This window comes from Tripterygium wilfordii, chromosome 1 (assembly GCF_013401445.1).
Source record: "Tripterygium wilfordii isolate XIE 37 chromosome 1, ASM1340144v1, whole genome shotgun sequence".
Taxonomy (NCBI): Eukaryota; Viridiplantae; Streptophyta; class Magnoliopsida; order Celastrales; family Celastraceae; genus Tripterygium; species Tripterygium wilfordii.
In genome coordinates, this window is record NC_052232.1 from 10,386,030 (window position 1) to 10,659,927 (window position 273,898).

Sequence of the window (273,898 nt, forward strand, 5' to 3'; positions counted from 1 at the left end):
ACGACCTAAACTGACACCGGAATGCCCCATTCACAACCCATTTCCCTCTCTCCTCTCACGTGCACCATCACCGGCCACCACTGCCACTGCTTGGTCCGGCCACCATTTCCAGCCACTGACCTATCGAAAAGCTTGTCTCGACCCTCACGAGCATAACCCAACCAATCTTGTCTCAAACCATCGCCTGTAGCCTCCGGAATCATCATTGGAAGCTCGCGACCATCGTGAAGAAAGAGCTCTGATCCGGCTGAATCCGACAACGAAACGACGAACCACCATCACCAACGAGTTCACCGACCAAAAACGAACCCGACCCAACTCTTGGCCGGCCAAAACTGAGACCAAAATACCCGACTAGAGTTCACTGACCAAAGACTCGGGATGACTAAGGGCCACGTTTAGACTTTGGGACAAATGGGATGTCAATGTGAATCTGGAGAGTACAAATAATCTCCACCTTATTTTTTTAGAAGCAAGCAAAGAACCCTAATGAAAACAAAAATCATGATCATGCCAACTAAGCCACAGTCCATTCAAAAAGTTTAATGTGAAGGCCAAGATTAGACCCCAACGGCCCAACGCATGCTTGTGGGCCCTTTTTTGGTACATCTCCATGTAAGCATGGGACCCACATTAAGGTAGGCCCCGACTTCCATATACACGCTCTCCTTCCTATGCAACTGGGATCGAAATGACATCATATTTTATGATATTATATTTCTTTTTAATTTTGTGAGATTATAATTTTTATAATAATTAGAACAATTATTCCCGTACACATGGAATAATATTGTTTTTTTTTTAAATATCACATATAAATATGTTCGCAGTTGGAATTGAACATTCAACATTCCAATAAAACATTAACAAGAAGCTATAATAGAGATCACCTAGTCTTAACTTGGTGTCACCTCGGTTTGCGACTCCTTGGCTACCGAGGAGTTTTCTATGGGTTGATCAGTAAATCACCCTGATTATAGATACAAATCATGTTTATAGTTCTCACGATCTCAAAGGAGTGATTATAACCACAAAGGAGCAATTACAGTTAAAAACAACGATTACACAAAGAACATATAAAAGATGAACTGCCACTCAGGTAAAGGGGGACTTTACTTCTTTTTACTAAAAACTCATACATTATAGAGAAGCTCGAGATACCGAGCTGTCTCTTTAATTTCACTTTATTGTAAAACTAACTTGAGCGTCGGAGTGACTCCCTTTAGAAACACCTCGGGGACCCCTTAGTTCACATTTGTCACCCGTGTAGGAAAGAGCAACTTACCTAATCCTTTGTTTGACTAACTGAGGCACCCAGATCCAGAAATCAAGCTATCCGATTTTGCCCGTCATGAGACACATACGTCTAATCCAATCGATTGCTAAACGAGTCACCTCTCATTGGTACATAGAGAATATTGTTGGCGGTAGGATCCATTAAGTAATCACTATATGGTAATAATATAATAATGTAATAGATTAATAGCCAGATTAGTGAAAAGATAAAAGTTTCATTGAAGTTGTAATAGCCCAATATTAAACGTTTAATATTGGTCCCAAGTGTAAGTGCAGTTACTACACTATTTAACAATACCGCCATACAAAAAAAAAACAATACCGTGTCAAATAAAAAAGATGAGTCTGTTTGGTATATTTATTTTTCATGCATTTTTTGTTTTATTTTTCGAAAAATAAAAAGTAATTCTGAAAATTATTTATTTGTCCATTTTTTAAAAAATACATAAAACAGAAAAGTAATTAATATTATTTGAAAATAAAAAACATAAAACAAAGCAAACGTACGGACGCTAAATTGTTCCAAGAAAATAAAAATTATTAAAAGCATTTTAAAAAATAAAGTAGAAGCAGGGCGGCGCTGTGTTCCCCTCCATTGGGCATGATTATTATTGTTTTAACTTTCAAGTAATACAAAAAATAAGCCTTTATATTTAATTTCAGTCTCCAAATCTAGCTCTCCTTATTAAATATTATCTTATTTGTATAAATATTATCCTTATTAAATATAAAGATTCCACAACATATATCAAGAACAAGATGATGTAGCATACTAGCATTTAGACATTTTCTAATAAACAATTATCTTATTTTATTTTTTTGATAAATCTGTTTGTTATTAATGAAGAAAGGAATTACAGTATTGAATAACAAGGAAAACAACACCCTACTAACAAACCTAACCCAAAACAGTTCGGGGCGGAGGCCGGTTAATATTATTCTAGTATACTATTTATATATTTGAATGTCCTATTAAGTACCTAGATTAGTGAATTTTTTCAATATCACGAGCTCTACCCATGCAAATATTCTCGTGTTGCAACCCCAGTATCTCCGTATCGTTTGAGGGGAGGAGGAATGATATCCCCTCCTTTTCTCCTCCCTTCCGTTCTCCTTCACTTTCTTATTTTTTTTATGAGTTTTTTCCTATGTTATGTTATTTAACCACGACAAGTGTCCACATAACAATGGATGCCAAACATTTTTTTTTCCAAATCAATGCTTTTATACAAAAATAACGATCTATTTGACAGATACAAACACGCTACCAAATACATCCATGGCTTTGATTTACCCCTCGTGGCAACGCGAACCTTTTTATATGCTCCATGCATATAAAAAGAGAGAAAAAGGTTCAGTAATTGGTGACAAATTAGCAAATTTAACTTCAAATTAAAATAAAATACTACGAAGAAAAAAAAAAGTAGCGGGTTTTCCGCTGCAAAGGACGAAAGCAGTAAAAAGCTCGTGGGCCGCCACTTGTCAAGACATCGACCGTTAGATGTTTAACCCTGAGAAGGTAACAGCGGTCGATCAACATTCCCCATTAGAGCGACGAGATCGGGACGTCCATAGCCAACAAGGAGTAGTGAGAGAGAGAGAGAGAGAGAGAGAGTGAGTGAGTGAGTAAATAGTGAGAGAGAGAGTTTTCACAGGCACAAAGAGAGGCGCTGTTCAGACTTCAGAGCTAAAAAAGGCGTATAAGCTGCAAGAAATCAGAGAGAGGGGATCGATGGAAGGTGTGTGGGAGAAATAAATGGGAGTTGCAGAGGAGAGAGAGAGGGGCATGACGGCGTTGCAGACAGAGCTGTAATTCTGTCTCTTAAATGCCTTGAAACAAAACAACCGTGAACAGCAACCAGAGAAAGCAAAATCAACAAGAGACAGCGAATTCAGCTAAAAGTCAAGTGCACCGCGACTTCATCAAGAAAATTCGAGAAATAAACAGTCGCGATTGTGAGTTCTGATATGGAATTTGACTTCCAATTGAGCTCCGGGAGAGGTTTAGAGGGGGAATTACAATGGCAGGGTTTTTCTCATTAGGTGGAGGAGGAGGAAGAGGAACAACGCGTGTCGACACGCAAGAGGACGAGACCCCGAACAATCCTCCACCAACGGAGATTCCTCAAGAGAGCTGGTTCTGGTACAGAAATCATGAAGATCACCTCAACAACAAGGGTTTCGAGCTTTGGCAACAGCAAGGTGGAGGACACAGCAACAATCCAGTACTACACCAACAAGATCTCTACACATCAGCCGCTGCTTTAGCCGTTGGATCTCGGAGAACCTCAATCAACGTCTCTGATGAATCCTCTTCGAGATCGGCGTTGATGATGATCCGAAGCACCGCGGGAAGCGGAGGCAGCAGCAGCGGCATTAGCTGCCAAGATTGCGGAAACCAGGCGAAGAAAGACTGCCTTCACATGCGGTGCAGGACTTGCTGTAAGAGTCGCGGATTCGATTGCCAAACACATGTCAAAAGCACTTGGGTTCCCGCCGCTAAACGTCGCGAACGGCAACAACAGCTCGCAGCCTTACAAAACTCGCACCACCACCACCACCACCAGCAGCAGCAACAACTTCAACTCGACAGAGAAAATTCCAAACGACAGAGAGAAAATCAAAATCCCAGTCCTTCTGGTACGCTATCTCTATTATATATTTTCTTTCCTTATTCCTAGGTCCAGCTACTTCATTCAGTCTCACTCATATCAGCATAATAATGACTTGACTCTTTCGAAGAATTTCACTGGCACCGTATCAATTGCGTGTGCTGTGAAATCGACCTCCATCAGCTTTTTTTTTCGACTTTTCCAAACACTGTTGTTTAGTATTCCTGACGCAGTGGATTTTCAGGGAAGAAGGAAACTATTCCCCCCTCTGTCTGTGTGCGTCTATATATACATACATATATTATTTGTTGTATAATATATTAAAGCGCTCCTCTCTCTATCACGCAAACCGTGTGCGGACGTCATTGTTTAATCGAAAACTCGTTGTGTTTGTTTGTTAGGGTTGGAGCTGGGGAATTTTCCGGCGGAGGTGAGTTCGTCTGCGGTGTTCCGCTGTGTACGAGTGAGCAGCATAGATGATGCGGACGATCAGTACGCGTATCATACTGCAGTTAACATAGGAGGGCATGTTTTTAAGGGCATACTCTACGATCAAGGGCGTGAAGGTAGTTACATGCCAGGTGGAGAGACATCGTCGTCGGGCGGGCTTCAACCACTGAATCTTATCGAGGCTGGAACCTCGGGTACTGTTGCGACTACCGGTGTACCGAGTACGGCGCCGTTTCTTGATCCTTCTAGCCTGTATCCAGCTCCGTTCAACACATTCATGGCTGGTACGCAGTTCTTTCCAAATAACCCAAGATCATGAAATGGAAATCAAATTTAACCACCCGCATTGTTCTTCTTTTTCCATCTCTTGTTCTCTCTCCAACTTTGTAGTCAGTTATTTGGTATATCTAATGGTGATCATAAATATTGTAGTTGTAGTACATTTGATAACCAATTGAAGTAGGAGTTTAAGTTATCCATGAAAAAGAGGAAAAAAGTTGTTTTCTGCTTGCAAAATTTTCAATGCTTAGTTCAGTTCTAATAATCTTATTTGTTTACGGGAGAAGCTGTTTTTTTGTTCCAGATGTGTATAGCGTGTAGTGTGTGTTCTGGCGGTCTGAAGTTTTACGCTCACTCAACAGTCCGAAAGACATGTTGAATTGGGTGGTTTCTCAGTTATCAAAAGAAAAATGTAGTGTGTGTTTTTGTTTTTTTTTTTTTTTAATTTGTTGTGTTGAATTTGCATTTTGTTCGGATTGTGGTTGATTTTTCAACTTTGGGAGTTGACCTTTTGAATTTGTTTTTCCTTATAATGGCCCGTGTGTGTTTGCTTGTTTGAAAACGGGTTTCGTCTATGGTTGGACAAACAACAGCGAAGGGAACATCTTTTCCTTAAAACCGGTATGGAGCGCGAGACAGCTAGCCATGCATGAGCATTCAAGTTAAAAAGGTGAAACCCAAAGCATGCTCTCTCTCTCTCTCTCTCGGTATTGTCAATGCAATTTCATGTGGGATATTAAATGCACATTTTGCATTTCTTCATCGTTTATTATGTGGAGTAGACATCCATGGATGCGACTTTGATGATAAAATGGGAAAGTTTACTTATCACCTGCTTTTGTTTAATGCACAAGATATTTATATTTAGGAAGAGAAAGATATGATGAGAAAGTTGCCATACTGTAGAGTCTACACCTTTCTCACTCATCACATGTTTGCTTCTTTATAATGCATGAACAGCTTATGCTTTTATGAATATTTCTCTTTTCCCAATAAACAGGTTTTCTTGATTATGGTTGGTTAATGAAATTTAAGCAAGTGTTTAGGTGTTAAATGGTATATATTACTTGTTTCACTCTTTCAATGCTATATGCATGCATGCATAGTGCTTACATACATATAAATGCGCATTCGCACTCATGTTAGAGATATAGCCATATGTATACGTGAAAATGGAGAGAGAGGGAGGGAGGGAAAGAACTGAGGCATGTATTCGGAAGCACTACATGTTCATAATTTTGATGTCCATAATCTAGTTGGCATGAGGAGAAGTGTGGGGGACCATTTAATACAAAATAATCTCCCACACTTCTCCTTATGCCACCTAGATTATAGACACCAAAATTATGGATACATATCATTTTGGGCATGTATTTCACCCATGAAAATGTTCATTGTCTAAGAATTCCTAAACATAGACAATATCAATTTGTATGATTCCGAGAATTCTATATATATATATATATATTTATGCTGCATTATCATTTATCTGTTTTATTTGAATTTATGTTTTCTACAATTTTAAGAGATGGTACATCCCTATAATTCTTAAATTAAATACGATGCTGTGAATGCACTTATAAAGCTAAGTAACTTAGATAAAACCAGGGAAAATAAATGAATATATACCTTCAATCTTTCCTTACCATCACCCCTATAACATAGAGTAATCATCTTCCTAATTTAATTCCTTTTTCTGAGAAAGAAAATTTTATTGCTTGTGTAATAAGTAATATTTAACTTGGGACGAAGACTTGTCTAAAGCATGAAACACGACTATACATTAAGATTCAGTTTAAACATTTCTTTCCTTTACCTGCTTTGTGTTTATATTTTGCTTTGTTATTATTATATTTTCTTAAAATAAAAATAGTAAAAGTAATTAATCCAACTTGAATTAAAAAAAATACAATTTATAATTTAATTTCTTAATAAGTAAATTCATGCAAAAGAAGTAAAATTAAATAAGCAACTTTCCTAGGTAATATATGTTTGCCTCTTTTAAAATCATCATTGTCACACCAATCCATATGAAAGTTTTGGAAATGTGCTGGCTGATTCTCTTTTTCTGTTTGTCGTGGTATAAAGCTTTCTCCAGCAGTAATTCAATAGTATTCATAACCTAATTATTAACATTTTCTTTCATGACTTCTATGATCTTTTTCACCTCCACCCTTGTTTGCATGAAAATGGGTAAATATATAATCTCAGTGGTGATAATAAAGACTAATTTTTCAATGAATTGGAGGGAGTAATGATTGCAAAAAATTATGAGTCTTCCAATCTATATGATATGCTCCTATATAAGGTTTATTGTTTAGGGAGATGTAGAAGTTTATTCTAGTAATGGAGGATAGCAGTAGAGTGAGATGAATGGGGAAACATTTCAAGTAGTACATATTGTTTTCTAAAGATTTAAGAGTTGTCTATTTGTTAAAGTGCTCCCAGTACATTCTTCAGCATTATAGCTCTATTGCCAGCTAAGGAAATGATTAGTTGGTTTTTGGAGAACTTTGATTTCTAGATGAGAAAATCAAACTACCAAATGGTGAGGGTACTAATGAGTATTGTCTAGATCATATTGTGTTTACATCATCATCCTCCTCCAAAAATTTATCCCAAAAGTTTGAGTTGGCTACATGAGTAATGAGTGTATGAGAAAATTAACGGGAATCCACTACATATGAGTATCTGTTTTCATCATCATTTCTATCTAGGATTATACTTTCATGAATTCCAATTGAATTCATATTCGTTCTTACTACTTTAAATCATGTTTGTTAGGTCTTCCTTTTCGCTTCCTACTCGGTCTGATACTCTAATCTATAAAATTTTCTTGATTCTCTTTGCCGCCGCACCTCTATCTCTACATTATAGATATTCATACCATCTTAAACAGTTTTCTAGCAAATTACTTTCAATTGGTGCTACTCCTTAGATATAATAATCTCATTCCTTATCCTATTTTTATTCTTGTGGCCACACATCCAAGTAAGCATTTGCATTTCTGCTACACACATTTTTTTAATATGTCATCTCTCAATAGCTTAAGACTTAGAACCATACATTATTCACGGGTCGTATAGCTAACTTATAACATTTTCCCTTCAACCTTGAAGGAATTATTCGGCCGCATAAAACATTAAAACCCTGGATGCCTTCCTTCACTTCATTCACAAAGAAGGGGACAAACATGTTGTGTTTACTTGAGTCAAAATGCATGAGCATTCATATTGATTTTGGTTTATCTAAATTTCTTGCCATAGATTTAGATTCTTTAGCTGACTTCTTAAGCACCGCGTATGTGAGATACTCCTTATTGAGTAAACTTTTGTTATATGCACAATATTCTGTTGTTATTGGTTACAGTTCGTCCAGGAAAAAGCGATCCATCTTATTTAATTTAGTCCTGGCATGTCAAACTAAGTTACTTGGGTCCTAAATGTTCATGGGTGTCCAAAGGAGCTCTATCATTCATGCCTATTGTTCTCTCCTTAATTTGTACCTCAATAATGCCTGTAGTACTAGGTGATTGCTTTGTTATATTCAGCTGGAAAGTGGAAACCCTACCCGTAAATCTAGTTTTCAGTTGCATAATGTTCATGAAATCCACGACACTTGCTCCTAGAAATTTTGGTTTTATGTTAAGTTTTCAAATCCATGCCATAACCCAACAACTTGACCTTAAATTCTTGCATGTCCTATGATGTTTCTTTAACTTGCAAGCCATTTCCTTAAAAGGGATGAACTACTGGATTAAGAGCTTTGTTGTAGTCCTTTCTTATATTGGCTAAAAGTTACTTGGCTATATTCTCTAAATAATCTCTCATGCATGCTTGTGCTTTGCTTTCTCTGGATTGTAGTGGAACTACAGTTTACTGTAAATGTTTCACCAAAGTAGTAGTACATGTGATGTTTCTGTTCTGTTACATTATATGTTTTATGCGCCATGAAAAGGCATGTCAATATATACAGTAGCTAGAAACATAACCAGATATGAAAACTAGGAGGTATTTTGGATCATCTCTCTTTCCCAATGCAAAAAAAGTTGATTTTTTTTCTAGGTATGTTTTAATTTGTGAGAATGACCTCATGGGTATATTTGTTTGTTCAGAAACTTTAGCTTTTTCTCGGATTCTCATGTTTCCTTTAGCAACCACCAAGAAGAATAATGTCTCTAGTACCTCGTGCATGCACTCACGGACAAAAAACAATGTTTGTTTCTTATATATATGTGTATATATATGGATCATCTTGTGTGGACTCTTAAGCTTTTTATAGAAGCAGTTGAAATGACAAGTCTTCGAATAACCTTAAACTTCTAACTTCTAATAACATAGAATGATAGAAGAAAGGGAGATTACCATTAGCAACCGTAATTTTTGTGTCTGATCGATTCCGCTGCGTGTAATGTGCTATGGCTTCTGGCTTTCTTCTGGTTGCTCTGTATGGGATTGGACCATGCACTGAACAAAGTTGGCTCAATCTTTATCTTCCCAAGTACCATATATCTTTGTAAACACTGTTGGAGTAATTGGAATAAATTTGTTTAGGGCAGAGTCTTGGGGTGTACTAGTACTACCATTCGTGTTAACCCGTAGTGTGAGGGCCAGGAAAAATAGTTTGTTTTTGTAGGCAGAATTAATTAGGTGGACCCAACAAACTGTCTGGTTTTGTGAAATGTGTCTCTCTTGTGCGAATAGAGCCAAGCCCCCGTCTTTCTTGAGAGGCTGAAGAGAGACGTGTGTCTGCGTTGCGTATAAATATCTTAATATTGATGTGGTGGGGTGGCCTCAAAAGGTGAGACAAATGAGTAAGGAAGATGACCGACTTTTAAAGCAAAATTGGTTTTACTTCGTTGTGTTGCGTAAAATGGTTGCCCTTTTTTTTAGAGCAAGAAGGCTTCTAACATGTAAACAGGGAAGCTTCCTCTGAATTGTCTCTTCAGTGGCCAGTGGGTCAGTATATATTTGTTTTGTTTCTTGTACCTCTACTACTGTTGGCCTTGTGTTTCTCTTTGCTTTTTTTTTTCCTTTTATTTGGATGATGAAATGGTGGACCCTGTAATTTTTATTTTGTCTGAACCAGTTTTATTATTCAATATATAGAACTGGTTCGGACACACAATCTTACAGGAAATTATTGAACTGATTTTAAACACAACAATCTTGCAAGAAGTCTGGGTCTTGGAAGTGACGGACTTTTTTATTGTAACATAATGTTGTCTGTACATTGACCAATTCCTCTCTCACATCCCTGTCTTCTCTACTGAATTTACGTTTCTACATTGTATTTAGGATCCATGCCTGTTTTGGATGAGGCCTACTACATTTGTCTTGGTTTTGTCCACCAGAAACTCACTAAATCCGCGAGGTTAGCCACTCCATAACAAAGACCTCGTGCCTTTTCGAATAAATTAATTGATTACTTTCACCACTGTTATCTGGGGCTCATTTAAATTATATGTCAAGAAATACGAGTAATTAGTGAGTTACATAAAGCCTTTCAGCTTGAGAAACTCAAACTACGTCTACAGTCGGACTTCTAGATTAGAATAAACTTTGGGCTTTTGAAATGTAATGGGCTTAGCCCAGCAACCTGGCTTGCCACGTACTATATTTTGCCCCATATTTAGAGCATTCAAGTCATGTGAATGGGTCTCAAACTTTAAAGCCCATATACACAAATTTGAGAGCAGCCTATCTGAACAAAGTTGGGCTGGACAATTCAACTATGATTGGGTTCTTTCCTCCCAAGCCCATTATCGAAAGGCCTACCCAGACCCAGTGGATCCTCGCACAAACTTCGAGAGAGAAGCCTCCCTGGCACTCCCAAGTCCCAACGACCTTCCCTCCTCCGATTCCAATGGATCGTTGAGACTTTCAACCTTGGAATTTTTCTCTCGCTGTCTCTCCCAGTGTTTCTCTCTCATTCTACTCCACAAACGAAGCTGAAACCTCTCCTTTGCACATCCTTTTTCTTTCCCAATACCGCAGAAACTCACTTTCCTCCATATTCTTCCACCAAAAACAGAGCTTGTTCTTTGAACCCAAAAAATGCCCAAGTCGCGCACTAAACAACGCCAATCCTCTTCTTCTTACGCATCGACAGTGACCACCATAGTGTTTATCGTATTGTGTGTTATTGGAGTATGGATGCTTACCTCCAACTCCGTCGTACCTCCTCAAACCACCGCCCGCAACGCCGTCACCACGGACACCAGAGCTGAAATCTCTTCCTCAAATGTTTCCCAGGAAGACACCTCTTCCACCAATGAGGCCCAACAAACTAACAACGAAGGGAATGAGAAGAAGGTCACACCGGTCTACGAAGACAGTCAAGGTGATCTTCCTGAAGATGCAGTGAAATCTGATGAGAAGCAAAAGCAGCCTGAAGAACAGAAAGGAGAGTCTGAAACAAATACAAAAACTGAAGAAAGTAACAGCGACAATGAAAAAACAGGGGATGGTGGTGGTGATCAAGGTACAGTGGTTGATGAGAACCCACTCGGATTAAAGGGAAAAGAATCTACAGAGGAGCAGGGGAAGCAGAGAGAAAATGAGAATCAGGTATCTGAAGAGAGCACATTGACTCAGAAACAAGAAGAAATTCAAGAAACCAAAACCGAAGAAAGCAATAATAACAAGATTCAAGAGCAAAATGAGGTATCAGATCAAACCAGTGAAACTTCACAGCCTCAAAATCAAATGTCAAATGAGGATCAACAGCAAGGACAGCCACAGCAAGAAAGTGAATCCCATAAAAATCCACAAGCGTCTGATCAGAACGACCAAGTTAAAGATGATCAAAATCAACAAGAACGACCTCAAACTCAGAATCCAAGCACAGAGAATCTTCAACAAAGTGAAATGGAAAATTCTGGCCAAGAAGGCCAGCAACAAGAACCATCAGCAATACAGCTCAGAGACAAGACAAACCCAGGAACAGAACAATACGAGGGATCAACAGATGACAAAGAATCTCAAACAAAAATCCAAACTGACAGTCAAGATAACAAGAGCGATTCAGTTCAGGAAACTAAACCGGAGTCGGCAATTAAGGTAGATCATGCCACGGTGTCGAACTCGGGCGGGTCATTTCCGGGTGGTGGGGCATCCGGGATTCCAAAAGAGTCAAAGGAGTCAAAAAAGTCATGGTCAACGCAGGCGAGCGAGTCTGAGAACCAGAAGGAGAGGCGAAAGGATGAATCGGACGGTCAGGACAGCTCCAACAGGTACACATGGCAACTATGTAATGTCACTGCAGGTACCGACTATATACCTTGTTTGGACAACGAGAAGGCCATCAAGCAGCTCCGCACTACTCGGCACTTTGAGCATCGTGAGAGGCATTGCCCTGAACCGGGACCCACTTGCCTGGTCCCACCTCCGGAGAATCACAAAACACCCATTCCTTGGCCACATAGCCGAGACAAGGTGAGAATAAGATTGACTTTAAACCGTTGATCATGTGATTGATTAAGTCGTAAACATTCCCCTTATCATGGTGTTGTAGATATGGTATCACAATGTGCCTCATACAAAGCTGGCCGAGGTCAAAGGCCACCAAAACTGGGTTAAAGTGACAGGCGAGTTCTTGACATTCCCAGGAGGTGGGACTCAGTTCATACATGGAGCTCTCCACTACATTGATTTTCTTCAACAGGTATCCATCTAACATTAATGATAGGGATCACATCAGCTGGTATCTCATTTATTCCCAGTTGCTGAGCTGCTGAGTTGTATGAACAATTTCATGAGCATCATGTGAAACCCACGAATTCACTTAGATTTTGTGCGTCTAACTTAACAGTTGAGATAATTGGGATACCAACTGTAGAGATTTTTATCAATTTTTGTATATGTAACAGTATCCCAACTGCTGAGTTGTATGCACAAAATTTCAAGTGCATCACATCGGACGATCTTGATCCATCAACGTTTTTCGATTGCGTTTCAATTTGACTATCACTGTAAACGGCTGCAGGCAGTTGCCAACATTGCATGGGGCAAGCACACACGGGTAATATTGGACGTTGGTTGTGGAGTTGCAAGCTTTGGTGGTTACCTATTCGACAGAGACGTAATTACAATGTCTTTTGCACCAAAAGATGAACACGAAGCACAAGTTCAGTTTGCACTAGAAAGAGGCATACCTGCAATATCTGCTGTCATGGGTTCCAAGCGCTTGCCATTCCCAAGCAGAGTCTTTGATCTTATTCATTGTGCACGCTGTAGAGTCCCTTGGCACGCAGAAGGTCCTAAAGTTCACCTCTTTTCTTTAATTGGTAATTGGTTTCTGCAGACTTGAGAAAATCTCAACCTTTTTGCTTAGGTGGCATGCTGTTGCTGGAGCTGAACCGAGTTCTGAGACCTGGAGGTTACTTTGTATGGTCAGCTACTCCCGTATACCAGAAACTTGAAGAAGATGTGGAGATATGGAAGGGTAAGTTTCTATATACCAGAAGGTTTAGCAGTTGATTTGCTCCAACTTACATATATGATTCTCATTGAGCTGATATGGGGTCATTTTTGTAGCAATGTCATCATTGACGAGGTCCATGTGTTGGGATCTAGTAACCATACAGAAAGACAAGTTAAATTCTATAGGTGCTGCCATCTACAGAAAACCAACCACGAATGAATGTTATGAAAAAAGAAAGCATAAGAGCCCTCCATTGTGTAAAACTGATGATGATCCAAACGCATCCTGGTAGGTTGTGTTTTATGTAAACATTCACAAGCAAGAAAACTACATCTATTGATGGTTCGGCATTTATTTTTTCAGGTACGTACCTATGCAGGCGTGCATGCATCGAGTACCTATTGATGCGAACGAGAGAGGGACCAGATGGCCAGAGAATTGGCCGCAGAGACTGCAGACACCACCGTACTGGCTCAATAGCTCCCAGATGGGGATTTACGGGAAACCGACTCCTCTGGATTTTGCAACAGATTATGAGCACTGGAAGCGAGTGGTTAGCAAGTTATACATGAATGAAATGGGAATCAGTTGGTCTAGTGTGAGAAATGTCATGGACATGAGGGCCGTCTATGGAGGGTAATTACAACTAATATTTATTTCCTCTTTTTTTTCATACCACCATACATATGTAAATAATGCAGATTTATGCATGCAGATTTGCATCGGCTCTGAAGGACCTTAAGGTGTGGGTCTTTAATGTGGTCAACGTTGACTCTCCAGATACACTTCCTATAATATATGAGAGGGGTTTGTTCGGAATATACCATGATTGGTGCGAATCCTTCAGCACATATCCACGAACTTATGATCTCCTGCATGCCGATCATCTTTTCTCCAGGCTGAAAAAAAGGTAAAGAGGAAAGAAAGAACTGTATTAATGCAGCATACCATTCATTTCCTTCTCCATGGTTGATGATTGTTCTGAGTAATTCTGGTTTTGCAGGTGTGACCTTGCCCCTGTGATGGCTGAGGTTGACAGAATCGTAAGACCTGGAGGTAAATTGATCGTCAGAGATGAGGCCAATGCAATTGGGGAAGTTGAGAACTTCTTGAAGTCTTTGCATTGGGAGGTTCACCTAACCTTTTCAAAAGACCAGGAAGGAATACTCAGCGCACAAAAAGGAAACTGGAGACCAGAAACATATGCAGCTTCTTCATGATGATGTTTCTGGGACTAACCTGATTTTCTATAGTATGTGTTTTATTCAGAATGCAAAACTTAGCAAGAGTGAATGGATTTGTTACACTTGTGCGCTGCAAGTATAACAGTGAGAAACATATGAATCAACTTATAGCAATGTAACATGCCAACTCCACCAACACAAGAACTCAAGCAGCATAGCTTTCGGTTTTGCTTTTGTTTCACTCAGAAAACCCAAGTTAGTCTTCAATCAGAAAACCTAAGTATTTGTTCAAATGCATTAAAACAGGCTATACAAAATTCAAAACAAAAGGTTCTTCACCCTTCACTTATCCAAAACGACTAAAATTTTCATCATATCCATATTTGTTCAACTAAATGCACATCCACCTCAACTATCACGTCTACAATTACTTTAGCAAGAGTGAATTGATTTGTTACACTAGTGTGCTGCATGTATAACAGTGAGAAACATATGAATCAACTTATAGCAATGTAACTGTCATGCCAACTTCACCAACACAAGAACTCAAGCAGTATAACTTTTGGCATTGCTTTTGTTTCACTCAGAAAATCCAAGTTAGTCTTCAATCAGAAAACCCAAGTATTAGTTCAAATGCATTACCATTTACCACAGCCTATACAAAATCCAAACCTAAAAGTTCTTCACCCTTCACTTCTTCACCAACACAAGAACTCAAGCAGCATAGCTTTTGGCATTGCTTTTGTTTCACTCAAAAAACCCAAGTTAGTCTTCAATCAAAAAACCCAAGTATTAGTTCAGGCGCATTACCACAGGCTATACAAAACCCAAAACTAAAAGTTCTTCACTCTTCACTTCTCCAAAACGAGTACTAAAATTTTCATCATATCCATATACTATATTTTTATCATATCCATATACGGGTTCAACTAAATAACACATCTACCTCAACTATCACATCTACAATTACTTTAGCAAGAGTGAATGGATTTGTCACACTTGTGTGCTGCATGTATAACAGTGAGAAACATATGAATCAACTTATAGCAATGTAACATGCCAACTTCACCAACACAAGAACTCAAGCAGCATAGCTTTTGTTTCACTCAGAAAACCCAAGTATTAGTTCAAATGCATTACCATTTACCACAGGCTATACAAAATTCAAACCTAAAAGTTCTTCACCCTTCACTTCTTCACCAACACAAGAACTCAAGCAGCATAGCTTTTGGCATTGTTTTTGTTTCACTCAGAAAACCCAAGTTAGTCTTCAATCAGAAAACCCAAGTATTAGTTCAGATGCATTACCACAGGCTAAACAAAATCCAAAACTAAAAGTTCTTCAGTCTTCACTTCTCCAAAATGTGTACTAAAATTTTCATCACATCCATATACGTGTTCAACTAAATACACATCTAACTCAACTACCACGTCTCCAACTACTTTAGCCCTCCTTGTATAAAAATGGAGCTTAAATGATAACATATCCCATTCCTAACTCCATTAGGCACAATACTGGCAATAACACCACTTCAATTTGAAAGGGCAGAATCATCCATGGCCCTTCCTTACCATCATATGTCAAAAGAAAGACATGCTTCCCCCAAGTCCAGAATGATCAAGTGCTCATATAATGAATCATAAAATTACCCAAAACTCAAAAGATTTTGTTACGACTTACGAGGTCGAATGGAATGCATATGAATTTTTGAGAAGGGATTCCCTGTTCTTAATTGCTCTGCCATTAAGCTATCACTGGAAAGTACACAGCTCTATTTTATTTAACGTCTAACTCACACCAATAAGTAACTATCACATGCCAACGGTACATCAGCATGGTTCGCTTTATCAAAAGGCCACAAAGGTATAAGGTCACTTGAATTTTACAGTGCCGGTAACAAGAAGTGTTACATAGGCAGCTTCAGGTCAGACAACCATATTTCCTCAACTTTCCGGCATCCAATCAACTTGCGGCCAAAAGTTTTTCCAACTTACCACTCGCAGCTGCAGCCCTAAGATCTGCATTGCAAAAGAATTCATCATATAGAAAAGGAAAAGTGTGGAACTATTTCCTAGCAATTGGAGACATGCACCCAATGAAATTATCACAATATATTAGAAGAAAGAAGATAGTGAAAGCATCAAACCATCAGAGCCACCGATATGTTTGCCATTCACAAAAATTTGGGAGGCAGTGCGTATGCCCACCAGATCCAGAAGAACATACTGAATTTGAGACCCATCATCTGCACACAGTTACAATATCAGAACAATTTCATACCTGCTGATATTCAGAGATGAAAAGCTAGTGAAAACAATGGCTGTACCTCTAAGGTCAACCTCCACAACATATGGTTCCTCATGCAGTTCACCAAATAGGCGCTTAGCACTTAAACAATACCTAGAAACAGGACAAAAAGGACAAGTTCTCATCCAACATCACTCAAATCCATCATTATACACCACTTTGGTCAAACTATGCAGCAGAAAACTTTGGAGTCATTAAAATTATGATGATCGGCCAATGAATATCCGATATTCAAAATGATCAGAATGGACATCAATAATACACATATTAAACCAAACATCTTATACATGGAATAGTTGGAGTTACTACTCTACTAATACCAAAGTGCTAATAATAGTATTCAACCAAAATTTTCCTCTTGCTTCTTCCCACAAAAAAGAATGAGTCACCGATATCATCCTTCAACCTTGGTATCTACCAGAGTTCTTTTGAACCACTATCAAACATGGTAAAGTCATATCAAGTTATCAACTAAGTTCAACTTGAAACTCAAGCAGTTGGAAAACCAAAAAACGAGCCATCTATTCTACCCTATAAACCTAGATGCTTGAAGTTCAAAAGAAACCCAGACATAAAGCAGCACTTAACTAGGCCTTCTCTCTTCTCAGAACCAACATTTCAATTTTCAAGCCATGAAGGCACAGCATCAGCCAAGCTCATCTGCAAATGCTCGTTACCTTCATAATTTATCATACTCAATTACTCTTTTTTTTTCCTCTAAAAAAGAAGAAGAAGCAACGCTTATTGGTTCATAGCTGATCTGAATATAATTGATCAGTTCACAAGAATACAAATAGGTGTGTTTTGGCAATTGGATTCTCAATATAGACTTCAAATCGAACACCAAATCCAAGGAATTCACACACAAAAATATATATAATGAAACTGATTTGTACCAAACGAACGATAGCATCCAATTCAAAATGCGTAATAAACGCTGAATTCTCAATTCCTTGCAAAAGCACGCAATACTAACACACATGAACACTACCATGAATAAATCAACACTCATCCAATTCACCTTATCTTCTTAACCAAAACTCGTAACGAAATAAATAAAACCTCCAGCAGTTCAAAATTCTCAGCGAAGGCATAAATCAGGGAGGTAGATAGAGAATTACGGACAGTAGGATTTGGAGAAGATGACGAACCTGTTTGAGAATACGATGTTCCGTACGAAAGCCGAAGCTGAATTCGAGGCCTGAGCTAACTCCGGCGCATTGGCCAACGACAAGAACAACACACAAACCAGTACGACGACGAACGACGGAGTTCTGCCCATATTCGTTTCGCCTTGCACACTATTGGGGTGGTGATTCTCTAACCATTTTAAATTTTAATACATCTGCGTTTTAGACGTTTTCAGAGATCGTGGGTGGCCCCACCTACACCGCCTAGCACAGAAGCGGGAATTTGTACACTCTGTGGGCCAGACCCAATTTTACTGATACATGCTTTGGGCCTTATTATTGGGCTAATATTAAGCAGATCCATTGATTGTTCATTGTTTCGTGGGTGGCCCCACCTACACCACCTAGCACAGAAGCGTGAATTTGTACTCTCTGTGGGCCAGGCCCAATTTTACCGACACGTGCTTTGGGCCTTATTATTGGGCTAATGTTAAGCCAGATCCATTGATTGTTCATCGTTGTGGGCCAAGCTCAAGTTGACCAGCCGGTCCAAGTTAGTATTTTTTTTTTAAAACACCACAAAAAATTACGTTTGTAGTTAAAATCGAACTTTGAGCACACAAATGCCTAACCTAATCATTGTCAATCAAACCAACTAACCCAATCATTATCAATTAAACCAACTCTTGTTGATCAGTATTTTAATTTAAACAGTTGAACAAAGTTGCTTTTCAAATTTTTTATTTACTAATAGATAAACAACAGTCAACTGAGATTGGTTCTATCTGAAATAAGTACCAACTACAATGCTATGTTTATTCGAGAGAGACTGCAAAATGCGTCTGGGAGTTGTAAACCAAACCAGTCTGATGAACTGCAGCCTGCCTGAAATCATTCCATGAGTCTCCTCATAAATGCTTTTTACTGATTGATGACACATATTGCTACCTTTTCAATCCCAAAAGGAGGAGGACCAATCCGAAATAGTTAAAGTCATAAGCCAGTCTGATGAATTTCAGCTTGAAATCATTCCATGGAGGATATCTTGGCTTAAGCTCAGGGAAGAAGCCTCTTCTCAGAACTGCTTTTTCATGACTGAAAGTGTCAAAAGAGTACTTCCCATGGTACTTTCCATACCCACTCTGACCAACACCTCCGAATGGCAGTGTGTCGCATATAAACTGCAGATTGATGATGAAGAAAATGAATGACCCTTCTGTTCCAATAAACATGAGATCACACAAAGAAGGGGCATTGATGTATTACCTGAATGATGGAGTCATTGAAAGTCACACTTCCAGAGGATGTTTCTGATAAAATCCTTCTCCTCAATGATTCGTCTTCGGTGAAGGCGTAGATGGCTAGGGGTTTAGGCCTCGAGTTTATGAATTCAATGCTTTCTTGAATGTTATTTAGCTGCACAGAGAGAGAATGAATGTTATTAATATTAAAGAATCTTTACAAGAGCAAGAGAGAATTGTTTCTCACTGTTATTATTGGAAGCAATGGGCCAAATATTTCTTCTGTCATGATCTGAGAATCAAGGGGAGGGTCTAACAGGATTGCTGGCTCAATGAACCTTCAGAAATCAGCAATGAAAATCAGAGATTTCTTGGGAAAATTCAAAAGCAGCGGCAAAAAAAATAACCCAGAAAGGCGAGACAAAGAATGGAGAAGTTTTACAATCTTTCTTCATCCTGTGAGCCACCATAGACAATCGAAGCAGCGACAAGCGGATCTTCAAGGAGTTTCTGCAGTCTCTCAAAGTTATGCTTGTTCACAACCCTGCACATGTTTTTTGATTCTTTTGGCCTTTCACCATAGAATCTCTTCAATGTAGTCTTTAGTAGGTCTATCTGAATACAGCAAACGACTCACTAGATATACATATACACGTTACACACAAGAGGGACGATGAATTGTGGAGTTTTCGTTACTATTACCAGAAGAGGAGCCAATTTTTCTTCAACAAGCACATAATCTATTCCTATGCATGCTTGTCCACTGCAAGGCCCCCACTTCCCTCCTACAATTCTTTTCACTGCAGTCTTAATTGTCAAATGAATATATCAGCAAAGAAAGTCCATTAGTCCATAAATCTCCATCAGTTGACCATAATATTCTGTTTAGCAAGTAAATCACCTTTACATCATAGGCTTTGGAAAGTTTGTCAAAGATGGCTGGGCATTTCCCTCCGAGCTCCAGAGTAACCGGTGTTAAATGCTCTGCAGCGGCAGCCATTACAATCCGCCCCACGCGAGGACTACCTGAAGATACATTAAGAAAAATACCCCCAGAACCTGATCAGTTTAAAAACTAAAGAGAATTGGCACACAGTTTCTGAAGGCAATTTGGGGGGCCAAAGAGTACCAGTGAAGAATATCTTGTCCCATTTCTGCTTCAGTAGTTGTTCGCTGACATCAACTCCACCTTCAATGACCTTAACAGCTTTGGAATCCAAGTAAAGAGGGATAGTTTTTGCAAGAAAAGAAGAGGTTGAAGGTGAAAGCTCTGAAGTTTTTATAATCACAGTGTTTCCAGCAGATATTGCTCCTATTAATGGGTCTAGAGTCAGTGCTGCATCAAAGAAGATCATTGAAATACCTTGAGCATATATCATAATTCTGCAAACAGTTTAATCAAAAACATCATTGTCTTTTTAGCTATATGTGATAGATTTGACTCACAGAGTGGGAAGTTCCAAGCCCCAAAGATCAGAACTACACCAAGTGGTTCAGGCATTACTTCTCCCCTTGCTGGGAAGAAAATCAATGGTAGATGCGCCTGTTCATAGTCCCAATTGACCCCATTAATCATATATTATAATTTCCATAAATAAATAGCCCATAAATCAATTCATTTTTGTCATAATTAGCTTGTTCTACCAGAAATCCTAGCCCATACATGCCAATCATATTATCCGCTTTGGGAGGGTGAATACATCGGATTACCCTCACGATTTTTTTTTGGACTGTCTCATTTAATGATACTTGAGCCCAAAAAAGACTTGATTGACATATAAGGAGATGAGCTTACCCATATAAACCACTGGGCTGAAAGTCTTGACATGTTTCTTTTATATTTCCTTTCTATTTGCTACAGTTTTTCATGTTTTGAAGGCCAAATTAAACACACATAATACATACCTTTTGGGGGGCCATCCATTTCTCCACACAGCTTAGAGAATACTTGGCAGATTTCTTAATTACTCCTACCTTCAACAAAGATATAAGCCATAGATCAATAATCATAATTCGTCTCTTGGGTTCTTCTTTTTTTTTTCCCCCTTTGAGACAAAATTACAAACACATGGAAGGCGTGAATTGGCTTTATAAGTACCTCATCCCTGTAAACTTCAACAGGGTGCTTTCCCAAATCTTCATGAAGAACTTGGTAAGCCCTTTCTTCATTCTCAGTGATAAGCTTGATCATGGCTCTAAGCTGGTTCTTCCTCCACAAAGCACTTCTGGTTCTTCCACTCTTGAAAGTCTGTCTTAGCTCAGCAATACTTTCCTCTATCTTCTCCATTATTGCTTCCTTTCCTCTCTAGCAAAGACTACCTTGTTAAGGTTTCTTGCACAATTTGCATCCTTTTAGCAGATAATTATGATTTAATGCCACCACCAACCTGTCTTGCACAATTTGCATCCTTTTAGCAGATAATTATGATTTAATGCCACCACCAACCTGTACCGGCATCAAAGAACCTCCACCCGCGTGAAAGATGATAGATTGAGACGGTCTTGCTTGATATAGCCACTAAATGGCTCCAACTTGCTTCAAAACTTAAAATCGTGAACTTTGTTGCACATATAGTAGTTCCCTTAAATAAAGGGAAAAAAATATCGAAATGACTCCTTAAACTTTGATGATTGGGTCGATTGATCCCTAAAATTTATTTCGGGTCAAATATACTCCTGAACGAAGGATGTTTGTTACCCCTTTTCACATTTTCCATTCAAATTTGTTGATTTGGCAAGATTTTTCCGTTAAATGTCTTACATGTTATCGACATGGATGCCACGTGTCTTGTAAAAATGGTTTATTTAAGCCCTTGTACATTAAAAAATGGGTTAAATAAGCGAATTTGGATGGAAAATGTGACGAAGGAGTAACGAACATCATTCATCATAATTCAATGGTCTATTTGACCCAAAATAAAGTTTAGGGGCTCAATTGATCCAATCATCAAAGTTCAGTGACAATTTAATTCTTTTCCCTTAAATAAATGATATGATTATTGAATTGAAGGGTAAATTAATTAATCTTAATATTAACTTTTACAATTTTAACTTTGTGTGTGTTGCAAATTTGGACGTGTTTTGTTATGCACGTGTTGGGCTATTAAGTCGTTAGAATCATTCCGTCCATGTTTGAGAGGAGTCTTAAAATATAATAAATTATGTGAAAAGCCTCAATAATAAATTAATTGGATTAAATGACAAAATAATTAATCTTTTAACATACTATTTACCCAATAAGAGATGATGTACAACTCTTAAATTAAAGAACAGACAAATCAAATTGGATTGGTAAAAAATTTTTTTCCCTTTTTTAAGGTAAAAAAAAACACATTTTGGTTCTTAACTTTGAACATCATTCATGATTGCTGAAAAAATAACTTCATTTATTGCTTCCTCACCAATACTTTCCTCATATGTTCTCCATTATTGCTTCCTTTCCTCTCTAGCAAAGACTACAAAGTTAAGGTGCTCAATTTGCATCCTTTTAGCATATATTAATGATGATATAATGCCACACCAACCTCTCTACTGGCAAGAAAGATGAGAGATTGAGACGGTCTTGCTTGATATAGGCATTAAATGGCTCCAACTACCTTAAAAATGTGATAGTCGTGAACTTTGTTTTAGGTGTAGTAGTTCCCTTCAATAAATGATCCGGTTATTGGATTGAATGGTAAAATAACTAATCTTAACATGGTATCAGAGTAAAAAGTCTTGGGTTCAAACTTTAGTTTCCACAACTTAAACTCTCATGTGTTGTTGCAAATTTGGGTATCTTGTTTATTGTGTATGTGTTGAACTGTTGGGTTGTCGGAGTTGCCCAACCTCCACGTGAAGAGAGTATTAGAATGGTAACATAAATGATGTGAAAAATCTCAACAATAAATTAACTGGTTTGAATGACAAAATAACTACAACTGTTAAATTAAACAACAAACAAATCAAATTGGGTTGGGTTGGTAAAAACACTTTTTTTTTTGCCCTTCTTTAAAAGGTGAGAAAACACTTTTTGGTTCTTAACTTTGAACTTCAGTCATTATTGCTAAAAAATAACTTCATCTATTAAGTTTCTACTAGTCAAAAATTCAATTTGGTGATAATATTGAAGACAAAGTGAATTGGATCTAGAGTTGGGCCATGTATGTAATGGAAGTATGGAACACATCACTTGGGTCATGAAAGTCTTGAAAGATGCCTCGACACAATTGTCTTCATCATGTCTCACTCCACTAGTGTTAGGGTTCGTTTGGCAACAACTAATTGCATTTAATGGTGTTTATGGTGAAAACCCACAACTGAATTTTGATTTTCCAACAACTGAACAATGAGCAGAGATGATTTAGGCAGTTACTCTTCATGATATTTTGGGGAGTTCAACCACTCAATTAAGTGGTTATTCATGAACATAAAATTATTATGAATCCCTCCTGTGTTAATTTGCAATCCATACAATAAAAACGTATGGGGTGTATTTACACTTGCTAAACGCATCACTTCCGACTTGAATGCACCATTTTCAGACGAAAAGGAGTTTGGGCAAGCATTACATCACGGTATCACTGTACTACGGTGAGTTCGAAATTGAAGATATAGAGAGCTTGTTAGTCGCTGCGCGACGTAATTAATCACATTTTCGACATCAAAACAAAGGATTTTTTTCCAATTTTTTGTCCTCAATAAATTTTATTATTCAATTTATATTCTTTCAAAAGTAAATTCATCAAAAATGTATTGATATGAATGAAAATACTCAATTTTACCCTCACCTGTCATAATATTTTAAATGACGGGTCAAACATTTTTTGTCACCATAACTCATCTCACCTCATTATAATTTTTAAACTCGCCTCACTGGCCTCACCACAGGAGGTAAAAACACAAAGACACTCCTTGACGGATATATGAGCTTCAAAGTTCAAAGCCTTCAACGGTTCAACTTCCACGACCTTTTCTGTCTTAGAGAGACAGAGAGGACGTGACAAGCTTGACAAGATCTAAAAGCGTCGTCTATAGCCTCTAAGGTAAGGTTGTAATGACATGTCGTAAGCTGCTTGCTAGTTGCTATATTTGCTTAATATTTTTTAGCCTTTAAACGTGAGTAGACAGAGTTGAGACAGAGTACCTAGCTAAGCTACACAACAACGTTAGAATCTTCCAACTCTGAAAAACAATACCACTTATTGACTAGCAATTGACCATGCAGACATTGAAATACACGTTGGATGTTGCTGGTCTTTCAATGGTTTACCAGAGTTGTTTGCCTCAAAATGCCATTCTCCCCATCTCTAGCTACTTTTCAGATCGCCCATTGACCTCAAAGTGTTTGCTGAAATGCGTCAATGATCACTTGAAACCTAGGTTGAATTGAAACCCACACCAATTAGTCCCGTAATTCTCAAGCGTCAAACGTTAAGTTGTCTAGAGTCAAGTCTATGTAGAGCTCTATAGGCTGGCAGAGGGTTCTTCTTCTATGACCTTACAGCAACAAAAACCAAACAAATTAATCTGGCCACTATAGCCTTGAAGCTTGAGCCTGCATTCCTTGCTCTTCCCCTCAAGATAAGACACCAAGAACCTCAGTATCAAGGACTCCATCAAACAAAGAGATCTTGCTTGACCCTGCTATGAATGAATGGAGAAGGGAGCATCAAAGTCTCTACATAATATGAACAATACACTGGAGTGCTGCAGAGGCCTTCTTGGAAGAGTATTGTTTCATAGGAGTGTAAAAACGCTTATTGTGATGCTCTTCCTACTGTGTTATTACTCTTGGTTGTAACTGTGGTTCTCTCTCGTACTGTAATATGATCAAACTGAGCTGACTCAAGGGATATACACATTGGTATACACCCTTGGCTGTGTATTCATCTTCTATCTATAAAACACGCCTTTATTTTGTATAAGTATCTCAATATATAAACCCCTATTAGGAGCAATATCTTGTGGCCACGTGTTGACTTTGGCCCAATTTACCCAGTCTTCGTCATCGGGTGGGAAACTTTTATGATGGCAAGTCTAACAATTCGAGTTTAAGCACATATCATATGTTCATAGAACAAAATGCCATATATCCTTCATTTAAAAAAAAGGAAAAGAAACATCATGTACTATTCGCCACAATTGCCTTCTCAGACTTGACAAGTTGACATTAATTATTGACTAGCAAAAGAAGATTAGTGGAACACTAGGTACAATATTAGTACTCTAATAACTCCCTAATCAAAGCCTCCCCATAATTAAGAAGTGAAGTCCTTATCAAGTCTTTGTGCTATAAAAAAAAAGTCCTTATCAAGTTATCAAAACAGTTCATTATGAAAATCCATGAACTGTCATCATCGATTAAAACAGCATCCCACGATACTATTGTTACTCTAGCCTTTAATTTCTTTCTTCAACAACAGTACATTATAAAAAAAAACATTCTTAGTTACACGACACTCTACTTTCTATCTCACTTTCCCTCTTTAGAAACTCCATTTTTTCATCTTCTTATCTCCTCTTCTCCTCTTTTTGATTCTTATCAGTTGAAGCAACTAGCTAGAGAGAGAGACAGAGAGGTGGCTTAATGGGTCGTGGGAAGATTGAGATCAAGAGGATTGAGAACTCAACAAACAGGCAGGTCACCTACTCAAAGAGAAGAAATGGTATTTTCAAAAAAGCTCAAGAACTCACTGTCCTCTGTGATGCTAAGGTTTCTCTCATCATGTTCTCCAGTACTGGCAAATTCCATGAGTTCATCAGCCCCAACATAACGTACGCATATATATATATTTGTTTTTCACATTCTGTGATTGTTTCTGAATCTATTTGTATTGATTTATGGGTTTTGTTTGATTAGGACAAAGAAAGTCTATGATCTGTACCAGATGGCTTTGGGGATAGATCTGTGGAACACTCATTATGAGGTTGTGTGTGTGTGTGTGTGTATATATATATATATTTCAATTTGTGAGATTTGCATGAACTCTTTTGGTGATGATTTTTCAAATGGGGTTTTTTTTTTTAGAGAATGCAAGAGAACATGAGGAAGCTCAAAGAGACCAACAATAGGCTAAGGAGAGAGATCAGGTATGTAATAAGTTTCCATTAAAGCTGCTTGCTTTATTACTTTTCTATGGTGTTTTTTTGAAGGTCTAGTATATAATTATAGGGTATGTGGGTTTACAGGAACAGAATGGGAGAAGATCTGAATGGTCTAAGCTATCAACAACTGAGTGGTCTTGAGCAAAATATGGCTTCTGCAGTGGATCGTGTGCGTGAAAGAAAGGTTGGTATTTCTTTCTCATCTTTGGATGAACTGTAGAGATTAGGGTTTTTCAAAAACTTATTGTTTCAAAATGAATTTGTTAATTACTTTCATTTTCCTGAGAAACAAACAAACTATTGCAAGGATAAATTAATTTGGTTTGTTTATGAAATGACATATTTTCTCTTCCTTAAATCCTTGACCATAGCCTTCAATTTTTGGGGTTCTACCATATCTAAGTGATTGATGAGAGAGAATATAAATAATTTAAAATGAAAAACAAGAATTTCTCTCTCTAAAGACAGGATGTCCTAACCACCCAACAGCGATTCCATCCCCGTTATCCATCGAGCCCGCTCTGAACAATCCCCCTTTTGCCGGATTATTCCCAATGTAATCATAAAAAGCTAATTTTTCAGGAAATTTAGACAACTTTTCTGCTTTCTGTGTAACCAAACACTAAGAGTTAGAGTAGCTAGGGACATGATTTCTTATGAACAGATTATCATGAATATGTGGAATCAAGGGCCCTATTTTGTTGTTTTCCAAACTTGGGTTGTCCTCATCAAAGTTCCAGTTGGTAAGCTTTCATCATTTTGGCATGCTTGGATATTTTTACACAAAGATATGATCAAATGAACAATAATGCTATTTCAACTATTCAAAAATATACATAAATAAATGTATACATACATAACATGTTATTGATCTATGTTATATATGTTGGTTGTTTGCAGTACCATGTACTCAAAACACAGACACAGACCTACACGAAGAAGGTATGTAACCTTAAGCAAAATTAGTTTACATATATAATCAATCATTATTTCTCCACTTATTGAGCTCTTCTTTGCAGGTAAGGAACTTAGAGCAAATAAACGGCAACCTCCTACTTGATTATGTAAGTTTTCCAACTTAATTTATAGAATTTCTGCAGCCTTTTATTATTTAGTTTATTCATATAATGGAGACCTCGAGTGATTCAGATTTTTTTAAGAAAAAAAAACTGGTTTGTCTAGGAAACAAAATATGAGGATCCGCAGTATGGTTTGGTGGACAATGAAGGAGTTTATGAATCAGCAATGGCGCTGGCGAATGGGGCTTCAAACTTGTATGCATTTCGGCTGCACCATAGCCACCACCCTAATCTTCATCATGGAGGAGGAGGAGGAGGAGGAGGAGGATATGGACCCCACGGGCTTCGTCTTGCTTGAGTTGCATTGAATGTCATATATATACACATATCCATCGGTGTGTGTATATATACACGTAACCTCATCAAGCATTTAATAAATTTTCCCAATCTTCAAAATATATGTGTGTGTGTTGTATTTCTAATCTAGGAGAAGTATATTTGGGATATGTTCATAGATTTCTGCTTATAAATATGATGTTTGCTAAAACATGGCATTAATTGTCAGTATTATTTGAGGGAATGGACTTATTTAATTATCTAGGTACTTGTTATTGAATTTTTTTGGTTACTGACAATGACACCGTAGAAGTTTGTAAGTTTACCCTTTGGAGTCAAAGCTCAGCGTTTAATCACAAAGGTACAAAGTAAAACACCGTACAAGTTTGCAAGTTCACCCTTTGGAGTCAAACCTCAGTGTTTGATCACACAAATACAAGTTTGCAAGCTCGTCCTTTGGAGTTAAAGTTCAGTGCTTAACCACAAAGGTAGAAAGTATCCAGACATGGGAAAATATTATTGTTAAACAGCTAAAGGCCTATAGTGAAATGGGCCATTCGACCAAATCATATGAAGTAAACTGGGCTATCACTCAAAGCCCAAACTCTTGTAAGCCACTGCTACTGTGACTCATAAGTCATAACAGGGAAGTCATATCCTCTTTCTTGCCCAAGTAAGATTATCCCCACGCCTCTCGACTATATATTGTATTGATTTTTTTTCACACACAGGTATTGTAATGTAGAGGTCATAAACGAATATTTATGTGTGTGTATAATGGTTGCTAAGGCCGGATGAAAGTGGTGAAGAAATCTGTATATATCAAAATGCAATCACAGGAAGATATTATATGCTCTGGATCATGGGTCTGCACGGATTTGTTATTTATGGACTGTCGTTATTGGTTCTTAGACCCATTAAAATACGTCCTCGATGTGATATGATATGAGTTAGACTTTGTTTATAAACCACTTGACTAACTTATGTTAGATTGATGTGGGAAGGGTTTTACGTCTTGACAATAGAAGAGACTACAACATAGCAGCCCTCATTTCTCAAATTATTTTGCGTGGAGTGTTTAAAACTAGATTGAATTGTTTGTAGGGTTTACCATAAGCCAGGTCGGTTGATTATCGGCCGATAATCCAACCAACCTTGACTGAAATGAAAAACCATTACCTTATCCGACTTTGTGAATCGGGTAATGGTTGTCAATCGACATTGTCGGTTCGTTGATGGGTCAGGTGATGGGTACACCCGACTCTCTAAAATTACTAAAATATACCTATTAACTACCGATGGGTGAAAGCACTTCATTGGCTCCGTTCAAGGGTGGCGGGGAGGGATTGAAATCATTCGATCCAGCAGAGGCACTTGAAAAAGAAAGCTTGCAGTCCGACTGTTTCTTCGAGGCAGCCTGCTCAGGTGCCTTGAGTGCTGCAGATGGTGCTCGTGATGCTGGCGATTAATCAAAATTCAGGTATCCCAATATAATCTATAAATTATCTCCACTGTGTAGTGCATTTTGAGTTGAATAAGTGCAAAACCTACACCAAGATATATCCACTCTTATTAATTTCGTGATACAAAAATAAATGTTTCAAAAGCTGTACAAATGAAGAAAAGTTCACACGAATTAAATCATACTATTAACGTTTAACAACTTTTTTAATATTTAATTATAAAAATCGGTTGACCGATAATTATTGATGAACCGACTTTTGAGTATTTTGACAACTACCAACCGACCCATCTCTATATGGATCGGATGAAATTATCGGCTCGACTTTGTGGGTCGATTGATCGGTAATGGCCGGTAAAACCGACTTACCGACCCATGATAACCCTCATTGTTTGCACTTATTACTGTAGTAGTTCTCACTAGAGGTTGAGACCCTAAAGAAGTCCCTGCTTCCCCATTTTCCTTAACCACCAGATGATCAATATAATTGAGGTTGTGTGGTAGGGATTCTTTCAAACAATATGGTTTGAAAAGGTGGGTTGTGGTGGGTACTGGAATGAGAATCAATGTCCTGGAATGGGGTGGCTTTGAAGAAATCTTTGGTATTTCAAAGCTTCATGAATCATGAAGCTATTATAGATAAGCATTATACACGAATCACCAATGACCAAACCAAACTTTTGCTGTAGGGACCGGATGCCCAATCCACCAACCAATATATATGGTCTTTGTTAGTGCTGGCACTTGATTCTTTTGCCCAACTACCTCTCTTTTATATCACGAAAGTCTTCTGTTTTTCTTTCTTTCCTTTGCTTTTCCAATGCGATTAGAAGTAATTCTAACTACTTTGAGTTGCTATTACTCTCCTAGTTAGTGCAGCAGCCTTTTACTGTTGGATGCGACAATGGGGCCATATTAGGAAATTTGTGATGAGTCATGAGAGTGACAATGAACAGTAATAGAACAAAACTTAGTACCAAGTATTTGCCTCATCATACCAGCGTCTCTGGCATAGTAGTCACTGCAAGTTCTTATAAACTAAGGCATAGAACGGGGTCATTAAGGAAACTTAGAAACTCATATTAGTCGTGGATTGAGAATGGGAATTGAACTCTTTGAGATCTAATCTCACGTTGTTCCTCAGTAGCTCAATAATAGAGTGATTGACTGTTAACTAACTGGTTGTAGGTTCGAATCTTGCCCGAGGATGTAGTTTTAATTAAAGACATCTAGTTTATTTAGTAATTTTGATAAATAGATAGAACATCTGTGACAAGAACGTTAGAAAAACTACCATGACTTTTAACACATGGCCTTAACCCTTACTCTTATTGTTTAATCGCGCTACAATCGATTGCAAATCATGGCTATAATTGCAGCCTTATTTTGATATTCAGACAATAAGACCACCAAATACCCAATAATGACTTGTCCTCCCATCCTTGACCAAATCGTTCATGGCTTCACCAATACATTTCTCTCTGCCCTCTCATCCTTTAACTGATGAAATTATGGAAGCAAAATCATTGTTGTTTTTATATAATCTATAACAACTTGGACAGCTCAACAGAAGCAAGTCAATTTATCTACACTTGTCATCATGTCTCTCCATCAAACCATGCACACAATGACACGAGTTTAAATGCAGCCATTGGAGAAGGCTCTGACAAGGGCCCATGAAATCACACACACTGGAACACAATCACTGAACCCCAAAAACCCCATTCATCACAATCACAATCACAATCACAATCAAGATATCTATTGTTCCCATTTGCCAAACGGACGGTCCTGATCTTTTCTCTTCCACCTGCAATCATCTTTGCTTATTTCAAAGCCTTTCATTTCACCCTCATGGTGGAGAATCAACAAATGGGTACTTTCAAGCTCTCTCTGTTTTCACTTCTTGTGCTGATTTCAGTTGCTGGGATGTTATGCATTGGAGAATCGAAGACCGAGTGGGGAGATATAGAGGCTTTGAAGGAGTTCAAGATGGCGGTGGAGCCTAACTCGGTGAGTCCCGGCTCGTGCCTAAGCTCTTGGGACTTCGGTGTGGATCCATGCGACAATCTCTTCGGTGAGCGGTTCATGTGCGGGTTCAGGTGCGACAGTGTGGTGGCCGGAACGAGTCGCGTGACCGAGCTCGCTCTTGACCAGGCGGGTTATGCGGGTTCACTTGGTTCAATTTCGTTGAACTTGCCTTTCTTGCAAACTCTGGATTTGTCCAGCAATTACTTCTACGGTTCAATCCCTTACTCGCTATCAAACCTCACTCGGTTGACCCGTCTCGTTCTGTCGAGAAACTCGTTCTCCGGTGAGATACCCTCCTCGATTGGCTCACTCGCTAGTCTCGAAGAGCTGTACCTCGACTTCAACAACCTGCAGGGCGCGATTCCGTCTAGTTTCAATGGCTTGGTTAGCTTAAAAATGCTCGAAATTCAATCGAACAAGCTTTCTGGTGACTTTCCCGAGTTGGGTTCGCTCAAAAATCTCAACTCTATAGACGCCAGTGATAATAGCTTCTCCGGCCAAATCCAACCTAAATTGCCAACATCGTTGATTGAAATCTCAATGAGGAACAACACCCTTGAAGGCACGATCCCTGAAACATTCAAAGATTTATACTTCTTACAAGTTCTTGACCTGAGTCACAACAAACTCAGTGGCTCTGTTCCTTCACTTCTCTTCACTCACCCATCTCTGCAACAACTCACTGTCTCTTTCAATTCCTTCAATTCAATACTACCACCGTCCGATCCATCAAAAAGCCAGCTTATCGCCATTGATTTGAGCGATAACGCGCTCCAAGGCCTCTTACCTTCCTTTATTGCGCTGTTACCAAAACTATCAGCTTTAACTCTCGAGAACAACAAATTTACTGGCATGATTCCGACCCAGTACGCCTGGAAGACGGTTCTACCCAGATCCGGTTTCTCCCAGCTCTCGAGACTCTGGTTAGGAGGGAATTACTTGTTTGGACCCATACCGAGTCCATTAATGACCCTCAAACCGGATTCTGCAAATGTGAGATTAACCGATAACTGCTTGTTCCGATGTCCGGCCACCTTCTTCTTCTGCCAAGGTGGGGACCAGAAATCGATGACGGAGTGCAAGAGCTTCGTTCCATTCATTCCATAGATGGCAATAATGTAAATTCGACTTCTGTATGTGTTCTGATATGTAAATTCAGTTTGTTTAAGTTTTAAACATGTTAGAAAATGCTATCTTCTGGTCTGAGTTAACTCTCAGAGTGATGACGGTGAATCGAGTACTAGATTTTTTTCTCTCTTTCCTCTGACAGATTGGTTTCCTGCCCCGTGACGTGGACCACACAGAGAGTGGCAAAAGTGGGTTGTCAGAAGTAGGCCCATGTCATTATGACTTTGCTTTGTGGGCTTCTTTCTTTGGGCTTCGATAATCAAGCCCATCAACATGTCTAAAAGCCCCGGTGGGTTTGCCCCGTGTTATTTGCCAATTTTGCCACGCTATGGGTTGTCTGCTTTGGGTTTCAAAATTGGCCCATTAGTATGTGAATATGGATCGAATACGCGAATAATTAGTTCAATTTCCAATTCCTTACAATCGTTATGCTTTCACAATAAAGTGAATACAAATTTGTTAACACATATCAATATCAATAGTTGAGTTGATTATATCTCTTGTTTTAAGGCGGATGATGTTAAGGTTGAGAGTTTGAACCATTTGAGAGTATTTTCATAGGGTTTTCTTGATTCTGTGAGCCGTCCACTTATGGGGAGTGGGGATGGGCTGGGAATCCTATTTCACCCTCATGGACTTCGACCAGTCTTACATGTCGTTCAAATGATGCAGACTATTATGACGGCGCAAGATTTACGTCCATTCAATTATCTGAAGGGTTTCTTCACTTCTGAGGAGTGGGGAGGGGTTGAGAGCTCTATTTCACCCGCATGGCTCTCAATCCAGTCTTATCTGTCATCAACATGGTGTGGACTATTCTAACGACTCAAGATTTGCACCCACTTTGTTGTCTGAAAGACTACTAAACTTAGTGGTTTCTCGTAAAAAAAAAAAAAGAACAAAAAACAAATGTGTGTTTTGTATGAAATTTATAGATGGACAGGTGGGTTATGTCATCGACAGCTGAACTACCTTGGGTTTTGTGGTTCTGGGCCGTAAATCGCAATGGAAATACCTATCTAAGCAGCCAGCATAAGCAACGGAAAGAAAACCACGCATGTGAGGAGATTGCGAGTCGGTACTGGCTAATATGTCTGTTTCCGAGCCATTTTTTCTTCCCTTGCCAATCACGTGACACCCACTTACGTCTAAAGCAACATTTTGTAATAAGCAAAACTGAAAGTTTTTATATCTTTACACGTAGTTCCAAGCATGAACAACCAGCGTAGCAAAGTGAAATATTTAACCCGAGTCATAACTAGTGACCAAATGATGAGTCCCTCACCACGATCCCAACATGCTGACAATGAATCCTTCTCCAAGCTTGTTTACTCTTGCTATTGCATACCAAAAGGAGATCGTTCAAAAGTAGAACAACACGTTCCATGTGTTGTGATTTTTACGTCTCAAGAATAATGTCACTAAGCAAGAGAAGCAAGACTATAAATACATACATAATAATAGATAACTCAATTGGTGTAATATATTCCTCCACTCTGATTACACTAATTTGAATAAAATTTCTTATTTGTGTTTAGGTCAAACTTTTTTTTAATTACAAGAGAATTGGATGGAGGTGGCTCGAACTCGAAAACTCTATGAAATACCATATATATGAGTGTCAAATTAGCTATTCGTGGTTCTCTGTTTAGGTCAAACTCAACACATACATAATGGGCTGGACTTTAGATTAATTTCTATGGTTCCCCCACTAATGTAGACAAATAAAAGGATCCTAGGCATAATAGAACTTTAACAACTTGACTAGGCCCAATTTAATTACACTTTTTAGATGTATAGGGGAGAAGAAGATAAAGAGATGCGTATGTGGAGGAAATTGGATTTTCTTTGATAATGGAAGTAAATGGAGGGAGGAGGAGATGACATTGGTGTCCAAAAATTCAAATAGGTGTAACGTGTGGTTATGTGTGTGTTTGTGTAATAATATCACTTTCATCCATTCAAAATGGGCAAGTGGGTGGGGGGGCACTATATTTAATGACTTTGTGAACCAATTCCAATTCCAATTCCCAGCAACAAGACATCAACAACCACCACCACCCTTTTGTTTTCACTTATTTTAATGTTGAATTCAAACCCATTGCCGGGAATGATTTCAAATTCTGAAAATTAACTTAAGTACCCAACGGTCAAACACACGTCTCTATTCCCGCTCAATTTGAAGGAATCACAAGAGATGATGATGATGACTCTTCACGTGAATTTTTTTTTCAATTTGAAAATTTGTCAATTAACACTTAATCTCGTCCAATTATAGTTGAAATGGAAAGCACGGTAATGATAGGATCTCAACTGTTGAGTTGTACACCTTATTTATAGCTTATAAGGTAATGGTATTAACGGTCGATTTTTTAATATAAATTTAACTGATCGATCGATCGATTATTGGCGATTTGTCAACCGGTCCTCACTAACATGCATTTGACAATAACCAATTAAACGATGGATTTAGTTTGACATAATTTTTTTGGACAGTGCTACTTTAAGGTAAACTTGGACCATAGTTGCATTGGAACATTGGCAATGTGCACCAACTCCGAGAGTGAGAAAGGTCGATAAAGCTAGTATTTCCATATACGTCAATAGACTTTGCACCACTTTTTACACACTACTAGTATGAACAACTCAAGATTTCTTAACATCTCAAAATACCTTTTTATTGACAAATTGTATAGCGACATGGCTTGCTCGCTGAGCTCTACTACTTGGTAGTGCTTAGTTGCACGTTTTAGACAACTCATGTTCCTCACATGCAATCAAATGTATACATCCATAAATTCTCAATATGGTGATGTATGGAGGACAACTTTTTAACAATTGCGAAATTACGTAATTTGCTTGCATGTCTTCCCTAACTCTATATATATACAATCAAATCAATTCGACGGTTTGATGATTGGTCCGGCTACATGGATTCCCTTTCATTTGTCAAATATAATCAATATACAATCCCAGCAAGCATGAAGGGTTCGGTTGCATATCATGTGACAAAAATTCCACATCGGCTTGACATAATTCAACCGAGTGATTTATAAGCAAAGCATCATCGCTTTTCTCACGTCGGAAATGCATATAAATAAAATATTGAGGGTAAATTGATGTATCCACAGAGAACTGTAGGTATATCTTGTGGGTTTAGTGTGTCCGTTGCGCCCCTTTGTCTCCTCGAAGAAGCGTTTTCATGGGTCTAAGTACTGATGTTAATTGTTCATGAAGAACAAATTAGTGCAGACTCGTGGTCATGATGGATAGTATCTTCGATATATTAGGTATGGCCCTTAACACATCAACCTAATCATGGAAAGTACCCTTTTCTTAAGATTTTGGTAGTAAATTTTGGTTTGAGAAGACTTAATCATCAATCTTTCGACCAAGTAGTCCTTCTTTGTATTGAGCCTGACGTCAAAGCATAGACCAAAATGGAGCTTATGTTGTGTATTGGACATAACGATCAGATTTTACAACTCAACTAGTGGATAAGAAGAAGCTTATCACCTATAAAATATGGGTTAAGTTAAAATTAATTTGTCATTTTTTGCTAACGTTATTGATTAAATCATTCATCATTGCCTGTGGATATATCGTACATTTTTAACGCTTCTATGATCTATCCACTTCAAGGCGGGAAACTTCCTCAAGTAATTCATTTACAATAAGTCTAAAAAGTACTATATATTATGGTTTGAAATAGAAGGGGGATTCGAACACTGTTTATTAGGGTGATACACACCATTTTTATCATTCCAACTAGTTACTCGAGTGTTAAAACTTTCAATTTTCAAAACTAATAAGTAAAAATCAGTAGTCAAGATTCTCAAGAATGGCTTCACAAAGAAACCTTTCATCGGAAATTTCAATGGAGACCGTACTTTCTGTTTCTTTCTCAACCCCTTCCCCCGTACACACTCTTTGACAGCCTTACTAACATTACTCAAAGCCCATTCGAGTAATTTTACTCCCCCAAATTTGGATTTCATCATCCAAAAAACAACGATAAATGATCCAAAGTTTAAAGAATAGAGTCGATGATCCAAAGTATCATAAATGATCTTTTGACCTTTAAATAAATGATCCAAAGTGTGAAGAATAGAGCCGGTAATCAAAAGTATGATAAATGATCTTTTAACTTTTAAATATTGGCAAACCGTGAATATTCATAAGGTAACAATTTGATTCATGATCTTGTAAAGTGAAGCGCGTCGGTCCAATGAATTGATCTCATCTGGTTAATGTACTAGAAATACAAAATGTAGAGTAGATTTTCGTTGGGAATAGTCCCCTTCTTAGTTTTCTCATTTCTCTTGAATATAATCTTGCCTTGCACAAAAAATGTTGCCGTTGATTAGTGCGTTGAAAGAGCCTAAAACTGCCTCATGTTTGGTTCGACTTTCAAACATTCAAAATAGAACGCAGAAAAATAGAAAAGAAAAAGCCAAACCTCGAAAACACAGACTGGTCATTGGTGGACTCACATCATCCCCCATCACCACTAGGACCAATAATAACACAACACGCGAGCCAAACCACTGTAGGTCTGCTGTGAAAACGACGTCGGGCCGGCTCCTTGTGTTCAAAATTTTAAAACGGTCGACTACGTAACCAAAACGTCTTGCCTTTAATCGTATTCTACCTTAATTTTTATTGTACTGACCAAACCGTCCCTGCCCCAACCAGAAATTACAGGTTCAGAGCTTTAACATACAATGCCCACGCTTGCATGGACAAGAAGCTCAGTCAGTAAAAAATTAATATTAAAAAAATTAGATTCTATTTGATTCCTAAATTGCCCTTGAAAGAGAGAGGAATCATTTCAGTTGGGCTAGATGGGGACAAAAGCTGGCCCGATGTCTTTTGTCTCTGTATCACCTTTTGCTTCCCTTTGCTTCCAAGCCATGTCCTATCTCAAAAGCTTTGCTCATTAGGTATTGGAGGGTACTTTCGTGTTTTTCATATATACACCTATGTGAGTGCTCACGAGTATAGGGTGAGTTTTGTGATGTGTTTACACCTGTCAAAAGTATCGTTTTAGGGTTAAACGTATCTTATTCGAACAAAAAAATTTGACTAAGCGATGCATTAAAGTATCACTGTATCGCAATGAGTTCAAAACTTGTGCTGTAACCCTGCATGAAATTGACAATACTTCAAAGTGGATTCAGTCAAACAATATGTTTATAAACATGACCTATCATAATAACACATGAGGTGTTATTAGAAAGACAAAATCACATGAATCTTGGGCTCAAAATGTTGACAATATCTCAAATGAATTGGATCAAAATCTTTCTCTCACGTCGTTCTTATGCTTCACCTTACTTTATTCGAATTATAAAACATGACTAAAGATTGACAGAGAACTAGGAATCAGACAATCTTACTTCTTCCTCCAATCAATCCGTCTCAATTGGACACAAAAAGTGTTAAGATTCTTGATTATTACAATCAGAGTGATTGATGATATTCTTACCAGAGATAGTTGTAAGACAATGAGCTGTGTCCGGGTATGTAGTTTGCATTAATCATTGAAAATTAGACACGTTTTAGGAAACAATGAGCGGGAAAAGTAAGGGGAGGAGGCGGAGAGGGTAAATTAGTCAAAAGCTATGGGCATAAGATTTTTCGTTTACTAAAAAAAAGAAAAAGTAAAAGATAAGGAAAGAACAAAAGAGGTGGCGGTTTCCTAGGCCTCTCAGACTCGAGGACTATGGCTTTTTGGTACGCCGGACAACATTATATTTGTATGTATTATATATGTATATTCGAAATTTTATTATGCGAAATTTTACTCGGTGTTTCGGATCTCATATGTTCCAAATCAATAGTGAAAATGTAGATATACTTTTAAGTCCGCCCTTTAAAACTGCATAGGAAAATTCTTGTATATGTATAGATGGCTTAAAACCTTAAAAAATACTAATTAATTATGGTAAATAGTAGTATAATTTTAAATTAGTCCAGTAAATATTTTGAAATTTCAAGCTGGCGAAGGGCAGGCCTCGTAAATTCAGACAGTTTTTAAACATTTATGAACGGCCTGGTATAGTAAATAGTATTAATGAATGTTATTGTATACCGTGACTGTATTTTTGTACGTATAATAATAATCCAGGACAGAAGAGAGAGAGAAATTAAAAATAAAGAGAGAGAAAGGAAAAACGGGCTCTCTCTTTTAGTATAAGCCACGGACGCTTTCATCTCTCATTCAATGCTTTACCGAACTCCCCACCCTTTTTCCTTCCATTTTCACCCGTTTCCCTCTGCAACAACCACCACCACCACCACCACCTCCTCTCCTTCCCCTCTTCAGGTACTCTTTTTGTAAATATAAATACAACTCTTTATCACTCTATTGAGTCAATTTTTTTGAGACATAGAAAGATTCAGCCGAAAGTTTTGTTTTTTCGTTGATTTCTGACTCTTGAAATTCTGGGTTTTGTGTGTTTGTTCTGTTTCTTTTTAGAAAATGGAATGCGTTGAAGCCGCTTTGGTTAACAGTGTTAAGACTGAGGCTCCGGTTAAATCGAGTCCCCAAGCGTTTTTGGATGACTTGTGGGCTTTGAATGCGCAAAACGGCGGTTCGAGTGGTGACTTTTTCGTGGATGACCTGTTGGACTTCTCGAATGAAGACGGACTTGTAGAGAAACAAGAAGCAGAACACGAGGAAGAAGAAGACAAAGTTTGGGTCTCGCTTAAGGCGAAAGGAGAAAACCCAGAAGAAATTCCGAGCAACGAAAGTGCCAATTACGATTTTGGGTCTGTAGACAGCGAGCTTGGTGTTCCGGTACGTTTAATTTACTCTCTCTGCTTCGAAATAACGTTTCTCTGGAGGGTTTGTTTGGTTATTGTTGAAAAAAGGTGCCATTTTTACAGGCGGATGATATGGCTAGCCTTGAATGGCTTTCTCATTTTGTGGAGGACTCTTTCTCGGAGCCCTCTGCCTCGTACCACATCGGAATTTTGCCGGAAAAGCCAAAAATTTCAGTTCCCGATGGAATACAGAGTATACCAGAAACAAAACCGCCGGTTTCTGAAACCGACACATGTTTCAAGACTCCTCTTCCAGCAAAGGCGAGAAGCAAGCGCACGCGAAACGGTGTCAGAGTGTGGTCTCTGAGGTCCCCATCTTCACTGACAGAATCTTCGTCATCCAGTTCGTCGTCTTCGTCTTCTTCTTCCTGTCCTTCAAGCCCCTGGTTTATCTACACCAACCCGGGTTCAATTCTCGAACCGCTTGAACCTATATTCGCAAAACCTCCGGTTAAGAAGCAAAAGAAAAAACCAGCGACCGAGCCCGGTAGTGGCGGTGCACAGCCTCGTCGGTGCAGCCACTGCGGTGTTCAGAAGACTCCACAGTGGAGAGCCGGTCCACTTGGGGCTAAGACCTTGTGCAACGCATGTGGGGTCCGGTTCAAGTCGGGCCGGCTCTTACCCGAATACAGACCCGCTTGCAGCCCGACTTTCTCAAGCGAATTGCACTCAAACCACCACCGTAAGGTCCTGGAGATGAGAAAGAAGAATGAAACTGTGGATCAGGCTGAGTCCGGTTTGGCTTTGCCCAGTTTTTGAAGACGATAAGAGTAAAAACAGTAGAACAATTAGCGAGTGAACCGGGTTGATTAGAATCCGGTTGGAGAGTGGTCCGTCCGAGTTAGATTGTGGTTCGGCTCAATTAGTGTACAAACTTTTTCGTGGTGGGTGCGGTAGGTTTTTCTAGGTGTGTAACTGATTAAGGGTGACTTTAATATTGTACGCTTTTTTATTAATTTCTCTTCTTTCAAAATTTAGTACTTTTAATTTTTTCCAACAGCGCTGATCATTACTCGAGATGTATGTATACGATTTCATATAGATCATGTAGAATTAATGATCTAACATGGACTATGACATTCATCTCAACGTTTGAAATAAGAATGCAATCAAAGAATGCAATTCCGGGGTAGTTTGTCGTTTCCGGTGTGTGATGAAACCGTTCAACCTTTTTCTTTGGTGGCCGTTAGAAAGCAAAGACATTGTATGAGTTTGGGAGTGTGTTGCAACTGTGTTCAGTTGCAACACACCTCACAGCACCACAGTTTTTTGTGACACGCCAAACAGCTTTTGCGTTCCAACTCACCTCACAGCACCACAACTTTTTACCTCACCTCACCACACCTCACCACACTCCCAAACACTTACATTATATGTTGACTTGTCCTACGTAATCAAATTAGGTCAATTATTTTATTTTAGATTAATGTAGAAGGTAAACCTTAAGTGATTTTATATTAATATTATTAGTCATCTAATATAACCGTAATTTAGATACGCCAAACGCACCTCACAGCACCACCACAGTTTTAAAAATTATGCGCCAAACAGCTTTTTGCGTTTCAACTCACCTCACAGCACCACAGTTTTATAACTCACAGCACCACACCACACCTCACAGCACCTCACAGCATTCCCAAACAAGCCCATTATGAGAAGGTGGCGTGTGAGGGTTTATTACACTAATGAAATCACTACCGTTTTGTGATTTTGCTTGTGAGGTTGGAGGGAATTATAAGACTACTATTTATACCTAACTCATCATGAAAAAAAGCTAGTCACTTTTAGAACTACTCTTTAATTCAAGCAAATTAAAATGCATAAATCACTTCAAGTCTTCAATGCAAGTATTCATTTTGGAACCAAAGATATCTCGTCCAAAATTAGGCATAAAACTACAATTAAAAATAGTTTGGCGACTTTCATTGCAATTCATAAATGGATGGAACGTATGAAATTCGTATCTAACAATGTAAGAAAAATATGATAAAATATCGTTGTGTAAAAAAAAACCGACAGAATGATTTAACACACCTCCCCACCCGTTAATATGAATTTCCGACTCTATAAAATTGTAGACTCCAACTCCTTCATAAATAGTCATTAAGATACAATGTAGGTCCTTGAGATTCTTCAATCACTAACAGATAAGAAGAATGAATTGACTATTTTATGTTTCTTCCATCTGCCGGATATGTGGATCTAAGAGACCTTTGAACTGCTGATTACAATGTGTCTATGTGGACGCCATATGTCAAATCCACCAAGCTTAACAGTCAGTAGTCCTCTCCAAGTCAAATGCCACGTCACTTCATGTCTTTTTTTAAGGAAAATTTAAATAATCTAATCTCGATTAAATTATATGATAATCTCACTGTTTAATGAACCAATGGACAGTAGCAGGGGCTGTGCCGTCCATCCACGTGCCTCCCATCGCTATTAGAGGATTTTAAATACTCCTAACAAAAATCGTAAGACCTGAACAAGGTGAATTACAGAAGTACCCCCTACTTCCCGTTGCTTTTACGTGGCAATCACGTGATGGCTGTCTCCCACCCGTTCCCAACCACTCTAAAACCTCTATGATGGTCCAATATTAAAAGCTTTGGCAACGAGAATGGGGCTGTCTGAGTTGTGTGTGGGACTGATCATGAAATAATGTATGAGTTTGGCAGTGTGTTGCAACTGTGTTCAATTGCAACACACCTCACAGCACCACAGTTTTTTGTGACACGTCAAACAGTTTTTTGCGTTCTAACTCACCTCACAGCACCACAGCTTTTTACCTCACAACACTCCCAAACGCTTACAATATATGTTGAATTATCTTACGTAATCAAATTAGGTCAATTATTTTATTTTAGATTAATGTACAATGTAAACCTTAAGTGATTTTATATTAATATTATTAGTCATCTAATATAACCGTAATTTAGATACGCCAAACGCATCTCACAGCACCGCACCGCACTACAGTTTTAAAAGTGATGCGCCAAATAGCTTTTTACGTTCCAACTCACCTCACAGAACCACAGTTTTATAACTCACAGCACCACACCGCACCTCACAGTACCTCACAGCATTCCCAAACAAGCCCAATAAAAGCCCAAAACGTCATTAACCCAAATAAATAATTTGATGTAAGAGGAAGTTTTAACCGAGAACGATGTCATAAAAATGTCTTTTAGATATTCGATACGGATCTAATCTCGAACCATTATGATAAAGTAGGTTGTGCCAAAGATCAGTGCATATCCACGTGGGCATTATTCCTAATAAAAATCGAACTAAGAATCTTGTGAGTTCATACGATTTTGATTTTAAAAAGATTTACCGTTAGACTAGCTTTTCACGACAAAGATGGCCTCATTTGATCTTGTGGTTAGCATATTAAGATATATAGTAATGAAGCAACTTCTGTAATACTAGTGATTGTGGTGGATGGATCATCTTGTCACGTTGCGGAGAACACCTTGGAAAATATCAAACGCAAAAGAGGCTCGAGATATGCTCCTTATAAGGAACATTATTATCTGTAAATCTCTGTACTAAGTGACTGATGACTAGTGATTGTGCCCACCTCCTACCGAACCTTTTTGACCTGGATGTTATATCACGTGCCTTTCGTTCTACTATTTTTTTTTTTTTTTGATGTGGAAATTGGAATCCAATTAGTCCGCGCGAACAATGGAATGGTAAACTCTGAGTCACATAGAAGATCTCAAAATCTTCATGAACCAGTTGAGACTTGAACTAAAACCCAATGTGAGAAAAAAAAAAAAGCGGGATAACATTAGCACACGTGAGACTGAGTAAAGGTTTATCTCACAAATTACGATAATGAAATAACTCATGAGACTTGAACTCACGACATCTCACTTGTGCGAAGAGTTACACTTTTAGGTTCTACTCTCCCAAAACTTTTCTTTTTCCTTCTCTTTTTTTGGTTGCATGTAAATGGTTGCGACCTGCGAGTGGCCATGAACCTATTTGGTGGGCCAAGTCTCCATTTGGGTGCAATACAAGGTTGGTTGGATGCACAATTCTTTGATTTGATGTCTACTTTCGATTATTTAGGTTTTGTTTCGTACTTGTCAAGAGAAACTCATTTTCAATAAATAACTAATCGTACAATTACATGAAGAATAAATACCTAATCGTACAATTACATGAAGAAGACTATACACACAAACTACCTGCATGGATGGTATGTTTGAATTAACGGATCATAAGGCAAAAGACTAGGTTGAGTATGCAATATTTACTTGTGCATAGAGGGGTAATGTGAGCCGGCTGGCACGACCCACAATCAGGCCTGCTGCTTAGATGGGCCTGGCTGGCCATCCTTGGGCCCTCTTAACGGGCCACCGGTCCATTTGACATCTCTACTTGTGCATTATCAAGCCCAAACGTGCAAATGAGTTCGTTGGCTCGACTTGGTTGTGTCCAACCACACTACTAACCAAGTGCTTTTCATTTTGATTCGGGCCTATAATTGACCTTATGTTGTTTTTACAGTTGACGTGCGTTAAGTGTCGGGCCGAATTGTTTGGGTCCAACCAGTTCCTACTTGAGCCCAGATACGTAGCTAACTAAATTGGTAATTTAATCAAACTCCAAATTAGTTGGAGCGAAACCTAATTCTTGTACGTACGAGAGGGGCCTGGCTATGTATGTATCCAATCTTAAATATTAGGTTATTGGACCTCACTAATTAGGCCCTAAAGGTACCAATAAGGGGCTGCACTTAACAAAAGTATATATATATGGTAATCCCTCTGTACTTCAAAAATGAGAATATTCAAGGAGGGCAAATGTTGGTGCGCATGTGAAGAACGAACGTATATATAGATAGTGGAGAATACTCAACATAAGTTTCTTTTTGATATCATCTTTTCATTTCTCCATGTGAAGGCAATTCCTCTATCTTCATGCTTTACACTTTTATTGTCGTTTTTTTTAACAAGGAATCCATCTCAGGAAATGACGTACCTGAGTCTTCGGAGGATTTGGGTGAATTCTAAAACAAATTAAATATCGTGTGTTACTTAAATGGATTCAGAGCTATTATAATACTAATATTTTTTTCATCGGCCGCAAATATCGCTCGACCGAGGAATGCCCCACATACACATTGGACCCCATTGTGATGTGCGTGGTGAGCTATATATGCTTTCCCATTACAACCATTTGGACCACCTTATGATGGAATGTAAGATGTCATGAGCCGGCCCATTTATTGTCAAAATACCTAGCAGTTGCCTCGCCGCTATCATTAGTGTCGAATAATTTCGGGGACAATTACAACATGACCACCAAATTCGATCAAGTCAACTAGGCCGACCAATCCACCATAATCGATCGCTGTATCATTGTTAATAGTACTTCCAATATATGAAACTCGTAAATCAATAATCATCGTTTCCCATATTCATTAGTTGGTGGTCTAGACGTGCATGAAACCTCTCAAAATGGCTAAGACCATTTCAATGGTGGTGGACTGGACAATTGTGTAATCCTAAGTCAAGTATTGGTGCTCTTTACACGCTTGTTTGTTCTCGAACCATTTGGCTATAGAAAGTTAATTTCTTACTTTTTTTTGTAGACTTGACAGATAAATTACATTTGGCTATAGAAATTTTAAAACCTTTTTTGACTCTTCAACTATTGATATACACACGCACCTAACTTGACAAGTCTCAAGTCTGTGTGTTTATATTATTCAAACATGCACAAGCATTGCACGTGAAAATTGTCAAAGGCTGATAGAAACCTAGTGGGCCGTACATCGAGTAAAAAGCTTAATAAAAGCTCCACGGTCCTGGCCAAGCCAGTCCATTCAAACCCCTTGAACATATGGAATGTTCAAATTTAATTTATGTGTAGTTTGCATGCCATTTTTGAATTACTCTAGCCTTGTCAATGTCGGTAGTAGGTGCTGTTAATATTAGTATATGGGAATTCATTTGGATTTTTCTTTGCTAAGAAATTCATTAATATGATTTAATTGACGAATGTTGAAAGGGTATGTAATTACTTCAAATTGTTCCAACCCTTGTATGTTTGTATCTTAAATTATTAATCAAACGAGGGCAAACTAAAGTGAGCATCGTACATGTTGGCCTAGGCACCATAACATGTTCTAGCGGCGATGTGTGGCCCACTGTGGTGGGCCCTCTGTGCCATCGACCCTGCCAGCGTGAATGGCTTGACATCCCAGCATTGACGAGACGGGGGCACAACGAGGAGTGAAACTTGCGGTTTAATTTTACTTAATGCGAAGAAATTTACCAGGTCCAAACATATATAATAAGGATTGACATACTAATAGCTCTTTTTTTTTTTTGATTATCGTGGGTGTCCGGGCCAGCTTTACGCGCAACTCGACTAATCCCACGGGCCCTGAAGTTAACGACCATGTAAGCCTCCAGTGGCCCTTTGGGGGCTCGAACCTTGGACCTGTCAGTGTAACTGTCCAGGTCTTACCAACTGAGCTACCCCTCAGGGTTGGGTTACTAATAGCTCTTTCTTGATTATATGGGTGGTGGTGTATGGTCGTTTTTAGTTGGAACACTCAACAAAACATAATTATTCTAGATAGGGTCCAACAAAAATGGCCACCATATATAGATCCACCTCTCCAATTCCAAATCCACAGACTCCAACCTCCCAACTTCACATAACCACCAAATGCATAGCTCCAACAACCATGCCGTAATTAACCAATTAATAACAGGCAGTCATTAACTGCAAGCATGGTCCAATAATCATAAAGGTCCAGCATGCAGCAGCTCTGGCCACCAATAATTAGTACCACAGACATACACAGAATGAGTTGCCCCAAGACCTAATCGGACCCTCATGCCCATCAAGAGTACCAATGACAAGACAGGAGCAAAAGAGAGAAGAGGGAATTGAAACAAACCAGCAGTAAGCTCTCTAATAATCATATTCATACCCTCCGAATCTATTTTGTTTGATGAGGTAAAGATGATCCATGCATGAAGTAAGACAGACAGCGATGACTAATATATCTATATATTCTTCTTTTTTTTTTTTTTTGATGGGAATATATATCTATATATTCAAACAAGTAAGCTTCTTGCTTAGTTTTCATATTGTTTCCTATGTGTTTGATAAAAGTCCTGAGTTAAATTATTTGTATGGGCTAGCTTATTTTATTACTGAAATGGGGCCATGCAATTGAGATTTTTGATTGGATTAGGTCATTTTCATTTGATACTGATAAGATCAACCAAGTGTGGCTATATCTCATTGTGAACATGATTTTTTTTGGGCTGATTTTACGACTACATAAGTGATGTTGATGTCTAACCATAACTTTTTTTTTTAATAATAAAGAAACGTATTGAAATATTTGTTGAATATTGGGTTCTTAATTATATATGGTCGAGAAAAGTGGTCAATTAAATCAAGCAAAGGAGAGTTACGTTATTACACCCCTATTCTGTATTTTCCGGCTAAAAGACTTAAGTATTTAAGAGAATCTAAAGAGACACTCGCTCTGTTACCCTCAACGGGTCCCTGACAGTTGGCTCACTTTGGTACTAGAATTCATACGACCATCATTCTCTCTTATTGTATGTGCAGGTTACTGGTGGCGCCTATCGACATATCATCAATATAAAATTCAATCGTTTGTATGTGTGTGTGTATATATATATATATATTGTGTAATAGGCACTCAAGCCATAGCTAGCAACGTGAGCTCATGTTGATATGTACTTTGGCAGGAGAGGAATACGACAATCGTGCAAGTTTGAGATCATTACATTGCATGTTTTAGGATTTAAGGATAATTTTTTTTTTTTGTGAAATATCTTTTATTTTTTAAGGTATTCAAAACCACACACCACCTAACCTTACCCTAAACAACCACGTCAACTTTGCTTGGAAGTACAGTCCACGATTAAACTTATATAATCCATACAAAATAAAATAACCTACGCCCTCTCTTTCACTGCCACCTTCGGTCTTTTACTTTCTTTTTTTTTTTTGATTAGATGTAACTCTTTTAATTAATGGAAATATTGATCTAATATTTATCCTTTTTTTAAAAAAAAAAACACTTTTAATCCATAAAATTGACTCCCACCAAACTCCACATCTCACATCTGTAAGTGCGCACATCAATCAAAGAGCTCTAAAATTGTCTCTTTTGTATATGCCTTGCGTAGATAGTAGGGCATCGTGAAGAAATAGTGAGGTAACAATTGTTAACGTATATAGATAATTCCAGTTCTTAATCATCAACAACGCATTTTCTTGAAAGATAATATCTCGTAGTAACTTAACAGTTAAGCGTGTTTCTACGAGAGTATTATTGGGATGAGTGATCTCATGGGAAGGCAAAGTTGCGCGGGTTCAATGTATCCACGGGAAACGAACAACACAAAGTGAACAATATTGTTGATATGTATACGGATTGGAAATTCTATTAGCAATATCCACGAGTTAAGTTTTGGACTAACTTACTCTGTTCTCATGTGTAAAATTCTTAGCGCTCGAATATGATCGTCAGAGTTTAGGTTCATATCGAATGTTGATTGGGCAAATTTGTATAATATCCTTTTCAGTTTAAAAAGTGAAGAAATACTGACGTTCTACATGTTAGCCAGAATTGATATTGCAACCACATGTCAGCAATCAATAAAGTAGTTGTTTATGTAATGTTCTCCGTAGACTAGAGTATCAATCTATATATATATAATTGAGGATCCACGAAGCTTCTCCTTAATTCATGGTGCCACGTGGACGTCTTTACAAAAAAGCCTACATAGACAAAAGAAAATTTTAAAATATATTATAAAACTTTAAGACCCACAACCACACACATAAATATATTGCAAAACTTTAATACCCACAACCACATTCATACACTTTAAGACCCACAACCACACTCATACAGTTAATAGTATTCAAATAATTTTAAAATTATATTGAATTGTATGGGAATTTAATGTTTCATAGGAGTGGTTTGATGTTGTTTTGGTTTCTCAAAGGTCATATATTGCTAATTATGAGAGTCTTTTGATATTACTTAATTAATGAAATTCATTTGTAGTATTTAGTTTGAAAACATTTTGTGTGTTTTTGGCATTAATTACTATCATTTTGTGGGATTTTTTGTGTGTTTTTATCATTTATTGTGTTTTTGATGTATTTTGTGTGTTTTTGTAGTATTTAGTTGATGTATTGTGCATGTTTAGAGTTTGGTCAGGTTTAGTAGTATGTTTGGATTGCAATATACACAACATGAGAGACTTTTCTCATGCTATATTGTTCTAATGTGTAAGTAAATTCAGCTCATTTGGTATTGGAACATGTAAGTGGTGATAGGAAAGTACGGTAGAATTCAATGAGTTGTTGAAGGTCAAAGTGATTATAGGCATAAATCTACCAGTCATACATAACATTTCAAAAATATAAATTCAAAAATCTTATTCTAAAAATATTAAGAATTTTATTCCAAAAATATCATTTCAAAAATACTACTTATACTACATTGTACTTCTCGATATTAAATGTCACTTTGTAGAGATTGTTGTACTAACCATACAATATTGTCTCATAAACATGTCTTTGGTGACTTATAACACTTTGTAGATACTAGCGACGCAAATAAAAATTGATAAACTCTTAGCATACTTATTCCTTATGCATCAAATTTCTTACACCCTATTAGAAAAATATTTTCTTAGCAAATTAAAAAACAAGTATTGTACATATTTTATCTTCATCTCACAATCATCTCTATTTTCTACAATTAAAGCTCTACTGCTCTTCATGTTAACAAAGTATCGAAAAACTTTCACACATCTTTATTTTTCAATCAAAATATATACCGCGTGAAACACGGATATGCAACTAGTTTATTTGAAAAGCTGTAGATAAGAATGTGATAGATGACAGGAACCATTAAATTAAAGTTAGAATAAACTTAAATCAGAATTTTGAATACTAATTTTTTTTTCAATGCAAGAATTAAAAATTAAGTACAACAATTACATCTTACAGCTGTATTGTATATAAACATTAAATTATTTGTTATTATTACACAAACAAAAATGATAAAAATCATAATCTCAACTGCTCAGTTGGATGCACAAGAATCAAATGGATTCATGAGTTTCACATGTCTTATAGGATACAAAAAAATCATGTGCGTATCGATACAACTTAGCAGTTTAGATAACGAGGATGTCAATTGTTGGTATCTCTATTATTACTGGCAAGCAAATCAAGATTAATAATATTGAGTACACTCTTAAGTAATCAACAAATTTTGATTAATTAATGGTTTATACTTCGTTGACCTAGCTAGTTCTATACCAAAACTTGCCGCATTGTTAATTGCAACCACAATTTAGTATTTTACATTTTGCATCAACCCAAACCAAGGTTAGTTTTTTTTTGATGCCCTGAAACATGACAAATTTGCAGTCAAGATTGACAGTTTGTCTTCACTTTCATGGATTAAAGAGCCAACATGAACATGTACAAGGTCTCTGCCAATTGATTTTGTTTATTCTTAATTTGTCATCATCCCAATCAAGTAATGTATTTGTAACCTTCAAAATACATCAAAATTTATTTACATTATGTTAATCGAATACCTATAAAATATAGGACAATACCAGAGACCCCGGTCTCAAAAGTCTCACAAATATATGTGGCATTAAAATAGTTATTGATTAAAAACGCTCATGTAGGGTTTACCTCACATCTAACACTCCACATTAAATGAGGGTCTTTTGAGGTCTTTTTTAAAGGTCTCAAGTATTATCCTAAAATATAATGGCAAATTGCTAACAATAAAATTAAACGAATACCTAAAAAATATAACTACAAATTTTTTGAGTAACTGAGAACGAGACCATACAAATTTACTCTTTGAACATTCAAAACGAGCTTAAACACGAGTCATCAGGCTCATACATACAGAATTGATTAACTTCAAATTTAAATGTGTTTACGACAGAATTTGAGTGTTGCGAACAAATGAGATCAGACGATGTGTGCAAGAACAAACCTCTTAGAACAAAGTCTCAAAAAGGGGTGCAAACGCAAAAAAAAGATGATGGTCTCCAAGGGGCGCAAACACACGAGGAAGAAAATGTAAAAGGGCTAATTAGATTAAAAGATAAGAAAACGAAAATTACATGCCCTGTTTGAGTCTTTGATTGATCAAACCTTGTAAAATCTAAAATCTAGGCTTATATACATATTCTTTACAAAACTGTTAACACTGATATTTATAATTGAATCCGTTGATTTGCTACCAAGTGTCCCACGTTCTCTTAACCGCTTGGTAGTGTTGAAAATTGATTTCTCCCTGTCTGACATGTGTCCTCCACGTCTTAATATTGCTCTGCTTCCGTAAAGCCATGACTACCACGTTAGCCACTCTCCTTTACACATCAAGATGTTTGTGTAACTATTGTTGTCGTTTGTTTCGGTCATTTGCCAACTGTTTGACCAATCTTCCTCGCTCAAGCTCCCAATTCGCCCAATCATTATCCAAACCTGGTCGTTTTACTTAGTTTTCGTTCAGCGAATTAAATAAAATTGTTATGCCACAAGGTATTGGTATATTTTTACATGCAACAAAATGAATACCTATAAAAATATAACTCCAAATTAACTCCAACCACGTGTTCTATTTTAATTTCGATTATTCAACAGTCAACACTGATTTTTGAATTTTCAGTCAACCAAATGCGATCCGACAAGTAAACGGGCCGGTTATGGTCAATCTTGCCCCGCCCAACTACCATATCTGGTCTGTGTACTTGTATTTGACTTTGGGGTACCCTACCCCTAATTACTCGACGACACGTTGGTCATTGACTAGTTCGTTGATACCGATTATAACAGATTAGGGTAGACCCTGTGTACTATGCAACCGGTACCATTTGGTGCCCCAAAAAAATCATAATATAGGCACGCAAAATATGTAATTTTGACCGTTGGATCTCAAGTTTGTCAAGAACATAAATACCACATTCCAACAATGCATTTTCTTAGGTTGAATGAGTTGGGTTTTAGCCAATAGTAGATTAGCTTGCTCAGTGAATTGAGTTTCGATCTTTAATAACTGGGTTTAGGAAGAACAGAGCTTTGTGGACACAAAAAATGTAGGAAAGAAGAAATGACAATATTGAGTTGGGTTTTGGCTTTTAGTAACTGGGATCAGTAAGAACAGAGCTATCCGAGCCCAATATATCCATAGTGAACCGATAAACCCAAAACAGATAATATTATTGATGTGCGTAGGTATATTTTGAGTGTGATAAATCAAATGAAAAAACCAAATACCCTTGATCGAGCTAGCTAACACGCACATATTTACTATCATTCAGCTTTTATCCAAACTTTAGTGTATTAATAGAAGGTTCAGAAGCTGTGATATTATTTCTGACCAAACAATACACTCAAACATTATTCCCATATTCGGTTTATTTGTTGATTGTCCAAAGTATTAATTCTATGCCCAAAATGAGGCAGACATCCCCAAAATTTTTTCCATAAAAACCCTCAATATGAAAGCAGTTGAGTTGTCAAAACAATATTTTGTTGCACAAACTTAATTAAGTTCATCTTCAATAACAATTAAATGTTATTAGAAAACAAAAAATTATATATCGAGTTCTAGAAACATACATTGCATAAAACTAGTTCGTGTCTTGCTCCTAATTACATTATTATAACCCCCTACTTTTCTAGTTTGATGGTCCATAATTTTCACTTAAGTCACTGTAGTATATATTGCCTTCAAAGAATGCTAGTTTGTAGTGATATTTATTGGTAAGAACAAAAAAAAAAAAAAAAGAGCAAGATCAAACTGTATGAATTCGAGAAGGTACTGAATTAGATTTTTATTGAGAGTAATATTTTTGTGGTAACCGTTGAGTTTTAGTCAAATTTACCATGTTATCAATCAGAAAATTTGGTGCTTATAGATTTGATGGTGTGAACTTAAATCCATATCAAATATTTAAAGATAAATTTGTATAATATGATTATCGCTTTTTGAAAAAAAAACACAAAAAAACATGACATTATAGCAATGTTAGAAAAATGTACACAAAAAAGTTGGGGTGTCTAGTTGGAGATTTTGACCGCTACCCCAATTTGATTTGACTAATTTACTTTTACATTAAGTGTGGGACCCGGGCTTACCGTTTCAATCTCAGTTTACAGGTTTTGATTTGTCGATGGGGTGGCGGTATTACCGACAAGGATCCACTACTACGACCGCCAACCCCTCAAAGCTCAAACACATGAGTTTTAAGACACGACGTGGCAACTTGTACGAAGTTTCCTGATATAGTGATGGCCCCACTCTAGAATACAATTAATTCATTAATGCTCAATTTGACATTTTATGATTCATTTTCTCCTACCTAAATTAGTTTCATTGTCAAAACAACTATCAAGTCGAAATTTCATGAAGAACATAAATATATTTTATTTTATTTACATAGTTCCCATGTCAAAAAAGTATTTCCAACTCATGTAATTGATCACAAAATAAATATTTTGATTCAAACTTTCATAACTATTTGGTGAAGTAGTGAATCTTTCTGAGACCAAATCGTAAAGACACGGAAAGTCTTGGATTCAATTCTCACTGAAAGCAATATATTTGTAATCACGGATTGAGTTTTGAAAACTTATATATATCTGGATTTGATGATTCGAGTTTAAATTCATATCAGATGCTCAAAGAATAAATTTTTATGGTTATGTTGTTGTTTTTAATTACCAAAAGAAAAAACTTGATGATATATTTAGCAATTATCCTTGCAAAGTGGGAAAATAACTTTGAGTATCAATATTTTCAATATTTGCCGGCTATTTTGCGAACAAGCAATTTCAATGTGGGCTTTCACATTAATTTGACATTTTCTTGAAAATGAAAACATTTAGAGCATAAAGTAAGTGGTGGAGGAATAATGCGACAACAAATTCAAGAAATTACTTTTAACTTATAACATGATCGTGACGTTATAGTGATGCTTAATCACACGCAATATATATCATCATATCTTAAAAAATAAGTATAATTGTTTTCAATGAAAATTATGCCACAAATCAATCAATCAATTAATTATCAACAAAGGTTGATAATATAATTAAATTAGAAGGTGAGATGAAACCGTCAATGGTTCCAATGTCTAACCATGACAGTGACACACAGATCCTAACAAGGTTAGCCATCAAATCTGAAATCCTTTTGAAGTTCAATCATACATGAACCACCTCTTGACCCCCCTTCACAAATTCACATTTTATTTTAATATATAAGACAATCGGAGTAGGTGAGCAACAATTCTTTCACTAGAATAGCAATTTAAATAATAAATCGTATACACTCGACATGCCTTGAATTCGATTTCAAATGGAAACAATATTCTTATGATCATACGTTTGACTTTGACCAAATTTACCCTATTGTCAAGTGAGAATTTTTTATAAGTTTGGACTTGACGGCCTGTGTTTATGCCAAAATCGAATGTGAAAAGAATAAATTTTAAATGATGTTGTTCTCGATTATAAAAAAAAAGATTAGATTGCATGGTTCACCAAAATACATATAATACATATGAAATTTTATAGTTTGTAAAGTTAACTTTAGCCTTAGACATTGGATATATGGCAAAGGTAACTCATTGTTAAAGTTAACATATGAGGCATTCATTATGCCGTTCGAAGATATTTATTACAATAATTGAGTAGTTGTCATATTAATTATATACATGTGTATCTACATATATAAATTACAAGGTCAACTAGCTAGCTAATTAAGCAACTACTAGTTGTTCTAATGGCACTAATCAACAACCTTATTTCAGCTACATAGCTTGACAAAAAATAAAAGTAGTATCCAACTTGTTCTATCGGCTTAAGCCACCTAAATCTGTATATAAGACCCCCTCTTTATCTCTACCCACCTAGCTAGCAACACTTGAAAAGTTGCAGAGCTGTGACATCCATCCATCCACAGACCAAAAGAAACACCATTTAGAGCCATGATGAGTAGTAATATTATAGATTCTCTCCCTCCTCTTCTACAATCCATGGCTCCCCTACAAACTGCCCTCCTCTTCATTGTCCCTTCACTCTTCCTATTCGGGGTCGTTTCGCGACTTCGCCGGAAGCTTCCCTATCCACCTGGCCCCAAAGGATTACCTATTATAGGCAACATGATGATGATGGACCAGCTCACACATCGCGGCCTGGCTAAATTGGCTAAGAAATACGGTGGCTTGTTTCACATGAAGATGGGGTTCTTGCATATGGTCACTGTCTCGTCTCCAGAAGTAGCCAAACAGGTCCTTCAAGTGCAAGACAATATTTTCTCTAACCGTCCGGCCACAATCGCGATTAGCTACCTCACTTACGATCGAGCAGACATGGCTTTCGCTCACTACGGCCCTTTCTGGCGCCAGATGCGTAAGCTTTGTGTCATGAGGTTGTTCAGCCGCAAACGAGCCGAGTCATGGGATTCTGTCCGTGATGAGGTGGACTTCATGGTTAAGACCGTGGCTTCCAACACTGGCAAGGCTGTGAACGTTGGAGAGTTGATTTTTACTCTCACTATGAATATCACTTACCGGGCTGCTTTCGGGTCGAAAAATGAGGGTCAGGATGAGTTCATTCGGATCTTGCAGGAGTTTTCGAAGCTTTTCGGGGCGTTTAATCTCGCGGACTTTATACCCGGACTCAGCTGGATCGACCCGCAAGGGATTACTAAGAGACTTGTTAAGGCTCGTCAGTCACTTGACAAATTCATTGACATAATCATCGACCAACACATGCAGAAGAAGAAAGAAATTAAGGGCTCCGATGAAGGTATCACCGATATGGTTGACGATTTACTTGCGTTCTACAGTGACGTCGCAAAAGTAAACGAATCAGACGATCTACAAACCTCCATCAAGCTTACTAGAGACAACATTAAGGCGATAATCATGGTAATTATTTTAATGTATACGTGTCTGATTATGTCGAAAATGATAAACACCGAGCCATTGATATTTCAGTTATCTTAACTCTTGAATTGAACGCACGAAATTCAAGTGAATTCGTGAGCTTCATATGTCTTACATGATGCACATGAAATTTCATGCGTACAACTCAACAACTGAGATACATGTCATAGTCATAATGGTTATGCATTTGCGTGTTAAATTAAGATTATATACTTTGTCAAAAAAGGAAATTCAAATGAGTTTGTTTTATGGACTTGCAGGATGTGATGTTTGGAGGGACTGAAACAGTGGCGTCAGCGATTGAATGGGCTTTGGCGGAGCTGATGAGGAGTCCAGAGGACATGAAGAGGGTCCAGCAAGAGCTTGCCGACGTAGTGGGTCTTGACCGACGAGTGGAGGAGAGTGATTTCGAAAAGCTCACGTTTTTCAAGTGCGCACTGAAAGAAGTATTGAGAATGCACCCGCCGATCCCGCTCCTCCTCCACGAGACGGCGGAGGATGCTGAGGTGGCCGGGTACCACATTCCGAAGAAGACACGTGTCATGATCAACGCATTCGCTATCGGGCGGGATCCGAACTCGTGGGAGGATCCGGACACGTTTAGGCCGTCGAGGTTTTTGAAAGATGGAGTGGCGGACTTCAAAGGGAGCAATTTCGAATTCCTTCCGTTCGGGTCGGGCCGGAGGTCGTGCCCGGGTATGCAACTCGGACTCTACGGGCTTGAATTGGCTGTGGCTCATTTGCTCCACTGTTTCAAGTGGGAATTGCCTGATGGCATGAAACCGAGTGAACTCGACATGAGCGATATATTTGGACTCACCGCGCCAAGGGCGACCCGACTCATCGCCGTTCCTAGCCCCAGATTGGTGTGTCCATTAGTTTGATTTGAAAATCAAAGTGGTGGTGATCCAGGGGTACACGTGGCATACAGGAAATCAGACGGTGAAAGGTGACGGACCGTTCATGGAATTTTTTGTTTGTTTTTCTTTTTATATCCAATTGTTATATATGAAAGAGAAGGGAAAATGGGGGGAATAATCTCTTTGTTTGTGGATAGGAAGAAGTGTTTCCTTGTGATTTGTTTTCTTAATATTATTATGTGACACTTCAATAAATGTCCTTGTAAAACGAATTCTTATTTGGATCAAAGCAAGTTGTTTTTTTCTTTCTGAAATTTTCATTTTTCTTATTTTGTTTTTCTGTATTTTTAGTCCATTACACCACACGTACAACACTTTTAATGTCCTAAAACGACGCCGCAAAAGACACCATCCATTTTTTACATCTCGTCTGCTCATCAGGTTCACTTTTTGAAAACATTCTCTCCATATATAATCAGTATAAATTATTCTGTAAACATTTTGTATGTCCTAAACTCTATCAATTTCAAAAGCCTTGTGCATAGAGTTGTTTATGTTTTGTCGTAGAAGAGCACTACGACAAAACGGCAAGCGACATGCTTTAAAGTTTAAACCTGGCATTTTTACCTGATTAAACTAGAGCCAGTACATAAAGCTAGAGCCACTCTGTTGACAACCGGCTTGTGAGTCGCGATCAAATAAAATTTACTAAAAAGTTGAAAACATCCGACCCACCAAACAACAAGGAATGGGAAACAATCACCGAAAGACAAGCTTTTATCGCTGGCTGGATATAGTTAGCCATATCTTTCAACACCAAGAACACATGGATGATTTCATGATGAACAGAGATGATTGATTAATTGCAAATCAGTGTGGGATGAACTAAAGAAAAGGTAAAATAACTCTCTTGGTCAAGATTGGGCTCTTATGAAATTGAACTAATAATTTTATATTTCTAGTATTGAATCACAGCAAGACAATGATACAATTTTTCTTGATATTCTCTTTTCATATTCCACAAGAGAACAATAGCTTCAATAAAAAAATGAGCCGTTCTCCTGTTTTTGGGTTACAGAACCCTCACATAAATATGCGGACAACAGCAAGACCAACAGCGGAGATTGACACAAGGGTACCGATGCAATACTTAATCACCTCATACTTTGCGGCCTCCACTTGAGCTCTCAAAGCATGAATTTCCTGCAAACAGCGCAATAGAATCAATGCAACTGAGTTTAAAAATCATTGCAATAAATTTCAGTCGACAAAACCTAAACCCATCTCAATTTCACTCAAAATCGTTACCCGATCAAGTTTGTTAGTAAGGGTTGAAGTTTGAGCACTCTGGTCCGTTAGCTCGTCTCTTATTTTTCTGCACTTGACAGAATCCATTAGAATGTAAAGCTCAAAACGTCAAGAGACCAGCTGGAACGTCAATTTTGGCATGTTCAAACAAAAATAAATAAATTTGTGGCAATTTAGTCTCCATATCCTTACCCTCTTTCAAGATTCCAATCTAATCGTTGTCCTGCAGTCACTTTGTCAATTTCATACCTGCATCACATAATGTATCTGCACTATGAATGCTATGATAGAACACAAATTTATGAACATAAGTTGATAACGTATAAATGCAGTGAGAATGGTAACTCTATAAAAGAACAGACCTGAATTCATTGCGCAACTTTTCGATATCATTCTGAAGTTTTTCAGCCTCGCGTTGCAACAAAGAAAAATGGTGTTTCTGCATTAATTTTTGCCCCAAATAATTAGCAAAAGAGCCAAATGTGAAATTTGTAAGAGGAAATAAACATCCTGCCTTCTAAGAGATTGCTGAGCAAACAGAACAATAAAAACAAGGCCATGATTTCTAAAAAATTTATTCTAGAGAAACTTTTCAGAATAAGGAAAGTGAGACATATTTCCAGTATTTTAAATCTTATTGTGCGCAAAATGGTTCTGTCAGCAAGAATTATAACATCACAGCAACTTAAATCATAATGCTCACATAAAGAAGCAAATAACGCAGCAAGAGCCGTCAAAGTTTGCTATAAACAATAAGAAATTATAACGAACAAAAGTTGATGGAAATTAACACATGTCAAAGCATCTATATTTTCAAGGAAGAACAAGGGCATTAGAGCCATACCTAAAGTATGATAGGTATCGCATGAAAGTCTTAGTGGATGAGATAAATATCAGGAAAGATTAAGCAGGTTATCCATTGAGGTAAAAAGATAAACAACTCCCGTGCACAAGGATTCCGCAGTGAGCGGGCTCCGGGACATGCATGATTTACGCAAACCGTACCCCCACATAATATGTGGAGAGGTGATTCCTGGAAAAATAATTTTTGTGCATTAAGCAATCGTGTTCATGTATACACCTCATTGGTATTATTTAGCAAGATGCAATTCCCATTATCGAATCAAGGAACTGCTCCCTGATCTTAGAATAGTCTATTGCAACCAAACAAAGATTCTAATTTAGCTCTCTATAGGCCCGAAAAAACAAAACATAGCAAAGCATACAAGCACACAATTTCAGTAATAACAGACAATATTATTTAAAAGATCGGTAGATACCTGCAAGCTTTGAACTTCAGATTTGAATTTGGACAAATTAGCTTCTTGAATCATTTCAATCTACCATTAAAAGTCAAATATCTAAATTAAAAGTTAAGAATAAAAGGAAAAGGAGTCCTGTGGCATAAAACTTTCCTATTCAGCATCTAAATCGATCTATGCCAATATGATAAAAGTTTAAGCAATAGAGAGAAACTAAGACAAACTTACTTTCTGCACTTCCGCCTTTGAAACAAATGAGTGAGACACGTTCTCCAAGCTGTCATTCAGAACTTCAGTTATGACAGCAGTTATCGCCTCAGCTTGCTTAGTGGGCAGACCTTGTGACTCTAATCTCCTAACCTAAACACCATAAAGCAATTGGACATGGTTCAGGGCAAAAAACTCCAAAAATTCACGTTCTCATTTCTTTCAAAACATCATATGCAACAAAAATTAAATCAATTAAAATTCTGCATTGCCAAATCTGATTCTCGTTCTCAGAATAGCAAATCGTCAGGACGTCAGCATCCAAATGCATTGCATTGGAAGGAAATGTAACCAGAGCGAATCAAAAGAGGAACAAATGTGCTTACCAATGCTAGAGTGTCAACGAGAAACAATCTACTTCCATTAGAATTGGAGAGCTGAGAAATCTGTCTATGTTGCAAAATTGAAGCCACAGGAATCGATGATCGAGCCGCTAAGGGATCATAAGAGGACCTATTCACCACGTCCGCAGCAGCAAAACCTCTAAATCTACAAAATCCAATCCCTGAAGTGGTTCCAAATTGCCCCACCCGCTTACACGCTACAGCAGCGGCCATTCCAGAGAAGTTGAAACAAAAAATTCGCACGCAAATCCCCCAAAATTTATGCAGCAATCGATTCTCAATCCCTAAAATCCACCGTATAAACAAAAGAAAAACCGATGATCAATAACCTAATCCGTCTTAACAAATTATCCTCAAAACAAGGTGAAATCAAGATGGAGCGTACCTGTCTCCGATGACTCAAGTAGATCCTAGCTCAGAAACCTGTTCGTCGTTGTTCTTGAGATGTGAATTGACAGCCAATTCTCGTAGGTCCCGAGGAGATTGAGAGAGAGAGAGGGAGAGGAAGCATTTGCGGTTGGTGAATGTGGATCTAAATAAGGAAAACGTGTGCAACTATAAAAACTAACTAAAACGTGCAGCCATTTCTCTCCCCTACCCGGTTGCTGCTCGTTTGCTATGCTTTTTATAAATTCCTAATTGCGGAAAATATTTTGAAGGCCCGTGTTTATTTTTAAGTAAAACAATATAATCAGTGATGACGTGCAAAATCATTCCGACTTTTCTAGTACTTGTTAAACGACTTCTCAATCTCGCAGACGTCCCAGTTGATCAGATGGTGGTTGTTTTGTCTCTACACGAGTAGAAAACATGAGTTTTAGGGTCTCGAAGGTGTAGGAGACGCACTGATGCTCAAGTTAGATCGGTAGAAATAAGGTTGGTGATATAGCTTGGTATAATAAAGAATACTGAATAAATGAGAGATTTAATTGAGTGTAAGTCCTCCTATTATATGAATTATGAATTACAAACCCTCTTATTGCGAACGAGATTTCCGAGGGTGAATCTCTTAATTCTCTTGTGGATCTCCTTGTAGATCTTTTCATGATCATTGATGGGTGCTCCTCAGTATCCTGAGGTGATTTAGTAAACCCGGGGGTCCCGAGATCATGTATTAATTGAGGGATATTTTTGATGTTATCGATAAGCATAAGTACTTCATTGCTACTGTAATATAAAAATAAAAATAAAAATAAAAATGGGCCGAGAATAACTCGTAACCATATTTTGTTGAGCAGTTGACGTTGGTTTGAACAACTTTACAATGGCACCAGGAAACAAATGTGTATTATGGTACAACTGTCCGTCCAGATTCAATTAGAGTTAATATAACAATGGTAGTAAACTTCCTGATACAAATAATGATTACAAAAATAAATTGCTTGTTTAGTGCAAAACTCATGGGTGCCGATAACTACACGATGCTCCCTTCTTGCAATACCCACTTTCATAAAATTTACAAATTCTCTGCCCTTTGGGCAGTGCTCTGAATGAGCCTCCTCCATTTACACCACCTGGTGCTGCCTGCCTGTTCCAAAAATTCCTAGCCTTACCAAATCCTGAATCTCTATTGTGAAAACGGTTGCGATCTCTTTGGCCGGACAATCTTTCTGTGACATGCCTTGATTGGTTTCTGCAACTGCTTGCATTCCCAGTAGAAGTGGCTGAGTTCTCGTTGTTGTTCTGACATCCAGTCCCCTGACTGATCCCCAAACTGACGTTCGCATTTCCTTGAGCTTGTCCTCCCCGGGATGAGCTTGCGCTCCCAAAGACCGTTCCCTTGCTAACTTCTGATTTGGATGGTACACGATGATGCTTCACATCTGCTTCTGCTTCCCGTTGGTTAACTGAAGCATCACTTGGTTTTGCATCTCCCTGTACGTCAGCATTTGGGGAAGGATGTCCACCAGACCTTTTTTGGGGATCGAGAGTGACGATTTGAGATACTCCAAGTGATTCATTCGTTCCTGTTGACTGAGAAGGCATCTGTAAATCACCAGTGAGGATGAAAGTCTCAGCTACACCAAGTGATTCATTTACTACAGTGCCATGAGAAGGAATTTGCAGATCACCAGTCGAACTCAGGGCATCACTTTTTCCTGGTTCACGAATGGGGCTAAACCCCTCTATAGGACTAAAGCAATCATTTTCAGTTCCTCGTGTGAATTCCACACCACAACTTAAACTTGAAGTAGGCGAACGCAAACGGCCAAGAGCTTCCATTGCTTCAACTTCGGCCAGCAGATCCGAAACAGATTCATCTGGTAAAGAGCAGAACTCGGTAGGTTCAGGAACAAATGCCTGCCAACTAGACGCATTAGCCAGGTGGACTGCAGAAGAATGTGGTGGTTGGCTGCTTCCAGAAGTTGGAGTAGCAGCATAATCACTGGCCACTTCAACTGGTCTCAAAGAAGATGAAGACACAAGATTGGGAACCCATTCATTAGCGGAAGGTTTTGTTCGAGTAGGAGAACCCTTAAAGCCATCACCAGGAACTTCTGGGAGCTGCAATTCACCACCTAATAGACTGGAAGTAGAACTCCAACTAGGGCCTGAATCCAGGACAGGAACACACAAGGACAGAGATTGTTTGTTGTCGGTAGCCTGACCTTCCAACCCTCCTTGACTGTGCTTTGGTGTGGGACTGGAAAAATCAGGGAAATGAATTTCCTGTTTCTGCTGTGATGTTTCAAGAGCCATGGTCAAAGAAACAATACCAGAGCCAGAAACCCATCCATTTGAAGAACTTTTGATGGGTTGAGGCTCCAGACCTTGCTCAGAAGTGTGGCCTGAGTAGCTCTCACCGTCAGCTTGTTTCAAATTGCCGTCCGCAATACTGCTTTGACTGGCCGTGGTTTTAGGTGGATTTATAGTTACGTTACTCTGACTAGCATTCCATTTTTCATCTTCGCAACCTTCCCTTGCTTTAAGTGATGGAGTTACGTGAAACTCTTCAGAAGGCGTTGAACAAGGTGGTACAGAACTTTCTGATGCACCCCGTGATTGCAATTTAGATTGCAGTGCAGCTTGATTATTCCAAGTACTAGTCACTGAACTAGCAGAGCCAACATGGTTCTTTGGCGGAGTCCAATTATTTGAACCAAATGATTCTCCTCCCTGATTCCACGTAGATGCATCCACTGGCTCATGAACCAGAGTGGTACCATCTTTATCCACATAAAACGTGGCGTTTCTACTTTGATCATGGGAAGTAGCTAAATTCTTCAGTGCCCTGCTTCCTATATCATTAAAGACGCCACCTCCACTTCCTGGCGATTTTACCTCCACTCCCCTTATTGAGACAACTGATTTTCTCAGTTGCACAAGATCACCTGCATCTATTAACCGACATTATAATAAACAATCAATCTCACCAAAAATGAACTTGAGCAAAGAAATAAAGAAAAAAAATTGTTCTAAATCATGATATGAACATATCACCACCACAGACCTTGTTTCTTTTCATCTAGCTCTCCATCTCCATCATCCTCCTTGGACTCATAGCTTGGATCCATACTAGGATCAGTATGGATTTCGGGAATTTCATGAAGCCTGCGCTGATGTTCCTCAAGTGAGTTTAGAAGCTCTAATTTGTCCACACATTCTCTAAGCGTGCAATATGGTCAAGGAAATCAATATTTTCTACCAAAAGGCCTTTTTATTTAAACAGAAAGCAATAGTCAAGTATACCAGCAATCAATGGAAAGCACATTTATTTCGAGTGGCATAGATATTTTATTTCCTACATTTGATAGCAAGAAAATTGGAGGAAGTAGAAGCAGAAATGCGCATGGCCAGAACCAGTTTTTTTTTCAAAGCATTAAAGAGGCAATAAAACAACAAAAAAAGAAAGAGCCCTTGATTTTATGAAAATTTGGCTATTCATCTATCTAACAATCAGTGGTCATTGCTACTCAGTTTTCAAGGGTTCAAAGCCCCCATCCCCACCCACCCCCCCCCCCCCCCCCCCCCCTTAAAAAAAAAACCCAAAAATGGACGACCATTCATCCCAGCTACACTGCTTGTAGGTTTTTAAAGCTTTTCCCTCTATTTAGTTTGCATAACAAGCCATATGGCCTGAATATTTCTGTTGAAAGCCATTGATGCATATGCTGTACAGATTATCAGTTCAGTGCACCGAGAAATGCCAAAATCATCATAAAGAAACGGAATGATCTCATACAGAAAAGGATATTCTTTCTGGTGACCATTTTCACTAGCTCGATCACGAAGATGATTAAGCTTCAATACCTCTGCTTCCAGCCACTAGAAAATAACAATCAGAGATATATGATCATTAATGAGAATGGTGCGAACTCAGAATTAGCCAAGATAAAACAAAAGAAACCGATAGTAAAACTAAGATATCATCAAAAAAAACAAATATCTCATCTCCTTCCCATAAAAACCACATATTAGCATTGTGCACAGGAGAACATGTGGCCTAGTAGTAGAGTTGCAGAGGTGCAACCTAAAGGTCATAAATTCAATTACTGGAAACAATTTCTCCACATATTATGTTGAGATAAAGTTTGCGTACATCATGCATGTCCCCAACCCCATCCATTGCTCCGCCCTGTGCACGGGAGTCGTTAACCTTTACCTAGCATTTCGGGCATGTTATGTATCAAAAATAAACAGACAAGAACTTACTTCCTTAACTCTCACAGCCTGGAGAGCGATAGCTTTCTTCTGAATCTCCCCCTACCGGCAAGAAGAAATTTCCTTTAAAGAGGGCTTTCAAATAATTTAATTGGCCTAAAGAACTTAGCAAAATACACACACTTACCACAGTCAATCGTTGGATAAGCCCACATTTTATACTCTCGCGTAAGCATTTACACTCATCCTGGAAATGCCCATGAAATCATCAACCAGAGGCAAACTTTACAATTTATTTGACAGAAATACAAACTATAATACATCACAGTGAATATACGAAAATACACTAGATAGAACATCAAATGAAAAAATAAAAAAATCTTTTATAAAGGTATAATAGTTTTTGGTTTATCACAATGAGATAATAATTGCCCAGGCATTTTTTCCGCTAAGGAGGTGTGTATTAGTTGAACAAAGCTAGCCTCCATGTACTCTACTTGGAATGCTAGCCTATTGTTCTTGTAACAACGATGTTTCTAAAATATGATCCAAAAAGAATGAAGTATGTTGATCTTATATAGTTATATTAGTCATATCTTGTGTGCCATAGAGATTAAATCTCTGTTCTATATCTGGTAAAAATTGAAGTGATCAATAAATTTTATGGGAACTATTCTTCAATTATTTGACAAGTCAGAGCAGCAGTAAATGAGTCGAGTTCTACAAGAAAAAATGTAGCTTTCCTAAACAGCCTTAAGAGAAGAGGAAGACAACGACAAAGATTGAACTGTCAAATATGTAAATAAAATGTTCTAATCCCAGTCAACAACCTAATAAAGAGCTTGAAAGACCATTTGCATGTGGTGATGCAGGAAGAAAAAATTTAGTGTTACATCTTTTTGTCACATAATGACTTGTATCTGTATCATGTATTCATATTTAAGACACAATCACCCATACTACCATGTACAAACAGAATCATAGGCATATACATATTCCAAACGCCATAAATATATTAAGAAAGAATGTCATGAGATGACACATTTCTTAAGGCAGTTGTGGAATATAGTCCTTCAACAACGGCCTTTATTGCATCTGTACGCATACAATTATTAACACTTTGACATAATAATTATCATTGACGTGATCTGCTATAGACTCTACCGCATCTGTAATCATAGAAACACAAAAGGATACATTTTTATGTAGCCCATTTACTCACGTCCAAGAACTCCTGATTAGAAATTCCATCTATGGATACAACCTCTCTCTTGTCCAGGTTCAAAATCTCCAACATGACATCAGTTGTTTTTGTGCCAACTTTATATGATTCAGCCACCTTGCTAGTACCTGTGTACAAAACAAACAAAATTAAAAAAATTTACCAAATCTTTCCCTTTTTGGAAATTGATCTACCATTTCTCTCTCACTTTTTTCCACTTAAAATAGTACCTTCAACTTGGACTAGCCTGTACATGTCTCGCTTTTGATCACCAACAGGAATTCTTATCCGCACAATGGAGCCAGTAACTGTGTTATGAAAATTTTCTGGATCGCCTATTAGATGTTCCATCAAATTACGCTTCAAGTATAACAAATTAATGTTGTGGACATCAATTGCAGCGTATTGATTACGATGAGACTGTACTCCTCGCTCATCAGACATTCTACATGTTTTACACTTCCTATCATTATTTATCGTCAGCTGGTTATCATTGCTTTCGGAAGCCTCTCCATTGCCAATGATGGGATCAGCAATATTATTTGCTGGGACACTTTCTTTTATAAGAAAGTGATATTCAAGAAGCTTCAACATTTCAAAATGATCTACACACTCTTTCCCAAAAAGATTTATAAGCCTCGAGTCACATATAATTTGACATTTCTGACGGGGATCATGAAGATTGTTTCTCTTTACATATTCTAACAGAAGAGCCTGGACATCAAATTGGGATAACATGGAGCCATCACCATGCTTCATGTATGCAACAAACTCTAAAAGTTCCTTCGTTGCCCAAGGAATGCTTTCAGGTAAAGATTTCCCTTCATCACCACCTGATTTTCCCAACCCTCTAAAATCTTGGTTGAAAAGATATGGCTGATTCCTGGTTTTTCTTCTCTTAGAATTCTTTCCCTCCAGATTTCTACGGGAGTTGTCCAAACTACAAACTTTCTCATCATTGTTATTGCAAAATCCACCAGGAAATTCTACCTTAGGTAGCAATGCTGAAACTGCATTCCACGGATTTTTAGCCTTAGTCAACTCCTCTAAAGTCAAAGATAGCTTCTGTTTTAGATAAATCCAGTAAACCTTGAAGAGATACTCCCAGCTACTTTTGTCATCAAAATCCACTTGAACCTGCAGAAAAAACATGGGAAAAAACAGATAAAAATGGCACAAAGAGATGGTAAACAAACAAAACTAATAAACGATCAATTGAGTAATCTCCCATTGTTTTAAAAAATTGCACTTTAAACATAAAGGATGGAGCTTTAAATGAACAAACAATGGCTTCGCAGAAGCGAGGATTTCAAGTCTTCGTGGCTGGCAAAAGGGGAAAAAAAACCAAGATAGCAAATAATAATGATCAAGGGAACCATGGTATAATAAAAGTCATTTAAGGGTACTCAGCTCTTGTATAGATTACCTATGGTCCTTTATAAAGTAAACATGCCAATAAAGCTAAAACCATGACTAAATAAATTTCTGACGAGGAAAGGAAGAAAAATTACAAAATGAAATCCCAATAAATAGATTTAGACATACCACTTCCTTATTTCCCATCGGAATATTTTCAATCAGCATCACAATTCGCATGCATGTTCCACAAAATCCTTTGTTCCCTCTTACACACAAGTAATCAGCATCTTCTGTGCATACTTTGCACAGTGAAAATGTACAAGTATAACACATATAATGGGAAGCCTTTTGACAACTGCTACATATGTGCCAACCTGAAAATAAATAAAGATAATGATGCTAACAAATTAATAATTAAAAAAACACCTTACAAAAGAAATAAATTATAAAAACAACAGAAACAACTCATGAAAATAACCGACCATTGACCAACCAAAGTCACTAGAAGAAACAAGAATTTGAGTAAAAAGTAGAAACAACAAGAGTAATCATATAGATATATATCGACAAAATGACAATCTTGGTGCATTTAATGCGAAGTATTTGAACTTGAAAAACAGCAGCATCATCGCTAGGCTACTGTGAAATGATTACACAAACATGCATCAAAAAGGACAATATTCGGAACTGAAACCTCATCAATGCCACAAGAAGCATACAACCATGTGATCAACTTGGCTTGTTTGGTTATCATTTGACCTAATAAGCAGTTCCACAATTCTTTAAAAAGTATCAAATAGAGGAACCATAATGTAGAAACTAATAGAAATACCATAAGAAGTCTGTCCACAACATACCACAGTTCCATTTAGCCTTTGATCGAAAGAATGACTCGTCCCGCTTGATACAAGCCGGATGGTATGCCTTAGGGCAGCCCCTAACATATTACAAAATGCAGGTAATTAATTAGGCGATCACATATTAAATTAGCAAATTATTCTAGTATACAAACCCAAATCATGTATTGGTTTTCAGTGAGTTTCGGACAGACTAATTAATATTCAATTGCACCAATTGATGTCCAATGGTTCAAGAAGAATGAAGTTCAACTCCAGTTTGCACCAGACATGAAAATCATAATTCGCTCAATTCCATCAAAGTTACGATTAACCAATTCAGCACAACAACTCACCGACGATCACATAGCACTAGACTTCCACCATCAAAGCAGATAAAGCAAACATCTTCTTCATCTCTCCTCCGTCTTGGAGGCGGCTGAGCTGGCGTCGACCTTCCTTGACTTCTCGGGGGGCGGCCCCGTCTAGGCTTCCTAATACTCTCCTCTGAGTTCCTCGCCGCCGCACTCTTAACCACCTCCAAACCCACCACCACCTGCATCGGCACTTCCTGTCTCGCCAATATCTCGGCATCTCCAGCTACGGTCACCGGAGCTCCGACAAGCTGTGAATCATCCATTTCCCGCATACTCTCGCATTGATCAACGCTCATTAGCTCAACTCCCTCAGCAGAATCATCAAAACCCCGAGACACTCCCTCCTCGTGTTCGAGGCGCGGCCTGTACATCTCCGAATTCACCTTACCTTCCTCTTCTCGTTGTTCCATGGTGAATTGAGGTGGAGGAACTCGAAAGACGTCAAAATTTGGGGTTGAAGAACCCTAGCTTTCGATTTTGAATGGTCGTACAAGAGGCGGTACTGCGGTATTAGGCACATATGGAAATGGACTGACAGAGAGACGACTACGAGGATGTGACACAAGGCACTGTTTGGGATGGTAAACGAAGGAGTTGGTCTTCATTGGGAAAGCTAGACTACCGAATTAAATATTATTTTTTAAGCTCGACAGACAAATGAGTCGAGCCGAGCTCAAGCAAGAGTCTGTTCGGCTCCATTATCTTTGCGAACAAACTCTTCATGATTTGCGTACAAATTCGGTTAAGTGTTAAAAAGTATTTGTTTACGAAAAAGCTTGTTTAACTTTTTTTAAAAATGTGTATTATACTTTTATTCCTTTGATAAATATGTTCATGAATAATCTCGGTAAACAACTCGTGAACATAGTCGTTATTAATCCGACAAAATTCATTTACATTAATGGTACCAAGCTCGGCTCGTGTGAACTTTTGAGTTAAACGAGCCGACCTTGATCACAAAATATAAAACTCCTTTAAATCTTGGTTCGAGCTTGAGTTTGCTCAAAACCTTAACGAACGATCTTGAACAAGGTAAAGTTTTACTTAACTCAGTTCATTTGGCAACCTTATACTTATTTAATTCGTTATAATTTTTTTTTTTTAAATTTTGGGGGACGAATGTAATTATTTTAAATTTTATTGTAGTGATTGAAAGGTTGAATCCTATAAAGCCAAAACATCTTTAGTGAAAAGGAAAAGAGACATCGAAATCACAATGGAATATTAGGGAAAGTTTGGTCATCATAGAAGATTAGTGCTATGATGCATGCCCCTATCTAGTGTGTGTTTCTTTACTTGTTTCTTGTTTTGTTTTTTGTTAGTTGTGGAATTCTTCGATAATGGTGGATAAAGTGTGCAGGATATGATAGAAAAATAAAGATGTATGCCTTTTGTCTTCTTGTGATTTTTGTTTCCATTATTTGTTGACTAAATATATGAAAGTCTTTGCTCCATTTTCTTTTAAGAATTAAGTTTTTTTTTTAAATACCACTGAAAAATATGTTTTTAATTTAAGTCGAACCTTGAGCACACTCTTTAGTTGAATGGTAATCACATTGTATGTAAATGATCACCCACCCATTAGGTTGTGGGTTTGAATCCTACCATTTCCCCAAATATTTGTTTAAAAAAAAAAAAAACCTTGAGCACACATATTCCAAACCCAACGAATCGAGCCACTTCATTGGTAGAATTAAGTTATTAATAATACAGACGTTTAGATAAAACTTCAGATACATTAAATTATTTTTATTATTATTAGCTTATTCATCCATGCATGCACAAATTAAAGTTAAGATATTCTTCAATGCAATGTGTGCAAAAGGTCCCCACGCATTACGTTCAATATGGGTTTTGATCCTAAATTATAGTCCTAATTCAATGAACTTAATTAGTTGTCGTATTATTATGCTTGTTGGGTGGATTATCACCATTCAATGCTTTATTTTTCCAAAAAAAAATGATGGAATATTGAGGAATTAAGGGTCCGTTTGGTTCATTTTTCATTTAATTTTTTTTTTGAAAAAATGAAAAATATAAAAATTTTGTTTTTGTTTTATGTTATTAAGTGATTTTAGTTATTTTTTTTCCTTGTTTTTTAAATGGACAACCGAATTGGTTTTCGAACTTGTTTTATGTTTTTCGGAAAATAAAAAAAAAAATGCATGGGAAACAAATATATCAAATAGACGCTAATCTTTTAATTAAAACATAATTAAAATTTCAATATTTTAATCTAAAAAAGAGAATCGGGTTGGGCCTTAGAAACGAACATGGCCCAATCGGGCTAGGAATTAGGGCGCGGTCGAGCAAGGCCTGTTGGCGGATTCTGTGCATTTCGCGCGGAACATTATTATTTATTTGCACCCTGCGAAAGTAACGGAAGTGAAAAGTTTCTGTATCAGAGCAGCAACATCACCACCTCCAACGACGCTGCGAAGGCACGGCCATGGTTGCAATCGTGCTCAATCTATGTCCAGGAACCGGCATCGGTCCTTTCTCTCTCGGTAACATCGACTTTTGAAATTCAGTCGATAGTCTCGACTTGTACTCTTTATTTGTCTTCCTCGAATTGAATTGTGTCAAAACGGCGCTTCGTTTGATCCTTTCTGGTTTGCTACCCGATATGACTATGATAAACCTTATCGGAGAGCAATTCGGATTGTCTCCACTGGTTTCATAATGTCACCAGATTGGGATTGATTTGAACTCTGGAGCGTATTCTTGGAAATTCAGTTTGATTTCGACTTATTAATGTTACTTATGGACTGCTCATCTCGTTCTTTCAATTTTTTGGGGCGTTAAATTCGTTGATCGCTTATTTGTTTACCTGTTTAGGGATGCCAATATGCGAAGCATTTGTTCAAATAGAGCATCAGCAAATATCTATGATGTTGTCCAGGTGAAGTACTGCGACGAGGTTTGTAACATGTCCTTCGTGTCTTAAAATAGTTCAGTCTATTGGTTCACCTAAATGCATTGTGGTAGGATTCTTGCAGTGTAAATTGCAAACTAATATTTATTTCCAAGTGCTAATACTGTGTTGATATCTTTCCTTGAATTTGGGTATAATATTCTATGCTACTACTGGACGTGTCAGCCATATGTTGAAGACCATGTCAGTTTTGTTATTTTTGTTGTAAGAACATCTACCTCTCACAAATATGTATTCCAGTATGCATGAACCTCTTAAACTGGATATCGTTATAAGCTTTCTGGATCATCGTTTTCATCTTCGTTTCGATCCTTGGTCCCTGGTACTCTTTCTCGATACTATTTTTAATCTTTCCAGAATATGCCTAGATTAATTTGTCATCTTAATGTGTTAGATCATTTGTGTGTGTGCGTGTTTTTTTTTTTTTTTTTATACTTGGTTGTAATGTTTGCTGGGTATTGCGTCGGATTTCAGGTTGCTTCGGTTTCATTGCATTTGATATTGTAGGGTTTCCGTGATCATTGAGAATTGTATGATAAAAGCTACATATCTTGCTGTGTTTTACTCTCCAAATTTTGATGAGGCATCCACTTCTTTATAGTGGCTGTCACAGTTAACAAAGTTTTCATTTATGTGTCTATTCAATGTGGTGAAGGTAAATTTGTTTCTCTCATTATGCTATGGAGTGCTTAATAGTTAATATGAGAATTTTTACTGCCTACATGTTAGAACTTTTATTTTGAATTATGAATTTGATGACTTCAGCACGAATCATGTGTATAGTGCAAATAATCATAGATGGTTCTTTTCTTCTGATTATCTTGATCTATTTTCTCTTTAAGCGCCATGTGTATAACTTGTCATTCTTGAGCATCAGTTTGGTGTGTTATTTTGTTGTCCTTTATGGAAAAACTATGTCGATAACATCAAAGAATTTTTGGCGACTGTAGGAGATTTTGGGGACTGTGGCCGAGCTGCTATCTAGACACAAAGTTCTATGAACAATCCCTTTGGACCTACTTTTGTCTATGGTTATCAAAATATTACATATAAGGTATTAATATACTTTATTTTGCTTTCGCTTATTCACCCTCTAGCTTTTGCTTGATCCATTTATGTTACTTCAATTAGATGCAACACTCATTTTGCTGATTCTGAGTCATTTACAGTAACAATAATAAATATTGTTTTTGGTTTGAGCAGGTAATAAATAATTGGTATATTGCAACTGTAACTCTTTTCTAATCATGAAAATTGTCATCCAGTAAGTTCAAGTGTTGGAATCCTTCTCCTGGTTTTTTTTTTTCTTGATTGTATAGAAATTTGTTTGTTGCAATATATATTATTTCAGTGTTCAAACATCTAAAGAGTTTCCACTACATAAAAGATGCAAGTTCAAGCGGTTGCATTTAATTTTTGCCCCATTTTGATTTCTATTTTGGTTCCCTTAGCTGCTTGTTGCTTTCATGTCAGGAGCGAATGGATTTGCACACTGTAGTTGTGCGGTAGCTACTGCCTGTGGACCTTATCACGGTCAAAACAACCATAATTGTACAGTTGTGTAAATATATTCTGTACTGTTGGTTATTGAAGCTTGTAATATCAATATTTTACATTTTTACTGGTGTTCCTGCTATGTGATTCCATTTGAATCTGTACACTTGTACAGTATGTTGCTTTCATGGCATTACCAAGGTATGTCTTCAAGTTCATATGGGGTAAAGGGTATTCAAAGCCCCTTGAACGCATTGAACATGCACAGTTGATGATTTATAGGCTCTTACAGTGTCGAGGGTCTTTGTCTACCTGTTGAACTTGTTATGCTAGTGAACTTTAAAAATGGACATTTGCAGTTGCTATATTTGGTGAATTCTGCAAATAATCTCCTTACCCATGAATGCAACTAGTTCGAATTGATGCTAATTACATTTGTAACTTTATCAAGAGAATCATGGTTCTATGTTTATTTCAGGATGGGCAGTGCAGGCTGTCAGACTATGAAGATTCAGGGAGCCATTGATCACCGTCAATGAAACTGTTTGAAATAAATGGTTCGGCCTCTTCTTCAGTAAGTTCCCTTGACCATGGCACACGTCCAGTCTTATCTGCCCCCGGTCCCATGCACTTGTACTGCCCATAGAAAACCGTCCTGCATTGAGATAAGGTAGCATGAATCATATTTAAGGCAAACTTGGTCGTGTCCTTTGTGTGTAGTAGTGTATATCAGTGAGAGAGAGAGACGTACATTTCCCTGTTTTTGTCTCCCCAGTCATACCATCCTCGAGGAGTGATGATCTTGTCCATGTAGGTATAAGCAAATACAACCCTAGAGAAAGTGCCCCATGCCCTGCCCAAGTAGAGAGCACCTGACCCAGTGACCTTGCAGTTGACAAAAGAGAAGCCAGTTTCCTCAAGTAAGCTGCCTCTCTTCTGGGCTGTCAAGGCTCCATAGCTATCAGCGATGGCATGCAAATGACAGTCTTTATAAAGGGAGAGTCCATTTCCAAATATAAAATCCACGGACCCTTTAATGTAACAGTCCTTGAAGTAATGCCTTCCTACATGATCATAAAGAGTATCTTGTGCTCCAATGAATCTGCAACTTATGAAGGCTGCTGTGTCTGCTGAGATTCTCAGTGCCACTGCTTGCTTTCCTAGTGCTCCTGATGGTGGTGCTGGTGCTCTGTTCTGTGGGTAAAACAGAATTATTAAGCCTTAGATGTTAAAATTTCCAGCCCAATCACACTAACAATATTGTCTTCTTTGGGCCTGAGCCCGCAAAGATTTATTTCTATGGGCCGTCTCATTTAACGATACTTGAGCAAAGAAAAAACGTTGTGGGAGTGAGAGGGACTGGACCTTGTTATATAAGCCACTCGGCTGGGTTATGCCAAACAAATGCGGGATTACAGTCTTGACACTCTTCACACTTGTGGCCTTGTGGGTTGGGTATGTCAGGTCTAACAAGTAGAGGAGAGGTCATAGCATTCTCTATCCATTCACACCAACAATATTGTCCTCTTTGATTGTGAACTCACAAGGCTTTTTTTATTTGAGCCATCTCACGTAACGGTGGAGTGTCTCAAGACTATAATCTCACATCGGTCCATAGTCTTGATATTAGAGGAACTTTTTTTTTTTTTGAAGCCGGCACTTGCAAAAAGCAAGAGCTTCATTTACATATAACTAAGCAGTCATCACACACAGACTTTGCAACAACGTCAAATGGCTTACCTTGAATGTGATGTTCTTTGCGATGAAGTATGGAGAATTGACACCAAAAGTTGCAGAGCCGTAAGTACCCAGTGGACTCCCTGTCTTCCCGCTCCGGTCAGCCGTATCGTCCCATTCAATAATGGTCTTCTCTGCATCAGCACCTTCCATTGTTATGTATGCCATGGTTGCAGGAATCTCCACCTTCTCCCTGTACATTTTCAATCTAATCAAAACAAGAAGAAAAAAAAAAAGCACAATCAATTACCATGGTTTATAGATTACCTGTAAAATCCTGCACCAATATGGATAACGACCCGGCAATCGTTATCGATTGGCAATGAGCTTATAGCCTTCTGTAATGTGAGAAACTCTCCTGACTTTGGCTTTTTGTTCACTTGTATGGTTAAGCATGGCTTGAACCTGTTCTCTGCCTTTGGAAACAGAGCATGCTTGATAGAACCCACATGTTTTATCCAATTCAAGTAAGCTTGTTCAGTTACCACCAACGTATTAGACTCCATGGAAGCCGAACTTCCAAGTAGAGAAACCAACAACAGTAACAGCTTCAGTATCATTGATAAGAAATGGGTTTTGAAAATATGAGAAATGGAGGAACAGAAGTTGAGTTTTGAAGAGATGAAGAGGAGGGAAATTAGGGGCAGAGGAATCTGGCAAGGGGTGGCTGTATCTATATTGGCACATTCTGCCTGACAGTCATAAGACCCAGCAGTGATTTTGCAGTGATTGCTGTTATCTTTTTGTCTGCTTTGGTGTGTCACAGGATAATAATACGTATAAAAAATCAGTTTCAGTCCTTCTTCTGCAATGGCAAGTTGGCAACATATAATTCTACAGTTAAAAGACTACTGTTAACAAAGACCATAGAACAGACACAATAAAACTGCTAAAACAGCCAATAATAATATTATCAGATTTTCCGGGAAAACAGAGAACAGAAATGCTTTGAAATCAGTGAAAATGTGAAATTGCAACCGAGCATCTCAATTTGTTTTATTTTTATAAAAACTTTGGTTTTATGTTACTGAGGTTTTTAAATGGGAAATAAGTAATAAAAAGTAAGGTTTTTACATATTTTGGCTTGATTTTCCAAAATGACATACATTAGTGAATCTGTAGCTAATAAGATTAAAACAGGTGAATGAAATGAATGAGTGTATCAAAGTTTTTATACGACCAAAAGATTCTTTTAAAGTTGAAGAGATAATTTTTTGGGCCAACTATACAATCATTGATAACGTACGGCTATGAGTGAGCTATCAAGAGACAACATATTCAAAAATACATATTCAAAAATACATCATGTAGAAAAGAGAATACTTTGTTGAATATAAAAAATGTTGTGAGTAACACCAATTAAAGATAAGTTGCGAGAAATTCATTTAAGATAGTATGAGCATGTACAATATAGAGATAGTGGTGCGGCAGTGAGAAGAATGTAGATAATTTGTATAGAGGAGAGTAAAAAGCGATGCGGAAGACCTAAAAAGACATGGTTTGACGTTGCAGTAAGTGATATGATTTCAATATAAGTTGATAAACAAATGATCTTACTAAATAGATTCCCATTGATTTTCTCATAAACTCATATAGTCGATCTAAATTTTTGGAATAAATACTCATATGATAATGAATATAAATATGGACAAATGAGGGGACAACATAATGGGAATTGTCCATTTGTGTTTCACTTGTATTTGTATAGAAGACTGGATAGGTAATGTGGCGAGGGAAAGAACAAGGATGAAGGGTGTGTTTTTGGAAGTAAAGGGGTGGACCGCGTGGTTGAAGATGACAAAAGCTTGTCATGACATATCATGGTCATGATGGAGATCGATGCTACATTTGCTAATCAGCTACATTACATAAGCGTATGGAAGGAAAAATTTGAGTAAAACCTGTTTGGCTGCAGAGATTAATAGGATTATGCCTGTCCTGAACAAGAATAAAGAGAAACTGTAAATATTGTATTTCATGGTTCAAAGGGGTTGAATTTTTGAAATACCGTTGAAAAATATATTTTTTATCGGAATTGAACATTTGACACATATATATATAACCCGATTGATTGTCAACCGAGTCACCTCTCGTTGGTGAAAGGGGTTGAATTGAATCTCTAAGAGATGCGGAGTTTCCTGATCCTTCGAATTATTCTCATGGATTCATCATTCATGTGACAGATTGGACGAACAAACAAAAGAAAATATTAAAAAAAATTAAAAATATATTTATTCCGTTACGAGAGATGTAAAGTAGGCCACGCCGACTCCAAAGCCGGCCCACGATATTAGCAGGACTAGACAACCTACGAATCTCAAAACATAAGGCCGGGCTGGCAGGCCCAGCAAATTGGACAGGCAGATAAACTAAGGAAAGTGGGCCGAGCCGGGCTGACGGTCCCAGCCCACTCTATCAGTTCGTAATTCCAAACGTTCTCAGCACGGACAAAAGCGCTGGTAAATTCCATCTCCCTCGAAATAAGCAGGGTTTTAGTGTTTGTCTAAGCCATTGTTCGGCTTCGCTCCTATCCGTTGGAGTGGACGCTCAGACAATCTTTATCAGGTATGATTGTTTGATTTTTTTTTTTTGCTCTGTCTTTCTGAAATTTGGAGAATTTCACCCCTCGTAGTGAATTGCGAGGGATTCAAGTTTCATGGCAAATAGCGCAGTCAGTTCAATTTTTTTGCAGTTTGTCTTCGCTCTGTTGTACTGGTGAGATAGGTGTCGACAATTGTGTACTATCTGCTTGTTAATTGTGATTTGAAGGGATTTGGATTCTAGGTGGAATTTAACTTTGCTTTTGGATTTTTGGAGGAGCAAATAAAAAAAAAAACAGAGGGATTTGATTGAATAATCTTTGTTCTCTTCATACCTGTTGAAGTTCATTCTATACCGATTTTTGTTGCTTAACTGAGAAAAAGATGAATTGGTTAATGAATCTTTATAGATGTTTATCAATAGAGACCGAATTAATAGAGTTTCATATATTACCTTTTACATTATGTTTGCCTGCCATGAAGTTTTTAATTTTTGGATTAAGGACGCAAATTATTGTTGATACGAAATTTGAGAAAATTGGGATTTGACTAGAATTGAACATAATCCTTTGGAAGTAATAATATTGTCAAGGATTATGCTTTCTATGCATGTTCCTTTTTGTTTTTGGAAGAGCAAAGTGGAAAATGAAAAGCTTCTGAATATTCTAATATATCTCAGATCCTCGAGATAAATAAAACAAATTGATTCAGATCCTGTTTCGGAAGGTTGATACATGGTTCTACTTGGATACTACTAATGCCGTGTTTTTCCCAAATGAGCTAAGATCTTATGGACTAGCCATGCTTTTATTCTCACTCGCTGCCCAACAATAGGGTCTACTTACTAGGGCTGATCACATTTGCTTGTTGCAGCTAACAACTTGTGCTTCTTTTCGCGAGAAACTCACCAACGAGGTAAAATAGAGATGACTGTCTCTGGAATGGCTGGTAGTCCCTTAAGATGTTGTCTCTGGACACCTGGGGGTGGTAGCCAAAGATTACAGTGTAAGGAAGTTGTGGCATTGTGTAGCTTTGGAAAATATAAAGAAAGGTTCGAATTGCTACGTCTTAGAAGGTACTTGACAGTTGTTTTCAGAATATATGTCTTTGTATTGTCTCCCCTACATCTTGACTTTCCCCCATTCAATCATACACAGAAGGTATTGGACAGGTTCTTTTCAACGATGCACTCCAAAGAAAACTCATTGGATCAATTGTGCAATGGATGCCTCTTATGGTGGTGATATGACAAATGAACAAACTGGTAATATTTACTTTTCCCGGCTAAAGTGTCATCGCCTCATCAGATCATTAGAAATAATAAACATTTTCATTGTTACGCCTAATTTTCATTGTTACACCTAATTTCCATGCAATCTGCATGACAATATGAAGACCAACTCTGCATGTCAATTTCCAAGCTTTCTTTGAATGATAGAGTTTCAATAGCCTTCTTAACCTTCCTGGTTTTGCGTCATGGAGATAAAATGCTGGATATTTGTACTTGTTTTTGGCATGTGAAGTGTTTGGTTGCTTTGATATCATTGGTTTTTAGGTCAAATCAACTTTGCTTTCAAAGCACTGTGGTTTATTTTTACATCTGCAGCAGACTACTCTACAACCATCAAATGGTTCAAAGAAGCACAAAAATAACACATATCATTGTTTTCATTAGCATTCATTGGTTACATTAAAAACATTAGTTAGTTACTTAGATGCTGTTATAGATTGGCATAATTGAATATATTCTGATACATACTCCTTGATTTCTCTGCAGGTTCAACCATCTTCCCTCGAATTAATGTGAGGGACCCATATAAACGGCTTGGAATAAGCAGGGAGGCTTCTGAAGATGAAATTCAAGCTGCAAGGAATTTCCTTATTAATATGTATGTGGGGCACAAACCGAGTGTGGACGCAGTTGAATCTGCCCATGATAAAATAATCATGCAGAAGTTTTATGAGAGGAGGAACCCAAAAATAGATATCAGGAAGAAGGTCAAGGCAGTAACTAACCACCGCGTTGTGCAGGCTGTTGCAAGCAGATTCCAGTCTCCATCGACACAGTTTATTATCAAAACTTCAGTTGCATTTCTAGTACTTGGTGCCCTCACTATTATTTTTCCAACTGAAGAAGGCCCAACCCTTCAGGTGGCGATATCACTCGTGGCTACCTTATATTTTCTATATGATCGCCTGAAGAGCAGAATTCGAGCTTTTCTTTATGGGTGAGTTTTTTTTACTGTTTTCATTGCTTCTTGTTTATTTTAAAATGCTTCTATGACTTCACTATGGAATAAATCATTTCATAACAATGCTACATGATCTTGATTTAATAGCTTCCTTTTTCTTCTCCTCTCTCAATTTTGAATGAATTCATGAATCTTCCCTGTTAAATAAACACAAATTGTTGAATTTCTAGTTGGTTTTGAATGATTAAGTTTGTTGCTATGATGCAGGGCTGCAAGTTTTGCTTTCTCATGGCTTTTCGGAACCTTCTTAATGGTATCTGTGATTCCACCGTTACTTAAGGGACCAAGGAGTTTTGAAGTGATGACTTCATTGATAACCTATGTGTTACTATGGGTTTCCTCTACTTACCTTAAGTAGTGCGGATCATCTGTTATTACAAGATCCTGATTTTGTTAGAGCAGTTGATGGTAAGAGTTTGCGGTCGGGCTCTTGATCAATTGTGTTCTAAAAGCTGTGTTTTTTTACCAGAAAGAAATAATGTAGTCTGTTGAAAATATCGTGCCAGCATCCGAAGCAGAGGTTGCAGACGTTCCTGTTCTTGTGGGGAGACGTTTTTCTTGTCTGTTTATTTTTCTCACATGAATTGAGTTGTATCCTTCTTGCAGTCGATGATGACTTTTTTTGGATTTATGGTCTTTGCCTACAAAACATTTTGCCAGTAATGTAGTCAAAGTTGCATTTTTAACTTTACTGCATAACAGGAAGGTTCTCCCTCAACACAAGCGATGGAATATCGAAGAAAAGGTTCAAGATCCTATTGCCAGCCAGTTAGCGAAACTTTTCCGGTAGCTACCCTTCGCTTGTTTCTATATGATAATATGCACCTTGGTTGTCTAAAGCAAACAGCATAAATATTCACTACAATGTCTAGGAGAATTCCCTCAGATAGAATATAACAATCAACACATATACCATCTTTTAAACGATAAAGAGAAGCTACACCTTCCCAATCCATACATTGGATTCGGGTCCCTGACCTTTTTAGTTCCACAATCTACAGTTGGAGGCTTTTACCTTGTATAAATTGGGTTTGCAGCAAATATGACAGAAAAAGAAGAGGAAAAAAAAATCCGGGTGCAGTCATGCATGACAACTTACAAAGGCAGTACGGAATTCATAGCGAAGCATTCAAGCATCTGCTGACAGAAGGTAATATAAGCGATAATGGTTAGTTAACTGACTAGTTTGCACATATATGTATTCTCACAATCACATGTAACTCCTACCCGTGGCTTGACACTCGGATAGCCACAAGTCTATGTGATCTACAATTTGCTGCCTCACTTTATTAACTGCTCCAGGGGAACTACAGTTCTGAGCATTACCTGAAACGAAAAGGAGTCTCAGAAAATGACAGTAAGCATTTACTGGGATAAACGGGGTGGCAAACATAGATATATACGCATGGTTGATAAATGTCATTAGATAAGCTGTGACATACATATGGAAAGAACCAGTTTGCAAATTTTCTTGACGCATACCGATGGTCATCCCCCCGCCCTCAGTTTAGAGAAGTTTAAACAAGTCCATTTGGCACATCTGACTCACTATTTTCTTATGTTGAAAGAAAATTAGACAGAGCAAATTTTCATTCCACATTCATGCGCATTTGAGCAGTTTTGTTCTCCTCTTAAGCAGTCTGAGAAGCTCGAACAATATGGAACTTCCCACAAGGACCTCTAAAAGCCGATTGTTTTGATTCATTAAACAATCATTGTAGTTCACAATTCAAGGCAACGTGATTCAGAGCACTTCTTACATGGATAGAGTTCAGAAAACTTAATCTGAAACCTTTTTCCTTTTTTTTTTTTTATTTCCCACATTAGCTAAAACCCTGTTCTACTAGACATCAAGCGTGATCACCCTCCCATGTCATTCCAGAAAATCAACTAATAACATATGGTATGGGTCACTGTTGTCATATTTTATCCACAGATTTTCTCATCTGAAATGTGCTTTGTCAAACAGTAGGTGAAGTAATGGTCACCGGATTAGAACTTTAGAAGCTAAAATCAAAACACCATAGCAATCAAGCTAAAATCAAAACACCATAGCCAACATGATTGCGCATACCTTCAGGCGATAAAGGAGATTGAGGACATCCTCGAAGATCAGTTCCATGGCCACAATTATGACAGGATATGATGTACGAAGGCACTGAGGGAGAAAGTTTTATTTCAGAGAAATAGTACAAATATGACAATTAGATGAATAAAGACCTAACCAAAAATTTGCATTTTAGGTCCTCATACCAAGGTCATTAATAAATCTATGTAGATGTGAAACTCCAAATGAAAACATTATTTAATTCAAGTTTATTTGGTAGACAAGAATATATAATAAACAAGTTCATGGTTAAAGGTTGATATTGTTCAATACTTTGGGATATTGGGTATGTGGTTCTCAAATCAAACTAACTGCAGAAAAAGTGATCAATAAGAATCAGTTTAAATTTAGGCAGTTTTTATATTTAGTTGTGTATACTTTAAATATCAAGAAGAGAAACATTCTCTTTGGTGTTATAATATCTGTTGCTTATAAAAAAAAAATAATATCAAGAAGAGAAACATTGGATATTCCATTCTTGGTCAAGATGCTCATCAGAGGAATTGGAAACTTACTGTCTGGGGATGAAATTTGTTTGGATGCATGACGCCAGGGATCCTGTGAGCCATTTGTAAAAACAATTTTCGAACCTGCAAATTGCGCAACAATTAGAATGCAAAAGCCATAATTGGATGAAGGAATGATGATTTCATAGAAGCAACCATAGGCAGAAAATTGTTACATTCATGATCATTGAAGCAACCATATGCAGAAAACTTTTACATTCATGGTCTGTAAAGCAGCTTTTCTTTCAAGCCATTACGTCATAACAAAAACATTTACAGTCTACTGTTACCCAGAGCCCTCAAGATCCCTTGAAATTCCTTTCTTCCCAACCTAATTTTATTTAAGCTCTCATTAGTGAACATAATTTTCCATTTCCATTAACATAGGCCTCAATGAGACAGAATATTTGATATTATCTCATGTAGCATTAAGCCAGGTCATTAGGGGTTTCTTTTTTATCATTGTTCAATGGAGATGGGGGTTTGAACCCCTGCCATTAGGCAGTGACTTGAGGAGCTTCATCACCTGAACTTGTAGTGCTCCTCAGGTCATTATGGTATATAAAACCTCAAGAGCATTAGCTATTCTCTCTTCCATAGTGTACACCACTCTCTTGTTCTCCATGTGTGTGCGTGAGAGAGAGAGAGAGAGAGAGAGTTTAAATTTAGATCTCAACCAGCCAAGTTATGTATGACATAAAACAAAGAAAAGTTGCATATCAAGCAAATGAAGTATATACTAATCTAGGGCCTTTAATACTTGTTCAGAGATTATGAAAAGAACAAAACTATAACATAAAAGGCAAATATATCTGGACCAGCTATTTTTGTCCCTCCATAGTAGATATTTGTAACGTCAACATCGGGATAAATGTCCTTTCCAAATACATGCTTGCAGAGGTCCAAATGATATCTGCCACATAAAAACAATTCTTATCAGAGTCAAAAGTCCAGAAGAGAGCAAGCAGAACTATACTAAAAATGTTAGCAATTGTCATTTCATTGAAAGTAAAAACATTAATAACATGCCTGGTGTCAACTTTTGAGGAGCGAATACTATCATTTGCTGGAGCCACCTGAAAATAGGCAACTTCAGTACAAACTTGGAACCACCATAAACGAGCCCCACTGCTCTCTGCATCAAGATTTGTGCTTTTCAAGTTCTCCTGATTATATGTCGCAACACTATCAGGGTAATAATCTCTAACATACTTGGCATAAGCATCCTGCACGTAAGAACATCCAATAAAATAATACATTAGAACTAGATGTCCAAGCAGCATTATTTTCCAAGTAAACATTGTCCAATAAAATCATACATCAGAACTAGATGTCCAGGACTCCAGGCAACATTATTTTACAAGTAGACATTGTCCAACAATATGTAAAACCTACATAATTAATACAATGAACAGAAGAACAACACTATAATGCTAATAGTGTTAAATAGTAAACAAATGTTGGCCAATACCCCCCCTCCCAACACTTTCAAACAAGAAAACCAAATAAAGAGACAAAGTAATCATTAGGCTAGTATGTGAAGTAAGATAACATTAGTATTGCAGTTTTAATATCAGGAAAGCACATAAATAATGAAGAGCGTACAGGCCGAATGTCCTTTCACATGAGAATTGATGTCCTCCTTTATTTAGTTCTTGGATAGGCCAGGCGTGCTCACCTGAAACTAACCTATATAGAACAAGCTAAACAGTCAAGGGTGGTTGAGTTGGCTGGGGATGAATCCTTCCCGCCGAGGGGCCTGAGTTTGATTCACCATATTAACGCCCTACAACATGCCAAAGTACATGTACATGGAGAGAGTGGGGCATTCTAAGTACTAGGGGTTTATATGAGCCTTGGTCCATGGTTCCTCGTCGTAAAAAAGATATAGAACAAGCTAGAATGGATGCAAAGAACTCAAAACTGCATAAATAATAAGATACAGTTACTGTAGCCCACATACTTAAACTTCCAGCATGTTTACAAGTCAACTTCAAAATCACCAACAACAGATGGAGTTCTATACTTACATTCGATTATTATTGCAATTCCCACGGAAATTACAGCTAAAGTTACTCTGGAACCTCTCTTAAAACAACTATGGTCACCATATATTTTAAATACTCGTTAACTTTTCTAAGGGTGTGAGGAAAGAAAAACTGAGCATACCACCAAGTCCTCTCCAGCCTTCTTAGCTTGAACAAGAGGAGAGCACAATACATCTGGATTCCCATACTGAAACTGAAAAGTCGTAGTTTTAAATAATATTAGCATGAAAGTCTGAAACCAAGTAACCAAACTTCAAAAGAAACCACACACACCGCAGTAACTGCCGCATCTGCCAAAAGATACATGAAATCGCCATCAATATCAAGCTGCAATTGCACAAATAACAGATCAACATGTAAGATGACAAATGTGAATGAATTTTCCTGTAGTTCATCTCACATAAGGGGTTCATAGTAAAACACTAAAACAAGATAAAATTCAAACCTCAGATGCACCAAACAACGACTTTATAGCTTTTCGGTCTGACTCAGTCGACTCAAGTTGTTTTTCAACTAGCTGAGTAATTTCTTGTAAAGCAGCTTTACATTCAGGACCAGCTGACACACCAATCTGCATTAACCATAAATAAACATTTTGCATCTGGGGGCAAGAAAAACTACAAAAGAAATAAACAACAACTACAAATTAAGGCTGTGTAAGATTTTTTTATACTACCATTACCTGCTGATCAAATTCAGTGAAGTTATAGACCGCAAGAACAACTGCAGAACTAGCAAGACTTCCACATGTTAAGTGAGGAAACTTAAGACGAAACCATGCACTGAGAGCTCCGGAATATGATACACCAAAGACAAACCATGAATTTTCAACAGCAGTTCTATTAAGCTTTAGGTTTAAAGATTCCTACACAATGCAGCGTAAAGAAATTGAAGAATTAGGCAGAAACAGAATTGGATAGTCTATAACCTACTCAAATGATAAAAGACAAGTACTGGGCAGGACAGCAAGTATGATTGGAAAAAAACCAAAAAAATTGAGCAGAAGTACAGATATCTGGTATAGCTTGCATTGGCACTATGCCAGATTTGAATACAAGTATGAAAATTCTACCTAGTGCAAATTATGGTTTTGCAATTAAGAAAAAAGGGTTAACAAGAAATAAAGGACAATTCTGTAATTAACTAACCTGGTAGCGCTGACGGAAAATAGCCAAATCAAACAGTGCCTGTTTTGAAGAAAGAAATCTCAAATTCTCTGTTTTCAGAGATTTGAAGGGGGAACTTTTCCCATAATAGCGATGCTCCAGTGTAACAACTGCTGCACCAAACTTCTTTGCCAAAACCTGTACCAGAAGACGGTCTAAAATTTTATTAGTTTTTGACATCAAGAACTTTAAAAGATAAGTAAAATTCAACTCATTCCCGCACCTAGAAATATTAAAATAATCCAAAAACTGTATTCATTTGGAGGCTCTTTATTGTATTCCATCAAGTATTAACAATGGCCAGCCTCCTTCAAGCCACTGATAAGTTTTAATAAATGACTGAGAACTACGACTTACACTGATATAGTCATTGGGAATGCCATCGCATGAAGATTCGCCACAGATTTTCAAGAAAATTGGCCCGTCTGGGGCTCGGAAATGATCAAGGAATTCATAGTAGCGCTGCTGAAATGTAGTATGATCCTGCAAAAATCAATGCAATCTAAATCAGAAAACTGAAGCACTGTGCACTTGAATGTACCAAAATCAGCCAAGATTCTGTTCCATTGCTCGGGCTGATAATTATAGCAGACAAAGCAATTTGGAAAGCACTCAAACCGCACTTAAATAGAGAATTATAAAATTTAAGTGATTGTGTAAACAAACTGATTTAGTAAATTCTTAACTCAATTTCTCAAATTCAATCTCATCATTTTCGGATTAACAATTTAAGCTAATTTTCAACCACAACTACCGCAATTTCCTGCAAACAACATTTCCAAAAGAAGAAAGAACAAATCCGAACCAAAACATGTATCGACAGTTCATCGGGGAAATGACATTTCTAATAATGCGCGTGGCACCTCCGCCCTAAAAAACAGTGAAATAACAGTCGCAAAAGGAGAGAATTACGTAAGGAGAGAAGTGATCGAGAGTCTGATTAAACCAGTGCTCCTCAGTTGTCAAGTAATTGCTGCTTCCAGACAAGCGGTGAAGCATAGTGCGCTGTCCGACATAACCATAAGAGAAGCTCGAGAACATAACCATCAACAGCACCACCACTACCAAAGACGACGTCGTTGCCGCCATTGAATTCAAGCTTAGCGTCCGCATCTTCAGTTCTCTGCTCCACAACCAGAAATTTACAAAATAATAATGAGATGCTTGCACGGGAACAATGAATTGCTTCGTTAACCTAGACGAGGGCCATGAGGCACATCAGTCTTCTGTAATCTTGATTTGATAGGATGATTAACGGAAGTAAAGCAAATAGGATGTTGAAGCCTGAAAGACGACTGGAAATAGTTTTTTTTTTTTTTAATAAAGAAAATGGAAGCAACAGGGCCCATTTTATTTTTCAATTCGAGCCTGCCAGGCCCACTAATTGATCGGCATCAAATTAATGGCGGGTAAATTCACTAAACCCTAAATTCCCAACACTTATCATTCCAAAAACATCCAAGAGTGTGTGACACTAATTCATTATATGTGGTGACATCATAGCAAAGACTTTTATTATCTTAGCCTAGGCATGAAAATCGAATTAAAAGTATATAAACATAAACATATTGATAGGACCACATGCGGACGTTCGTAATTTTATATGTTACGGACATTCACGGTTTTTGTGAACTAATAGGGCTTAAACTAGTGGAGTTCCCGTCTGTTTCACTTTTGAGTACATATAAAAAAACAGACCTCATAAATTTAAAGTTATTAACGTCCGCACATGAGAACGAGTGCGTGTTGATATTGATTTGTTTAGCTACTAGTTACTAGAATTATATGAGCAAGATTTTATGTGATGAGACATCCTCATCTCCGCAGAAGGTCCAATTAAGAAATCCATATTTTATGGCCCATACAATAAACTATGGGGACCAGTTTTACAAACCAAAAAACTGGTGACAGAACATTTTTGGATGCAATTCAGATTTTGAGTATCCAGGTAGAGTCATTGCTTTGCTCAGAAGGGAAGCTTCCCATCACTTTCTTTCAAAGCTTTAGCCTTCAAGCAACAACAACAAATTCAATCTAAAAGAAAGCTCGATGCATTTTGAAAATGTGAATAAATGAAATGACAAGTAGAGCCATTGATTTGAATCCCACATGCTCCAAATCGAACATAAGTCCGTATTTTAACCGTACAAGAGAATTTATACATATATATCATGTATTACATTTCTTCCCGCAACAAATCAAGCCACTGCTGTCGCTCAAATACAAGGACATGGTGAAGTTCTGAAACGCTCACCATGCAATAATTCAATCAAAAGATTATAGTTCGGATGTAAGGGTATGACTATTACCCAAAGTATTCTAATTCCAAACTATTGTGCTATGTTACCAAACAAACACATTCTTCAAGCCTCAATAAGCGAATTGCCGGCTTTTAGCAGAATGTAGAGAGTGAAAACACCCAAACATTCTGGCAGGAAAAACAGGTACAGATGGACGTCGCTTGCCTTTTAGGCCTTCTTACAGCATACCTGTTGAATCATGCATCCAGGTTCATAGTCACTGCAGTTTAGAATGAAAAAATTATAGTTAACTTGTGAGGCTCAGTAGAATCAGAATATCTCACAGAAATGGAACAGTGATAAGCTTATTGTTAACAGGTACAACAGAAAAGGCAAGAAGCATCCTGAAGCAACAAGTGGCGGGCTGTGATGAAGCCACTTGTAGTCTTTTTAGTGGCATGGTTATTTCTTGTATCAGGCTGGGGGGTTTTAGGCAGAGAGTAGTAGGGTTTTGGAGCATTAGCTGATTTTGGTAAAGACTTGTTGTCTGTGGAGGTCCTAGCTCTCGAAGTCTAGGTTTTTTTTTTTTTTGATTGAAAGGATAATAACAAGGAAATTGATATAATTACAAAATAAACCTAGACTTCGAGAGCTAGGACCTCCACAGACAACAAGTCTTTACCAAAATCAGTTAATGCTCCAAAACCCTACTACTCTCTGCCTAAAACCCCCAGCCTGATACAAGAAATAACCATGCCACTAAAAAGACTACAAGTGGCTTCATCACAGCCCTCCACTTGTTGCTTCAGGATGCTTCTTGCCTTTTCTTTTGTACCTGTTAACAATAAGCTTATCAAACAGTAAGTTCTCTTATGGAGAAAATACAGGAAATTATAATATGAAATTAACACAAACACCCTTGCTACCCAAAAAGAAAAAATCGGGATCCATTTTAGTACTCCGTCTCAACTTTGTGTTCAACTCCTAAAAATAAACAGAACGTAATGGCCAAAACCAAACATTACACATTGTGTCTAGTGTTTTGGGGCCATTTTTATCGTCCCTCCATTAAGTTTAAGAGTATTTTCCTTCTTTCATAGCAGTTGATAGAGCTTAAGCGTATAGAGAGACTTCAACCATGGATAAGAGCAAGTACTCAGAAACTATAAGCTTATTTGTCTTGCCATCTGATAAATGCCCGATGCTGAGTTTGTGATTTGTAACTAACTGCTAATGTTTAGTCTCTCGAAGAAACGGAATAGCTTCCTAGTACTTGCACTTGTAATATCATAGATGCTATCAACAAAGCATCCTCTTAGTTGCACTCCAGGTTGCTACCCTTTGGTGACTCTTCGATTAGCTTGTTTCTAAACACAATTGTTTCTTTTCCAAAATAATGACCACTTACAACCCATTTTGTCCAATGAGTCCAATCGACTTGGAAATATTTCACGTCTTTGGAATACCCTAGTGCCTGCTAGAGATTGGATGCATATAGAAAATAGATAAGGTCGAAAATAAAAAAATCCGCCACTAAAACGTCAAACCTGATTATCAGGTAGTCCATGTATTCGTTGAGGCTTCATATTCAAATCAATCATTTTGGTAATTTTGGCATGCCCATCAACTGCACCATTTGGAAAAGGTGAGACCCTGTGATTCTGTTGATCCTCTCCCACAATGTGCTTAGCTGGTTCACTTTCTCCTCTTTTGGTCTCACCCGGATTTGTCCGTTGTGAAGCTGGGTCATTAAGCTGACAAAGTTTATCCCCAGGAAACTACAGAACAACCAAAGAACATAAATCTTGCACGGGCCAATGCATAATATAATTCTAAAATTAACCAGATCAGTTTATGGGAATGAAAGACAAACCTCAACTCTCTGCCTAAACAGCAGATATCTTCCATGCATTCTTTTACCTCCAACATGAACAGCCATATCGCATTGCAAACAAAGTGAAGTTCCATCTATCTCGCAGTAAAAGAAAGCTAGACCAATTCCAGGAGGCAAACATAAAAGAAGTTCTTCAGCAAGAGGGAGTGCATATTTCCAAATTATTTATAAAAAAAAAAAGAAAAGGAAACTGCATACCAGGGGCATTTTCACATATGTCACAGCGAGGAATATCACTGGGAGCAGCTAGAGCCACACGCACATGACGACTAGCAAGCTTATTACACAAGTGGACCTGCCATCCAGATCAAAAGTTTTAGCATTGAGAAAAGTTGTTAAAAACAAAAGTCCAAAACAACATAGCCTTGTGTTCAGATTTATGATCTCACACATAAACTATTCTGGGAAACACAGAGTAACATGGAGAAGAAGTGATACACTTTTTGTTTTTGGCAACGTGAAACTCTCTACTTCCCATCGGACAACTGACTGGTAAATCTCATGCCACATGGAAGACCCTGATACCCATATAAACCAGTTGAGACCTGGGCATTGCCACAGGCTGGGCTGAACAAGGCCATCTCGCAAATTGCAAGAATGAAAACACCCGTAGACTTGAACTCACAACCTCCCACTTGAGCTATGAGTTACCGCGGCCAAGTACACCATCTCAGTCAATCACCCATTGTTGTCGAAGAACAGAAGAAGTTATACTCCCTAAGGACTAAGTCATTTTCTTTGAGGTTGTCGGCTCGTAGTCCTAACCTCACAATTGCATTAGAAACAACAAAAAAAATAGAGTAAAACCATATATGTGGCTCTACATTCGACAGATACAAGCTTATTATGTGGATGTTACGGCACGCAATAGCAAGACAATCCAAAAATGGGTCTCTTCCTTAGCCGCAAAAGAACTTGAGGGTGGCGGAACAGAAGAAATGTAGAACTAAAGGACCTTATAAATTAATAGAAGTAGACAATAAGTCATGGAGCCGAAAGCAAACCTTATCATCACAGGAACGGCAGAGAGCAGCCTCATCGGCGGCGCAAAAGACGACGGCCGCGGCGCTTTGGCAGGCATCACAAAGAGTTCGCATAATTCTCAGCAACTCTCGTCTCTCCAACAACCCACCAATAAATATACTCATATACGTCTATATACGACAAAACCCAGAAAGAAAAATCCAACAAAACAAAACACCCAGAATTCTAAGTTGCGTATGATTAAGAACCAACGTTGTTGCTGGTGAATTTATTGCTGTTTGTTGGTGCTGCTGTTGCTGCTGACGACGATGATGGATGGGATTTCAATGGTGGACCTGAAGGGATCATGGAAGTCTTGGAAGACATTGTATTGAATTGGAAGATGTGGAAATCTCATAGGCGCACAAGTGAAGTGAGTAGAGAGTAGAGACTTCCAATGGAGAGTCTCACTGGTGTTTTGCTATGGTGATTTTGTGGCCACAAGCTTAAAAGCCCGGTGGGCCATTGTGATTGAAAGCGGCCTCTGGATTATTCTAGCCCACTGATATGATATCTAACGTGGGCCCCATCTACCTGCCTTTTTGTGAGATTAAATCCCAGCCCTACAACAAGACGTATCTCCGAGGGCATAGTTCATACCAGGTGTCACTTAGCTATTGCTCGTTGAATTTATTTTAGAAAAATTAAGTTGAATAAAGGTCAAAATATGCTATTTGTGGTTTGATTCTTTGATTCCCATTGAATGATTATCATTAATCACCACTGCCGACACCCAAGTGAAACAAAAAAAATGCTAAAGATACTCCTGTTTTTTGTCGTATATATCATATTAAGATGGATGCACAAATAAATTAAGAGACCAAAAGATTAATGAACAATTTTTATTATGCTCAAATTGTTTATTTTTTATAGGTAAACGGAATTGAGGGTTCCAACTTGGATATCACCATATTCGAGTTTATCTCTTAACCACATCGGCTGAAGATTGTTGGCTCTTAATCTTTTATGCTCAAACCACATATGCATTTTGGAGATAACAAGCCACAACTTGGCTTATAGTAGGATGTACATACTTTATACTTACACACATATTACAAACTCCTTCAATCTCACAATCTTTATTTAGAATTCTCACATAACCAACACCAAGTCTCCAATACAGCCAAAGACCCAAGAAAATGTTTTTTTTTTTTTTTTTTTTTTTTGGGTAAAACTTTGAATTTCAAAATGAGAAGTTCATCATGTCCATGCTCAAGCTCTCCATCATGACATTCTCCATAAACCAACATGGGCTTAGGGTTGCTGCCTCCTCCATGTAACTTCCCATTCTGGGCTTGAAGATTGAGCAAGAAGAGATGGGAAGGATTGGGATGTTGTCACAGTTGCAGATTTCAATCATGTACCCATCTGGGTCATGGAAGAACACTTGATCCACTTTGATTCCATCCTCCTCTACTACTGCTGTCACATATCTTATGCCCATTTCTTCTAGCATCCTCTTCACAAGCCCAACATCAGTGCACTATTTAGACCCAAAAAAAAAACCCAATTGATCATATTAAATTCTGTATCAAAAAGAAAAGGAAAAAAAAAACAAATATACTGTAATTTGAAGTTAAGAATCTTACTTGGAAGGAAAGGTGGTTGTCTTTGGGATTAATCGGGCGTTCTTCATTGATGATGTCAAAATCATCAATTGAAGGATTCTCAATCAAGTGTATACCAATGCCATAACTGTACAACCTACAAAATACGACATTTAAAATTTTAGCAATTATACGGATCCCAATGTTTTTTGTTCCAACTATCTCAAGTGTGCGTCCATCTCAACATTTTGAGATCGTTGGGACAAAAAACACTGAGATTCTTAACATTTTCGATGAATATCAACTTTGGCTTGCAGAAGATATGATGCATTTATTTATAATATGTAAAAAAAAGAGGAAATAATTTGATATATTTAATTGAAATTGAAATTGTGAAGGATTATAATCTACCACATATTAGGAGAGTGAAGGAGGTAATTACCATGCCCCATTGAAATTGAAAGAAGAGGGCCTTTTGATGAGAACAAACCCCAAAACCTCCTCATAAAACTGCAGAGAAGCCCAGACTGATCTGCACAACAAAGACACATGATTCAATGAAAGTAGAGGCAGTGCCTCAAAGCTGCTCACTTCCTCAATCTCCTTAGCCAACATTTCCCCTTCTTTTGCTGTTTTCTGGCCTTCTGTTTTTACACTCCAATGCTTACTCTACTTCTATCTCGCAAAGCATGAACAAAACAGGCTTGTAAATGTGCATTATATAAAGCAGGATCCTGGAATTCTCTCTCTGTTTGCTTTAGTTCAAATCTGTGACTGTGGGAGTGAGGAACTTTCCTGGCAGATTCTCTCAATCCAATCTGACAATAATGCAGTCATTATCATATCCACTGCATGTTATGCATCACTGCTTTTGAATAGAGTGTTCAAAATATCTGCAATATGTAAATGTTAAGCCTCTGTTTTTGCTCTATGCTGTTACAATACTCTGTTTTTTTGCACTAATGATAAGCAGACATAGGCAGCCGAGGAATCACCTACCCCAACATGTTTTTCGAAAGTTGAGTGGGCGTAAACCTCATGCCGCCAAAACAGCCCGAACCACGCTGACGACATATAAGACTGAGACACTGAGTCGATAGCGATGCGGGAGAATTAAAATTTTAATTAGATATGTTCAACAAGAAGCTTGTGATGAGATACGGTAACTGCATCTTCTAACAGGGGCTTCAATCATAAGTTCCTAAAATGGCCAAGTTTGAAGCTGATACAATATCAAATTCAACGGCAGAGTACACAAAAAAGTTACAAGAATCCAAAAGATGCGAAATTTCCGTGAGCTTTCCTCTCCTAGAAGAGAGGAGAAAGAAAAGTGAGAACTAGAAGAGAGGAGAAAAGAAGAGAAAATATCAGACCTGCAGAGCAGTCTGTCCGTGTGTTTCCTTAATTGGGCCAATCAGTGGACTTTATGGGCCAAGTTATAAAACGAAGGCTTTAGTATAAGCCCAGGCTCAATTGTGGGCTCTATGGGCCAGGTTATAGAATGAAGGCTTTTCACGGTAGATTTGGGCTTCAAAGGTGCAGCCCATTGTAACGATTAAAAAAACAAGCTCCTTTTGCTACAGAATTGGTTGTGTTTTATAAGATTACAGCCTAATCCCACGAAGCTTTGGAGAGTTGTATTCCTTTCGAGGAAAAGCACAGCAATGAACACTCCCCAATGATCATTCACAAGACATTGGACAAGTCATTATAGCAACAGTACGTACCAATTATTCCTCTACCGAGCAATACTTTCTATTAAGTTGGTGAAGTGTCTATGACTTTTAAGGTTCTCCTCATTTGGACCACATGAGTCGCTTCGATGATAATCTAGTTGGTGAATATCTCTGAGATCAAATCGTATGGATTCAGAAGATCCTGAGTTCAATTCTCACTAAGAATAATATCCTAATAAGTTACACGTTGAGTTTTGACTCAACTTTTGTTAGGTGGGAAATTTTTGTTTGCGAATGCTCGACGATTGGAGTTTAGACCCATATAAGATATTAAATGGGTAAACTTGTATGATAATTTTTTCGGTTATCAAACAAGATTTGGACCACGGGGCAACTCCCGCTAACATAAATTTAGTTCAAATTTGCCACCAAAAAACACAATGTCAATAGCCAATGATAGGTGTCACACAATTTGTGTGACAGCCCAATTTGTGGTCCACTTAGGTAGATTGACCCTTTATCCCGTGGGCCTGGCCCTTCTCAAATTACCGAATGCGATTGGTGGTCAATTTGCTTTAGTACATCCCTTTACAATCTCAAAGGGTTCGAATTAACTATGAAGAGAGCATGTGGCGTACAAACATTTTTTAGTTAATTTTTGACACTTGACCATTGAATCTAACAGGGAAAGCATAAAATAAAGCAAAAGAAGAGTAAGATGTGACACTATTAAAAAAAGTCAAAAGAATGAGGATTTAGGGGGATGTTAAAGAAAGTAAGAGGGAAAATGTCAAATAAGGAAGAAAAAGAGCACAAGAAAACAAAATGGATTTCAATTCAAATGTTCGCACCCAACAATAATTAGAAAATAACAAGTCACAGTGATGAATAACTCTCGCTCCAAATCGTATCAATTCGAAAAGTTATGAGTTCGATTCTCATTACAAGCAACATTCTCATGACCATACAATAGATTTTAACCCAATTTACCCTTTCGTTATGTGGGATAATTTTATTTATGAGAGTCTGACGGATTGAGTTTAGACATATATCGAATGTAGAAACAAACCAATATGATTTCGTTCACGGTTAAAAGACACATGAAAAATATATTGCATCCAAAACATTATTTATTTTATTTGACCCTCATTTACCTCCTAAAAAATTATTTGAATATTTTCATGCACTTGGCATTTCTACCCCTACTAATCACACACTCACGTGACCCTCGGCTAGACAAAAACACACACATAATAAAAATAGGATAAATAAATTTAAAAAAAGGGGCCAATTAATGAGATAAAAGATCACACAAAGACGCACAAGGTGAGGGCTCAATGATTCAAAGCACACCGTATCATATGAAAAAGTGACACCCACCACCAACCAAAAGCGATTCTTCAAAGCCTTCTTGGGGACAGAGAAAAACCAAAAACCACCTCAAAACGATGTGTTTTGATGTTTTGATTTTATTCGCATATTTTCTCTCTCCCTCTCTCTCTGGCTAATGAGTGTGGGTCTCTGTAACATTGCGCATTCTGGCGCAACATATGGCAGCAGCGTCTCTGCGAAACAGTAAACACCTTCCTCCTCTGCCACTGACGCTCCCTCTTTGTCTTCGCTGCTAACTTGCGCTCTCTTTGTGCACACTCTATTAACCTTCACCGGCACCGTAACTAATTTCTGTTTAAAGTCCTTTCAGTCTCGGTTCTTTTACCATCGATCAATGGCTACTGTGGAGAATGTTGTGATGTTCTTTGTTCTGGTTTTGTGTGCGCCTCCGTTGTTACGTTGCGCCACCCAGCGTAGTTCGGAGAATCTGGTGGAGATCGAAGCTTTGACGGCCTTTAGGATCAATCTCCATGATCCACTTGGGGTGTTGGATGGCTGGGATGCGTCTACTCCTTTTGCTCCATGCGACTGGCGTGGAGTCGTCTGTACGAACAACCGAGTCACTGAGCTTCGTCTCCCACGGCTTCAACTTGGTGGCCGACTCAGTGACAGACTAGCGGAGCTGCGTATGTTGCGGAAGTTGAGCCTCCGCTCTAATTACTTTAACGGTACTATTCCTGCTTCTCTCTCCCAATGCGCGCTTCTACGAGCTGTCTTCTTGCAGTATAACTCACTTTCCGGAAACCTTCCGCCGGAGATCGGTAACCTCACCGGTCTTCAGATTCTAAATGTTGCTGAAAACAACCTTTCCGGTGAAATCTCTGGAAATCTTCCTGTAGACATCAAGTACCTCGATCTTTCATCCAACGCATTCTCTGGTTTCATTCCACGGAGCATTGGAAATTTATCTCAGGTGCAGCTTATCAATCTCTCCTTCAATCAGTTCTCTGGTCAGATTCCAGCGAGTCTCGGTGATCTTCAGAATCTGCAGTATCTCTGGCTAGATAACAATCGTTTGGAGGGGACTTTGCCTTCTGCTGTAGCTAACTGTTCTTCGCTGGTGCATTTGAGTGCGGAAGAAAATGCGCTTGGAGGAGTGATTCCTGCAGCCGTTGGAGCGCTGCCTAAACTGCAAGTCCTCTCGCTCTCGCAGAACCACCTCTCCGGCTCTGTCCCTTCTTCGATCTTCTGCGGAGTTAATCCGCCATCACTGCGGATTGTTCAACTAGGTTTCAATGAGTTCACGGTCCTCACGGACATAGTGAGGCTGGCTCAGTCAGGCACGTGCTCCAGTGTTCTACGTGTTTTGGATCTCCAGCAGAATCAGATACGCGGCGTTTTCCCTGCGTGGTTAACGCAGGTAACAACTCTAACTATACTGAATATTTCTGGTAACAAGTTTTCTGGTGCGATTCCCCCAGAAATTGGTAACTTGTCTGGCTTAGAGGAGCTACGGATGGCTAACAACTCCTTCAGTGGAGTAGTTCCGGTCGGCATTCAGCAATGTGGCTCACTGCATGCTCTGGATCTTGAAGGAAACTTATTTTCAGGGGAGGTACCTGCATTTTTGGGTCATATGAAGAGTCTGAAGATGATGTTGCTTGGTGCAAATCACTTTTCCGGTTCAGTTCCAGCAAGTTTTCGAAATCTTACGGAGTTGGAGACCTTGAGCTTGAATTCTAACAGGTTAAATGGAAGTTTTCCTGAAGAGCTGATGGGGTTGAGTAATCTGACGGCATTGGACCTCAGTGGGAATAAATTTTCTGGTGAAATTCCTGCTAGCATTGGGAATCTGAGTCACCTAACGGTTTTGAACCTAAGTGGCAATGGCTTTTCAGGGAAGATACCAGCTAATTGTGGTAATCTATTCAGGCTAACTACTCTTGATTTGAGCAAACAGAGTTTGTCCGGTGAGTTGCCATCTGAGCTTGCCGGCCTGCCAAATCTACAAGTAGTTGCTGTGCAGGGGAACATGTTGTCTGGGGATGTGCCTGAAGGGTTTAGCAGTTTATTGAGCTTGCGCTATTTGAACATCTCCCGAAATGGCTTTTCTGGTCATATTCCGGCAACCTTTGGGTATCTTCGCGCACTGGAGGTTCTCTCACTCTCTGAGAATCGTCTGTCTGGGGTGATTCCTCCTGAGCTTGGGAACTGCTCTGATCTTGAGGTTCTTGAGCTTCGCTCAAATGCTTTAACAGGCAACATTCCAACTGATCTATCTCGTCTCTCGCACTTGCATGTGCTTGATTTGGGTATGAACAATTTAACAGGTGAAATCCCAGATGAAATTTCTGAATGCGCATCATTAACCTCTTTGTTATTGGACTCCAATAACATTTCGGGCGAAATACCAGAATCATTGTCCAAGTTAGGGAACCTGACAGTACTAGATCTCTCTAACAACAATTTGACTGGGGAGATTCCTGCTAATCTCACTCTTATTTCTGGCTTGGTATACTTGAATGTGTCACAGAATAACCTTGAGGGTGAGATTCCGGTGATGCTGGGTTCTAGATTTAACAATCCATCAGCATTTGCCAATAATCGAGACTTGTGCGGAAAGCCATTGGATCGGAAGTGTGTGGATGAAGCTGAGAAGGATAGGAGGAAGAGGTTGATACTGTTAATTGTTGTGGTTGTAAGTGGGGCTTGCCTATTGTCATTCTGCTGTTGCTTCTACATTTACAGTCTATTGAGGTGGCGTAGGAGACTCAAGGCAGGGGCAGCTGGGGAGAAGAAACATAGCCCTGCTAGGGCTAGCTCAGGAGCAAGTGGAGGTCGAGCCAGCTCAGAAAATGGAGGTCCAAAGCTTGTTATGTTCAATAACAAGATCACAGTAGCGGAAACAATCGAAGCAACTCGTCAGTTCGATGAAGAAAACGTGCTTAGCAGAACTCGATATGGTCTGGTTTTCAAGGGTATTTACAATGATGGCATGGTGCTCTCAATCCGCCGCCTTCCAGACGGATCACTTGACGAAAACATGTTCAGAAAAGAAGCTGAATTTCTAGGCAAAGTGAAGCACCGTAACCTCACTGTTCTTCGAGGCTACTATGCAGGGCCACCTGATCTAAGGCTCCTTGTCTATGACTACATGCCCAATGGAAATCTCGCCACTCTCCTCCAAGAAGCATCACACCAAGATGGTCATGTCCTGAATTGGCCAATGCGCCACCTCATTGCTCTTGGCATTGCTCGCGGCCTAGCCTTTCTGCACACATCCAACATCATCCATGGTGACATCAAGCCGCAAAGTGTGCTATTTGATGCTGATTTCGAAGCCCATCTCTCCGATTTTGGGCTCGACCGGCTTATTGTTTCGACTCCTGCAGAACCCTCCACTTCTAAAACAACAGTTGGGACTCTGGGTTATGTATCACCAGAAGCAGTACTAACAGGGGAGGCCACAAAAGAATCAGATGTATACAGCTTCGGCATTGTCTTGCTTGAGCTACTAACAGGTAAAAGGCCAGTGATGTTTACACAAGATGAAGACATAGTGAAGTGGGTCAAGAAGCAGCTCCAGACGGGTCAAGTTACAGAGTTGTTAGAGCCAGGGTTGCTTGAGCTAGACCCTGAATCATCAGAATGGGAAGAGTTCTTGCTCGGTGTCAAAGTTGGGTTGCTCTGCACTGCACCAGACCCTCTTGATCGACCCACCATGTCTGACATTGTCTTCATGCTCGAAGGTTGCCGTGTTGGCCCCGATGTTCCGTCCTCCGCCGATCCAACCTCCCATCACTCCCCAGTGTAACAACACGGGAGAAATCTTACCCATTTCTTTTGATTTTTTAGTTCAGATTTACTCTGTTTTTATTTTATTTTACAACTTTACCCTTTTGCTCTTTCATCATTCGACGCCGGCGTGTGGGGCCCGGTCGGATTAAAGAACCAACACTTTCAGTCAAGGATACTGGTACTGGATAGTCTATGGGGCCCAGTTAGCGTATTTCCCGCCAAACGCGAGAGAGACCTTTCTGATACGGTCACGTGGCAGAAATGCCCTAGCCGTTAATGTTGGGGGCCCGATGTACAGTACACACCCTGGCTGCCAGGCAATGAACGAAGGAACGGTCTTTTTCCAGTGAAGGAGGGGCATTAATATTTGATCCTTCATAAAAAAACCCAGTTGCCATGTGGAGATCTGTCCGTTGCCTCAGTTTTCGAAGGCAAGCGATGTGTACAAACTACGAAGAAGTAGAAGACAAAAGAACCCAAAATTTAAGGTCCCACTATATCAGTGAACTCAGTACTTAGTGGCAGGAAATGGGAAAGCAACAGTCAAAAAAGAGTAGAGAAAACGATGTGTTGTCACCACAATTTCATTTGTGGGTCATGACAAGTTTGATTATCTTTGAAATTTGATATATCCACTTCACTTCTGTTTTTTATTTGGCCATTTTTCCAAGTGTCTTTTTGCTGTGGGGTGGGCAATGGGGCAACAAACCAACGACCAAAAGATTCTCTTGCATTAGACAAAAAGTTAATGGAGCGGGGGTTGTTGACAAAAAAATATAGGATGTAGCAATATATAATGAGGTTAAGGTAGAGGTAGTATTATATATGGCATCGAGAATTGGACAAGTACGGTCAAATTTGAAGCAGTGACCGTTGGAATTGGTCTCTAAAAATGGTTTCTTTGGTATCCAATTCTTGGACACTGCAGCAGGACAAATTTAGTTTAGTTATTCACTTATTTGTTGGTATTGATGTTCTTCCGAAGCTCAACTAACCTATTAATTACTCTGGATCAGATCCTAAATCCAAGCTCAAAACAGCGGGTTAAGGGGACTCCACAGCTGGCCCCCATAATATTCTTTAAAATTATGAAAAAAAAATAAGAGAATGATAAATATATAAAAGTGTGATTATTTGACCTTCGAGAATATAGTGTCTAAATAAATAATTCAGATTTATGTCTTTTTTTCTCAATACCAAATTAAATTTCTCCAGGATAATATATATCCCAACCCCATCCGCTGCGAAAACTTTGTCTAGGGAAGTTGTTTATCAAAATCTTATATACTTTACATTCTCTATCTTTTTCGTAATTTTTAAAAATATGCTTCTTTTTCACTTTTTGTTCGGGGTTTTCGGTCGTCAGTGGTTACATTCACTTTCAAAAGCACAAGATAAAGTGGCGTGGGAAACATACTCATACCAGAAGAAAAGAATCTCAAACACAAAATCGTAGATTTCTCACAATCTATCACTGCATGTCTTAGAAAGCACCATTGATCAGCTTTAAGGACAGATAACTTTTATTCTCACCCTATAAAACAAGTATCACCAGTTGGACATGATGCCTCGAGCTCTCGATATGAGTTGGCACAGACTAGATTATAGTAACTTAGGCATTTTTAACTTTTTTTTACAGTTTCGATACAGAGTAATGCATCCCAATAGGTCTCATTCTTCTACTTTTCCCAGGGGTCGATGACTATTCATAACTATATTAGACTATTACCTTAAAGGCTTAAAACACCAAAGAATAGTTCAACCCGATGCTTTATTTCTTTCTATTTGATCATGCCTCGAGATTAGGAGTACATTGATTTCTCCCCAATAATCGAATATTTTTGCCAATAAATACTGCATATTTGATTCCATCCATAATCTTTTTCCTTCCCTATGAGTTCTAGTCTGAATATGAATGTTAGTTCTCATTGTTCTTCATATGTTATGATATGAATATACCACACTAGTTTGTTATGTATGGATGGGATTCCAAACCCAATTTCAAGAGACTTATGGGAGGGTCCCGTTGGCATGCAACCAGTACCAATTATCAATGTGATAAATTATATTCTTCACCATCATCAAATGGTTAGACACTTCTGACGAGTCAAAGACTCAAAGTGACTAGTTTTGTCCAAATCAAAATGAAAATTTCAAATCAAAGATTCAATCTCTCAACTATTAGTGACAAAGCTTGGAATCCTCCAAAGTCCAAACTATAGCCTACTTGATATAACTATTAACAGACAGGCTGTCTTTGCTTAAGATTCCCAAATACTTGCAAATATACTACTATAAAAAGACTGACAGCAAACCTTCATCAAACTCAGCACAACACGACAAGGAACTAAAGAACAGGGGCTTAATCCCTAATAACTCTTCAATTAGGTCTAGTAAGTACGTCTTGGATTGCCATAGCTTTACATCCTAGTATCATTCAGCAATGAACAACCACCAGGAAGGCCTCAAATTGCCTTTCCACTTTAACCAGCATAGGCACCTAGAATAGACTTCCCTTGATTGCTACGGCTGAACATACTAGTTCATTTAACATTTGCCAACACAAGTCAATCAATCCTTTCAAATCTTTCTTACTTTTATCGTTAATGATAGACCTTATCATTAACAGATTCAACACATCTGTTATCAATCAACTAATCAAGTCTTAATTCTAAACCCAATAATTCACACTATTTCAATTCCAGGCTATTCAAAATCATTTCACTCGTATGGACCAGCTGATGTCTCTCCTTCACCAGAAAAACTATTCTCAACATGATTAAGTTCTGAATAAAAAATCAAAGATTTATAAGCTTTTCACATTAATCATGATTCATGGGCTTATGAAAAGAAAAGGAAAGAAAGGAAAGATTAGAGATGTAAGGAATGCGATTAAACCAATTAGACAAGATATTGACAACACACATTAAATAGCCCAATTGACTACTACATCATTTGGGAATTGAGGGGTAGCCCGGTTGGTTGGCTACCCTGCCCAAGACCCCTGGGGATAGGGTTTATTTTAGTGGGGTTGGGGCGTGGGTGTGTTGCCCCCATGTGAGCCTTCCGTACCAAAAAAGAAACTACCACATCGACTTAAGCATTTAAGTTAAGTAGCCTACCTCCATACTGGTGAGTTTATGTTATCCAACGCCTATATTACAGCATTGTTGCTTCATCTGAGAGGTTGAAAACATTAATGAGATAGTATGATACAGAATTTCTTCATTGTCGACAATAAAAATGATTAAATAGCTACACTATCAAGTAGAGCATCTAATCAAAAAAATACATCTTCCTTAGCACTCTTCAGTTGAATGCCCAGCAAGCATTACCATTGTTCTGTGTTGGTCTTCGACCAAAAAGAACATCTTGTGTACATTTGAAGTAAAATGAAAAAAATATTTCTTAAAAGTTATAATAGCATCACATCATAGAATCAGATCGACTTATGAACAGTGTGGTGTACATATTTTACCTTCTTGGGCCGGTTTGAGATAATTGGGCCTGTGGATACTGGATAGTTAGGCACTTGTTAGATCTTTCAATACCTGAAATTAGACAATGTCAATGGATTCAACGCCACCATGGTGATGACTGGAGACTCTCCAACACTCAAGCCAATTCTCTCCAAAGTAATATTAGTCAATAGTAAAAAAAAATCATCATTTACCTTCACTTCTCTTCGGATTTATATAATGTCCTCATCAAGTCCTGGAGATCTCCTTTCATCCGGAGAACCAATTCATTCTCTTGATTTAATGGCTAATTTCGTGCCATTAAATCAGGCGGATCGGCCACCGGCTAATTCCACACTTTAATTATGGGACATCCATAACCGTGCTATACCTTGATCCACTCTTCACATGACACTAGTCAACCTATTAAAAGTCAATTGGTTGACTTTTACTTCAATGATTTTACTCCTCTACAAATAGCATTCAAAATTTTAATTGAACATTTCAAAATTCAAGCACCAAATGAACAGAGTCTAAGTTTAAGGACAGAGGGTTCCCAAAAATGAAGAGGAGATGGAATAACAAAAAGGTGGCTCAATAAGTCACCATCCTCAAGGACTTACGCAACCATATACCCAACACATGCTTAAGAAAAATCAGGATTTTTGGCCGATCAGATAGTCATAAACAGACAGAACTTGAGGCAAATAGTACTATAGCCAAAGTCACCATCAAGTCAGAAAACATTACGCATTCAGTGAAATCGGTGAAACATAGAAATCTAAGGTACTTTTTACATAGACCATACAACCCAGAATTATAAAACAATAGAAGAATTAAGCATGGTAAAACGCACAGATAAAACAATTTCATTTAGAAAATATAGAAAACAAGTTAGGCGAGGAGGGGGTTTGGGCCTTGGGGGAGAGCAGAGAAGTCAAACTTTACATCCAAATATTTGATCAGAATTGAGATAAATAAACTTAGAAATAACAGACAAACACATCGAATTGTTTTGCAATGAAAACTACTACAATTGTTCAATATTAAGAATACAGCAAAAAGAAATGGAACAAATAACAAGCTTCACTTCAAAGAAATGTTTTGTCCAAATTATACAGCCAGCATGATAAAGATATATCCAAGAAAACGCATGCATCACTAATAACTTGACATAACAGAGAAAACAATGTATTAGCCACACCAACTCAGTATGACCAATGGAGGCAACCTCACAATTAAGAGGCATTCTATTCAGCTCTGGATTGACCAGCTCGGGAAGACAGGATGATCCCAACAATGAGGCCATATAGAGCTAATGCCTCAGCAAAGATAAGAATGAGAATCATTCCAACAAAAAGCTTTGGCTGCTGTGCATTAGCCCTGCAAAGGTAGAAGAAAACTTCAGCAAAGCACATGCGGTAACATTCATAAAGTTAGTATTAACTCTTAAAAAATAAAGCTCATGAAAAATGACTGAAGCAAAGCCCAGCCTAACATCTAGCATGGTATGGAGTCTGAACTAAGAGTCTTGGAGGAAAAAATATCTGACACGAGAATTTACAAGAAATGTGACATTACAATAACAACAACATGTGATCAATGTAATTCCAAATACTGTGCAATAGAGAATGACCTGAGCTTTTTCTGCTCAATAAATTTTGTGGACTCATGTTGGGTTGAGGGATTAGAGTCAGACCTCTGCCAACAAAAAAGGGAGAGAAACTATCTACCTCCTACATGGAAGAGTGAGAGGATCCCCTTCTCTTTCTCTCCACTAGGTTATCTTTGCTTTGCTCAAATCAATGTAACTTAGCTACCAGAAAAAAACAACAAAAAAAACCAACACAATGGCTATATTTTATACCTCTGGAAAAAAGAAAGGGGAAAACACACTTAAAGGTTGATCAGCATCATGCCAAAGATAATACATAGATGATCCGTCCACATCCCATGTGATGCTATGCATGCTGGATGATGGGGGAATAAATGGTTCACAGTCAGAATAACAGAGAAAAACCAAATCATTTCATACCATAGAGCATATGGAAACTAAAGTTCTACACTTCTACTTTAATTTCTGCCCAAAGGAAACTTGTCTCTGCATGGAATTCATATACATGCCAATGTATTTAGGTGTTTTACTTTCTTCTTTGTGGCAGTGGATAAATTCAATATATTCCTTTTAAGGTTTTCACTATTAGAACAAAAAAGGCATATCAGAATCAAATGAAGGCATCCTCTTCATTTCAAACATTGGTTGGAATCTAAAGCCCTGAAAATCCAGATTGCGCTGTCCAGACAGGGTTTTGATTCAGGTAAACAACTTGAATGAATCTACAACTCTATCAATTAAGACTATATTAACATAAATAACTATTGGTGTTTTCTTCTTTGGTAATTAATGTAACAGTCTAACTTGTGAAAATTAACCTTAAAACTGATTAAAACCATCAAGCTAAAATTAGTGGATAGCTCAGACTGATTTCCATAAACGAGATTCCTTAGCAACAACAAGAAGGCCAATGAAGGCTCTGTAACTCCCCTATCTAGAATATAGGACGATCAATTACTATATACACCTAATCTCTACATAATGGCGGAAAATATTACCTGATCATGCTTCTCTATCTATTTTGATTCCCAACCACACAGATAAGGCCTACAACAGTCCAAAAACAGCTACAAACACATTTAAACTCAATTGTGATCCGCTACTTCCAATTCACAATAAAAATGCGACAGGAAGACAAACTATTAACAGGAGGGAGAGAGCACCTGACGCCAGCATCGCCGACAATTCCAATAGCCATACCGGCAGAGAGACCAGCAAGACCACAAGCGAGACCAGAGGAAAGGCGAGCGTAGCCATCGAACAGGTAATACGACTTGGCCTTAGGGTTAATTCCAGTGCTAATAATGACAGCAATGATCAAACCGTAAATACCTAACACTCCCGCCATAACAACTGGCACTATCGATTTCATCACCAGCTCCGGCCTCATCACTCCCATTGAAGCCACGCCTACACCGCTCTTCGCCGTACCATACGCAGCTCCCATACCTACATACATCCAGACACTGAAATCTAGTTTCACCTGATACAAATGAAAAATAGCAGATGAATTAGGGATAGCTTACATGAGAAAACGAGCGCGGCTGCAGCGCCGAGGAAGCCGAAGAAGGGGGCAGTCTCATCGCCGCTGAATGTTGATGACATTTTCCGATAAGGTCTTGTTCCAGTGAGAGATCGCGAATTCGGATTTGATTGTCCGGGAGCGAGAGCTAGAGAGAGGGAGAGAATAAGAAGATAGATGGAAGCTTCGGTGTGTCCCGCGGGAGTAGGATTCACGTGGGAAAGATATGCCTGGCCTGGTTTGGGCCCATATAATTGGGCTTGAGACATCGACTGAAATACCCATCGGCCTCAGTTGTTGAACAATCTTTTTGTAGCGGCCCAAGATGATCCTAGAATACAGGCTGGACCTGTTGGCCCATTTTTGAACTATCAGTGTAGTGCTCAGTGCTTACCCTCTCAATTTGGGCTTTCTGCTCCCTCTCATGACTTATAAGCCTTTTAATAAAAAACGATTCTTTTTTAAGGAAAAAGGATGAGCCTGTGTGACCAGCGTAACAAATCTTCTTTGGACGTGATCACAGAAGTACACATCCGTTATGAAATTTCCGATTTGAGACATAATCACTGTCCAAAGGTGAGTCCATTACCACAATCTCAATAGGATACTAACTGATAATAAATCATTCTCCACAAGTGTCTATGATGCGCAAAATTCTCTCATTCCATTTGACATTATGACGAGTAGTATCTAAGCATTGTCTATTAGAATTAGAGAGCTAGAAATTTCTCATTAACATGAAATTATTATACGATTGCTTCTTGTTTTATTTAAAATCATGATGCTTGCCTTTGACAAAGAGTCCTAAGTTAAACTCTTGCATCCAACAAATTTCTTTGGAGTCATTCACATGGGTCAATTATCGATGATTGCCTTGTGCGCGTGGGAAGGGGGCTCATATGTTTAGGGTTTATCATAAGGACGGGAGACTCACATGTTTGAGATTTACCATATAGGCCAGGGTCCAATATGACCCTATATTGGATGGGTACTAGTTAAAAAAATCATGACATTGGGTTTATACTTTTTGGGCCTGGAAGCGGGGGTCAACATAGTTAGCGAACAGGCCTTTGATTGTAGCGCTCCAAGTTGTTTATCAGATCCAACAATGCCTGGCAAGCCCATCAGTACCTGGGCCGGACTGAGCCCACGAAGTCCGATTGCTCCTGCACACGTAGCACTCGGGTGCCGGATGTTCTTCGGTGAGGCAGGTAGCACTAGCACAGACCAGAGAACGGTTGCTGATTTGCCCTGTAACAACAATCGTCTGAGCTTGTTGAGCTCGTAACAAAAATCAACGAACACCGAATGGGCGCTTCAGAATCGGCACTCTCTAGATCACAGGTAGATACAGTCCTCAAAAATGCATGAAACTTTCCTTGATTTTGCGAAATTTCCTCGTTGTTTAATTTCACTGTATATTACTGTAAAGGCATTCGGTGATGAGATCACTACCGTCTCCGAGCGCACGGAAGTGGTTGATCCAATCTTAGAAAGGCTCAAATCCCTGAAAATGGTAAGGATCTTGTATTCTTATTACTCCTTAGGGAATGGATTCTAGGGCTTTTTGTCTTTAATGGCTCAAATAGTCAAATATGCATTTATATGAATCAATGGTTCCCTTGCATTTACCGGGTCTTCCTTTTTTCTGGGAAATTTGACGTTTAATTGTAGACAACGCCTATATTAACGTCACCACCATCAGCAGAGGGCAGTTTGACTGATATTCTGGTGAGGAAACCTTCGGCTTCTTCTGCTCCTGGTGAGCTTGCTTGCTATATTTTCTCAATTAGGTGTTTGTATCTACTTTCTGTGGGAATGTGATTTTGGTTTTGGATGGATAGTTTGCTTCTGCGTCGGTGTTGTGGCATTGGAATTTTGTAGAATCTTGTTTATGCTGCTTATTACCTGTTGAGGTTCAAATATTTTGGTTGAGAGACTAATTATTGTTATTTTCTGTGTCATGGATGAAACAGCCACTGTGAATCCAAAGATACTACTTGAGCTATTTTCAATGTACCGAGCTTGGCAGGAAGAGAAGACCCAGAAGATTACCAAGAAACAGGTTTGCCTCAATGATCAATGCTCCAAACAGTACAGCATAATAGATACGATTCAATAACCATATTGGTATGAATGGATTGATATTGCTGTAGATCCTAATAAATTTGTGTAAGTTTGAACATTGTCAACATTGATCTCGATATGGATGAAGGTTCTGAATTCTACATTGAAGGCCTTCCTCACTGACATAAACATTGAACTACGATCTAGAACAAGGTGTCTGTTGAGCTTTGATCTGGAACTAATTTTCGGCTTTCTTGTAGCCCATTACGACATAGTTTGGGCCAAGCTGGAAATCTAGCAAGATGTTTATTATGGTGTTTACTGGCAGGATGTACATTTGTAATCTGGAGTGTCCATCCATATTTAATTGGATTATAAGTAGAGATCCAAGATAAAGACCAGGACTCAAGAAATCTGGTTTGGTTGGCTTTCTGCTCAAACTTGGTCTCGTTGACATAAGATTCAAAAGCTGAAAATTTTCTGTTAAAGACTGCATCCCGTCCAACAAAGTGCTTGTAATTAATATAGGATTTGACAAAAAAGTTTGTGGGTAAATTAGTGCTTGTGTACCAGATTGTCCAATCTAAAGTTGTGGGTAAATTAGTTGTTATTAATGACATTGTCATCTGGTGGGGAGAAGCTTGATTTTGACTCCTTTTTATAGTTTGCCGTCTCTTTAAAAAGGCTGTTCTTTTCCTTTTCGCCCTGATTCAGATGTGATGTTATTATTTGGTAACTTATTTTGCTCTCCTCTGTAGTGCTTGGATTATGATCTGGTGAAAATATATTGCAGGAAGAGTTAGAAAACAAGATAGAAGTTGCAGATGCTTTGGCAGTTAAACTTCATCAGCGTCTAAATTACTCAGTCTCGTCTATGAGGATGACTTCACAACATCTATCAGAAGGTAACTTTTTTTTTGGTACCAGAAGGTAATTGACCGGGTACAGAAGAAATTACCCAGCACAGGTTTTGTTGGGTTAGAGAATATCCAATGAATATAAACTTTTGAGTCATTTTTGACTAAGTGTAGATGTATTTATCAAATCAGCTGATATGGAAATATAGAAATAAGAAAATCTTGTTTGTCTTAGCCTTAACAGACTTCTAATGTAGCCAACTGGTCAAATCTTAGTTTCCTTGCACATTTTGCCGCACTTTTGATTATGAGAGGGATAGAAGATGATATGGTACTTTTATATTTGTCTAATTTTGCTGGTCTTTTCAAATAAGTTGCGGACTTCAATTAGCTTAGCTACTTGTGCCTGCAGTTCATGGATTGCAGGTGGAGATAGGCGAGCTTAAAGGGAGGTTAACCGAAGTTATCAGTAACTGTGATGCATTGTGCAAGAGGATTGCTGTAGAGGGGCCAGAATCTCTCAGGTCATCTATCAAGCCATTCGCGGTTGCTGCTCCTGAGTCGGGCATCATCTCCACTTCCTCGTCTATGCAAAGAGAGTTTAACAGAAAGACACCTCCTAGTGAATGAAATGTTGCTTTCCTTCTCTTCATCCTCTGTTTTTTTTTTTTTTTGGCTGATGTTGTATATAATAGTGAAACATTATTCTTGAACTCTTCTTACTGTTCATTGAGGTCAAAAACTAGACTCATGACCTTTTTATTTAACCTCGGCAGCCAAAACAGCCCGCATCACGCTGGCAACAGCTAAGATTGGGCCGAAGACCAATATGTACAACTGAACTGATGTGGATTTATGTTATGTGTTGGAACAAGAAGTAGAAACTGAGAAAATCCATAAAAGGTGTGCAATTATAAAATATTAAAGGACTTTATTATTCAATATTAGGCTGGAACAAAGTATTAAGGGATCAAAGCCTGGTCTCCACATCCCAGCTCAGATACTTTAATAAGCCGATACAGTATGAACTTTACTGGAATTTAAATGAATGAGATTACATAAAATGAAACGACACAACACAGATTTGAGAACAAAATACAGGAAATAAAAATCAAAGCCGAAGATCAAATACCCTTCTCTCTGTTTCTGTGATGAACAATGACAAATCAAGGTTGTTGCTGTGCATCCATGTATCCTGCATCAACAAGAACCTTCTCCCTCTTAGCGGTCTCCACGTCTTCATCAACCATCATCGTTACCAATTGTTTGAATCCCACCTTGGGTTTCCATCCTAGCTCCTTCCTTACCTTGCTCGAATCCCCTTTCAAATTATCCACTTCAGTTGGCCGGAAATACCTTTTGTCGATCACCACGTGGTCCTTCCAGTTCAACCCAACATACCCAAACGCCACCTCCAAGAACTCCTCCACTGTGTGCGACTCCTCCGTCGCCACCACGTAATCGTCCGGCTTATCCTGCTGCAGCATCATCCACATCGCCTCCACGTAATCCCCAGCGAAACCCCAATCCCTCGACGCCTGCAAATTCCCCAAGAACAGCTTGTGCTGCAGCCCAATCTTGATCCTTCCCACAGCCCTAGTGATTTTCCTGGTGACGAAATTCTCTCCCCTTCTAGGCGATTCGTGGTTGAACAAGATCCCATTGCAGGCATACAACCCGTAGGCCTCACGGTAGTTCACGGTGTACCAATGCGCGGCACATTTGGATGCCGCGTAAGGAGATCGAGGGTGAAATGGAGTGGTTTCGGATTGCGGAGGAGGTGTAGATCCGAACATTTCGGATGATCCGGCCTGGTAATACCGGACATCCTTCCTCCCAGTGGCATCGATGTGAGATCTCACTGCCTCGAGTAGACGGAGGGCTCCAGTGGCGACGACATCAGCTGTGTAATCGGGAATTTCGAAGGACACGGCAACATGAGACTGGGCGGCGAGATTGTAGACCTCGTTGGGGCGAATAGTGTCGAGCCACCGGCGGAGAGAGGAGGCGTCGGTGAGGTCAGCATAGTGAAGCTTCATGCGAGCTTTGTGAGCATTGTGAGGGTCGATGTAGATGTGATTGATACGCTGCGTATTGAAATTGGAGGAGCGACGGATGAGTCCGTGCACCTCGTAGCCCTTGTTGAGGAGGAATTCAGTCAAGTAAGAACCGTCCTGGCCTGTTATGCCGGTGATCAGAGCCACCTTGCGTGGCGGCACTTGAGCTGGAATGGCCTCGCCGTTGCTCTCCTTGGTGGCATATCTGGACCTAGACGTATCATTCTCGGACGCCATTGATTCAGCTTGATCGACAATGGAGCTGTGGAACTTTAGAGCCTGTTTTTATTTTTTCTAACCAGACGCGCTTTTTTGCTTGTTCGGAGAAGTTAAGTCCGGTCAATATATATAGAGGAAGAAATGTACCGTTTTGATCATCATATTGAAATTATTATATTTTCCACTTTTACGGCTGCGTGCATGTGATGACTGATGAGCCATTGGGATGTGGAAGTTACAATCCTAATCATCTCTTTTTTCTTTTTCTTTTTTTAATACCCTGATAATTGGAATAAAAGACTTTTACACATATATTTAACCTAATCGATTGTCAATCGAATCACCTCTCATTGGTCAATTTAAATCTTAGTGAATCTTTATTTACATTTTTTTTATGGACTTGTGAGGTTATTTTGGAAGTAGTAACAAATTATAATATGGATTCAGTAACTAGATAAAAATAAATGATGGAAACAAATATATACAGTGAATTTAAATTGATTTTATCATAAACTTATATAGTCGATTTCAAACATTGTTTTTTTATGACATGGAACATTCGACAAGTTACTTTATGATGTGCATTGGATAAATTTTTGGGCCGCGTAATAGCTAACAAACTACTCGTGTTAGACAAACACGTTATAATTTCATGTAGTAACTCGTTAAAAATCCAACCCACCACAACTTCGTAAAAGAGATGCCATTAAAAAAGTTGGGGCAACTGTTAAAGTAGAGAAAAGTGAAAAATAAATAAATAAAGCTCACTTGATTAATGGTGTTATAAAACATTCCATATCCTTTAACGGATTCAATGCCATTATTACTGATTGTGAAATTAGATGTTGTTAAGAAAACTAAAAACTCACATTGGTTAGACACAAATCTATCAATGGGTTTATATGCACACAATCCACTCCTAACAAATAATTAGGTATTTTCCCAAATTTAATGAGTTGGACTTAGCTTACTTGTTGGGATTCGGAGGTACAAACTCATGAGGGTAATATGATGTATTCAAGAAAATAAAAACCTCAAAACGGACAATATAATTGATTGTTTGAGGTGCGGATTTCTGATAGATGTGATATGGTGTTACTGTTATTTATCTACCCTAATAACAACATCAACATATATTTATTTATTTAAATTTACCCTAAACGTCACTTCAAATTATCGTAACTAAACTTTATTAAAAAAAATATAAATTGATCTTATATATTGGTAGTCATGAGTTGTATATTTTAGTCAAATAATCTCAAATTACAAAATGTCATAAAATGTAGATTGTGATAGACTCTAAGCCATGTTGAGGAGAAGGGGGAAAAACCATTGGCGGAGGCTTTGGCATGGAAGGCGCCATAAGCAACGTGTATCAGAATACCTTTTGACACTTTGTTTCTTTTACACTCCTTTCATTTTTAATTTCAAATTGGATCGTCTAATTTTCCATTTTTTTATTATATATATATGCTCCTATTTAATATTTGCAGCAAAAGAATGTAAATTTTATTTTTTTGTAAAGCCATCTAGGCCAGTAGGGAATTATAAAGGGCACCTGTAGTGAAGAAAGTCATTGTAATTTTCCCATCATTTTAATCATATGTCAATTCTATTTAACAATATGGAGTCCACATAATTTTTTGAATTTGATAAATAGATTGGACTTCTATATAGAAATTGCAATGACTTCTTTTGCAGGGTGCTTGTCCGGTGCCAGTAGCACATTAAAATGGAAAAAAAAAAAAAAAAAAGAGAAGATGTTTTTGTACGTGTCGGTAGATGTGGATCTGGTTGTCTCATTTCTGGACACCATTTTTGAAAAGCCCATCTGGCAATACCTTTGCGTATGTGTGCAGAGAGAGCGAGGCCGGGCTTTAATATTCGGCCCAAAGGCCTGCTCTACTTATGAAACATACTACTCCAATGTTGGTTTTGATCCCAATGGGATTGCAATAGCACAGTAGGCTTATGATCCAAAAGAGCTGTGCACTAGCCCAGCCCGAAATCTGGTAGTATATAAATACTGAATGAAGGTCCCTTTAGGGTTGATAAGCATGATGGGCCGAAATATGGTACTTTGAACCCCCAGTAACCGATGGGCTTGAGCCCATTTAAAGAAGTCAGAAACTCAAGGCTTCGTCCAATCTGAATAGTGAATGCAAAACACAAAGGATTGCTGCTCAAAGATGGACAGCGCAGACAATAGACATGATCACTTGGGCCTGCGCATGTCGTGTGTTAGTTCTCTCAAAAGAGCAGTGGAATAGCCCGGCCCATTTCACAAAAAAAGAGAAATTCAGGCAGGCAGAATTCTTTTGATAAAAAAGCCACAGCCCACTATTAATATGCAGGAATAGGGCCCATTATGTGAGTCTATAGCCTGCCTCAGGAACATAATACACAAATTAAGCTCATGCCCCGCCTCATGTATGATAGCTCAACTCTTTACTTTCAATGCTCACAAGCATATGCGTACACGTCTTGCCCATTATGATACACAAATTAAGCTCATGCCCCGTCTCAGGTATGACGGCTCAACCTTTTACTTTCAGTGTTCACGGCATATGGGCCGGGCCTCCTGCCGACGACAGCCGACTTCTGTCACCTCATCACTTTACTAGTTTCCCTCATCTCGCCCTCGTCATTAGTTCAAGCACCTACAGTACACAGCTGAAGTATAGTATGGTATTCATATAACCTTATTAATTAATCACTTGACAACATCTTTGTCAGTGATTACCGACTAATTAATTGACAAAATTAAGAACTTTTGGACTATATTCAGTACAATTATGAGAATCCCAGCAAGTAATCCGCAAATGGATGCTGAATTTTGGTACTTACTATGACTCTTGGTAATCTATGACAACAAATAGTTGCAAGCCGGAATTAATAGCATTTAATTGCAATATCAACAAATGTAGTTTTAGTACATTGTATTAACTACATTAAAATATTACTAATTGGAATGGCATCTAATTAAGGGCAATTAACAAACTCCTAACATGCATGGATTTATCGATCTGTCAGACCTGTGCACACTGAAATTTCTCGCCTGACGATATAATAAGTTGGGTCAAAACTCAGCGCGTGGCCACAAAAATATTACTCCCGATGAGAAACGAACTTAGAATCTCCCCCGAATATTTACCGTTTGATCCTAAATAGATTCACTAATTAGAATATCATTCAAGTGGTTATGAACTTATGAAAGATACATCTCCAAACCAAAAGAAAAAAGAAAAGAAGAGAATGACCTCTAACTAAGGGCATTTACCAAACTCCTCACATGCATGGATTAAATGACCGATCGATTGAGTACAAAACTCCAAATGGACAAGGATTCATCTACAAAAGCAAATCTTCAAGTTCATATTTAGGACAAATCAAACACGTGAAAAAACAGCCAATCAAAAGCAAGCCGTATTAATGTCACCAGACAAGTGAGCAGAAAGAAGCACAAGCATACCTCAATATACAGCTTCACTTGCAGGAGACATTTTTGACATTTTCCCTTTCACATTTGGAAAGTTGTGAAGATTCAAAACTGCTTTGTGTGGCACTGAAATCTTAGCTCCAAATTCTAACAAACCTTGTGTAAAGAGATTTGCTAAATGTTGACCCAAAAATAAAGGTACGTACCCTTAAAAAGGGTGGATCCAATATGTCTCTCCCTACAACTCAGCTTATTATAAAACCCTTAACTTATTTGAGAGAATGTCATGAGCCCTACAGAAAGAGACTTGTACCAAAGATGGTAGAGAAATTGAGAACAACTAGCAGGCATGCTCTTCACTAAGCCTAAACTTGGGACGGACTAGACATATGCAAACTCGTTTGATAGATTAGTTGGGCCGATATCCAATTAATGCAAATTACTTAGAAATAGTTGCATTAACTTGGAATCAAACTCCCGACTTCGGATGAGATTGTTTACACCCTAAGTCCGGAGAAATAACTAGTTAGATTATCGCCAAATGATTAGAGCAATTGATTCATATTGTTCATGCAAACCTATAATCATTTTGTTTGGATCATAATTCACAGGCCTTAGACAATAATTAAAGGGTGGATTCAAGAGTTATATTATTATAATTAAGATAGAGAAAAATTATAAGATTCTATCGGTTGATTTCACAACCAAGTTTTGCAAAAGACTTATCATCAAAATATTAATTACTTATATTATTGGTAAACTAAAATGTAGGTTTATATTAATATTAAAAAAAACCTGAAAGTCAAATAATAAATAACATTAAAATTCAAATTTTTTCTAATCATATTTAAATTCCATTTCTGTTTATCAATAATGCAACTTTCCAAGTTGTGGTTACGCAAGATTGATTAAAAGGATTAGAGACAAGAAATTAGGTATCTCAGCTCATCAATCAACTGGAGAAGTGAGTCCCACTTGCATGTGCACCAAATGCACAGGTATCAGTGAGTTGATTAAGCATGTCTATGTAGTATTCAGACCAACTATTTGTGTAACCACCTTATTAATTCATAATCTCATCACCAATTCAAGCACCCAAAAACACATTGATCATGCCCCATTGTCCATGGTCACAAAATTCCATTATTGATTATATATATCCATCACGTTATAGATATTTTTGTTAAGATTAGAAGATCCCACATCGCTTGTGAAAGTCGAGTGATGGGGTTTATAAATGATGCAGGTGAAAACTACGAAGAAAATCAAACCAAAGTTTAATCAAAGAAAAAGGCAATTAATGGTATCTATCCACTAGATTTGAGAGAAACTTTCAAGAATTTTCAATATATTTCTTCAAAATCAAAGTTAATGACCACTAAGGTCGGTTACAACCCTAAAAGTGTTAAAACGCAAAAATAAAAATTATGAAAACTCCCTGAAGCATTAAAAGACTCATTTGAGACCCTAAACAGTGTAATTTGTCAAAAATAGTGTGGCACTAGTAGCAACAAACTAGTTTTGATCACCATGTCGAAACGAGTCACTGGTCAAATTTTGCGCAATTCTGACAATGTGACATTTCAATCATGCTAGTCTGCTTTATTTTTTGTAAATATTGCCACTAGTCCTACATCAATAAGATAAAAATACAATCACTTTCAATGAAGATGACCATTTTAAAGACAAAATCGTGCGAGCCTTAGACTTAGAGTGGACAATACCTTTTTGAATTGTTTGGGTTGGATTTATGTGGTACTCTCATGAGTATCAGATTTATAGCAATTTCTTAATTGTAATGTCAGAGATTGACAAAAACCACGTCCGTATAAGGAAATAAGTTTGTGTGCTACATCTTCTACATCATTAGAAAAGATCGATAGAGGAATATTAATTTCTTGAGCTAAGCAAACATCTAAGCAATAGGAGAGAAGGTTATATAAAAATAGAAGAGCCAGCCTTGTTTTTCTTTCATTTGGAAAAACCCTCCAAGGAAAAAAAATAAAACATATTTATATACATATACAACCAACACCATCTTCTGCTTTTTCTTTATCTGATGGTGGCAGTAAGAGAGCGAAAAACGACTTCTTCACAAGGAATAGTAAGACCCATGTCATGATTAAACCCGAACTCCTCTTCAGCACTTTGAAGTAGGGTTTGGAACTCTGGATTACTCAACCAAGATATTGGGATAATGTATCTGCTCCTCTTCTCTCCCACATAGACGACGAAGTGACCTTTCGGTACGTCGTCCGGCGACTCGTCGTCGCAGCCGTCCTTCTTCCCAAAACTTGAACATCTCTTCAGAATCTGCTTGAGAGCTGCTGTTTGAGGACGTATTTTGTTTGATGACTTCTTGAATATGGCCATGGATGTGGTGGTGGGGAAGGATTGATGAAGTGGGGGAAGTATTTATAAGAAGAGAAAGGAACAAAGACATGTGGGATGTTTAGTTTGGAGGAAACTGTGGACAAGGGCATGCATGTAAAGGCCTTAAGGCCAATGGGGGGGCTTACCCTAACTTGTTGCTCTACATAAGGACATCATGGGGGCCATTCTTCTTTCCCTCTCAACTCCATGTTCCTAACTTCCTATATATATTGTCTTTAGTGTTACAGCCTACATTCTAAGGTCATGTCTTCCCAAAAAAAAAATTAAAAAATTCAGGACAAAAAGAAAAAATAAAAAAAAGAAAGTCTAAGGTTTGATTAACTTATCATATTTTGCTATGATTATCGTATCCCATTTTTGAGCATCTTTATTATAGTGGGTGTTAATAGAAAAAGTCTCACGTCGGTTTGGTGTAAGTCAACGATACAATTTGTAAGTGTGAGAGACTCCCAATAAAAAGGATAAAACTGAGCCAAGAGAGTCAAATACCATACAATACCTCAAGTAGATTAGGTCAGATCTATCACTTCATTCTTTTACTTCTCCCTACTTTCTTCATCTCATCCATCCCAACCTTATTGGAATACCACCATTTGCTATCTTTTTGTGCTCCAACCCATCTACTCAAACAATTTCATTTCCACAACATTCACTTAACCAAATATGTCAACCCGTCATCATATACCATAGGTGGTGGAGTGGACCGACGGCAGACCTAAGGACAATTTATCCTTTAGTCCCCACCTTATCTTACTACACAATGCCTTAATGGCAATGGCATGAAATGAGGAGCAAACATATTTACAGAGAAGTGTGAAAGTAGTCAAATACCCATCATACTTGCTATCACAAAATCTCCAAGAAATACCAAAGCTTGTTCCATTAGAACAGTTGGACCACAAGACACAAAGCAAGCTAATACTTATATCCGTCCATATAATTTTGTCGTTTCTATCTTGAAGAAAATGTCAAGACTAATATCCCACGTCGGATTGGAATAACCCAACAGAATGATATATAAGTAAAATTTTTGCACCTCTCACACTACGACGTGCAAGTTTTCTTGGCTTAAGAGCCAATGACGATAGCCCATAAAGAACAAATCTGTGCGGGTATGTGGCCCAGAGCGAGGGCTTAGATTTCCAACAGAAATGTGTTTTGGGCTCCAGTCACCTCTTCCACACTCGAGCTTCCCCACAAAACAAGGGTAAAAAAGAACCCTTTCAAGACAGTAGACATGGCTGGGCTTGAAATTTGCTATGGAGCCCTTTCTGACAAAGACAAACAGGGCAGAGGTCCACCCAATCATCAAACATCAAAGCCCTGTAACCCTCATCCTGACAGAATAAAACTGTCATTTTTTTTCAATCATACAGAAAGTTGAATTGTCTGAACCACAGTTTCAACCTAAAATCCTATATTTCATTGCCATCACTGCATCTGCAATGAAGAATTGGAGTGGAAAAGGAAACAAATATTGGGTGTGTTCAGCCGGCTATCAAGAATGTCCTTAAATTATAGGACTAACCCATGTGGCCGTGCCCCAAAACCTAACACTCCATCATCAAGATATATAGATATAGGCAAACATTTATTCCTCCTAAAATGGAGCCCCACTAGAATCTCAAATGCTTTTGTAAGAATGACACAACTTACTACCCATGTTCTAAGGTCAATAGAGCTACCTTTAAAGCCCCATATGGGAAGCCAATCTGTCTTCCCTCCTCCCCTTTTGTTTCCAGCATAAACAGAATAGAAGTCGTTTAGGGGATTGAGAAGTTTGAGAGGAAGAGAAAGATTTCCTAATAAGGAAAGTAAATTCACAGTTCATCTGTCCTGTAAAAGATCTTAACATCCCATACCAGCTTTTTAGCAAGACATTCATACAATAGTGTCAAAGTTACAGTTCACAACTAAAACCTTAATCAGAAAATCATCAAGGGGAAGTCTGTATGTAATACAATGTAACAAGGAATACTTGAGTTCTTGTAATTGTCACAAATATTACACTCCAAATAGAATCTGAGAAAAGAAAATGTGGAAAGACTCAATATGATACAATACATGGATACCATGCCGGTACAATCGATGTGCAGCTCAGCATCTCCAAGAAACAAATCCATCAGACAAGCAGCCTAAAACTACAGAATCCAAAGTTATTGGGTTCCATCTGTGCTTCAAGCCAGTATAACCTCAGTAAATTACTAGATCAAACAAGACCTACCAAAACTCGAGCAAAAATAACATAAAACCATTCTTATCTATCCCTTCTGGCTAACCGAAACCAACTCCAACTCATATGCATCAATAGTCACTTTGAAACCGTTCACACCTATAATCATGTACAAACATATAAATAATATAGTACCCCTCTGCATTAGTTGAAAGGCCTCAAACTTCGCTTATGAATAGGCCCTTGCCTTGTCCGAGTCAAGTAATGCGGCTCTGATTGAGGACCATGTCTTCTAAAAGGCTGCCCCTTAGTACGGCCATCAGAGTTAGGAGAATCAAACCTTTTCTCTCTGTCTGTTTCATATGATAATGGTTGAATCCCTTGCAAATCAGGTTCTGGAACAAACCAAATCGGCCTCTTTGATTCATCCATTTTTCTGAATGTGATTGATATTCTATGACATGGTAAATAAACATAAGTCATTTTATCAATTGCAGTCACAACCAAGCTATAGAAATACAATAAATTTTGACTTGGTACCTCTTCGTGGGAACTGCAGGAACACAATGCTTCGCCACATCAGCCCCATTTCCATTTAGAACAAGAACAGACCTAGAAAAAAAATAAATGCAAACTTTAAAGCCTTGAATTGGAGCGACATGGTGCAGTAAGAAAACTTGGGAAATGTAAGGAAATGCAAAAGACAACTACAAAGACCAGCGGAATGTAAGTAAGTTGGCAAAAAATCATACTTACCCCACAGGAAGGGGAAGAGCAGTTGCGCCAGCAAACTCTCCCGCATTCAAAATCTTTAAGTTCGACCCAAATACAATATTGCACTCGCTAAGAAATGACACAGTGCAGAAGGGTCGGACGAAATCATGGTTGTCAATGTGAGGAGGTATGCAATCCCCTTCTTCATAGATGTTCACAATGCAACTGTCAGGTACACAGCTTGGAGGAAGAACGTGCCACCTGACCAATCTTCTAATGATCACCTTGAAAAGAGAAGGCAAAGGGTCCACAGTTTCTTTTTGGAGAATGCCTGGAGGATTGCCCATTTTATCCTGACACCATCATATTCAAATTGTGAGCTTTGCATCCCTTTTTATAAATCTTACTGTCATCAAATCAACACAAAATGGTCAGATAACTTAGATTCAAAAAGCTACATGAAGATCACAAAGACAAGCAAATGGCCGTGCACGCACCTCTACCAACAATCAATCATGCATCTAAGTATCTAACTAATACACACAAAAAAACATATGCACACAGAAATTATTGGAAAAGCAGTCGAGAGAGCATACAATGGCATAATTGTAACAACAACCAAACTGAATGGTTACACGCCCTTTGCCCCTCATCCACTTCTTGGGTGCTGAGTAAGTCCGCTCTGCAAGAAAATTCAAGCAAACATGAGTGGAGTCCTCCCCTGACAGGTTAAACAAAAACGACAAGCATTTCCCTTAGAGATGCATGCCAAGATATAGAAATGTACACATAATTTTATAAAGTTATGATGAGGATAAATCCAATCTATTTATTCTAAAATTTACCCTAGTACAAATGAGCCAGCTTAAAGTACTAATTGGGAAAAACAGAGTAAATGAATTTCAGTAAAAAGAAGAGGAATTTTCTTCAGATACCAAAACCAAGTCATGAGACTATGAGAGATTCTTCGTAAAGGCTAACAAGAAGAGGAACACTATAAATCAACAGTAAAAGCTAAGAAGCATGGAAGACGAACAGGAACTGCGTCACTCTCACAAAGAATATTTGCCACAGATGAGAGTAGCCATCCATACTTTGAGACTGAAAGAACCAAAAAAAAGAGAGTAACAGAGCGGCAAAAAAAACCTCAATCCACAATTAACAACTGTCACAAAGACTCAAAGCAACGATGAGGCTTAAGATCGAAGTGCGTTCGTTAACCTGGATACACTGAAATGATAGGAACCCAAAAGACAGTAGCTTGCACAGTAGGATGAGCCATTTATACAAGAAAGAGAATAAGATGATCCTTGATTCAAGACATCAGTTGAATATTCATTAGTTAAAATACCTTCCACATAAATAAATCATAATTCACAGTATGTATTATGTTTCATATTTATCAACGTGAAATAGAGAACTGAACTAATCGTTGATAATTGATCGAACACAATCAAAATATAATGCAATAACATCACATGAAAAAATAGATAGGCTAGCTAACTAACCTGCCAATTCCCCCCTTTTGCCCTTCTCTTCAAGGGCATAAACTTCTTTAACTATTCTTTTCTGTTCTGCAGCACTGAAAATGCCACTGTGAAGTTCAAGCCCCTCAAGAATGTTAACAATCTTCCCTTTAACTCTCTCCAAGCAAATAAAATCTTTCTTCCTTTTGACATTCATGAACCGAATGTACTCTCTCTGATCCCTAGAAAGCTTAGGCTTCTCAATAACCTTTGACACTGTCAAGTCTCCACTCAAAGGACTCATATTTACAACTCGCTTATTCAATTCAGATTCTTCCTCTTCTTCTTCTTCTTCTTCTTCAAGCTCATCTTCCTGTGCCATGTCAGCCCAAGATATTCTAGGACCTGGGGTGGTGTCAACAGAAGGTGATCCTGAGGCTAACCCACTACTAGAAGCTTCCATGTGTGGTTCACAGCACCCACTTGCCCCATCTTTCCAACTACCCAATGAATTTGTATCAGCCCCATCTTTGCCACTACCTTGGGAATGTGTGTCGCAGTTATCCTCAGAATTCTCTTTGGTCTCCCCTGATTCCCCATTGTTAGGAGACAAAGATGTTTCACTCTTTTCTGAATGCAAAGCTTCTGCTTCATCATCAAGTTCTACAGTAATGTCAAAAAATTACACCGTTCAAATTCCTATTCAATAGCAAACATATTTAATAACCCCAAATTAGGAAAAAACAGACTTCCAAACAAGAACCCTGATATACTTAACTGCAGGCATATGCAAAACAATGAAACATAGGCCAGACACAATTTACGAAGCAAAAACATAATCTTCCTCTAAAACTATACAACATTGCTTTTTCTGTCTTTTTGTCGCTAAATCTAAACTTCATTACATATGTACAGATTCATATGTAATCATAAAAACAAAAATATGAGAAAGACGTAAAAGTACAAAAACATGCAAGCAATAATCCAAATCTCCTTGCCCTGCACAAATTAACTTTTCCAGCTAAACAAACATAACCTAAGAAAGAGGGCAGTACGATCAATTCAAATTCTTGGTCACCTGGGTCGAGAGAACGGATGCGGTCAGAGAGGATTTGAGTGCACTTGTGACAAAGATCTCTGGAGAGGAAGGGGAGCCACGTCGTCAAGAATTCAGATGCAACGCGGAGGTCTGATGGCTGGTAGTGCATGAGGAACGGGTCGTCCTTTCTGATCCGATGAAGATCGCCGGTCATGGCTGGGTCTACTCGGTTGTTGGCGACTAGATTCCGTGGTGGTAGTTCGTTCACACAGTATAGCCAAAAAAAGGCAAACCAAGACAACGCGGCTTCGGGCACTGTAAAAGACGGCAGTGAATTCGAATTCGGACTCTGATAACTGATAACCAACACAAGAGTCAAGCCCAATCAAAAGTCCAAGCCCAGCTATAAATCCACAGGGCTTGGACCAAGGCCCATAAATGGGGCTTTTGGTGGTGATGAGAGACAATCATACGAGCCCAAATAATGGGCCTGCACCTAGAAACAGTTGTTCGAAATGGATTCAACATGTTAACGGGCTTACCGCACAAGCTCCGACTCCAACAATCAACATAAAGGTTCATATACCATTCACAAAGGTAAAGTCAAAGGCGTTACCATCTTACAGAGAATCGGATAACCGAAAATTCCTTATCCCAACATTTTCTTCGGATAATTGGGTCAACTCTTAACTCGAACCGTCAACCCAATTCACTCTACGCTGTGATAGGTAAGACCGGGTCGAAACTCGTGTGGAGAAAACGAAGCTGAAACCCACAAAAAAGAGTTAACTCCACAAAACCTCACATGGGCTTTTTGTTAATGCAAGAAAATAACATCTTCCATATGAGACGGAGCATAATGAAGTTTATGATGAATGAGCTTGCTTGATTCGACTTAGTCCGAAATTCTCAAATTCCAAAAACTCAAACTCTCTCCGTCTTGAACAGATTCACCAAATTATTAGAACAATGTGTTAAGACTCACAGTAAAAAAAAATGCAAACTACTATTGGGCGAAATAGGGATTGTCAACATATATATGAATGTCCTGCATAAAAATATTGTATATTTTTATTTTAGGAAATGATCCCAAATTCTCCACTTGAATCCACGACCTTTAGATGGTGTGAAAGTTAGGTCGGCATTCCTTATTTCGTCCCTACAACTATCATGAAAAACAATTTGCAGAAATTAACACAACTCATGAAGATGAGCATTGAATAAAAGAAGACAATGAAAGGAAGCTAAATACCGTAATTAATCTCTTAATCTTTCTCCATATATAACAACCAGACGTGCACATATGAGGCTACGCAACCTATGCATATACACACACACCGATGTTAGGAAACGCACCGTTTTCCTAACACTATATATAAATTACTCTCCCAAACACAGCCTTAGAAATGAAATTGGAATGAGATGACTTATAATTTACTGCTACGAACACTAGTACTGGAAATTATGATTCTCCTCCATCGCCGATTTCTTCTTGATGAACTCGATGCAGTCCGCCACAGCTTCGCTGTGGTGATCCGCGTGATCGGCAGGAAATGATCTGGTGGTGGTGGAGGAGGAGCCGGTTGACTTGGACAGAGAGATCATGATTAATCGAAAGACGGCCTCGCGGAAGCGCTCTAGCAAGGTGGTCGCTGGTGAGAGACGGTGGTTCTTGGTGGTGCTGGTTGTTGGGTTGCCTCTCTGTAGTCTGGGAATGCATAGATGGGTTTTCATTGCTCTTCTTGGTCTTCGTTTCTCACTTTCTCCAGCTTTTTGTTTGTTGGACCTCTATATATATGTGGGAATCTACCATGTGAGACGGACATTGTTTCATCTTATTATATTCGAAGAAAGTGAGACGGTGGTGTTAAGACTTTATTCCACATCGGATTGACATAACATATAAATAAATGTCCCGTCTCTTTCTCACAATCAACTCATTTTCTAAGCCTAAGAACCAATCAACGGCCCAAGAATTAAAAAGTCGGGCGGGTCCAAACGAGTGATATATTAGCAAACGTTCAGTTCTTATCGCACAATCAATGCATATTTTAAGCCTAAGAAGAAACAACGACGACCTAATAATAATAAAGTCATGCATTTTTTGAGCCTAAGAACAAACATCAACGACCCAATAATAAAAAAGTCGTGTAGACTTTTCAAAGTAGAGAATATTGATTTGTAGTGTTTGAGCTTAATTTTCTAACAAGTGGCTATGTGCCTCTGTCATGGCTGGTAACTAATTAAACTAGGTTTATTATTTTAATTTTAAAATTTCCTCCCTCATTATCGTGTCTGTTTGGCAAAAAACGTTGTTAACAATAAGCTTGTCAGAAATTTTGCTGGAATTGCTGTGGGAATATTATTCAACAAACACAAATCATCGTTAAGTCAACACTAATTAAACAAAAGATGTCTGAAATAATTAACATACATGGATTTGTGTCCTCTACTGTCTAAACGACAGCTCAACCTGGCCTGCATGTCAAATTAAATTCCTCCTCAGCATAAACCCAGCTTAAGTTGTTGAATATATTCCCCATATCCCCCAAATGATGCAACTAATTATATTACAAATTTACAATGTCCACAAATCAAGGACGAAAAGAAAATAAATATGATCAGTAGCCTAAAAAATTAATATATTATGTTAACATTTTTAGTAATCGAAAACAATACCATACAAGTTTTTCTTTACACATCCGATATGAGTTTAAACTCAAAAGTCGAGCTATCAGACATGAGTGTTCATAAATTTTACACATGATGATATGATAAATTAGACCAAAACTCAATGTTTAATTATAGAGAGATTGTTTCCAATAAAAATCGAATTTCTCGAGTTGATACGCTATGGCCGAAAGAGATTTACTACTACTATACTTGGATGAGTTTTATATGACTACAAACAAAAATGCATGTAATGGCAAGTAGACTGCTTTTCTTAATGTACGTGCATCTCATGTCATAAAAGAGAGAGAGAACAGAAGTTTTGTCCATGACTTGGGTACGCTTTCACATGCTTACATGTGCTCGGTTACATAATTTTAATGCACGCATTAATTATTCATGGCTTTAGTACTTCTCTCTCGCACACTCACTATTTAATACAGCCGACTTACCGACCATACCTACCTCTCGTTCATAAACACTACATGTATACGTATATACACGATGTTCTCGTGAAGCACGGTTTGATTATCCGAGTTTAAGTTAATATTAAGAACTCATCTCTTCTAAACAACAAATTTGGATGGTATTATCAAATGTTATTACGTTAATACTACTGTCCCATATCGATAAGGATGTGTGGATATATCCTATTTATAAGGACTAAACCCACCATTAATCACTAGCAAGATATTTTTTCAGTTAAGTGAGTTGGGTTTTGACTCACTTACTAGCTTTGGAGAAATAAAACCGTGCGAGCTTGATATATAATCACGAGAATTGGATAACCCGTTGTGATCCCTATGTATCTATAAAATCAGATAACTCAAAGCGGATAATATTATTAGTGTGTATAGGGATATGGATTTACAAGAGAAAAAGACAAGCAGAGGTGACATGTATGTGTGTGTACATATATATTCAAGAGAATGGATGATATTAACTTTGGTAGTGGGGATCAATGTCTTCACCATGCTTTATTTGTTTTGAATGGATAATTTGCCGTCGGTTTGTTTTGTTCTGGGTTTCTGACACATACTTGTTGGGTTGACAAGATCAACCATTCAGACCACGACACGTAGGTCTCATTCGGAGAATTTTTTTGGATTTAATAGGTGTGATTAAACTATATGAAGTGTAAAATCTATGAAAAGTGACGGACGACCTTTCGGTGGCTCTGAGCATGAGCCCAATATTCCTTGTAAAGTGGCCCAAGCCCAATAAAACTTTTGCCATCGTAGTAATGAAATCTGTCTTATTGCTATTCAAGGCCCATGCCCAAAAAAAATTAAGAGCAACTTTAGACATTGATATTATTGCCGCCTTCTTGGCCTGACTCATCTTACTCTTCTCCTTCTTGGCTTCCCTTTCTCTTAGACAAAATCCATCCCAAAAGAGGAGCAAGTAATGGCTTCTTCTTAACGGAAGGAGGTCTCTCTAGGGTTTCTTCGTTGCTCACAATGACTCGAGTCAATGAAGGAGGACTTGCGAACTTCACATTTCTCTTCTTTTGGAACAGATACTCCTTAGCTTCTTCTGCTTGTGTCTTCATGATCATTTCTCTTTCTCTCATCGTTGTGTTTGCCATGAACTTGAGGTCTTCGGTCTCGGGATCATTGAGAAAATCCCTCATGCTGTTGTGTTTGTGATCATATTCTCTTGCTTTCAGCCTTTGAAGCTCCCTCTTTGCTTGTTCTAGCTCTTCTTTGAGAGAGTTTATGCAATGTGCCTTGAACTTGGCTTCCTCTCTTGCTTTTTCTAGGCTTTGCTTTGTTTCTTCGAGTTGGGTTTGTAAGACCCCAATATTCTTGGATTGACCGTCCTTATTTTCATTTGACACAGCTCGAATCTAAGAAGGAAAAAATTGCATTAAAATATTATACTTGTTATAAACGGAGGAAACATCCAATGCAACATGTCCTTCAGACGGTTTAGGGGCTTAAACCTCGGGCCATCGGAATCGACACACCATTAGTGGCGTACTTGAGTCTCTAAGAATTTGGGGCTACACTAATATTAGTATTTTTGACTAATATTAGCATTTTTTGGTTACACTAATATAAATATTTTTCCAAAAATTTGGGGGCCTAGGTAACCCCAGTCCAAGGCCACTACTATGCACCACGACGGCGATCGGTAAAACTGGGTCGAAGAGCATGAGGGTAAAATGGGGCTCCTAATCCCTCCTCGAAAATAGGCCCTAATTAAACCACACGAGATTAGAAAAATCGTAGTAAAATACTCTCAGCTGTTTCAAACCTCTGACCTTATATTAGTGGTATGCCAAATCAACCATCCATCCTAAGGCCAGAGATATAACCAAATGAGCTATCACTCCAGGGTTAATAAAAAAATTATACACCATTAACACAATGTGTATGTGTGCATTGATTTTAGAGTAAGAACATAGAAAGCATATATAAAAGGGAGGTTTGCATGAGAACCTCTTTGAGCTGCTTGGCATAGATTTCTCCTACCAGAACTCTCTCTCCGAACAACTGAACGGCCTCTTTCACTGACCGGAAAGGTTGACGCGTATCGATCTCCGTTCGTCGTCCCACCACCACCACCCCAGTGCTGCTCTCCATGCGTATATAGTTTGCAGTCTCACAACTTGTGACAGACAAATTGACAGAGACGATCGATCACCTTTTAAACACAAAGTTTGGATAAAGAAGCAAACAAAGAGTTGGTTACTACTTACTAATAGAGGATAATTTTTGTGATTACTTAAAAGGAAGAGTTAAAGAGAAATTATGGAGTTTTCCCATCTTTTCTATTGTTTTCTTTCTTTGCGTCCACTTCACACTGGATTTTTGTTAATGGAAGTTGACAGAAAGGGTGGTTAGACCATCCAACTATGAATATTTAGATATGTTTTTTTATTTGTTCGTTAGTTCAATTTGAGAAAATGGATTTTATAATTGGTTTTGATTTGAACTTGTCTCCTCTCTGGTGGAGCCCCTCTTTGGTACCATAAAATGGACCAAGTGAAACCCTATTGGGCTGTTAAGCACAAATCATTAGGGAATAGCAATGCCAACTTTTGAAATAGAAAGGTCAGCAATGGCAATTATTACTTACGCTTAATACAATAAATTATGAATATAAGCTTAATATAAATTTCATAATTATTTGTATGTATTAGTTGCATGGACTCGGTAGCTCATGAGTTCGATTTCTACAGAAAGAAATACTTTTGTGGCCACATATTGTTCTTTGGCCCAACTTACCTTATTGTCAGGTGAAAAATTAATTATGCGCACAAGCTTGACGAGCGGAGTTTAAATCCATAAGAATGCTCAAAGGATAAACTTTTATAATGTCGTTATCGGTTAAGAGAGAGTATGTACTAGTATATTTGTGCTACTTTGTGATAAATGTCTTGAGTCAAACTAGCTGGTTGTCGGCTTCCGCTAAAGGCGTATGTGTGGGGTTTTCATGGTTCGATCCCTAGTGGGATCTTTCCCCATTCAGTTTTGCGTTGAGTCTCAATTCAATTTATATGTCGACAGGTTGTATACGCGGTCTGTTCGTCCCGAATTTAAACCCAACTTCACCGTCGAAAAGGAAAGCTCTGTGATGCGGTTCTCATTTAAAAAAATAAATTACTAATGGCTTGATTATGATAATATACTTTATGATGATCACATGGTAATTTCGTTATACATATTACATACCAAAATCTGAACTTTCGACCCATTGTATTTAAATTTGCTGCCCATTGAAAAGATTTCGTATAGGCCCAAAATAATTGTTCCTTATTGGGCTCAATCCTAGATAAGTTATCTGCTTGGGCCCAAATTTATTTCAGGCGGTTTAAGAAAGGGCCCATAGTTATTGGCCTCTTTTAATATTTGCTTTGAATTACCCAATCACGGATCTATGAAAATAAGTTGGGCCATTCCTTAGCAGCCCAAAGTAGATTTATTCAAGTCACATTTGCCTTCTCTGGCCCATGTTTGTTGGGTCACATGTATATGCTGGCCCATATATAATGGATCCCATTATGGTAATTGAAGGATACTTGTTGGGTAAAATTGTCAGATACCGCATTATTGTTAGTTTACTTAAAGAATTGAGCCAACTAAATAGACTGACTGTGGTGTCCATGGTTGACCCAATTGGCAATTTGTTTCTTGAAATCAATTACCCAGATTTGATAATCACTCACCGTCGGTCAGAATTATAGTTTGTTTTTATTATATAGAGAAAGATGATGGGGGACTCGATCTCGAAACCTCTATAAGATACCACACGAATGAGTGTCATATAAATTATTCGTGATTCTCGTTAGTCAGGTTTAGAGTTATTGAAGAAGAATCTTCAATATTTAATTCAACTAACTCTAATTTGACTAAGCATTCTTCAAGTCATGATAATTTGACAAGGACTTGCATGACCAATCCAACCCCAAGTGGTTTGATTAGATTGGTCTCTTATTAGGTCGCAAGTTGGATCTTGAAAATCCATTGGAATCGCCAGTGAAGTCTGACTGACCAAGTCTTATTTGGGTGTATATATATGCCTCTTTGGGTATCGGCGAATCGCGCGTATTTGGTATGTAACGCTCACTTCTTCCATATTGGTGGACATATTCATGCACGCAAGCTGTACATGACGCGCGTGTTGCTTGAATCAGATGCAAAAATATATGTGGTCCGATATACGTCCAAACTCTGGCTTTTATATAGAAATTTCTCTCTCGAAAATAAGATAAATGCATTGTTTAATTATTTGAAGCAATTAATTTAAAATTAAAGCCATTGAGACCATACATACTTTCCTTGAAATTTGGTCATGGCCATAAACAATAACACACTTATTACCATCTTTTTCATTTTATTATTTTATATCATCACCACTTTTCATTAGGCTATGAACACACACACACATAAACATATACATATATATATATATATATATATATTAAGAATCACTTTGATACACATTGTCTATGTGCAAGTATAACTTCATATATAATTATAAAACCAATATCTCTATGTTGTACATATATAAAGCAACTTAGAGCATTTTCTTGTATAAATCGATGAATTTTATGATCAAACCCTCCTTATAATTTTAAACAAGTTGAATGTTCAGATCCTCCAACACACTATAGAGTGAGTGACAAAAAATATCCTTCAAATGGTTCAAAAGTATGTAGGATTGTCCAACATACCTTTATTAAACTTGTTTGTCAAGTTTAAAGCGTTTTTCAAACGAAAATGATAAAAATTTCAGCAGTTAATATCCTAACTATCTCAACCGCTGAGTTAAACGAGTTTGATCTAAGTGAATTCGCGAGCCCTTCGTCTCTTACATGATGCACAACAACTATTAATGCCAATCATAATTTTTTTTCAAATTCGTAAGAATCCCAATCGAGCCTATGAAACTTTCTGGAGCTAGAGTAGATAATTGTCGAGAATACTCTATTAAATTTGTTTGTCTAGTTTCAAACTATTAAGCGTTGTTGAGATTAAAGTTTTTCAAAAAATAATGTCATCTGATCAAGAATATTGTTTGAGACACCTAAAATATTACCCCCATTTTGACTCTGATTAATGATGTGAGGGTTGGACAAATAAGTAACCAAATACATTGTTTTTTTTATTTTCTATCTTTCTCCGTCTAAAAAACGGAGAAAGATCAAACAACGGGAGTTTTCTCTCAAATCTTGTTTATTCAAAAAGTCTCTTATTGACCACCACCTGCCCACCTCTTTCTTCCCGTCTTCCTCCTATCTGCTCCTCCCCTTCCTCCCTTTCTTTCCCAGTCCCCACCGTTTCTTTATTCACATCTGCAACATATGTTTACATGTATGTATTTGCATATATAGCTGAAACTTTTTGATCAAGAAGCCTTAAATCTATGTTTCTTGATCTTTCAAAAGCTAGTTTGATATCATGGGTCTCTGTTTCTCTGCCAGCAAGGTTAGTGGCTCCAATAGCAACACCCACGCCGCGACCCAGCATCATAACCGCAAAGAAACCGTTCAATCGACGGTGATAACGACGGTAGATGCTTCAAATAAAACTCAAAAGCAGAGACAAAGACCACAACCGGCATCACAACATGGGAGGAACAATAATGAGGTCCAAAAACAGGCGACAAGGGCGAAAGACAAGGGTAATTCGAGGAAACAGAGTGGGATTCTTTCGTGCGGTAAGCGCACGGATTTTGGGTACGCTAAGGATTTCGATAAGAGATACACGATCGGGAAGTTGTTGGGTCATGGCCAATTTGGGTATACCTATGTTGCCACTGATAAGGCTAATGGGGATCGTGTAGCCGTGAAGAAGATTGAGAAGATGAAGGTAATTTTCTTAAATTTTCTCCCTGTGGAAATGAGTTTTTGTTGGTTTATTTGTTTTTAACCGATTGGCGTGAATATCGTTGGTCAATTGGTCATTGATGAATCTGGTTTAGCGAAGCTTTCCTGTATTGGCCTTTTGTTGCTATTAAAATTTTCATTGTGTGGGTGATGACGAATTTTATTGATGTGTTATTTTCTGGTTAATGGCTTTGAGAACAAATTGAGTTTGTAGTTAGGTAAGATTGATTTGCTATTTTTTTCCCCAACAGTGACTAAAGGTTATGTTTATGGATTCTGATTTCTGGTAATGGTCTTTTATACTTTACGGATAGGATTCTACAATTGTTTAGTTGGATTTTGATACTTACTTCTGTTTTTGCTTCGCAATTGGGAGAATGAAATCATGCCTTGGCTTGAATATTCATATTTCATTGTTAGTAAACCCCTAAACATCTGGTGTTTGATTGTTCCAATAACTTTATTTGAAATTATTTGTGCTCCTAACCACATAACAATAATTATATTACATTCCTTTATTGCCAGTTTTGGTTTCTTGATAATTTTTTGTGTCGTGTTCCCATCATTGCTAAAATCAATGTGAATGTTCGTTGCTTTTATCACACACTAGTTCAAGTTGTCAAACATTCATAGAAATGGTTGATCAACAAGGTTGATAATGTTCATTAGTTCTTTCTAATAATATCATGTTGCTTTCCGTGACCTGAAGTGTTTCATGGCTTAAAAAGCTATATTCATTCACTCTAAAGATTGAAAAGACAATGAAGGAAAGTGTCTTCTCCCTTGATTTATAAGATGGGTGTAAAGAGTATGTTCCGATAGGGCGTGGAGATTGAGGTTGTGCACTATATTTTTCCTACTAAGGTCACCCTTTCAAGTTTATACTATGAGATATCAAATTTCGGTTCTTCAGTAGTTTGGTTATTTTCTACTTTTCCTTTTCAATGCCATTTTGGCTATGGACGAAGATTTTGTTTCTTTGTCCTGCTTGCTTGCATATAATATTTAATTAATGATTGAAATGTATAAAATGGAACTTTTGTTTTGTGGTTTTAGACCTGCAGAAACTTGTTTTTACTTTTCCTCTTTAGAATTTACTTTTCAATGTCTCAAAATATAGTCCTTGGTTTTGTTGGCAGATGGTTCTTCCTATTGCCGTTGAGGATGCTAAGCGAGAGGTCAAGATTTTGCAAGCTCTTACAGGCCATGAGAATGTGGTTCAGTTCCATAATGCATTCGAGGATGAAAATTATGTATATATTGTTATGGAGTGAGTTTCGCTTTCAAGCTACTTGTGATTACTGCCTGCTTCAAATGTTTGCATCCCATTGTTCCATCTTTTTGTTTTTATGTTTATTTCAGTTCCTCAAATACCATTAGCTTCTGATTCTTCTTTCTTATTCAATATCTTGCTGTTTTATTAGGTTATGTGAAGGTGGTGAATTGCTTGATCGAATATTGGCCAAGTAAGATTTAACCTTCTCTGAAACTTCATTGTTCTTGGGTGTGGCTGCTGCCCAATTATGATATTACTGTCTAAACATAATGGTTTTGTGATTTTTCAAGCCTTTTGGTTTTAGAGAAATATTATAAATTAGGATTTAATTCTGTTTGACATGCTTGAATCAGGAAGGACAGTCGGTATACTGAGAAAGATGCAGCGGTAGTTGTACGGCAGATGCTCAAAGTTGCAGCCCAGTGTCATTTACATGGTTTGGTTCACCGTGACATGAAGCCAGAGGTATGTTCAAATTAGCAGGAGATGCATATAATATTGTTTTCATGTTTTGTGGACTCAGACCGATTGACTTACCGGAAAAAAAAAGACTCAGACTGATTGACCGTGATTCTCTCATACATTGTCTTGTCTAGAATTTTCTTTTCAAGTCAGCGAAAGAGGATTCGCCTCTGAAGGCCACAGATTTCGGTTTATCCGACTTCATAAAACCAGGTATGTTCCTTTCCATGCTTTAAAAATTTTTTGCTAACACAATTTGTTAGCCTATTTTATATACTTTGCGCCATTTATTTAGATTTTAGATATTTGATGATATTATGCTCATGACCAAGATTCCTGAAGATTTCGGTTGAAATTATCAAACTTACAGAATCATATATTTCCCCTAAATTGCAGGCAAGAAGTTTAATGATATTGTTGGCAGTGCCTACTATGTTGCTCCTGAAGTATTGAAGCGTAGGTCTGGACCTGAATCAGATGTCTGGAGTATTGGTGTTATTACCTACATTTTACTCTGTGGAAGACGCCCCTTTTGGGATAAGACTGAGGATGGTATATTCAAGGAGGTGTAGTACAATCTTCACTCAATATAATTTCTTTGTTAATATCTATTTCTCTAGTCTAGGACTGAACATTGCAATTTCATTTACCTTAAATCTAGTAGAAATTGGGTCCTCACATTTTCATTGGTAGATTGTATGAATTATATGTCAATTAAGCTCCGCAACATCTTAAATAAAACCTTGATAAAATTCTCCGGTTATTATGCTTCATCATCTTGTGAACAAGATGGTGATCTGGCTACCTTTCTGATTCTCCACTAGTCCATTTATGTCTTCAGCCTTTTCATAACCTTGACTTGTTATCGTTACTGTGGTTATAACTTGACCATACCTATTTGTAAGCCCATAAAAAATTTCTTAATTAATTGGATATCAATATCTTTTGCATGATTTGGTACTTTATTTTGTCTAATCATTTTCTTTTGTACTGCTGCCAATATCTGTAGGTCTTGAGAAACAAGCCTGATTTTCGCCGCAAACCATGGCCAAGCATTAGCAACAGTGCAAAAGATTTTGTGAAGAAACTACTGGTGAAGGATCCTCGAGCAAGACTCACTGCGGCTCAGGCTCTGTGTAAGTGAGTGGATCCGTGGGAGGCATAAACTAATTAATATAATGAACTAATTATGAATAGATGTTGTTAGTGCTTCTAAATTGACGTCATTTGTGGGTTCAAAGGTTTAATATGTTTTTAACTTACAGCACACCCGTGGGTTAGAGAAGGAGGAAATGCATCTGAGATCCCTATTGATATATCCGTTCTCAATAATATGCGACAATTTGTAAAGTACAGTCGTTTGAAACAGTTTGCTCTAAGGGTAAATAACCTCAATAACCTCCTTTGTGGCATAATATTTTCAGTTGATCATAATTTATCCTTAATCATTTGGTTTGCAGGCATTAGCTAGCACACTTGATGAAGAGGAGTTGGCTGATCTCAAGGATCAATTTGATGCAATGGATGTAGATAAAAATGGTGCTATTAGTCTTGAAGAGATGAGACAGGTAAACCCATTCTTTGCATTTAGATTGGATTATCATAAGATATCCACCTAAAATGTGTATATCTATGGTGTATATGGTCCCTCCCCCACCCCACTTGCCGCTCTAACGCTCTCTAGGGTTGTTTCTCTTTTTCTTCCCTAACAATGATGATTTCAGTGCAGGCTCTTGCTAAAGATCTTCCCTGGAGGTTGAAAGAATCACGCGTTGCGGAGATTCTTCAAGCGGTAAAGTTTGGATTATTTTTCATATACCATTTTTTCAAATTCCCATGCAATTGACTTCCTCTTTTGACAATGAATCATTTCAATGCCACCTCTTTGCGTGCCGCCCTCCCTCTTTTTTTTTTTTCCAGGAAATGGCATGCACAAGGCATTCTACTTTTCCTTTTGGTATTTGGGCATGGCCTATAATTTTGAACCATAATAGTTTTGTTTATCTTAATGTAGATTGATAGTAATACAGATGGGTTCGTAGATTTCTCTGAGTTTGTTGCAGCCACTCTACATGTGCATCAGTTGGAGGAACATAACTCTGAAAAGTGGCAGCAGCTGTCTCAGGCTGCCTTTGAGAAATTTGACTTGGATAAAGATGGTTACATAACTTCAGAGGAACTTAGAATGGTTAGTAATATTTCTTTCCACATTAGCCAAATTACTTGTTCACCTTTTATTTTCGCATGCCAAAGAAACAAGGTCAGGATGTTGGATATTCCTCTCATTCCCGTTACCTACCACATTTAGGCAATTTGTCCTTAAAGTCCAAGAAAATATTTTGGCCGTACTGGATTCGTCATAATTATATTTTGCAATTTGATGGAACTTATTGTTTTGCGGCTATTTTAAGTCAAATTGTGTGGTTATACTTGGATGCGTGATTGACTATAACATGATGGCTATGTTATCTGGTTCTTCAGTTTTGACACCATTCTTCGTTATTCACTGTAAAGTTTGTTACTTTGCAGCACACGGGGTTACGAGGCTCTATCGATCCACTACTTGAGGAGGCTGATATCGACAAAGATGGAAAAATAAGCCTTCCAGAGTTTCGCAGACTTCTAAGAACTGCAAGCCTTGGTTCAAGAAATGTGCCTAGCCCATCTAACCATCGGAACCCTAGGAAGCTGTAAATTAGAGCTGGAGCCTTTTGAAGATTGAGATGTCAGAAAAAAACAGAGGTTTGAGACCCTTCGTTCCCAGATGTTATTTATCTCAAAGATCGTACTCGACCCTAGCAGGCCTTTCCTCCCTCTCATCATCAAATCCTGGTCGACATCTTTCTGGAATAAAGAATAATGTGATCATGGATTTTCATGTAGGACTACAAATACTAAGATGTCAGCTTCAGAAATAGGAATGTAGCAGCCTAAGGTGCGATGGATGGTCGTACTTAAGCGTACATTCTTGATGGAGTGTTGGGGACTTTGATGGTTGTGCCCTGCAAATTGTATTCCTTGACCATGAGTAATATTACTGCAAAGTGTTGTGTTTGTATGGTTGGTTGGTGTATCCTTGTATATCCTTTGGTATGACATTTTTATTTTTTTCCTCGTGTCTTATGGAGTCTATGCATTGATGGAACATTTTCTGATCAGACAGCTTCTCCTGATAAGCACCAGAATAATTTGCAACTCTGGGGATTCATGGCGCTAATCATCTATGGTTCTATACTCAGCCTTGCCAAAAATTGTCCCAAATGCAAAACAAAAGCTGTGAAGCAAAATAGAACTAAAATTGAATCGAATTTTATCTACAAATCAAAGAAGCTTTGTTGAGATGGTGAGGTTGGCAACTCCTGCAACTCTTTGCATATGGAGGAGGCCGCAAGATCAGATCAATTGTCACGCGAGTTATTTTTCGCATGGGTTCATGGGCTTCGATTCGGTTTTTTACGTCGTCAGTATTGAGTAGGCTGAGTTGATGTACTGAGTTAAGAATTGGTCCGACTGTGGAGTAATAACTAAAAAAATATGGTTAATTGGAGTTTAAAACTCCATAATTACATGTTGCTTCACTCCTCTGCCTATGAGAGTGCATAATCAACAATAACACACAAGTGGAAACCAGGCATAAAATGCAAACAGTTCTGCCCAAAATCGAAAACTGATCAACCCCAATTAGGGATTCCACGGGAGCTGCAAATTGACCTCGGTTCAGGAACGCCTGAAGAGAAGTTGAAGGAGCCAAATCGCTGGTTTGCCATTGATCCATGATGAGTCTTATCTTCCTTGCATTGAAATAAGTGCCTGATTTTGGCAAAATCTTGGGGCTCTATTTGTTTATCAGTGATTCGCTTACAAGTAAACCGGTCGGTTAACGAACGAAACGTTGTTTGCATTCACGGTTCGTTGGCTCTGCTTTCGCAGTTCTCTAGCGATGCGAATGTAGCGATGAAGATAGTAACGTACAACGTGAATGGTCTGAGGCAACGAATCTCCCAGTTTGGTTCTCTCCTCAAACTACTCGATTCCTTCGATGCCGATATTATATGCTTCCAGGTATTCTTCTGTGTAAAGATTACCATTTTCTTCCTCGTTATTCGCGTTGCCCAAATTTCAATTTGGACCGAAAATCCAGGAAACCAAATTACGAAGACAGGAGCTGACAACGGATGTGGTCATGGCTGATGGGTATGAATCGTTTTTCTCCTGCACGCGAACAAATGATAAAGGCCGGACTGGCTATTCAGGTAAGGTGTTTGTTGAAATGCCTCAATTGGGAAATTTCAATCTATGTTCTTCAGCGTCTATCATTATATGGTGTGTTTAGTCTGTTTTGTTTCGTTTTGTGCAGGGGTAGCAACGTTTTGCCGTGTAAAGTCGGCCTTTTCAAGTAACGAAGTGGCATTGCCGATTGCTGCAGAGGAAGGCTTCACTGGCCTTTTAGAGAATGGTGAGGGCGGAAAAGATGGTGCAGTTGCTGAAGGGCTTGAGGAGTTCACAAATGATGAACTTCTTAAAGTTGACAGGGAGGGACGATGTGTTATCACTGATCACAGCCACTTTGGTGATTATTACTGGTCATTTCTAAATTTGGTACACATCGCTATGTTCTTCATCAAGGTTTTTACTTTCTGATGGAATTAATTGTGGAATTTGGGCAGTGCTATTCAATATATACGGGCCTAGAGCAGGATGTGATGATGCTGAGAGGACACAGTTTAAGCGTGATTTTTTCAATATACTACAGGTAACATAAATTTTATACTATGCTACTTGAGACAAAAGTCTCTCTGTGCAGTGGTAATTCGTTGTTTCAGCTTTGATGGATAGGGATTTTTGTTGTTATATTCATGAACGTGTATGATCATGTCATCTGTGATTTTTTTTTGTTCTTCTCCATTACTCCATATGCTTCATGTACTTATAAAAGGTGTTTTTTTTTTTTTTTTGATGATGTGAACCTAGTTTGGGAAACCTGGAATATTGATTAGTTCAATCGTGTTTGATCCTTCTGACGAATGATGGGCGGATGAATACAATGTAACTCCTACCCAGTGGAAGGTCACTTTTTAGCCAAATTTATGGAATTTAGAGGGAATATGGCTCGTAGGCCTCAAGAAGTTATTGACTTGCTAATTGTGATTTTTAACTCTAGTTACAGAGCTGATTTTGTTTCATTTTCTTTGTGATGTGTGCATGTTTTTACCTATCAAAATCCAGATCAATGACGAGTTCTGCCAAGGCCTTGATCTGAAAGAGAAGAATCACTTTTGGAGAAAACATAAGTTCATCTGATTTATAGTTTTCAATTTTGTATGCTTAGTATGTGCTAAGAGTTCCTCTGAATTTCATCAGTTTTAAAGCTGTGCTATATTTTATTCACATGTTCGCTTGGCACTCAATTTTTAGTGCATCCTAGGTCTTGTTGTAGAAGTTTTTGGTTGTCATCTATTTCATTCACTCAGAAAAATGAACGATGCCTCTTGCCTAGCATGCATGTGTAATTCTCTTCCTTTTCTGTTGATATTGGAAATTTTGGCTGTAGAAAAGGTGGGAATCTATCTTGCATCGGGGAAGAAGGGTTTTTGTTGTTGGAGATCTGAACATTGCTCCAGCTGCTATAGACCGCTGTGATGCAGAATCAGATTTTGAGAAGAATGAGTAAACTGCTTGCTGATATCTAAAGTTTGCTTCTCTAATATGCTTACGAATTTGTTTGCACTTTCGAGTTGACTTAAGGTTATCTATTAAGATTTATGCAGTTTGGACTGTTTAAAATATTCGTTGAAATGCTTTGCAGGTTCAGAAGATGGTTTAGATCTATCCTGGTGGAATCCGGTGGCCCATTCTTTGATGTTTTCAGAGTAAAACATCCTGACAGGTTTAGAGCCTATGCCCTATGATTGTGTGTTTGTTAATGGGTATTCTTGTAGTTCTGAATCTGCATAAATTTTGAGTTTTGATTCCTCGGTAAACAGAGAATTTTTTAATTTTTTAAATTCTGAGTATCTCGTTTAACGACTGGTATTCTATTGTGCTATTTATTTCCCCAAAATACTTGAGCAGATATAAAGATTTTGAGTCCTTTTTGTACCAAATACTCTTCAGGAAGGATGCATACACATGCTGGCCATCAAGTACCGGTGCTGAACAATTCAATTACGGGTCAAGAATTGACCATATTCTTTGTGCCGGATCTTGCTTGCATCAAGATAACGACCCAGGAGGGCATAAGTTCGTAACTTGCCATGTTAAGGAATGTGATATTTTGACAGAGTATAAACGCTGGAAACCCGGTAATACAACTAGGTAAGCTCTATTTAACTACATAGTTAAACATATTTAGTTATGATACATTCTTATGTTGTTGTAACTTGATTTGTTAATAGTCTCAATGTGTATGTACTCGTATGATCGTGCCTTGTGCATCTGCATGGTTGGTTGAGTGTGTGCTCATGTGTCTTACTTTCTTGCTGTTGTTTCCATCCTATGTTCTTCACGTGATTTTTCTCTCAAAGGTGGCATTTATCTTGGAACGAGTAAACAATGTAAATCTAATTCAAGTAGTTAAAGTCCCTTGATAGATTTTTGAGCTTCTAGATGTTGAGATTGATACCTAAGCATGTGCCAGATGCTTACCAGAATTCTCACTCATTTTAGTTCCTGATGAGACTAAATTGTATCACCTCTTACTCTCTTAGTCCTATCAAATGATACAAGATTTACATAGGCATGTGCTCGGATTCATATTACATATACATCCTGTAACACTGTGTACACATAATGACTAAATCTCTCCTTTTTCCCTGTATCAGGTGGAAAGGAGGTTGGAGCATTAAGCTGGAAGGTTCAGACCACGCTCCTGTGTATATGAATTTGGTAGAAATCTCTGTTATCCTCCGGCATAGCACTCCTTCTTTATCTGCTAGATATCTTACGGGGATTCGTGGGCTTCAACAAACGCTAGGTATTCAGAACTTTCTCGTTCTTGCGATCTACTTTGTTCATTCTATTTCTTTTCTTGAGTTTTTGAGGGGGGTGCGAGTGGTTCATTATTTTTTCAGCTGCATGTTTCTCATGTGTTACCACAGATTAATTAACCCTTGGTCTTTTGTGCAGTCTCTGTGTTAATGAAGAGACAAGTTGCGACTCAATTCCAATCCTTCAGGGCCACAAATTCAGTTCCGTATGGAAATAGTGGCACACCAACAAGTGAAACTTCTTCGTCTTTGAGCCAAGATCCCCAAGGTGGATTCTCGAATACAGATGAGCATTCCCGAGAATCTGTTGACGAGGATGGCAATAAAGCCAGAATCACATTGCGGAGTAAGCATTATAGTTCAGTGCCAACTGAAAATAGCAGGAAAAAAGTGAGAAGAGGCCAGCAATCACAACTTTCTGTGAGGGCATTTTTCCAGAAAAGTTCAAGTCTTAAGACTACTAACGACAGCTCTGGAACTGATATCTCATATGAGCAGGCAGTGGTAAAAAATTGTAGTAACCAATCTCATGAAACTCCTGTCTCGGCAGAAGCTGATGAAAGCAATTGTTTCAAGCACTGTGGATCTGGTTCGAATTCATTGACCCAGGATGAGGATGAAGAACATTGCGGTTCTTTAGAGAAAGAGAAAAATAGCACAGCTTTACAGGAATGGCAAAGGATACAGCAACTGATGAAGAGTAGCATACCTCTTTGCAAGGGCCATAAGGAACCGTGTGTTGCTCGAGTAGTGAAGAAACCTGGTCCTACTTTTGGTCGCAGATTTTACGTCTGCGCTCGAGCTGAGGTATTGTATATATAGACTGTGTATTCAACTACTCATTCTATTCTCTTTAAATTGAGTTTCCTTTGTACATAATTTCTGTTTTTTGGTTGCAGGGTCCTTCCTCAAATCCTGAAGCAAACTGCGGTTACTTTAAATGGGCTTCTTCAAAATCTCGGCCCAAATGATGGTCATGATTTCTAATCTTAGATCAAATGAAAGGTTGCAAGTCAATAGTCTATCTATGTATTGAGAGGAAGGCCCTGCTGATGGTGCAGCAATTGAGTTTTGTCCTTTCCCATTGCACCATGAGGTCTAATTCAGTAACACAGCGTGGAGGCAGGCTCCCGCCAAGGTATTGTGCGCGTTGGATCTCGGCGTGCACTTATTGTGTTTCAGTAAATGATCATGCCTCCTCCACTCGAACCCATGACCTATTAGACGTGGGAAAGTGAGTACCAAGTAACCAACTCATTTTTCAATTATTCAACCATTTCATTTTACCAATTTCAATGTTAGTCAGATTAGTCAACATTTATATGTTTCGATGCAACGACAAGATGTTATTGGTAACAATTAGTTTTGTTGTTTGGGGTAAGCTCAAGATTGAAGCTTTTTATTAGTCTTATTTTTGTGGTGATGTAAAAGTGGACAAGTAGATTTGACGTGAATGTCATTGTGGGTTCATCATGATTTGTTTCTTTTCTTCTTTATTTATTTGTTTCAGGTGGGATTGAACCAAAAAGGCAACTTTGTAGGTTTTCTTTGGATAAGATTTCCTCTCTTCTTTGAACAAGTAGCATAGTTACCCTCTTTTACACGGTTTTAATAAGCATCGCAGCAGCTTCGGATGCAATGCGACGATCTGAGAGACCGAGACAGAGTCACAAGTTGCGACTTGTGAGAGACGGTAGTGTCACTAAGAGTCAAAGAGAGACTCAGAGTCTGAGTCATTCTAATAGATTATTGGCCAACCTACTTTTCAGCATTCCACAACCACCAACCGATTCATAGCTAAATAGATCGGTTGATATTATTCGATTGGTGATTGATTATGGTAATGAGTCGGTTATCGGATAAAATCGATCCATGCCCAGTTTTACCTTAACGGGAAATTCTTGAATGAATATCATTTCCATGAATCCTATGTATTGATTATCATATAATTTATGTATTGGAACTTGGAAGTAAATTAGCTAAATTCAGTTTGAGAAACAGAAAAATTAACTAAATCTACGAAATTTTTGCCTCCAAGATTTGGTAAAAACCATCGATTTCTTATTAATCTAGAATTACCACATTTTGTGAAAGAAGAATAACAAAAAGGCCAAAGATATTTCTGTAATTGGACGGGAAGAAGTTACTGAGAAGCTTCCCAAAATCCCCCTTCCTTTTCAGAGTTTTTACTATATTTTGAAAACCAGGCAATTCTTCTTGCTCTCCAAATCAAAGTCTTTAAAACCCAACAAAAATATTCTCGAGAAACAAACAGAAAAACCCATCCCTTTGCAATTAAAACCATGAAACTACAGACCCTAGCCATTTGCATTGGAGGCGCAATCCTAGCCTCTCTCGTCATGTTCTGCCTCCGTTTACTCCTCAAATACATGCACGATTCCACACAATCCCCTTCTCCAGAGTCTCCGGCGGCCCAGGCAGCGGATCACCACCTATCCGGCATCCCCGTCTATGTCTTCGATTCGAAAGTGGCAATACCTTCTCCCTCACGCCCAAATTCTTCCAGCTATGAGAGCTGTGCGATATGCTTAGAAGCGTACGAGCATGGCGATGAAGTGAGGGTCCTGCCGAGATGCGACCACATGTTTCACAAGGAATGCGTGGATCAATGGCTGCTTTCACATTCTCTTCAGTGTCCCACCTGCAGGAACCAGGTTATAGAGACGAATGTGCAGAGTGAGAGGACTCGTTGCGTAGCGGAAGCAAATAGGGATCCTTTTAATTTAGTTGCTCTCAATTTTCATACTAATGGATCGATCTCGATTTTACGAGGACGGACTTGAGATTTTGCTCTCGGTTAGTTGTTAGGGACACATGTGCATCACGTCAACCTAACCTCCTACAGAGAAACCTAACCTCCTACAGAGAAGGTGTCGCAACCGGGGTCACGACGCGGACCGGCGTTTGAGGATGAAAAATGTTTAGAGTCGCCACCAATTGATTTAAGGTGCAATTGGACACCGAAAAGACCTGCGAACCAGAGAAAAGGGTACGGGGATCGATTGAGTGTGGGGAAGGTGTTAGGCACCCCACAACTCCCGTTTGAAAACGGTTACCCGGATTAATCTAATGGCTATCTTATGGAAACTTGCTCTTTGCAAGGTGTAATTGTTAAAGTTTGAATTATTACTTTCAACACACTTATCAACTTATGATAGTGTTTATTTGGAGACACACTACCAACTTTTGGTATATTTAATTTAAAACACCAACTTATGGTGTTAATGATAAAATGTCCTACCAACTTTTGGTAGGTTTAATTTTAAACAACAACTTATGGTGTTAATGATAAAATGTCCTACCAACTTTTGGTAGGTTTAATTTTAAACACCAACTTATGGTGTTAATGATAAAATGTCCTACCAACTTTTGGTAGGTTTAATTTTAAATACCAACTTATGGCATAAATGATAAAATGACCTACCAACTTTTGGTAGGTTTAATTTTAAATATCAACTTATGGTATAAATGATTATTTGGAAAAGTGTCATCTATCAATTTAACCTATTATTGCCAACTTATGGCAAATTCATAAATGAAATCAAATAAGGTTCATAATTCAAATAAAGGAAATCAACTTATGATTTCTTTAATTGAAATGACCTATATTCAATTTTAAACTCATATACTTATAATAAATAAATAAAAATCCAAATAATTAATGTCCAAGTTATACATGTTAATGGGGGTGATATACTCAACATAAGGGCCAAATATACATACTTAAACAAAGAATAAAGAATATCTTAAGCAAAATCCTAAAATTATTCAAGCTCTCCTTGATCCCGGCCCAAATGATGTTCAACTCAATCCAAACCCAACAAATAAACACAAAAATGGGGGTCAATATGGGTATTCAAATATAATATCAAACCAAACACATACTTAAAGATTTACATATACATATAAACATATATACAATATATGCATATACACACATCCAAACCATGTATAAATACACACATACCGTACACATATAAACATAAATCTCTAAAAAAACCTATACAACTGATTCCTAATGTTGCCGGGTTTTGAACAAAAAAAACATATATACAAAACATCAATTATACTCAAACCGGACATCAAAATATACTCAAACAAACAACAAATATATTCAGTATATTAGCATGCCATATTGACTGATTATGAATGAGTCAAATCCAAATCCAGTATTGCAAAACCAAGTCCAAATCCAGTACCAATACCACCGATTATCATTCTATATAGAACTTGAAAATTACAAGACCAAATCCGACACAAAAACCAGCAAATCTATTATAACTAGCAGGGTAAAAACAAGGAATAACCTTTGTCAATCATCATCAATATCGAACAAAACAAAAAGCCACATCATGAACCAAATCTACGAGCAAAAGGTTTGAACAATAACGTAAACATATTGGCAACGAGTCCGAACAAACACATAGAATAAAACCAAATTTGAATCAAGGAATTTGAGTCATTACCTTCTCAAGGAGACAAAGAAAACCAAACTTCTTCTCTTCTTTTGCTCGGTTGCTCTCTCCCAATCTCCTCCTTTCTTCTTTCTCTTTTGTTTTTGCTTCACCAAAAAAACCAAAGTCTCCTCCTTTCTTCCTCTCTCTCACGCCTCCTCTCTTCCTCTCTTCTTTTTTTTGTTTTTGTTTTTCTCCTCACAAAGTCTCTTCTCCCCTCTTCTTATTCTTTTTCTTTCCCCAATTTGTGCCACATTTCTCTCTTTGTCTCCTTCTTTTTATTCCTTTTCTTTCCCCAATTTGTGCCACATTTCTCTCTTTGTCTCCTTCTTTTTATTCTTTTTCTCTCCCTAATTTGTGCCACATTTCTCTCTTTGTCTCTTTCTTTTTATTCTTTCCCCAATTTGTGCCACATTTCTCTCTTTGTCTCCTTCTTTTTATTCTTGGCTTTTTCTTTCTTATTTTTTACTTTTCCATTCTTCTAGCAAAAAGATTAAAACAATTCTCTTATTTTTAGATATTTTCTAAGATTTGATCTTATTGGGTCAAGATTTGAGTATTTAAGGATCCAAGAAAGGGATTATGAATATCTATGTGCTTATAGGTCAAAGAAATGAGCTTTTGCATTTTTTGTGTTCTTTTTCCTATTTTTTCTTTTTCGGATCGGACGAAATCCGGTTACTACAGCTGCCCCCCTTTGTATGTCCTTTATGAAATAAAAGGCAAACAAAGGCGTAGTCAACCGAGTTTCGTACGAGAATTGAAATACACGGGATCACTATGGCCATTCCTGGTTTGGCCAAATGTTTGTTCAAGAAAATAAAGGGGCACGGGATCACAAGGCCATTCCCGGCTTGGCCAACTGTTTGTGCAAGAAAATAAAGGGGCACGGGATCACGAGGCCATTCCCGGCTTGGCCAAATGTTGGTGCAGAAAAATAAAGGGCACGGGATCACGAGGCCATTCCCGGCTTGGCCAAATGTTTGTGCAGAAAAATAAAGGGCACGGGATCACGAGGCCATTCCCGGCTTGGCCAAATGTTGGTGCAGAAAAATAAAGGGCACGGGATCACGAGGCCATTCCCGGCTTGGCCAAATGTTGGTGGTATAAAAATAAAGGGCACAGGATCACGAGGCCATTCCCGGCTTGGCCAAATGTTGGAGCAGAAAAATAAAGGGCACGGGATCACGAGGCCATTCCCGGCTTGGCCAAATGTTTGTGTGAACTTTATGCAAGAAAATATCCATGAGTGTATGAATGTATGAAGAGAAATTGTATTTTATTTTTTTCATTTTGAAAATTCGACTTCGGTTAATTGTCGTCAGCACCATCACCCCTATCATCCTGCCATTATCCCTCATGAGAAGACTGCATCTTTTGATTCCATCCTATCTTCAATCTGTCATGTTACCCTTATTCTTGTATCTTTCATTCTCTTTTGTCTGATCTTCCCATCGATTTACTGTTTACATCTGATTTCCATCAAATCCGACGTATCTTTAATGCTAAACAAAATCTCCCTGGCCTCCACTAATGCCTTTTAACGCCATTTAATTTCTTTTAGCCCTCCTAGAGTTAAGAACACCACAATCTCTCCGACTCCCCCATGCCTTTTAGCGTCATTTAATTTCCTTTAGCTCCGTCATAGCCAAGAACACCAAAATCTTTCAAGTCCCTGTGAAGAACAATATCCTAATGCACTTGTCATAATTCTTTTATTACTTTACTCAATTTCAAATAAATTCAATAGCATGGCGATGCTTGTACTATATGAGAATTTTGCGCAAGCAATCAAAATTTTGATGAAAACAATCAATGAATTAGGAACTCAGAAATGAATGACCTCAGAGCATTTTATTAAAATGGATAGATAACAAGAGAAACTGACGAGGTACGTATATGATTCCAGAAGGTTAGGAACAAAGGAAATAGCAGAAATCTTTGCAAGATATGAATGAAATAATTCCGATTCCGCACAAAACTGCCCCAGTTTTGTGTGCCCCCATTTTGCAATTATTGAATCTGACTACTTCCATATCACTCGTCTCCTTCGCAGCCTCATCATGCATACCCCTGAACATAGCCAATTCACCTGTGTACAGCCTCGCCATCTGTCATTCATTGTACTTCCTTATATTCATCTCAAATCCTCGAAAGGCCTCTGCCTCATTCCCCTTAGTTGCTTTCACCACACCCTTCTGATCTCAATATTATTTGAAGCTCCCATGAAGGGTTTTCACTATAGTAGAGACTTTTCTTTTTTCCCTAATTTTTGCCTGAAGCGCCCACGGGGGATTTTCACTCCAGCGGGATTTTTATTGCTCTAATTTTTGCCTAGACCGCCCTTTCGGGTTTTCAATCTAGCGAGCTTTTTACTCTAATTTTTGCCTAGATCGCCCTTTCGGGTTTTCAATCTAGCGAGTTTTTTTTTTTTTTTTTTTGCTAGGGGTAATACTTTTTGATGGCGTCTGCATTCACCGGATTAGGCAATTCTTCTCCATCCATTCTTGTCAATATTAATGCTCCTCCTTCAAAAGCTTTTTTCACCACATATGGTCCCTCATAATTCGGTGTCCACTTCCCTCGGTGATCCTTTTGAGGTGGCAAAATCATCTTCAACACTAACTCTCCCCCCCTGAAGCTGCGAGGCCGAACTTTCTTATTATGTGCTTTCATCAATCTTCTTTGATACAATTGCCCTTTGCAAATTGCTCTTAATCTTCGTTCTTCTATCAAATTCAACTGCTCATATCTCGTTCGAGTCCATTCTGATTCTTCCAAACCTGCCTCCAGAACTACTCGAAGGGATGGAATCTCCACTTCGATAGGCAAAACTGCTTCCATACCATACACCAAAGAGAAAGGAGTCTCCCCGGTAGATGTGCGTATTGATGTCCGATAACCATATAGAGCAAAAGGGAGCTTCTCATGCCAATCTTTGTAATTCTCTGTCATCTTCCTGATGATCTTCTTGATATTCTTATTCGCCGCCTCAACAGCCCCATTCATCTTTGGTCGGTATGGCGTCGAATTATGATGACGAATTTTGAACTGGTCACAAAAACCTTTCACCATTTTGCTATTGAAATTCGTGCCATTATCAGTAATAATTCTTTCCGGGACTCCATATCGACAAACAATCTCTTTCCTCAAAAACCGAACAACCACGCTACTCGTCACATTAGAATATGAAGCAGCCTCCACCCATTTGGTAAAATAATCAATGGCAACCAAAATGAAACGATGCCCATTAGAAGCCTTTGGCTCAATTGAACCGATGACATCTAATCCCCACATAGAGAAAGGCCATGGTGACGTCAACACATGTAATGGATTAACGGGAACATGTGTCCTGTCTGCATTAATCTGACACTTGTGGCATCTATTTGCATAACTTATACAATCCCTTTCCATGGTTAACCAATAATACCCTGCACGTATAATCTTCCTTGCCATTGCATATCCACTAGAATGAGTCCCACATATCCCTTCATGAATTTCCTCCATGATTTGCTTAGCCTCAGCAATATCAACACATCGTAAGAAAACTATCCCATCATTCCTTTTATAAAGAACATTTCCACTCAAGAAGAAAGATCCCGCCAATCTCCTGATGGTACGCTTATCATTTTCTGATGCTCCTGATGGATATTCCTTCTTCTCAATGTACTGTTGAATATCATGATACCACGGTTTACCATCAGGCTCTCCCTCCAAATTTAAACAGTAACCTCGAACTTCTCGTTTCTCGATTTTAATCACCTGCACTTCCCCTTTTGGGTCTACATCAAACATTGCTGCCAGAGTTGCCAGAGCATCTGCTATTTGATTTTCTCCCCTTGGGATATAATCCAGCTCCACCCAATCAAAAAACTTGATTAATTTTTTGATATGCTGGTAGTATGGAATAAGCTTGTCATCTTTGGTTTCCCATTCGTCATTCAATTGCCTAATCACCAACTGTGAATCACCATAGACCTGTAGCCTCCTAATCCCCATATCAATGGCAGCTTGAATTTCCATCGTACATGCTTCATACTCAGCCACATTGTTGGTACATTCGAAATACAACTTAGCTGTAAACGGTATAACCTTCTCTTCAGGTGATATTAACACTGCACCAATTCCGCATCCTATAATATTAGAAGCGCCATCAAACAACATAGTCCATTTTGCCAAATTCTTTTGATTCTCTTCTTCTATCGACACAGTCATGACATCAATATCTGGAAATTTCAAATCCATAGTTTGAGTATCATCAATCGCTCCCTCTGCCAAATAATCTGCTATTGCACTCCCCTTGGTTGCCTTCTGTGTGACATATAAAATATCATATTCTGATAATAACATTTGCCATTTAGCTATCCTCCCTGAAAGAGAAGGTTTCTCAAAAATGTACTTGATAGGATCCATCCTGGAAATCAACCATGTAGTGTGATAAAGCATGTATTGTCTAAGTCGATGCGCAGCCCAAACCAACGAGCAACAAGTCTTCTCTAACATCGAATAATTTGCTTCACAACTGGTAAACTTTTTGCTTAAGTAATAAATGGCATGCTCTATCCTTCCTGATGAGTCATGTTGTCCGAGCACACATCCCATCGAACTATCTGAGACAGTCAAATAGAGAATAAGCGGCCTGCCAGCCACATGAGGCATCAACACTGGAGGACTTTTCAAGTATTGCTTGATCTTTTCGAAGGCTACCTGACAATCTTTATTCCACTCAGTAGAGTTACTTTTACGCAACAATTTAAAGATAGGTTCACAAGTAGCCGTCAACTGTGAAATGAATCTGGCAATGTAATTCAATCTTCCCAAGAAACCCCTAACCTCCTTTTCTGTCCGAGGGGGTGACATCTCCAAGATCGCCTTCACTTTATCAGGATCTACTTCGATTCCTTTCCTGCTTACAATGAAACCTAACAACTTCCCCGAGGTTGCCCCAAATGTGCACTTAGCTGGATTCAACTTCAATTGATGCTTCCTTAATCGATCAAACAACTTCTGGAGATTCACAATATGATCTTCACCTTCTTTGGATTTTGCTATCATATCATCGACATATACTTCAACTTCTTTATGCATCATATCATGAAACAAAGTGACCATGGCCCTTTGATAAGTGGCACCGGCATTCTTCAAACCAAAAGGCATGACTTTATAACAGAAAGTTCCCCATAGAGTAATAAAAGTTGTTTTCTCGCGATCTTCTGGTGCCATCTTGATCTGATTGTAACCTGAAAATCCATCCATGAAAGAGAAGGTAGAATGTCTGGCTGTATTATCCACTAAAACATCAATGTGAGGAAGAGGGAAGTTATCCTTTGGGCTTGCGCGATTAAGGTCTCTATAGTCGACACACATCCGAACTTTGCCATCTTTTTTGGGGACAGGTACAATATTCGCCACCCATTTTGGATATCGAGCCACTGCCAAGAAACCAGCATCAAACTGCTTCTTCACTTCATCTCTTATCTTCAACAACATGTCTACTTTCATTCTCCTCAATTTTTGTTTCACAGGGGTACATTCTGGAATTAATGGCAACTTATGAACAACAATGTTTGTATCAAGACCCGGCATGTCCTGATAAGACCATGCAAAGACATCCTGGTAACTATGCAATAAATCTATCAACTTCTTTTTGCTTTCTCCTTCAAAGGCAGCTCCTATCTTGACTTCCTTTTTCTCCGTTTCAGTTCCCAAATTCACGACTTCAGTTAACTCTTGATGCGGCTGTATTATTTTCTCTTCTTGATTGACTTGTCTTAATATCTCAGGAAAAATCTCCATTTCTTCGTCTATTTCATAGTCAGATTCAACATTGCTAATGGGTGCATCAAAATCTGGGTCATTAAGTTCGTCCTCTTTATTATCATCATTTTCAATCCTGTTAAAGAAATGAATGAAAGTGGTTTTGAGAATGGAGAATAACACTTGAATGGAAATGAAGAAACATGAATATGGATGACTATCAAGAGATTTTCATTTCATGGAAAAAGGAAATGTGAACAAAGATAGAACATGCAATCGCCATACTATAAAATCTATTGAAAGCAAAGTAAAGCATGCTCATTACAAAAGACCCAAACGAAAGCCGTGAGCTAGGCCCACGATGGTAGTGCACTCGGGATTACTCTTGCAGGTTCTTGAGAGATACTGGGAGCTCCAAACTGGTCCAGTTGCTAAGTTTGAAATTTGAAGGACGCGAGATGACAAAGCAAGGTCTAGCAGCTGAACTCTGTTCCCCTTCCACCACAGCAACTTGGAATTTTTCAAACTGATCACATATATTTGCCAAAATCGCCCTAGTTACACCAGTCGAGTTTTGAAATGACAGTTTTCCAAAAACTGCCCCAGTGTCAGTCAAACTTATCTTGTTTTGCATCCCTCCATACACAAAACTGTCATAAAGCCAGGGAATCGGTTTCTTTTCAACTTCCAATTCCTTTCCTTCCAGACGGGCAAGCCTCTTCGCCTGTTTTTCTGCTTGCACACGATTTCTGTCAACCCTAGTTGGCTTATAACCCAAACCCCAACGTTCTGGATGTTTCACCATTTCTACTGGCTTCTTAATTCCCTGTCGATTCTTACCGAGTCCTTCTCCTGGGCGAAACCCCTTTTTCAACATAAATTTTGCTACATTCTTCGTAACCTTTGATATTTGTGGCTTTAGGGGAGAAAGTCCTTCCTTCCCGTAGCTAGCACTAGCAATTTCAAAAGATTGGAATGAACTCTGAATCCCCTCTGTCGGAGCATCAATAGGAGAACTATTAGACAAGCTGGCAACCATCCATTCTGACTGACCCTTTACTATGTAAACCCTTCCATCATAAACAAATTTGAGCATTTGGTGCAACGATGATGGAACAGCTCCCGCAGTGTGAATCCAAGGGCGTCCCAACAGGCAACTATAGGTTGGTGAGATATCCATTACCACAAACGGCACATTGAACGTTACACTTGCAACCTGTAAAGGTATTTCAATTTCTCCCATAATCTCTCTACGTGTTCCGTCGAATGCTCTCACTACCATTGGTACTTGTCTTAGATAAGATCTGTCAATTGGTAGCTTCTCAAAAGTCTCCTTTGGTAAAATATTGAGGGATGACCCATTGTCCACCAGGATACTTGCTAATTCCTTTCCACGGCACATGGCTGAAATATGCAAAGCTTTGTTGTGCCCCATCCCTTCAGGCGGAATATCATCTTCAGTAAAGGACAGCAAATGGGAGGCCAACACATTTCCTACAATGCCATTGAAAGAGTCTGTAGGAATCTTGTCTGATACATATGCCTGGTTTAACATTCTCATCAAGACTTGTCGATGTGGTTCAGAGCTCATTATCAACTCCAAGATCGAAATTTTTGCAGGGGTTTTCTTCAATTGATCCACCACCATGTACTCACTCTGCCGAATAATTTTCAGGAACTCCTGAACTTCCACGTCAGTTACCACTTTCTTTTTCTCTTCTGGGCGTACAAAAAGACCTTCTTCTGGAATAAAACCTGACTTTTCAACTTCAGGTATTGCTTTCCCTTTCCTTTTACGCTCTGCTTCAAGGTCCACCATTAGATTCCCTTCTGTCTCATTTCTCGTGTAACATCTTCCACTCCGGGTAACTCCACCGACGCCAGAAATATTATCTACCACTTCTCCTTGCTTTCCACTAGCTCCTGCTTCATAATTCCATGGCACAGCCTTGTCATTCTTGTACAAAGGATCTATTTTTGGAGTCACAGTCATTGGCTTGTCCTCTGTAGAGTATTGTAGAACAAAAGGTTTCACACAATTCGGCCTTGGTCCTTGGTAGTAACCCCCTAAGACATTGATATGGCCCTCTCGACTTTCTCCTTCTTCAAAAATAATTCTCCTCAAATCCATCAACTCTTGTACGTTCTCTCGAAAATCATTGCATTCTTCAATAGTATGACCTTCCATTCCACTGTGAAATTTGCAAGTCTTAATTGTGTCAAGTTGATTACTTTGGCGGAAAGAACTCATCATTTCAATCATCCCTTGCTCCTTTAAGATGTCAAATAACTGGCTCAATGGCATCGTAATCTCTGACACCCATCTCTTGATAACACGAGACTCACCAACACAATTCACACCCTCATTTCCATGGTTTGGCAGCGGATTGTTGTTAAAATTTGGTTTGTCCACAGCATCCAAGTTGAGCCATTTTGCTTCAATCATCCCCTGAATTAACCTCTTGAAAGTCAAACACGCTTCAGTTGAATGTCCGGGTGCGCCCCCATGGTAAAGACATGTAGAATTTGGATCATACCAGGTAGGATATGGAGGCTGGTGAACTCTTCCAGGTATTGGTACTACCGCCCCTTGGGCTTGTAGCTTAGTGAAACACTCCGTATATGTCATAGGTATAGGGTCAAAACGTTCCACCGGCCTTCTGGGTCTTGGATTTTGGAAATTTGGACGAGGGTTTTGGTAGGTATTTGGGTTCTGAAAGTTTGGGTAAGTGTTTGGGTTTTGCGAGTACTGATTGGGTAGCGGTGTATTGAATCGGGGTGGGTAAGGATTTCGGATGTGGTGTTGGTTATAGTAGACTTCTGGGTTTGACATCCTTGGGGCATTGCTTCTAGGGCGATAGTCTGAAGTAAGCGCACCATAAACAGCGGGATCAAAATTTACAGAATGCACTTCAGTCTTTTTGCCTTTACTTCCTTTAGCTGGGTCCGGTTTATCAAGGGTGGGATAATGCAGAGTACCTCTCTTCATACATCGTTCAACTCGCTCTCCTGCCTGTATCATATCAGCTAGGTTATTGTGGCCACCTCCTGCCAAATTGGAAGTATAAGGTTCCTGGAGAGCATCAATAAAAGCATTCAACAAATCCTTCTCTGACAGTGGTGGAATTATCTGGGCTGCCAAATCCCTCCATCGATGAGCAAACTCCCTGAAGCTTTCCCCACTCTTCATTGTTGTATTCTGTAGATCATAAATGGTAGGGATCTTCTCTTCATTGTGCTTATATTGCTTCATAAACACTTCAGCCAAATCCTCCCACGAAGCTACTGATGAGGGATTAAGGGTATTGAACCACCTTTGAGCTGCCCCAATCAGACTATCTTGGAAATAATGCATCAACACTTTCTCATTGCTTGCATATGGCTGCATACGTCGACAATACATCGTTAGATGATCCAATGGAACTCCAGTGCCATCAAACAAACTGAATTTTGGTAGTACAAAATCATGCGGAATATTCAGATTCTTCACAAGGCACAAATTGGCCGGATTCAACATCCCTGAAACATTAAAACCCTCCATGGCTCTTAATCTCTTTTCCAACTTCTTAATGGCAACTATTGAGTTATTTTCTTCATTCTGAACTTCCTCATTCACTACTCTGGCGGTTACAGCTTCCGCAATATTAGCGTTGACTGGGAAGGGATTATCATGCACATGGGTCTCAGCTGAATGAATATATGTCGGGTTCTGAGTGGTTGCCTGTTGGGAAACATACTGATGCTGATGCAAACCAGGCAAAGGCTGATTACGAATAGGAGTAAACCCGGGTGGGTAAGTTGGTATTTCCTGGTGCAGATGATTCTCAGGAATCTCTAGTGTTTCAGAATTTTCAGCTACTCCCTTTCCTTTCATCAGCAACGCCATATTCTTCATCAATAAGGCCATCTGTTCTTTGATTTCAGCTATATCCTGATTCTGACTATGCTCACCCATTTCCTGCTCCATATTCTCAATAATTCTTGATTGTAGGCGAGTCTGATAGGGGTGACGATGTTGCTTCTTGAAAGCTATGATTAATGATGCACTTAAATCCCCTGATTTGAAAAAAATGTAACAAGGTTAGTTTTCTTGTTTTGTTATTTTTCTTCTGCATGCTTGTGTGTGAATCCTATATAGTCATTGCAATTTAAAAAGACAATAAAAGCAAAACATCATTTCATTAAAGCGAATTTTATTTTTACATGATAGCCTTGAAAATAAAATTAATCCCTAGTTTGGAAACCCTCCATGCCGGAGCACTCCAATCATCTCTAGGTCCTTGCGAAGATTGGCCAAGAATTGTAGGACTTTCCCAAATTCTGGCCCCTGAAGCACTTCATCTTGGCTCAATTTTGCAGCTTCTTCCTCAAAGGCAATAGCCCATGCAGACAACTTTGTCACTTGGCACATTGCTATCTCAATTCGACGGGTAAGCGTAGACCGTGCCTCACGATTCTCTACAAGTCCATCAAGTAATGCCTCATTCTCATCTGCTAGCCTGACCATCTCAGTCCGATTATGGTTTAGCAACTCTTGATGTAACACTCTTAGCCGCTTAATTTCTTCATTCATTCTTCTCATGGCTGCTTCCATTGTGACATTTGCTTGCTCAATTCTTTGGTGTTGGGACTTCCACGCTTTAAGTTCCTCTAATGCATGTGACATCCCCACTTTTGCCCTTTGGAGTTCAAATTGTATTTGTAGGTTATTTTGTTCCAGCTGCTTCCTCTTCTTACTCACCATTTCCAGTTCTTTCATTTCCTCCATCTCTTGTATCTTTGCTTGAGAGAGCTCTTCTTGTGTTAATTCATACTTCCTTTTATAGCTTTCGGCTTCTTGAGTCATCCTCAGTAATGCTTCTTCCAAATTCTGAATCTTCTTCACAGTTAAGTCCTCGACTTCTTCAGTGTCAGGCCCTTTTCTTCTGTGACCAGTATGCTCATTTCCTTGAAACCTCAATTTATTTTCCCCTACTATATTCTGAGGTATCCTTGTTCTTTCCTTATGGGTATTTCCTCCTTGGATATGATCTTCAGAAATAGTTTTGCCCCTCTTCTCATGCCATTTAAAGTAAATTAGGGTACCATCTGATGTGTGCTTGCCTCGATTCGTAATCTTGAGATTTTTCCATGCCTGAAGTATTTTTCGTACCGTAGGTACAATCAACTCCAAATCTTCTCCATCATCATAAGAAAAATCAAGATCTAACAACCCATGTGTTGCTGGAATACAAGGATTAGACCCTATTTGCCTAAATACTAATGATGGTGCTTGACTGACAGCTCCCCACGGGCCTAAAAGAGGGACCCAAGGAAAATCTCCACACCTATATAGAAATGTGTCAGGCAAAAACCAAGGTGCTTTTCCTTCTACACTGCGAACATCCAGGGATTGCAAGATCTTTTCCCATTTTCCAATATTCGGGTGGCCAGGTTTCCACTTTGCCTCTGTGAACTCCAATATCGGTCTCCTTTCTGGCCGCGTATGATCCTTAAAGCCAATCTTTGGAAAATCAAGCTCCCTACAATACTTAATGTGACTTACTAACCAGATTCCGAGCAAAGCTGAACATCCATTGAACCTTGCTTTTATATTGCGACGACAAAAGTTGAGAGAACGAATCGTTTCACATATTATTGCAGGAATTGGGTTCACACCGCGATCTACCTGATTAAAAAGCTTGATCACTCTCCCTTCCACATATCCTTGAGTGCAAGGAAATAATATAGCTCCATATATTGCAAGTGCCAATGCTGACTGTCTCAATGTTGTCTTCGGCTTTCCCTCCACGTATTTCATCAATTCCTCAATTGGAAAACACCACTTGCTCCCTTTGAATGAACCCATCCTCTTGACATTCTCACTCTCACATCCCAACATCTTGGCAATAATTTTTTCAGCTGACATGTTTTCCTGGAAGTAATACATTTTTGTATTATGAGGCTCCAATTGTAGTAACTGAGCATATTCCTCAATTGTGGGTGAGAAATCTATTTGCCCAAATGTGAAGCACCTATATGCGGGATCCCAATATGAAATGGCTGCTTGAAGCAATGTCACTGGTGTATCGACCCTTAGCAGACTCCCTATGAGACCATATTTTTTGAGAACTCCGGGCTTAACTGCGGACTTTCCTTTGCCCATAAACTTATCAGACGTGGCAATGTGTGACTCTGAAATTTTGTCTTCATTACCCTTGGTAATAAGACATCCTCTTTCAAACTATCTCCATGCTCGGATTGCATTCTGCTCAACTCATCTCTTACGTCATAGATGTCCACCTTTTCATATACGGACACCCTTGACGCCATCCTGTTTCAATTGAAAGATGTTTTGACAATATTATCAAACCAAATTGCAATGATTGTGCCTATGTGAATTTCATGGGAAAGGAAACCAGTAATGGAAATTACAATTAAGAATGTGTACAACAAAACATCAGCTGCAAATGAATAAATCACACAAAAATAAAACATGCCATTATATGGGGTAACCTAACTTTCTGGAGGTTTCGGCCATGGATCTAGGGCTTTATAAAGTGCAGGGGTAAGTTTATCTAACTACTCCGCGAGGTCCCAGATCATGTTGCTTTTAAAATCCCAACTATTGGGACAAAAGCTCCTCCCTTAACTTTTAAGGGAAGTCGATCCGGTGAGGATATCTTCCACTATCCATGCGGAGACGGAATCTCACGAGAATAGTGGTCAACCCTCTCTAATACTAAAGGTAGAGCCCGGGTGGTAGGCTACAGTGAGTGTAAATGTATGAGATGACAAATACTTTACCACAACAAAATAAATCAACATCCCTAACATATAAAGGAAACAAACAATTAATCATACAAAAAGAAGTAACCGTAGCCAATCAATTTAATCTTATGGGTTTGACCCTCTTAGGTTTAAAAAACCTGGTCTCCCCAGCAGAGTCGCCAGTTGTCGCAACCGGGGTCACGACGCGGACCGGCGTTTGAGGATGAAAAATGTTTAGAGTCGCCACCAATTGATTTAAGGTGCAATTGGACACCGAAAAGACCTGCGAACCAGAGAAAAGGGTACGGGGATCGATTGAGTGTGGGGAAGGTGTTAGGCACCCCACAACTCCCGTTTGAAAACGGTTACCCGGATTAATCTAATGGCTATCTTATGGAAACTTGCTCTTTGCAAGGTGTAATTGTTAAAGTTTGAATTATTACTTTCAACACACTTATCAACTTATGATAGTGTTTATTTGGAGACACACTACCAACTTTTGGTATATTTAATTTAAAACACCAACTTATGGTGTTAATGATAAAATGTCCTACCAACTTTTGGTAGGTTTAATTTTAAACAACAACTTATGGTGTTAATGATAAAATGTCCTACCAACTTTTGGTAGGTTTAATTTTAAACACCAACTTATGGTGTTAATGATAAAATGTCCTACCAACTTTTGGTAGGTTTAATTTTAAATACCAACTTATGGCATAAATGATAAAATGACCTACCAACTTTTGGTAGGTTTAATTTTAAATATCAACTTATGGTATAAATGATTATTTGGAAAAGTGTCATCTATCAATTTAACCTATTATTGCCAACTTATGGCAAATTCATAAATGAAATCAAATAAGGTTCATAATTCAAATAAAGGAAATCAACTTATGATTTCTTTAATTGAAATGACCTATATTCAATTTTAAACTCATATACTTATAATAAATAAATAAAAATCCAAATAATTAATGTCCAAGTTATACATGTTAATGGGGGTGATATACTCAACATAAGGGCCAAATATATATACTTAAACAAAGAATAAAGAATATCTTAAGCAAAATCCTAAAATTATTCAAGCTCTCCTTGATCCCGGCCCAAATGATGTTCAACTCAATCCAAACCCAACAAATAAACACAAAAATGGGGGTCAATATGGGTATTCAAATATAATATCAAACCAAACACATACTTAAAGATTTACATATACATATAAACATATATACAATATATGCATATACACACATCCAAACCATGTATAAATACACACATACCGTACACATATAAACATAAATCTCTAAAAAAACCTATACAACTGATTCCTAATGTTGCCGGGTTTTGAACAAAAAAAACATATATACAAAACATCAATTATACTCAAACCGGACATCAAAATATACTCAAACAAACAACAAATATATTCAGTATATTAGCATGCCATATTGACTGATTATGAATGAGTCAAATCCAAATCCAGTATTGCAAAACCAAGTCCAAATCCAGTACCAATACCACCGATTATCATTCTATATAGAACTTGAAAATTACAAGACCAAATCCGGCACAAAAACCAGCAAATCTATTACAACTAGCAGGGTAAAAACAAGGAATAACCTTTGTCAATCATCATCAATATCGAACAAAACAAAAAGCCACATCATGAACCAAATCTACGAGCAAAAGGTTTGAACAATAACGTAAACATATTGGCAACGAGTCCGAACAAACACATAGAATAAAACCAAATTTGAATCAAGGAATTTGAGTCATTACCTTCTCAAGGAGACAAAGAAAACCAAACTTCTTCTCTTCTTTTGCTCGGTTGCTCTCTCCCAATCTCCTCCTTTCTTCTTTCTCTTTTGTTTTTGCTTCACCAAAAAAACCAAAGTCTCCTCCTTTCTTCCTCTCTCTCACGCCTCTTCTCTTCCTCTCTTCTTTTTTTTGTTTTTGTTTTTCTCCTCACAAAGTCTCTTCTCCCCTCTTCTTATTCTTTTTCTTTCCCCAATTTGTGCCACATTTCTCTCTTTGTCTCCTTCTTTTTATTCTTTTTCTTTCCCCAATTTGTGCCACATTTCTCTCTTTGTCTCCTTCTTTTTATTCTTTTTCTCTCCCTAATTTGTGCCACATTTCTCTCTTTGTCTCTTTCTTTTTATTCTTTCCCCAATTTGTGCCACATTTCTCTCTTTGTCTCCTTCTTTTTATTCTTGGCTTTTTCTTTCTTATTTTTTACTTTTCCATTCTTCTAGCAAAAAGATTAAAACAATTCTCTTATTTTTAGATATTTTCTAAGATTTGATCTTATTGGGTCAAGATTTGAGTATTTAAGGATCCAAGAAAGGGATTATGAATATCTATGTGCTTATAGGTCAAAGAAATGAGCTTTTGCATTTTTTGTGTTCTTTTTCCTATTTTTTCTTTTTCGGATCGGACGAAATCCGGTTACTACAGAAGGGTTGGATGGAAGTTGGATGGTGTTGGCTTGTTGCACACGATCACTCGTAGTTGTGATAGTTATCACATTTGTGTTATTGCTTCCTAGTTTGAAGAAGTGGTGTGTTGTGTTACGTTTGATGACAACTCAATCTCCTTTCTTTAATTTTATGTGAAAGGGAATGAGAGTAACAGTGGACTTTTAAGTCTTGGAGGTTCTGGTTTTCCTCGAAGTAAACCAATACTATTTTCATCACTAAAACAAAATTGATAAACACAAGAATTCACGGGATCCAAGATAAACCAGTCACTCGATCAATGTCGCAAGCACGTAACATTAGGGTTGAGGTTTTTGATTGGTTTCCGAGAAAATCAATGATGAAAAACAAGTCGGAAGAGAAAATTTCGGTAGTTCTAGACTTGTAGTGTGAGGTTGCGATTAGATTTACTCGCAATTTTGTTGGTTTCGAGGATTACTCTTTTCATTTTTACAATTCGGTGGCGATTGTTATTGTGATTCATAATCTGATAAAGTTTTTTCCGTATATTTCTCGCTTACGATTGTGATTATGCAGTGACCCTCAATGGTATTTTCCTCTCTTTGTAAATTTTCCCAGGAAACAAACAGCCTTCCCCAATGGAATCAGAAATCAGAATTCTCTATGTTATGAGCCTGTGAAGATAATAGCCTACTGTTTCCAAGCTGGGTTGATCTAGGATTCATGGGCCTCCGAATGGCTCTCTTTGAGTAATGGACCACATGAAGTAAATAGCCCAATGTTCCAATCTGGGTTGATCTACCATACATAGGCCTCCAGAAGGTTCAGTCCACAACGTCAATCCTCACAGAGGGATTGGGCCTTTGATGACAAACAAAAAGATGAATCAATAAAATACTAATTATTGATGGTTTTTTCCCCCCCTTCATCCATCAATGATAAATTGCATTTTTTGGGTTTTTTTTTTCCAATTGTGTCGAGACTTGTAGTCTCACATCGGATTGGAATAAAACAATTGAGTGTATACAAGCAAAGATTAAGCTCTTCTCACACAAATGACTTGTTTTTAAGTCTAAATACTTTGAAGATGGCCTTGGAGAATAAATATGTATGGACCTTTGGTCCAGAGCAGACAATATCACTATTATTTGAATTTTCTAACAAATTGAAAATCAAATCACTCAAGCACGATCAACATTGATTTTTCTTGGGTGTTGTTAAGTACCACATCAAAAGATGTGGGAATTCATTCCTTATTTATAAGGACAAGTCGACTTCCTTACATACCAATAAGGCTTTTTTTTAACCCAAGTGAGTTGGGCTTTGATACATGGGTTTCGACCCTTAGTAGCTGGGTTAATGAGGAACAAAGTCGCGTGAGTCCAATGTATTCTCGGGAACCGGACAATCCAAAATTGATAATATTGTTGGTGCGTATGGGGGTGTGAATTTACAACATGATATCGGTCTCATCATTACGTTCTTGATTCAATTTTTTTAAAAAAAATAAATCCAATTTCGATACGCAAAGAAAGCATCACAACTTTTTTCATGCACTTGTAGTTGTAGACGCATTTTGTATAGTGGACTAGTGATATGGAGTTTTCATGACAATGAATGGTCAATTTAAATCTAAAAAGAATAAGCCCCATTAGTGTTACAAGTAGTTATCCAGAAAACAAATTGCCATGACAGCGGCTCCTACTAGCATCTGCAGATGCGTGCATTCACAACTTTATGTACAAGTTGCACAAGTTTTTTGTGTTTTTTTTTTAACCGATAATTTCCCTACTCAATATACCCATTAAATAGTTAGGTTAGCCCTAAACTCGGGCTGCTAACTTAGTTCGTTAAATACTGACAACATATAAGACCGTGTTGAAACCTATGCGGGAGAACGAGGCTGAATCCCACAAAGTGCTTAAACGTCGAGAACAATACCATTTAAGTTTGTCATTTGGACATTTGATATGAATTTAAATTCGGGCCGTTTGACATTAAATCCTGGTCATTAGGCCCACACACAAAGAAGTTTCTCACATGACGATATGATAAGTTGGGTCAAAACTCATCAATGGCCACAAGGGTATTATTTATAGCAAGAATCGAATTCAAAACCTCCCCATTTAGAGAAACTTCCGACTAAGCTATCAACCAAGTATTATGAGGCACAAGTTGTCTTCATTGGATAATAATAGGAATTCTCGTCGATAACTTGTATAGTTCTATACACTTAGTATGATAGTGATATGAAAATCATTGTAGACCATAAATGTGTTAATACTCGAGAACCAAAAAACACAAAAGGAAAAGTGTAATAATATTAATTTTGACGTTGTAAATAGTGTTAATTGAGTACAGACCTTGGTTGTAGCATGTAGGATAATACCTGCCCCACACTGTCCATATATTTGTGTACAAATATTATTAGATAATAATTGAACAACAATAGATATTTTTTGGAGCTAGCCGGCCCTAAATTAAATAATTAATATTGTGGAGTGGCTATTGGACACTCCTAAAGCCATACAAATTAATTTTATTAATTAATAGTTTATTAATTTATTTTTCTTCAAAATTGAATATACAAATACCATAAGAAAAAAAAATGCAAATATAATGGGCATGTGGGGAGACTTTGGGCAGCTTTGGAAGAAAGGTTTCTAAAGGAGACAAATGTGGAAGAAGAAGAAGAAGAAAGAAGAAGATTTTTGCTGTCCACTTAATTGAGTGGTCTTTATTTTAGCATTAAAAAAATGAAACAAAAATTGAAGGACGAAGTGTGGAAAATTCCTGCATTTGATTATCCACTTGGTGTTGGCACAGGGTCGTACACTCGTACTCATATTCATATAAGACTTATTTGGATTGTTGAGTTTATGCAGCAGTTCAATTAATGATTATAAAAAACACATGGATGCTCTCAAATTTAGCAATTTTACGGATTTTAGTGTTCTTTTTTATTTTCCTTAACTTCCCAAAAGATAAGATGAATACATACGATTTTATATAGATCATGTAAGACCAACCATTTCACGTGAATCATGTTCGTCAATTTCAACATTTAGGATAGTTGGGATAAAAAATAATAAGATGCTTAGCATTTTCATAAACCTAATTTGACGGAGAGTCGGGAATGAGGACACATGGGTTGTGAATTGGTGGGCCCTATGTGCACTTACTTCCATCTTTGGATCTTTTAAAACTTAGTTGGATGGATTAGATTTAAAAAAGATGAGGAACTGCTATTTTCAAAGAATAGTGGGTACCCCAATTCGGGGATTAAGGGATTGCAAGGCACATGCTCTTGATTGTTTATATATCAAGTGCCAATCAGTCTCATTGTTGTTATTTTTCCATTTCTGTCTTGGTAATTATGTTAAAAACTTGTGATATGGATCTTTATTATAAAGATGAACATTATTTGTACCCCTTTTTATTAGAGTGTGGTGTGCCTAGTAAAAAATGTGATGCAAATAACGTTCATCATAATTCATTTTATATACATGTATTTCATCAAAAATTCTACATGGAGTAACGTAAATTCAAATGATTCAATCCAACACATTAGCATGTCATTATCACCATCAAAAATTTTATCCAAAAAATTTAGAATCGGCTATGTGAGTATGAGTATATGACACATCAGCATGTGTCTATAATAATATCTGTCAAAGACCAATTTGCAACTTGTTTTTCCATAATAGAAAAATTAATATAGTAATTTCCAATCTGTGTCATAGCCAGAATTTTCAAATTCATTCATTATATTTGAAACTTTAAACATAAATGATAAAACCCATATAGTCACAGCTTTTTTTTTTTAATAAACAACAATATATTCAACCAGCAAACAAAAAAAAAAAACGGGGCATCAAAAAAGATGGCTTGAGAAAAACAAGGAAGAACCAATGACAAAATTACAAAATAGCTATGTATCCCATATAGTCAAAGTTGTACATGTTTTGTTACCAAAGTTGTATATTTCTTCCTTTATATGTATTCCAACTTCTTCTGAAACATTAATTTATATTTATATCCAAATTAGCTAATTAAATATATATTTTATTTAATAAAAAAAGGATTTTCACACTTTCAAGTAAAATTAACCAATGATTTACATATTTTAGTTGAGAAAAAAATGATTTTTTTACATTTTAACATAGAAACTTGACAAGATTAAATAATATACTTAATAATAATAATTACTATATACTTAAATTATTTTGAATTTACACCCAAACTACTATTAAAATGATAAAAATGATCTGTATCACTCTAGTTCGAATCCCCTCCCCCAGTCCCCTTTCTTTTCAATAAAAAAAAAATGAAATTTATCTTCTAGTCCCTTGTCTCCTTTATAAAAGCCCCAAATCCCTTCTCCTTCCTCATCCTGACCATGCTCTCGTTATCTCCTACTCAATTTCTTAGACCTCCTCCTTCTGCTTCTCCAAGCGCCGGATTCCGGCCGCCGATCATCATCGCCACCGCTACCGCCACCACGACCACCACTACTTTCAAAGAGAAGAAAGCGTCATCTTCGTATCTGCGACCTCCTCAAGGTCGTATGGCTTCATCGACGTCGCTGTACGAGATCCTGGGGCTACCGACGGGGGCCACGCGCGAGGAGGTAAAATCGGCTTACCGTCGGCTTGCGCGGGTCTGCCATCCGGACGTGGCGGCGGTGGAGCGGAAGGACAGGTCGGCCGACGAGTTCATCAAGATCCACGCCGCATACTGCACCTTATCGGACCCCGAGAAACGCGCCGTTTACGATCGGAAGATTTTCCGGCGGCCTGTCCGGCCCTTGTCGACTGGATTTTCAGGTTACACCGGTAGGAATTGGGAGACCGATCAGTGCTGGTAGTGATGAGTAGACTCGCTCGAGTTTAACTAGTCGAGGTTCTTGTGTATATAGGAAAGAAGCTTTAGTCTCTAACTCTTGGCACCGGCGGAGGTGAAAGACTTCCATGCCGAGCAATCATAGCCGTTGGATTCGCCGCTTGTTCTGGTATATCCACTTAGCGCGTCGACAGCTTGATTTTCCTGTGATAGTGAAAAACAAGGAAAACAATGTAAGATTGCTCTGCAAGTTAATTATGATCCAAAATTAGTAATTAAGGGAGTTTTAGTTTTTTGCTTTAAATATATGTCAGCATATACGTATATGCATAGAAACGTAATAAATACCGTAGTCAACTTTTCAATATTGCCTCATTTAAGATATTCTCCGCTTCGGATTAAAGATCTGCACGGATTTGTTTTCCTCGAATGTCTCTGAATTAGTTAGGCCCAAAAAACTCATCACATGTATGAGAGGAGCTAGAGTTTTGCTTATATACCAATCAATGGAAATGTGGAACAATTTGACTCGAGCACAGCTAAAAATAAAAACAAAAACGTAACAAATACCATGTAGTATAACTTTTCAATATTGCATCATTAAAGTGATATTCTCCCCCTTTTGCTAAGGCTTCCACAGATTTGTTCTCTAGACCGTTTTCAAAGTAATTTGACCCTTAAACCAACCAAACTCGACAAATAAACACAAATTGCTCTGGAACAATGTATATGTTCTTAGTCCATATATAGTATTATGGAGACTCTATCAACGTTTCCTTGAAACAACCAAACTCTACGAACATTTACTTACTACTAAACGTTATTTTAGTATAGTAGACTAATCAAAAGACATTATATAGAGAAAATAGACTAATTTTATTCACCACATAGACCCCCGAGAAGGTTAAATTGACACCCAACCCCATAACCAATTAACCATTGGTTTCTCTACACATGGTTTTTTTTTTTTGAGTACAAGTACAAACACAATATACGACACACCACCAGATCAAGCCTATGAAAGTACATGTGTTAACAGGCCCCACGCAGGAGGCACAAATCAAGCCTACGCAAGGGTAAACTATCATCAAGCCCACGCAGGGGCAAACTATCAAGCCCACGTAGGGGCAGACGAAGCCCACACACCTACTTGTAAATATTCGGAGGAGGTGAGACTAGAACCCATGACCTTAGTCAGGGATATGCAAAGTCATTGCCACTCAACCAATGGCTCATTTGCTCTCTACACATGGTTTGAAGTTTGACCAATAGCTCCTTTTGATGTTAACTTGAAAGTGGTCCAATGGTTCTCTCTTATCAAAATCTAATTAATCTCTGTTAGGAAATCTGGAAAACTAAAGAATTAGTTTGGATGTATATATAATGTAATTTTAGTATAAGAACTAGAATAGGATATCAAAATGAGTCCCACGACTATGATTGTTAGTGGTGATTACTGATTAATAGGTAGGATATGATCTGCCAACAACATCTACGGTGGACCCAGCTCGCTAATCGGCACCACATCTAAATGAACGGTGATCACGACTTTTATTGTGCCGTTGCTTTCATGGCAGCAACAGGGTATTTTTCATCCATCAATTATTGGTCGGGTTTCATTTTCATCTCTTTGCTTCTTTTTTTTCCTCCCTTTTTCGTCCCCCAACTATGAAAAAGTACCCCGTTTGTCCCTCGAATAAATCCGACGACGGAAAAATCAAATGTGGCGTTCTGTTGTTCGTCAGATCAAATTTCTCCAACGTGTCATATAAGTGTCACGTAAGCATTTTCCGACCTCAATCTCACTTGAATGACGAAAATGGTACTTTTCAATAGTTGAGGGAGGAAAATGGAAGGGAAAAAAAAGCTTAGGGATGAAAATAAAACTCGCCCCATAATTGAGGGATAAAAAACACATTTTTGCCCTTTCATGCCATGCATGATGTTTCTATACACTCCAGATTCTTTTTCTTTCTCCGACGTATTTGACCATTTGTTTAAAATTCAATTCAATTATATATATATATAGTATTCTCATAATTAGACCTTATATTGTTAATATATCGATATCATTATATCAGTTCGGTGTAAGAGATCCATCAATATTATTTATAAGTAAAAATCAAATCCCTCTCAATCAAAAAGACTTTTATAACACTCAGCTCGAGTAACGGGATCACAAGTCTTTACAATGTAAGCTTGATGATGTTGGGTGAGATACCGAGCGACAAAGGAGTTGAGTTTATTGTCTCACATCGTCTAGGGAAAGATGTGAAGTACAATATATAATAAGTCAAACTTCCTAACTAGTAACAAACGCTTTTACTGGACTAGCTCAAACTAGTAAGATGGTTTTGGGCCTGAGAAGACAAAGTTGTGCGGACTAGTATGGATTGGCCTAAAATGGACAAAATGTTACTAAGACGGAGGGGAGAACTGTTACAGATTATATTGGAGCTGAGGCCCCAGGGTTTAACTGTTTAATGTGTGGAAATCCACGAGTGTCTGCTGTCGTGTGGGCCGCATAAGGACGCGGGTTCTTAAGAGGGAGTTTGTAACACCCAGTTCAAGTGGGCTCGACAACAAGCTTCTGTAGTGCAAGCTTGGTGGTGTTGGGTGATAGGTATGATAATACCTATTGTTTTTGGTAGAAATCTCCCCCTCTTAAGCTTCCTTTTGATAAATAATGAGTGTATTTATGTGTTGATTTGTATTTTGATAGGTTGATTGCGGTTTGGATGAAAAGCGACGGAAAATGGGCTGAATTGAAGGAAATGTCCACCGACCTTCGTGTGTTCAAATAGTCATAACTTTCTGTCATGTTATTGGACTCGCGTGAAATAAAAGGCATTGGAAACTAGACATCTCAAGCTTTCCGTAGAAGCTAAAATCAGGCTAATCAGAGGTCATATGGAGAAGTTATGGTCATTTGAATTGTGGGACTAGGCGTAACGCGCCTAGGCGTGCGCCTAGGTGCACGCCCAGAATCATTTATGCACGCCCAGTCCAGAGAGCATTTGATGTGAAGATGATTGAAAATATATACCACGCCTAGGATTGCGCCTAGGCGTGAATTCAAAGCGCCTAGGCGCACAAAACAACTTTTGGGCAAGTTTTAATTCGCGATTTGCCCTAGCCGCACAAAACTTTTGGACCGAAAACTGATTTTCTGGAGAGCGAAACCAAAGGGGGAAGGCGACTCTTGGAGCTAGGAGGAGAGATTCTTCAGCTCAACTTGGATTTACTCAACTAATTGGGTTTATTCATGATTTTCTCATCTCTCCTCTTGTGTTTTTCTCTCATTATGTGTAACTAAACCTCTTTTGCCAAGGCTAGGATGAAGCCTTGGGTTTGATGACTTTGTTTATGACTTGATTTACATATATATGAGTTGATTTGGGTATAAATCTTGTGTTTCTATGTTTGATTGCAATTTCTTCATGCTTGTGGTGTTTGGCCAACACTTTAGGTTTTTGGATGAAATTGTTTGGAGAATTTGCTTAGACAATAATATGTCAAGTAGATTATGCTTCTTGAAACACTTGATTATGAATGTGTCTCCCTTTAATTAGGTGACAATTTGTATGAATTCTAATCTCCATAGAACTCCATGAATTCCTATGCATGTTTAGACCAATAAGATGGCTAGAATGTATTTAGGAATATCCGACCTAGACCAATAAGATGGCTAGTAATCGATTTTAGGGAGATTTGGCTTAAATGCGCTAAAACCGACTTAGGTACGGATTCGTTATGCACGAATTAGCAAATATGTGTGTGAATTTGTGTCATTGCAAGTCATTTCCCAAGGGGGATTCCAAAACCTTGGTGTTCATCTCATTCATCTCATTTGCATTAGTTGCATCTTTATTCTAAGAAAATACCAAAAACACTTTGCTATTTGCTTGTCTTAGTTTAATTACCCAACCAAACAATCTTGAGTTGAACTTTACTTTTGTTTGCATTGTCCATACATACATACAAATATACATTTGGATTAGATATAACACCGTCCCTGTGGATTCGACCCTTGCTTATCATTGTGCTGTAGTCGCCGACTAGTACACTTGCTAGTAAGGTTAATTTAGACCCAACACGTTTATGGCGCCGTTGCCGGGGATGGTAGCTTACGTTTGATCCATTTTTGTTATTTGTCCATAATTTTTTTTTTCCCTTTGTTTGTACATAATACTTGTACATAATATTTTTTAACTAATTTTGCTTTTGTTGGCATATGCTTTGAGATGAGATATCCTCCACCATGTGCTTATCAGGAAGCAGGTTTTTATGGGTCAAGCTCATATTTGCAAGGATATAGTGCAAGGACAACTCCACCAAACTATCCCCCATATCCACCATGCAACCCCTTCTCCAACACTTATAACTCTGGAAGGTGTGAACGACCTCAATTCCTATGGAACAACTACCAGCATCAATTTGTTCCTAAACAAGTAGCACCACCACCATTGCTTAAGCAAGCACATGACTCGTCTCTAGAAGACGTACTAAATGCATTGGTTACAAGTACCCAAAAGTTGGATGCAAACACTCAAGCTTGTAGAGAGGAGATGTGTCAATGGGCTTCACCACCACCGCTTGAGCAAAGACATGAGTCATCTTTGGATGACCTACTCGATTCCTTAAATGCGAGTACCCAAACTTTAGAAGAGGCAACACATAGGATGGTATCAAGCAAGAATCAGCTTTGCCAACTTATGATGAAAACAAGTGAGGGGGAAGATATAAATGGGACAACTCAAGCAGTTACATTAAGCAGTGGCAAAGAGTTGGAGCTTAGAGGAAATCCATCAACTGCAGAATGTGCGATAGTTTCAATCGAACAAGAAATTAATGGACCTACATGGGTTGAGGAAGATATTGAAGAGAAAGCTCTTGGCGATTTTGAAAAAAATTTGAAAGCTGAAGATTTGGAGAACGAGTATGATGATGAGGTGGAGGAAGAATGTGATAACTTTGTAGAGAGGCATGAGGATGACACACCCCACAATCAGGTGCTATCACCATTTGAAGCTCAATTCATTGACTTTGTTGGAGTTGAGGAGCCTAATGTAAATCTCAGTGCTTCCATATTGCACATCCTGGAGGAAATTTTGCCCACAAAGAAAAGATGGAAGCTTCAACAAAGCATAGAGAGCAACATTGCAAGTTCATTGAAGAAGCTTTCCCTCTACTCAAAATATCTGTTCCATTGGCATGGAAGACTACAGTTTCAACCAAGAGGGCCAAAGGAATTTAGAGATAGAATCTTTTTGAAGGGCATATCAAAGAAGGATGTTTGTGCACCATTTCTTGAGCCACTGCAAAGTGGTGGATCTCGTCTGGCTGAAGACATTAAACTTAGCACTTCTGGTGTTATACAAGAGAGGGTGCATGAAGAAATTGAAGAATTGTGGCCAGGCCAGTACCCCAGTCCACTCGATGCATGACTCCAACCCCCAGGTTGTATTGTTTCAGCTTGACCTCTTTTTAGTGCATTATTACATTGTTATGTTTTGCATTGAGGACAATGCATTCTTTAAAGTGTGGGGTGGTGGACTGCGTATGGATTATCTTGTGCGAAATTTCACATGATTTTTGTAGTAGCTGAATTTTTTAAAAAAAAAAAAATTTGAAAAAATTGAAAATTTTCAGTGCTTGAATCTTGCATATTTATGGGAGTTTTCTGTTAAATTGAGTGCTATACTGAAATGCTACTGATCTTGGTTTGTGGAACCCATCTTATCCTTCTATATGCTTGACGTCTACTCTATTGGATAATCACTTGAATTCACTTGCACGAGAATGTGTGCTTGTACGGTATGACTTGGGTGAATAGATGTTAAATGTGGACTTTCTCTAAGATGATCTAGAACACCATGTTAGTGATATTCTTGGCACTAGTTAATTACATGCATGTTAAAAAAAATGAAAAAAAATAATAAAATGATGATGATTAAAAGCATGGTCCGCTCTTGTGATCTTGCCGAGTAACCGGTGCTCTTGTCTAACCAACTCGAGTTTCGTGTAAAAAGGTGAGGCAATCATGATGAACATACTAGGCTAGTTTAACTTCGAAGCCTTTTCAACTCGAGTGATTGATCCGAGGCGTGCTTTATCACATAATGCCCTAAACCAACTGGTTGGGAGTCATTGGTTGAGAACTCGTTACATGGGTTGACTAGAAAGCTTAAAGGAGTGAGCATTGCACGGTCCTAGTAAGATGAAAACAAAAAAAATATATAAAAAAAAGAAGAAGAAGAAGAAGAAGAGAAGTATGTATATAAATAAAAGTGCATTGGTATTACTAATTGACTGTTCTTGGAATTCTTGGAATGTGACTATGTTTGGTGCCTATGAACTCTTGGAAGCCAAATATTTATACATTTCTTCTTTGCACGCACTTAATGTAGCTGAAGTAATAGCGTAGAAGGATAATCTTCACTGAGTATATGGTTTGGATGAAGTGTGGGGTCTCCACATCTTTTTGATCGGATGGCATTGATGTATGTTGTTTCGATTCTAGAGATTTCCCTCCCATATGTTTGATTTGAGTTATCTTGAAACGTTTGTGGGTGTCGTTCTTGTAAGCCCTCAGGAGACAAAACTCCTCCACTAGGGACACCTAGGGGTTTAAAGGCTTGTTGGATACGCTAAATGCAATCGCGATTCCTGCGTTAGTGAGTTAGGATGTTAGTTGGTAGATGTACTTAGTTTAGTTTTACTTGAGGACAAGTAAGGTTTAAGTGTGGGGTATTTGATAGGTATGATAATACCTATTGTTTTTGGTAGAAATCTCCCCCTCTTAAGCTTCCTTTTGATAAATAATGAGTGTATTTATGTGTTGATTTGTATTTTGATAGGTTGATTGCGGTTTGGATGAAAAGCGACGGAAAATGGGCTGAATTGAAGGAAATGTCCACCGACCTTCGTGTGTTCAAATAGTCATAACTTTCTGTCATATTATTGGACTCGCTTGAAATAAAAGGCATTGGAAACTAGACATCTCAAGCTTTCCGTAGAAGCTAAAATCAGGCTAATCGGAGGTCATATGGAGAAGTTATGGTCATTTGAATTGTGGGACTAGGCGTAACGCGCCTAGGCGTGTTCGCGCCTAGGCGCACCATTTTGCACGCCCAGAATCATTTATGCACGCCCAGTCCAGAGAGCATTTGATGTGAAGATGATTGAAAATATATACCACGCCTAGGATTGCGCCTAGGCGTGGTACGCCTAGGCGTGAATTCAACGCGCCTAGGCGCACAAAACAGCTTTTGGGCAAGTTTTAATTCGCGATTTGCCCTAGCTGCACAAAACTTTTGGACCGAAAACTGATTTTCTGGAGAGCAAAACCAAAGGGGGAAGGCGACTCTTGGAGCTAGGAGGAGAGATTCTTCAGCTCAACTTGGATTTACTCAACTAATTGGGTTTATTCATGATTTTCTCATCTCTCCTCTTGTGTTTTTCTCTCATTATGTGTAACTAAACCTCTTTTGCCAAGGCTAGGATGAAGCCTTGGGTTTGATGACTTTGTTTATGACTTGATTTACATATATATGAGTTGATTTGGGTATAAATATTGTGTTTCTATGTTTGATTGCAATTTCTTCATGCTTGTGGTGTTTGGCCAACACTTTAGGTTTTTGGATGAAATTGTTTGGAGAATTTGCTTAGACAATAATATGTCAAGTAGATTATGCTTCTTGAAACACTTGATTATGAATGTGTCTCCCTTTAATTAGGTGACAATTTGTATGAATTCTAATCTCCATAGAACTCCATGAATTCCTATGCATGTTTAGACCAATAAGATGGCTAGAATGTATTTAGGAATATCCGACCTAGACCAATAAGATGGCTAGTAATCGATTTTAGGGAGATTTGGCTTAAGTGCGCTAAAACCGACTTAGGTACGAATTCGTTATGCCCGAATTAGCAAATATGTGTGTGAATTTGTGTCATTGCAAGTCATTTCCCAAGGGGGATTCCAAAGCCTTGGTGTTCATCTCATTCATCTCATTTGCAGTAGTTGCATCTTTATTCTAAGAAAATACCAAAAACACTTTGCTATTTGCTTGTCTTAGTTTAATTACCCAACCAAACAATCTTGAGTTGAACTTTACTTTTGTTTGCATTGTCCATACATACATACAAATATACATTTGGATTAGATATAACACCGTCCCTGTGGATTCGACCCTTGCTTATCATTGTGCTGTAGTCGCCGACTAGTACACTTGCTAGTAAGGTTAATTTAGACCCAACATTGGGCGAGCTACCGAGTGACGAAAGAGTTAAGTCTCTTGTCCCACATCGCCCAACGAAAGATGTGAAATACAATATAATAGGTCAAACTTCCTAACTAGTAATAGACGCTTTTTCTTGACTCAAACTAGTATGAGATGGTGTTGGGTCTGGGAAGACAAAATCGTGAGAGTCAATATGGGCTGATCCGAAGCAAACAAAGTGTTACTAGTGCGGAGGAATGGGTTGTTACAATCTTTTTAAGGACAAAACCATACGAGTCTTAGAACAAAGACAGACAATACCTTTTCAAGTTATTTGGGTTGAATTTATGAGTTACCCTCACGAGTTTTCAATTTATAATATTATTATTTGTCTAAATCAAAACCAAGTAGTTGGGATTATACGTGGAAAAACTGTTATAAAGATCTATCCCTATCTCAAGTTCAATTTTTTTGAAAAATGAAGTTTGACAAAATGCCAAAGCATGATGTATGACTTGTAATTTTTTGTCTAATTATGATAGCAAACCGGCATTATATATATGCTAATAAGTGTCGGTCAAATGGGTGTCGCGTCGATGATGGTGACAATTTTCGCATCAAATCTTTGCATGTATTTGCATTTTTTTTTAATGTTTTTAGTTGCTGAAACCTTCTGGAAGAAATACAGTAAGGGCAATTGTAATGATGCAAGTGTTAATGTCCCCAACAAAATTAATCTTGTGTCCCATCTTTATTACACAAAAAGTTAAATCAAACACGTATTTTAATACAATCACATCAATAAAACACATATTTCAATACAATCACATCAGCAAAACACAAATTTCTATACACTTTCTCTTTCCACCCAACATGGAGGCCAACAATATTTCATTCCTTCATATTATCCACAACAAAACTATACCAAAACACAAAATACCAATACATCCACATCAGCAAAACACTTCTCTCAATACAGCCACATAAGCAAAACCCGTTTCACAATACAATCACATCAACAAAAGACAACATCTTTATTGGTCAAATAACACTTTATCATTGGAAATGTCCTAACGGAAGAGTGGTTAATAATTTATGTTTTCATGTTGGATTTGGTGAGTCGTTGCCCACAATTATGGACAAGATTATTTGACAAAATTATTGTTTAATCAAATGTTCTAGAACATGGCGACCATAACTATATTATATCATCATTATTCGGTGGAATATTTCCAACTATATGTACATTACTAATGTTGATTAATTTTTTAACCACAAACTCATTCAATACACAATCACATTATACTCGTCCTACATGATAAAACATGTTTTGAGAAATTAGACCCATTTTCCTCCTTAACAGATAAATCAACACGACAATAGAAAAATTGAAACTGAGAAAATCAACAATCAACACAAGAATATATATGAAAAATCCCCAAGATCAGAAGAAAAATCACAACGTTGTCAAAAGACAACTAAGAGAAAATTTCATAATGTAAAAAATTTGTGTAACCACACACTGACAATTTTTTCTCACAAAAAAACCCAGGCAACTCATGAGATTTACCACAAAGTTATCCCCTTTTTTCTCTCTTAATGCTCACCTCACACAACCCTTTGTTCCGTTACAACCTTGAACCTAATTGAACCCGAGATATATCATAAAGTTATCACTCTTTGTTCTCTCTCAATCGCCTCTCTAAACCCGAAGAAACAATAATAAAAAATTAGGTTACAACGCTAGAAAACAAACTTACTATTTATAAGCTTGTACAAAACCAAATCTTAGTTGAACTCGAATTGCTAATCCTCATCCAACTAGATTTTGATTTTATTGATCAATACCAACAGCCTGAACACATAAGTCTATACGGTCACAATGTTTTCGAACAGACGAGCCCTTCCGTCCCACAAACACCATGTAATTACTGGGCTTTCGGCCTATGGGGTGAATCTAAAGCATTTACTAGACGTGGTGGTTGAACATAAGATTGCTGACTTTGGCAATAATTAATAACTTATCACCCAACCAACCCCTTGGAATAGACATCCATGGTAACTTGTAAGTGCGCCACTGACTAGTAATGGATACACACTCAAATCCTATTCTGCAAGTCAACGACTTATTTTTAACTTAAATTGAGGCCCAAGTAGTGTGCTCTTGTGGGCCTAGTATTTAATGTAGAAATGGACCTGGAAATGTAATAATGTATAGCCCAAGAGCCTTTCGTCTAGGCCTCAAAGTCCAATTTCATATTAGTGCATATAACCCAAAAGTTCCGGTCAATCTCATACAACCATGCGTTTTCTTAGTCTAAAAATCAATGACGAGGATTCCAGAAGAACAAAACCATGTGCACAGGCAGGACCCACGCCCAAGAGAGTGGGGTCAACTGTTTTCTTCATATATATATGCCTATTATCAAAATTTAAGTTTCTATGTGATAAGTTATGTTATTCAATCATTAACACAGTGAAGTCCAGTAGTACTGATCAACCTTTCCCTGTAATGCTCGCGTGTCCTTGAATTTGCAGCAACAGCAGAACTCCCAAAATGGAAACTTGAATTAGGAACAAAAAAAATCTATGTATAAGGTAGTACTTGTTTCACACATTATTGTTTCACTTTGTTAAGACTTTATCTCATATCGGATTGACATAATCCAACTGAGTGACATATAAGCAAATATTAAGTTCCTCTCACACAACCAACGTTTTTTTTGAGTCTAAGAACCAATGACGATGACCTAAGAAGAACAAAGTCATACGGGTCTTTGGCTCAAAATGAACAATATTGATTTGTAATATTGTTTGGGTTGGATTTTCTTACGCACTATTTGAATATATATATATATAACTGAAATTTATTGATGTATGCTAATTATATCTATGAATGTTATATCCTCTTCAATTCACTTTATAATTTTGTATTCTTATCAAGAAATGTAACATCAGAAGCTATACATGCATAGATATCTAAATATAGATATATATATAGAAAGATTATTACAAGTAGCTTCATGGAACCAGCCTCCTATGGCAGATTCGATAATTTGGGGGACACATGTTTATGGTGTGTACATTAATTCTTGTGCATGAAAGAACAAAAGTTGGTGAAATATTAAGTGGCAAGTTTGGTTTCTGTAAGAGGAAGTTGAGGAGTGTCTAAGACTAATACCATACTGATTGACATAATTAAATTGAGTGACTTATAAGTAAATTATACCCTACTCTTCTCACACAATGACGGGTTAATTTTCTATTTTTAAATCTCAATGACAATTATCCAAAAAGAACAAATATGTGTTAGTCGACCGCGCCGAACATATAATTGTCTCTGTTTCTCTCATTGTACGGATAGATCATGCATAAAAAGACTTGATATTCAGCTTCTTTTTCTTTCGAACATCACATAGAGCCAGATCTAGGGGGTTTCCTGGAAAGAAATATTCAATTGACAAATGTGATATTATATTGATGTGGGTATCATTCTTTTGTGATTGAGAAGCACAAAAGAGAGTGTACCAGAATCTAATAGATGCTCCGATGATCTGGACAAAAACAGTACTCTCTCTAAAGTGTGTGTGGGTGTTTGAGTTGGATGTTTTGTCTTTTATTTCGTCCTTCCTCCTTGTTACCTTTTTCAAACATCTTTTATTTCGTCCTTCCTCCTCGTCACCTTTTTCATGTAAAGTGATTACTTTGGATATATATATATATGTATGTATATGTATGTATGTATGAGAGAAACGTGGGATGGTTCATAAAAAAACAAGCCAGACAATTATATGTTTATGATATTCTCGAACTGATGACTTTCACCATGTCAAGGTGATTCATGTGCGATGATCACTTTTCATATCCGGAACAGTTGTTGTTGTGAAGAATCAACCAAAAAAGAGAAAGTTGAAGGTGAAAGTGTGAAACACATGTATAATACGAAATCTGGAGGATGAAGTTAAGGATAATCAGGTTCGAACCGATGATTTTCACTACATTAAGGCGACACTCAGTTGAGTGTCCAATACTAAACAAAAAAAATCTTATTTTCTCCATGTTTGAATAGGTTTTTGATTTGGAGTTACAATTGGGTGCAATTTTTTTAGTAATTAACTTTACTGAAAAGATTGAAACAAAAAGAAAAACTACTTAAAATTATCTTTAGAATATTTAAGAAAACACTTAGATGCTTAGGTCTGTTTGGTATGTTTGTTTTCCATACATAACAGAAAACAATTCGAAAAACATGTTTGATTACCCATTACAGAAAATAAATCAAACAAACCCTAAAAATTGATATACATGTTAGATTTATTTCAACATTGCATTTTATAGTTATCATTACTGTTGGAAATAACAAAAGATCCCACATGAAAAATAAATATGGAAATTGAGTGGCTTTTAAATATATGGCAGAACTCAATTCACAAGACATGATTTTGTGAGTAAATGAGCCATTACATGTAAATCCGCCTTTAAACAATTGGGGGTACCTGCAATGGAGATTAAAGACAATTTTCTATCTCACCGTTCAATCTTTTTTAAAATTTAAAAACAACGGTGCTGTTTGGGAGTGCTGTGAATTATAAAACTATGGTATATAAACGTGCTGCCAAACCCGCACAATGTGAGTCCCACGGAGTTGAACACATCTATAGGAAACTGTAAGAGTTCCCACTACAGGCACTTCGAATTGGCCTTTATAGGCAGGGTAGCTTGGACTCACCCAATGTCTGATTTGATGACATAGTATCAGAGCATGATTGTAAGGGTGTTTGAGGCCCATAAAGAAGCCCGTATGTTTAGGCCCAAAAATAAACTATTGTGCTTATAATATGATGATATTTTGATTATTTTCTTACAGCTAAAAAATGCTTAACGAATTTTTTTTTAATGATAAGTGATAACATGAAAACACTTGATTTTTTTTTTTTTAAATATGGTAAGAATGTAGACACAGCACCCCACGCAAACTCGCACGCTCAAGCCTCATCTATCACCACTTTCCTAAATTTCCTTCATTTCCTCCGTCAATCAAGCACAGAATCTAATACTTCTCTCTGCATCTCTCTGCGGCTTTTTTGATCTGTGATTTTGGGTTTGTTGTTAAAAAAGATTTGATATTGGGTTTTAGACAAGATTCGGGTTGTGAAAAGTTTGTGGGTTTTGGTCCGCTCTGTGATCCATGGCGGACATAGTAAAGCAAATCTTGGCGAAGCCGATCCAATTAGCTGACCAGGTTGTGAAAGCTGCGGATGAGTCCACCAGTTCGTTTAAGCAGGAGTCTGCGGAAATCAAATCAAAGACAGAGAAGCTGGCTGCGCTGCTTCGACAGGCGGCGCGTGCCAGCTCCGAGCTATACGAGCGGCCCACGCGCCGGATCATCGACGACACCGAACAGGTACTCGACAAGGCCCTCTCGCTTGTCCTAAAGTGCCGGGCCAATGGCCTTGTGAAGCGTGTCTTCACAATTATCCCGGCTGCGGCGTTTCGCAAAATGTCGTCTCAGTTGGAGAATTCAATTGGGGATGTTTCGTGGCTCTTGCGAGTATCGGCCTCTGCCGAGGATCGCGACGACGGGTACTTGGGTCTGCCTCCTATTGCTGCAAATGAGCCGATTTTGTGTTTTATTTGGGAACAGATTGCAATACTTTCTACAGGGTCGCTTGATGCGCGATCTGACGCTGCAGCTTCTCTGGTTTCGCTCGCGAGGGACAATGATCGATACGGGAAGTTGATTATTGAAGAAGGAGGGATTCAACCCCTGTTGAAATTGGTGAAAGAAGGGAAAATGGAAGGTCAGGAGAACGCTGCGAGGGCGATTGGACTTCTGGGTCGTGATCCGGAAACCGTCGAACACATGTTACATGCTGGTGTGTGTTCAGTGTTTGCGAAAATACTCAAAGAAGGTCCAATGAAGGTTCAAGCAGTTGTGGCCTGGGCTGTGTCTGAGCTCGTCGCGAATTATCCTAAATGTCAAGATCTTTTTGCTCAGAACAATATAATTCGGTTGCTGGTTGGTCATCTTGCGTTCGAGACAGTTCAGGAGCACAGCAAATACAACGTTGTTAAGGCTACCTCCATCCATCATGCTGTGGTAATGGCAAGTAGTAATTCCAATTCCGACGCTATTGGCAATGGCAATGCTAATACTGTGGAAAAAAGGATTGATGATGATTGGAACCATAAAATTTCCCATCCTAATGGGAAACAGACACTGCCTCAAATGCACGATGTGGTCAAAAATACTATGGCAATGGAGGCTGCGTCTAAGCCACCAATACAAAAAGGCAATGGTGCGAACAATGTGAAGCAAAATCATCAGCCAAGCCATTCACTTTCCGGGCCTAGTCTTAAAGGGAGGGAATCAGAAGATCATACTATCAAGGCCTATATGAAAGCTATGGCAGCAAGAGCACTTTGGCAACTCGCCAAGCGAAACTCGCCAATTTGTCGCAGCATCACCGAATCAAGAGCACTCTTGTGCTTTGCAGTTCTATTAGAAAGAGGACCTGAAGATGTCCAACTCAATTCCGCATTGGCATTGATGGAGATCACAGCCGTGGCGGAGCATGATACTGATTTGAGAAGAGCTGCATTCAAGCCCAATGCCGCTGCTTGCAAAGCTGTTGTTGATCAATTGTTGCAAATCATCGACAAGGCTGATTCAGACCTATTAATACCTTGCATCAAGGCTATTGGGAATGTGGCTAGAACATTTCGAGCCACCGAGACGAGGATAATTTCGCCATTGGTTCGTCTTCTCGACGAGCGAGAAGCAGAGGTTTCAAGAGAGGCTTGCATTTCACTAACCAAATTTGCCTCCACAGATAACTATCTCCACCTTGACCACTCCAAGGCAATTATAAGTGCTGGAGGGGCAAAGCATTTGATCCAACTGGTCTACTTTGGAGAACAAATTGTTCAAGTTTCAGCATTGATTCTCCTAAGCTACATTGCATTGCATGTACCAGACAGTGAACAGCTTGCACAAGCCGAGGTGCTTTCTGTACTAGAATGGGCATCAAAGCAATCTTTCCTCGCCCAGAATGAAACTGTGGATACATTGCTACTAGAGGCCAGAAGTAGGTTGGAGCTTTACCAGTCTAGAGGTTCAAGGGGATTCCATTGATCCCAACCAAATGTGCCAATTTAGTGTCTTCTCAACAATTTTTTTTTTTTTTAAAACAAATCTTCTGTTCGTGTAATTTATCATTCACAGAGTGTGCATAACATATCTATAATATCCAAATGCCATTTCCGGCCTTTTTTCTCTGTTACTTTGCAAACCTTGTTGTTACTTTGCTACTATAGTTTTCTAGTTTTGTATGCTTGATGCCAAGGCCATAGAATATCAATGTAGGCTCCACCTTTGTCCTTTGGTATTATTGCTGAGTTTGTAATAATTTCAGCAAGCTTGGAACAGGTAGCCAAAAAGCTATCATTGAAGTGAATGGAACACAGAAAAATTGAAATGTGAGTTACAAATGCTGAGGTTTGGTTCACCTGAGAATTTTAAGCCTCCATGGAAGAGTTTCATCTTCAAACAAACTCCCTGATTTGTGCTGATTGTGGACCATGAGGGGACTCAAAACCCCCACAATTTAAAGACAGAAAAGACTTCATGTTGATCTTTATTGTAATCTTCAATCTGCCATGATTGAAACCCACAAATTCCAAGTTGACAAAAGCTGCTTGTATGTTTAAAAGAGTAATCCTATATTTAAGACAAGACAGGGAAGGTTAGGTATCATGTTTGGTTTGCAAATGTCAGAAATACAAAATATCCTACGACGGATGGACGGTTAAGTGAGAGTCAACTATATGGTTTATAAGTTTGAGTCAAACTCCTCCAATTGTAGAGGACCCATGAGCGAGTTGGATCTCTCCCCATATTTGACAAAAACCCGATGTATCCAAACGATATCCGGGACAATAACTCTCATTGTAGATAGTCCTTTTAAGGATAAAATCGTGTCAGCTTAAGGTCCAAATCTTTCTCAACCGCAGAAAAGAGCCTTACCAAAAAAAATCATGGATTTAAAAAAATATAAGACTGATTTTCCATTAGACCGTTGGGGGTAAGCCTACAGAAAGTGTTTTGTAGGCCCAAATTTAGCAAAAGATTTTTGTGCCATTGAGATCCCATTAGACTATTGGGGTTGGGGGCAAGCGGCGAGCCTACCGGGAATTAGTTTGTGGGCCTAACTTTAGCCCAATTGAGCCCATTGATCTTTCCGCAAACCCATCAAGACCCTGACATTGGTAGATTCCTTTTGAATACCAAAATGAGGAGCCTGTTTATTCTAAGACCAGAAAGGTTCCTAAGAATTTGCTCGAGTCATACGTTGTTGCCTAGACTTATCCTCTCATCAACCACTGCATTGCTCTCACAATCTCCTCCACCCAATTCATAATCCAATTACCTTTTGTTTTCATTCTTGATCCCAAAAAGAGCACACCCTTTTCTCCTCTCTCACTCACTTGAACAAAAAAACCACTAAAGCACTGGCCTTTCTTTTCCCTCTCCCATTTCTTGTTCTTCTTTTTCTTCATCAATCATCACAACCATGGCCGCTGCAGTAACTGCTGCAGTCTCCTTCCCATCATCTAAGTCCACTTCTCTTCCCACAAGAATCTCCGTCATCTCACCCGAGAGAATCACCTTCAAGAAGGTAATATAAATAAAATTTCTGAAGCTAAGCTAATAGCTTTTTTCTCATTGTTTTTGAGAGATTGTGATATGGGTTTTTCTTCTTTAGTTCAATACTGTTCACTACAGATACAGAGATGGCTCTGCTGGTGGGAGAGTGGGTTCGATTGTTAGAGCCCAGGTCACTACTGAGGCTCCTGCTAAGGTTGAGAAGGAGTCCAAGAAGATGGAGGAAGGTGTGATAGTTAACAAGTTCAAGCCCAAGAATCCTTACATTGGTAGATGCCTTTTGAATACCAAGATCACAGGTGATGATGCTCCTGGAGAAACTTGGCACATGGTCTTCAGCACTGAAGGTATGCAAAATTCCAATGCTTTTTTTTTCTCCCTTTCTGAAGTGATGCTTTCATCTTATTGTTCGAGAATTGAAGAATTATGGTGCTTAATGCATCAATACATACATGTATATTTTGCATATGATGTGCTAAGAATGTTTGGGGGAAAAGAAAGGAAAAGAGGGAAGATCATGAAGTGATGTTTCAATTGTGTTTGATGAATTGCCTAAGTGAAGATATAGTCATAGTCCCTAATTTAGAAAAAGAAATTGGTTGAGGCTGACTTGTGGATTGGGTGACTTAGGGGAGGTTCCTTACAGAGAAGGGCAATCTATTGGAGTCATTCCAGATGGTATTGACAAGAATGGCAAGCCTCACAAGCTGAGATTGTACTCTATTGCCAGCAGTGCCATTGGTGATTTCGGCGACTCCAAAACTGTGAGCTACTTGTCCACTTTACTTCACCTTTGATTCGATATACAAGTTCCCTTGCTAATTTGCTATTGCATTTGGAGCAATCAAGTTTATTTATGAAGGAGTTCATTTGATGGTAAATACTGTCATCTTCACACAGGTTTCCCTCTGCGTGAAACGCCTTGTATACACCAATGACAAAGGAGAAGTTGTCAAAGGAGTCTGCTCAAATTTCTTATGTAACGAATCATCAATTTAAGTTGTCATGGTTACATTGTACGTCATATAAATTCTTATGGCTCCTTCATTATTTTGTAATTCAGGTGACTTGAAACCTGGTGCTGATGTGACGATTACAGGACCAGTTGGCAAGGAAATGCTTATGCCAAAAGATCCCAATGCCACTGTCGTCATGGTATTATATTGTTCACTTTGTGCTTTTCAAGCAAGCACAGTATCAATTACATTCTCTCATTCATATGCAATACTAGTTCTCAATACATGTACCATCTTGTCATTGCAGCTTGCTACTGGAACTGGTATCGCTCCTTTCCGCTCATTCTTGTGGAAAATGTTCTTCGAGAAGCACGAAGATTACAAGGTATAACGATCATTAGATATCTTTTTTTATTCACATACGAAGTGTTACTTGAGATGCTGATATATGCGGAAAAGTAAAACAATTCCTTCCTCTATGTTCTTGTGAGTACTCTTTGTTTGCCAACTACTTGTTATCAACTGAGTGATTCTCTATTTGCCATTTAATATAGTTCAATGGTTTGGCCTGGCTCTTCTTGGGAGTTCCCACAAGTAGTTCATTGCTCTACAAGGAGGTGAGCCGACGATAAAATTTCCTCACCAACCGAATGCTTGTTTGTCAAAATCAAATGCTTCCACATTTTGTTGAGAATTGTATTGACAATTCTTGTGTTGGTGCAACAGGAGTTTGAGAAAATGAAGGAGAAGGCTCCTGACAACTTCAGGCTTGATTTTGCTGTAAGCAGAGAGCAAACAAACGAAAAGGGAGAGAAGATGTACATTCAAACCCGAATGGCTCAATATGCTGAAGAGCTATGGGAGTTACTCAAGAAAGATAACACCTTTGTCTATATGTGTGGGCTCAAAGGAATGGAGCAAGGAATTGATGAGATAATGGAATCATTGGCCGAAAGGGATGGTAAGGACTAATGAGCGGATCAATCCAGGTGAAAAGTTCAACTAAAATTTCTACGAATTGTATCTCTAAATTGCTTGTTTCTGCTGTGAATTTCCAGGCATCACTTGGGTGGATTACAAAAGGCAATTGAAGAAGGCTGGGCAATGGAACGTGGAAGTCTACTAATGCTTTGATTACATTGTACAAAAATATCACCCTCTTCCACTCCCATTGTGTAGATAGGTAATGGTGGTGTAATTTTCTTTTAAATTTTGTTCTTGGTATTAAAGAATCAACTGTATTGAATATTAATTATGGCCTCTTGAAAGGTTTTTTTGTAATCTTGAGGAATAATGGGTCATATTTATATATGAAGATCAATTTCAATCACACATATTTCCCTTGATTTCTGTTTCATTGCACCACACAAGCAATCACTGATATGACACTATGATTTCTTACCTACACTTGTCTGTCTTTAAAAACTACTCGCAGTAGCGCATTTCACAGGTGCATATATACCTCAAGCCCTAATCGCCTAAAATCCTCGCATGAATCTCTCTCTCCCCCCAATCCAGGAGGTTTTTTTGTTTATTTTGTGCTTTCTTATGGTAGCTCATTCCTCATCTCCAGGATATGAAGGAGCTTTCTCCTCAACCAGTAGAACCCGCCTGGCTTTGAGCTCTTTCTCTCCCCGTAAGTGCTGAAACCGAATACCAGATGGGGGGACCAAGACCAACCCTACCAGAGAGAGATTCCGCATCAAGATCTGATTTTGTTTAGGAGGAATGCTCTGCATCAAGAAGTAGACCTTGGCATTCATCTCATTCTCTTAGTCGATGGAACCCTGTAGCTTCAAAATTTCAAATGCTATGTATTTATGGTCATGAAACTTATGCTTGAATTCAGAAAACGCAACAAAAACACACAATTACTCGATCATCTAATTCATATTTTATCATAAAAATTATCGTAGAATCGAGAATGGAGTTTTCATCCTATACATGCATAACTTGTATCCATGCGCTTCATATTCACCTAGAATCCGCTCCAAAAAATATAGTCATAACTACCCCTCACATCAATCCCACGAACCTCTTAACCATTTTCATTCAACTACGATAACCAGAAGCAAGTCAAAATAGAAAAACTCACACAAAAAATTGTTTTCTATAAATGAAAAGGAAAATTTGGAATGTAATATATTTGAGCCTACGTACGTAGATGATATACATGCTTGTCTGGATAAAAAGGGTTCGTTTCCTTTTTATCCCCATCTTTCTTTGTCTAATTAAGCTTATTACTATTATTATGAGAAATAAAAGATTCAATAAAGAAAAAAAAGTTAGGAATTGCCATAGCTAGCTGTAAATTGAATGGATGAAGTCATTAAATGTGATTTTTTAAAGGCGACTGTTTTATGACTTTATCTTTAGTAATCTCAATTTCCTAGCTACCAAACAAGTTGAGTTTAAAAGCTTACACTAAAACACAATTTTGATGCCATAATCAATACACTTTAGAAATATTAGAGAATAAAAAGGAACTTTCCAAGGGGGAAATAAAAAACCTCATCATGATGAGGCAAGACTAGACTCATTTCATACCACTTTGTCCTCCTCTGTTTATGTTAGCTTCCGTATCACATTTCCTAAATATCTTTTCAAAAATGCTAACCATTCCAGTGTTTTTTGTTCCGGCTATCCCAAATGTTGATATATACATGTATGTTCCACGTGAAATCATGAATCTCACATGATCCGTATGAAATCGTGTACGTCCATCTCAATATTTGAGATAATTATGACAAAAAACATTGGATGCATAAGAATATTGATATCCTTTGGCCTTCCCATCATATTTCCTTTTTATTTTTCCTCTTTATGTTATGTCTACAATTAATTCCCCTTGTAACCCAACTTCATATTCATTGTTCTCTTTAATTTCTCCTCCTTCTTCCTCATTCAATGTCTACTTCAATAATTAATACATTGAAGTGGGAGACCTTACTCAACATTATTCATATAATTAACCACTAACTAATTATTTAGCTTAAAAGTGCCATATAACACAAGTTTCACAAAGCATACACAAAGTGTCAAAAGACAAAAAGATTGTGAAAACATCTTTAGAAAGAATGTTTTGTAGTATCAATATCACTCTGAATTATCTAGTGGGGGGTGATGCAATACTTTTATTAAAGAACGATAGAATTCTAAGATAAAAAATACAAAAATAATTTTGGTTGAAAAAAGAAAAACTAATTTTGGTTGAGTATCTAGCTACTAACAAGGTCTTATATTAATTGTAAATCAACTAGTGGTTGGTAGTGAGGTAGACAATACACTTGAAATGTGCTTAATTGTGGTTGCTCGGTATCATTAATTAGCACTCCCGTCACTCTCACGTTGAGTCACATTGTTCCTTTCCTCCTCCACCATTTTGTGGCGTTTAGTGCACATCTACGCCACAATTCATACTCAAATGAAGGATTATAACATGCATTACATTAATTTGTTTAAGATTTGGATTATGTATATATGCTTTGAAGTACCCTCGTTGAAATATATACAAACAAATTAAAATTCTCCTCATGTAGAGGTCGATATGAATTGAAATTAACGGGTGTCTAATTTCGGCTGTTGGATCTGACCAACGATTAAGATGAAAGTAGAAAAAAAAATTTAAAAATATTTCACAGAATGACCTGTTCGGATCGTACACACATCCCCGAATTCCGACGACTATTTCGGCAAGAAACTAGTTGGGAAAGGGCGCATGTCGAGATGAGTTGAATAGTATTGTTGTTGGCCAGAGGGGACGTCAAAGTTGGCTAGATCAATGACGGGAAGAGGCGGTGGTTCTGTGACTTAAGCTCAATTTTCGATGTGATTCAAGCTGTGACTAGCCGAAAAATGTTTGTGACAATCGGAGATTTCATTTCGATAGGTCGATAGTACAAAACTATGGTCGAATGACAATATTTGTTGCTGAAATACCGACGATGATTTCTATAAAAAAATTTATTAATTTTCTTTTATCTTAGTCATTGGATCTATTAGACACCCTTGAACTTTAATGCATAGAGACAGAATCTATAGATACATATATCTAAATTTTTTAAATGGTAGTAGTTTAGACAGTTGGCCACCTAATAGAGTTTTGGCGGCACATATCAATTTTGTTTAATCAGTCATCATGGTTGTAGTTAATCCATCGTTATCTCATAATTTATTTATTTTTTGTTCTCCTGTATATGCTCAAACTTCAACGCAATCATGCTTATAGTTATATATACATGGTTTATGCAAAATCTACGAGGAAATCAGAATCTGAAAAATACAAGAAGACCCCCCCAATTCAATCATTCATGATAGAATATCCTTAATCAAAAGCATGATCAACTTCGTAATTGTATAGTAATTAAACATGTGCAACAAAAAATCCTTCGTTCAGATGGTTAAGTTAAATGTTTGAGCATCTTAACTCATGTGCATAGGAGGTCGCAGATTCTAACACCCACTTGATACGACACATGTAATTCGTAACAAGACTTAATTGGCTCACATAATTTGATGGTATTGCATGTCAATCTAACTATTGACGTGTAGATCGCACATATTTTTGTATTGACAACTTCAATATGAGATATTAATCTTGATATGTCATCCTAACCGTTGACATGTGAGTCGTAGAAATTATTTTTGTATTGATAAGTCGGATATGAGATATTATTCTTGATAAAATATATATATAGCATGAGAGACCATGTGACTTGCCTCCTTTTCCCGGGCAACATTGCCGGTGACTCACCGCCTTCTCCTGTAACAGACTTTGACGGAACAATGACGTCTTAATCGAGGCCACCGAGTAATCGCGGACTCGGTTAAGTGATTCGGACGGTCAACGATATGAGGGAAGATTTGGCTTTCCCCACTAACTCAAGTAGCCACGTGTACATCCACGCGGGTCCCACTCTTCTATCTAGTGATGATCCTGTGCTCCATTATCAGAGTTTTAGAAAATTAGTCGCAAACTGGTTGTAAAGGTCAAACTTTTCTGAGCTGTCGTGAATTTGATCCCATGAGTTAAAAATTTTACATAATTGGGTCAAATTTCATGAACAAAAAGAGTTTTTAGAGATTATTTATTTAATAGATTAATCATGTTTACAACTGGTAACTGGAGGGGACCTCCACAGGGACGGTGGCAACACAGAGAGCGCTAGTAATGTCGGCAATGGCCAGTTCTTCCCCTTATAAATACCAACACCCACTAAACCAATCGCTGAGATTTGATACACGGAAGGATAAACCAAGAGAGTGAGGTAGAGAAATAGAGTTTTGTGGGTTGTAAGCTCCATCGTCTTCTACATTGTTCCTCCTCTCTGTTTTGCTATCTACCACGGCAAAAAGCCCTGCTAGACTACTTGTTCTTCTGTCAACCTTCAAAATTTTGATCGACTAGCTTCACCATTCCAATTTTGTTTGATCATTAAGGCAAGAGTTTTGGAAGCTATGAGTCCCTTCTCTTTCTTCCACCATTGTTGTACCCTGTTAACATTCATTATTCTCTTCAATTCTAAAGGTAATTAATCAACCCACCAAATTTTCCAAAATTTTTCATCTGGGTGTATCTCAATTTCGCGATTGTTCAATCTCTTCTTCTTCTTCTTGTGGTTTCAGGTATTTCAGGTACTAAATTCAATTTCGTGAACAAATGCGATTACACTGTTTGGCCTGGAATCTATGGCAGTCCGAAACTGGACAGTACAGGATTCGAGCTCTCAAAAGGCAGCTCTCGTTCATTCCAGGCTCCGACAGGATGGTCAGGTCGGTTCTGGGGCAGAACCGATTGCAATTTTGACAAAACGGGTCGCGGAACCTGCGCCACAGGAGACTGCGGGTCGGGACAAGTAGAATGCAACGGGTTGACCGCCGTGCCGCCAGCCACTTTAGCCGAGTTCACGCTCGGTTCCGGTTCGCAGGACTTCTACGACGTGTCACTCGTCGACGGGTACAATCTCCCGATGATGGTTGACGTAAGTGGTGGCTCGGGTACGTGCTCAGCAACAGGGTGCGTGGAGGACTTGAATCGTCATTGCCCGGCTGAGCTTAAAGCGGATGGCGGCGGAGCTTGCAAAAGTGCCTGCGGTGCGTTTGGCAGTCCCGAGTACTGCTGCAGCGGTGCGTACGATTCACCGTCTACTTGTAAGCCGTCGATATACTCTGAAATGTTTAAAAGCGCGTGCCCGCGATCGTATAGCTATGCATACGATGATGCCACTAGTACTTTTACATGTACTGGAGCTGATTATACGATCACGTTTTGCCCTAACTTGCCAAGGTAAGTTCCTTTTTTTTTTTTTTTTTTTTCATAGAAACAAAAATGAGCGATAGTCTAATTGGTAAATTTATTGGGGTCAAATTGTAAGGATTCGAAAAAATACTCAGTTTGATTTTTACGGGAAGCAATACCCTTGTGTGATGTGACGACGCTTTGGGTTTTAGTCCAATTTTCTATTGTCGTTAGGTGATAAACTTCTGTACACAGGCCTGACGATCCAAGTTTAAGCCCATATAAGATGTTTAAAGGATAAATGTGTATGGGATAGTTATTGGTTAAAAAAAAACCATTGTTTTTGCACAGAAACTGAATTTATTATTCATTTTTTCTTGAATAATTATTAACATTTTATTTGGAAAATGTTGCTTTGACAGTCTAAAATCTGCAAGGGACCCATCTCCCAAGCCAACAACAACAGAAGGGTCTGGGTCTGGGTCAAGGCCAGTAGAAGAGAGTGCACTGGATAGTTCAAGGCTTGCAAACTTGGCCACTGGAGAATCATCCGGTAGTCGCCCTTTTTGGGCTCTCCAATATTCTATTTTTGTAGGGACTTGTCTTCTTCTATCCTTTATTCACTTTTTATAGTACATCTCTTCATCTCTTGAGATCAAAAGAGAATCCAAGCCATTCCCATATCTTCCATACTTGAGGTTTAATTCATATATAATGGCGCAATGATGTAAAGCATTTAGATTTAGAAATAGAATGTGCCTCTCCTTTCACATTTATGATACATTTTTAGTGCTCGTATATTTGCCAAGTATTGCAATTACCCCCATCATGGGTTTGTCCCGCCCATGAGGCTTACAGACATGGACTTCAACACAATTTTAACTATGGTTAGGATGGTGCGTGTTGTCTTGACAGTTCTAGCTTAAACTCACTCAACCGCTCGGAAGACACGTTGGACGGATCGTTCTCGGTTTTAAAATATCTAAGATCAGAGAACAGTTAACTTTTCCAACTTTCTATAGAGATTGAACTGGCATAGATATTTTTGAAAGATGTCAAAAGATTTTTTTTTTACACGGAGAAACTATCAATCATTCAAATCCTATTGAAGATTTATTTATACCCTGTTCATATGAAATATTATAGCTTTATTGAAGATGACTTATGTCTGGTTGCCAGTATGTTGAAGGTCAAAAATTCCTATTGAAAACTCAGGCTTTTTTCCATCACTTTCTATATGAACATAGCATACTGTTACCTAAGCAAAAGAAAAAAGATCTGTGGACCAGTAATGACCACATTGACTGATCCTCATCAATATCAACTTCATCATCATGTCAATAATCAATTCCCACTTTTGAAAGGATTAAAAATTTGTTAATAATGACAAAAGAAGAACAATTGGAGAAAATACCCAAGTGGGTTGTGTTTATGGTCTAGTTAGAATGAATTAATGAGAGAAACCATAGGGAAAAGAGAGAAAGAAAAGAAAAAGGAAGAGAAAAACACAAGGAATATCTAAAATTAAACACTGAGGGGATTGATGTGAATTGAAAATGTTGGTCTTCCAACATAGAGTGTAGGACAAAAGGGGTGGAATGATTAGCTAAACGTGGTTGGCCTCCAATATTTGGGAGTTTAAAATGTTCTTGGGACGGCAAAAATCCTGCAATTACAATGCAGAAAACTCTTTGGACCCTTCACTGCTTGTTGAAATGCTTGAGAGAGAAATAAAGCTAAAAAGCCATTATGAGAATGACCCGACTTGAAACAGAGATGTGATGCTCCACCCAACTTGAGTAGGAAAGAAGCCAAACCTAAACTAAAAACAAACCCACTTTTTTCTCTCTCTAAAGACGAGATGAATAGAATGATAGAGAGACTTATTTTCAGTGGTTCTTTGCCTTTTCAACTTTTTCAAACGTTAACATGTAAGGAGCTTTGTAGTGAAAAAAACAGTAGAGGAAAAGAAGTGTGAAAAGGAATATTGTCACTTGCATAAAATTGCTCAGAAAAGTGACACCATATCAAAAAGAACGTATATGGTTGTCTCACCAGTTTCTAGTCACTCTCTAAAACGTGTTACACATCAAGCTAGTTTGCTAACACACAATATTGATGCAGTTTTATATGCAAATAGAGATCAAAACTTGTGCCCCAGTTAGCGGGGGACTCCTTCGAACTGGAGGACCCAAGTTAGACTCGCCACACACCGCAGAGGCTCAGAGTGACCATCAAAGGTGGAACAAAAAACCTTTTCAATTTGGAATGGGAGTTCGATCTTACGCAATTGAATTAGGAAGCAAGAAAACAATATATGACGTTCCCTTTTCTTAATCTTCAACTTCCAGGAACCTCCAGATTATTTAATCAAAAGCGCAACACATAGCTTTTTGACGTTCTGCATCATCCATTTGGCAAAGGGCCTTTATCTACTCATGGATGTGCATATCTAAAGGCTTTTAAATAGTGAACCTTTATGCTCTAAGGAAGAAAAGGAATCTTCTGTTGAAAGTTTCAGTGCATTCACCAATAGCATAAGATCAAAAAGGATATCATAATAAACTAATATCATTCAAAAACAGAATCTCTATATTTCCCATTAAAAGAAATTGGCAAACCATTAACATTAACCACTAGGACCACACATATGTTAGTGGAGACAGAAAAACAATTTAGTTTAATTGGATGCACCAGCAATAGATGTCAAGGGATGCAGGACAGGAGTCTGGGAACCAAATCTCAGTAAGTAATGCGAAGAGAATCAAAGAAAATTAGAGAAAGCTTATCTTGTAACTCTCACAAATAATGGGTAGCAGTGATCTTTCTCATAGCCGGGCCAGGAGTCATCACCATTCATCAAGCACTGATGACGCTTCGAAACTTCTGCGTCATAAATCTCTGATACACTGAAATGCATACCATTTTTCTCAATTTCCTCTAGAAACTTGTCCAATGAGTCACCCCTTTTAGGACTCAAGAATAAACCTTCAGAGGCCTCATCATCCTTTAACAATAATTTGATGATTCGAGTAAGGCCTTTGTGGAACTCCTTAAAAAAGGTGCTGTCAACATGACATCAAGTAAATTATACAATGAATATGAAAGACAAAGATAAAATTTTCATAATTATGCGAAAATCACGTCTGTATTTGCTAATGTGCGTCATGCATTCATTCTAAGTGCCAGTGACTTTTGTCAACTACTTGTCAACCAACAAATGGGATTAAGGATGCCTGGCTTCTCCAGGCCTCTAAAAGATCAATACTTTGATAGTCTGATTAGACTCTTAAATATACCAATCACATCAGAAAGCTGATCATAATATTGATATAAAACCTATAAGCATTGATTAGATAGACATGAGGATTCCAGGTATGTAGCGCACATGAAAATGGTGGACCTCTGGTACCATCCTGGTACTGTAAACCATCCAAACCCCTTCTCCATCTAATCATCTGTGAGAAGAGTTAGTTTTATAGTCCTTTATGTAAACAAGGTAAAGGATAACACCTAGGATTTTGTAGAAATGGATGTTTGAAAAGGAGCATTAATTACCAGTCACTCGCGACAATGACATCAAAGGCGCCAGAGATATTTGAAACATCTTCCTGATCCCAGTGCAACATCATAGCCTTTACGCTTGTGCCACCAAACACTCCAGAGTTGGAATCTATACTACGCTGAATATCTGAATGTTAAGGAACTTCAGTGTTTATTCAAGCAATTACATTTGGGATATGGGCTTTAATGATTGTTATGATAAAGCGGAGGCATGGCTACAAGTAGATAATTCATAGCGAAAATTTGAAACAAATATGAAATAGAAAAGTTTAAATGTCACATGAAAAGAAAGGAAGAACAAATATAGACAGTTTCAAATAAAATACACAAGATAGAGGAAAGCGTGTATGCTACTATCATGTTCATGATAAGGAAAGGTAAAATGGTCAATTCTGATGACACCAAATCAAAGAACTCTACGCATGCAGCAGTACAGCACCAAACAGCATGTGCCTGATCTCTATTTTCAACAGTAATTAAGCTATGCCGACATTGTAAGGCCTGACAGATGATCATACCCTACATAAACAGAAATCAAATAAACAAATTGAAAGGATACAATCAATTACTTGGGGATTCCCATCTGTGATCACAACTTCTGATGCTTTGGTGGCTGCTGCAATAACTAATCCAGCTAAGCCATAGCCTGATCCAAGCTCAATAATTTTTTTGGACCTGTAAAATTGGAAAATAAAAAAAAAACAAAAATCAAGCAAAGTGGAACAGTAAGAGCCCAGATCAATGAGAAAATATGCTAGAAGACCACAACTTCAACTTAAGGCGTAAAGCAAAAGTGACAGTAGTATATTTCAGAAACCTAAACATGTCAGCATGCGACAGGCAGAAATAAGCGAGGACATCTTCTGAGGGCCAACGACCTGTGCAATACAAGAACTCTTCAAATTTGTAGATAAGAAAGATAATCGCCAACTTAGAATCTGCATCAATTAAATGTTCTTCTAATAAGAGTTGAAATATGACATAGGCTCAAATCATGATAAGCACCCATTCATGGTTACTTCTACTGATAGGGATCATATTTCAATGTCTAGTATATTAAGAAAACTTCTTGGAATCAATTAAAACACAAGGTCAATCAAACCCTAATTTAGCTCTAACGTACTCTTCGTGTCCTCTCTCTTCTTTCTCAAATTAAGTTCTCATATCAAAGTTCCAACTAAATTACAGTCTTAGAAAATAATGGAAATCCAGGGGGAACTTACACACAAGCCCAGTGTTATCCACATTGTATCTGTTACATATTTCAAAATCACTGAGGTCCGCTCCGCTGTCCTCCCTTTGCCTGCAAAAAAAGACCAGAAAGCACAACTTTACGACAAATCAAATGAAAGAACACAAAAATAACAGAACTTTTAGAAGAAATGTATCAAACAACAAATCATCCAAACTCACATAACATAAAGCTCGGGAGCTCCATCGATGGGCAATGTATAGCAGACAGACACGAGTCTACCGTCTGATTCTTCATTGACACGACCGTCCACTATTCGGCAGGGGATGAGATTGAATCCTTGCGAGGTTCTTCTAGAAATGCGTTTGATTGGTACCTCAGATTGCTCATCTGAACACAAAAACACACTCGGATAACACAAACAGAAGATCAGTGAGTGATAATGGTCACATATTGCTAGCGATTGTTTTGACAATTTTGAGAATTCGATCAACAAATTGGGGTAATAGGATTAGAAAGTACTTGGAAACTGCAGAGAAGGACGCCGAAGAAGAGCTTGACGTAGGATTTTCCATCTTAGGGAGGAAGCATTGGAATTTGAGCTTGTCGGAGTCTCCATGAATTTCCTCTTCTAGCGATGCGACTTCCTCTGCCGTTTAACGTTGGCTACCTGGCTTACTCAATGGAGAGCTGAGCGTGGGCCAAGGACCCTATCGGCCCAGAAAATATGCGGGCATGGTTCGAATAAATAGCCCATGGGCCGGCCCGGACCAAAAACAATGTAAGCTCCGTTTCCTTTTCTCTTCCTTAATCATAAACCCACACACATTACCTGCTGGAAAGTTCATGCTTACAGGGTGGTTACGAAATTGCATGAATCATGATTAGGCCTCGGCATCGGGTCAACAATGCCCAAGCCCGACCTGAGCCCAAACCCAAAATGACCATTCGGGCTTCCAGCACATTTAAAACCGCAAAATGTGGGGGGCGGGGAGCCAGAAAACACTTGATATAAGAATGTTAAGCCATATTGAGCTTAAGAAACAGAGATCTCTAGTCTAGCATCCGTTGCAAAAGAAGGAAAAAGGTCAAAAAAGGACAATCAATGGAAAGCAATAACAAATATTTAATCAAACTAAGAATATCATACATCACAAGGCTTCCATCTACAATCTAGCTAAATCACCAGCTCACCAAACAAGAAAATCTCAGCGTATATGCTTGGTTAGAAGCCATGATTAATGACTTCACCAGTAATCTCCACAAGAGCATTTTCCATCTTTGAAGTGATGGAACCTTTTGTTGTCCCTAACAATCATTTCTCTCCCAACAAGCCTAGACATAATCTTAATGGCATTGTGACAATCACCACATACACGCAGGTTTTTGATAATCCTGAGGTGTCCTAGCCTGAGTGCTGATCAGGCCATATGCAATAGCCAAATGCTCACTGTGATAGAGCAAAGCCTGCTCCTTTGCCTCCTGATCAATGTCATGAAGAACAAATCTTGTGTCAGGCACATAACTTTGAGCTTTCAAATTTTTAAACGCCTTCAATTTTTCGTCATCCTTGTAGAGTGTTGGATTTCGAACCTCGCTGATCCTATTCTTCCCCTCAAGCATGCTAATTAGAGTGTACTTCTTTGATGTTGGTGTAGGGGTCTTTTTAGGATCAGCTTTTGATGGGTCAAGAGCAGTCACTAATTCCTCTGTTTGATCTTCAAGATCAACATCTCCATGAATTCGAGCATAATTCCGCAAAGCCTCCCAAATCTCCAGTGTGGGCTCAAATGGTAGTTTCTCAATATACTCCTTTGCTTCATTAATATGACCAGACTTTCCAAGAACATCTATAAGCACCAAATAGTGTTCCATTCTTGGAGTGATTCCATAATCATTTTTCATCGACTCAAAATGTATAAACCCTTCATCAATTGCATCTGCACTAGCACAAGCTGATAAAACTAGAAGGAAAGTCTGCTCATTGGATTCCAACCCAAAATTCTTCATTTGCTCAAACAACTCAAGGCCCTCATCCCCCAATGCATTATCCGCATACCCTTTTATCATCAAATGCCAGGTATCCATATCCCTGCTTGGCATATGATCAAACACTCTCCTTGCGTCAGTCATACTCTCACACATCCCATACATTTCAATCACTTTATTATTCAACTGAAGATCACTAAGTCGACTGCAAAAAGTAATCATGTACCTTCTTTGCGTACTCTAGTGTCTTTGATTTTCCACACAACTCAAACAAATTGTAGAAACAATTAGCATCAGCCTCAACTCCCTTATCCATTACCTCAATCGCCTCCTTCATCTTCTCCTCTTGGCACAAACGCACCAAATCAACAATGCTAGAAGGAGGAGGTGCCGCATTCACATTCTGTGCTTGATTCAGATTGATTTCGTTATTTCGATGATTAGGGTTCTGAAACTGTGGTTGTGAATTTTCGTATCCATGCGGTCGACTAGGGTAGCTGTCTGCCAGATTATCTCGATTGTATCCAGGTTGAGGCTCATGGCTCTGACCCTGACTCTGGCGCTGTGGAGGAGGAGGCCCCTGATTCCGGTTGATTTGGTGGTTCCACTGATTAGGGTTCTGAACCTGTGGCCGTGGATTAATCATATATCCATGGCTCGGGTAGACATCGGCCAGATTATTAGGATTATATCTGAGTTGAGGCTGATAGCCCTGACCCCGACTCTGGTGCTGCGGAGACCACTGATTACGGCTTCTCTGCTCACCGTAGACGTTAGGGTCAGAAGGTGGTGGTTGCTGTTGCTGATATTGAGGATGATGAGGAGTTTGAGGTGGCGGGTACTGATTTGGGAATGCAGAGGTGCTCAGGGTTTGGGCTAGGGTTCCATTGTTGGAATAGATATTAGCGTAACCGGAAATGAAGCGAAAAGGGTAACAAGGAGAACACATCGTCAAGGAGAAAGTAGAAAGTCGAGTACGCCGAATTGCCAGATGAGTCGCCATGTCCTATCTATCTGGACGATAAACCCTCTACAAAACCCTGAAGAAGAAGAAGCGAGACGAACGCCTGCGTAAGGCTATGTTTGGAAAATGGGGCAACTCTATTAGGTTTGTTTCGAGGACAAAACTGAAAACTTCAAGATTTATTAATTTATTCAAAATACGATTCTAAATATGTATAAACTTTTTTTTATCCATTTTTGGAAGGCAATTATCCGTACCTGGGTCGTTGACTGAGATAGTAAACTTGTAAAAATTGTTAGTTCAAATAGGAGTTCAAGTTTCATAGGTGTATCATTATCGTAATTTATAAGATGAACCATTAATCAACACAGAGTATGCAAATATCATTCAGCGTAAGTCTCAATTGATCTATGGTAATTGTGAGGTTGAATGGACAACACGTTATAAAAAAAAAAGATTTAATTTATTCTTTTTCAAAATCTATTGTATTCTACTGTTATAAATATCAAAATATCCAATCACACATTAGCTAAGAATTGGAACTCACTATCCCTCCCCAACAGGCCGTGGCCGTTTCTACACACTGGAGTTCTACACGAATGGATGTGAAGGAAAATGATCATTGACAAGAATGAGAGGTGAGAAGCAGAACTTTGTTCAAACAATCATTTACAGACAAGGTAAATTTATTACTCTGTATTTGTACAGTGCTGGAAACAAATATCACAGATCACTTGGGCTCAAATTAGTAATGACTTCATTCAGAAAACTGGGCAGCCTTTAACAGCAACCCCAGGAGCAGTCGGGCAGGAAGCCAATGGACAACAATCAGGTTCACTTCCCCACCAGTTGAGTGTAACATGCTCCATGTCCAAGCACAAGTACAATAATACTGCCATGAAGGCTAACCCAGCATCCAGTGCAGCAGACAACACGTAGTTATGGCGGCTCCACCAGTCACGGTAATACCTGTAGGCAATGAAGCCGGAGGCAAATCCAGTAAGAACCCAACTAGTGTAGTTGACAGAGGTAGCTGGTGGAATGTTTAGTGTAGCGCCTAGAAGCACTGGCATGTTAATAAGCCCAATCCAACGCTGGCTTGGAAAGGCCTTCTGTGCAATCCAAACTAGGACGGGAGCTATAGCCCCGACTAAGAAAAACCAATTGATGGAGGAATAATAGCCAAGATCTCCAAAAATTTTGCGAGGACCAATCAAACCCCATATTACAGAGGCATCGTAGAATACATGGTCACTGGGGCAAGTCCATGGGCTGCCTGTTGGAAGCAATGCACGGTCACATATATCTGGGATGGTTTCTATGAGCCACCAAGCCGTTCCTAAATGCACGAATGCTGCTATGACAGTACCAAACACCTGGAAAGCCAACCCTCTCTTAAAATGGATCGATAGAAAAAAAAAATTAGGCAATGTTGTTAATTACCATTTTACTGACAAATGTTCTTGCTACATTAACAGGAGAATGCGTCAGAAGAGGGACAACCTGTGCAGTAAACATGGATCTAGGAGGAATCTTCATGTAGTGCCCAAGCTTGAAGTCTTGCAAGAAAGTGATCGCTTGTTTCATACTGATGTAACCATATACCTTAAAGCAAATGTTAGCGACAGGATATCCTGGATACAAGTAGCCAATGATATACTCGCTGATGACATTCAAGCCTGTTGTCTGTTTTACAACAATATATGTCCACATTAGAGAACTAAACGAGATAAGTAGATAACATATCCAAAAAATACATGTAGCAGAAATGCGAATACTTCTTTGAATGTGTGGTCATTTTATGAAAGACAGGATAAGAAATGAGATCATTAAATCTAAGGTAGGAGTAGCATTTATTGAAGATAAGCTATGAGGCTATGAGAAAGTCGTTTACGATGGTATGGAAATGTCCAACGTAGAGATAGCGGAGCGGCGGTGAAGACGAACTAGAGAATTTGTATAGGAGAGAGTAGGAAGTAACGAGGAAGACCTAAAAAGACATGGTTGAAGTAATAAGAAATTATATGAAGTTAATAGAAGCGGATGAATGTATGATCATTGATCCATAATAGAAGTGAATGGAGAAAATGAATACAGGTGGTGGATTCCCGTTGATGTTCTCATGAACTCACATAGGACCCCAAACTTTTGGGATAAAGGCTTTGATGATGATAGTGATGATTAGAGAATTAAAGCTTCATATAATACAACAGAATAGGACCATAATCATTATACTATTGCATTGGTTTCAACAGATACGGGTGTAAGAGTTCATGATCGAGGCTATCGCCATCTTAAACAAGTTCGATGAAGATCAGAAGAGATGTAAAAGAACATGATATGTTACACAAATTTGTGAAACAGAATGGAACTCTAACCTGATTTGTTGTTGCCTTGATGATGCCCATAGGAAGCGTGAAAAATATGGCAAGACCACAAGCTAGCAAGACTCCCCACCATGGCAACTGTAGTTGGTCATTGTAGTACTCACATATAAAAATGGTAGCCAAAATATTCAGGAGAAGGATGCACATGAACCACCATTCAGGGACTTGCTTATATTTCCTCATAGACTTTGTATGCACATCCATTGTCTTCTCTTCAAAGGCAGATATGCTCAGCTGCCATATATCACTGCATCCTTGAAAACGTAAGCTTAATTTACAAAATATAAGAAAAATAACTGTATCAGATACTCCTACCAGAGGGCAGAGTCAGGCACCCGGGCACCGCCTTTGTTTCCATAATATTAGTAGGTATACTAAAGGCATATTTAATATACAATAAAAAATAGTTTGCCTGAAAGATAGGCAGCTGAGGTTGCCTACAATTACATAAATATAATGAATAGAAAATTTCAAGCAACCAAAGTATTGCTTACCTCCCATGGAAGAGCAGAACATGAACAACAACAGCAGTCAGGCCTGCAAAACAAAGACCATAAACCATAGCAAAGAGGGTGCTGATATATAGAGGACCCTCCTGTTCATATGCATCAATGTCGAGCCGAAAATTTTGGTCTATAACTGCTGAGATATTGTAGCTTTGGCCAGTATACGTAAATAGTCCATCTGAGAATATGGGAAATGTCTTGGCCTTAAAGATATTGAGCCAATACGTAACAGGAGTGATGACATACATAATAAGGATGAATCCTGCAGCAACATTGGCAGTTGCAAACCAAGGGCTGGCTAGTGGACTGTCAAGGTATGAAGATATGCTAGCCCAATCGAGTCCAACAGCACCAATGCCAAGACCATGCAGCCCAGAGCCAAGCTGATGGGCTAGGACGGAAGTAGGAAATACCCAGCACACCCATGATAGGGAACTAAGCATGGGAAAGAGGTAGCCAGGAAAGACATAATAAGCAAAGCTGCAAATGAAAGCAATGAGGAAGAACTGATTTCTCATTAATCCTCCCCTGGGCCTTTCCTCCTTCTCATGTAATGCCCTGTGTATGGAAGGAAAGAAGAATGTTAAATCCTCAGTGAACAACTACTCCTTCAAACAATGAAGATTTTCTGGAAGAAAAATTGTGAAAGCTTGGCTTAGATCTCTCAAAACATTATTTTTAGATGAGGGTTTGCAACTAATTTGCTTGCTCTTTGGAAGACCATGAAATATTCCAAAAGATTGGGTCCGTTTGGGAGTGCTTTGCATTTTGGTGCTGTGAGGTGAGGTGCTGTGAAGTAAAAAATTGTGGTGCTGTGAGGTGAGTTATGCTGACAAAAAGTGTTTGGCATGTCACAAAAAAAAACTATGGTGAGGTGCGTTGATGTGCAGTTGAGCGTTTGGATGAACAAAACTGCGGTGAGGTGAAGTGAGATAATAAATTATAAAATTTGTCTAATTTTAATTATAAATTGTAATAAATGATCTTGTGAACTTAATTTAGTTAATTAATATTTGTTATATGATGATTTATTTTCTAAAAATTAAATTAGTAATTTAGTTTATAATTTTTAATTAAATATTGTTAAACTTTAAAAAAAATTGACACGCGTGTTTATTTACGAAACCGAGTTTCGTATGAACTGCTCCTACCGTGAAATCAGATAACACCTGTGTTTGATTGGGTCAGGAATTGGTGCGGTGTGACCCCACCAAAATGGAATACCAAACATATTTGAGCATGACGCGTCTGTGTGGGAGCTGACGTGACAGGAAAAATTGGCTCTCAACGTGGAGCCAAACGGGCCCATTGTGAGCCTCTCCGTCGGACTCGGCCCAAAGGGCATGATTCCAAAAGGGTCCAACTATGAGCCAAAGCCCACCTGAAACGTCATATTACATCCCGAGACGCTTGAGCCTTTACACGTCAAATCCCCCTTACACACTACTTTCATGCGCTACACGACAAAATGATTGATTGCAAACCTTTTGAGTTTTGAGAAATAAAAAAAAATCTCGACCGTGGATCATAGTGAAAGTCAAAATTGAATATGAAAGAACGAAATCACAGAGAGAGTAAAGATTCAGATTCTTACCTGAAGAGTGATACTTGGACGAGATTCTGAGGCCACCACATGGCGGCGGGCTGCACCAGGTACCGCCGGAACACGCCAGCCCACCCGAATCCCAGCACCTGCGACGTTAAAACGACCAGCAAGGCGACTACGAAAGTCAATTCTTTCTTGTAGAATACCTTGACCGTGCTGACGACGTGAATCGCGTACACACTCCCGGCGCCGGCGTTCGCGAAGATCGTCGCGAGCACATGCTCTTTAACATTGAAAGGACCTGGATTGAGACTGAATTCCCACTTTTGACCCTTGAAGAAGACTCTGTTCGTGATCATGGAGGCCATGAGGTGACCTATCGGAACCATCACAATCTGTGCACAGGTCGCGGCGACAGTGAGAGGTTCTCTGCGGTACAAGAAGAACTGGTTTACGAACGAAAGGAGAACGCAGGCCAGGATTCCCAAGGTCCATGTGCGGAACGTGAATGTTGGTAGAGAGGGATCGTCGGTCGTCGGGACAGTGAGAGCCACTTGCTCGATCGGAGAATTCTCACCGCCGTCGGGACCATCCTCCGATGCGCGCGAACAGGAGACATCATCCTTACCTTCCTTGTAGGTTTCTTCCTTCTGAACTAGGGAGTTTGGAGAGTAGGAAAGTGAAAGAGAGAAGAAAGTGAGAGAAAATTACATTTGAAACTTGAAAGACGAAAGAAAAATCTTACTGAAAGGAGAGGTGATTTCGTCTCCGATGGTCATCTGCCCCGCATTCCACTGCAGCAGCTATTGACAAGTTTAAATATGGATCACTGCATTGTTTGGATTACATTTGAAAGGTTAAAGAAAATCTTACTGAAAGGAGAGGTGAATTCGTCTCCGATGGTCATCTACCTGGCATTCCACCGCAGCAGCTGCTATTCACAAGTATAAAATATGGATCAAACAAAACAAAGCCCATGAATATAAAAATAAAAGTGGGCCAAATCTGGATCTACCTTGCCCAGCGTCAATTATTGTTTCCGTACTCAATCCTGGCCGTTGAATTAGGTGAAAATTCAGAAAAGAGATTCTGGCCGTACGATTGAAATTTTAAAACATTTTCATTGCTATCATATTCCTACCACATGGGAACAATATGGATTTGGTCACTAACGACGAGTAGTAGTGCCCAAATAGTGCTCTGATGATGGAAAAGTTCAATGTATCTGGTCTGATACTTGGACGACATCCATGATCCCTCCTGCAATTAGCCAAGAACTGCACTCGCGTTCGAATTTCTGAAAGTTGTTTTCTGGAATTGTTGTTTTTCTTGCGAGGGTAAGTCCATCCCTTTTTTTTGAATAATCGAGAATAACCCATACAAGTTTACCTTTTGAAGGTGAACCTAAACTCGGACTCTTACACTCCTACCAAACGCCATGAAACAAAAAGTAAACAATGTCAAACGAGCATCAAATAATTTCATTACTTTTTTACTCGTTACGTTGAACAATATCAAAGTGGCATCGCGAAAGTTCACTTGAGTACCCAGTATGATCATCTTCGAAGCCAATGAATGAGATTTTTAAGTAACCTTGTCGATGATACCTCCTGCCTCTGGTCTGAATTATAAACCAGGGGGTCTGAATTATAAACCAGGGGATAAATCTGAAATATACAAACCATTTTAGTTTGTTGTTGATTGAGGTTTAGCCTGAGTGAAGAGAGAAGAATCCATTGACGAAAGAAGCAATAAAGCTAGCAAGCCACCCATCAATTTATAAAACTTCAAAAACGTTGCATGCAGCATCAAGGCAGGTAAGGTAATCTTTCCGGAAAACCGGAGGACAAAAACAGGACATAAAAAAAAAAAAAAAAAAAAAAAGAGGAGCAAACCTTGGTTATGAAGCCAATTTGGTGAACTTTGCTACAAACAGTCCACTAGTTTGTGATGTCACAGGATCAAGGTGAAATGTCTTTGTTATACGCCCCCTCCTACAAATAGGAGTTGGTGAATTCTTGCCTTTCTAGTAAAAAAAAAGAGGTAGGTGCATGTGTACACGTTATGATTCTCATAATAAATATTCTCATAATAAAAAAAAAAAAGGAGCCGAAGGACAAGACCCGACCTGTCAAAAGGTCCAATAACTAGACCAATATAAAACCAAAGAGAATGAAGGAGAGATCCCTTGAAAATTAACTTGAAAACCAATCAAAGACAACCCACCATAAGAATCAAAGAGAGTAATCTAAACTGAAGCTATGCCAAGAACTTCCACAAAGGCCATTTAAAGATTGAAGAACATCAACTGAAACCATAGAAATTTGAGAAGAAGTGAAACTGCACTTGAAAGATATTGAATGAAGGTAAAAGAGCGCAAAGCCTTTCCAAACAATGCCTATCCACCAAACTCATCGCCCCTTGAAAAGATAGAGTACAATAAAGGAAATTTTGTGGGAAGGAAAGAAGAGAACAAAGCAGTCCCAAACAAAAGCCTATCCACCAATCTGAAACGCCATGGCGATGAATATTGCCAATATAGAGAAGGTGATTTGAGAATGAAATGCAGCTGAAGAGATTAAGGAAAACCTATTGCCCTTCCTTCAAACAAGACACATGAAGCACAAAAGAGCTCTCCAGAAGAAAAACCACACGAAAAGGGCCCAAAAACAGCTTGAAAAGGACTCCAAAACAGCAGCAAGGACCACCATAAATCCTGCTTAGGAAGAAATTGAACTGAAAATCATCTGAAAATACTACCTGCAAGACGAAAAAATAAAGTTAGGGGAGCTAAGTGTGTGGCACGAGGCCAAGCACCAGCTCCAAGAAGGGACCCAGCCAACAGAACCCCAGCACTCCACCAACCTCCCACAAAGAAACACAAGCCCCACAAGACTCCAAAAGACCAGCAAAGCACCCACCACCAAAGCCTCCAAAATCTCCAAAACAAAGCAGACGAAGCAACAAAACCAACCCTTACAACAAAGCAATCTAAACCAAGCTCCAAACTACACCAAACAAGTAGCCACAAGAGCAACCATCACAACAAAGATTGAAAACTGCAAAGTCTCCAATACCTCCACAACACAGAAACACCAATGGGATAAATCCAAGGATAAAAGTTGTCACTGAAGTTTTGATATATGTTAACATGTGAATGTGATTGACTGGTTCCGATAATTTCTTAGTGGTGTTTTCAATGAAAGCTTGGCATTTCCATGTTATTCTATAATGTTGCTGTTTTTTTTTGTCGTTGGGGTGGGGGGTTGGATGAGGTGAAGGGGAGAGATGGGTTCCCATAGTACTTAAAACTGTAAGAAAAAGGGTGCTCTGGACTGCCTTTAATTTACACTATATATTTTTTTTGTTTATTACCATTTACCACATCTAGATATTTATATATCTGGAGATTTCTAGTTTTTTTTTTTTTTTTAAAACCTTTTTGTATGCATGCAACATTTTGTTGGGCGATGTTACTGCTGGCTCCCTTTTGTAATTATCTGAAATACATTTAATTTCTTTAACTATTTGTTATTTGGTTCTATCAAGCTTAGTTTTAACTTAATTTGCAAATGTAGGATAAGTGATTCAATCAGAGAAATTCAAAAAGGATTATGTTGTTACCTTGATAAAGCCATTGCCTATGCTACTCCTCCTGTACAAAAGCGAGCATCAGCAATATAAAGATTCTATTACTCTTTGGTAAGCTCATTCACGAATCACAAGTGAAGTTTATTATGTCCATGGACAAATATATATTATATGTTAATTTGAAAGTCTTGTAAGCGCAATATTTACAAAGTTTAGCACCTGAAAATAGATAATTGAGCAATATATTAGACTTAACTCTTATCAGCAACTGCAAACCTATGACATTTTAAATATCTTCTCTAAAATCTTTAGAACCATTAATGCCATTCTTTGTATGATGCTTGATACATCCAATGCTGCAACAGCAGCTCAGGAAGTTCCATCAGTCCCCTAAATCTAAATTGCCAAAATAAAATAAGTACACGCATGAACATCAATTCCAAAAAAACAGAAACAAAAACTGAACAACAGTTCGAGGAAACTCCAGCCAATAATTGCAAAATCAAATCTACCTTTCCTTCCTTGTAAGCTTTTGTATTAGCAATCTGAATATCAGTTGGAAGCGGATAAAATCCAGGCAACCAACCCACTTTCTCAAGCTTACACTTAATCTCAGCTTCAATCTCTTCCACATGAGCTTCTCTACCAAGCTTCAATCTTCCCAAAACATACTTTATACATTATTTAACCTAAAATAAACTCGTAAAACATACATTATACATTATTTAACCTAAAATAAACTCGGAAGTGATAAGTGAAAGAAATTGCCCCAACTTTTGATTTGAAAGTTCGAAGTACCTCACATAGCGAGGAATACAGTCACCGGCAGCATAAATCGAAGGGTCCAATCCGTTCGCTTCAACAAAATCAAGGAAATCCTCCGGCAGGGGCAGTTCCGATACCTTATCCATCGTTAAGCAAAGTCCGGTCGATTGACTTGAAAAAGCTGCAGCGATAGAGAAGGGAGAAGAGTGCGGGAAACTCCTCACACTTCACTCCATACGACTTACTATACGCATTAGTACGCTGCTCTTGCTAAAAATGATTGGGCCCTGAGCTGAGGCCCAAAGAGTTTAATCATTATGTAAGGCCCATTTTGGGACAGTAGAGGAGGGTTGGGCCCTGAGCCCAGTAAACTGCGTACGGAAATATTTAGCCTCATATGGCAGTAAACGAGTAGAACACGTGAAATCTGAAATGATCTCGTGGTTGTGGATCTCTTCCCATTCTCACCATTGCTGTCCCTTTCAATGGTGGTTTCTGCATCATATATTGGGTCCGATTAGTTGGGCATATACCAGAGCGTTGAATCAAGGTCCTCGTCATTCCATAGAATAAAACAAGAGAAAGAACCAAACAGCAGCAGCTTCAGTTGGTTTTCTCTGTCAAAAACCAGCAACCCAGCAACCAGATTTGGAAAGAAACCTCGAGTCAAGCAGCTACATATACAAATTGACCTCTGGTCTTCATGGGTTCTCAACCAAAGAGGTGAATTTTACTTTCCTGGTGCCTATAACTGTACTTACGATATGGGTCTGTCTGTGATTGCTTTTTTTCCTGTGGGATTGTTTCTCCTCTTGTTGCTTTATTCTAGTTCAGAAGCTGGAATTGTTACTATCAATGTCAAGGAAGCTAAAGATCTTCTTGATTCGGGCTATTTCTATCTGGATGTCAGGTACAGGTCTCACCTTTTGCTTTTGTTTGATCTCTGTGTGTGTGTGTGTGTGTGTGTGTGTGTGTGTGTATAGTTTACAAACATGTAATTATTTCCAAGTTTTTGGATTATAGGACAGTGGATGAGTGCAAGACCTTTTGCTTTTGTTTGATCTCTGTGTATGTGTATATATATAGTTTCAAACATGTAATGATTTCCAAGTTTTTGGATTATAGGGCAGTGGATGAGTACAAGAAAGGGCATGTGGACACACCAAAGATCTTCAACATACCTTACATGTTCAACAAGCCAGAAGGTAACCTTTTTTTTTCCCTGTGAAAAAGCAAAGGAAATGAAGGGGGGAAGGCTTGTGTTTGTGTGAATAAGGTTTTTTTTTTTTTTCTTTGGCTTCAGGGAGGGTGAAGAATTCTGATTTCTTGAAAGAGGTCTCATCTATCTTCAAGGAGGAAGACAGTGTTGTAGTGGTAAGTAACTTGTCATGTCTATGAACTCATGAATTGGTCTCGAGTGTGAGATGAGTGTGAGGTGAATGTCAACTATCAACCGCCAAGTGAGGATTATCTCGCTTGAGAGTGGCCGTGAGTATGAGAATTATAAAAGTACAATTATTTATCAAAATACCTTTGTTCTTTTAATAAAACAAGTTATCCTTAATTTTAATTTCGGAATAAAGCTCGTCTCCCCTTGGGAAGAATAGCTCATTCACACAATTATGGTGAACACTAATTTCCACCGGAAAAAACTGTGGGTGGAATGAGTTTGGGATACTCAACCAAATAAGAGAATAAAAGATTCCCACCCTCATTCCCCTTTCAATATATCAACCAAGTGCCCCCTTAATTTAGTTTTCTTTATTAAGGCATCATAGAGATACATTCCACTAGGGTTAAATCAGGATGTTTGTTTCCCTGTTTTCTCCTCTGTAGGGCTGCCAAAGTGGGGTCAGATCACTTTATGCAACTGGTGACCTTCTTGAAGCTGTAAGTTCATATACAAATGGAATTCCTTATTAGTTTTCCCTAATCTTTGGCCTTTGTTTCTTTTCCAAGTTATATGTTTTGTCCGAAAAAGAGACTTGAATAAGACTAACTCTTGTAAGAACATGGAAATGGCAGGGTTTCAAGAATATGAGCAACATGGGAGGAGGTTATCTCTCTTGGGTGGAGACTGGTTTTGCTGTGAAGAGGGAGGAGAATCACCAGGAGGAGCCAAAAATTGAGCTCTAATTTACTTCTCTAGTTATATATATATATACATGTTACTGTAAGAACTATTTGACCTAAACCCGAAATAATAGAAAATGTTTCTTCTGGTTGAAATACAACTATAACTTGTCCCTTAACAAATTCTTTCTTGTGTCAACTTTGGATGGAAATTAAATTTTGTTCTTGTTCATCACTGCCTATTGGTATGCAGAATGCTTATGAGATGGCAACGTTTCTTGGGTCCTTGGTAAGAGACTCCTGGTTCTAACAGCAACATAGTTGCTGATAAATCTCCATTTTCACTAGAGATCGTTTACTCTCGTCTTCAAGGGCAAATTTACTTCTCTAGCAAATGTAAATGCAATAATTGTAAAGTCTAAACCCAGATCTTCGTAACCATCATCATGTCTCTATTCAACAACGTTTCAAAAACTTTAGAAAAAAGTCACAACAAGACGAAAAATAACGATATCAAAAAAGTCAATGATGCCCCCAATGATTGAAATTTCTAGATTCAAATGTAATAACTTGAGTTGTTTGTTGTGTAAGTTTCGAGTCTCGCCTCCCTAAAATTTAACTCTGGTTTCTTTTTACTATACTAAAACAAAGTTTTGAATGAATGATTGCACTTAATCCTCCTTTTGAACATCAATTTGAGCTCAATTAAAAGTTCGAGTTAGATTAAGCCATTTGTAATTTCATTCACACTTTTAATCTTTTCATTTTTCTTTGTCTAAGCTCTTTTACACACACACACACACACACACACATACTGCTTGTAGTTGTATGAATGATGATGGAGAGCAAAATTGGGCTAAATCTTGGGTTCGGCCCAAACATTCAACACCAGGCCCGGCATGGTTTAAGTCGGGCTAAGCTTGGGTATGGCCCAAACATTCATGCAACGGAACAAAAGCTTGGCCCAAATTTTCCTGACAGCTTGTAAGCCTACGTAACTTCATCGTAGCAGATAATAACCGCAATCGTCTCCTTAAAGTGGCCTTTTCGCCAAGTAAACCCCAATTCTTCTTCGGTTCTCTGCTTACTCTTCCTCTAGATTCATCGTTTTCCCCTATCAATCTTTAACGATGGTGCTCGAGGTGAAACTCTGATTCATCTATTCAATTTTATCGAATTAGGGTTTACCGTCATTACCGATTCGTTTTTGTATTTTGATTAATTCTCTGTTTTTTTTTTCAGGCGACCATGATCTGCATCGACAATTCGGAATGGATGCGAAACGGAGATTACTCTCCCAGCAGATTTCAAGCCCAAGCCGATGCTGTTAATCTTATATGCGGAGCTAAAACACAGGTCCCACTCCCACGACTTTAACGTCCTGTTACTATCTGTATTTTAGCTTGTTTTCTGTTTGGTTCTTGGAAAACCCTATAGAAACTGAGAAAGAAGATTTGAGATGTTTCCTAGCTGGATTTGTAATTGAGTGACGCTTGCATTAACTAGGAATTTATGGTAACTAAACTTGTGCACTTCGGGCTTTTTCATATATGGCTTTGGGGTTTTTCTGCATTCTAGGATATATATGGAAATCTTTGCACTCTGGGTTGTTGCTGCTTTGTGCTGCTCTCGATTCCTGATTATTAATTTTCTGTTTTATCTGTAGATTTTTCTCTAGCTAATTGTGGTTAGTTTGGGATTGTGATATAAGATTTTTTTTTTCCCTGAGGGTTTGTTTGGCTAATTCTGATGAGATGCATTCGCATACAGTCTAATCCAGAGAATACGGTGGGAGTTCTCACCATGGCGGGAAAGGGTGTACGGGTTTTGGTCACTCCTACTAGTGACCTGGGCAAGATCTTAGCTTGCATGCATGGTAAGTCTCTTTACTTGCTCTTAATCGAACTGCAGCATTTTTTGTCATGTAGACAGATCATCATAGTTTCCAAAGGAAAAACAGAAATGTGTTATAAACTTATAATGAAAGGATTTTGTGCTACGTTTTTTGTACTTGAATTTACAAGCTACGTTATATTGAATATCCCGGTTTTTGATTCTACTGCCTATGGGCTTGTGTGGATGGTTCACTTTCACTGGAATCTTGACTTTCTTATGTACTGCATTGATTCATATTTTCCTTAAATAATATTGAAGTGGGACATTATTTGTTACTTAGTTTATCTGAAATACCCTTAACCCAGGAAACTGTTGAATTTTCGGTTGTTCCTTTAGGGGTGTTACTAGAATCTTACTTACCAAAAAAAAGTGTTACTAGAATCTTAGGTGTATATCGAATGTAATTTGTTGCCATTCTAAGTAATCTTCTTCATTCTTATCTATGTCTTTTCTGTGTGAGGCAAGTATGTTGCACAATTTTAACAATTTCAAAAGAAATGGTAGTGAGCATTGGTGTAGGTTGCAGTTCTTATCCCGCATAATTGGGTACTGCGATAGTAGTGAATGTTTTGTCCTTAATGTTTTTGTCACGAATTAGGTTTTTTTTTTTGTTTTCTTTTTGCTATTGCTAAGTTGTACTTTTGTAACTTGACGTGTGTAAGCTGTAGAGGAGGCCCAGTACGTCTTCATCGTGTTCCGTCTCCTGTTCTATTAGTTCCTTCTGCTTTTGAAAAGAGTTTATAATAAATTAACATTTCTGTATCTTTCTAGTGGATGATGACTACTATCTTTATTGAATTCTTTTATTTAAATATCTTTATATATATCCCGAACTAAATTTCTCCTTCTAATTTAGGCTTAGAAATCGGTGGTGAGATGAACCTCGCTGCTGGTATCCAGGTTGCACAATTAGCACTTAAGCATCGCCAAAACAAAAAGCAGCAACAAAGGATTATTGTCTTTGCCGGAAGGTATGATTTCTGCTATTTTTTGGTCTCATTCTAAGATTTCCCACTCTCATTTTTTTTTTTTTTGCTATACTTTGTGCTCCTAGTCCTGTCAAACATGAGAAGAAGTTGTTGGAAATGATTGGAAGGAAGTTAAAAAAGAATAGTGTTGCCCTTGATATTGTTAATTTTGGTGAAGAAGATGATGGGAAGAAAGAAAAGCTGGAGGCACTTCTTACTGCTGTGAACAACAATGATACCAGCCACATTGTCCATGTCCCTTCTGGTCCAACTGCTCTTTCTGATGTGCTAATAAGGTACGTGGTTTCTGTATCTTCCTAGACTAAGTGATTTCCGTCTTGGTTTAAGTACTTTTCTGATCTCTGATCTATATTTACTTTTCATGACAGTACGCCAATCTTCACTGGGGATGGTGAAGGTGGAAGTGGCTTTGCTGCAGCCGCTGCGGCCGCTGCAGCCGGTGGTGTTTCTGGTTATGATTTTGGTGTGGATCCGAATTTGGATCCTGAGCTTGCTCTTGCTCTAAGAGTTTCAATGGAAGAGGAGAGGGCTCGACAAGAAGCTGCTGCTAAAAAAGCTGCAGAAGATGCTGCTAAACAGGAAAAAGGAGGCGAACTGCAATCCAGCTCACAGGATGCAACTATGACTGAAAATACTACTAGTGTTGCAGCTTCTCAAACTGACAATAAGAGAAATGATCTCTCTGCTGTTAGTATCGTTGTTTCTCAGATCTGCATATTATATTTTATGATTGAACAGCTCTTAAAACCAACCTGCTAGAATGGCTTCTCATTTTATTTGAGTTATTAGTTCTGTCATTTAATGTTGGCATGGGGTTGCATGTCCTTTAAAGCTTATATAGATACACACACAGGGATACACATGCTTTTGCAGTTTCATCAGTAATGTGTTTCATTATGACTTGATATGTTTGAACATATCTCTACAATTTGGGTTACTGGAGGTGCTATCAAGTGCACCTTAATCAACTAGCAATAGTGATGCATTTTGATGGTATTGGACTTTGCATTGAACTGCTGACTTTCTTGTATTAAATATCATGGTTTCAAATTTATTGATTAACTTCCCTCATCTAATATAAAAAAATCTGTAGATCTAACGTCCCCTGTACCCTAGACGGAAGGGATAGCGAATCTACAAAAGAGAGATTATGGGGCCCCTTGCCCATAATTTTTTTGAAATATTGTCTATCTCTATTTAATTTTGCGACTGCACCAATTTCACTGGGACATTTCTAAAGACATCTGGGTTTGATTGCATTTCCTTCTCTGCCTTTCTTTTCTTTTCTTTTTTGTTTGCATGCTTGCATGTTTGGGTGGCAGATGGGTTGCTTTTGACTTCATTCCCTGCTTGTAATTGACCATAAGCATGAGACTTATTAATTATTTCTGTGTGAACTGACCTTAGACTGATACAGGACGTGGATAACGCGTTGCTAGAACAGGCCCTTGCAATGTCAATGGATGACCCCGCCACTAGTCATGACATTCGAGACACTGATATGTCAGATGCTGTTGCAGATGATCCAGAGCTGGCATTGGGTGAGTCGTTATTAGTTGAGTCGATGTCTTATGCTATTTGTGTAGGTAGATTGTTTTTGTATACATCCCAGTGGTATGCCACTTTTGGCGAGTGCATGATTGGACCTAGTGAAAAAAGAAGTACGGACTACTGAGGCAATTTAAAAAAAAAAGAAAAAAAAAGAGAAGTATGGACTACTGAGGCAACGAAAAAAAAGAAGTATGGACCACTGAGGCAAATGCTTTTGTTTAGCATGAGGTAATGCTATCTGTTAAAAGAAAGAAATGCTACAAATAGAGAGAGAATAGGCCGTTATTGTATAGTATTTTTCTGATGGTGTTGAGATGCCAATCTTGGTTAGAAAGAGAACATTAATACCTATACTGGTTGGAGGTGATGTTCCTCATTGCTTTAAATTGGCCTCTTTGTGTTGGTATTGCCATAGGCTCTGAAGTCTGAAGTTATAAGAAGTGGTAGTCTGGTAGAGACTTAAGAATCCCAGCATCCTTAAGTGTTGGAGCCCAATTTAACATTCTATAGACATAGATTTCAATGTTAGGATGTCCAGATTATTGACCTTGTTCTGAATTTGTTTTTTCATGTGCATGCAGCTCTTCAATTGTCTGTGCAGGAAAGTGCAAAAGATTCAGCAAACCAGGCAGATGTGAATAAGCTGTTGGGTGACCCATCTTTCATGTCCTCCATCTTTGCATCTGTACGTGCTTCCCTCACTGTTAGGCGCGAAACAGATAAAAGAAAATAAAACCTCAAAAAAGTAACTAATGAATTGATCTATTTAAGATTGGAACGTTTAAATACGTTTTTCCTTTTTTCTTTTTTGCAGCTTCCTGGTGTTGATCCAAATGATCCATCTGTCCAAGATTTGCTTGCTTCCATGCAAGGCCAGTCCGAGGTGAGTTTATAAAGCTCTTGAGTAGGGTAAAGTTTCGTAATTTGTAGCCTTGAGGTTAATCATTGGGCGAAAATTTTCTAGTCGATGAATAAGGGGAGATAAACTGAGACATTGTATTTATGTATTTTTTTTAATGCAACATTGTAGTTATAGAGTAAGTCCGTAAACATGAGTTATCGCTCCTACGCATGGTAATAGTTTTCTGTTTGAACATTTTTGTCGATCCCTGCTCTTTCCTAATTGCATAATTTCTATTTGTAGTCCCAACAGAAGAATAATGAAGACAAGGAGCCAAATGTAGAGGAGAAATGATGGTCATCTGGAGTTCTTCTTCCAATTTGTGGTCCAGTCCTTTCTAGTTGGCCATTTTACCAACCGTTCATTACTTCTATATTGAAGAATCCTGAATCAGGTTTGGTGGTTCTTCAATGTGGCCTTTGAAGATTCATTGTCTTGACTTTTTATCTTTCTTGAAAGGGCTTTAGAAGAGCAGACGTCATTGTAGTGACAACTAGTAGCAATCTCCAGACTTACATTAAGTATTTAATATTTCTCAACTGAAGATTGAATGTCTTTCTGTGATTTTATGGAAGTGCACGTATGGTAATAATAGTACAAGTAAACAACGCTCTCCGGAGTTTGTTTTCGGAAATTGAACATGTGACTTATAGGGTACACCCTCGCAAATTTACCACTAGGTTATATCCTTGTTCCCTTGCAAATTTACCACTAGGTTACATCCTTGTTCCCTTTTAGGCGAATATTGTTCTAAGTATTTATGCTATTCTTATACAATGATGATTTGTTCTAGCTTCAAGATATCGTCAATTGCATGAATTGTCCGTATGTCATGGTTTTGACATGGGCTTTGTTTCATCGTAGCCCAAATGCCCAATATTAGGGTCGTACAAAAATTACGAACTGACTAATAATCCAAATGATTGGTTTTTTATTTTCAAAAAGAAATTAACATATTTCTTTAAATAACTTAAATAATTGACTTTAATCGACAATAATCGTTTGGTCAATTAAATTCGTGTCAAACAATCGACCATATTTGATCTTATTCACCCCTGCCCAATATACAGTGTATTGATGACAGACATAACTGGTCGTTTTCAACCCTACCATATATACAATGTGCTGATTAGACAACCACATGCGATTTTTGCTCATTGATGTGAACTTATCTACTATTTAGAATCGATAAGGGACAATTTAGTTAGAGCCAAGTATTAATCTCTAGATGGATCAGACTGTAATGTCCTTTATTTTGTCTTGAAAACTAATACAACAACAAAAAGAAGAGTGCAAACAATCTTTGGTGCATTATTTTTTTTCTCTATTCATATTATCGAATGTGGGCCTCACAGACAGATACGCAGACAAAACCGAGGAAAGACGAAGAACAAGACAGGTAAAGTCTATGTTAGGTGAAAGTAAAACTCAAAAGTCTGAGGCATGAACGCATCCAAGCACCCAATAAGCCAAAGTGCCAACTCTTAAGATATCAACATTTCCAGCAAAGTAAGTCCAAAGATAACAACACATCCAAATCGATAGAATAATGTTATAGCCCCAAATATTATTCTCTATTTTAATCCTTAATCCACGTGATACGTCGGATATCTATTGATTATAAATATAGATGTAGGACAATCTAAACGTCTAACGAATAACTAAACTTAAATAACATTTTATAAACTTAAATAACCAATACATGATTTTCAAGGGACCGTTCTAGGTCTCACCCCCATCCCCATCCCACTCTTTTCATAGCCGTAGATCTTAAAATTTTCAATTTTTGGACGAGCAGATCAGGTAACCTAAACTTAGACACTATTGTATTTGCAATAATAATGTTTGAGACCCCCAAAATATGTCTTCCATTTTATCCCTAATCAATGTAGAGTGTTGAATGTTAAGTGAGTTCTACATATGTGTTTATAATCAATGGTTATTTCACATGCTACCATTTTAGGGATAAGAAGAGACCCTACGTCGCGGTGTTCATAATTCAGAATTGCTATTACTCATTGTCTTTGTCAAGTAGGAAATTTAATGTACATTATCTTTTGCAAATGTGTGTATTGCATTCCATTATCTTCTACTTCTTGTTTGCATCTATTTTATCACAAATGACCTACACTTGGTCCTTTTATATTATTGAAGGAATGGGTCATGCCTTGATTATTACAGGAAGCTAGGCTTATCTTAAGCCACCACATTTCATACTCCAATATTTAAATTCTTGCTCACATTTTATCAGAAATTAAAGAATACTAATAGTATTGTTCTTAGTAATGAGTTGAAGATAAGGTTTATTACACATTGTTTGACTAATTAGTTTGTCACCATTAGAATCAATCCTACGCCAAACAAATCCTTATCAAATCCTTCCCCTTTTTTAACTTCTTGCTTTTGGCTTCAATCATGGTGGGCTCCTCAAGTACTTACAAAAACAATATTCAATTATGGACCGTCAAAGAAGACAAAAAGTCCTCGGAGAATGAAGACAGACACGTGCCTTCTTCACTTCAACCACCAAGTACTTATTTTAGGTAGCATTTGACGCACCGACGAAAAATGGTTCGATTCACAATCAATTGAATTAGATATATGTAAAATATTTCACTTTTTTGGATCATATTTTAAATATGCACTGTAAATTTTTTTTGGTGACAAGTATATTTTTATAATATCATGCAATAAATCATTTTCAAGGAAATAAAAATATTTTATAAGGCAGTATTCAATAATACTAAAACCGAAATCATAAAATAGAAAAACCGATCATTCTCTTTATTAAAAAATAATTTTAATAATATGTGACAAGTTTTTACTTTTTCGTATTGAATATGTTCCCTAAATAACTTCACATACATGTAGAGCAATTTTATTTTTTTTTGTTTGAGAAGGGATACGATTCGAATCACGATTTAATTCATCAGTCATCCCTTACATTAATTGTCGTTAACGGCTCACTTCCCAAATGTGGAGCAATTTGATAATAGATGTCTTACCATGTCTTACCATGTCTCATAGGCAGAGAATCATTCGCCTTGCTGTCTTCGAATCAAGAAGGAAATTCTCTATTACGTTTTCTCTTTGAAGTCCACATCACTTCACTTCCTGCCGGCCGTCAGCTCCAAACGTCGCTGTAGAAGAAACGGAGGCCTATTTTGTCGCAGTTAGAGCCAATTCTTCGTCGTTGACTGTTCATCGCGACTTCGAACACTATAAAATTATAAAGCGAGAGAGAGAGAGAAAGAGAGAGAGTCCCTTAGCTCAGAGAAATGGAGAAGTTGTTTGGCGGTGCGTTTCTCTTCATCTATTGTTGTCTCTGCGTGACGGCAGTCGGAGGTGCTTATGTGAAGTACAACACAGGAGCTGGTGTGGTGGCTGGGAAGTTGAATGTTCATCTGGTACCGCATTCGCACGACGATGTCGGGTGGTTGAAGACTATTGATCAGTACTACGTTGGATCGAATAACAGTATTCAGGTTCTTATGAAACAGTGGTTGGTTTTTGATTATATTTTTATGCATTAAATTTGAAGTGAATTTAATTTTTATTTCATGTGTAGGGTGCTTGTGTTGAGAATGTGTTAGACTCGGTTGTGGAAGCTTTGCTTCGTGATCCTAGTAGGAAGTTCGTGTTTGCTGAAATGGTAAGAGAATCCCATTCAAAATTAAAGGTGTCGAGATTTCCAAATTCGATTTTTGTATTTTTCTGTAGAATGTTTAAAAGATCATGTGAAAAGAATTTATGAAAACTTTGAATGAAAATCTTTGCTTGTGTTTTCCTCTCAATCTTTCTATCGTTTGAATTTGAATTCACTACTCATTCCGAGTCCTCAGTTAATCTTCTATTGCTTTGAACAAGTAGTAGGATAAGCTGTTCTTTTTCTAATCTAAGTATCCATATGTTTAAAGTTTATTTGAGTTGACTTGTTGGCATTGTTTAACGAGGTTTTCATTTCAATGATAGGCCTTCTTCCAAAGATGGTGGGAAGAACAAAGCCCGGAAATACAAGAACAAGTGAAGAAACTTGTATATGATGGACGATTGGAATTCATGTATGAAATTGCAGACCACTTTGTACCATATATGCTCTGTGTGTGTGTGACTTGCTCATTAGCTGATGTAGAGTCAAATTTATCTGGTGTTTTATTAGCATTTAAAATTCAATAGCTGAAATGGCTGTCAGCATATGCCTCAAAAAGCAGCACGATGCTCACGTTTATGCTGTGAAATAAAGGTATCTCGAGTGTTAGTGTTGTTTGCACAAATGAAAAACATGTAAGTTTCCAATTGCAGAAATGGAGGTTGGTGTATGCATGATGAAGCAACGACCCATTACATAGACATGATTGATCAGACAACCCTAGGTCATCGCGCGATCAAGGAGCAGTTTAATACAACCCCTCGTGCTGGATGGCAGATTGATCCATTTGGACACTCTTCCGTGCAAGCATACCTACTTGGGGCCGAGGTACACAGTTTCACCATGATGAACTTAATATAATATTACCTAATTCTATGGCTCTTTAGCAAAAAGTACTGAGACTAAAAGCATTCTGCAATAACTCAAGTTGATTATCTGATTTTGATATAATTTATTTTGAAAATTTAAGTTTTGTTCGTGGTATTTGACATTTGAATTTTTTGGCTATTTGTTTATCCCTCTCTGATTTCTTTTCCTTCCCCCCCCCCCCCCCCGAGTAAAATCATCTGGATATCTTGGAAATTTATACTTACAACTATGCAATTATGCTTTGTGATTATTCATGATTGATTGTGTTTTTTTTTTCCTTGTAGCTTGGGTTTGAATCTGTACATTTTGCAAGAATTGATTACCAGGACAGAGCAAAGCGCAAAGGAGATAAATCTCTTGAAGTTATATGGCGTGGGTCCAAGACTTTTGGTTCTTCATCTCAGGTGTCATAATGCTACTCTACCATTTTTTTCATCACTTTAGTACAGTTTTTGTTTTGCATACAATTCACTTTTCTGGGACTTCTGCAGATTTTCACCAATGCCTTTCCTGTTCACTACAGTCCCCCAGATGGTTTCCATTTTGAAGTGAATGATGACTCTATGCCAGTCCAGGTTCTAATCTTTATTATATATCACTTATACTGATTGTCATCTAATGTTCCTCTTGAATGTATAAACTCCTTCTGTTGCATGCTATGCTGCAGGATAATCCTCTTCTATTTGATTACAATGTTGAACAGCGGGTTAATGATTTCATTAGTGCGGCTGTGACACAAGTAAATGCTTAGTTCCCTCTTCTATTTGATTTGTGTTTTTAATTAATTGGCTTACATGTTTTTTTTTGCCCTAAAGCATAGAACTACAAGCATTTTACATAGTTAAATGTGTCAAGCTCATAGGAGATAACTACTTACACCTTCTTTAAGAGCAGGCAAATGTGACGCGGACAAACCATATTATGTGGACCATGGGGGATGACTTCCAGTACCAATATGCCGAGTCTTGGTTCAAGCAAATGGATAAATTGATTCACTATGTAAATAAGGTACAATTTATGGGGAAAGTCATTTATAATTTTCATGTTGGATTGCCTGTGAAGGTTTGAGTATAGTGCTTGATGATTATGGGTTTACTCAATCTGAATTGTAATCTCAGGATGGTCGAGCGAATGCCTTGTATTCTACACCATCCATCTATACTGATGCAAAAAATGCAGCAAACGAATCGTGGCCACTGAAAACTGATGATTACTTTCCGTGAGTGTAGCTTATTCTTTATTCAGTTGAGGTTTCATTTGTTCATGAATCAGGATCATAACTTAATCTATTGTATGCTTAAGCTTGCCCAGTTGTTATTCTCAGGTATGCGGATAGGGAAAATGCTTATTGGACTGGTTTTTTCACTAGTCGACCAGCCTTCAAGCAATATATTCGGCTGCTGAGTGGATACTATTTGGTAAGACATCAGATTAACTAAACCTCCATAGTTATGCTAAGCTAGTTTTAGGTAAACAGAAGCTCCAATAATCCCTTTTCTGTAGATTTGTTATGCTTGACGTTTGGATCCAGCATTCGAGCACACTCTGCAATATCGCAGTACCTTGCGCTTTCGTGCTGTACATGCTTTCATCTCATGAGTCTCATAATGAGGAAGCAATCTATGATGTAGTCTACCAATTGTCAGTTATATTCACATGATTTTGTTGACTACATAGGCAACACGGCAACTGGAATTTCTGGCTGGAAAGAGATCCACTCGTCCCAACTCCTTTGCCCTTGGAGATGCTTTAGGAATTGCACAACACCATGATGCTGTCACTGGCACTGCTAAACAACATACAACAGATGACTATACAAAACGCCTAGCCATTGGCGCCTCTGAGGTGGGCAGATAAAGTGTCCTTCAGTTTTTGCATTGTTGTTCTTCATCTTTGCTAAATTTGTCCTTTGTAATCAGTCAATACTACTTATACTATAGGCTGAAGCTGTTTCAAGTTTTGCTCTGTCATGCTTAGTCAACAATCAAACAAAAGGTCAATGTGTTGGACCCCCTCTGAACTTTAGCCAGGTACAACTTGACAGCTCGTTCCTTATCTGAATCAGTAGTATGAGTATTTCTTCCTACAGGAGATCTAAGATCCATTTTTTTGTTGCTAACATGATGCCTACACGTTCATTAATTTGGTTAACAGACCTTGGAAAGAAATTATCACTTTATTGTAGGTGCATAGCCCAATTTATAGTTTCTTGCATTGCTGTTGCTTTGGGGGCTTATCTAAGGGTCTTCTTTGCTTATCTATTTCGTTTCTGTTATGGTTTGTTGCCATTGTTGGTGAAGTGTCTAAAATTTGATAATAATTTGTGTTGCTCTGCCCTGATACTCCGTTTTTACTTGTTCCCCCTCTATTTGAACAGTGCCAATTGCTAAATATCAGTTACTGTCCTCCATCAGAGGAAGAGATTCCTGCAGGGAAGAGTTTGGTAATATCTATATATTTCTCTATCTTTCAATGAATAATAGTTTTTTTGTTATTCTTATGAGTTATAGGTCATTGCTTTCAGGTTGTAGTGCTGTATAACCCTCTTGGATGGAACCGCACAGACATTGTTAGGATACCGGTAAGCTTAGGTTGTTTTTTTTTTCTTTCTATATTTTGTATTCTAGAGCAAAAGGAAAACAACTCCCGTGCATAAGGTTTCCGCAGTGGGCGGGATCGGGGATGAGTAGAATGTACGCATTATCTCCACATAATATGTGGAGAGACTATTTTCAGGAATCGAACTTGTGACTTCTAGGTTGCATCCATGCAACTCTACCTCTGAGCCACATATACATTACAATACGGATAAACATTTGCAAAATAACCATGGTATATGGTAATGTGGTTACAGGATAAGTGTGGTGTTCAACAAAGTCCAATGAACAGTACGATTTTGGAGGCCACAATTGTTGGTATTAAAAGGATGAAAATGTTTGAGATGGTTATCACTCTCTACGCTTATAATTTTGAAACTAAAAAGCAATGGCTTTAGATAAAGAAACGGATGAGTGGCTTCCATGTATTACCATCAGTTCTATCGCTAGCTGCTTATGAAATAAAAACAAGAAGATCCAACTTTTACATTTAGTATTCACAGTAGTATAAACTTTTGTATCTTCTAGTTCCATCCATCAATTTCGATCTTGGTGAAACTCTAAAGGTTCTTGTCATTTTATTTCATATGATGTTGACCACAACTGAAAAGCAACCACCTACTGGAACTTGTCTCATAGTATAAGTATGTCCGACAATGTCTGACACTTTATAATGAAGAAACTCTACTAGTTGTAGAAAAACTGTTGCATTCTATTGTTTCATGTGTAAATTTATTGTGTATAATTATGTCGTCACAGCATTTTTGTGGTTACACTTAAACCTCTACAACTGCATATTTTTAGTCAGTTGTTATGTTATTCTCACCTTTTGTTTTCCATCATTAAGTTTTCAATATAGAAACTCAGTACTTCTTCAAAGTGCAATGTTCGGATGTTAAGTGGTGCAGAACTTTCTCGTTTGTATTCTTAATATATTTCTTTCTTAACATGTGTATATCCAAATGGGGAGATGAAATGCTCTGATATAAGTGGTACTGACAATGTGTACCAGGTGAATGATGCCAACCTTCTTGTTCAAGACTCCTCAGGCAATACCATTGAAACACAGTATACAGATTTGGATAATGTCACAAGCAACTTAAGAAACTTCTATTTGAAGGCTTACTTGGGGTTGACATCAAACCAAGTTCCTAAATATTGGCTTCTCTTTCAAGTATCTGTTCCACCACTGGGCTGGACTACCTACTTCATTTCTAAGCCTGTTGAGAAACGTACATGCCCGATTTCCTTTCTTTTCCTTCTGTCCTATTCTTAGCTGTTTATATACTTTATCTATCAAATATTCGTTATCTTATTGTGGGAAGAATTCTACTTACCTACCATGCATTCTTATGAATCTTATTCACTAAAGAGACGTTTCTTCTACATGCTGAAGGAGAAGCATAAGAAACCCTTTTTTTTTCTTTTTTTTTCGGTTGCTAATGTGTTGTTTCCTTCTTCATGCAGAAAACAGAAGTAAAGGTATGATGGACATCCCAAAAAATGATACCATTGAAGTTGGACCTGGAAATTTGAAGATGTCCTTTTCTTCAACAACTGGCCAACTAAAACGAATATATAATTCAAGAACTGGGGTAAGTTGTTTCACGTTTTGGTGGAGATTTTTTTGATTGGGGGTGTCGAGAAAGATTTCTTTTTCTTGACCATTCTTTGGAATATCTTCTGGTTTCATATCAGAAACAGGGGGAAACATGGGACAATATAATTGACATTTTAATCTGTTTATATATGTTCTTAATATGTCTCATGGACTTCTTTCAAATAACATGTTTAAGAGTGAGATTCCCTGCTTCTATGAGTAATTTAGTCCTTCTTAAAAATAAAATCAATATAGTCCTTTCTGCTCTTGTTTTCCTTCAGAGCCTAAATATTTGAATGATTGCAGTTTCACAGCCCCTCTGCAAAGTTAAGTTGCCCTCTATTAATGAATGAGGATGTTTCAATGTGTAACTTCCCTATATTTTGTTTTCTTCGATGGCTTACTTGTTTATTCTTGAACTTTTTTGTCTGTTTGTCTAAGCTATCTTGGATACGTTCAAAACTACTGAGTTGTTGCATCAGGCATCCTGTGAAATAGGACAGTACCAGTAGTAGTAAATAGTTGGTTCCCTTTTTTGCCAGGTTGATGTACCAGTACAGCAAAGCTACTTCTGGTATGGTTCTTCTACCTCCAGTGATCAGGTATGCAATTATTTTGCTTAGAGTTGGATCATATACATGAATTTGAGGTTATAGTATCTGTTAAGTTATATCATCTGTCTTCCAGAATTCTGGTGCGTATATCTTCCGACCTGATGGATCCCCTCCACATGTTGTTTCAAGATCAGTAAGTTTCGTCTTTTTTTTTTTGGTTTTTTTTTCACGTACTCATTGACATATAAACTTAAAAAAAGTAAGGGTAAAACTAATTACGCTGTTAGATAGCTTAGTCTAGCTCTGTATTGGGCAAGTAAAGTTGGCTGCTCAAGCTTCTTTTTGCCAATCATCTGCATTTCATGCTTCTACCTTTCTTTCCTATACTTCCTAGTATGGAAAGACTCAAAATATAACTTTTAATTTATTTTGGCTTTCGAGTTTACTGATCCTGAAGTATCTTATACCATCTGCAGGTGCCCTTGAAGGTCATTCGTGGACCAATAGTGGATGAGGTTCACCAGCAGTTCAGTTCATGGATATACCAGGTCCCAATTTACTTATGGCTTATGTTCATTCTTTTTATACTGTTCTGCTCTTTGATTACCTAGTATGACTGTTTGGCTGTCTCTTTAACCATATTAGTCTGCATACATAAGCTATGCAATACTTGGACTTCTAGACTTCATACCTAAGAATGGTGCCTATATTCATCGTCGATATATTATAACTGGTTAACTTTGACAAAATAGATGTTTGATAGTGCCCTTCAAGTTCCAAGCAAGACAGAAAATTATAAATAAAACCAGCTGTTAGTGTGTTTCTTTTTCTTCATCAATGTGTTCCTATATTCCTTTCTCGCCATTCTGCTAATTGTTATTTTATATTTTCTTAGTAGGTCACAAGACTTTACAGCAACAAAGAGCACGCGGAAGTTGAATATACAGTAAGTAATTACTACTTTTATGAATCGTCAATCAAGAAACATCTTTTTGTAACTTACATAGTCTGCCAATTATTAAGAAAAAAACATCCAATAAAATAAGTTTGATCTCTCGAAACTTTAATAGACCTGTTCTGACAAGTTCTATTATGAAGATTGGTCCAATTCCTACGGAAGATGGTGTCGGCAAAGAAGTCATCACACGAATGTCAGCAAATATGGTCACAGACAAGGTGTTTTATAGTGATTCTAATGGAAGAGATTTTCTGAAGCGGGTAAACTCTCTTGATTGAAAGCTTTTGGTTTCCCACCTTGTCAAATGATACTTAAATAGCTAAAGTATTTGCTCTCAAAGGGCATGAATAAGAAAAAAACTGGTGGTACTGGAAAAATAAAAGGAATACCAAAGCTCTTAGATTTTTAGCAAAACTTGATATTGTTTTTCAATTTTCCACATCAGACAGGAAATAATTTCTGTCATGGTAGTTGCTTGCTTGTTTTAACTTGGAATTCTTCTGTCGGTTTACAGGTTCGAGATAATAGAACAGACTGGCCACTTGTGGTTAATCAACCAGTTGCTGGAAACTATTACCCGGTAATTTTCGTTATCCTTTTTCTAGTTAAGTATATAGCATTTAAAATTTACGGGAGACAAGCGATGTGGTCTTGCAATGGGATTGAGACCTGTCATGGATGTGGTCCATATATCTTATTTGGCTGTTGTCTTTGACAGATCCAATATTGCAAGGCAAAGTTTTAGTAAAGCCATGGGTGAGACTTGAATGATATTTTTATTCCATAGGTGTAGCTTACATTTCTTTAAGTACTAGCAGAATTCCTTGTTCAGTTCTTAACCACATTGAGTCTAAAAGCAGGTTTTACGTGCTTTTAATGCTAATAGGAAATTTCTTGGTCTTTTGTTTCGTTCAAAGATCGGGAGTTTGAATTCTGTAGATGGAAAGAATTATGGTCGCTGGTAACTTTAATGGTAAACTACACATAAAACATTTATATGGTAAGCACGATTAAGGTCGGGGATAATTTTCGGAAGCAAACAATAGTTGAACAGTGGTTAGATTTGATTCCTTAAATACTATGTACATTTAATCCGTTCAAGGTTAACACCTCATATCTTGCATTTCGAGATGGTCAAATAACTTTCCCACAGAGTCTACTACTCTTCTTTATTAACATGAATCCTGTGTTGTTTTTCCAGCTTAATCTTGGGATCTTTATAGAAGATAAGACTTCTGAATTCTCGATCTTGGTTGATCGTGCTAGTGGAGGAGCCAGTATACAAGATGGAGCAATAGAAGTGATGCTTCACAGGTTCAATTTTCAAGCCTTATGTTTTACAATATCTAATTAGAGTTTTCTATAATTATGGTCATGCTAACTGATTACCACTCTTACTACACAAGGCGTACACTCCGCGATGACTCCAGAGGAGTCGGTGAAGCTCTAGATGAAACTGTTTGTGTTGGAGATACATGTGAAGGATTAACGGTAAAATCTTATATAATCCAAGCATTTTATGTTTTTGAGAAGCTCAGGATGAACGCTTATTGTCCAGAACAATATTTTAGCTTCTGGATGCTTCGCTTCTAACTTACCATTATGGATTAATTGTCTGCATCTTTACTATTGAAAGCCATCATAATGATCTTTTTATATTGTCATGCTTTCTGAATCCCTGATACCAATTTCCTGATTGACTTTGGAAAACATGTTTATCGATTCACTTTGAAAATCTGAAAGTCTCACCTTATCAATTTCATGCACAGGTTCGCGGAAATTATTACATGAACATCAACCAGTTAGGGGCTGGTGCAAGCTGGCGCCGAACAACTGGCCAAGAAGTTTATTCACCTCTCCTCTTAGCTTTCACACATGAGGTATGGCTCTCTATTATATTCATGTGATGAATCAATTACGGAGTACGGACTATCTTTATCTAATAACACAATTGATCATTCAGAATGCAGAGAACTGGAAAAAATCTCATCTGACCAAGGCAACAACCATGGATCCGAGCTACAGTTTGCCGTTAAATGTTGCTTTGATTACCCTTCAGGTGACAATTTTAAGCTCAAACAATTGCTCATCTCTCTCTCTCTCTCTCTCTCTCTCTCTCTAATCCTACTGTTACAGGAGTTGGATGATGGAACTGTGATCCTCCGTTTGGCACATTTGTACGAGGTAAAGCCACATCCCACACAATCTTCATATTCTTTGTGAAATGAACCAGAAAGAATTTGCATATAGATTAGTCATCTTACTTGTTTCAAAAGGGAAATTCATATTTTGATTTAATTTGTTCTCATCCACTTCTTTCATGCTTGTGAATAGGCGGGCGAAGATACTGTGTACTCAACACTAGCCAAAGTTGAACTGAAGAAAATGTTTGCTGGAAAAACGGTATGCATTGTTTCTTAACTAATATAAAATCTGACTTAGACGCTCCATTGACTACCGTTAGGATCATTCAGTTTCCATGGCCATTAGGCCCTGAATATAGTTTGGACTTTATATGGTATTTGAAATTTGTAATCATATTCTGTTATCAAACGCAAATTGTTTTGTTTAGAGGCTTGCTTGACCTCAGTGAGCCGTCGAGGGTCCATCGAGGTCTTGCGCTGGTCACGTGCCCCACTTTTGGGTTGGGACATGGGGTGTCTGCAGAATGGATTGAAGGCAGGTACTAATCCATGAATGTTTTGTGTGTTTGAACTTCCAGATAAAGGAGCTGAAGGAAATGAACTTATCAACAAACCAAGAGAAGTCAGAGATGAAGAAATTGAAATGGAGAGTTGAAGGGGACAATGGAAATGATCCCTCTCCGGTCAGAGGCAGCCCGGTCGATGATTCAACTCTTGTTGTTGAGCTTGGTCCGATGGAGATTCGCACTTTCTTGCTAAAATTTTGATTGACGCCATGTAATCTATGACATCTTCGTAATTTATTGATCAATAAGAAAATTTTATCTTGCTAGTATTGATACGATAAGGCTTGCTTGATTAACAATTTTAGGGTTGATTCATTCTCCCATTAGTCAGAAAAACATGAATAATAGATGCTCCACAAACGTAAATCAAATTATAAAGCCAAAAGTGTGCATTTTTTTTCTCCAACCTTGGATATAATTAGGGGTGACAAAACTCTATCCGGGTTCGGATGATAGAATTTGTACAACTCAGATTAAACCAAGTTTGGACATAAGTTATGTGTCCGAAATCTGGGTCCAAACATAAAATATTTGTTCGGTTTAAAACAGTCTCAAGTCCAAATATAGAAATCTTGTATGATTTACTTGTTCGGAATGTAACCCGGATTAGGTAATTAACCGATTTAGTTTTCTGAATTTAAATCAATCCGGGTTTGGTCAATTAAGTACGTCCGAAATTTAATCCGGGTCAGGGTTCAGATATGTAAATATTTCATAAACACGTAGCGTCGTCTGATCCGGAATTGGAATTTTGCCACCCCTAGATATAATAAGATTTTGAATTGTGATAAGAATAAATCTCCCAACTTTTTTGTTCCAGATTTTCTTTCCAGGGAAAGAAAAAGTGTATGTTTGGTAAAGAATGGATCGCCTTTTTCTATACGACTTCACCGCTCAAGGGATGTCACTTTTCTTGAGAAAATGATTTTGTTCATTTGTTTTATGGGCTGCTTGGCTTTGAATCCACCAATCATACCTGTGTGGTAGGCTCTTTGAGAGAAAATGGGTCCCAAATCATTCCAAACACCAGTTGTCTTCAAAGTTTCCATGCCTATACCGCAAGTTAGGTCATGCACTGTCACTATGTGTCTCTGTCTATCTGTATATATGGAGGCAGCACGAACTTGGAAGATAAGGACTCTTTGATGTTGATGTCAATGACGTGTTTCTTTCCGAACTATTTAGCTCATAGCCTCGTTGGTGAATCTATCTGGGATGGGACTAAATCCCATGAATTCGGAGATCTTGAATTTGATTCCCACGGTGATCAATACATTTGTGACCACGCATTGGGTTTGGTCCAACTTACCTTGTCATCAAGTGAGAAATTTCTATGCACATGAACCTGACGACCCGAGTTTATAGCCATATAAATAACAAACTTGATTCCGGATTACCAAAAACATGTTTTCTTTCCATTGGTTCCTTGTAGGTTACACCAATAATTTTTACTTTTTTTGTAGTTTATATAAGCAGCGAATCACATAATCTTGGAGTGTGAAACCACATCCAGTCACCATATCAAATTGTATCTCCAGTGGATTCTTTGTCTCATTGTGATAACCATAATATTTATGACCAAACAGATGCTTGCAATCCCTCCTAACGTTGATCTGTAAAAGCCCAGCGATTGGCATCAAGAATCAAATCAAAGGGTGTGTCTCTGCTCAATACTCATCATTTTATCTGACTGGCCATTGCAGATTTCAACAAATATTCCATACAAGCATCCATCTTTATACCCTTTTCCCCTTATTTTCTGTATCTGTCTCTTGGTTTGACTTGTATACATCTTAGGCTTTTGGCCATTTTGTATTATCTTATGCAGTATCTGTTATAAATCCAAACCTAAACATATCAAGGATATTGTCAGTCTAGGCCACGGGTTCATACAGATTTGTTCTTAATGCGCCGTCGCCATTGGTTCTTAAGTCCAAAAAACGCATCCTTGTGTGAGAGGTGGAATATCGTTACTCATATTCAACTCAGTTGAGTTACGTCAATCCGATGTTGAGATATCACTAATGGTTATTCTAAACATAACCAGCCTTACCAATGTAATGGGATATATCAGGAAACATTGAAACAACCATATTACGGTGCCAAGAACTGGTGTCAAAAATAAAGAAATATATCTTACCCTTTGAGTAAGGGCAGGAGGGCTTAGAAAGGGACTTCACTCTTGAGCAAGGAAAGAGTGCCACTAGCTATATATATACACACACAATATCTAAATTAGTGTTGCTTTAAAGGTAAACTAAAAGCCTCAGCAACTCCTAGAGAACCCATGTACAGTGTAGGCTGTAAAGGTTGTTGGATTGTGAGGTGGAGTCACAAAAGCTTTGTTCTAAACTCTCCACACCGAAGTCCAGCCCATATAGTGCATGCAGCACGCCCCTCCATATCTTAATTCTAGTCATCATCTACCAACCCAAATTGCCTAAAATAAATATTAAAACTATCTACTTGCTCACTTTGGATTGACATAACTCAATTGAGTGCTTTGTAAATAAAAGGTAACACCCCTTATATTGAAGAGACATATAAATAAAACCTTCATAGTAAACTGATGTATCCATAGAGAACTAGAGCCCAAAGAAGATAGTATCTCTTGTGCCCCTGTGGGTTTAGCGTATCCATTGCGTCACGCTAACTTCATGAAGACGCGTTTTCCATGTCTAAGAACCAATGACAATAGTTCATGAAAAAAAAATTCATGCAGACCCGTGGCCCAGAGCAGACAATATCTCTAATGTGTTTGGGTTAAGAATTTCAACACTTCTTTCTCAATTTTTCTAGGTGATTTAGGTAAATTTTTTGGGTTGAAAACTCAAATATTAGAAGGGTATTTGGCGAAATCCAAATAGAGTACATATATGAAGTTAGTTTTTTTTTTTTTTTAATTTATTTTTATCAGTATATGAAGTTAGTTGTAACTTGTAAGTAAAAATTCAAAATTAGTAAACAGTGCTGTTAATTAGGCATTTGATGTGATATATAGACTGTTAAATCCTTTAAACTACTTCCATAAACATAGGCACAGCCTGGCTCACTATTTCAACAAACAAGCACTCACTCACCTGGCCATGGAGTTTTCAGTAGCTTTTACACAGCCCACACAAAATGAATTTGACAGTGATCTTCTCATTCAAATCTTAGCTAGTAAAGGAGGAGAAGAAGAAGAACCCACTTAGTGTTAAAAATTCCCAAAAAAACTCCAATGGTCAGCAATTGAAAATGAAAAGAAAAAGGCAAGGAAATGTGTCAAAAAAATGGTGTGGATGAGAGAATAACACCACCCACTGAAAGAAGATGTGTCTTTGTGCTTCAATAAAGTGGACAATGACACAAGAAGCAGTATATTTAAACCCAGTCTCTTTCTTTCTCTCTCAAGTCTCAACATAAAAAAAGAGGCAAACTTGTGTTGTTGCTAATGTGTGCACACAGGTTATCTGATGAAAGTCCTGAATGGTCACCAATGGCAACTCCTCTGAGAAAGGTGTTTGACAGAATCTCGGGTCTTGCAGTTACTTGTAAGAGGAACAGGGTGCCATGTGGGAGAAGAATCTTTCGCAGAGATGTTGAGCAGGATGATCACTTTCAGTATGCAACTACTCGCTGTCTCAATTCGTACTACAGTGTCTTCGTTGCTCGATTAGCTATCATGGTTTGTGAATTTCTTCTTATCAGTTCTGTCTCTCTCAATGAAGTTTTGGTCCTTTTGGATATGTAGTTAGAGAGAGTGGCCGATTACATATGTAATTTAATCAATTTGAATGAATATAGATCAGACAAAGAGAAACATAGCTCCCTAACAACTTGAATTATATTGTTTGTAGTCTGTAGTTCTTAATTTAGAGTTTAATCAGGCTATAGTATTTGGAATCTGCAGAAGAATCTGAATATGAATTCTAGCGAGGATAGCCACTTTGTGTAATTCACTTTCTTGGTTAAACTGCACTTAAGCTCAAGGTGATAGATAGATAAATTCTGTTGTATGCATACTCTGAATTGATTGGAAGAACTTGATTAGCTCGTCCAAAACTGATCTCTGTCGATACCCAAGAATTGTAATTTATATTAATGGCTCTATGCAGGTCATGTTGGCTATTTTAATCGGGTTGTTGACTGTGCTTACATGGCATTTTACGAGAGTTTATACAACAAAATCACTGAACACTTTAGCATATGGCCTTCGTTATGAGCTTCTACAGCGTCCAATATTACGGATGTGGAATATCTTGAACTCTACTTCAGAAATAACAATAGCCCAAGTTAAGCTGTCGGAGTATGTGATTAGTAAATACAGCAAACCAACCACTCAAGCACAACAAGTTGAGGTTGATTTTGAAGTTTTTTGTTCTTTTATTTTTGTGACTGTTTTTCAATATAGTTTGCTGACATTTTTTTAAAATTCTTTTTATCAGCTCTATGACATGATGAGGGCTGTAACATGGGCAATGTTTGTAAGCCGTAAAGCTCTCAATGCAATAACTATAAATTATAGGAATGGTTTTGTACAGGGTTTCCATAGAGATCATAGAAGTAACAATACATTTTACATCTACTCAGATCTTGTAAATTATTCAATCAGTGTCCGTGGATCTGAAGTTACCAATTTCCTGGCATCGCATCAGGGATGGAATGATCAATCCATAAGGGGTAATCTTTCTGCAATTTGGTATCGTGAACCGCTGGACCCCATCACTGGTCAGAGGATAGGAAAACCAACCCAAATTCCACCGGATGATCTAATCAACATTGCTGGCCTTTCACAAGTACCGGATGGTGTAGCTTCATGGCATGTTGCAGTTAGCAAGTCCACAGATTCTCCGTTGCTCTCAGCAGCATTGCCTGTATGGGATGCTAAGAATGAAAGTATAATGGCTGTTGTCGGGGTTACTACAGCACTTTATAGTGTTGGCCAGCTGATGAAAGAACTTGTTGAAGTTCATAGTGGTCACATCTATTTAACCTCTCAAGAGGGCTATTTGCTGGCTACCTCCACAAATGCTCCTCTCCTTAGAAATTCTACAACTGGAGCCAAACTTATGATGGCTTTTGACTCAGAGGATCGCATAATCCGAATGGGAGCTCAATGGCTCCAGAAAGTCTACGGCAACAAGCTTCCTCCTGGTCATGTGGTTCATGTAGAAGATGCCAAGCTCGATGACCAGCAATACTACATTGATTCATTCTTTCTTAATCTACAAAGACTTCCCATGGTAAGTTCTGATTGTACGACAATTCTTCCATTACAACCAGAAGCAAAATATTTCTTTGTCTAATTTATGTGAGATTCTTTTTTTCTTGCAGGTTGGGGTAATTATCATTCCAAGGAAGTATATAATGGGAAGAGTAGAAGAGAGAGCTTATAAAACATTGGTCATACTAATATCTGCATCTGTTTGTATCCTGGTTATTGGATGTGTTTGTATTCTGATCCTGACAAATGGAGTATCAAAGGAAATGAAGCTAAGAGCAGAACTAATAAGCCATCTCGATGCAAGGAGAAGAGCAGAGGCATCAAGCAACTACAAAAGCCAATTTCTGGCGAACATGAGGTGAGGGATCGTGGTACATATAAAGTTCAACTAGTTGATATATTTATCCCATATGAATATTAAATATCTATGCTCTTGGGGATTGTTATGTGAAATCTGATTAAATTCAAGCATGATATGCTTCTAGCAAGTGATGTCTTCTTTTTTGATCTTCAAGAGTGAATGTGATTATTGTTGTCTTAACAGTCATGAATTAAGGACACCGATGGCCGCAGTAATTGGGCTGCTGGACATTCTTATAACCGATGATTGTCTCACAAATGAGCAATATGCAACAGTTACTCAGATTAGAAAATGCTCAACAGCTTTACTCCGGCTTCTTAACAACATTTTAGATCTGAGCAAGGTCAGATGTTCTATATGTTTTGTTTTTTTATGGAATTTACCAATTTTGAGTGTAGGTGTAAGTTCAAATGTAAGAAAGACCTATTAGAACATTATCATGAATTTGTGAGCAGAACATTTTGACAAGGACTAAGGGTTATTTTACACATTCTCAACAGATATCACAAAAAAGTTTCATGCTAATTAAGGTTTATAATCTCTGTCTTAACAAATATCATAAAGGTTGAATCTGGCAAACTGGTGCTGGAGGAAACTGAGTTTGATTTGGGACAAGAACTTGAAGGACTTTTTGACATGTTTTCTGTACGATGCATTAATCACAATGTTGAGACTGTTCTGGACCTCTCAGGTATGTTTTAATCGAGGGAGAACTAGTAGAAGAAAGTGTTTCGAGTTCCATTTTTTTGTGTGAAATAGTGCTAAATGATTGATTTTAATTTTTTCAGATGATATGCCAAGACTAGTTCGGGGAGACTCTGCCCGAGTCGTTCAAATATTTGCCAATCTGATAAGCAATTCTATCAAGTTTACAACGTGTAAGTGCAACTGGCATATTTGTTGTTTGACGGCTCTATTTTTAGAGTCTCGCAGTTTGAATAAAGAATGGCCACTAACCACAAACTGATAATTGTAAAGGAAAACTGAAGAATGAGAAGGTGACTGGTGAAATAAACTGGTCCAATTTAGAGGATGAACCCTTAATTTATTCCGAGTATTGAACAATATTCGCCAGTACATTCTTAAGTAACAACATTTTTTTGATAAGTAAGAATTCGAACTTGTGAGTGGTAGAGTAACTAGAGTTGCAGGGGTGCGGCCTATACGTCGCAGATTCAATTCCTGGAAATAGTCTTTTCACTACTAGAGTCTTGTGCACCGGAGTTGTTTACTGTTTTACATTCTTAAGTAACAGTGTGCCCATGGATCAACTATGAATTTATAGATTCTTTTAAGAAAAATGACATACAAGAATCTCTAGATATGTGTTTTAGATCAGCTTTAATAACTGTTTCGAATGCCTCACAGCTGGTCATATTGTTCTGCGGGGATGGTGTGAGAATCTTAATACTCTTGATGACACCAGAAAGTTTCTCCTCCATCAAAAGAAAGCATTATTTGCACTCAACGCAATTCTGAAGCACCAGAGAAATCATATGAGGAAGGCATGTAAGAGAGATAATAAAGTGATTCTTTGGTTCGAAGTTGATGACACTGGTTGTGGTATGAACTCCGAGGATACTGACATTTCTATGTCCTCTCCTAAATAAAAACTTTGCACTTCCAGGTAGCTAATACTAGTTTGGTTTAATTTTCTGTAGGAATTGATCCAAGCAAATGGGAGTCTGTATTTGAAAGTTTTGAGCAAGCAGATCCATCAACAACTCGAACGTATGTAGCTTCATCAACCAAATTGACTGAATTTTTAATTGCAATTTTATGCTGTATATATGTTTATCTGTCTTCAGGCATGGTGGCACTGGTCTTGGATTATGCATTGTTCGCACCTTGGTAAGTATATCTTTTGACGATATAAATTTCCATTGCATGTTAAATCAAATAAAAAATGCATGACAATGGGTTGTGTGAATTGTAGAATTTTAACTTTTCTCCTGATGATCTACAATTCACAACATCGACGTGAATGCCTGTTTTCCATAATTTTGATTATACTGGTGGCAACAGGTAAACAAGATGGGAGGAGAGATCAAGGTTGTGAAAAAGAATGGCCCTGGAACTCTAATGCGATTATACGTGCTTCTTAGTACACCTATTGATGGTGGAGAGCAGCACTGTGAAGTAGATTTCACAATGCATAATGTTGTGGTGAGTTATACTTCTGGAACAGTAAATCTACGCAATAATCTAATGAAGAAAGGAAAGGAATTCCTACATTAAAAAAAGCCAAAAAAAAAAAGGAGTTTGAATCTCTAACCAATTCAAAAATGTGAATTCAGGTGCTGCTTGCACTATATGGTAGCATGGGAAGAGTCGTTACATCCAACTGGTTGCGTAAAAATGGGGTGTCTACTCTGCAAGCTTCTGAGTGGAATGAGCTGACTCAAATTCTTCGAGAACTCTTTAATTGCAGAAGACGAAACAGTGAATACTTCAACACTCATTCCTCTTTAAGTGAAACTTTAAAAGATGAAGTTCTCAAGATAAGGGCCATGAGGAACCCGGTTATTGTTATTGCTCTTGATATAGCAGTACTTGACGTGAGCACAGACATATGGAAGGAACAGATAAACTACCTTGACAAATTCTCTGGTAAAGCCAAGTTTGCATGGATGCTAAGTCATGACACTCCAAATGCCATAAAGATGGAGCTGCGCCAGAAAGGGCATATATTGATGGTTAACAAACCACTGTACAAGGCCAAAATGATTCAGATCCTGGAAGCTGTCATGAAAGAGAGAAACCTTGAACTGCAGATGAAGACGTCAAGTCAATTGCGAGAGACAAGAAATGGTGGTTCCCATGAGTGTCTTGAGAAAGATTCGACTCAGTTCGACACTGCTAGCTCCGATGATTCAGATGTGTCTGAAAAGCTTAGAACTAATTCTGGCAATGGATTTCTATTCCATGAGAATCAAACGGAAGAGAACTGCTTGGTTGACTCAAAAGTAAACAATTTGCCGTCAGAAGAAGAGCATTGTCTAACCAGACCCAACTCTCACCCAACTGGGGATGGAAAGCCAATGTTAATGTGCACCAAACAAGCTTCACTTTTCGTAGAACCTCAATTTGAGAACTCTAAATGCTGGAAACAACAATCTCGGAGCAGCTGTACTGAAAAGCAGGAGAACTCTTATGCAAGCAAATCCGCAAAAGAACAAAAATCTCTGGAGGGCCTAAGGATTTTGCTAGCAGAAGATACGCCAGTGCTCCTGAGAGTAGCAACCATAATGCTGGAAAAAATGGGAGCTACAGTTGTTGCAGTAGGGGATGGAATGCAGGCTGTAGATGCTTTAAGTTCCATGCTTGATGCAGAAGAGTCAAGAGAGGACTCCATCTCGGATTCACCTCAAATTGACTTGGTCTTAATGGATTGTCAGGCAAAAATCATAAAACTAATGCATGGTTTATTTCATTAACAATTCAGAAATGCTAAAGGCTCTAACATTTTCTTTTGTTTATGGAAAACCCAGATGCCCAAGATGGATGGATATGAAGCAACAAAGGCAATAAGGAAATCAGAAGAAGGAACTGACATTCATATTCCGATTGTTGCATTGACAGCCCATGCAATGTCATCAGATGAAGCAAAATGCTTGGAGGTGGGAATGGATGCTTATTTAACTAAGCCTATTGACTACAAGCTTATGGTTTCCACCATTCTTTCACTCACTAAAAGGGCCTAAAGTCCCAACCTTTTTGTCTTGAGGACCAAAGAGCTAACACCACCTCGTCTTTCCCAGCTTTGGAATGTAAAAAGTAGGATTGTAGTGCACAGAGAATGTAACATACGAATAATGGATCTGTATATCCAATTTTGCTTTTGAATAATATTAATGAGTAATCCGCTTGCTTACTGGTGTTTATTATAAATGAAGTGATGCATCAATATTACAAAGTTGGTGCAAGTAGACCACTCATTGTATGTATCTCAATGGTTTTTGTCATAACTATCTAAATACTAAATAGATGCATACGATTTTATATGATCATGTTGGACATATGAGACCCATGATTTCATATGGATCATGTGCGTCTATCTCAACATTTAGGGTAACTGGGAAAAAATGACAAAAAAACACTGAGATCCTTAGTATTTTCGGTCATCGAAGAACAATTAGTTATCTTAGCCGCTGAGTTGTATGCACAAAATTTCATATGCATCATATGGGACATATAGAGCCCACGAATTTACTTGGATCGTCTGCGTCCAACTTAACAGCTGAGATCACTGAAATACCAACAGCTGAGATGAGAATAGTGTGCATCGATGAGGACAATGTTACCCAACGTGGCGCTTTCCAATTCCTTAACATTTGGAGGAATCAATTTAACAACCCCGGGCCCCAGCTGGGTGTACCTTATTTTTTATTTTCTAGGCCCAGATCGATTGAGTTGGGCCTAGTAAGCTCAGTCCACGGGCTATAATATACTAAATAGGCCGACATGTTATGCAGATCATGGGCAGTTTTAATTGGACCCATAACCATCTCTAGACTAGCCCAGTAGAAAAGCAAACAAAAAAGTAGCTTGTTGCCTAAGTCGCGATGAACTACTAGTAAGCTGGAAGAGAAACGAAGAATTCATTTTACGGAACAGAACGAGCTCTCCTTCGCAAGTCGAAAATCAGCGGTGACGGAGCGATCATCATCAAATTGAGTTGAGGAAGAAGAATGGCGAGATACGACAGGGCAATAACTGTGTTCTCACCGGACGGACATCTGTTCCAGGTGGAGTATGCACTCGAAGCTGTTCGTAAGGGCAACGCAGCCGTCGGCGTCCGTGGCACTGACAATATGGTTCTTGGCGTTGAGAAGAAATCTGCCGCCAAGCTCCAAGACTCCCGGTACCTCTCTCTCTCTCTCTCTCATTTCGGACCAATGGTTCATAATCACGTAATATAGATTGAAATTTTCAGAGTTGGTTTTGGCGATAGTTTTTAGGGGAGATTTATGCATAAATTAGGATTTTCGTTTCATAGATATTTGTGTGAAAGTGAAACTGGTGGATTTCTGAATGGTCAATGAAAGTGATTTGCTCAAACTCTTTTACTTTGCTTACCATTAAACCTAATTTTGTATTGTGAAGATTTCTGGTATGGTTTAATTTATGATGGCTGTTATGATTTCTAGTCTTTTTTAGCTTGCGGACTTTGGATTCAGCTTTAGACAAGGTAAAATAATAAAAGGAACGAGGGACGAGAAGTCCTGTTATGTTGTCTATCGAAATGCTTTTACTAAGAATGGACATTGGATGGGGAGCTATTCTCTGTCAATCAGTGTGGAAGATGCATTATATTTATGTGCAATCATCTTCGAATGCCTTAGAGCGAGTGCTGCTCTTGCTCAGTTGAGAGGAGAAAGAAAACCCACTTAGTAAATTCCGCTAGGGATTCACCGTGACAGACGCCAAATATTTGGACTTTAGGTTTTCATGATGATGATGAATATTTCCATGATCATGCCTACATCACTCTTTTTTCTCTTGTTTTACTTCTTGATATTGACCGTCTTCTGCTGATTATGTATATGCTTTGTGTTTTCCAGATCGGTTAGGAAGATAGTGAATCTGGATGATCACATTGCTTTGGCATGTGCTGGACTTAAAGCAGATGCCCGTGTCCTGATTAACAAGGCTCGGATTGAATGTCAAAGCCACAGACTGACTGTCGAGGATCCTGTAACTGTTGAGTATGTCACGCGTTATATCGCAGGACTCCAGCAAAAGTACACACAAAGTGGTGGTGTGAGACCATTTGGCCTATCGACTTTGATTGTGGGCTTTGATCCATATACTGATGTGCCATCTCTGTATCAGACTGATCCATCTGGAACATTTTCAGCTTGGAAAGCTAATGCAACTGGGAGAAATTCTAATTCTATCAGGGAGTTTCTGGAGAAAAACTATAAAGAAACATCTGGTCATGACACTCTGAAACTTGCAATTCGTGCATTGCTTGAGGTGAATTCATTTGTTTTCTTTCTTTCCTTATGACTTCACTTTAATTAGTTATCATAAGTTATTCTTATAAGTGCACAATCTGCTTATCCAAAAAAAAAAACAACTGCACAACCTTCACAGCTTTAGGTCCTTGGAGATAGTGGTGATATTATCTTGATGCTTAAATAAGTTTCCCCATTACATATTTCACTTGAAATGTTTATTCTAAGCCATACCCAAGAAAAAGATACACAGATAGATCCATCTTCCTGAGCAATAAGTTGAATTGGGAGTCTCCTTTGACATTAAGATGATAAGGATTTTATATTCATCCGATGTCATATTTGTGATGCCTATATACCACGGCCTTTGTTGGTGTTGCATCGCTTGGTTTTTGCCTCTTGCATGCCTGTGGATATTTCTCAACTCAGTGCTCGTTTTAGCTGTAGAATTTCATAATTTGATAAGCGTGAAGTCGTGAACAGCTTCGATTGAAATCTTGTTGTTCTTGCATCCTTGCTTTATTGTACCAATCGCAAACTGAGATGGGTGACTTCAACTTTTGTATCTCCTGCTGTTTTTCCTTCTTGAGTAGATTAAGACACAACATGATGATGTACTTTATTGTAGATCCATATTGTATATGAGTCATTGATGCTGCTATCAAGCTTATTGATCATATTAAATCTGTGGAATTAGTTTTAATCCTCCTAGCACAAGTTTGCTCTCTAGGGTTTGGTCCATTGTGGCCTAACCTTGGGGAGGTTCCACATTCCCAATCCTTAAAGCAGAAGAATATGGCAATGTTCCTTTGGTTGGTGAGAGTTTGAAGAATGTGTCTGTATATGCCAACTACTGTTTCTTTGTTCTTTTTTGTGCGACATTTTATTGGGATCAATGGCTTCTACCATGCTGCCACTTGCCTCCTGCAAGGCCTGATACTGGAAGTCAAAGTTATACCTTTTGAATTAACTTTTTTTTACTGTTTTATATAGGTTGTTGAGAGTGGGGGGAAGAACATAGAAGTTGCTGTGATGACCAAAGAGCATGGCCTGCGGCAACTTGATGAGGCCGAAATTGATGCAGTTGTAGCTGAGATTGAAGCGGAGAAAGCAGCTGCTGAGGCTGCAAAGAGAGCACCTGTGCAAGAGACATGATTTATCTCCTGGTGTTCTCATTACCTACCCTTATTAAAAAATTTCTCTTGTGACAATTTCTGATAAGATTCTTGCTCTTGTACTTCATTTCTTATACAGGTCATTGTTACTGTCCTGAATGCCGGCATTATCTTGCAAAAAACCCTTGTTACAGGGGCTTTATGTTTCTTATTATCTGTTGCATTTGAATTGATTGATTTGGAAACATAGATAAGTTCTCTGCCACACTACTAAGCATGGCATGCAAATTACTGAAGATCAAGTAGCTTTTTGTTGATATATAGAGTTTACCTTCCCATACCATCCTATTGAGTCAAAAGAGTTAGCGTCACAAGCTGCTACTCCAGTTTAGAGACCAGCATCTAATTAGTAATGTTGACATCCATCTGTCTAAGAGAACTCAAGAAACATTGTCTATAGATATAAAGTCATGACTCATTCAACCTTGTATTACTAAGCTTAAAACAGAAAGCAAATTATTACAGAATCCCATCACCCATATGCTTAAAAGAAACATAACACTGTACATGCAAAGTTCCACAATGGAAAGCTAAGCAAGGATGTGATGGCTGTTGTCTTAATGTTAACGTGGCAGCATAGCAATTTGATTGAAACTACAGTGCCTGAAAACTGTCTGCTTTATCAAGTCTAGCAGTGCCTGAACTTGATGACTCGCCCATTGCATCAGGAGAAGCGACCGTCTGAGGCGACTCTCTCTTCAGAGAGGTTGGCATCCCTGAAATCTCCTGAAAAACAAGAGGAATACATAGGGTTTATACAAGCACTCAGCAAAGCAACTGTAGCTCGTAAGGGCTCTTCAATCGCCTTTGGGTGAATTATCAAGTCGGTGACATCTCACTTCTAAAATCCTAATCTAATCGTTTTACAGTAAGTTTTTTTTTTATTCTGAAAACCCATGAAGCATTCTACCACAGCATAAAAGTTTGAACAAGAAAGTACAGTATTACCCTCATCAAATGCAACCTCATATCACAAGGTCTAACTTGATTCCCAATACATGCCATCACAAATTTGGAATGCTGAAACAGTACATCAGCAGCGGCCTGCTTTTTCTCTTCAATCTGCAATGCAAGGAATCCCACATGGTCAAACACAATAACAAACGTATATACATCAAAGCAGAGAATTCCCAACAATTTCAGAAATGAAAAACATCAGTCGCCCAAATCAGGTTTTACAGCACTAACATTCCATTCAAACGATTTGAGCACATGTAAAAACCCAAGTATGAAAAATCCTCTGCCTAGTTTGTGATCCCATAAGAGCTTAACTATTGAAAACAGAAAAATACAGTCAATCTTATCGACAAAACCAGTGATTATGAATTAATCCGTACACAGGAATACTTCTTGAAAGATTTGTCGTGGACTAGTAAGTTGCGAAACTATCGAGGACTAAAATTGAGTGCTCTTCATTTACAGGAACAACCATTGTGAAAATACACACAAAAAGGCATAAATCTCAGGAAATCTTGTACAAACTTTTTATTCCACCGACTGAGACTCCCATGCTCATGACTTACAACTAGCATCAATTCACAAACATTCTCGGCCATTTCATCCTAATTTTCCTCTCAGTTTTCCAAAATTACAGCTCAGATAATACTTTTCGACTCCACAAAGAACCAATCAGCATCTAGTTAGCAGCATTTGCAGTGGCCACAGCCCTTAACGTGCACAATGTTATACATTCAAATCCAAATATCATATTGAGAATGAGCAAATCATAAGAGGATACATAGTGCTGATTCACATGAAAGGGTAAATAATGCTAAAACACAAAGGGGTTTCTCCGATGGACACTCCTTTTTGCCCAGAAAAGCCAAGCAACAGATTAGCAATATCCAATCACCCAAGAAAATAAAACTAATTCCTTATCGGAAAAAAGGTGCTGATGGATTTCCGATTGATACTAACGCAAATCAGAAGAACTTACTGTGCATTATATGATATTCCGATTAGGGTGATTACAGATCAGATTAGAGGCGGTGTTAATAAGAAAGTATCAGCCATCTACGAGCATATAGAAAGAGAGAGAACAGAATGGAAGCTCCAACGATAAGAATCATATTCTTACCTCGTAATCTTCTTTCATCGCGACAACTCGATGAATCTGTCTTCTTTTCTCTTTGCGTTCTCCTGCGCTGATAAATAAATTTTCTTGCTTCCGACCGGTGGTTAGAGCGTCGTGCTAAATGAACTTGGGTTTGAGACCTGCATGGGCCATTTTCTATTTTGGGCTTCTCTCCAGATGAACCGAAAATGACTTGGGTTTTTTGGTTTGGGCTTTAAGCCCATGAAAATGAAAAATTCGGTTGGGCTTCGACCTCATCTAACCTCAAATGGAACTTGGGTCTTTTATTTTAGCCCACGAGAAGGCAAAATACCATTTTTATATCATCAAAACAAGTCAAATTATTGAAATGTCCTAAATCCGCGCAACGGCTAGTACGTAAAACGGTAACCTTCAACGGTCGGAAAATTCAAATATATTTCTCCATGGAAATCCAACTCCATCTCCATATTTCAATCCCTTAAACCCCCACTCCCAATTCCTCTGTCTCCTCTAGCTCCATATCTGGTAGTTCTCCACAGAGACGGAGTGGATAGTTCTCCATATCTGCTTCTTCACTCTCGCTATTATTGGTTCTGTCAAAGATGCAGCAAGAGATGTGGAATGCTCCGCCAGGATTTCGAACCACCAAATCTGCTCCCTGTTCTCCGGCCAAGCCGTTGGGGGTCTCCAGAACTCGATCCGAGTCCTTCCATGCGATCCATAAAGTCCCAGTCGGTGACAGTCCATATGTGAGAGCGAAGAATGTGCAGGTAATGATTCTGATTTCTGGGTCATATCGAAATTGTTCAAATTTGGTGATTCTTTTTTTTTTCTGATAGGTTTTTCTTTTTGTATGTTTGCACAGTTGGTGGAGAAGGATCCAGACAGGGCGATTCCCTTGTTTTGGACAGCCATAAATGCTGGAGACAGAGTGGATAGTGCTCTAAAAGACATGGCTATTGTCATGAAGCAACAAAACCGACCAGAGGAGGCCATTGAAGCCATTAAGTCACTTAGAAGTCGATGTTCAGACCAAGCTCAAGAGTCCCTTGATAATATCCTTTTGGATCTGTTCAAGGTACTTGACAATTGCCTTCTTTGTGTTACTTGGATTGACCAAATAGTGATTGAAGTCTTTGTTTTTAATGGGTTTACTGTATTACACTTTGTAGAGATGTGGGAGATTGGATGACCAAATATCACTTTTAAAGCACAAGCTTTACTTGATACAACAAGGGCTTGCTTTCAATGGGAAACGCACCAAGACAGCAAGATCTCAAGGGAAAAAATTCCAGGTCTCTGTAGAACAAGAAGCAACTAGGTTACTGGTAAGAATCTAAGAATTTTATTATCTTCTCAATAGTCAAGATCTATGGAAACACTATTCTAAATGGGTTTTTCATTTCCTGTTTTAGGGAAACCTGGGTTGGGCATTGATGCAGCAGAACAACTACATTGAGGCAGAGGATGCTTACCGGCGGGCACTTTCAATTGCTCTAGATAACAACAAGATGTGCAATCTGGGTATATGTTTGATGAAACAAGGGAGGATTTCTGAAGCAAAAGAGACACTCCGGCGAGTGAAGCCAGCAGTTTCTGATGGTCCAAGAGGCCAAGACTCCCATCTTAAGGCCTATGAAAGAGCACAGCAGATGCTTAAGGACCTTGAGTCGGAGATGATGAACAAGGGAGGAGACAGGGTCGAACAAAGAAGGCTCTTCGATGCCTTCCTCGGTTTTTCGTCAATTTGGCAGCCTCAGCCTTGCAAGGATCATCATGCTGTGCTTCCATCAACAAATGCAGTCCAGTCCCAAGATGGTTTCGCTGATGAGAACATCAATTTGTCAAATATAGTTCCCGGCCAGAGAAATTTCAACAAGCAAGAGGTTCCTTCTTTTGTGAATTCACTGAATATCGATGCACCCCCATTTTATTCAACCAAATTCACGGACCCAATTGGGAAAGAGCCACTTGGGAATCAGTTCCATGAGACTCTCAAGAGAACAAGGTCAGGAAATGCTGCCAATTTTAGCAGACTCTCAAAGGCACATCCAGAACCAGAAATACCAGGGCAGAAGTCAAGAAGATTGTCAGATGAAACAGATAGCAAGTTGTCTGAATTATTGCCAGACAACAAGGATTTTGAAGAGGCAATCATGGCTGCGGTACTGGGTTCTACCAATGAAGCAGGGAAGCTTGTTGACACAAGCAAAACTGTTTCTGGGATCGTGGAGAAGAAGAAGATTGAGAAGAGGCTGAAGGTCTTTCAGGATATAACTCTCTCTCTTAGTCCAAGAGCCTGATTTAGATTTCTTATTAGACTAATCAATTTGGCCCAAAATGAAATTTAATTTCACTGAAGTAGAATTTGTAGTGTGGGTTTGGAGATGAGCTTATTCTCCTCCTACACTTCCAGTTCCTGCTGTAGAATGGAGTAATTTATGTAGCAGGTAGATATCTGTCTGTAACACAGAAGCAGACCTACCATTTATTATTTATGTTTGAGATTACAATAAGAGGTATCTGACTATCTGTAACAATGATTATCTTAATTTATGCACTTTTATGAGATGAAGTTTGAGGTGATGATTATTGTTTGTCCTTTTCTGCTTAACCAGCATCTCCATAAACAGTTCAACATAATATTGCCACTACAAAGCCAGCCAATCAGGTCTAATTACATAAATACCAAATGAAAGCAGCAGATGCACTGAATATATGAGAATTCCTGTTCACTTGACTCTTCTGTGAACCTGCAAGGAGGAATTCACAAAGAACCAAATGAAAGCTGCAGATGCCACTGAACATATGAGAATTCCTGTTCACTTGACTCTTCTGTGAACCTGCAAGGAGGAATTCACAGAACCAAATTCCAGAGTGTATATTCTTGAAGGTGTTCTTTATCTATCTTTAGATTAGTTAATTATCTTAGCCCCCCCCCCCCCCCCCCCATCCGTTCATAGGCAGATCGAGAGTTCCGGTGTTGAGGCCTTTGATTGCCACAGCTATCCTGTTAGTTACCAGTAGTGTACACAGTGATCGATTGGTATCTTCAGAAAATGAATGCAAAAAGCTGTTGAAATAAAGGAAGCTGGAAGGTCAGAGATCATTACTGCAATAACAGTGATATACGGTTAGTTCCAACCTTCAAGGTTATCGGCTTTCAAAAGCCAAAACTCTTGTCAACATTGCTTCCATGTCCAGATCTTATAACACAGCATTATGAACAATTAGCAATTTTATAGCCAGCTATGCTTAGTTTCTGTCCTAATTACTGGTTTCAGTAACATTTCAAACTTCTATCAGGTTTCAGTTTCCAATAAATCCACTTAACAGGCATATTCCAAGGCAGATAGGAAACCCTTCACCTCTTAACTTGTCAATAGCTATGAATATGACAACAAAGTCTCCTATGCTATGTACCAAATAAAACAAGAAGCACGGCCTTCCATATATTGGATTGGCATGCCAATAACAGATTTAAGATTCTAGCATATGAGGATATCAGAGCGGATGTCTTGCTGGAAAGGCAATTCAGTGTGATCCAAGTTGATGCTGTGAATAATATGCACCACATATACCAATCCAAACAGTATTGCTTAAGTCAATGTTTCTGATAGTTTGAAATTTCAGAAATTACTGAAGCTGTACACAATGAGATTATATTCTGCATGGACGAGCAGGAACTAGCTAACCTGGTGGTGTGCGACAAGTAGTCAGTGGTGTCCTTGGTGGCGCTGATCAGTTCTGTGGGAGACCTTTCTTTCTTGGCGACATCTTCATTAGTCGAAATACTTTCTTGCGACAGTTCCCACTTGAGGCCCTTACTTGCTTTCACTGATAACTTAAGGTTTCTTGAATTATGTTGTGCAACAATCTGTTTCATACCGGACAGAAGTTACCATCTGTTTAATACTTTACATCAAATGAAGAGAGGATAATCACCTTGAAAGGCAAGCTATCAGTTCGGCAAGTAATGTTTGGAATCTCTCTTAACCAATACAGGAATCCGCTGCACAACCAGAAGAAGATGAGTGAAAGTTTTAAGAGCAATTTCAGTATGTGAAAATCCAATCTCAGTTTAGCTGAGGCATACCCGTGATTCCATTGAGCCTCAATATATATATGGCCCAACCCTGAGTGTTGCATGCATACCATGCTCACCAATCATCTTGATGAACTTCACCAAATCATACTCTCCTTGAAAGTCAAACCACATATTTAAAAATACTAAGAAAGTTAACTTGGCCTAAATCTCTCATTGAGGGAAATAATCAAGCACATAACATGCAAAACTACCTGGCCCTGTGCTGGCTCCTCTTCTAGCTTTCTCAAGAACACCAGCCCACATCTAGTTGCAATCAAACCATCCCCATTAACAAAGCCCATCCTACCAATATAACCCACAAAGAAACGAGTGCCATTAGAAGCACTAAATTTGGTATTCACGCCATTACTTCTTGCACATGAAGAAAAATCGAACTCTATTTTTCTACTGAAGTTAAAGTCTTTGTTAGTAGAAAGTGAGCTAATCCATGTAATTGTAATGAACTAATGATAATGACAAAAAAATGGTGAAAAAATAAATAAATTTGAGGCATGGGATTCTTATCGAAATGTGTGTCTCTCTGTCTCTTGATTTGGAATCTGACCAAGTCATTAACTGAAATTCGAAATTGGCGGGTGCCCACGTAACGGTCCTTATCACTTCCCTCCATTTTCGGGTTTAATTGAAATTAAAACATGAAAAAAAAAAAAAAAAAAAAAAACTTAGTCTTGAAAAAACTTAGAAAAATAAACATCATCCCAAGTTCAAAATTACAAACACAAGAAAATTTTATCTTGATTTTAATAAAACTTATCATGTCTCTTTTTCGCATTTAAATAATTTTTAATTTTTTATTATTGAAATTCTCAATCTAAACACATTAAATATATTGTCCGCTTTAGGGTATGGGCTCACACAAATTTGTTATTTATGAGTCATTGTCATTGATTCTTACGCACATGAAAACACGTCTTCAATTTGAGAGAAACTGAGTATTGATTACAAATCATTGGATTGGGCATGCGAGACTAATGTCAAATTTTGAGTCTTGACATATTCTTCTTGGACCAATGATTATAAGAACAAAAATATGAAATCTAGGTAGCATCTAATTAAGTATAAATAATTTTTTTCTCCTAATTACAAGTAAACAATTATGACCAAAAAAAAAAGTGTAAAGTTGATGACTTGATACACTGAGGATCCGATCCATAAGCTGGCCAGTGGGGCGGATCCGGATTCCTGGCCCAACCACTCCGATTAATAAAGCAAATATAGGAGAAAGAACGAAAATAAAAAAGAAAAACAATCGGAGGTGTAGTTGGCGAAGAGTGGTTCGCTCAAGGAACGCTTCAACGGCAATATTTCACGGCCCAGAGAAGGTCTTCTCTTTTGATCTCTCCAAGCTTTACAATCCATCTTTCCCCATTTCCACACATTTTCTAGGGTTAGGGCTCCAATTGCTGTTCTCTTTTCTTCGATTTCTCTGTTTAGGGTTTCTTTCAAGTTTTGCATCTTTTTTCTTTTTGTTTGTTTCCTTCATTGCAGAGATGGCTGATTGAGGAACCCAGATTGGTGGGTTTTGTGGTTTTTCGTTTGTGGGATTCAAGAGGTCCTCAGGTGAAGATCTGAGGCTAATTTTCTTTTGTTTGGGATTCTTGGGTTTAAATTTGAATAAGAATTAGGAGGAAAAGAAAATGAGCGCGTCGAGGTTTATCAAGTGCGTTACAGTCGGTGATGGTGCAGTTGGTAAAACATGCCTCCTCATTTCCTACACCAGCAACACTTTTCCTACGGTAATCTTCTCTCATTTCTTTCTATTGTTTCTGTTTTCTTGTTTATTCGTTCATTTCTGTTTGGGAAAGATTGGAGCTTTGATTTGGGGTACTTTTTCGTTGATTTTAGTGGCAGAAATTTTGATTCTTTCTTGAATGTCTATGGTTTTTTCGGTTATGGTGAAACTGGACATCAAAGGGGTACATAAAGGCGTACAACTACGTTGAGGGAATGAAATTTCTTTCTTTTTGGTGAATACGGATCATTTTTACATCAAAAATTGGTGAATATGAGGTTCTATTTGTTAAGGGATCTTACATCTGATTGGGTGATAAACACAGATAAATTAGGCCTGATTGTTGCTTGATATTGTATGTATTTTGGGATATTGAAGGTACCAATTAGTTTATGATTCTAATCTCATCAGTTAGGCCTGGCTTTCTTCTTTAGTTCTGTATTTTGGCTTACTGTACAGTCATATGTAATTGTCATTTCGGATCCACAATTAGGATAGTATGATTTTACCGAATGCTCCATTTCGTTTTTCAATTCACTTATTCACATGACACCATTGCTTGTATATATATCACATTTCCAAAGGAAATCGATTATAAAAAGAATGTCACTAAATAAGTTGCAAATACTTGTTAGGACACATTTTTGCGATGCTTTATAAGAAGCACCGATGAATGATCTGGGCTTTTGTCTGTTTCTTTTTCCAATGGGACGCAGGATTATGTGCCGACTGTGTTTGACAATTTCAGTGCTAATGTGGTTGTGAATGGAGCCACTGTCAACCTGGGATTGTGGGATACTGCTGGTAATTGTTTCTTTTTGATCTTTCTTAGTTTAATGCAGCAGTTGCATAGAACTTTTCTCTTGGATCTGAAATTGTTAATGTGGTAGAACAGGACAAGAGGATTATAACAGATTAAGACCTTTGAGTTACCGTGGGGCAGATGTTTTCATACTGGCATTTTCTCTCATTAGCAAGGCCAGTTATGAAAATGTTTCCAAGAAGGTCAGGATCTACTTATTGAACGGTGCTTTGTCATTTTACTTTTTAAGCAAAGAAATATGTTTCCGGGTGATTGAACCATAGTACTGAATACTGATCGTTTGCTCTTCGGCTTCTATTTCCAGTGGATTCCAGAGTTGAAACATTATGCGCCTGGTGTTCCAATAGTTCTTGTTGGAACCAAGCTTGGTAAGATTTCACTTTTTTTTTTGTTGGTGAATCCGTTGGTGCTGCTTGCATATTCTAGTGTTGTATATGATCGTACTTTTTATTGTTATCCTGATTACTTTAACTGGATATTTTGGGGAGCAATCGAATGGCTGATTAGGTGATGTGTTATGCCATCATTGCTATGGGGCGAGCAAGATAGCTTGCAATTTCCTCTTCCATTCCAAAAAAAAGGACAACTATGAACAGTTGTCTCAAGTAATGAATTGCTGGGGTGATACTGTTGTCATTTAGACTTGTATGAAGAAGTCTTGTTTCTATGGACGTGCTCTTGACCCAATTGATGTTGCATCTGATCACATTTTATAAATGATTTTCTCAACCCCTTATTGTTTTGTGACATTTAATGCGCCAGATCTTCGGGATGATAAGCAGTTCTTTATAGACCATCCTGGTGCAGTCCCCATCACTACAGCACAGGTACAGAATAATGCTTCCATATAACTGACTCTGTTGTGTTCAACTTCTTTTTTAAATCTTGAACATGGAAATGGTTTCACTGCAACTTTTTTTATCTTCGTCCTCACAATCTTTATTTAAAGGGAGAGGAGCTGCGGAAGCTGATCGGTGCACCTGCTTACATCGAATGTAGTTCAAAAACACAGCAGGTACATATATTTGTCCTACAGACATTTTCCTTTCTTTTGATGATTAAGTTACTGGCATTTCTGTTGACATGAAGTTGTGGAACTTTTATCTGCAGAATGTTAAGGCAGTCTTCGATGCAGCAATCAGGGTTGTCCTTCAACCACCGAAGCAGAAGAAAAAGAAGAGCAAAGCACAAAAGGCCTGCTCCATATTGTGATTTCAAACAGTGCAAAGGCTCATGGTCACTTTCCGACCAGGTTCCCTTCGTTCGTTTCTACACTTTGTTGCTAGAAGAAGCTGGAGGCCTCGACTTATTGTCTTAAGAGACTATAATTAGGATCTCATTGAAGCATCAGGTGGTGTTTGATATTGCTTTCCTGGAATTTGTGATTCTAATTGCTGAATTCCATTACAAGATTGTCCACCTCCTTTTCTTGACTCGCGGTTGTGATATGTTTTAATGTATTAATTGGACTGGATCTCCAGTTGGGGAAACAACCTTTGCCTCGCAAGGACACTTGAATATGGTCTTTGTATGTTTTCTTCTTTTTTTTTCCAATGGTTTGGGTATGTTTGCTAGTATTTCATGCTTAGTCTGTTAGTCTGTTAACACCTTGATAGTTTCTAATTAAAATCTACAGGTTTGGCATTTGTAGAAAGTTTGCAAGGCCAAGGAAGAAGTCGAGTCGGAGGGTTTTATGAGAAAGATGGTCGAGTATTTGGGCTTAACCAGCCGATGTGGCTTGTTAGTATTGCATGTGACCCATGAGTTTACCATTGAGGTGAAAACTGGAGGCTGTGCTTTCTGTGAATTCCCTGGTCACAAAAAAAAGATGTATGTTTGTCTATAATTGACGCTCAAGATAATTTAAGTTGCCATAACCAATCGCCAATCTGTCTTACGCAACTATGGCCAAATTCAGATGCAATATGCTGGAGGACTTGTGAAATCAACTAACAATGTATGAGTTTGGGAGTGTGTTGCAATTGAACACAGTTGCAACACACTTCACAGCACCACAGTTTTTTGTGACACGTCAAACAGCTTTTGCGTTCTAACTCACCTCACAGCACCACAACTTTTTAACTCACAGCATCTCACCACACTCCCAAACATTTACATTATATATTGACTTGTCCTACGTAATCAAATTAGGTCAATTATTTTATTTTAGATTAATGTACAAGGTAAACCTTAAGTGATTTTATATTAATATTATTAGTCATCTAATATAACCGTAATTTAGATACGTCAAACGCATCTCACAGCATCACACCGCACCACACCACAGTTTTAAAAATTATGCGCCAAACAGCTTTTTGCGTTTCAACTCACCTCACAGCACCACAGTTTTATAACTCACAGCACCACACCACACCTCACAGCATTCCCAAACAAGCCCAATGATTCTTTCACCATGCGTTGGGTAACAATGCACAATATAAAGCATTAAAATCATGCTAGCTCATTTCTGTTTTGTTAACCAATATCTTACCCTTCATCATAACATCTTCTAACAGGCTTGTTAATATGAAATTCTTTGACTAAATTTAGGTATTCTGATGTGATAAGAGGCATCAAGCATACAATTTTGGGCCGGAACTGACTTGCACTAACTTGACAACGAACAATAAAGCACAATCACTGAATCACATGATTCCCAAAATTAAACAAGGAAACAAAGACCATAATCATTTATGAACAAATGCACCACAAAACTTTGGCCACAACACTCAATATAGATAACCTCAGATGCATTGGGTCATCCTGTAAGTCTTCAAGCCTTGACCCGCTCATATTTTTCAGCAATCGCACCACCTTTTTGTTTCTGAAACTGGATGTACCGCAGAGTGCAGGCAAAGAAAGCCTCAGCAGCTGGATCAGGGGTGGTTGAGTCACTTTGCATCTCAGTCTTGATCAATTCAATTAGGCTCTGGATTGCAGCAACAGTTATCTGTGGGTTTCCCTTCTCGAAGAAGTAAAGGTACCTTGAAATACAACAATGGAAGGGTTTTAGTTTGTGTTGTTTGTAGAAAAGGTGATATAAATGAGAAATAACAGAACCAAGGTTGAAACAATTACTTGTTCAAAATCTCGACAAAGAGCGTGACTGATCCAGTACTACCTCTCGTGGCATTGGACATTTGCTGAGCAGCATTTGCAATTCTTAAAGCACGCTTTAGGCATATTAGGACCCTGGTTAACAAATAAAAATGGTGAAAGGAGAAATCATAATTGATACAAAAATACGTGTCATTAACCGTGAAGAATACACCCTTCTATGCCAAAAACAACAAATTTCAGCATCAAAAGAAGCATGTTACATATTCTATCAGAATAAACCTTGGAACCCCCATCCCATTGCAAACTTGATACTCCAGTGCAAGTAACCCCGCAATCTTCTAGACATGTCATCACTTCATACTCAAAATTGCATGTAACAACTCACCTCTCTCCATCTTTCAAGTTATCCTGGTCGTCAACCCAGAAGAGATGTGAGCATGCATAAACAGCTCTGCACTGATCAGGCTTCTTTAAAAGCTTTGCAGAATACTGCTCAAAGCAAAGGCCACCACATCAGATTCTAAGTAAGAAAGCCTTCGTAGATCAACCCATAAAGTTGGTAATCATAATTATAAATCAAGGTGGAAATAATATAATGATTACCCCTGTGGCCTTGTGTGTTAAAGTATCTCTGTTCTCAACACCAAAGACATGCATCCTCTGAAGAGTTCCTATTATTAAATGTAGTGTAGTCACCTGTGCTTTGGAATCCTGTCACACAAAACATATAAGCTTGGAAGAATACAGGTATACAAAAGCTATTGGGAGTGGAAACTGTGGGAACAAACATCCTCTATTTTTTTTTTCTTTTTTTTTTCTTAGTAAAACTCTGAGAATAAACTTACCGAAATTTCTTCTTCATACAAAATATATGCTTGGGTGAAAAATTCATATGCTACTGGCTCAAGGTCACAGTCATTTCCAGCCTGATTTATGAAAAACCAAAGGCAAAATGCACATTAGAGTAAGAGTGTTTACTAGCTTGGAAACATTTGAATTGATGAACCAGAATGTCCATATACCTCCGCGCACTGCAAGTACAACCGCAATGCCAATTCTGGTGCTGGGACAGTTAACAAAGCCTCAATAATCTGAGGAAAAAAAAACAAGGGGGCCAATTAATAGACTAAAACTGCTGCATGGGAAACCAACTCTTTTCCAAATACAAGATCAGCGGATTCAGTCACAAGAAATCCATCTGTACAAATTGAAATTCAGATCCAAACACACATTTAACATTCTCATTGTCCATAATGTCAAATCACATCTCCGCAGTTAAACCATCCGCGACTATCACATTGCAATAGTACATATAGGCTATAGCATTAGCAACTCTGGAGAGAAGTTACCTGATTCAAAAGTTGAAAAATTTTCTTCGGGCTGATTGATGTATCATCTCCAAAAGGATTTTCTTCTTGGCTCTGCAGTTGTCTAATCAACTGCATGCATGTCACAAACAACAAACCATGGATAAATGGCAAAATGAGGTTTGCACTGCACAAACATGAATAGAGAATGCGAAGTTGGCAGATTAAGAAGAGGAAGAAATATCAAGAACTGGCGCACAAGCTATAGTCTTAAGGAGAATCTCACATCTTCACCATATTTTTATAAATAAATGTGTTGTTACTGTCTATAAAAGCAGTTGCATAATAACCTGGTAATTACAAAGTCCAACGATGACACACAATACTATGCCGACTTTTGGAATTGAAATGCAAAATTGAACACGTACAAACCTTCAGAGAAGAGAAAACAAGGGCAGGAACAGTAAAAGATAGACGTTTTGCTCCTCCAGTCACAATGTGCTGCCACACTGTTGAAATGATCTGCAACTCAGTACAAGCACAACAGCCAACATCAAGTTAAAAAGATATTCAAACAGAAAACACATCAACATTTTAAAAAGTGTACCAGCAAGCAAATCATAAAAGACAAGGGCTGACATAAACTATTGTGTTCACCAACTTGAATACCTTGAACATCTCTTCAGGTACGTCATTGTGCAGCATCTGAATAAGACGTGCAACAGAATTTTGCTCCTCTATGAAGTCATCTTCATCAACCTAAGGAAATGAAAAATGTTGCACCTTGTGAAAGAATTCAATAAAAAGATAAAGACGCTTGACAACTTCAATGCAGGCGAAGAACGAATTGAAAAGAGCAACAAGCTTGATAACATTCGAAATCATATGTAATCAAAAAAGTTATATCCTAATCATTAGAACAGATATGGCAAAGAACTAAGGGAAGTGACTCCGAACCTCTTCATGAGGAGACCCATCCAAATCCTTGATAAGGCCTTTTATCAATTCAAACAATGCCCCAACCTACACAAAGCGATGGTGCCAGATTACAGAGAAGCACACTTAAAGAAACAGATAACCAGTGGGGGAAAATGTACCTTTTCAGCGGAAGAGACATTAGTATTGTTTTTCGTAACGCTTTGGATTATAACAGTAGCCATTACTTTATTAGTTTCACTGTCAAGATACTCCATGACTCGGGGATAATTAGAGAGCTTTAGTGTAGTGACAATATCATTATATTTCTCTAAAGGCGCACTCAAAAGTGCAACAATCTCTTTTGTTGCTCTGCTGTCATCAATCTTCCCTTTGCTCGAGAGTTTTTTAACACATGCTCCCTTAGAAAAATGAAGACACGAAATTAGTTCCTTCTGAACTTAAAATCATATCACTATCAAAATAGCAAAAACAAGAAGGCCATGTAAAAAAGCTAACATTTCTGATCTTTGCATTTAAAGGGGATCACATACCAGCACTTGATCTGCATAGTCAAGTCGATCAGGGTGAACATGAAGAGTAAATTTAAGAAGAGATGAATATAAAATTACAGCTCCAAGAATCGACATTTCAACCTGTGCCTCTATCACCTGCACATAAATAGGCATCAGAATGTCAACTGCATTAAGAATCCCAAGTTACAAAAAAAATATAGATTAAAAGATGAACAGATAAAGTAAACAGAAGATGCTTAATAACTAATTCCGTAAATGAACATGCAAGGAAGCAAAGCGTTTACATACATTGTCAACTCCACCAGATACATGAAACATATATAAACAACGATAAGGTAAACAACTCTCATGCACAAAGCTCCCGCAGTGGGCTATGTCGAGGAGAGGCATGATGTACGCAGACCTTACCCCTACGTAATATGAAGACTGTTTCCAAGAATTCAATTCCTATGACTTATAGTTTGCATCCCAAAAACTCTACCATTGGGCCACATGTTTGCCTGTAAACAACGATACAGGTAAAAAACTTTTTGTGACATTGCTCAAAGCAAGCATGGGAAATTCCTCTCTCTATATAGTCAACTCTCAACACATTAAAGTTGCATTGTTTTTCACCTATGGTTTACATTTCCTGAGAACAAAGCCAAATTTTACCTTCCCTATGGAATTGTTCAATTTCGAAAAAGCTTCCACTTGCAAGAACTCAGGCAACACTCCTGGACTTGAAGCCGCATAGCTTGAAAGCCTCTCCATTAGTCGAGATAGTACTGTTTTGATATCAACAGATGGCTGAGAAACAAAATGTTATGAAACTTAGACTCAGTAGGGTCAACTTGCTGGATTTACGGAAGAAAGTTAAGTATCATCAACTGGACTTGGAAACACAAAGGCATACATTGAACCAAATGATGAAGTCTCCAAAGGGGCCACAGAAAGTTAATAGTTGTGTTAAAAGGAAAAAAATATACAAGCTCTGAATGAGAATGGAAGATGCAATACTACTTACTTGGAGTTGAGGACAAGCATCCAACAATGTTTCCAGAGTTTGCAAATGATATTCGTCAGGAAAAACTTGAATTATGCAATCCATCAAATAGTATTGGGCAAGCTCATCTTTACAATTAACAACCTATTAAAATATGAAATGCATTGCCAGATGGTGACACACAAAAGTCAAACCATAGGCTCCAGACATAAATTGAGAAAACATTAAGAACAAACTAGACAAACCAAACCTGCTCCAGGATCCTGGGAAGTACAATATCCCTGTACATATCAAGGTCAACACCCTCTAATTGACTTAGAACATGCAGGTTCTTGCCAACCTAACAGAAGAACATGGAGAGAGAAAAAGCAGAGTCTTGTATTACTCTAAGTTGAACACATCATACAAGTATATTGCAGTGAAACTACCAAGTTGCAAGTCACTGAAATTAGTAAATTACAAGATCTCGCAGCTCGTTCCTCTCTTTCTCCCGTTTCTCCTTTTCCCGGACAGATCCCTGCCACCAGAAAGCCCGAGAGCAATCCTCAACTCAGGATCAGCCAAGAGTATGAATGACTCACAATCACTATAAGACCTGCATGACGAGAAATCATGCCCTCATGACATATTTCTACCTTCATGACATGCAAGCATGTGGTATATGCATGCCAAACATTAGAGCATGCAGCCTATAGATATTTCAACCAACCTGATGTTGCATGCGCACCCATAATTTGTTCATTTCAGTGAAGTTTTGGAGTACAAACTCCACTGAATCCATGAGAGCATCAGCGTCCCTGCAGGAGTTCAAAAATCTAAGCATGAGCTCCAATCTCAATCCATCACAAGCACCGTCACCAGTTTACAAGCAGGGCTATTACACTTAATCTATTGATCAATTAGAATGAACACAAGTGAACTACTACTTCATAAGCAAAGATTTTTTGGTCCAGGTCAAAGAACCTTGAGCACAGCACTTCCACAGTGGAGGGAGTGATGAGAAATTGCAAAATTTGCAAAGCCTTACCCATATTGCAGAGAGGTTTTTTCCAGGATTTTAACCTGTAACCTTTTGGTAGGGTTTTCACCCTTAATTGAAAGATAAATAGAAGAATAAAATAAAGGCAAATCGAATTTGATCTTCTTTAGACAACAAATTGAAGTCATCATGCCTTCTAGATTATGAGAAAACGATTTAAAAGATGCCAACTCGATTAAATTTTAATGCATTCTCACCTTAGTCACGACCATGTATTTTCAATTTTCCCCAAGCTACCAAATCTTCTTTTCTATTCAACTAAAAAATATTCAACCTAAGAAAACTAGAAAAAGACAACCACCATATATATACATACCCTTCATATTCAGAACCAATATCAGGTAGTTTATCCCTACTGACTTGAGAAAGGTAACTCCTCAAAAAGAGCCCGCGAAGAGGATGCTGAATGCCACGGCACATTTCAACAAGATCTTTAAGGACGTCCTTAGCAGGAGCTTCCTCAGATTTGATGTACACAGACCCAACAGTACAGAGGAGATACCTGAAAGCGTAAGTGTAACTCATTAAATAAGATATACAACAAGTTTTGCAAACTTTCACAAGTCAATCATATATTCATATGCCTAAGTTTTGACCTACGAATTTATAACACTGCATCATAAAGAGCTGGAAACAGAGATGAACCAACATAAGTGTAGTTCACATTTAGTTTAGGATAATCTCTCCCTAAGTATTGAGTTCTATGCTTCAAGTGATTCAAGTATGATCAAGATTAGATGCAAACACAAAATTCTAGAGGCAAAGCAGGTTTACTATTGCACACACAAGTCAGCTGACAATGTCTGACGAAATTCATGATCCTCAACTCCAATAAAGAAAATAAACAAAGTGTATGATGACCGCCACAATCATTTGATACTCAAAGCAATCTTAACCAATTAGGATTGCAACCTCACAATTCAAGAGCTATAGTCATCCAGATAAAACAAATATAATGTCTATAAAGCGACAACAAGAAAATGAAGCATCGCATGAAGACCAAAAACTGACAAACCAAGAAAGATGGAACTAGAATGAAACTTACGATCTTGGTAATATGTTTCCCGCGTGCTGCACAAGCTCGTAAAGTTCAATAACCGAGCAACCACGCCGAGTCTCTTCTTTGAAGAACATCTCCAACTTTCTCAATTCATCAAAGGCACGCATATCTAGGGCACCAACCCCAAATCACACAACCAAAAGGTCAGACACCTTTTTCCTTCCAATTTAAAATAAGTAGGAAAAACAACAAATCGATCTCACAATTCAACACAACGAATAACCAAATCTCAGAATGAAAGAAAGAACGCTCACATAGTTCATAGTACTTGTGAGGAGACAGTTTCGAAGTCCTAAGCTCAGAAAGCATTTGCGCGGAGTACTTCAAAGCGTCTCTCAAATTGTTCGAATCCTGCGAAATTAGAGCATAATTTAGTATTCCAAATTTGAAATTACTGATTAACTTTCGTATCTCTCTCTTTTCTCGCAATCAAACAGAGAGCTCATCAAAATAGCGAGTGATAAGGTTACCAAGGCTCGATGCATGTAGAAGGCGTTCTGCTGGAGGCCGGCGATCCCTGCCGCCAGCCACTTCTCCTCGTCTTCCGCCCCGGCTACCATCATCGCTCTTTGTCTCTCCCTAAACCTTCGTTTTCTCTCTCTAATACGAAGTGGTCTTCGACCGGAGCTCAACTGCCTGTCAAGTCTAGTTTGTTTCGCTTGGCTATGGACGGTACTTCTCTAGAGATTCGATTGGACAAATCTGGACCGTCAATTGTGTGGGGTTTAGATCGTGATTTCGACGGTCACGGTCTGGAGGGAGGTCAAGAAGTCAAGAGGCTCGAACCCACTAGATATGAAGCTCATTGAGCCAGAGTTTCGGCCCATTTATTTTCAAGCCCGCTTACTATTATTTAGCCCATTGGGCCAGAGTGTTGGCCTAGACAATTTCAAGCCCGGTTACTTTCAAACGGTAACCATTTTTGTGCTGAATTTGACGGACTTTCTATTTCTAGCTTCTTCCTTCCCCAAGTGACCAAGTCTTCAATCACTCAATCTTCCGTGGACCGTGGAGGACCTCAGTGATTGATTGTAGGCTGATGGGGATAACACAGAATGAGCGGACCAGGTAGACATGCTTTTCTAATTGAGACATGTAAGGTGTTTGTGTTATTTCCTCAATGAAGGACGTCCAGTTTTTACTGCTTTTGGGCGTCATGCTCGGACGTCTACACGGTTCTCCGAGAATATTGCTTTATTGGTTGGTGCATTTTTCATGGTTTAGTTTCTGGGTTGTCTCTCTTGGTCTCTGCTTATATATATATGTCAGGTGTTCCTTTAACTAGTGCGTCAGTGTTACTTGTATATAACCAAATGAGTTGATTATGCATGCTGATTAATATAGGCTTTGCATTGGCAGCTGCTTAGTTCCTTGGTTTAGAAAACATGAAGTTCTTTTCTGGAAAATATAGTCTTTCTTCTCGTACTCCATTGGTCATCTATGTTTTAGTGATTTTCTTTCTCAAAATTTGTGCTGGCCACGTTAATGTTTTACCTAATAATCAAACAGGTCCAGATCCAGTTTTACCTGATAATCAAACAGTTGCAGGTCCAGATAATGTTTCACATAATAATCAAACAATATTTCCAGCAGTGATTACGTTCGGAGATTCTATAGTTGACACCGGCAACAATGACTATATCCCTACCATCGTCAAGAGTGATTTCGAACCTTATGGGAAAGATTTCGACGGAGGAAAACCTACCGGAAGGTTCAGCAACGGAAAGGTCCCCTCAGACCTTATAGGTATCGTGTTGTCAATTAAATAATTGTTCAATTCAGTTTGAAAGTCATTATTCCATATTTCTAAGCAAAATTGTAAGGCCTGATTGATAATAGTATCTTGTAAGCCTTGGGGAAATGGTTACAATATACGAGCAATTCTTGCCATTACTCTATATAATGGTAATAATAGCTCATTTGTGTGGAGATGACAATGGTACTAGTTCGTTACCTGAGCACGCTCCATCCTCAATAGCCTATTCTCGAACTTGCTTAATACCTCTCCACTGTGGTTTCAATTTGTTACATTCTACATGTATATATGTGATAAAGAAGATTGCCCTTGTTTCTCCTCTTTAAACATGTATTCTTAAATAATTTTCAGCTGATACCCTCGGTATAAAGAAGACGATTCCATCGTATCTCCAACCCAACTTGCAACTCCAGGACCTCCTTACCGGTGTAAGTTTCGCATCGGCTGGTTCTGGGTATGATCCTTTTACATCAAGACTTGTGGTAATCTACTCTCTCCTTCCTCACTCTCTTAATTCGTTAGTGTAAGTTAAACCCATTAAATATTCTAACGTATCTTCTTTTCTTATTTGTACCACTAGCATGTCCTGTCACCGGACGATCAAATAAATATGTTTAAAGAGTACATAGAGAGGGTAAAGGCAGGAGTTGGGGAACAAAGACTGGCTACTCTACTATCGAAAAGCTTATTCATTTCTGTTTTTGCAAGCAATGACCTTGCAAATAGTTTCTCAAATCCATTTAGGAGGCTGCAATATGATGGTGATCGTTATAGTGATCTAATGGTCAACTGTGCAAGAGACTTTTACCAGGTATCCTATCAAAACTTGTCTGTGTATACTTTATAGCATAATTTGGCATTGTCTAAACCTCCTCTGGTCACTGCTAAAAGATTTAGAAGCTTGTTGGAAAAAAAAAATAAAAGAAAAAGGGAACTGAAATTTATCTGTGCCATTTTCTCTTTAGCCGATTAATAAAATGAAAATGGCAGAAACTTTATGCACTTGGAGCAAGAAAAATCGCAGTATTTAGTGCACCGCCAATTGGGTGTCTGCCGTTGAAGAGAACATTAGAAGGAGGCATACTACGGGACTGTTCAGATATTACCAATAAATTATCAGTTCTCTACAATACCAAGCTCTCTTTGATGATCAATGCTCTCAACAAAGAGCATCCTGACATGAGGCTAGTCTATATTGACATTTACAATACACTACTTTCCATGATCAAAACCCCTGCTAAATACGGTAATTCCTTGTCCTGTACAACATTATCATCGATGACATTGGTTTCTTTTATTTTCATCGTATTTTATCATAGGTATTAGGTATTCTAATATATGTTTGTTTGGTCTTTTTATGTGAATCCAGGATTTGAAGAATCAAGCAAAGGCTGTTGCGGCCCTGGAACATTACAATTTGGTATACTATGTGAAGCAACCGGCTTGAAAAACAATGAAGTCGCCACCAATTGATTTTTAGGATGCAATTGGACATCCATTCTGGTCTACGAGAAAAATGGGCAAGGGGGTCTATTGAGCATGGGGAAGGTGTTAGGCACCCCACAACTCCCGAAATCGGTTACCTTTAAATGTTTTCCTATTTGGCTCTAATTTGTTTTTGAAAATCCCATTTTGATGGGTCTTATTGGAATGTAAATGAAAAATCCACTTGGAGTGGTTTAGAGGACAAGGTGCACGGGATCATTGGGGCCATTCCCGGCTTGGCCAAGGATTGGAGAAAACACCACTTGGAGTGGGTTTGGATATTTGGAAAAAGGGGCTGCACGGGATCATTGGGGCCATTCCCGGCTTGGCCAAAGATTGGATAAAGCACCACTTGGAGTGGGTTTGGATATTTTTGAAGAAGGATTTTTTGAGGACTTGGTTGATGTACCAAAAGGGCCCACAATCAAGAAATATTTAATTTAAGTCTTACTCACAATTATGTTCTTCATGAGAAAAGAAAGAATCCATTTATGGCTCATTGAATGGGTCAAATATCTTTAAACCCACCGTTGAGTCCGTAAATAAATTCTCCTAATCCCTAAAAACACATTTGCTTTCCGGATCCACGAAATCCAAATGTTTTCAATGAATGCCCATGGAACCCCAATATCTTGAAGGCTCTTTGGTATTTAATCAAAACATAAGGATTCCATAATTTAATCTTGATGTGTTTTATTAATGTGAGACGGCTTGGATTAATCCAATGACTAACGTGTTGCATTTATTTTCATGACATTCAAATAATCCTAGCATACGTCTAAACATCATGGCATGGCGTGAAAAATCAAAATCCTAAGCATGCATTCTAATGCAATCATCATTCACACAATCATCTCCTAATATCTATATGCTTCTAACACCCTAACATATTTATGTATGCATTTCTATTTTTACATCTACTATTTTTTATCCAATTACAAGGCTTACTCTTTACAATTATGTACACAAGACAAATATAAAATATTATACAACAATTGGGATGTTGCCCACGAGACCCATTGCTCAAATCCGGCCCAAATCCTCTAAGTTGCCCTTCGGCCCATGCGGTCACAAGCCCGATCCAAGCCCAACAAGTAAACACAAAAATGGGTCAATAAGTATCCAAATATAATATCAAACCAAGCTCTTTTTGAAGATTTATATACATATAAACATATATACAGTATATACATACACGCTCATACATACATATATAACACATTAAATATGCACACACAGACCCACGGTATCTACACATATACATACACTGACAAATGCATATATACACATACAACATATATATACACACACAGACACCATAAATATAATATATACACTCAAACACAATATATATATATACACCACACACGGCATATAATATATACACACAAACAAACAAATTCATACATCCCCCACCATATATATATATATACATACACACGGACACAAACCCATATATATATATACATTCACAGATACATGCTCAGATCAAAAAAATAACAAAGGCCATATTTCATTCAAGATCAACCATAGATGTTCTAGCAACGCACGGACAAGTTAAAATCAAACTCAAATTAGTATATCACATACAGGAGACAGAGTTTCGATCATTCATCATCACCAGATGATAAACACATACGCACGTACTCACACTATGAACCTGAACTAAGCATAATGACATAGAACTACACACACATGGGCATAACAAACATATTTTCAAAAACTTGCAGAAATGGATTCACAAGTATCTTCAGAAACGGTATCATCAGAAACATAGAGTTTGAGGAAGGATGAACATATGGGCAAGCTTTTTTACTGTCACAGTCATGGAAGCCAACCAATATAAACTAGAATCAAGGCACCTACAAAAAAAAATGAAATCAGATTCAGAGGGATGGATAACTACCTTCTTAGGAGGATGAATCCCGATTTACGTCTTAGCTCCTTTCGTCCCCCCCTTCTCCCAACGGTCCCTTCTTCTTTAAGTTCAGTTCCCCTTCCAGTCTTTTTTTTTCCTTTTTTTTTTCCTCGGCTGCTTCCCTCTTCTTCCTTTTTTTTTCCTCCTCCTTCCCCCTCTTCTCTCCCGATCTCCCCCCCTTTTCTCTCCTCCTCCTCCTTTTCTTCTTTTTCTCTTTTTTATTTACCCAATTTCCCCCTACTTTTTCTCTCTTTCTCCCCTACCTTTTCTCTCCTCCTCCTCCTTTTCTTCTTTTTTTCTTTTTTATTTACCCAATTTCCCCCTACTTTTTCTCTCTTTCTCCCCTACCTTTTTCTCTCCTCCTCCTCCTTTTCTTCTTTTTTTCTTTTTTATTTACCCAATTTCCCCCTACTTTTTCTCTCTTTCTCCCCTACCTTTTCTCTCCTTTCTTCTCCTTTTTCTTTTCCACTTTCGGCCACTTTTCTTTTTTTATTTTTTTTATTATTTTTTTTGTTATTTTTTAATATATTTTATATATTTTTTATTTTTTTATTTTTGTATTTTTTTTTGGCCGGACGAAAACCGGTTACTACAGCTGCCCCCCTTTGTATGTCTTTTATGAAATAAAAGGCAGACAAAGGTGTAGTTAACCGAATTTCGTACGGAAAGGATAAGGAAAGATGCTCGGGATCACTGTAGCCATTCCCGGCTTGACTGAAAAAGTGCTCGGGATCATTGGGGCCATTCCCGGCTTGGCCGATGCTTGAATGAAATCCCACTTGGAGTGGGTTTTGTAAATTGAAAAAAAACAGTGTGCACGGGATCATAGGGCCATCCCCGGCTTGGCCAATGCTTGAATGAAATCCCACTTGGAGTGGGTTTTGTAAATTGAAAAAACAGTGTGCTCGGGATCATTGGGGCCATTCCCGGCTTGGCCGATGCTTGAATGAAATCCCACTTGGAGTGGGTTTTGTAAATTGAAAAAAACAGTGTGCTCGGGATCATTGGGGCCATTCCCGGCTTGGCCAATGCTTGAATGAAATCCCACTTGGAGTGAGTTTTGTAAATTGAAAAAGACAATGTGCACGGGATCATAGGGCCATCCCCGGCTTGGCCAATGCTTGAATGAAATCCCACTTGGAGTGGGTTTTGTAAATTGAAAAAGACAATGTGCACGGGATCATAGGGCCATCCCCGGCTTGGCCAATGCTTGAATGAAATCCCACTTGGAGTGGGTGTTGTAAATTGAAAAACAGTGTGCTCGGGATCATTGGGGCCATTCCCGGCTTGGCCAATGCTTGAATGAAATCCCACTTGGAGTGGGTGTTGTAAATTGAAAAAACAGTGTGCTCGGGATCATTGGGGCCATTCCCGGCTTGGCCAATGCTTGAATGAAATCCCACTTGGAGTGGGTTTTGTAAATTGAAAAAACAGTGTGCACGGGATCATTGGGGCCATTCCCGGCTTGGCCAAAAATTTTCTTTTTGTTTGAGAAAAAGTGCTCGGGATCACTGTAGCCATTTCCGGCTTGGCTGAAAAAGGATCTTCTATTTTGGTTTTTTTTTTTTTTTTTTGAGAAAAGGTATTTGGGAGTTTTTGTAATCTCACCTTGACAGAAAGATGTTTCGAGCAGATGATATGCTTTGATTTGAGGAGAATGACTACGTCCAAGCTGTACCTTCTGCATAAACCTGCCATAATACAAAGAGGACAAACCATATGCAAAAATGATGCATGTAATGACCTATTTTGCTCAAATATGAATGTCTCATTAATGAGTGAATGCATGCTCTCTCAAGGCTTTGCCGTCCTTAGTCACGCGTACAGTTGCGAATTGCTAGAACAAATCTGCTTCTTTGTAGGGTTTGACCTTCTGATTCTGGATTTTCGATGCATCTTCTCTATACTGATTAGCAAAAGCCTTCGCTCATTCCCAAACCCAACTCTTCAGCTATCTTTCTTCCTTTTCTTTGCTTATTTGCACGTGTGCCCACTTTTGAGTTCAATGCTGCCATTTCATCTGGGTTTATTTTTTCATTTGGTTGTGCGCATCATATGATTATGATCTTCCCTTTCCTGCTAATGCTTACCTCGGCTTCAAGTCTTTTATTCAAACCCTTTCCAGCTTAGGATGCCAAAATCTAATCAAATTCCTGTCAAAAGTAATGTCCTAATGCATTCTTCATATTTTCTGTCAAAACTTTGTCAGTGATAAATTCAATAGTATAGCCATGCATGTCAATTACTGAATGCAAATGATAAACCTTTTGGAATATGGATTGAGAATGGAATTGGGTATGGAAAAAGATGTCACAAGTGGCCAGGCTACAGAAATGAGTTTCTTCACCATTTTTATTGAAAAGGATGGGTGCCAATTGACAAAGATATGTACAAGAATGTAGTGAAATCAAAGGAAGAGAGGACAAACCATGTAAATGCCAAGATGAAATATGTAATAATTCAAAGATTCCACCAAAACTGCCCCAGTTTTGGTGTGCACCCAATTAACAATGATCAAATCTGACTCGTCTGAGATTGTCTCTGAGTCCTCCATTTCTGCCAACAAACTTCTCATTCTGTTTAATGAACAAACCAATGATAGCATAAAGAGCATCCCAAAAACTGCCCCAGTTTTGGGTGCGTGCTCAAATAACTGTCATCTGATCAGGCAACTACGAAGCCGATTTTGTACTCCGCACCAATGTCAATGCAAGACAAGTTAACAACCAACAGACTCATGTCTCAACCTCCTTTCTTCAAACAATCTTCAACCGAAATTTGCAGCCATAATTAAAGTACCCGTAAGGGTTTTCACTTCAATAAAATTTCTTATTGTCCCTAATTTTTGCCTAGAGCGCCCTTTCAAGTTTTCACTCTAGCGGGATTTTTTTGCCTAGAGCGCCCTTTTCGGGTTTTCACTCTAGCTTTTTTTTTTTTTTTTTTTTTTTTTTTTTTTTTTTTTGTCCCTAATTTTTGCCTAGAGCGCCTTTTCGGGTTTTCACTCTAGCGGGATTTTTTTTACGCATAATACCGCCTGAGAACATCGGCATTTACTGGGTGAGGCAAATTATCTCCGTCCATCTTTGTCAAAATTACCGCTCCACCGGAGAATGCTTTCTTCACCACATATGGTCCCTCGTAGGTAGGAGTCCATTTTCCACGGTGATCTCTTTGAGGTGGCTGAATCATCTTTAGTACTAAATCCCCTCCTCTGAAACAACGAGGACGCACTCTCTTGTGATGTGCTCTTATCATTCGTCTTTGATAAAGTTGTCCTCTACAAAGTGCTCCCAATCTTCTTCCCTCAATAAAATTTAGATGTTCGTACCGGGCTCGGACCCACTCCGTCTCCTCCAAGTTGGCCTCCATCACTACTCTTAGCGAAGGGATTTCTACTTCAATGGGAAGGACCGCCTCTGTCCCATATACTAAAGCAAAAGGACTTTCACCAGTGGATGTACGCACCGAAGTTCGGTACCCATATAAAGCGAAAGGAAGCTTTTCATGCCAATCTTTGTAATTCTCTGTCATCTTCTGGATGATTTTCTTGATATTTTTGTTAGCCGCCTCAACAGCCCCGTTCATCTTGGGACGATAAGGAGATGAATTATGATGCTTGATCTTGAACTGCTCGCATAAATCATTTACTATCTTGCTGTTGAAATTCGTGCCATTGTCAGTAATGATCCTTTCGGGAACCCCATAGCGACATACAATATCTTTTCTCAAGAATCGGGCGATAACGTTACTTGTCACTTTAGCATAAGAATTTGCTTCCACCCACTTTGTAAAATAATCAATTGCAACCAGGATGAAACGATGTCCGTTGGAAGCTTTGGGCTCGATAGGGCCAATAACATCGATACCCCACATTGAAAAAGGCCAAGGTGCTGCTCATACCCGCAGAGGGTTCACTGGGACATGAGTTTTATCAGCATAAATCTGGCACTTATGGCATCTGATTGCATATCTAATACAATCTCTTTCCATGGTAAGCTAATAGTAACCGGCTCGCAATATCTTCCTTGCCATTGAATATCCACTCGAATGAGTACCACATATTCCTTCATGAATCTCTTCCATAATCTATTTGGCTTCATCAATATCCACGCATCGAAGAAGCACAAATCCCGAGCTTCTCTTATACAATACATTTTTATCCAAGAAAAAAGAGCTTGAGAGTCTTCGGATGGTGCGTTTGTCATTATCTGAGGCCTCTGGAGGGTATTCTCCTTTCTCCAAATACTGTTTTACATCATAATACCAGGGTTTGCCATCAGGTTCTGCTACTACATTCAAACAGTGCGCCTGAATTTCACGTTTCTCAATCTTGATAACCTCCACTTCTCCTCGAGGGTCCAAACCAAACATGGCTGCCAAAGTGGCCAAAGCATCTACCATCTGGTTTTCTTCTCTTGGAATATGATCAAATTCCACACAGTCAAAAAAATTTGATTAACTTTTTGATGTGTTGATAATACGGGACTAACTTGGCATCCCTGGTTTCCCATTTGTCACACAATTGCCTGATCACCAATTGAGAGTCACCATAAACCTGAAGCTTTTTAATCCCAACATCAATAGCAGCTTGAATTCTCATGGCACAGGCCTCATACTCAGACACATTATTGGTACAGTTGAAATAAAGCTTAGCAGTAAACGGGGTAACTTTCCCCTCTGGAGAAATAAGCACAGCCCCAATCCCATTACCAACGATATTAGAAGCGCCATCAAACAACATAACCCATCTGTCCATATCTTTCCGACTCTCCATTTCTAAGGACAAGATTTCTCCATCTGGGAACCTTGGATTCATAGGCTGAGAGTCATCAATCGCCTGCTCTGCTAAGTAATCTGCTATTGCACTTCCCTTCACTGCCTTCTGGGCAACATACAAAATATCATATTCTGACAACAACATCTGCCATTTTGCAATCCTCCCTGAAAGAGATGGTTTTTCAAAAATATACTTGATCGGATCCATCCTCGAGATCAACCAAGTAGTGTGATACAGCATATATTGCCTGAGCCTATGCGCAGCCCATGCCAATGAACAACAAGTCTTCTCTAACATGGAGTAGTTTGTCTCACAACTGGTGAATTTCTTGCTCAAGTAGTAGATCGCATGCTCTATCCTCCCCGATGAATCATGTTGCCCTAACATACATCCCATCGAATTGTCCGATACAGTTAAGTAGAGAATAAGCGGGCTCCCAGCAACCGGAGGCATCAAGACCGGTGGATTTTGTAAATACTGCTTGATTCTCTCAAAGGCACTTTGACATTCATCATTCCATTCTGATGGGTTATTCTTCCGAAGTAACTTAAAAATTGGCTCACACGTAGTTGTCAACTGTGAAATGAACCTTGCAATATAATTGAGTCTGCCCAAGAAACCTCTGACTTCTTTCTCAGTGCGAGGATGAGGCATTTCCATGATCGCCTTCACTTTCTCAGGATCCACTTCAATACCTCTTCTGCTGACAATGAAACCCAACAACTTCCCCGAGGTTGCACCAAATGTGCATTTCGAGGGGTTCAACTTCAATTGGTGCCTTCTCAACCTCTTGAACAGCTTCTCCAGGTTAGTCACGTGATCTTCATCCTCCTTTGACTTAGCAATCATGTCATCCACATACACCTCAATCTCTTTATGCATCATATCATGAAACAGAGTAACCATGACTCGCTGATAAGTAGCTCCCGCATTTTTGAGACCAAATGGCATGACTTTGTAACAAAAGGTATCCCATAAAGTGATGAAAGTAGTTTTCTCCTGATCTTCCGGTGCCATCTTGATCTGGTTATATCCTGAGAATCCATTCATGAAGGAGAACGCAAAATGTTTAGCAGTATTGTCTACTAATATGTCAATTTGGGGTAAAGGAAAGTTATCTTTCGGGCTCGCCCGATTAAGATCCCTGTAATCCACGCACATCCGAACCTTACCATCTTTCTTTGGGACTGGTACGATATTTGCAACCCACTCGGGGTATTTTGCCACAGCGAGGAATCCTGCATCAAACAGCTTTTTTACTTCATCTCTAATCTTCAAAAGCATCTCCGGCTTCAATCTTCTCAACTTTTGCTTCACTGGCAGACAATCGGGTTTTAATGGCAATTTATGGACCACTATGTTTGTATCAAGTCCCGGCATATCTTGATATGACCATGCAAAAACGTCCTGATATTCATGTAGCAAACCTATCAATCTTTTTCTATCTCCTCCTTCAAAAGCTGCACCAATCCTAACCTCCTTTTTCTGATCTTCAGTTCCCAAGTTAACAACCTCAGTTATTTCTTTATGCGGCTGAACTATCTTCTCCTCTTGGTTAACTTGCCTTAACATTTCTGGCGATATCTCAAATTCATCTTCAGTGTCGGAATCAGATTCAACATTGTTAATGGGTGCCCCAAAATCTGGTTCATTCTGTTCATCTTTTTTATTATCATCAATTTCAGTCCTGTTAAAATGGAATGTGTGAGATTTGGATTTTTTAGAAGTGATGTGTGAAATGAAATGAATAGATGTGAGAATTATGAGCAACGATTTTTGTGTATGATAAGCATATCAGAATCATCAGAAACATGAGAACATGCAAAGGCCTTACTATGCGAATTCATCAAAAGATAAAGTAAAGACATGCTCATTACAAAAACCCAATCAGTGGCCATGAGCTGGGTCACAGATCATAGTGCACATGGATATTACTCTTGAAGGCTGTTGATAGAGACTGGCAATTCAAAACTGGTCCAGTTGTTGAGCTTAAAACCTGAAGGACATGGCAAGGCTTAACAGCAAAGTTTTGGTCATTCCCCATAATAGCAACATGGAATTCCTCAAACTGCTCACATAACTCCCCAAAATTTCTGACTGTTGGATTGCTATGTTTTCACTTCCGTATCATATCCATGACTGCTACCAACATATGCTCCAGCCTGTGCTGTCCATCTTCTAGTGTTTGTAGCCCCATCTCTAGCCGGGCTATCGCTGCACGCATGCGATCTGATTGTGGAGATGCTGCAATTACTGATGAGGAATCACCAGGTGGTGATGCTGAGGGACCCTCTTGGGTCTGCTTCTTTCCAGCAGAAGTTGTTTTCAAATGGTTGATGCTCTGAAGCCATGTCCTTCTTTCTAGCATGGTGACCTGATATCCCAAAGATGCTTGAGGCCGAGGAGGTCGAATGCTTTTGAACAAAAGCAACCTTGTGATAAGCCGTGGGAAAAATAACTTCCCCGCCTTCGTTGGCTTCGTCTCGACAAAATCCTTGGCTTTGAAGATAATGGCCAGATAGATCTTCCCAATATCAAACCACTGCCCTTTATACATAGAGTATAAGACTGACAAGAATGTTCCTCGTCGTTCTTGCTCATGGCTAATAGGGCACAGATTTTTCCTGACAGCATCATCCAGCAACCACATCTTTGAAGGCAAGTAAGCACGACGTGTAGCGTTGCTGTGCCTATTCTTTTTTCCTCCACACATATCATCAACAATTTTCTGCTTTGACGCACAGATCGGTTGTCGAGATCCAGTGGGCTTATCATCTACTGGTGGATATCCCAAGCAGCAACACAGATCTGCTGTCGTGAATTGAACTTTTATACCACCTAGAATGACCTGATAAACCAGTTGATTCCTAGTCCGCTCACTTCGTGGTAGCTCGATGAGAGTGTGATAGAAGGAGCGAACGATCTGAGGATACACCAGTAAGTCATTTTCTGGATCTGGGTCTACTAGAAACAGCAAGGAATGCTCCCTCAAGTAGCGCATCGCCCATTTGTTGAGTGCTTCTCGCTGTACCGTTTCGTCGATTCTACATTCAGGAATAATTTCAGCTTTGTTGAACAACGCAAGCCTGGACTGTAATCTTGAGGCGATGGTGCGCGAGCGTCTCGGCATAGCTCTTGATCTTTGTGAGAGAACACACTTTTGTCAGGAATGATTGAGATGAAGATGGAGATGAAGATAGCTCACAGAGAAAACACACTTTTGCAATTGAGATGGAGATGAAGACGGAAATGGCTCTGCATATACGAAGACATTTGCGGTGCCTGTCACATCAGTACTTACTTTACTGTCACCATCCACTGTTATTTTCCCGCTTGAGGACAACTCTTTTCTTCCTTCTTTTTTTTCAAATAAATAATAAAAAAAAAAAACTGTCACACTCAACTGTTTATTTCCCGCTTGAGGACAAACTTTTTTCTTTCTTTTTTTTTTTTTTTTTTTTTTTTTTCAAATAGATAATAAAAAACAAAACTGACACACTCAACTATTCATTTCCCGACAAACATTTTCTTTTCTTTTTTTTTTTTTTTTTTTTCTTTTCCCTTTTTTTTTTTTTCAACTCAAATAAAAATAAAATAGAATAAAAAAAAACTTTCGCACTCCCCGAGAAATTATGAATATTTGCACAATGAGACAGGGTACATAACGGACGGTCAAGACCTAATCCAAGTAGGATCTTTTAAACCGTCTGATAGGAGATTCCAACAGTGGTAGAGAACACGGCTCTGATGGTGATGATGGTAGTGACGGAGAATCTGACAGCTATGGGGGCCGAGAGCTGAGAGTAGAAGATGACGGTGATGATGAACATAGATCACAAGTCTCTGGAAGCTCTCTCTTGTTGTTGATGCATCCCTCTTGGTTTTCGTCTTTGGTCATGTAATCTTTCAAGCGCTTCATATCTGACAACTTCACTGGCTTTACAATAAATTCCTCTGCTCCTCCTCCCAAGCATCTGTCAATTCGAGTCACTACGATCTCAGATGACATGATTACTCTCAGATGACATGATTAACACCGGAATCTCTCTCAAGGCAAACGATCCCTTGATTTTCTTCAACAACTCATATCTTGTCATTCCAGGCATACAGTAGTTGGTAATGATCAGATCCACCTTCAAACTATCAAACCCAACAGAACAATTATTCTCCTCGTTTAAACCCAGAAACTGAAGTACTCTTATTCCACTATCCACCGCAGTCACTTTACAGGAAGTAATCTTGAGCAAACTATTCTATCAACAAGGCTGTCATCGATAGCCAAAACATGAATCTCTTCAGAATCAGACAAAGAATGATCCATTCCAACCCCATCAACAAGAAAATTAAGAGTCAATTTCCTCAAAAACTGCACCAGTATTTTTTTGCTGTCCATTTTTCATTGTTTGAGCAATGCACAACTGTAATCTTGTGTAATAAGGATGGCAATGACAAGAGTGAAATGGTTTCTTTTTTTTCTTTTTTCTTTTTTCTTTTTTTCATGCATGACTATGAACTTATTAGTTTGTCAAAATGCAAAAAATGTGTGTAGTGAATGCATGGTAGTATTAAAAGAACGAGTGTAAGATGTGTATAAACATGTATGAGTGATTAACAATCATGCAAGTATATATGGACATGTATGGATGATTAACAGATGTACAAGTACATATGGACAAGTATGGATAATTAGCAGATGTACAAGTATATATGGGCATATATGAGTATTCAAGTATATATGGACATGTATGGGCCATTATGCTTGTGCATGATCATAACCTAGGCTGACATAGATGACAAATGTATAAAGGATGTACATGTATGGTTCAATGAATGTATATACACAGGTATGTATCAAGTACATATAAACATGTAAATGAGGAATAAAGGTACATGGTATTTAAATGTACAGGAAATAAATAGAGTTAAGGATAGGAGAATCCCCCATTGTTCCTAACAAAATCAGGTTCCTACCAATTTCTGAAGGTCTCGAACCGGATCTAGGGTTATGTAATGTGCATATGGGTGGCATATCTAACTATAACGCGGCTATGCGAGAGGCCACTGGATCAGGTTAGTTCACACCCCATATCTGGAAGTGGAACCCATCCCCCAATATCTTGAAGGGACGTCAATCCAGGAGGATGTTTTTCCTTGCTTACGTGAGGACAAAATCCATCAAAAGCAAAGATCAACCCTCACTAATCACTAGTAGGACCCGGTTTTTATGGGCCATTTGTGTGCTTGTGAATAGTGATGTGTGTGCGGGGGAATCATACCATATCCTCAATAAACACTCAAATTTTATCAAACCAAAAACCTGTTATTTTATCTACAATCATGAACAAACACATTAGATTCCTCAAAATGTTGAAAGAAAAATGTACAACAAAATAAACAAATCAACCAAATAGGAAAACACTAACAAAAAGGCCCGACCCCTTTGGTACAACAACCAATTCTCCCCAGTGAAGTCGCCAGCTGAAGCAACCGGCTTGAAAAACAATGAAGTCGCCACCAATTGATTTTTAGGATGCAATTGGACATCCATTCTGGTCTACGAGAAAAATGGGCAAGGGGGTCTATTGAGCATGGGGAAGGTGTTAGGCACCCCACAACTCCCGAAATCGGTTACCTTTAAATGTTTTCCTATTTGGCTCTAATTTGTTTTTGAAAATCCCATTTTGATGGGTCTTATTGGAATGTAAATGAAAAATCCACTTGGAGTGGTTTAGAGGACAAGGTGCACGGGATCATTGGGGCCATTCCCGGCTTGGCCAAGGATTGGAGAAAACACCACTTGGAGTGGGTTTGGATATTTGGAAAAAGGGGCTGCACGGGATCATTGGGGCCATTCCCGGCTTGGCCAAAGATTGGATAAAGCACCACTTGGAGTGGGTTTGGATATTTTTGAAGAAGGATTTTTTGAGGACTTGGTTGATGTACCAAAAGGGCCCACAATCAAGAAATATTTAATTTAAGTCTTACTCACAATTATGTTCTTCATGAGAAAAGAAAGAATCCATTTATGGCTCATTGAATGGGTCAAATATCTTTAAACCCACCGTTGAGTCCGTAAATAAATTCTCCTAATCCCTAAAAACACATTTGCTTTCCGGATCCACGAAATCCAAATGTTTTCAATGAATGCCCATGGAACCCCAATATCTTGAAGGCTCTTTGGTATTTAATCAAAACATAAGGATTCCATAATTTAATCTTGATGTGTTTTATTAATGTGAGACGGCTTGGATTAATCCAATGACTAACGTGTTGCATTTATTTTCATGACATTCAAATAATCCTAGCATACGTCTAAACATCATGGCATGGCGTGAAAAATCAAAATCCTAAGCATGCATTCTAATGCAATCATCATTCACACAATCATCTCCTAATATCTATATGCTTCTAACACCCTAACATATTTATGTATGCATTTCTATTTTTACATCTACTATTTTTTATCCAATTACAAGGCTTACTCTTTACAATTATGTACACAAGACAAATATAAAATATTATACAACAATTGGGATGTTGCCCACGAGACCCATTGCTCAAATCCGGCCCAAATCCTCTAAGTTGCCCTTCGGCCCATGCGGTCACAAGCCCGATCCAAGCCCAACAAGTAAACACAAAAATGGGTCAATAAGTATCCAAATATAATATCAAACCAAGCTCTTTTTGAAGATTTATATACATATAAACATATATACAGTATATACATACACGCTCATACATACATATATAACACATTAAATATGCACACACAGACCCACGGTATCTACACATATACATACACTGACAAATGCATATATACACATACAACATATATATACACACACAGACACCATAAATATAATATATACACTCAAACACAATATATATATATACACCACACACGGCATATAATATATACACACAAACAAACAAATTCATACATCCCCCACCATATATATATATATACATACACACGGACACAAACCCATATATATATATACATTCACAGATACATGCTCAGATCAAAAAAATAACAAAGGCCATATTTCATTCAAGATCAACCATAGATGTTCTAGCAACGCACGGACAAGTTAAAATCAAACTCAAATTAGTATATCACATACAGGAGACAGAGTTTCGATCATTCATCATCACCAGATGATAAACACATACGCACGTACTCACACTATGAACCTGAACTAAGCATAATGACATAGAACTACACACACATGGGCATAACAAACATATTTTCAAAAACTTGCAGAAATGGATTCACAAGTATCTTCAGAAACGGTATCATCAGAAACATAGAGTTTGAGGAAGGATGAACATATGGGCAAGCTTTTTTACTGTCACAGTCATGGAAGCCAACCAATATAAACTAGAATCAAGGCACCTACAAAAAAAAATGAAATCAGATTCAGAGGGATGGATAACTACCTTCTTAGGAGGATGAATCCCGATTTACGTCTTAGCTCCTTTCGTCCCCCCCTTCTCCCAACGGTCCCTTCTTCTTTAAGTTCAGTTCCCCTTCCAGTCTTTTTTTTTCCTTTTTTTTTTCCTCGGCTGCTTCCCTCTTCTTCCTTTTTTTTTCCTCCTCCTTCCCCCTCTTCTCTCCCGATCTCCCCCCCTTTTCTCTCCTCCTCCTCCTTTTCTTCTTTTTCTCTTTTTTATTTACCCAATTTCCCCCTACTTTTTCTCTCTTTCTCCCCTACCTTTTCTCTCCTCCTCCTCCTTTTCTTCTTTTTTTCTTTTTTATTTACCCAATTTCCCCCTACTTTTTCTCTCTTTCTCCCCTACCTTTTTCTCTCCTCCTCCTCCTTTTCTTCTTTTTTTCTTTTTTATTTACCCAATTTCCCCCTACTTTTTCTCTCTTTCTCCCCTACCTTTTCTCTCCTTTCTTCTCCTTTTTCTTTTCCACTTTCGGCCACTTTTCTTTTTTTATTTTTTTTATTATTTTTTTTGTTATTTTTTAATATATTTTATATATTTTTTATTTTTTTATTTTTGTATTTTTTTTTGGCCGGACGAAAACCGGTTACTACAGCTGCCCCCCTTTGTATGTCTTTTATGAAATAAAAGGCAGACAAAGGTGTAGTTAACCGAATTTCGTACGGAAAGGATAAGGAAAGATGCTCGGGATCACTGTAGCCATTCCCGGCTTGACTGAAAAAGTGCTCGGGATCATTGGGGCCATTCCCGGCTTGGCCGATGCTTGAATGAAATCCCACTTGGAGTGGGTTTTGTAAATTGAAAAAAAACAGTGTGCACGGGATCATAGGGCCATCCCCGGCTTGGCCAATGCTTGAATGAAATCCCACTTGGAGTGGGTTTTGTAAATTGAAAAAACAGTGTGCTCGGGATCATTGGGGCCATTCCCGGCTTGGCCGATGCTTGAATGAAATCCCACTTGGAGTGGGTTTTGTAAATTGAAAAAAACAGTGTGCTCGGGATCATTGGGGCCATTCCCGGCTTGGCCAATGCTTGAATGAAATCCCACTTGGAGTGAGTTTTGTAAATTGAAAAAGACAATGTGCACGGGATCATAGGGCCATCCCCGGCTTGGCCAATGCTTGAATGAAATCCCACTTGGAGTGGGTTTTGTAAATTGAAAAAGACAATGTGCACGGGATCATAGGGCCATCCCCGGCTTGGCCAATGCTTGAATGAAATCCCACTTGGAGTGGGTGTTGTAAATTGAAAAACAGTGTGCTCGGGATCATTGGGGCCATTCCCGGCTTGGCCAATGCTTGAATGAAATCCCACTTGGAGTGGGTGTTGTAAATTGAAAAAACAGTGTGCTCGGGATCATTGGGGCCATTCCCGGCTTGGCCAATGCTTGAATGAAATCCCACTTGGAGTGGGTTTTGTAAATTGAAAAAACAGTGTGCACGGGATCATTGGGGCCATTCCCGGCTTGGCCAAAAATTTTCTTTTTGTTTGAGAAAAAGTGCTCGGGATCACTGTAGCCATTTCCGGCTTGGCTGAAAAAGGATCTTCTATTTTGGTTTTTTTTTTTTTTTTTTTTGAGAAAAGGTATTTGGGAGTTTTTGTAATCTCACCTTGACAGAAAGATGTTTCGAGCAGATGATATGCTTTGATTTGAGGAGAATGACTACGTCCAAGCTGTACCTTCTGCATAAACCTGCCATAATACAAAGAGGACAAACCATATGCAAAAATGATGCATGTAATGACCTATTTTGCTCAAATATGAATGTCTCATTAATGAGTGAATGCATGCTCTCTCAAGGCTTTGCCGTCCTTAGTCACGCGTACAGTTGCGAATTGCTAGAACAAATCTGCTTCTTTGTAGGGTTTGACCTTCTGATTCTGGATTTTCGATGCATCTTCTCTATACTGATTAGCAAAAGCCTTCGCTCATTCCCAAACCCAACTCTTCAGCTATCTTTCTTCCTTTTCTTTGCTTATTTGCACGTGTGCCCACTTTTGAGTTCAATGCTGCCATTTCATCTGGGTTTATTTTTTCATTTGGTTGTGCGCATCATATGATTATGATCTTCCCTTTCCTGCTAATGCTTACCTCGGCTTCAAGTCTTTTATTCAAACCCTTTCCAGCTTAGGATGCCAAAATCTAATCAAATTCCTGTCAAAAGTAATGTCCTAATGCATTCTTCATATTTTCTGTCAAAACTTTGTCAGTGATAAATTCAATAGTATAGCCATGCATGTCAATTACTGAATGCAAATGATAAACCTTTTGGAATATGGATTGAGAATGGAATTGGGTATGGAAAAAGATGTCACAAGTGGCCAGGCTACAGAAATGAGTTTCTTCACCATTTTTATTGAAAAGGATGGGTGCCAATTGACAAAGATATGTACAAGAATGTAGTGAAATCAAAGGAAGAGAGGACAAACCATGTAAATGCCAAGATGAAATATGTAATAATTCAAAGATTCCACCAAAACTGCCCCAGTTTTGGTGTGCACCCAATTAACAATGATCAAATCTGACTCGTCTGAGATTGTCTCTGAGTCCTCCATTTCTGCCAACAAACTTCTCATTCTGTTTAATGAACAAACCAATGATAGCATAAAGAGCATCCCAAAAACTGCCCCAGTTTTGGGTGCGTGCTCAAATAACTGTCATCTGATCAGGCAACT

At 38.3% G+C, this 273,898-nt stretch overlaps 42 protein-coding genes and 1 pseudogene across 71 annotated transcripts; 25 read left to right on the forward strand and 18 right to left on the reverse strand.

The window, feature by feature from the left end:
- Positions 1-2,603: 2,603 nt before the first annotated feature.
- Positions 2,604-5,063, forward strand: LOC120014719 (protein SHI RELATED SEQUENCE 1). The gene is made up of 2 exons (XM_038867142.1): positions 2,604-3,936; positions 4,310-5,063. The coding sequence occupies exons 1-2, from the start codon at positions 3,318-3,320 to the stop codon at positions 4,675-4,677; spliced, it is 987 nt and encodes a 328-aa protein (XP_038723070.1). The 5' UTR covers positions 2,604-3,317; the 3' UTR covers positions 4,678-5,063.
- A 4,911-nt stretch (positions 5,064-9,974) lies between these two features.
- On the forward strand, positions 9,975-14,304 carry LOC120002965 (probable methyltransferase PMT27). Its single transcript, XM_038851842.1, has 8 exons — positions 9,975-12,073; positions 12,153-12,302; positions 12,624-12,894; positions 12,972-13,082; positions 13,175-13,349; positions 13,425-13,697; positions 13,777-13,971; positions 14,065-14,304. Exons 1-8 carry the CDS (start codon positions 10,694-10,696, stop codon positions 14,279-14,281), a joined length of 2,772 nt encoding a protein of 923 aa, XP_038707770.1. The 5' UTR covers positions 9,975-10,693; the 3' UTR covers positions 14,282-14,304.
- LOC120002973 (glutaredoxin-C3-like) lies at positions 14,061-17,865 on the reverse strand. Of its 3 annotated transcripts, none has more exons than XM_038851871.1 (6): positions 17,705-17,865; positions 16,573-16,646; positions 16,393-16,491; positions 16,241-16,264; positions 14,301-14,375; positions 14,061-14,202 (listed from the first exon to the last, which is right to left on the reverse strand). In XM_038851871.1, the coding sequence occupies exons 1-5, from the start codon at positions 17,833-17,835 to the stop codon at positions 14,341-14,343; spliced, it is 363 nt and encodes a 120-aa protein (XP_038707799.1). In that variant the 5' UTR covers positions 17,836-17,865; the 3' UTR covers positions 14,061-14,202; positions 14,301-14,340. The 3 variants fall into 3 exon arrangements, with proteins under 3 accessions (XP_038707799.1, XP_038707783.1, XP_038707792.1); XM_038851855.1 differs by having other exon boundaries at positions 17,675-17,865; XM_038851864.1 differs by lacking the exons at positions 14,061-14,202; positions 14,301-14,375 and having other exon boundaries at positions 15,996-16,264; positions 17,675-17,865.
- A 497-nt stretch (positions 17,866-18,362) lies between these two features.
- Positions 18,363-21,457, reverse strand: LOC119994633 (aldehyde dehydrogenase family 3 member F1). Of its 2 annotated transcripts, none has more exons than XM_038841250.1 (11): positions 21,371-21,397; positions 21,023-21,229; positions 20,830-20,898; positions 20,371-20,467; positions 20,054-20,260; positions 19,826-19,950; positions 19,627-19,731; positions 19,367-19,539; positions 19,172-19,262; positions 18,950-19,099; positions 18,363-18,864 (listed from the first exon to the last, which is right to left on the reverse strand). In XM_038841250.1, exons 1-11 carry the CDS (start codon positions 21,380-21,382, stop codon positions 18,628-18,630), a joined length of 1,473 nt encoding a protein of 490 aa, XP_038697178.1. In that variant the 5' UTR covers positions 21,383-21,397; the 3' UTR covers positions 18,363-18,627. The 2 variants fall into 2 exon arrangements, with proteins under 2 accessions (XP_038697178.1, XP_038697190.1); XM_038841262.1 differs by having other exon boundaries at positions 18,364-18,864; positions 21,023-21,311; positions 21,371-21,457.
- Positions 21,458-25,365: 3,908 nt separating this feature from the next.
- On the forward strand, positions 25,366-27,627 carry LOC120002789 (agamous-like MADS-box protein TM6). Its single transcript, XM_038851607.1, has 7 exons — positions 25,366-25,680; positions 25,766-25,832; positions 25,934-25,995; positions 26,095-26,194; positions 26,911-26,952; positions 27,030-27,074; positions 27,193-27,627. Exons 1-7 carry the CDS (start codon positions 25,493-25,495, stop codon positions 27,385-27,387), a joined length of 699 nt encoding a protein of 232 aa, XP_038707535.1. The 5' UTR covers positions 25,366-25,492; the 3' UTR covers positions 27,388-27,627.
- A 2,727-nt stretch (positions 27,628-30,354) lies between these two features.
- Positions 30,355-32,113, forward strand: LOC119982506 (receptor-like protein 53). The gene has a single exon (XM_038825972.1). It carries the CDS (start codon positions 30,682-30,684, stop codon positions 31,963-31,965), a length of 1,284 nt encoding a protein of 427 aa, XP_038681900.1. The 5' UTR covers positions 30,355-30,681; the 3' UTR covers positions 31,966-32,113.
- Positions 32,114-38,150: 6,037 nt separating this feature from the next.
- On the forward strand, positions 38,151-39,867 carry LOC119982583 (GATA transcription factor 5-like). Its single transcript, XM_038826083.1, has 3 exons — positions 38,151-38,314; positions 38,468-38,788; positions 38,878-39,867. Exons 1-3 carry the CDS (start codon positions 38,213-38,215, stop codon positions 39,571-39,573), a joined length of 1,119 nt encoding a protein of 372 aa, XP_038682011.1. The 5' UTR covers positions 38,151-38,212; the 3' UTR covers positions 39,574-39,867.
- A 13,910-nt stretch (positions 39,868-53,777) lies between these two features.
- Positions 53,778-56,007, forward strand: LOC119982668 (cytochrome P450 84A1-like). The gene is made up of 2 exons (XM_038826192.1): positions 53,778-54,815; positions 55,094-56,007. The coding sequence occupies exons 1-2, from the start codon at positions 53,871-53,873 to the stop codon at positions 55,715-55,717; spliced, it is 1,569 nt and encodes a 522-aa protein (XP_038682120.1). The 5' UTR covers positions 53,778-53,870; the 3' UTR covers positions 55,718-56,007.
- Positions 56,008-56,599: 592 nt separating this feature from the next.
- LOC119982747 (protein FMP32, mitochondrial-like) lies at positions 56,600-59,474 on the reverse strand. Its single transcript, XM_038826312.1, has 8 exons — positions 59,260-59,474; positions 58,857-59,158; positions 58,492-58,623; positions 58,282-58,341; positions 57,364-57,440; positions 57,194-57,250; positions 57,002-57,068; positions 56,600-56,896 (listed from the first exon to the last, which is right to left on the reverse strand). Exons 2-8 carry the CDS (start codon positions 59,085-59,087, stop codon positions 56,777-56,779), a joined length of 744 nt encoding a protein of 247 aa, XP_038682240.1. The 5' UTR covers positions 59,088-59,158; positions 59,260-59,474; the 3' UTR covers positions 56,600-56,776.
- A 665-nt stretch (positions 59,475-60,139) lies between these two features.
- LOC119982805 (zinc finger CCCH domain-containing protein 44-like) lies at positions 60,140-67,858 on the reverse strand. 2 transcript variants are annotated; one of them, XM_038826486.1, is made up of 10 exons: positions 67,250-67,858; positions 66,915-66,994; positions 66,244-66,431; positions 64,929-65,835; positions 64,699-64,826; positions 63,664-63,723; positions 63,528-63,578; positions 63,070-63,140; positions 62,326-62,486; positions 60,140-62,206 (listed from the first exon to the last, which is right to left on the reverse strand). In XM_038826486.1, the coding sequence occupies exons 1-10, from the start codon at positions 67,678-67,680 to the stop codon at positions 60,273-60,275; spliced, it is 4,011 nt and encodes a 1,336-aa protein (XP_038682414.1). In that variant the 5' UTR covers positions 67,681-67,858; the 3' UTR covers positions 60,140-60,272. The 2 variants fall into 2 exon arrangements, with proteins under 2 accessions (XP_038682414.1, XP_038682342.1); XM_038826414.1 differs by having other exon boundaries at positions 60,140-62,212; positions 67,250-67,857.
- Positions 67,859-67,927: 69 nt separating this feature from the next.
- Positions 67,928-72,064, forward strand: LOC119996693. The gene is made up of 4 exons (XM_038843418.1): positions 67,928-68,011; positions 69,569-69,777; positions 70,109-70,190; positions 71,679-72,064. Exons 1-4 carry the CDS (start codon positions 67,928-67,930, stop codon positions 71,712-71,714), a joined length of 411 nt encoding a protein of 136 aa, XP_038699346.1. The 3' UTR covers positions 71,715-72,064.
- Positions 72,065-72,177: 113 nt separating this feature from the next.
- Positions 72,178-74,075, reverse strand: LOC119991314 (probable pectinesterase 53). Its single transcript, XM_038837697.1, has 4 exons — positions 73,704-74,075; positions 73,440-73,629; positions 72,451-72,893; positions 72,178-72,354 (listed from the first exon to the last, which is right to left on the reverse strand). Exons 1-4 carry the CDS (start codon positions 73,994-73,996, stop codon positions 72,201-72,203), a joined length of 1,080 nt encoding a protein of 359 aa, XP_038693625.1. The 5' UTR covers positions 73,997-74,075; the 3' UTR covers positions 72,178-72,200.
- Positions 74,076-75,856: 1,781 nt separating this feature from the next.
- LOC119999433 (protein CHAPERONE-LIKE PROTEIN OF POR1, chloroplastic-like) lies at positions 75,857-78,919 on the forward strand. 3 transcript variants are annotated; one of them, XM_038847007.1, is made up of 6 exons: positions 75,894-76,001; positions 76,656-76,702; positions 76,850-77,051; positions 77,134-77,240; positions 77,754-78,204; positions 78,436-78,919. In XM_038847007.1, exons 3-6 carry the CDS (start codon positions 76,903-76,905, stop codon positions 78,584-78,586), a joined length of 858 nt encoding a protein of 285 aa, XP_038702935.1. In that variant the 5' UTR covers positions 75,894-76,001; positions 76,656-76,702; positions 76,850-76,902; the 3' UTR covers positions 78,587-78,919. The 3 variants fall into 3 exon arrangements, with proteins under 3 accessions (XP_038702927.1, XP_038702941.1, XP_038702935.1); XM_038846999.1 differs by lacking the exon at positions 76,656-76,702 and having other exon boundaries at positions 75,857-76,001; XM_038847013.1 differs by lacking the exon at positions 76,656-76,702 and having other exon boundaries at positions 75,857-76,001; positions 77,137-77,240.
- Positions 78,920-79,083: 164 nt separating this feature from the next.
- LOC119999423 (probable serine protease EDA2) lies at positions 79,084-85,349 on the reverse strand. 2 transcript variants are annotated; one of them, XM_038846987.1, is made up of 13 exons: positions 84,968-85,349; positions 84,413-84,538; positions 84,038-84,193; positions 83,572-83,754; positions 83,335-83,460; positions 83,163-83,216; positions 83,011-83,082; positions 81,871-82,067; positions 81,660-81,754; positions 80,851-80,925; positions 80,303-80,386; positions 79,456-79,554; positions 79,084-79,365 (listed from the first exon to the last, which is right to left on the reverse strand). In XM_038846987.1, exons 1-13 carry the CDS (start codon positions 85,166-85,168, stop codon positions 79,358-79,360), a joined length of 1,476 nt encoding a protein of 491 aa, XP_038702915.1. In that variant the 5' UTR covers positions 85,169-85,349; the 3' UTR covers positions 79,084-79,357. The 2 variants fall into 2 exon arrangements, with proteins under 2 accessions (XP_038702915.1, XP_038702906.1); XM_038846978.1 differs by having other exon boundaries at positions 79,096-79,554.
- An 803-nt stretch (positions 85,350-86,152) lies between these two features.
- Positions 86,153-89,599, reverse strand: LOC119982443 (B-box zinc finger protein 19-like). Its single transcript, XM_038825854.1, has 5 exons — positions 89,194-89,599; positions 88,388-88,484; positions 88,169-88,284; positions 87,843-88,073; positions 86,153-86,575 (listed from the first exon to the last, which is right to left on the reverse strand). The coding sequence occupies exons 1-5, from the start codon at positions 89,335-89,337 to the stop codon at positions 86,573-86,575; spliced, it is 591 nt and encodes a 196-aa protein (XP_038681782.1). The 5' UTR covers positions 89,338-89,599; the 3' UTR covers positions 86,153-86,572.
- A 772-nt stretch (positions 89,600-90,371) lies between these two features.
- On the reverse strand, positions 90,372-91,456 carry LOC120003133. The gene is made up of 3 exons (XM_038852051.1): positions 91,202-91,456; positions 90,802-90,916; positions 90,372-90,695 (listed from the first exon to the last, which is right to left on the reverse strand). Exons 1-3 carry the CDS (start codon positions 91,372-91,374, stop codon positions 90,396-90,398), a joined length of 588 nt encoding a protein of 195 aa, XP_038707979.1. The 5' UTR covers positions 91,375-91,456; the 3' UTR covers positions 90,372-90,395.
- Positions 91,457-93,637: 2,181 nt separating this feature from the next.
- Positions 93,638-98,226, forward strand: LOC120000603 (probable LRR receptor-like serine/threonine-protein kinase At4g36180). The gene has a single exon (XM_038848730.1). It carries the CDS (start codon positions 94,162-94,164, stop codon positions 97,579-97,581), a length of 3,420 nt encoding a protein of 1,139 aa, XP_038704658.1. The 5' UTR covers positions 93,638-94,161; the 3' UTR covers positions 97,582-98,226.
- A 3,787-nt stretch (positions 98,227-102,013) lies between these two features.
- On the reverse strand, positions 102,014-104,353 carry LOC119997631 (V-type proton ATPase 16 kDa proteolipid subunit-like). 3 transcript variants are annotated; one of them, XM_038844784.1, is made up of 4 exons: positions 104,165-104,353; positions 103,802-104,087; positions 102,891-102,993; positions 102,014-102,406 (listed from the first exon to the last, which is right to left on the reverse strand). In XM_038844784.1, the coding sequence occupies exons 1-4, from the start codon at positions 104,241-104,243 to the stop codon at positions 102,401-102,403; spliced, it is 474 nt and encodes a 157-aa protein (XP_038700712.1). In that variant the 5' UTR covers positions 104,244-104,353; the 3' UTR covers positions 102,014-102,400. The 3 variants fall into 3 exon arrangements, with proteins under 3 accessions (XP_038700712.1, XP_038700704.1, XP_038700719.1); XM_038844776.1 differs by lacking the exon at positions 102,891-102,993; XM_038844791.1 differs by lacking the exons at positions 102,014-102,406; positions 102,891-102,993 and adding an exon at positions 103,640-103,685.
- A 992-nt stretch (positions 104,354-105,345) lies between these two features.
- Positions 105,346-108,203, forward strand: LOC119997620. The gene is made up of 6 exons (XM_038844766.1): positions 105,346-105,504; positions 105,593-105,676; positions 105,835-105,922; positions 106,137-106,225; positions 107,021-107,132; positions 107,497-108,203. Exons 1-6 carry the CDS (start codon positions 105,469-105,471, stop codon positions 107,712-107,714), a joined length of 627 nt encoding a protein of 208 aa, XP_038700694.1. The 5' UTR covers positions 105,346-105,468; the 3' UTR covers positions 107,715-108,203.
- LOC119997611 (GDP-mannose 4,6 dehydratase 1) lies at positions 107,996-109,471 on the reverse strand. The gene has a single exon (XM_038844755.1). The coding sequence runs from the start codon at positions 109,376-109,378 to the stop codon at positions 108,251-108,253; it is 1,128 nt and encodes a 375-aa protein (XP_038700683.1). The 5' UTR covers positions 109,379-109,471; the 3' UTR covers positions 107,996-108,250.
- A 5,226-nt stretch (positions 109,472-114,697) lies between these two features.
- LOC120003697 (auxin-responsive protein SAUR50-like) lies at positions 114,698-115,413 on the reverse strand. Its single transcript, XM_038852735.1, has one exon. It carries the CDS (start codon positions 115,170-115,172, stop codon positions 114,852-114,854), a length of 321 nt encoding a protein of 106 aa, XP_038708663.1. The 5' UTR covers positions 115,173-115,413; the 3' UTR covers positions 114,698-114,851.
- A 1,686-nt stretch (positions 115,414-117,099) lies between these two features.
- Positions 117,100-120,927, reverse strand: LOC120002886 (RNA demethylase ALKBH9B). Its single transcript, XM_038851747.1, has 6 exons — positions 120,625-120,927; positions 119,589-120,209; positions 118,677-118,762; positions 118,123-118,433; positions 117,907-117,978; positions 117,100-117,820 (listed from the first exon to the last, which is right to left on the reverse strand). The coding sequence occupies exons 1-6, from the start codon at positions 120,797-120,799 to the stop codon at positions 117,571-117,573; spliced, it is 1,515 nt and encodes a 504-aa protein (XP_038707675.1). The 5' UTR covers positions 120,800-120,927; the 3' UTR covers positions 117,100-117,570.
- A 3,506-nt stretch (positions 120,928-124,433) lies between these two features.
- On the reverse strand, positions 124,434-125,854 carry LOC119995086 (WEB family protein At3g51220-like). Its single transcript, XM_038841826.1, has 2 exons — positions 125,700-125,854; positions 124,434-125,104 (listed from the first exon to the last, which is right to left on the reverse strand). Exons 1-2 carry the CDS (start codon positions 125,841-125,843, stop codon positions 124,598-124,600), a joined length of 651 nt encoding a protein of 216 aa, XP_038697754.1. The 5' UTR covers positions 125,844-125,854; the 3' UTR covers positions 124,434-124,597.
- A 3,028-nt stretch (positions 125,855-128,882) lies between these two features.
- On the forward strand, positions 128,883-134,475 carry LOC119991101 (calcium-dependent protein kinase 28-like). The gene is made up of 12 exons (XM_038837341.1): positions 128,883-129,575; positions 130,732-130,862; positions 131,017-131,058; positions 131,222-131,333; positions 131,465-131,543; positions 131,727-131,896; positions 132,340-132,466; positions 132,596-132,711; positions 132,791-132,898; positions 133,060-133,122; positions 133,345-133,518; positions 133,860-134,475. The coding sequence occupies exons 1-12, from the start codon at positions 129,165-129,167 to the stop codon at positions 134,022-134,024; spliced, it is 1,698 nt and encodes a 565-aa protein (XP_038693269.1). The 5' UTR covers positions 128,883-129,164; the 3' UTR covers positions 134,025-134,475.
- A 440-nt stretch (positions 134,476-134,915) lies between these two features.
- LOC119990801 (DNA-(apurinic or apyrimidinic site) endonuclease 2) lies at positions 134,916-139,792 on the forward strand. Of its 5 annotated transcripts, none has more exons than XM_038836948.1 (10): positions 134,916-135,392; positions 135,472-135,583; positions 135,688-135,929; positions 135,998-136,083; positions 136,887-136,997; positions 137,137-137,217; positions 137,445-137,645; positions 138,152-138,303; positions 138,456-139,123; positions 139,216-139,792. In XM_038836948.1, exons 1-10 carry the CDS (start codon positions 135,285-135,287, stop codon positions 139,285-139,287), a joined length of 1,833 nt encoding a protein of 610 aa, XP_038692876.1. In that variant the 5' UTR covers positions 134,916-135,284; the 3' UTR covers positions 139,288-139,792. The 5 variants fall into 5 exon arrangements, with proteins under 5 accessions (XP_038692876.1, XP_038693017.1, XP_038692945.1 ...); XM_038837017.1 differs by having other exon boundaries at positions 134,917-135,392; positions 135,688-135,900; positions 136,882-136,997; XM_038837089.1 differs by lacking the exon at positions 136,887-136,997.
- A 593-nt stretch (positions 139,793-140,385) lies between these two features.
- LOC120001512 (RING-H2 finger protein ATL80-like) lies at positions 140,386-157,948 on the forward strand. The gene is made up of 2 exons (XM_038849884.1): positions 140,386-141,207; positions 157,756-157,948. The coding sequence occupies exon 1, from the start codon at positions 140,620-140,622 to the stop codon at positions 141,118-141,120; it is 501 nt and encodes a 166-aa protein (XP_038705812.1). The 5' UTR covers positions 140,386-140,619; the 3' UTR covers positions 141,121-141,207; positions 157,756-157,948.
- A 4,166-nt stretch (positions 157,949-162,114) lies between these two features.
- Positions 162,115-162,940, forward strand: LOC119999979 (chaperone protein dnaJ 11, chloroplastic). Its single transcript, XM_038847836.1, has one exon. It carries the CDS (start codon positions 162,133-162,135, stop codon positions 162,598-162,600), a length of 468 nt encoding a protein of 155 aa, XP_038703764.1. The 5' UTR covers positions 162,115-162,132; the 3' UTR covers positions 162,601-162,940.
- Positions 162,941-175,752: 12,812 nt separating this feature from the next.
- Positions 175,753-178,083, forward strand: LOC120001380. Its single transcript, XM_038849686.1, has one exon. It carries the CDS (start codon positions 175,989-175,991, stop codon positions 177,933-177,935), a length of 1,947 nt encoding a protein of 648 aa, XP_038705614.1. The 5' UTR covers positions 175,753-175,988; the 3' UTR covers positions 177,936-178,083.
- Positions 178,084-179,116: 1,033 nt separating this feature from the next.
- Positions 179,117-182,303, forward strand: LOC120010609 (ferredoxin--NADP reductase, leaf isozyme, chloroplastic-like). 2 transcript variants are annotated; one of them, XR_005470903.1, is made up of 10 exons: positions 179,117-179,478; positions 179,566-179,812; positions 180,096-180,229; positions 180,366-180,444; positions 180,529-180,620; positions 180,729-180,806; positions 180,976-181,038; positions 181,148-181,382; positions 181,480-181,604; positions 181,995-182,303. XR_005470903.1 is itself a non-coding variant. In XM_038861425.1 (9 exons), the coding sequence occupies exons 1-9, from the start codon at positions 179,374-179,376 to the stop codon at positions 181,545-181,547; spliced, it is 1,101 nt and encodes a 366-aa protein (XP_038717353.1). In that variant the 5' UTR covers positions 179,117-179,373; the 3' UTR covers positions 181,548-181,762. The 2 variants fall into 2 exon arrangements, 1 of the variants encoding a protein (XP_038717353.1); XM_038861425.1 differs by lacking the exon at positions 181,995-182,303 and having other exon boundaries at positions 181,480-181,762.
- Positions 182,304-185,559: 3,256 nt separating this feature from the next.
- On the forward strand, positions 185,560-187,515 carry LOC120001054 (thaumatin-like protein 1). The gene is made up of 3 exons (XM_038849283.1): positions 185,560-185,948; positions 186,047-186,707; positions 187,082-187,515. The coding sequence occupies exons 1-3, from the start codon at positions 185,879-185,881 to the stop codon at positions 187,290-187,292; spliced, it is 942 nt and encodes a 313-aa protein (XP_038705211.1). The 5' UTR covers positions 185,560-185,878; the 3' UTR covers positions 187,293-187,515.
- A 1,682-nt stretch (positions 187,516-189,197) lies between these two features.
- LOC120001038 (calmodulin-lysine N-methyltransferase) lies at positions 189,198-192,110 on the reverse strand. 3 transcript variants are annotated; one of them, XM_038849264.1, is made up of 7 exons: positions 191,938-192,110; positions 191,637-191,822; positions 191,447-191,526; positions 191,041-191,161; positions 190,783-190,898; positions 190,218-190,350; positions 189,198-189,724 (listed from the first exon to the last, which is right to left on the reverse strand). In XM_038849264.1, the coding sequence occupies exons 1-7, from the start codon at positions 191,988-191,990 to the stop codon at positions 189,445-189,447; spliced, it is 969 nt and encodes a 322-aa protein (XP_038705192.1). In that variant the 5' UTR covers positions 191,991-192,110; the 3' UTR covers positions 189,198-189,444. The 3 variants fall into 3 exon arrangements, with proteins under 3 accessions (XP_038705192.1, XP_038705182.1, XP_038705201.1); XM_038849254.1 differs by having other exon boundaries at positions 191,637-191,805; positions 191,938-192,105; XM_038849273.1 differs by having other exon boundaries at positions 191,041-191,101; positions 191,637-191,805; positions 191,938-192,102.
- A 413-nt stretch (positions 192,111-192,523) lies between these two features.
- LOC119994998 lies at positions 192,524-194,517 on the reverse strand (annotated as a pseudogene).
- Positions 194,518-195,002: 485 nt separating this feature from the next.
- LOC119999689 (oligopeptide transporter 7-like) lies at positions 195,003-203,458 on the reverse strand. Of its 11 annotated transcripts, none has more exons than XM_038847446.1 (15): positions 203,197-203,458; positions 202,911-203,055; positions 202,432-202,462; positions 201,034-201,567; positions 200,703-200,801; positions 200,355-200,474; positions 199,949-200,233; positions 199,823-199,858; positions 199,719-199,738; positions 199,553-199,610; positions 198,856-199,462; positions 197,250-197,819; positions 196,747-197,002; positions 195,812-196,054; positions 195,003-195,744 (listed from the first exon to the last, which is right to left on the reverse strand). In XM_038847446.1, exons 7-15 carry the CDS (start codon positions 200,184-200,186, stop codon positions 195,130-195,132), a joined length of 2,643 nt encoding a protein of 880 aa, XP_038703374.1. In that variant the 5' UTR covers positions 200,187-200,233; positions 200,355-200,474; positions 200,703-200,801; positions 201,034-201,567; positions 202,432-202,462; positions 202,911-203,055; positions 203,197-203,458; the 3' UTR covers positions 195,003-195,129. The 11 variants fall into 11 exon arrangements, with proteins under 11 accessions (XP_038703374.1, XP_038703353.1, XP_038703383.1 ...); XM_038847425.1 differs by having other exon boundaries at positions 201,397-201,567; positions 202,911-203,087; XM_038847455.1 differs by having other exon boundaries at positions 195,872-196,054; positions 202,911-203,087.
- A 162-nt stretch (positions 203,459-203,620) lies between these two features.
- LOC119999755 (thiosulfate sulfurtransferase 18-like) lies at positions 203,621-205,419 on the forward strand. 2 transcript variants are annotated; one of them, XM_038847499.1, is made up of 6 exons: positions 203,621-203,886; positions 203,993-204,073; positions 204,289-204,368; positions 204,467-204,537; positions 205,000-205,053; positions 205,189-205,419. In XM_038847499.1, exons 1-6 carry the CDS (start codon positions 203,867-203,869, stop codon positions 205,297-205,299), a joined length of 417 nt encoding a protein of 138 aa, XP_038703427.1. In that variant the 5' UTR covers positions 203,621-203,866; the 3' UTR covers positions 205,300-205,419. The 2 variants fall into 2 exon arrangements, with proteins under 2 accessions (XP_038703427.1, XP_038703419.1); XM_038847491.1 differs by lacking the exon at positions 203,621-203,886 and having other exon boundaries at positions 203,893-204,073.
- Positions 205,420-206,219: 800 nt separating this feature from the next.
- Positions 206,220-211,207, forward strand: LOC119985813 (26S proteasome non-ATPase regulatory subunit 4 homolog). Its single transcript, XM_038830606.1, has 10 exons — positions 206,220-206,378; positions 206,479-206,592; positions 207,007-207,112; positions 207,989-208,103; positions 208,187-208,396; positions 208,490-208,808; positions 209,539-209,662; positions 210,254-210,357; positions 210,487-210,555; positions 210,817-211,207. Exons 1-10 carry the CDS (start codon positions 206,367-206,369, stop codon positions 210,865-210,867), a joined length of 1,224 nt encoding a protein of 407 aa, XP_038686534.1. The 5' UTR covers positions 206,220-206,366; the 3' UTR covers positions 210,868-211,207.
- A 2,383-nt stretch (positions 211,208-213,590) lies between these two features.
- Positions 213,591-223,786, forward strand: LOC120003907 (alpha-mannosidase-like). Its single transcript, XM_038853067.1, has 29 exons — positions 213,591-214,058; positions 214,142-214,225; positions 214,546-214,634; positions 214,876-215,050; positions 215,377-215,496; positions 215,584-215,667; positions 215,760-215,831; positions 215,987-216,100; positions 216,211-216,311; positions 216,417-216,510; positions 216,770-216,937; positions 217,033-217,122; positions 217,470-217,535; positions 217,617-217,673; positions 218,702-218,921; positions 219,157-219,284; positions 219,832-219,891; positions 219,977-220,036; positions 220,320-220,391; positions 220,742-220,789; positions 220,942-221,061; positions 221,316-221,381; positions 222,003-222,115; positions 222,208-222,292; positions 222,571-222,681; positions 222,765-222,860; positions 222,938-222,985; positions 223,136-223,204; positions 223,524-223,786. Exons 1-29 carry the CDS (start codon positions 213,852-213,854, stop codon positions 223,710-223,712), a joined length of 3,006 nt encoding a protein of 1,001 aa, XP_038708995.1. The 5' UTR covers positions 213,591-213,851; the 3' UTR covers positions 223,713-223,786.
- Positions 223,787-226,561: 2,775 nt separating this feature from the next.
- On the forward strand, positions 226,562-232,994 carry LOC119980925 (histidine kinase 1-like). Its single transcript, XM_038823841.1, has 13 exons — positions 226,562-227,178; positions 227,609-227,851; positions 227,939-228,736; positions 228,828-229,075; positions 229,262-229,421; positions 229,643-229,769; positions 229,867-229,956; positions 230,447-230,641; positions 230,740-230,809; positions 230,887-230,929; positions 231,104-231,244; positions 231,376-232,476; positions 232,570-232,994. The coding sequence occupies exons 1-13, from the start codon at positions 226,945-226,947 to the stop codon at positions 232,780-232,782; spliced, it is 3,663 nt and encodes a 1,220-aa protein (XP_038679769.1). The 5' UTR covers positions 226,562-226,944; the 3' UTR covers positions 232,783-232,994.
- A 657-nt stretch (positions 232,995-233,651) lies between these two features.
- LOC119996962 (proteasome subunit alpha type-7-like) lies at positions 233,652-236,416 on the forward strand. The gene is made up of 3 exons (XM_038843741.1): positions 233,652-233,942; positions 234,643-235,057; positions 236,032-236,416. The coding sequence occupies exons 1-3, from the start codon at positions 233,770-233,772 to the stop codon at positions 236,191-236,193; spliced, it is 750 nt and encodes a 249-aa protein (XP_038699669.1). The 5' UTR covers positions 233,652-233,769; the 3' UTR covers positions 236,194-236,416.
- A 196-nt stretch (positions 236,417-236,612) lies between these two features.
- On the reverse strand, positions 236,613-238,428 carry LOC119996982. Its single transcript, XM_038843758.1, has 3 exons — positions 238,291-238,428; positions 237,162-237,275; positions 236,613-236,939 (listed from the first exon to the last, which is right to left on the reverse strand). Exons 1-3 carry the CDS (start codon positions 238,306-238,308, stop codon positions 236,808-236,810), a joined length of 264 nt encoding a protein of 87 aa, XP_038699686.1. The 5' UTR covers positions 238,309-238,428; the 3' UTR covers positions 236,613-236,807.
- Positions 238,429-238,747: 319 nt separating this feature from the next.
- Positions 238,748-240,855, forward strand: LOC119996954 (protein POLLENLESS 3-LIKE 2-like). Its single transcript, XM_038843736.1, has 4 exons — positions 238,748-239,039; positions 239,135-239,347; positions 239,442-239,597; positions 239,685-240,855. Exons 1-4 carry the CDS (start codon positions 238,872-238,874, stop codon positions 240,570-240,572), a joined length of 1,425 nt encoding a protein of 474 aa, XP_038699664.1. The 5' UTR covers positions 238,748-238,871; the 3' UTR covers positions 240,573-240,855.
- Positions 240,856-243,592: 2,737 nt separating this feature from the next.
- Positions 243,593-246,509, forward strand: LOC119996966 (rac-like GTP-binding protein RHO1). Of its 3 annotated transcripts, none has more exons than XM_038843752.1 (9): positions 243,593-243,699; positions 243,866-243,937; positions 244,003-244,113; positions 244,826-244,913; positions 245,005-245,114; positions 245,237-245,300; positions 245,695-245,759; positions 245,882-245,947; positions 246,043-246,509. In XM_038843752.1, exons 3-9 carry the CDS (start codon positions 244,015-244,017, stop codon positions 246,142-246,144), a joined length of 594 nt encoding a protein of 197 aa, XP_038699680.1. In that variant the 5' UTR covers positions 243,593-243,699; positions 243,866-243,937; positions 244,003-244,014; the 3' UTR covers positions 246,145-246,509. The 3 variants fall into 3 exon arrangements, with proteins under 3 accessions (XP_038699680.1, XP_038699683.1, XP_038699675.1); XM_038843755.1 differs by having other exon boundaries at positions 243,619-243,764; XM_038843747.1 differs by having other exon boundaries at positions 243,620-243,764; positions 243,866-244,113.
- A 941-nt stretch (positions 246,510-247,450) lies between these two features.
- LOC120003368 (vacuolar protein sorting-associated protein 35A-like) lies at positions 247,451-254,484 on the reverse strand. The gene is made up of 21 exons (XM_038852332.1): positions 254,305-254,484; positions 254,089-254,185; positions 253,820-253,943; positions 253,091-253,276; positions 252,445-252,532; positions 252,196-252,252; positions 251,986-252,075; positions 251,757-251,879; positions 251,405-251,539; positions 250,769-250,885; positions 250,397-250,636; positions 250,257-250,322; positions 249,969-250,058; positions 249,732-249,821; positions 249,342-249,431; positions 249,015-249,083; positions 248,838-248,918; positions 248,596-248,703; positions 248,378-248,481; positions 248,011-248,124; positions 247,451-247,916 (listed from the first exon to the last, which is right to left on the reverse strand). Exons 1-21 carry the CDS (start codon positions 254,395-254,397, stop codon positions 247,706-247,708), a joined length of 2,373 nt encoding a protein of 790 aa, XP_038708260.1. The 5' UTR covers positions 254,398-254,484; the 3' UTR covers positions 247,451-247,705.
- A 287-nt stretch (positions 254,485-254,771) lies between these two features.
- Positions 254,772-257,857, forward strand: LOC119996705 (GDSL esterase/lipase EXL3-like). Its single transcript, XM_038843439.1, has 7 exons — positions 254,772-254,902; positions 255,344-255,580; positions 255,942-256,072; positions 256,171-256,401; positions 256,581-256,836; positions 256,960-257,019; positions 257,847-257,857. The coding sequence occupies exons 1-7, from the start codon at positions 254,890-254,892 to the stop codon at positions 257,855-257,857; spliced, it is 939 nt and encodes a 312-aa protein (XP_038699367.1). The 5' UTR covers positions 254,772-254,889.
- The last annotated feature ends 16,041 nt before the right edge of the window (positions 257,858-273,898 follow it).

What these genes read in the sequence shown, in the direction of transcription:
- LOC120014719 (XM_038867142.1), top strand. Translation starts at nt 3,318, where the DNA reads ATGGCAGGGTTTTTCTCATTAGGTGGAGGAGGAGGAAGAGGAACAACG. An exon ending in TCAAAATCCCAGTCCTTCTG is followed by an intron (nt 3,937 to 4,309) that starts GTACGCTATCTC and finishes TTTGTTTGTTAG; the next exon opens with GGTTGGAGCTGGGGAATTTT.
- LOC120002965 (XM_038851842.1), top strand. Translation starts at nt 10,694, where the DNA reads ATGCCCAAGTCGCGCACTAAACAACGCCAATCCTCTTCTTCTTACGCA. An exon ending in ATGAGGGCCGTCTATGGAGG is followed by an intron (nt 13,698 to 13,776) that starts GTAATTACAACT and finishes TTATGCATGCAG; the next exon opens with ATTTGCATCGGCTCTGAAGG. An exon ending in TTCTCCAGGCTGAAAAAAAG is followed by an intron (nt 13,972 to 14,064) that starts GTAAAGAGGAAA and finishes CTGGTTTTGCAG; the next exon opens with GTGTGACCTTGCCCCTGTGA.
- LOC120002973 (XM_038851855.1), bottom strand. Translation starts at nt 17,835, where the DNA reads ATGGGCAGAACTCCGTCGTTCGTCGTCGTACTGGTTTGTGTGTTGTTC. An exon ending in TTCTCCAAATCCTACTGTCC is followed by an intron (nt 16,647 to 17,674) that starts GTAATTCTCTAT and finishes TCCTGTTTCTAG; the next exon opens with GTATTGTTTAAGTGCTAAGC. An exon ending in ACATATCGGTGGCTCTGATG is followed by an intron (nt 16,265 to 16,392) that starts GTTTGATGCTTT and finishes TTTGCAATGCAG; the next exon opens with ATCTTAGGGCTGCAGCTGCG.
- LOC119994633 (XM_038841250.1), bottom strand. An exon ending in AATGGATGGCCCCCCAAAAG is followed by an intron (nt 20,468 to 20,829) that starts GTATGTATTATG and finishes GACTATGAACAG; the next exon opens with GCGCATCTACCATTGATTTT. An exon ending in CCAAAGCCTATGATGTAAAG is followed by an intron (nt 19,732 to 19,825) that starts GTGATTTACTTG and finishes TTGACAATTAAG; the next exon opens with ACTGCAGTGAAAAGAATTGT.
- LOC120002789 (XM_038851607.1), top strand. Translation starts at nt 25,493, where the DNA reads ATGGGTCGTGGGAAGATTGAGATCAAGAGGATTGAGAACTCAACAAAC. An exon ending in TGTGGAACACTCATTATGAG is followed by an intron (nt 25,833 to 25,933) that starts GTTGTGTGTGTG and finishes TTTTTTTTTTAG; the next exon opens with AGAATGCAAGAGAACATGAG. An exon ending in AGGCTAAGGAGAGAGATCAG is followed by an intron (nt 25,996 to 26,094) that starts GTATGTAATAAG and finishes GTGGGTTTACAG; the next exon opens with GAACAGAATGGGAGAAGATC.
- LOC119982506 (XM_038825972.1), top strand. Translation starts at nt 30,682, where the DNA reads ATGGTGGAGAATCAACAAATGGGTACTTTCAAGCTCTCTCTGTTTTCA.
- LOC119982583 (XM_038826083.1), top strand. Translation starts at nt 38,213, where the DNA reads ATGCTTTACCGAACTCCCCACCCTTTTTCCTTCCATTTTCACCCGTTT. An exon ending in CCTCTCCTTCCCCTCTTCAG is followed by an intron (nt 38,315 to 38,467) that starts GTACTCTTTTTG and finishes GTTTCTTTTTAG; the next exon opens with AAAATGGAATGCGTTGAAGC. An exon ending in ACAGCGAGCTTGGTGTTCCG is followed by an intron (nt 38,789 to 38,877) that starts GTACGTTTAATT and finishes CCATTTTTACAG; the next exon opens with GCGGATGATATGGCTAGCCT.
- LOC119982668 (XM_038826192.1), top strand. Translation starts at nt 53,871, where the DNA reads ATGATGAGTAGTAATATTATAGATTCTCTCCCTCCTCTTCTACAATCC. An exon ending in ACATTAAGGCGATAATCATG is followed by an intron (nt 54,816 to 55,093) that starts GTAATTATTTTA and finishes ATGGACTTGCAG; the next exon opens with GATGTGATGTTTGGAGGGAC.
- LOC119982747 (XM_038826312.1), bottom strand. Translation starts at nt 59,087, where the DNA reads ATGGCCGCTGCTGTAGCGTGTAAGCGGGTGGGGCAATTTGGAACCACT. An exon ending in GATTGGAATCTTGAAAGAGG is followed by an intron (nt 57,069 to 57,193) that starts GTAAGGATATGG and finishes TGTCAAGTGCAG; the next exon opens with AAAAATAAGAGACGAGCTAA. An exon ending in TTACTAACAAACTTGATCGG is followed by an intron (nt 56,897 to 57,001) that starts GTAACGATTTTG and finishes CGCTGTTTGCAG; the next exon opens with GAAATTCATGCTTTGAGAGC.
- LOC119982805 (XM_038826414.1), bottom strand. Translation starts at nt 67,680, where the DNA reads ATGGAACAACGAGAAGAGGAAGGTAAGGTGAATTCGGAGATGTACAGG. An exon ending in CAGGCTAGTCCAAGTTGAAG is followed by an intron (nt 64,827 to 64,928) that starts GTACTATTTTAA and finishes TTTTGTACACAG; the next exon opens with GTACTAGCAAGGTGGCTGAA. An exon ending in AGGCTGTGAGAGTTAAGGAA is followed by an intron (nt 63,141 to 63,527) that starts GTAAGTTCTTGT and finishes GTTATTTTCTAG; the next exon opens with TGGCTGGAAGCAGAGGTATT.
- LOC119996693 (XM_038843418.1), top strand. Translation starts at nt 67,928, where the DNA reads ATGAGTCGAGCCGAGCTCAAGCAAGAGTCTGTTCGGCTCCATTATCTT. An exon ending in ATGATTTGCGTACAAATTCG is followed by an intron (nt 68,012 to 69,568) that starts GTTAAGTGTTAA and finishes GCTAGGAATTAG; the next exon opens with GGCGCGGTCGAGCAAGGCCT. An exon ending in AGGTGAAGTACTGCGACGAG is followed by an intron (nt 70,191 to 71,678) that starts GTTTGTAACATG and finishes CTTTCATGTCAG; the next exon opens with GAGCGAATGGATTTGCACAC.
- LOC119991314 (XM_038837697.1), bottom strand. Translation starts at nt 73,996, where the DNA reads ATGATACTGAAGCTGTTACTGTTGTTGGTTTCTCTACTTGGAAGTTCG. An exon ending in ATTGGTGCAGGATTTTACAG is followed by an intron (nt 73,630 to 73,703) that starts GTAATCTATAAA and finishes GAAAATGTACAG; the next exon opens with GGAGAAGGTGGAGATTCCTG. An exon ending in GGAGACAAAAACAGGGAAAT is followed by an intron (nt 72,355 to 72,450) that starts GTACGTCTCTCT and finishes ATCTCAATGCAG; the next exon opens with GACGGTTTTCTATGGGCAGT.
- LOC119999433 (XM_038846999.1), top strand. Translation starts at nt 76,903, where the DNA reads ATGACTGTCTCTGGAATGGCTGGTAGTCCCTTAAGATGTTGTCTCTGG. An exon ending in GAATTGCTACGTCTTAGAAG is followed by an intron (nt 77,052 to 77,133) that starts GTACTTGACAGT and finishes AATCATACACAG; the next exon opens with AAGGTATTGGACAGGTTCTT. An exon ending in ATTCGAGCTTTTCTTTATGG is followed by an intron (nt 78,205 to 78,435) that starts GTGAGTTTTTTT and finishes GCTATGATGCAG; the next exon opens with GGCTGCAAGTTTTGCTTTCT.
- LOC119999423 (XM_038846978.1), bottom strand. Translation starts at nt 85,168, where the DNA reads ATGCGGACGCTAAGCTTGAATTCAATGGCGGCAACGACGTCGTCTTTG. An exon ending in TCACTGAATTTGATCAGCAG is followed by an intron (nt 83,461 to 83,571) that starts GTAATGGTAGTA and finishes TGGTTAATGCAG; the next exon opens with ATTGGTGTGTCAGCTGGTCC. An exon ending in TGGAGGGACAAAAATAGCTG is followed by an intron (nt 80,926 to 81,659) that starts GTCCAGATATAT and finishes CGCAATTTGCAG; the next exon opens with GTTCGAAAATTGTTTTTACA.
- LOC119982443 (XM_038825854.1), bottom strand. Translation starts at nt 89,337, where the DNA reads ATGAGTATATTTATTGGTGGGTTGTTGGAGAGACGAGAGTTGCTGAGA. An exon ending in GCCGTTCCTGTGATGATAAG is followed by an intron (nt 88,485 to 89,193) that starts GTTTGCTTTCGG and finishes TCTGGATGGCAG; the next exon opens with GTCCACTTGTGTAATAAGCT. An exon ending in CATATGTGAAAATGCCCCTG is followed by an intron (nt 88,285 to 88,387) that starts GTATGCAGTTTC and finishes GAATTGGTCTAG; the next exon opens with CTTTCTTTTACTGCGAGATA.
- LOC120003133 (XM_038852051.1), bottom strand. Translation starts at nt 91,374, where the DNA reads ATGTTGGCTAAGGAGATTGAGGAAGTGAGCAGCTTTGAGGCACTGCCT. An exon ending in TTCAATTTCAATGGGGCATG is followed by an intron (nt 90,917 to 91,201) that starts GTAATTACCTCC and finishes CGTATTTTGTAG; the next exon opens with GTTGTACAGTTATGGCATTG. An exon ending in ACAACCACCTTTCCTTCCAA is followed by an intron (nt 90,696 to 90,801) that starts GTAAGATTCTTA and finishes GGGTCTAAATAG; the next exon opens with TGCACTGATGTTGGGCTTGT.
- LOC120000603 (XM_038848730.1), top strand. Translation starts at nt 94,162, where the DNA reads ATGGCTACTGTGGAGAATGTTGTGATGTTCTTTGTTCTGGTTTTGTGT.
- LOC119997631 (XM_038844776.1), bottom strand. Translation starts at nt 104,243, where the DNA reads ATGTCATCAACATTCAGCGGCGATGAGACTGCCCCCTTCTTCGGCTTC. An exon ending in AGCCGCGCTCGTTTTCTCAT is followed by an intron (nt 104,088 to 104,164) that starts GTAAGCTATCCC and finishes GGATGTATGTAG; the next exon opens with GTATGGGAGCTGCGTATGGT. An exon ending in GTCGGCGATGCTGGCGTCAG is followed by an intron (nt 102,407 to 103,801) that starts GTGCTCTCTCCC and finishes CTACCTTTGCAG; the next exon opens with GGCTAATGCACAGCAGCCAA.
- LOC119997620 (XM_038844766.1), top strand. Translation starts at nt 105,469, where the DNA reads ATGGGCGCTTCAGAATCGGCACTCTCTAGATCACAG. An exon ending in CGGCACTCTCTAGATCACAG is followed by an intron (nt 105,505 to 105,592) that starts GTAGATACAGTC and finishes ATTACTGTAAAG; the next exon opens with GCATTCGGTGATGAGATCAC. An exon ending in TTCACAACATCTATCAGAAG is followed by an intron (nt 107,133 to 107,496) that starts GTAACTTTTTTT and finishes TTGTGCCTGCAG; the next exon opens with TTCATGGATTGCAGGTGGAG.
- LOC119997611 (XM_038844755.1), bottom strand. Translation starts at nt 109,378, where the DNA reads ATGGCGTCCGAGAATGATACGTCTAGGTCCAGATATGCCACCAAGGAG.
- LOC120003697 (XM_038852735.1), bottom strand. Translation starts at nt 115,172, where the DNA reads ATGGCCATATTCAAGAAGTCATCAAACAAAATACGTCCTCAAACAGCA.
- LOC120002886 (XM_038851747.1), bottom strand. Translation starts at nt 120,799, where the DNA reads ATGACCGGCGATCTTCATCGGATCAGAAAGGACGACCCGTTCCTCATG. An exon ending in CATCCGTTCTCTCGACCCAG is followed by an intron (nt 120,210 to 120,624) that starts GTGACCAAGAAT and finishes ACATTACTGTAG; the next exon opens with AACTTGATGATGAAGCAGAA. An exon ending in GTTGTTACAATTATGCCATT is followed by an intron (nt 118,434 to 118,676) that starts GTATGCTCTCTC and finishes TGATGGTGTCAG; the next exon opens with GATAAAATGGGCAATCCTCC.
- LOC119995086 (XM_038841826.1), bottom strand. Translation starts at nt 125,843, where the DNA reads ATGGAGAGCAGCACTGGGGTGGTGGTGGTGGGACGACGAACGGAGATC. An exon ending in ATGCCAAGCAGCTCAAAGAG is followed by an intron (nt 125,105 to 125,699) that starts GTTCTCATGCAA and finishes TTTCCTTCTTAG; the next exon opens with ATTCGAGCTGTGTCAAATGA.
- LOC119991101 (XM_038837341.1), top strand. Translation starts at nt 129,165, where the DNA reads ATGGGTCTCTGTTTCTCTGCCAGCAAGGTTAGTGGCTCCAATAGCAAC. An exon ending in TGAAACAGTTTGCTCTAAGG is followed by an intron (nt 132,712 to 132,790) that starts GTAAATAACCTC and finishes TTTGGTTTGCAG; the next exon opens with GCATTAGCTAGCACACTTGA. An exon ending in GTCTTGAAGAGATGAGACAG is followed by an intron (nt 132,899 to 133,059) that starts GTAAACCCATTC and finishes ATTTCAGTGCAG; the next exon opens with GCTCTTGCTAAAGATCTTCC.
- LOC119990801 (XM_038836948.1), top strand. Translation starts at nt 135,285, where the DNA reads ATGAAGATAGTAACGTACAACGTGAATGGTCTGAGGCAACGAATCTCC. An exon ending in CCGATATTATATGCTTCCAG is followed by an intron (nt 135,393 to 135,471) that starts GTATTCTTCTGT and finishes CCGAAAATCCAG; the next exon opens with GAAACCAAATTACGAAGACA. An exon ending in AGAGTAAAACATCCTGACAG is followed by an intron (nt 137,218 to 137,444) that starts GTTTAGAGCCTA and finishes AATACTCTTCAG; the next exon opens with GAAGGATGCATACACATGCT.
- LOC120001512 (XM_038849884.1), top strand. Translation starts at nt 140,620, where the DNA reads ATGAAACTACAGACCCTAGCCATTTGCATTGGAGGCGCAATCCTAGCC.
- LOC119999979 (XM_038847836.1), top strand. Translation starts at nt 162,133, where the DNA reads ATGCTCTCGTTATCTCCTACTCAATTTCTTAGACCTCCTCCTTCTGCT.
- LOC120001380 (XM_038849686.1), top strand. Translation starts at nt 175,989, where the DNA reads ATGGCGGACATAGTAAAGCAAATCTTGGCGAAGCCGATCCAATTAGCT.
- LOC120010609 (XM_038861425.1), top strand. Translation starts at nt 179,374, where the DNA reads ATGGCCGCTGCAGTAACTGCTGCAGTCTCCTTCCCATCATCTAAGTCC. An exon ending in AGAGAATCACCTTCAAGAAG is followed by an intron (nt 179,479 to 179,565) that starts GTAATATAAATA and finishes TTTCTTCTTTAG; the next exon opens with TTCAATACTGTTCACTACAG. An exon ending in ATCATTGGCCGAAAGGGATG is followed by an intron (nt 181,383 to 181,479) that starts GTAAGGACTAAT and finishes GTGAATTTCCAG; the next exon opens with GCATCACTTGGGTGGATTAC.
- LOC120001054 (XM_038849283.1), top strand. Translation starts at nt 185,879, where the DNA reads ATGAGTCCCTTCTCTTTCTTCCACCATTGTTGTACCCTGTTAACATTC. An exon ending in TATTCTCTTCAATTCTAAAG is followed by an intron (nt 185,949 to 186,046) that starts GTAATTAATCAA and finishes TTGTGGTTTCAG; the next exon opens with GTATTTCAGGTACTAAATTC. An exon ending in TTTTGCCCTAACTTGCCAAG is followed by an intron (nt 186,708 to 187,081) that starts GTAAGTTCCTTT and finishes TTGCTTTGACAG; the next exon opens with TCTAAAATCTGCAAGGGACC.
- LOC120001038 (XM_038849254.1), bottom strand. Translation starts at nt 192,034, where the DNA reads ATGGAGACTCCGACAAGCTCAAATTCCAATGCTTCCTCCCTAAGATGG. An exon ending in GGATAACACTGGGCTTGTGT is followed by an intron (nt 191,162 to 191,446) that starts GTAAGTTCCCCC and finishes TAATTGATGCAG; the next exon opens with ATTCTAAGTTGGCGATTATC. An exon ending in GTCATTGTCGCGAGTGACTG is followed by an intron (nt 189,725 to 190,217) that starts GTAATTAATGCT and finishes TCATGTTGACAG; the next exon opens with CACCTTTTTTAAGGAGTTCC.
- LOC119999689 (XM_038847446.1), bottom strand. Translation starts at nt 200,186, where the DNA reads ATGGGTTATTCTCGATTATTCAAAAAAAAGGGATGGACTTACCCTCGC. An exon ending in GTCCAAGTATCACTCTTCAG is followed by an intron (nt 197,820 to 198,855) that starts GTAAGAATCTGA and finishes TTCCATACACAG; the next exon opens with GGCATTACATGAGAAGGAGG. An exon ending in GAACATTTGTCAGTAAAATG is followed by an intron (nt 195,745 to 195,811) that starts GTAATTAACAAC and finishes TTGGCTTTCCAG; the next exon opens with GTGTTTGGTACTGTCATAGC.
- LOC119999755 (XM_038847491.1), top strand. Translation starts at nt 203,928, where the DNA reads ATGGGTCTGTCTGTGATTGCTTTTTTTCCTGTGGGATTGTTTCTCCTC. An exon ending in AGGAAGACAGTGTTGTAGTG is followed by an intron (nt 204,538 to 204,999) that starts GTAAGTAACTTG and finishes TCTCCTCTGTAG; the next exon opens with GGCTGCCAAAGTGGGGTCAG. An exon ending in CTGGTGACCTTCTTGAAGCT is followed by an intron (nt 205,054 to 205,188) that starts GTAAGTTCATAT and finishes TGGAAATGGCAG; the next exon opens with GGTTTCAAGAATATGAGCAA.
- LOC119985813 (XM_038830606.1), top strand. An exon ending in TATGCGGAGCTAAAACACAG is followed by an intron (nt 206,593 to 207,006) that starts GTCCCACTCCCA and finishes ATTCGCATACAG; the next exon opens with TCTAATCCAGAGAATACGGT. An exon ending in ATTATTGTCTTTGCCGGAAG is followed by an intron (nt 208,104 to 208,186) that starts GTATGATTTCTG and finishes TTGTGCTCCTAG; the next exon opens with TCCTGTCAAACATGAGAAGA.
- LOC120003907 (XM_038853067.1), top strand. Translation starts at nt 213,852, where the DNA reads ATGGAGAAGTTGTTTGGCGGTGCGTTTCTCTTCATCTATTGTTGTCTC. An exon ending in TTCCTGCAGGGAAGAGTTTG is followed by an intron (nt 217,536 to 217,616) that starts GTAATATCTATA and finishes CATTGCTTTCAG; the next exon opens with GTTGTAGTGCTGTATAACCC. An exon ending in ATAGAAGTGATGCTTCACAG is followed by an intron (nt 222,116 to 222,207) that starts GTTCAATTTTCA and finishes TTACTACACAAG; the next exon opens with GCGTACACTCCGCGATGACT.
- LOC119980925 (XM_038823841.1), top strand. Translation starts at nt 226,945, where the DNA reads ATGTGTGCACACAGGTTATCTGATGAAAGTCCTGAATGGTCACCAATG. An exon ending in TTGCTCGATTAGCTATCATG is followed by an intron (nt 227,179 to 227,608) that starts GTTTGTGAATTT and finishes GGCTCTATGCAG; the next exon opens with GTCATGTTGGCTATTTTAAT. An exon ending in GACTGTTCTGGACCTCTCAG is followed by an intron (nt 229,770 to 229,866) that starts GTATGTTTTAAT and finishes TAATTTTTTCAG; the next exon opens with ATGATATGCCAAGACTAGTT.
- LOC119996962 (XM_038843741.1), top strand. Translation starts at nt 233,770, where the DNA reads ATGGCGAGATACGACAGGGCAATAACTGTGTTCTCACCGGACGGACAT. An exon ending in GCCAAGCTCCAAGACTCCCG is followed by an intron (nt 233,943 to 234,642) that starts GTACCTCTCTCT and finishes TGTGTTTTCCAG; the next exon opens with ATCGGTTAGGAAGATAGTGA. An exon ending in CAATTCGTGCATTGCTTGAG is followed by an intron (nt 235,058 to 236,031) that starts GTGAATTCATTT and finishes TGTTTTATATAG; the next exon opens with GTTGTTGAGAGTGGGGGGAA.
- LOC119996982 (XM_038843758.1), bottom strand. An exon ending in TGAGGTTGCATTTGATGAGG is followed by an intron (nt 236,940 to 237,161) that starts GTAATACTGTAC and finishes CTTGTTTTTCAG; the next exon opens with GAGATTTCAGGGATGCCAAC.
- LOC119996954 (XM_038843736.1), top strand. Translation starts at nt 238,872, where the DNA reads ATGCAGCAAGAGATGTGGAATGCTCCGCCAGGATTTCGAACCACCAAA. An exon ending in TGAGAGCGAAGAATGTGCAG is followed by an intron (nt 239,040 to 239,134) that starts GTAATGATTCTG and finishes ATGTTTGCACAG; the next exon opens with TTGGTGGAGAAGGATCCAGA. An exon ending in TCCTTTTGGATCTGTTCAAG is followed by an intron (nt 239,348 to 239,441) that starts GTACTTGACAAT and finishes TACACTTTGTAG; the next exon opens with AGATGTGGGAGATTGGATGA.
- LOC119996966 (XM_038843752.1), top strand. Translation starts at nt 244,015, where the DNA reads ATGAGCGCGTCGAGGTTTATCAAGTGCGTTACAGTCGGTGATGGTGCA. An exon ending in CCAGCAACACTTTTCCTACG is followed by an intron (nt 244,114 to 244,825) that starts GTAATCTTCTCT and finishes AATGGGACGCAG; the next exon opens with GATTATGTGCCGACTGTGTT. An exon ending in ATGAAAATGTTTCCAAGAAG is followed by an intron (nt 245,115 to 245,236) that starts GTCAGGATCTAC and finishes TTCTATTTCCAG; the next exon opens with TGGATTCCAGAGTTGAAACA.
- LOC120003368 (XM_038852332.1), bottom strand. Translation starts at nt 254,397, where the DNA reads ATGATGGTAGCCGGGGCGGAAGACGAGGAGAAGTGGCTGGCGGCAGGG. An exon ending in TCACAAGTACTATGAACTAT is followed by an intron (nt 253,944 to 254,088) that starts GTGAGCGTTCTT and finishes TTGGTGCCCTAG; the next exon opens with ATATGCGTGCCTTTGATGAA. An exon ending in TTTTTCAACTTTTGAATCAG is followed by an intron (nt 249,084 to 249,341) that starts GTAACTTCTCTC and finishes TTTTTTCCTCAG; the next exon opens with ATTATTGAGGCTTTGTTAAC.
- LOC119996705 (XM_038843439.1), top strand. An exon ending in GGTCCCCTCAGACCTTATAG is followed by an intron (nt 255,581 to 255,941) that starts GTATCGTGTTGT and finishes AATAATTTTCAG; the next exon opens with CTGATACCCTCGGTATAAAG. An exon ending in CAAAACCCCTGCTAAATACG is followed by an intron (nt 256,837 to 256,959) that starts GTAATTCCTTGT and finishes ATGTGAATCCAG; the next exon opens with GATTTGAAGAATCAAGCAAA.